Raw genomic sequence first — 258,685 nt, forward strand, 5'->3', positions numbered from 1 at the left:
TTTTGCCATGTCCATTAAGCCATTACACAAATCATTATGATTCTGATCGTCAGTTTTTTCCTCATTTGACGACTTCGCAGAATTTGCACTTTTAGCACTGCCACTTGTGGTCTTATTTTTGATAATGCGCTTCCGTGTAATTTTCTTTTTGTTTTCCGTGGCTGTAAGCTCATCAGTGTCGGCGTCATATGGGTCCTGATTTTTGTCGCAAAATAGTACTTGAACTACCGGTATTTTCTTTGCAGTATGTACAATATCGTTGTCGGACATATCATTAGACGTATATTTCTGATTTTTAAATAATTCCGCGAAGTCTTGACCACCTGGTAATTCAATTTCTCCGACTTCATCAGTTATATACGGGAAATAAGGATCTTCTTCCGTTGGACTTTCAGCTTGTAAATTGTGTGGGTTTTCACAACGAGACAAAGCGTCCGCAACCTGCATCTGCTCAGCAGGTTTGTACTCAATAACGAATGAAAATTGTTGTAAAACGGCAAGCCATCTTTCATAAATGGCCCCTTTAAATTGTTTCTGAAAAAGAGGTTGAAGCGCCTGGTGGTCACATTCGACTATGAATTTAACACCCCTTAAATAATCGGCACAATCTAGTACGCTCGTCACCATGCCTAAGAGTTCCAACTTTGTCGGTCCATATGATTGTTGCCAAGGCTTGAGAGATTTTGAACCAAAGCGGATTATTTTCGGTTTACTAATTTGTGAATCTTTTTGGTAAAGCATATATCCAATGCCTCGAGAAGACGTATCCACTGCCAACCGAAAAGGTAGATCAAAAGACGGAAAACTTAAAATTTCAGAATTAGCGAGACGTGTTTTCAAATCATTTAACGCCATTCTTTGCTCAGATTTCCATTCAAAACGTTGATTTTTCTGCAAAAGTCTATTAAGTGGGTAAATCAGGGCACTAAAATTTGGAATGAATTTCCTAAACCAGTTGAACATGCCGATAAGACGACGGAGCTGTTTAACATTTTTCGGTTCCGGGTAATCTGTTATAGCCTGCACACGGTCCTTGGGAGGGCGTATACCGTCCTTTGATAGCTCATGTCCAAGAAAAACGCACTTCTGGTTTGCAAAGTAACACTTCTTTGCACCTAACTTTAACCCTGCTGATCGAAATCTCTCGAAAATCTCGTTCAAGTCGTATAAGTGCTTCTCAAATGTTTCAGAGCATAGCAGAACGTCATCCAAGTAACACAGACATGTTTTAAATTTTAATCCATGGAGCACCTTGTCCATTAAAAGCTGAAAAGTATTAGGGGCAGTTTTCAGACCCATCGGTAATCTCTGAAATTTGTATGTGCCGAAGCAAGTGTTAAAAGCCGTGTAACGAGTTGAATCGGGTGATATTCCCATTTGGAAAAATCCACTGGAGAGATCAATAGATGTTATAAAATTTGGTACCAAATCGGACATAGATTCAGTTAACTCTTGCAAATTTGGAATTACGTACTTAAAATCCTCTGTTTGGGCGTTCAAATGACGAAAATCACAGCAAAACCTAAAATTTTGAGATTCCTTTTTATCGGCATTTGCACTGCGTTTTGTTACTAAAACAACGGGGCTGGTGATTGGCAGTTCCTCTGATTCACTAACGGGTGTAATGATACCTTGTCTTAATAAATCGTCCAATTGTTCCCGTAATATTTCACGCTTATACGGTGGTAACCTATATGGATTCTGATGTTTCGATACCGCATTTGGTTTGAGATTTATTTTATGTTCAATAAGAGATGTAAATCCGAGATCTGGGTTCTCTTTCGTGACAAACAAATCTCGATTTTCATAGATACATCGCTGTAGTTGTAGCAGTTGTGTTTCAGTCAAATCTTCGGATAAATGAAATTCTTTACAAAACTCGGCAACCATATTCACACTTGAATCATCTGATTTACTCGAGTTGAAAGGAACGTCCTGTCCTTCAACAATATCATTGCGTTCAGTCACAAGTTCTATATTTTGTACTTTTAAACTTTCCGTATTGTCACTCATCCTAACATATGAATTATCATTTGATAAAACAGTAAATTCTGCAATATTTTTGCCTTTGGGCAGTGTAATACGAACATTACTTGCATTCAATATCTTTATAGGAACCCTGTGATTAGGTGGTACAACAACAAGCGATTTTGCTATCATAAGTCCCTGATGTACCGCAAATTGACTATTCGAACACACCCCTTGTAACCCTACCATTACAAAATTTGGCACTTTGCCGTACGTCAAAAGCTCAGTGTTTGGCTCAATGAAGATTTTCTTTGTAGTCTGAACATGTATATTCTTTACACCATAAGAAAAATCACTAAAATCTAACAACACTCTATGAGTCCGTAAATATTCAGTCCCCAAAATAAGCGGATGCGAAACAGTTGGGAGAATGTAAATATCAATAATTTGCTCCTGGTCATGAATGATTGCTTTTAATTTCGCTGTTCCGAACACTTTAATCTTTTCGTTATTAGCTAGTCTTATTTCAGGATCGGATAATTGTTCAAAAGAAATTTTCAGTTTATCAGAAATTGAATCAAAAAGGTTCTTTGAAATGACATTGATTGAGCTACCTGTATCTATAAGCGCAGCTACATTTAACTGATCAAAAACAACTTGCATATACAAAAACTGAGAGTTAGCAGTATCGCCGGCACTTACTACGGAAACCCCGGACGGCTGTGCCTGTCGACCGGGTTCATTTGGTTTCCCTGAATTATAGCGCTAATTGTAAAACAAAAGGCTGCGGTATGACCAAACTGGTGACATAGCTGACATTTAGCGCTCGGCTGTGACGGACCGGCACTGTTCCAGTTACACACTCGTTGAAAATGACCCAACCCTTTACATTTTCTGCATTCTGCGTTATCAAACCTAGATTGATGGGAAAAGCCATTGTTTGGGGGCATTTCATTTCGTGTATTTGATTGCTGACTAGTATTCATTTTAGACACAAGATCTGTAAGCAGCTTTATTTGCTCCTTCATTTCGCTTAGCTCTGAAGCTTTCTCGGGTGGTCCCACATGCTGATGTTGCGGCTTATGTTTTATTGCATTAACAACATCATTATGTTGGCGATATCCACATGCCTCGGCCATTTTAGCTGCTGTTAGAGAACTTTGAATATCAATCGGTTGGCCAGCACGGACAAAAAATGACATCTTATCTGGAAGCCCACTAATAAATTTAGCTACTACCTCATGATCTGGCTTTTGCAAAATTTGTGCTTTTTCTAGTATCTGACTATAATAATCCTCGAGCGACTGACCAGGGGACAAGACCAAACTTTGAAATAACTCGCTCTCCATTATTACAGTTGCGCTATGTAAATTAAAATTAATGTATTTTTCTTTAAACAAAACACAAATATTTTGCCAAGACTGTTTTGACTCATCACTTAAAGAATTGAACCATGTAAGTGCGGGTCCTTTCAGATGTAAGTGAAAAGCGGCTATTCGGCGTTTGTCCTGCTCGGCTAGGTCGTGAAGTAATGCATAAGATTCAAATTCTGCTAAAAACCGCTTAGCATTATCCTGTGGGTACCCCGAAAATGTGCTACATTTAGCCAATTTATCCATAGTTAACAATTTAGGAAATGACGGTAATGGTACAGGCGTATCTGGGACTTTAACTATATTAAATGGTTGAGGGGTAGATTCGCCTTCGCCACCTGGCGTGGGAACAGTATCATTTATTTTTGCAGAAACAACAGAGGACTCGGATTGATCAAGGTCTGGAAATTCGTTTTCCTCAATAAAACTATCATTCAAAACGGAAGAATTACCATCATCAAGATTGCTGTTTAAAGGGACTGTAAAACTTATATTCATTTCACATGATCAGCCTGTGTGGCGAGACAATACTCACCAACTATACAATCCTTCCTTTAAGTTTATACAGATATATTCACATATGTTTTATACAAATTATGGCCTAATAATATGTGGCGAGGCAGTCCTCACCAAACACACTTTATTTGACGTGGAATATAATATTCGGAATGGCGAAGCAGTCCTCACCAATTAATACATTAAACGGATATTTGTTCAGTGTTAAAACAGTTTTGGCGAGGCAGTCCTCACCAATTAATATCATCTATATACCAGTTAACAATCATGATAAATAACATCAAAATAAACACAAATTAAAGAGCGATAGCGTTTGGTTTGTGTTTTTTTTTTTTTTTAGTCTAAGCACAGTCTTTTGCAATAAACTTGCAAATTCGTAGTAACCAGTAGCGAGCTAAAACCCGACAAGGGTGAATTCCATCTCTGTATAGAGCACCAAATCTGTACGTATATCTTGATGTTGCCACCGTTCTGTATGGATGGTGTGAATAGTCAATACATCTGTCTCGTCGAGAATTTTGCAGATCTAAACCAAAACGAGGGGAATGTTTTTGTAAAATTCTGTTTGTTTCTCTGATGAACTGGTTTACTGTCTCGATCTGACCACACAAAGTAAAATCGTCTCTTTTAAACCCAGCAAGATCGGACTGTGTCAAAGTATGATGTCTGCGTTGATGGGATTTATTCCAATGATAAACTGAGTAGGGTGGAATCTCTAAAAAGACTAAGCTCACACTATTAAAGCCTCTCACAAATGAATAAAGATCTCGAAAAAGGTTAATCAGTTCCCTAGCTGTAGAAGAATCGCTGGATTTCAATCTTATAAACGGACTGTCTGTATCTTTGACTGTCAGGTCGCAAGTGCCCAGCCAAACGTATAATACAACTGACCCAAACTGTCGCAGCTCACGTTCAAGGTGATCTTTAAGCCAATTATACTGATGCCTTGTTGAAGCGCCGGCCTCACTCCACCAGACTATATCTAGTTCGAAACCTCTCTGAATCTCGTTCGATAAATAGTTAGCCTTGCTGTCGGATAATATTATTGGTGTTTTAGATAATGCCACACGGGACACTGTCCTCAATTTGTCAATCTCTTTCTCCAACTTTGAAAAACTCATCTATATTTTGATTAAATGTCAAGAAGCAAAAACTATGCAGTAAAAATTCGGGTGCGTCAATCTCACATGTAAAATGTTAACCTGGTTACGAAGTGCGGTAAAAAAACAAACTGTCAATCAATTGTTACCTGCTCGTCTACTCAAAATTTCATGAAACGGAAAATTTCTTGTCTGTAAACTTGTTTATCGTCTTTGAAAATCCTCCACCATATCGTGTACATGGCTGGGGGACTATGGCAAGCACAAGCAACGAGCGACGAATAAACTTTACGTTGTTTAAATCAATCTTTATTTAATCTCCATGCTCTCTGCACTGGCAGACGACAACTCAACGTAATGACAAAAGCTAAAACATGTTCCACGTTTTCTGACCTAAATGTATAAATTGTGTGAGGCAGTCCCGATAACCAGAAGACCCAAAATAGGAATATAACACTGTCGTCACAAAAAAACATAACTGTACGTAACAAGCTAATTAATGTTTATAGTACCAACCCAAAATCAAGCGAATACTCATTACTCTTGTACCTACCAGTGGCGGATCCAGAAATTTTCAAAAGTGGGGGCCCACTGACTGACCTAAGAGGGGGCCCGCTCCAGTCACGCTTCAGTGATTCCCTATATAAGCAACCAAATTTTTTCCCAAACAGGGGGGCCCGAGCACCCACCCACCCCCCTAAATCCGCCTCTGCCTATGTGTTAGAGTAAAAGACGTCCCTTGTTCTGCAGACGATGGTCAGATCTTGAGGGCTATCGAAAATGAAGGCAAATGTAATGTTCACAAATTAAATAGAGAACGACTTCGAGTAGATGGGTTGTTGACAAACTGCCAAACAGCGGTTCGCATTCTTCTTTGCGACCCATTAGAAAAACCCCGACCAAGAATTATCAAAATAGGCAAATATAGAGCCATGGTCTTCCTTAAAGACCAAATTTCATCATCAAACGACAGCCTAGTATGTTACAAATGTTTACAAAATGGTCTCAAATTTCGAGATTGTCAGAACGACTGGGCCTGCAAGAAGTGCAAGCTTCCAGGTCATAAGCAGGCAGACTGTCCAAGTTTTGATGCTCAACACGAGGAGAGTAATAGCATGCCTCACGATCATGATTCAAAAAGCAGTAGCTCTTCTCAAAGTGATACAGACAGTGACGAATCTAACACAGAGTCAATTGATGATATATACAAGAAGAAAGCATACATGTAGCACATCTATGATCTGATACAAGTATATTATGATTATTTTCTACGTATTCAAAAACTCCAGTTTAGTTATTGCATACATGTACATAGCGACTTTTTCATGTGCATTTCAACATGTACTTCTAATAAATAGTTTTACTCAAACATATATTGTGACTTTTTTTCTTGAGACTTTTTCCTGTGACTTTTTTTCCCGTTTACCATATATTTGGTATCAATGTTTCAAACACTAAGATATCAACTGTGAAATATTGTGTATACATAAAAAGTTCTATTTTGCATAAATGTCCGGGAAAACGTGCCTCTCTTTGTCGATTGAAATTAAAACATTTTCGCTATATATATATATACAATTTTAAAAGAGTCGAAGCATTTAACATACTTGCCTTATATATCAATCTTCACTAAAGCACTCGAAGTCTTTTATGAACAAAAATATGATTGATAAATAGAAATATTGTTTGTGTTCACCGTGCAAACAGATATGCAACCAATTTATCCTGTATTTTTTTGTGTGTCTTTGCAAGGTAAATATCTAAAAGTTACTAAATCCTACACTGCAACAGTCTTTTCGTTTTTCTTAAGGGGCCTCGGTGGCCGAATGGTCTGAGTAGTTACTACTGAAATCACTAGCCAGTCAACACTGAGGTTGTGAGTCCGAAACCCGCTCATGCTGGTGCACTCGACTTCAATCTAAATTGACTAGGATTGTCAGTTTTCCTATCGAAGGTCGGTGGTTTTCTCCAAGCACTCCGGCTTCATCCTTCACCAATACAAACTGACCGCCACGAAGTCATGAGCCTAAATGCGGTGCTTACAAGTGGCGTTAAAACACAAAAAAATCAAATAAAAAAAATCATTCAACATTTTGATTCCCAATCTTATTTTCTTTCTCTCACAAAGTCACATTTTGTTACAATACTGCAAAATTTACATGGTTTTCACTTTTGTACAAATTTTGCATGGCTAACCAAATTTAATAACTTTGAATCAGAAAGACTTTACATTATAAATCTGCTTTACCATGGTGAATTGGTAATAATTATGTACTTTCGAACTTATTCTTTGAATAAAGAATGTATGTGGTGTAATTTATAGCGCACAAAAATATACAAAGATTGTAATTATATGGCTGTCGTTCGTTGCTATGAATCATATTTATTATTCGTTTGATGTTTTTTGCACAATTCACGCTTTTGTTTTCTCGTTATGTCTGGGCCTTTTATGGTTTGCTAATTGCGGTACAGCGTTTAAAATTGAGAATGGAGAATTCAAATGGGGAATATGCCAAGAGACAACAACCCGATAAAAAGAGCAGACAACAGCCGAAGGCCACTAATGGGACTTTAACGAAGCGAGAAAATCCCGCAACCGGGGTTGGTCCTCAACTGGCCCCTAAATAAACATGTGTTCTAATGTGGAATGATTGCCAATGAGACAACTTTCCATCACGGATAAAAATGACGTAGATGTTATAGCAACTAAAAGTCTTCGTATTTATATATCAATAAGCAAATACGATTCCGTTTATCATCAGGTTATTGGAATTCCCATGGGGACTATAACTGTGCACCACTTATTGCGGACCGGTTTCTGTATTGTTACGAGTTACAATTTATGACTAACATCAGCAAACCTCCATCGAAACAACATCTGATTCAAAAACTAAATAAGACTTTTAGATATTTAGATGATATATTTGCTCTCAATAATAACGAGTTTAGCATGTACACTAAAGAGATTTATCCTGACGAACTGACTTTATATAAAGCTAATACTAATAATGAACACTGCCCTTTCCTGGATCTTAATATCTATTACTACCAGGAAATTTAAAACCGAAATATATTATAAAAGAGATGATTTTTCATTTCCTATTGTTAATAATCCATTTTTAGATGGTGACGTTCCCTTGTTAAGGGCATACGATACAGCTTTGATCCCGTATATACAATTTGATAAACATTTCAATATAGACTTTTTTTTACCTGATTGAATCAAATATGTAATAAAAAATATACCATCATGTGCTACTTTTTTTTTTTTAGTAAAATGGGGTCGAATTTTTTTATATTTGGCCGTATTTACCCTTTCGAAAGAAAGACAATACACTTTTTTGTTTTTTTGTTAAATAATTTGTAATTTCTGTATTTTATAAGTATTCTAGAAATCAAGGATACTTACTATACAAATCCTTGTAGAAATTTATACATTTTTTATTTATAAATAACTCGTGTTTATCAAATGTTCATGAATGTAAAAAAAAAAACATAATTTTTTGCTGTATATTTATCAAATTTAAAAAACTGCACACATATATATAATCTTCTCACGTAATCAAACCAAATGGCATTTTAAAAAGAGGGGTCTATGAACTCGTTTTCAAGTAAAATAAGTTTGAATGATGAAAATCAGTCGAAAACTGAATCTTTTCCAGATAAGTCATAGTTTGATGTCGCGAAAATAGTGGCTGACCCAGAACTTTTCATAAGGGGGCCCCTGACTGACCTAAGGGGGGCCCGCTCCAGTCATGCTTCGGTGATTCCCTATATTATTAATCATTTTTTTCCCACGAAAAGGGGCGGTCCCTCAGGGCCCCTGGATCCGCCTATGTCTGTATTACTGAAAAATTATTACACCAGGGTTTTCGATATCACAAACTAGTCAAAACATTTCCTAAATTTTATCATCGATACAAGGATATCATTCGTAAATATTAAATCAACATGTAGGCATCTTATACGTTCAGGTATTTCACATCCAATATTTTATGGTAATATTTTTTTAAAGCACAAAAATGTCCGCATTCCCCTCAATAACTAAACAAACCTTCAAACGGACTTATTCGGAATGGATATAGTTGAAGACCACGCACCTTGACTTATAATGGTTTACTTTTATAAATTGTGACTTGGATGTAGAATTGTCTCATTGGCACTCATACCACATCTTATTATAATTACTATATATATCTATATATATGATACCGTTGTCATGTCATTAGGGATTGCATATTTTGGTATTAATATTGATTCACTCATATATATACTAGGGTCATCCAGAGACATATAATACATTATATTATATGTCTCTGGGTCATCTTTGCATCGGAAATAAACACATTTATTCTAAAACCAGTTGTTCGCATCATGGCGGCATGATACGGGTTATGTTCTCATATATTTTATGATGATATGATCAGGAGCCCGTGGCCTTTCTTAGTTATGCTGCGTTGCCGAAAGACCCATTGATGGCCTTCGGCTGTTGTCTTCTTTTTGATCTGGTTGTTGTCTATTTGACATATTCCCTATTTCCATTCTCAATTTTATAAATTGTACCCAAAGTTTTTATCCGTCAACTAACATGGCCGCCATGGCTAAAAATAGAACAGTAGGGGTCATTTGCAGTTTTTGGCTTATATCTCAAAATCTAAAGCATTTGCATAGTCAAAAGGTCAAGATCTATCAGCCCTGAAATTTTCAGACGAACATCACACCCCACTGTTGGGTTGCGTGAGAATGCTGCCACTAAATTCTTAATTTTAGGGAAATTTTGCAGCTTTTTGTTACTTATTTGAAGTTATTATCTTGATATTGTTGGGGATAGATATAAACTGAAAAGAGCAAACATCTTCAGCAAAGTCAGATCTACCAAAAACATGACCAACATTGTCAATTGACCCCTTATGGAGTTATTGCTCTTTAAAGACAATTTAGATAATTTGTTCATCATGTTTGCTTACTCTTCTCTGAAACTACTTGGCCTTATACTTCTTAACTTTAACTGAATGTTCCTTAGGGTAACTGGTTTATAAATTGTATCCGAAATGTTGATTCATTAACAAAAATGGTCGCCATTGCTAAAATACAACATAGGGGTCAAATGCAGTTTTTGGCTTATATCTCAAAAAGTAAAGCATTTAGAGCAAATATGATGGGAGGAATCTGTTCAATAGCTGCCGCTAAATTTGTATTTTAAGAAAATTTTGCAGTTTTTGGTTTTTATCTTGAATACTATTGAATATAACGATAAACTGCTGATATTTGCTAAAAAAAACCTGAATTCTCTGAAACTACTGAGACTAATACTTCTAAACTTTATAAAGTTCTAATTGTATCCGAAGTAGTGATCCATTAACCAGGGGAGAATCTAGCCATTGAAAAAGGGAGGGGAGAGGGGGTTAAAAAAGGGGGGTCAAACTATATGACCACATTCAAATGCATTGATCGTCCCAACTGATTAACAAACATGGCCTTCATGGCTAAAAATATATGACAGGTGTCAAATGCAGTTTTTGGCTTATCTCAAAAACTATAAGATCTATAACAGTTAGAGCAAAACTTGAGTGACATGGAGTTAAAGTGACGAATAAGCCACGGTCAAAATCTATCTGCTATGAAATTTTCTGACAAATTGGACGGCATATCCATTGTAGGGGGGGGGGCATTGTAGGGTAACTGTCTAAAATCGTTATTTTTAATAAAATTTTGCTGTTTTTTGTTATTATCTTTAATATTTTAATAAATCGACTCAGCCTCTTTTAAAATTGAGACTCAGAGCCTCTTGTTTTAATAACGAATTCACATTTTTTAAGAGGAAAACTAATTTGACCCCCTTTTTTGTTGGAAAAATTATTCATAGGTAACAAAATGTATTGCTATTTTCACTTTCATCCCGATTTCTCCAAAATAAAAAGAGCGGGAAATCTTTCGGAACATAAACAAATACTCTCTATGTTTATCCTCAGAGTTACAGAAGAATTTTCAATCCAGAAAAATGTTGTTTTTCTATGTTACAAGTAAGTTTGTTGATTTGAAGGGACAGCAGCAAGTGGATTATTTACGTAAAGGGTGGTTTTCTAATGTATGAATCGAATGACATTATCGTAAAAAGCAATCCTAACAATTTGTAAAAAAAAAAGGGGGGGGGGGGTTTGATTGGTTAAAAACTTGATTGGAAATATCTCGATATGTCCTGTGAAGGCAATAGGTTATGAGAACATCATTATATTCCCATCTTGCAGCTTCCACTCCAACAGCATTGCATATGTCTGCTATCTTACAGAAAATATAAGAAGTTTTTTTTCTGAAATTTGAAAGGGTTTATGACCCTTCTGTCATTTGTCTGTAGCCATGTGAATTACAAAATTTTAAAACTGCTATAGTATCAAAACACCAAAGACAAAGAATAATAGAGGTGGGCCATTTTGTACATATACCCAGGGTGAACTTCGTGGAAAGCATTATTATTTATTGTTTCATTGCATTTAGTAAAAAAGTAGGAATTTGTGGCAAATAAAACTAAGATTTTTGTAGAAATTCCACAGACTTTAATGCAGAGAAATTTGTTATAAAAGTTTTAACACAGATTACTCACTTTTTTTTTATGATATGCTTGCGTTTATTGTTTACAAAAAGTCCTAAACAACCCTTAAATTCCAAAAAAACTTGTACTAACTTACTAAAGTCGAACGCACCCTTGAAGGTGTACTTGAATTGGTCCATATTTATATTTGTTTTGACCAATATCTAAATTTATGAACTTGTTATAAGGAAATCATTTCTAGCACTGCATGCAATAATCCTCTATCTTTCAAACACCTAATTGCCAAATATGAGAGTACATCGGGAAAGGTTGTGGATTTTCTATAAAATTTCCATATGTTTAGCAATGAATCCGCATAAGGGAACATAATCCTTAAGGACTTTAAAACTCAAAAATTAAAAAAAATTGACAACACCATAGCAAAAAAAGAATAGACAAAAAGGCAAAGAACAGTACAAAACACTACATAGAAAACTCCAGACTGACCAACACAAACCACATGTGGCATGTTCCCCAGAAGGGTAAGCAGATCCTGCTACACATGTGGTACCTGTATTTAAAGTATTTAATGTCATCATATATGTTCACAATAGCAGAGAAACATGAGCTCTGATGATAATTTTAATTAACTGACTATAAATGAAAAAGATTGCAGTTTTTGCAAATAAAATTTTCAAAAAAATAAAATGAAAAACAGCTATCAATAGAAAATACATGACAAGAACTGGAAGATGACTTTAAGAGAGAAAATCTGAATATAATGGATATTTTTTGATAACATAAAACAAATATATATATTACATGAGACAATATCTGAAAAAGTCTAGTTTTTGGCAATAAGAAAAAACCAAAAAAATTCTTTAGACCAGGGCTTCCAAAAAATATTTGAGCCAGCCGGACATTTCATATCTGATTCCGATTTTAGTTCCTTAAGACTTAGTCACAAAAGGCAATTATGGTAATCAGATGGCCATTCCAATGATTGACATTGCATTAAAAAAAACGATTTTAAACTTTACTTTGATATGATATGAATTTGATGTTCGGATGAAACTGTCAAATTGGCAGTGCATCATTCAAAGTGTGCACATTAGCATGCTCATATCTGCCTTAGACTTTTTATTTGTGCAAAATGACATTATCAAATCTTTAGTTTCGTTTTCACATTGTTCTAACCGGATGTTGACTTGACAATGGTAAAACATGGACCATAAACGGATACGTAAAATCCGTGAATGTTTACAAAGCACGACTGAGTGAAGAAGCTCTTTCCGCGTTATTTCTTCAACAAAATACTTGAAATGAACGTTAGATACAGGTATCAATGATAATTTTAGCATTTTTGAAGAAATGTAGGATGCATAATTAAATTTCCCACCTGTGCACATGCGCACACATGTTCTAGTTCATACGACGTAGTTCTGACGATTTTTCATTTAAAACCTTTTTAAATTTTTCATCAAATCATGTTGATAAACTAATTTCTAATAATTTTAATCTTTTGGACTGAATCAATAAGAAACAAACCGCTGAAAAGTAAGGAAAAAAATGTGAATAGACCGATCAATTTATACGATGTCCGGTACTGAACATAGTTCACCTGTCACCTGAACAGGTAGATTTCAGCTGTCCAACTACTAATTAGCCTTGATTAAAATTAGAAAGTATTGGATTAGGTGTTGTTTTGATAGTAATTAATCATCATGTCACATTTATGACCGGAAATGTGTTGATGTTTATGGCAAAAGGTTGGGTCAAAAAGATCGTGTATAAAATGACCGAAAAAGCCTAGAAAACTAAAAAGTATATGACCGTTTCATGCTTTGCCCAGCCGGTCTTTTACCGGACATTATACAAATGACCGGAATATATGACCGTTTTGGAAGCCTTGCTTTAGACCCGGTATTTTAATAGCACAAATCGAAGAACACACATTGGGGATCTAGGAACTGTTGTCTGTAATTCAAATACTTGTTTAATAAGGAAACAATGGCAATTTAAAAAATGGTACAAAAAAAATCCAGTTCTTTCCTGTTACCAAAGTGAATCAATTTTAAAAAGTTTCTAATGTGAATAAGGAATAAGTTTAAGACACTATTTGTGGTTTACTAGTATATCCTGCAATAGTTTATCAAATGCCAATTATTGATTTTAGCATTTGCAATACAAAAGGTTTAGAAATATACTTAAATATAGTCAGATATGTCGGTAACATGAAAGAATCTTGAGTAACAGGACAACGGTAACAGGACAGAGTTGGTAACAGAAAGGATTTTTCTGCTTTATTTTAAAGTTTAAGAAAAATAAATCATTTTAGATTGGTCACAATTGGAAGATAACAGCAAACAATGTCATTTATCCTTTGAAACTGTATTTGCAAGATGAAAAATCTGCCCAGGTAATGAAAAATTCTAAAATAAATTCCTTTCTGTTACTATCTACTATACTAGAAATGTTCTCTGCTGTTATCAAAAGCAAAAAACCTATTTTTTATTCAATATACTGTATATTATTTTGAAATTTATTTGATATGGGGGTGATAACTTATATTAAATGAAATGGTTGGCATATAGTAGATTAACTGTTCGATTCTTCAGTGAAATTGTCTTGAACATCCTTCCTTTTACTGATGATGGTTATGCTGTTACTTTTGATCAGGTAACATGACAGAACGTAACAGAAAGGAATTACGCGATAGTTTTTGTCCTTTTTATCACATTAAATGTAAGTGTATTTCCTGTGACATATAACTTTTAAAAAGATGATATAAAAACACACTTAATGTTGTGGTGCACACTTAAAAATATTCTCAGAAAGTGTAAAAAAAGGCTATAACAGGATAGAACACCAATAAGTATTTTTCTATAAATTATTACCTTGGATGGGCTTGAATTTTCAAACCTGGCCGCCTTTCCAACTATTTTTTTGTACTAATACATTCAGGGAATGATGCTCTTCACAATACATAATGGGAAAATAACTCTTGGTCTTGTAAACGTTTCCACAGGTAAAAAAAAACCAGTGGTAACAGGAGGGAAATCACCCCTGGGGACAAATTTTTTTTCTCTTAAAATTTGCTAAATTTTATTACATGCTATAGTTATAATATAAAAAGACAAATTAGGGGCAAGTTTATTAAATAATATATCATATATGTGAGAATCGGACGCCTGTTTAATTAATTTGGATATTATTTGAATGATTTAGTTTAAAAAAAACCACAGGGGACAACATGATTTTAGGGGGGGTTGAACATTTAAATTACAATATTTTATTGGAAGAAATATAAGAATGAGTGTTTAATTGGCAGGCCATGGGGCATTATATAATTTAGTTTATACTAAAACTTAAAATTTTCAAAAAAGATGGTTGAATAAAAAAAATAATTGCTGGTGAAGTGCGGGACATGGAAATTAGACTTTTTCAGATATTGTCTCACATAAAGAAAATTCAGAAATTAATTTAGATTTTAGAAAGAAATGATTCAATTATTTGGGGTATAAAAAACAATTAGATATTGGCCCATTCTTATTCATTTATGAATTTTATTTATTTTCAGGAAGAAGTACTATTGAAGAAAAGTACCATTCATTCTATGTGTATCATTAAGCCAAAAAATAAACTTGGGTTATCTCTCTTTGAATGAAGACTTGTACATGCAGTATCATATTTTGGAGAAGGTCTTAGGCTTAGTTAGATAAGCCAACCAATGAAATTGTTTAGTGTGAAGAGACTGAAAATGGTAAGAAACTATTGATTATATAGAGATAAAATTGAGAATGGAAATGGGGAATGTGTCAAAGAGACAACAACCTGACCGTAGAGCAGTGGGTCTCATTTGGGTCTAAGCGTGACACGGGATTACCGATTTTTGTAAGCGTGACACTTGAAAGTCAAATTATTGTGTTGTGAAAACGGGAAATGAAAATTGCTTACGTACATAGTGTAAGCGGGATACGTGAATCTGACAAAACAATAAGCGGGATCCGCGATCAGAACCCCCCTATGAGACCCCCTAGAGCAGACAACAGCTGAAGGCCACCAATGCAGTGTGAAACTCCCGCATCCAGAGGAGTTCTTCAAATGGCCCCTAAACAAATATGTATACTAGTTCAGTGATAATGGATGTCATACTAAACTCTGAATTATACACAAGAAACTAAAATTAAAAATCATACAAGACTAACAAAGGCCAGAGGTTTCTGACTTGGGACAGGTGCAAAAATGTGGCAGGGTTAAACATGTTTTTTTGAGATCTCAACCCTTCCCCTATACCTCTAGCCAATGTAGAAAAAAAAACACGCAACAATACGCACAGTGAAACTCAGTTTAAGAGAAGTCCAGGACAGATGTCAGAATAGGTAACAAAAGAAACTTAACAAAATGACAATAGCAGTTACTGACATGTCAGCTCCCAACCTCAATTAAACTGATTGAAAGAATATGTCTTCATCATACCAATACTTCCAAGTACTTTCTTTACCAAGCTGCATCTGGTGTTCAACAATCTACTGTTTTTGAACCTTCATGTATATATTAATGACTTGCCAGACTACTTGACTAACAGTTATCTCAGTCTATTTGTAGATGACAGTATAATAAACAGGTCAACTAGATCAAATAAGTAGATCTAGATGCATCAACTAATTGGTTTGGTTGACCGCTATTAATCCAGATACATGTACAGTGCTAACTGTCACAAAAAAGAAAAGCTATTCAGTATTTCTGCATGCTACATACACTATAATTTGTTACCTTTGCTAACTATCTTGGTACAGTACAGTCACACCTCAATTGGGTGAAATCACTGAATGTTCTCAAATGGTACCTGAAAAATTGAAACCTAGAGTCTGAGACCTCAGGTCCTCAATCTAAGCCTCACACCATATAAATAAGTATAAATATGTAAGATAACACCAGGGTTATTGTAAAAAATAAATGTACAGTTGTAATTATAGAGTTAAGATGATCCAAAAAAGTTCCTGAAACTGATTTTTTTTCAGGTACATTTGTAGTATGAAGTTAATTGATTGTTAGGAATAAATTTGCAAGCTAATATTAGATATAAAAAGATACATGTGGGCCAATTAGTTAGTATTTGTCTCCAGAAGAGAATTGGGCAGAGCCAAACAGGTGAGTATTGCACATCAAAAGATATATTTAAACCAAACCATTAATATTAGACTCCAGATAAGCAAAACAGTGAGCTGAGCTGTTACTATTGAACTCCAAGAATAACATACATAAAGACTGTATAAAATTAATATTTGGCAACAGAAAATGACATGAAATAACAAATCTAATATCTAGTATGGACCATCAGAATATGAACAATTGGTGTTTAACGCCATCAGTCAGTTTTTATGGTTGCATTAAAATGACGGATACTGAACCAGTTAGTGAGTGCCATGATGAACAAAGATGAAGAACAGAGATGATGAACAAAGAGTCAAAGAATCTTGTTGATGCCTGACAATTTATACTGATCACTAGAGGATATCAAGAAAAATGAGGGATGCAGCTACTATTGAAAGGTTGAAGTTAAACAGGTATGATTACATCAGTAAAAATATGTATTCATTTGCACAAAAAAATCCGTTATTAGGGATTGGCAATGAGACAACTGCCTTTAAAGACCAAACGATAAGGATATGATCAACGAAAGGTCACCACACTGCCTTCAACAATGAGAAAACTTAATACTATTTAATTCCTAAATAAAGGATTCAGAAACAAAATTTCAAGAGTAAATTAACAACATATTTGTATGCTAAACACAATAAACAAAAAATGAGGACAGACCGCAACCAGCAACAATCACTGCTTCTGGCTTAGACATGCAATATTCTTGTGAGTTTTAAAACACTTTTCTCTTAGGTTACAGGTAATTATATTTTATGTCCAATTTTAGCTTGCCTGGACCAAAAAGTCTGAGGGAGCTATTGCCATCAATTAGCATTATTCTACCATTTTACCTTTATCCTTGTATGTTTTGTCTTTTTGAAAATATTCTCTTTCAGAAACTATTGAATGAATTTGAACCAAACTTTATGTGAATGTTTCTTTGTGTGTCTAGTTTATGAATATTGTATCTGATATTTAGACGTTTTGTCAAACATATTCACTGTTGTAAGATATAGAACATTGTGGTAAGCTTGCAGTTTTTCACTTAAAACAAGTCAAGATTTATTTATCCTGAATATTTTAGAAAGGTTGGGACTACCGATTTTGGAGTTATTGCCCCTGATATGCCTATACAGAAAAAAGAAGATGTGATGTGATTGCCAATGAGACAACTTTCCACCAGATGACAAATGACTTGATATAAGCAATTATAGCAACTGTAGTGTATTTATGGCCTTCAACTATAAGAAAACCCCATATTGTATAGGCAGATCTAAAAGATCTAAAATGGAAAAGGCCTAATTATAACAAAACTATTTATAAAAACAAATATGACAGACTTGAATCAACGACAACCACTGAATTACAGGAGTTGTTTAATAAAAAAACTTACTTATAAGATTCATCGTAAGTATACTGAATTATTCCTGACTTATGACCAATCTTAATCCTAAGTTTTTTGGTGAAACCGACTTCTGGCTCCTGACTTAGGACTTCACTAGAGGTACAAGACTGGGTTTCGTAAACATCAGTTAATGTTATTTAAATATTTATTTTTTATTTTTAAGATCATCATCATTAACCCGTAAAACGGCAACAGATTAAATTACACTTATTGTAAATTCATAAATTCATATCAGTTTCATCATTGTGAATCCTTTAGGGACGACATCAAAAGTTCAATGAAGGATAAAAAACTTAATTCAAATAGTTTTTTCACTGACCCCCCTACCCCCCTATTAACTTAATTTGGGAAAAATTGATTGACCCATATACCCATATGGATATATGTAAAAATCAATGTCGGATAACCAAATCTTGCAGCAGTTCAACCCCCCACCCCCAAACTATTTGAATGAAGTTTTTTAATCAATGATAACAATATGTTCATCAATAAAAATAAAACAAAATATATGATTATTGGAACGAAGCAAAGAGCAATGCCACATTACAATGAGAGTTATTTAACTATTAACAATCAAGTGATACAATCTTCCACATGCGAAAGTCTTTAAGGATGTACTTAGGTGAGGTTAGGTGAAAATTAATAAATCAAGAATTTAAAATTGATACAATAAGCTGGTAGAGTATTCGTTTAGGATAAAGATAAGCTAAAAATATTGATAGGTCATGGACCTCCTTTTCGAGATATTTGAGATTTAAAATTTGGCGGGAAAAGGCTGACTCGGACTTTTACCTTATATTTGCATTGATATTATTTGGGTCTCAAAACAAAAGAAAACAAATAAAGAATCTTCCAAAATTTTGGTAAATGACCTTTCATGAGCTATTAAAGGGAAACTTCGCAAAAAAATCAAAAATTAATATTATGTCCATTCTGTATATAAAAACTCAACTTCGTAGATATTAAAGTTTTATTTTGCTAGATAAGAGATCACCATCGATTTTAAATTTCGAGTATCAATCCTCTTCGTGCCGCCATTTTGACACCTTGTCCGTTTAATAACCACTATATGTCTATAAACCACAAAGGACTAAAACTACAGTAACCGATGTAGTCGTAATTGCTTGTCGATATCTTGTCAATCGTACTGTTGTTTTATCCAAATAACTAACTTGATACGGAAAATGTTCTTATTTTTTTTTAAATATCCATGGTCTGTTATTTTTAAACTGTTAATATTGGAATTAGTTAAAAAGTCAAAGTTCAAATCATAAATAAATAAGTGTTCCGTGAAAATTGTTTTCGAAAATCTAATTTGTTCATAATTCTTAATAAAAAAAAAGTAATAAACTTTATTAAAATAAATTCGGATCTTCACCTGATCACCATCATGGTTAAAGGTATTATTCCCAAAGGTATTGTGAGGGGTGTGAGGTGACACGTCCAGGTATTCAAGCGATTTCCTGTTGGGCTTGCAAGTTCATGCATCGTTTCACTTGTGAAGGTATTGATCAGTGTACACGGCCGATAACTTAAAACTTTCCATTTTGAACTATCAGGTGTATAATATACATCTCTGTCTTGCGTGTCCGAAAGTGATATAATATACTAGTCATTACTAAACTCATACGCTTGTTTATAAATAACATTTCTGGTGTAAAGAATATTATTAATAAAAATATAAATAATACCCCAAAAACAAAATTGATGAAATAAACTTATTTTTACATATTTTTTCCAAGGGTAAATTTGAACAAGGTTCACTTTTGGCACAAAATGGCCTAAAATATCAACTTTATCATAAAACACCACAAAGGTCTCAAATTGGTTCGTAAATGGGTCTATTTCAAAAGTTTAAATGCTAAATATATCAGTTCTTTTCATAAGAGAACATTACATTCTCCAAAGGAAGCCCATTTTCGACATTTTGTCAAAATATGATGATTTTGTTCATTTTTTAAACCTAAAAGCTTTAAAACACCTTGGCCGCCACCTATATACGATCTAAAATGTGTTGTAAGATTCCAATTTTGATATAGATTTCATCAATATAAAAACTTTTTGGATCGTAGATGGCGGCCAACGTTAATTATGCCAAAAACAATTAAAAATTATGGAAAAAAGTACCAAAATTGACCTTTTAATACAAATTATGTTTAATTAAGGGGTCATAGCTCCATAAATTGTAAAGGAAAGTGCTAGAAAAAAATATTTTGTCTTAATAGTATTATCACAAGTATTTCTATGTGAAATTTGTAATATTTTGCCCCGATTTAAAAAAACATTAAAAATTCAGGTCCAATTTAAGCCTTCGTGAACCTTCTCCTTTGGGGAAATGTAATATAAGTGAAGGACAGATTGGAACATACCAGAAATATTGATTTAAAAAAATGTACGCACTTGTCGACGATTCGTTCATACGCCTGGATAGAAAATTACGAAACTATAGCGAAATTTAAAATATATACATGTATACATTGAACCATGGAAGTATAATACTTCCATGATTGAACATAAGAAAGAAACATACATTTTGTGTTAACTGAGGTAAAAGTTTTGTAAATAGACTAGTCCACGTATGCTAACAGTATGTAATCATCGAATGTCGATAGACTATTGTATACCTAAGGAAGAAGAGAACCAATTGGATTTAAATACAGGTCGATATATAACTTGCTTTGGTTCATCGAAGTAATGGACATAGTAAAATCACAGATTTATGTATCAATTAGATTGTTCTCGAATAAAGGATGAAATTCGTCATTATCACAATTGTTCCGACATGCATGTAATTTATATGCAACTGGACTTACACTAATAATCCCAAAGGGATGTGAATATTTTCCAGTAAAACTATTGAGTATTAAAGTTTCAAATCAATTTTGGGATTTATTTTCTTTCTTGATATTCAATGACAGCAATTTAAGAATAAACTGCTTGTCCGCTTTAGGGGTTTTCTAGCCAGTTTAAACAGACTTATAATTACATTCAAAAATATGGAAGGATGACATAAATTCGTTCTGTGTTTTTTTTTAAACATCGTTGGCTCAAGTGTGAGACGAAGACTATTTTAATAAGGACATTCCCGATTATGAATAAATTTGGTTGATGTTTTTCACACTTGAAAATAATATCTGTTCGTAATTTTTCGATACCATTTCAAGACGATCCTTAAATTTCCTGTCAATTTTTTAAACATCTTTTTTTTTCTTCAAATGGCTGAAGTATTCATGCGTTGTGAGATTTAAAATATTTTGATAAGAACATTAATACCTAAATAGATAAATAAAGATCACTTTGGATGGACTAAATTATAAAAATGCAATTGTTAACGATCTGTTTGAAATATTAAAGGTGGCCGATTCTAATTTAAAATAGTACAACAATTTTTAGTTCATACACTCGTGTTAAGAAGGCTATTTTTATATATGAATTTATCCAATCAAAATAATTTCATCAGTATTTTATCGTTACAAAAGTAATCAGACGTCAAAATTCATTTAAAAGAGAGCTTTAATATGATAAATATATAAAAATATACAACAGCTATCCAGTTATTGTGCGACCTTAGTACTCCTGTAAATTAATTTTATTTCTTTTTCTCATATTTCTATGTCTAAAACTATAACTGACTCCCGTATATCAAACTCTGTCATTCATACCTGTGTAATACGAAATGTTGTTCACACCTAAAATGATGAACCCCTGTCACTGCATGAAGATCAAAGATTAGAATTACATAATGCTAATCTTTTAATTACCTTGAGTTTAACTACGCATTCAACATTCACTAAGTGTCACAAAACAATGCACATTTTATTTCCACAAGCAATGGAATGAATGGCAAAAAGGTCAGAATACAAACATGTGTTTTTTTTTCATTTATTTAATACACTATCGATCATGTCAGTTTTCTATGTTTGTTTAAAGTATTTGCAGAAAAAAATTCATAAAAATGTTCTATTGTATTATTTACTTTAATAACTAAAATTCGTATAAAAAAATAAACACATAAATCCTACAATCTACTTTTAAAAGTTGCGTGGCTATCACTTATTTTTCGTTGGTTAATAGCTACACCAAAAGTCGTCGATGCGCTTTAAATAGCGTTGTTAGATGGTTTACGAACAAGACTTAAATGAGATTAATTTCACTCCCGGCATGCTTAAAGACTTAAACTACGTCACATAAGTCAGGAAGTTTGAAGAAATAAAATTAATAATTCCCAATTTTCTTCTTTATTACTTTTCATATCAAAATAAAACTTGGTGAATATGTTTTTTATGGTATTATGAACATAATAAGATGAAAAGTTAAAAATCGTGAATTATCCCTTTAAGTCTAATATGAAAAATGAATGAGTGTTATGGGGCAAAATATTTTTCCTTGTATTGTATGGAAAAACACCAAGGAGTCCGAACATTTGACATGAATTCCAAAACCTCACCTAAGTACATCCTTAAGGCATTAAAATTGACCCTTCCCTCACATGGACAAACCAAATTGATGTGATCTGCTCAAAAATATCATCTAGACTATGTCTACTATTAAAGATTAAAAAATTTCTAAATCTAGACTGCAGAAAATTATTCTATAATGGTTATATATTGCCACTAATTGATTATTGTTGTATAGTGTGGAGTAGTTGTAGCAGTGAGGGTTTAAAAAGGATATTAAAATTAGAAAAGAGGGCTGCTAGATTAATACTAGAAACAGACCCATTCGCTCCCTCTGCACCCTTATTCAAACACTTAAACTGGATGACAGTTGAACAGAGAATAAAATATCATAAGTTAGTGATGACATTTAAGTGCATTAAAAATGATGCCCCATCATATCTTACTAACAAGTTTCATTATGTTTCAGACAGAAATCCATACCCCTTGAGAAATACTGTTCAAGGAAACCTCATACTCCCTAAACCAAAATCAGAATTGTTCAAAAAATCTGATGTTATCTTACATTGATCTTTTGATGTAGTCCCTTAGCATTAGCTAAAATGTGAATTCTGATAAATGTGGTTGGAAATTGATTTTTTTAAGGAAAATCACCACTGAAAATATGAATGCAAATTATTTTTTTTGGAAACCTGATACTTACACATTTTTTGGCATTATTAAAATCACTTCAATAACTTCTGTATTTAAAGCAAAATTTAATTGACGTTTGTGCAACCCATGCATTATATTTTTGCACCAGACATGTCTATTTTGCTAAATTCCACAGTTTTTGCTATTACCTAAAAACAACAATCTATAGCTCAATATTTTATATATGGGAAAAATTATTAGCAAAACAAGATTTACAAATAAATCTGCAGGACTGAAATCATCGAAAGACTCCTAAAAGGATGCATTTCCCTTAAGTGAGAGGACTTCAATCATTTTTTTACCTAGGCTATGGGATACAGATCCTGTGGTTTTGTTAAACTGATATATTTTGTATTTATGTAGTAAACTGGAATAATCAAGGGTATAATGTTGTAAATTCCTGATAATTAAGTATTTTAGCAACTTTAATAAATGTCATGAAAAGTTTACCAAAGCTCCATTATCGTCAATATATATATATATATTCACGAAGCCAATTGCAAGGACACATAAACAGTTTATTCTATTATAATCATTGAATGAATGGCAGTTGTCAGCATCAGGTCCAAGGACACACTTATCATCCTTTCGTTTTCGTTGTCTACAAATATAGTTCTATTGTGGAGTGTTTAAAGTTAATTTTTTTTATACCCTCTCTTTTCATATTAAGTGCATAAAATAGTAAGTATTAGGATGAAATTATATGTGACACATAATTTCTTCCTAAAAAATGTCAAAAAAATTCGGATGATGAGTTTTTAGGTGATGTAGTGAGTTGGTACATGCAGTTAAAAAAGAAAAGAAAAATGTAGGTCTGAACCTGTCTAACTGAAATTCTAGTATATAACACCCTCTCAACATAGAATTGTCAATATTTTTAGTAAGAGCTAGTGAAAGTTTCTTTGTTCTATGATTTTGATATAATTTGTCCCAAAAAGTAGTACACTACAGTGTAAAAATCTTATTAGCTATTTCAGAATTTTTTAATTGACTAAATGAGATGCACTACAAAATAACTGTATTCTTGTGCCAGTTGCCCCTATTAAAAAATGGGTTCACTAGGTGAATGTAATCTGTCATTTCTCTGTGTGTTTATTATTTTTCTGATAATTTTTCCATCAAGCAAAGTACTTTAGAGTTGCTGTCAAGTTAAATGTTGAAGAGTATGCACTTTTACTTTGAAGCAAATTGTATCAAGGTAGAGAAAATAAAATGTTGGATAATTAAATGAAGCACAGCTGTACGTGATAGAAGTCTCGATAATTCTGTAGTATATAAAGTGTTCTTCATTAATTTTATAATAACATTGAATTATGGGGAAAGTGCAGATTATATTAAATATAAGTGTATGTTGCACTGATATATCAAACTTTACCTAATTTGATTATAGAATGTATATTAAAGATCATTAAAGTGTTGTGGTAATAGTTTCAGCCCCTGCTCTGATTCTAGATGGCTATAGGCCACATTCAATGTTATCATAATTTGTGTTTTGAGGCTAATCCCTTATAATTACAAACTGCAACAAATCTGTGTAATATCTCTGACTGTAATAAAAAGTTATAGTGAACAATGATTACAAAAATGAACTAACCTTAACATTTCATAATCAAACTTCAATTAGTACTATGGTAACATTCTTTCATTATTCTTATGTTAGTTGTTGATATGATTTTAATAAGGGAAAAATACAAGAGCTTTTAAACATAAATTATTTTAGATAAATCTTTTGCTTCCCAACAGAATTGAAAAAAAAATGTATCATGTGTGTGCAAATGATTCTCTGTTTCTGAAATATCTGAATCACTTCTGCTCTTAATCAAATGAAATACTTTTACTAGTAACCATAGTTTATTTATCAAATTATCTTGACTTACATGATTTCTTTTTCATAGCTGGAGATTTGGTGCATCTTCATTTGATTCATTATGTCCTAGATGAGTTTTTTCTGCAGATGTACATGAGTATTCTTTGGATATATATGTTTTGTACATTATGTTTTTTTCATAAGTTTGAAAATGTTTTAAATGGTAATTATTGTTGAAATTTCTTACCATTCCTTCTACAAAGCTGAGTTTTAATTATTGTGTATTTGTTGATTTTTGGATTTTATAAATCGATAATTGTAAAAAAAGTATTTTATATTTTGGATTATTTAACAAAGCTTGCAGTACATTCCAACAGAATGAACTATAATGTGTCATACTCCTATCCAAGACAAGACCAGTCAGTGTCCTATCAAATATGTGCTGATGATATACAAGATATTTGCTGGGTAAGTTCATTTCTAGATACATGTAGTAGAAATTTTGTTGATCTATTTGATATTTTAGTGTCAAGTAGGTAATTTTCATGAGGTGTTTATTTTTAGATCAGCTAGCCCTTTGCCCAAGTGAGCTTTCTTATTACTTGATGTCCATCAACCAACAAGCCAGGCATGGTTCAGAATAAAAACGGGTCAAATTCCAGTTTAGTCTTCATGACTTGAAAACTGCGACCAATAGAAGAAATCAGACAGGGGGCAAAAATGTTTAGAATGATGTGAACTACCTATTGACCAATTACTTCAAAACTGTCAGACAACTTATAGGAGTTATTACTCTTAAATGACAATTCTTTTTTTTTTCATTTTTGTGTATAATCTTGAACAAGAAACTTTAAAATGCAAAAAATGATCAACAATACAAGATCTTCAAATAAGTCACACAAGGCTGAAGTTATGATAAGACTTCTCATTAGAGTTATTGCCCTTAATGACATTTTTACCCTTTTTTGTGTTTTAATTAACCCTTTCCTTCATGGATTTTTTTTTTACATACTTTACATACTTCCCATAGGATTTTTTCAATAAAAAAAAATTCATCAGGTTTAAAGGATTAATGCATTGCGAAAACAAATATTTCATGAATGAAATTCCAGTCAGATATTCTCATGAATATCCTTTTTATATTAGATACAAATTTTAGTAAGTCGAAGCAGATTTTTCGTAACTAAGACATTAGAACTAAGGCAATCATTTCCATATAGAGATTGTTTGGCCCTTGGACCTTAGAAGACTGTCAACAGTCATATAACCCAATATAAACATAGCTATAGACATAAATAGGTACTGTGCAATTGGATTTTCTTGGTCTGTTTGATATCATATATGTTAGAATAATATTTTTATCATCATTTTTGCTTGCATAAGAATAAGTTTTTTTTTTGTAAATCAAATCAGTCAACTTTATTTTACATTCAATTTTAACATTTTTTTCTTTAATAGATGCCTAGTTTATAAGTAACCCATTTCTAGCTAAGGGGTTAAATTGAAGGTCACATGATACTGATTCAGTCAGGTCAAATTATTCACTTGCAAGTAAACACTTCATCAGCAATTTTTCTTAGCCTATTTTGACATTAATGAATCAAACTGGCTGTTAAAAGTAAATTATTATTCCACTATTTTCCTTTCTTTAATAAATTAGAAAAACAAATCATATGTTATTTTTAGCTCAATATGGCTGAAATTGTCAGTTAACCTTGTATAGAGCTATTTCTTTTCGTATGATGATTTTTACAGAAAAGTTACCTTTGTTGAAGATGCAGGTGAGATACAAAGGTTCTTTAGAGCCTCAAGTTACCTAACATTTGGAAGATTAAGATACACTAGATACACTAAAATTCCAGACCCTTTATATTGGTCTTGTGAATACCTAACATCTTGAAAACTATATAAGATGCATAAAACTGAACAGCAAAATGATAAAACAACAAAGATCTGCTTAAAAAATCAATAGGAATGAAATTGTCTACTTTTTGCAAGATTTGTTGCCCTTGATTCACAATTACTTTGTCTGTTTGTTTTTATCTTTTGAGCCATGGCGGTGCTGGTTAACTTGTGAGTTTGAATGTCCCTTTGGTATTCGCCTCATTTTTAAGCCATTTTATTTTTCATTGCTGTTTATAACCTTCAAAATTATTCTGGATGGATATTCAGAAACCTAGTCCACCTAAATTGATCAGATCAATTGACAGATTTTGGCAAACATGTATTTGCAACAGACATAATCATGTTGTATTGTATCATTTTTGGACAAAAATGCCAGGTCAGTGATACAGGCCCATGGGAGCACCAAGTTAATTTATGGTAAACTTATTATTTACAAACAATTTCTTCAGACAGACCCTTCCTAATTACTGAATTGTTTGCACTGTTACTGTTTTGTTGCATACTTACCCCACAATATTGTAGACACCTGTGTCTAATTACCTTTATACAGGTGGCTGTAGTGATAGATAGTATCAGACTGTTAGGGTCAATGATTTCCTTCAGAGTATTACAAATCTTTTCTCTGTTAAGACAGTTTTTTCTGGGGCTCTGGAAGGCTGACAAACATTAGTGTGCAATACAGAGGTACTGTCTTTCTCTCACCCTTCCTATTTACAGTTAAATATGTTTAGTCTCTCAGACATGTATGACAAACATCCTTTGTTGAGATTCTCCTTCTTTTGGGACCTTGAAAACTCTTGGAAATCTTACCTCAGGGCGTTTTTGATTTCCCAGACGTGACTTTGTCAGGTCTCTGTAATTATTTTCATGAAACCTGTAGACAGTGTTGATAATATCACTGTATTATCTTAGATTGTCTGGTCTTCCACTCAAACATGTTGAATTTTTAATATTTTGTTTCCATTTAACCATCAAAGGTCTTTTATTCATTATTTGGTATGTTGCTTTAACTTGTAAAAACACTTAGGAGGAACTACATAAATCAATATTTACAAAAAATATGAAATAACTGAAAATGAAAAAGTTAAATTTAAAGATAAATGTTTTGGAGTACTAAATTACAAATTCATGTTTTTTACTATCTTCACATTGTTCTCTAGCCGCCAAACAAGAAATAAGGAGATGTGGTTTGATTGCCAGTAAGACAATGTTCCACAAGAGATTGAATGTGGGATGAGGATGTAAAGACTTACAGATTACAGTATGACCTTCAACAATGAGTAAAGTCTACTGCATAGTAAGCTTTAAAATACATTAGCTTGAAAAAATGTGAAACAGTTCAAAAAAGAATACCAAAGATCTGATTTATGCTTAAATCATATGAATGATAATGAAAATACTAATTGACCAAGTCTTTTGAAACTTTACCCAAAGACATAGTCCTATATTGGGCAAGTTTGTTTTGAAGGTTTAAACATTTACTGTTTAAGAGTCCCATGGTGTAGTGGTTAGCCCAACCAACTACTAACACAAAGGTTCCTGGTTTGATTCCCACTCCGGGGAGAAAATTTTAGGGACTGAAAATTGGGCTCTACCTTGACACCATTTGTGAGTATGGCCTTGAAAAATACTGATAGTCTGTCGGAATGGGAAGACAAATGGCTGACACCTGTTAAGAGAGAGCCATATCTCTTGCAAGTAAAAGATACGCTTAAAGATTTTGAAAAAGAGCAGGCTTATGCCGCTACACGGCAGTACTCACACCCGCAAAGTGGAAAGGGATTAATATAAGTTGCAATAACTTGTTTCCCTATCCACTATAAATATATGTTTAAACTCAACTAATTTTAACCGTTCAAGAGTTATGCCCTTTAGTTACCATAAAATTTCTCAGGTAATACTTAAACCATTCTTTGACAAAATCTTTATTAATTTTAATACAATGTAATGAAACATTATACAGAGGTCATGTTTAATTTGATTTTTTGGTTCTGGCATTTGCTGTTTAAAGAGTTTTTCTGCAAGTATAATTAGATTTTGAATACTTTGAAACAATTGATTTGATAAAGGTCATTTACCTTGTCTGATGTCTGGCTATTAGTTAATGATATGGTGATCAGTTGATCTTGTTAATTCAGTTTTCTCATGCAGTGAAAGACAATTAGGTGAGCATGAAGCAGTTAGTGCAGCTATTTAATATAAATTGTTTCTTTGGGTAAATTTATTAGTAAAAAGAATACATGGGAAGACTAATAACACAAAAAATCCTAATATATATATATAGATTGTACCACTGCATCAAGTGTAATACGATATTTATCCACTCGAGACAGTTAAATATTTAAAATTTAACTGTCGAGAGTGGATAAATATCGTATTACACAAGATTTGGTGGTGGAATCTGTTTTTCTAATTTTTATACGTCTGTCTTTTAGACGGGACGTATTATGGTATACCTTTGTCTGTCCGTCCGTCTGTCTGTCTGTCCGTCCGTCAGTCTGTCCGTCCGTCCGTCTGTCTGTCCGTCGTCCCCACTTCGGACAATAACTCAAAAACACTTTCACCAATTTCCATGAAACTTAAGTGAATTGTTTATATCTATTGACGTAAGCTCCCTTTCGTTTTTTTTTAATTTCAGATTTTAAGTTTTGGATTTATGAGGCTTTATTCATAAAAAAGGGGGGATTTTCAACACTTCGGACAATAACTCAAAAAAGCTTTCACCAATGTCCATGAAACTTTGGTGAATTGTTTATATCTATTGATGTAAGCTCCCTTTCAATTTTAATAAATTTCAGATTTTAAGTTTTGGATAAATGGGGCTTTATTCATAAAAAAAGGGGGATTTTTAACACTTCGGACAATAACTCAAAAAGGCTTTCACCAATGTCCATGAAACTTTGGTGAATTGTTAATATCTATTGATGTAAGCTCCTTTTCAATTTTTATAAATTTCAGATTTTAAGTTTTGGATTTATGGGGCTTTATTCATAAAAAAGGGGGATTTTGAACACTTCTGACAATAACTCAAAAAGGCTTTCACCAATGTCCATGAAACTTTGGTGAATTGTTTATATCTATTGATGTAACAAATAATACTTAATAACATCTGATGACAACATAAAATTTGTAAAATCTTTAGTTAAATTTAAAACATTAAATTTCTTGTAAAAAATAGGTTCCATAAATGTCATACGTTTGTACTATTATTGAATGGTTGCAAGGATGAAAGCACATTAGCAGTCCCTGAGATACTAACTGTTCCCTGAGGCATATATCATTTTATGATAACATTTTTACTGTCTAAGCTATGGATAAAAATCAAATACTGTTTTTGCATATAGGATGTTTTACTCTTGTTAAAATTGGTTGCAATTGAAATCACAAATGATACCTTAGCATTGCAGCTTTTTTATAGAATTCGGTTTCGGTGGAAGGGTTGAGCGCAATAAAAAATGTTATAAAACATAACTAGTCTACAATAGCACATAATAAGTGAACAAGTGACAACATGAAAATCCTAACATGTGACTAAATATTCCTTAAATGTTAAAGGGTGTCATTTTATGAAAAAAATAAGGAAATCAAGTCTCCTAAACATTTATCAATATGATCATCTTGTGAATATTCTAAACAATAAAAAGGTAATAATCATTATCCACCATATTATAAAGCACCATTTGAACAACTTTTGCATACATCTTTGTATAATTTAGTATAGATTCCTTACTGTGTTCAACAGAATCTAACTATGAGCAATATACCCTAAGAAAATTACCTTCTTTCAAACTACTATAAAATTTGGAAATCAGCCATAGAATTACTAAAACCCATAATCATATATCACTTTCCTTATATTGCATTGAAGACTTCTATGTTATATGCCAATGTTAATGATATTTGTTTTTATGCCCCACCTACGATAGTAGAGGGGCATTATGTTTTCTGGTCTGTGTGTCCGTTCGTCCGTCCGTCCGTTCGTTCGTTCGTTCGTCCGTCTGTCCCGCTTCAGGTTAAAGTTTTTGGTCGAGGTAGTTTTTGATGAAGTTGAAGTCCAATCGACTTCAAACTTGGTACACATGTTCCCTATGATATGATCTTTCTAATTTTAATGCCAAATTAGAGATTTTACCCCAATTTCACGGTCCACTGAACATAGAAAATGATAGTGCGAGTGGGGCATTCGTGTACTGAGGACACATTCTTGTTTATGCTAAATATTGAAAAGCTGGACTAGGTTTAATCATCAGTGTCTTCTTCACTGTAATCACTGTCCTCATCATCAGAAAAATCCTCATTTTCATTCTCAGAAGAGGCCTCCTCATCATCAATGAAATCTATCTTCATCATCAATGAAATCTTTACTTTCATCACCTACTTCCTCATTTAGATCATAACTTTCAGTAGAGTCACTTTCACCATCTTCACTTTCCCTGTTATCTTCTTGCTGCTCCTCATTGTCATTGTAGTCTTTTTTGCCATTTTTATACGCCCGCCGTCTTTCAAACAACGGGTGTATCATGCGCTAAAGCGCAGCCCTTTATTGTGATATTTTCACATTTCCTGACCGGTGTGAGAAAAAATATTTCTCCTCACTAGTGAAAAATCTGTTCTCGGCAAATGATTAGTCAATTTTGATTATGACGTCAAAATGCTTTGTTTTCTTCTCAATTTTCCTATTGTGACGTCATGAAAAAAGGCGACCTTGCCTGATGACGTCGAATATAAAGAACACAAGTTTCTGAAAATCTTTGAAAAAGAATGATTTAAGTCATTAGAGAAACAGATTCCGACACTATAACTTGTGTATTACGATATTTCTCCACTCTCGACAGTTAAATTTAATTATTTAAAAAGCTTGGCAAGCCTCGCACTTTAAATAATAAAATTTAACTGTCTCGAGTGGAGAAATATCGTAATACACTTATTGCAGTGTAGGAATCTATATTTCTCTAATGATTTTCAAACAATACGCAGGCAAACTTATTCATTCTTTGCGACTGATCTGCAAAAAGATGTGTTCTTTCTATGTGACGTCATCAGGCATGGTCACCTTTTTTCATGCCTTAACAATAGGAAATTTAGAGGAAAACAAGAAAATTTGACGTCACAATCGGATTTTAACCAATGAAGAACTAAGATCAAACGAACCACACGTTGATTAATTTTTTTTTTATGCAATGAGTGCAGAAAGGGATGAATTGACGAAGAACTAGAGAAATATATAGCAAAAGTAAATAAATATTTGATGTGAAATGTAGTTTGTGAATTTTAATTTTTTTAGTTTGAGGGGCCTCGGTGGTCAAGTTGTTTAAGCAGATACTACTGTAATCACTAGCCAGTCAACACTAAGGTTGTGAGTTCGAACCCTACCTGTGCGGGTGCACTTGACTCCAATCTTAATTGACTAGGATTGTCAGTTTTCCTATCAAAGGTTGGTGGGTTTTCTCCAGGTACACCAGCTTCCTCCAACACTAAAAACTGGCCGCCATGAATAGCCTAAATTTGGTGCTTAAAAGTGGCATTAAAACACCAAAAATCAATCAAATCAATTTTAAAGATTGATCTAAACAATTTAAAGTTCTGTGTTTATGTGCAGAAAACTTTCATCTAAAGTATGCAATAAGAAATAAAGAAGATGTAGGATAAGAGCTATTATTTGGAACCTCATATTTAATGTTGAAGATTTAGTAAAATTATTCAAGCCTTTTTAAATTTTGTTAAATGTTTTGTTGAAACTATAAAAATATTTTGTTGAAACTATAAATCTACTCCTCATAGTTATAACCATATTTTTTATTTTCTACTTTTTTCTCGAAAAACTAAAAAAGATATGTGAATTTGTAATCAGAAAAAAAAAATGAAGTTGCTTTAACCGGTGGCCTTGTCACCAATTTGTTAAAGTTTCTGACTATGTCAGTTTAAATGAAACCACTAATGGTGAGTCGATGATATTTGGTATGCTATTTGACCATGCCTCTCAGTCATGATCTTTCAACTTTAAAACTTTTGCAAAGTTTGTGATAAGGTAAGTTTAAGAGGAATTGCTAATTGTATGTCTATGATATTTGGTATGCAGTTGTATTAGCATTATTAATTCTCAGGTTAATGGAGATTATTTGCCCACACCCTTCAGTCATTGATCATTGAATTTGAATGTACAGGTAATTTCAAAGGCTTAAGTATTGACATTTGAATTCCAACATTTGCATTTTACAAACAGCATAACTTACACACAAAACATATCTCTGTGTCAACAGTTTATTGAAACCATTTGAAACAGATGTTTTTATTGGGGCTCAGACAGTTGGGAGTGTAAATCTCTAATATACATCTCTTATTAGACCAGACGAAAGTAATTGACCAGAAAAATTTCTGCTGCATGTAAAATTTTGCACATTTGTTTTTTGTGGTTTTAAGTCATATAAGTTTCATTGTTTTTCCATTGCTGATCAGGAAGTTTTGGATTGGTACACATCTCCAATCCTCTAAACCGACTACTAATAGCCTGAACTTGCACTCAAACTTATACTGGAGCCTTGTGCAACTATGGAACAGTGACATTTTAGTCATACCGGTAATTAAAACAAGTGTTTCATATCAATTCTTTGTTTACACACAACATATTTCTTTTTATCTCAATGAACTTTTATATAGAAATACAGTAAATTAAGATTTATCCAAAGTTATCATTTTAATTTTTTTTAAAGGCCCTATCTATATAATTGTTGGGATTTGGTTGGGCAATTTAAAAAAAAAAATTGTCTACCATCACATCCCAGTTTCATCAAAATGTTAGTTTGTTTACACACTGATTTTGTTGTGAACTTGATGAAATATATTTCAAACTACAGTATTCGTTTTAAGATTTCAGGGTTCACTATTAATGCTATCCAAACATCCACCTTGTCATATTACGCCTGTATACTAAAGTTGGCTTTGTAATGCCCAATTGGAGAAGGAACCCACATATCGATAATTGGGTAAATTTGACAATGGTCAAAGATAGACAATTTGGGCAATTATTTGATTTTCAGATCTATCTTTTCAGTTTTGAGAACTTGTAAAACATGATTTGTTAATGGCCCATTTGATTGAGCAGACCCCTATTGAATTTGGGTCAGTAGGCTAAAAGTCAAGTTCATACCGTAGTACAAATGTACCTGAAATTTTAGAACATTTTTTGTGTTGTGAATCTGATCATTACTCGTACATGGATCTTTGATAAATAATGATTATAATGGGTCTTTGGTTGAAAAGGACCACTTTTAATTTGAAGATCACTAGGTCAAAATGTCAGAGTTTTATTTTGGAGCAGTTTTTTGGATTGGAAGTTATTGTAATGTTTTTGTTTTATTGTAATTTGACAAAATTGATCATACATTTTGCAGCATCCATTGTACTTGACTGGAACATCTAACTGTGTAATATTACCTTATGATATTCAGTCATTAAAAGCATTAGAGACAAGTCATTTGTAAGTTTTTACTCAAGTTTTTATAAGCAGAAATTAATGTATTCTTTCTCGTCTATGAGGGGAAAAAAATAACCTGTCATAAATAGAATTAAAGCTACATCTATTCCACCCTCATCGAAAGTCATGATAAAGGCATGATATAAGTTATAATATTATAAACTATCATACATGCAGTAGATTATTGAATAAAGATAGCACTGTACAGATATAATTTATATGAAAAATGTAAACCTTACATAATATTATCAGTACACTGATTATTAATACGATAAAATAGAAAATATTTATGAGAGCTTGCACCAGCATCAATGTCTTTGAAAAGCTTAACAGGAAAGTTTGAACATATGAGGCTCAATGAGAGGGGGACATTTGGTACCATCGGGAGTCCAGCAAGGGTAATTCATTACACTAAACTTTTTTGTTGAATGATTTTTTCATAACTTGCATATTTTCTACCTGAACTTCTACTTTCTGTTTGATAATCTCTTAAGTTACAAACTTTAGTGTGTATTAGGTTATTGTGACAGTAAACATTGCATTCAGTTGCCGATCTGAAAGTCAGTGCAAGAAATTGTTTCCTAGGAACAAGAATTTTTATATGTCAAGAAAAGGATGATCATTCATATTCTTGTTTTATAGTACATGTAGTGGTTAAACAAAATTGTATATATATGTGTGGTTCCTTTAAGGGTCTTTGATTCAAGAAAATAAGCGGAATAACCCCTTGATGAATTTTGGCCTAAATGACGATGTCAACTTTTTGCTGTCCATGGTTGTTTAAACTTTAAAAAAAATCTTCATCTGAAACTACATGACCAAATGATACTTAACTTTCACATTTGTAGGGGTAACCTGTTTAAAAAATTATATCTGGAGATTTGATCAATAAACAAACATGACTGCTGTTTCTATAAAAGAACATACAGCTAAAATGAGATTTTTTTTTCTTTAAAAACTGAGAAGATAGAGTATATTTGATATGAACAAGTCAATGTCCATCTACTGGGGGATTTTCTGAAAAATCTGACAATACATTCTGGATTAAATGCTCCTGAAATGTAATTTCGATGCCCCACCTAAGATAGTAGAGGGTCATTATGTTTTCTGGTGTGAGCGTCTGTTCGTCCGTCCGTCCTTTTGTTTGTCCGTCCCGCTTCAGGTTAAAGTTTTTGGTCGAGGTAGTGTTTTTGATGAAGTTGAAGTCCAATCAACTTGAAACTTAGTAAACATGTTCCCTATGATATGATCTTTCTAATTTTAATGCCAAATTAGAGATTTTATCCAATTTTCACAGTCCACTGAACATGGAAAATGATAGTGCGAATGGGGCACCTGTGTACTTGGGACACATTCTTGTTTTTGAATAAATTTAATAGTTTTTAGCTTGCATCTCAAAATTTTAAGCAGTTAGAGCAAATATGACAGAGCAGAGTTAATTGGCATGTTATATCCAGTTATTTTTTTTTATAATAATTGAAGGATTCATATTAACTGGATTTTCGATGAAAAATGTTGGTTATTGATTCAGGGATGTACAGCGGGCAGGTGGTTGGACATGTGGCTGGGCGGGCTGCAGCCAAATGTTGTCTGTGCATTTACTCATGAACCGTCATCCAAAGCTTTTAAAATTTTAGTATGTTGTTATTGACAACAAAATTGAGGTCATGTTTAATAATGATGATTTTGACTTTTCCTGTTCAGGAGTTATGGTTCTTGAAAGATTGAAAAATGGTGTTTCTGGTCGTTTCCGTGCATTTACTCATGCACCATTTGTTCAAAGCTTTTCAAATTTAAATATGTTGTTAATGCCAACAAAATGGAGGTCAAGATCAATAATGATGATTTTGACTTTTACCGTTCAGGAGTTATGGTTCTGGAAAGATTGAAAAAAGGTGTTTCCAGTCGTGTCCGTATATTTACTCATGAACAGTTCATTCAAAGCTTTTTAGTATTTAAATATGTTGTTACTGACAACAAAATGGAGGTGAAGTTTAATAATGACAAGTTTGACTTTTCCTGATCAGGAGTTATGGTTCTTAAAAGAATGAAAATATGGCATTACTGATGACAAAATGGAGGTCAAGTAGGATTATGAGGTACTTTTACCCTTCAAGAGTTATGGTTCATGCAATATTGAAAAATGGTGTTTCCAGTCGTGTCTGTGCATTTACTCATGAACCGTTTAACCAATGCTTACTAAATGTTATTACTGATCACAAAATGGTGGTCAAGTTTGATATTCACGATTTTGACTTTAACCGATCTGGAGTTATGATTCTTGAAAGATTAAAAAATAGAGTTACGTTTCATGAAAGATGGAAAATTTGTGTACCATAATTCCTAAATGTAAAATCTTAAATTTATAAAAAACAAAAGGGAGGTCACATCAATAGATAAATTGGTTGAAGCATTTTTGTCGAGCCTGCAACTTTTGTTGCAGAAAGCTCGACATAGGGATAGTGATCCGGCGGCGGCGGCGGCGGTGTTAGCTAACTTCTTAAAAGCTTTATATTTTAGAAGGTGGAAGACCTGGATGCTTCATACTTTGTATATAGATGCCTCATGTTACGAAGTTTCCGTCAGTCACATGTCCAATGTCCTCAGGCCTCTACAATAACTTTTTTTCCAGTAGGACAAGTGCATACCAAAACTTATTTGTCCGAATGAAATTGTAACTTGTCCAAAAAAAATCTTAATATTAACCTTTTTACATTTCAAGTTGATTCAAGGAAAAAAATGAATTAAAAAAAATTGAACAGAATTTGATTTATATCCTTTGAAATACTTTAAAAAGATATGAGCCATGAACAATTGAATTTAGTTGTGTCACAGGACTTAGGTTCTAGTTTTTATCAATGCTAAAGTCTCATCATACTTTGCACATGAGGCACTATCTGATTGGCCTCTAAATGTACACTCATTGGATTTTTTCCCTATTTTTTTTAAAGTTGAAAAAAGTTTATTCAAATGCAATCAATAAAAAGAATATGAGGTATGATTGTCAATGAGACAAAAGACCAAATGACACAGAAATTAACAACTATAGGTCACTGCATTGCAAGTATTGTTTTTTCTACATAAAGATCAAACATGATTTGATGATTTATATGGTAAATAAAATTCCTCATTCTTATTTAAAAAATACGTTATGGACATTGGTATTAATTATTATAAAGCAATAAAATAAGTTAGGAAAAGAAGTTCTGATTTGTCTTGGTCCAGAAATGTCTACTGCTTTGCCAAACTGTATATTAATCATGTCTATGAAATATGTCTCCTACAGTGCCCAACTGTCTATTAAACTTGGAGCCGAATCATTTCCGAGCTGGTGACAAACTGTTTTTTAAAGTTACCTTATCTAAAAAGCGCACGGTTGAATGGGATCGGTAAGACTGGTTTCTGAGAAAAGTGTGCTTTTTACCTGTTAAAAGAACTTGACAAAGAACCAGTTTTAAATTATCGATTGCAAGTCTAAGGGGTCTTGAGAAATAAAAAGTTTCAATTGGTTTCAGTTTAAAAAGGAAAGATGTCAAACAAATCTTCTTTTCTTGTTTTTTTGTTAATAATTATACTTTGTTCATCAAAGTTTGATTAAAATTTATTTTCTGCAGAATGATTCTACTTGTCCCATCGGACAAGCTTGGTATAGCTTTTACTTGTCCGACCTTTTTTACCTCTGGTACCGGACAATCGGACAAGCGTTATTGTCGAGGCCTGGTCCTTGACCTCATTTTCATGGTTCAGTGACCACTTGAAAAAAAAGTTCAGATTTTTTGTAATGTTGAATTCTCTCTTATTATAAGTAATAGGATAACTATATTTGATATGTGCGTACCTTGAAAGGTCCTCATGTCTGTCAGACAGTTTTCACTTGACCTCGACCTCATTTCATGGATTAGTGAACAAGGTTAAGTTTTGGTGGTCAAGTCCATATCTCAGATACTACAAGCAATAGTATATTCGGTGTATGGAAGGACTGTAAGGTGTACATGTCCAACTGGCAGGTGTCATCTGACCTTGACCTCATTTTCATGGTTCAGTGGTTATAGTTAAATTTTTGTGTTTTGGTCTGTTTTTCTCATACTATATGCAATAGGTCTACTATATTTGTTGTATGGAATGATTGTAAGGTGTACCTATCTAGCGGGCAGATGTCATGTGACCTTGACCTCATTTTCATGGTTCAGTGGTCAAAGTTAAGTTTTTGAGTTTTGGTCTTTTTATCTAATACTATATGCCATAGGCCATCTATATTTGGTGTATGGAAATATTTTATGATCTTTATGTCAGTCGCACAGGTTTTATTTGACCATGACCTGATTTTCAGGGTTCATTGCACAGTGTTAAGTTTTTGAGTTTTGGTCTATTTTTCTTAAACTATAAGTAATAGGTCAACTATATATGTTGTATAGAAGTTTTGCTAGCTGTACATATCTGCCTGGCATGGTTCATCTGACCTTGACCTCATTTTCAAGGTTCATTGGTCTTTGTTTAGTTATCTTTGTTGATGTTAAGTTTATGTGACAGTTGTATAAAGCTTAGCTTTATACTTAGGACTATCAACATAATATCAATGATTAGTATAGAAGGCGAGACATTTCAGCGTGTCACTCTTGTTGAATTCATGTCTGACATGTTGACAAAGGACTAACGGCGGACGGACAAACAAACCTATGCTGTATCAAATATTCAATCACAATTAAAATTGAGAGCTGTTTTAAGCTTAAAGGGATAATTCGCGAATTTTTACTTATTAGCTAATTATGTTCATAATACCATAAAAAACATATTCACCAAGTTTTATCTGGATATGAACAGCAATAAAGGAGAAAATTAAGAATAATTAATTTTATTTCTTCGAACTTCCTGACTTATGTGACGTAGTTTAAGTCTTTAAGCATGCCGGGAGTGAAAATAATCTCATTTTAAATCTTAATCGTGAATCATCTTATAACGCTATTTAAAGCGCATCGACGACGTTTGGTGTAGCTATTTACCAACTAATAATTAAGATGGAACAGGGCTCCGCTTGAAATTAAAATGTACGATTTATATTTTAATATTTTCTGAAATGATTATAGTGATACAAGTTAATCATATTAAATATTTTTTTATGATTTTTTTTTCCGACGGATATTTTGAACAAACATTTATAACTGATAGTGTTTTAAAAATGCATGTTTGTACTTTTTACCTTTTACGTCAGTCTAGTAAATATGTGCTTCTAGTACATTTGTAATGTGGAAATACGGCCCCGCAAATACAATGTGTATTGTACTATGACACATAGTGACTACCTGTTAAATGCGTGGGTAAATTCAAGTTAATTAAAAGATTAGCATGTTGTATCTTTTGATCTTTACTCAGTGAATTTAAGCCGTCACGGTTCACTTTTCTAGGTGTGAACAACATTTCGTATGAATGATAAACGGGGGAATCTTAATATTTTCCATGAGCTCAGGTTAATTAAATATATTATTGACGCTGAATATTTTTTGTTAAAAAAAAGAAATACTGAATTAATTTAATTGAATGAATTTATGAATAATGATGTCCTTATAAACGCGAGTAAATGAATTAAAATGTTTAAATAAGAATCGGTGACCTTGAATTTTTGAAATAGATAGTAATTACCACTTGCAGTTATATAAATGGGTCGTTCAAAGCGATCTTCTTTTTTTTTTTTTTTTTTTAAATATTCAGGAAGTAATGTCCTTATCAAAATAATTTAATTCTCACCACGTTCTAATTCCTCAGCTATTTGAACGAAACTATCATGAAATATAAGTATGGTAGGTATTATCCTTAGTCATTCATAAAAGATTCAAATCATACCATTGTCATATGATAGGGCTCTCAAAAGAAAAGCACTGATGGATTGTCCTAGAAGCATATTTTATGAGAATAATAATGGTCTATAAGCAGTTACATTTATTTCATGTTTGAAGCGGTGCAAATTTTTTAATTTAATTTGACTTTTACCAAGAAATGCATTGTAGCAACGGGGAAGAGTAAGTCTAATGTCAGAAAATCGAAAATAATGTAATTTAACAGTAAGGAAACAAATAACGGACTTTGGCAAAAAGGAAGAACGCTTTTGATATATCCTTTTCTCATTACATAAAATCTTTTTTCAATAAATCATCCTACAACAGCTTAAAAGCTGGAAATGCCACCGATTTCGCGGGTGTGTTTTAGTGTTGTAAAAATCTTATTTTGAAAAAATAACAACTCCTTTGAATAATTGAATGTACATGTACAGAAAGACACACGAATACCGTTTCTAGAGACAACTAAGAACTAAGTATCATCTTCGTGTCATAATTGCACATGCTTGTCTCTTCACATACAAGTAAACGCAAATTTCCTAATGGCAAATTATTTCGTAATTGCGCCCGCTCATATCGGAAATAGGACAAGAAAGTATAAGATAGTCATCCATAATTCTTGGTTAAATTCTCTACGATTTACTCCAAAAAATGTTGTAAAATGATGCAGTTTTTTTTCTTAAATTATTCATCACAACTCAAGACCATAACTTAAATTTAACATTTGATAAGCAAATAAAACAAGCTGACAAAACATAATGAAAGTTATTGTGTACAAAAGCATTGGTGGATCCAGGGGGGAGTGGTTTCGGGGGTTGGAACCCCCCTTTTTTTGGGCCGATCAATGCATTTGAAGTCAGACATATAGTTGGAACCCTCCTTTTTAATGTGACTGGATCCATCCCGAAAGGTAAATCCCTTGTACAATTGAAATTTCAAAAAAAAAACCAAAACATTCTACATGGTACGTGTACACAAGGAAATATATATTTAAATATACAATTCCTTGGTGTACAGTTCTAGATAATCTTCTACACATTAATTTTGAAACCGAAGTCAAAATTAATAATTTACGGTGTTATTATTTCTGTCTTTGCACATGTCAGAATTATTCAGCATGTGGATATAAATTTTAAACTCTTAATTTCATATTTGGACGGATTTGTGTATTTCAATCAGATTAGGGGCATACATTGTTAACAGGATGTATAATACACCTGACTGCATTTTTGATGGCACTTTTACCTGTGCACACCTGGGTCAAACATCTGGGTCCGGAATTGCGTAATGTCACCAGTTTATTACCCCGCAGGAAGTCACTAGAATACCTGAATGTGACACTATTACACGACCTCTGGCAATAATTCAAAAGATCGTCGGTTTTCATATTAGAGTTAAGTACCCGAAATGAATAAAATCAATTACAGATAAAAGACTTTTTTTTTTGGCATAGTATTTCGAAAAGTTGATAGCCGCTACAGATACCTTTTAATCTCATTAGAATAATTTTATGCTTTTACAACTTCCAAATTAGTGTCCACCCTACTAGATGTATTCCTATCATAAATTTAGGAAGAAAAATTACTCCTACGATTGACCATAAATCATTACAAATTTCGTTAGCCTAGCTGTCGACATTTTATATCCCGAAACTGCTTAGCCTTAACTTGTAGGACCACGCAACTGGGTTGACCTAGTAGACAGATAAAAAACATAACAAGGGGGCGGTAAGATCTATTAAGTTTCCGTTTCCACACGAATACATACGCTCCCATCTACCCATCACCTCTTCAACCTTTTCTATGGGGCAATATGGTAAAGGCGGGAGGGGGGGGGGGGGGGGGGGAAACAGCATCTATACTACATGTAAATAAAGTCTTATTTTTAAACCATTATTATATTAAACAAATGAACCTTTAAATGTTTTACGTAATTTTTAATTTTTTATGTACACATAAAATTAGTGCACCTAAAAAAATATACTTCATTGAACTGGTGAATCTACGACAGTAAGTCACAAAACAAAACGTCATAAAAGATATAAGATTAAGATGGCCGCCAAGATAGAAAGGAGTTGAACTTCAGCTCTGCAGTTTTTGGCATTTTTAAGCTGGTTTTTGATGAAGAATTCTATTGAAAGTTATATCATTATATTCAGAATTGTTTGGACTTTATAGAAATCAAGTTATTTTGAAATTTCCTTGTTGGATGGACTTGTATTAGTGAAAACAACATTTTGGATTCAGTGGAATTTACTAATATTGTATTTTGAACTGTTGTTTAAAATATAGAAAGTATGCCTGGGGATAGTAATCAGAAAGGTGTTAAAACTGTACAAACAATGTTGGCAGCTAAAAAGCCTGGAGCTAAAGAATCTTCACAGGAAAAACCACCAAAGCAGAACAAACGAACTCATTCAGATGTAGCAGATGAAAGTTTGGAATGTACTGATAGTATGACTAGTATTCAAACTACTCTTAGTGAAATCAAAAAGGCCCTTCAGGTAACAGTTACTAAAGATGATTTAAGTAGTGCAATTAATTGTTTGGTTCAACAAAAAGACTTAAAAGATATTGTTACCAACATTGTTAAACAGTTATTATTAACTTTTGAAAAGAATTTGTCAGAGAAAATTGAAGCAAAAGTAAGGGAGACAACTGGAAAGTTAAAAGATCAGATGGATTCTCTGATGATAGACAATGAAAACCTGAGAGAACGTGTGAGGGCAAAAGATAAATCTATAGAGAAATTAGAGGAACAAGTAAGTGATAACAACAATAGAGCAATTGATGCCATAAAGCTTGGAAACTATAATGAACAGTATAGTAGAAAGCATAACATCAGAATGCTTAACTACCCAGAAAGGCCCCATGAGGTATTGAGAGATGAGTTTGTTAAGATGGTAAACAAAGAGTTGAAGGTAGATATTAAACCTGATGATGTACAGGCAATACACAGAATTCCAGGGAAAGAGGGACACATAAAACCTATCATTGTTAAAGTGCGCAATACTGAACTGAAAATTAAAATTATGAGACAGAAGAGAGGACTAAAAAATGACATCAAGTTCCATGATGATATTACACAGCGTAACCTAGGACTTATGACAAGATTAAAAAATGGTGAACTTTTTGAAAACGTCTGGTTCTATAATTGCAATGTCTATGCCAAGCAACAGGATGGAAGTAGAATTAGATTTGACTTGTTTGACAATATTGAACAAAAACTGAAAAACAAAAACAAAAAAGGTCATTAGACATTCATTTCTTTATTTGATACATTGCTTAATATTTCATCACTGTAAAAAATTTGAAAGATAGTAATACAATTAAAAAAATCTGGGCTGTGCATTATTATCAATCTATTTACTTATGTGACTCTCTCTGAATTTGATTTAAATCATTTTAATTCACATTTGATTCAAAGTACTTTTTTTTTATATAATTCTATTTATTTTGTTTGTGTGAACCCTCCTTAATTTGAAGATAAATGTATATTTATTAAAGGGAGATAACTCAAATTATTTTACAAATCAAAGGGAGATAACAAAAATCTTTTATTCTTTTTACTTGTCATGAATCTCTCAACTAAATATACTAATTAATACATTGTCTTTAGAATACAACTATCTTTATATCGTAAATAATTAAAATGCCATACTGTAAATGAAATTTTGTTGTACAAAAATGACTTTACAGGTACCTATGCCAAAGTGTCATCTTATTGTTGAATGTGTGTATGATTGTATAAACTATGATTGTGTATTTGTTTTTAAGTTACAATGTATCTGCTCAATTTTGAAATTTTGTTTTGTTTTATATGACAATGGATAATATTGTAACAGTGTTGTCTATGAATGTAAGGGGTCTTTTTTCTAATTCAAAAAAGAGAACAGATGTTTTTGATTGGGCGAAGGGCAAAAATGCTTCAGTAATTTGCTTTCAAGAAACCCATAGTAATAAAGATATTGAAAAAAAATGGGAAGAGGAATGGGGAAATAAATGTTTTTTCAGTCATCATAGTAACAAAAGTGCAGGTGTCAGTATTATGTTTAAAATGGGTCTTGATTTTGAAGTGCATAATTCTATTATTGATATAGATGGTCGTTATATTATTTTAGATTTATCCTTGTCAAGTCAACGCATTACTTTTGTTTGTTTGTATGGATTTAATACTGATGAACCTTCATTTTTTAATGAAATATATAAGAAAATGGCAACATTTTCAAATACTAGCTTTTTATTATGTGGGGACTGGAATGTTGTACAAGATACAAACATAGACACTTACAATATTATTCATAATAGAAACCCAAACTCACGAAAAAAGATTGAAGAAATAGTAGAAAGTCTTGAGTTATTAGATCCTTGGCGGACTTGTTATCCAAACGATAGAAAATATACATGGCGTCAATGCTCACCCATAAAACAAAGTCGGCTTGATTTTTTTCTAGTCACAGAGGATCTGTTTTCACTCATGAAAAATACTAGCATTATTCCTGGGTATAAGACAGATCATTCTGCTATTACTTTCACCTTTTCTGCCAGTTTAGCAAAGCGGGGAAAGGGATATTGGAAATTTAACTCCCAACTGTTACGAGATTTAGACTATATCAAAAAAGTTAAAACATGTATAAATGAGAGTATTTTAGAATATTATGAATCAGGCAACATAGACGATCCTTTAAATGTTAAACTCTCATGCAATGATCAAGTATTTTTTGAGTTGATAAAAATGAAAATTAGATCTTTGACTATTGGTTACAGTATTCAAAAAGCGAGAGAGGAAAAAGCTGCAACACTTTTACTTGAAAATGACATTCAAAATTTGGAAAATTGTATGAACATATCTCCTGATGGTCAAATTCATGCAGCTTTAAACCAGAAAAAGTTAGAATTAGAAAATATTAGAGAAAAAAAAATTGAAGGTGTTTTTTTAAGATCCCACGCTAACTGGCAAGAGAATGGGGAAAAGTGTTCAGAGTTTTTTTGTAAATTGGAAAAGAAAAATTTTATTAAAAAAACGATAACTGAGCTCATAGACGAAAAAGGAAAACATATCTCAGATCAATCTAGAGTTTTACAAGAAGAAATGAATTTTTTTAAAACATTATACTCAAGTAAAAATCTGGAATGTGATGATGAATCCTTTTTCAAGCACAATGTTAAACTCACAGAAGATGAGAAGGATTTGTGTGAGGGTAATATTTCTTTTAAAGAATGTGCAGAATCACTTAAATCTATGTCAAATGGAAAGAGTCCAGGCTCAGATGGGTATACTGTAGAATTTTACAAAGTCTTTTGGCGAGATATTGGACCTTTTCTTTTTAGATCGTTACATTTTGGCTATGAAAATGGGGAATTTTCTAAATTTCAGTATCAAAGTGTCATTACATGTATTCCAAAAGAAGATAAAGATAGACGTTATTTAGCTAATTGGCGCCCAATTAGCCTTATGAATACTGACACCAAGATTGCTTCTGCTGTGATTGCTAATAGAATAAAACCTGTTTTACCATCTATTATCAGTGACTGTCAGAAAGGCTTTATAAAGGATAGATTTATGGGTGAGAATACACGTTTATTGTATGATTTGATGCACTATTTAGAAAAATATAACAAAACTGGTCTTTTACTACTAGTAGATTTTGAAAAGGCTTTTGACTCTATTGAATGGTCTTTTTTGAAAAAAGCATTGAAGAGTTTCAATTTTGGACCATCTATATGCAAATGGTTTGAAGTATTTTATTTGAAAGCATCAAGTTGTGTTATAAATAATGGCCATCTTTCAAGCTTCTTTAATTTGGAGAGAAGCTGTAGACAAGGTGACCCTCTCTCCCCTTACCTTTTTATTATAGGCGTTGAGCTACTTTCTATGAAAATAAGGTCAAACCCCAAAATAAAGGGAACTTTTGTTCATGAAAATGAATCCCTTTTGAGTCAATATGCTGATGACACTTTCCTTGTTTTAGATGGAACTGAAACCTCTTTGAGAGAGACTTTAAATTGTTTTGACTCTTTCCAAAAAGTATCTGGGTTAAAAATTAATTCTTCTAAAACTAAAGCTGTGTGGGTTGGGAATAAAAAGTATTCAGATCTGATTCTTTGTCCTGATTTAAAACTTCAGTGGTGCTCTTCAAATTTTAAGCTTTTGGGAATTGAATTCTCTTTAGATCTTGACAGTATGCCAGAAATTAATTTCTCCAAAAAGATAAAGGAAGTGTCAGGCATTCTTAAGAGTTGGCAACATAGAAAATTAACCCTAATGGGAAAGATTACTGTTATTAAGACTTTGGCACTTCCAAAATTAATTCACCTGTTGACTGCACTACCCAACTTGCCAGAGTCAAAATTAAATGAATTGAATACTTTATTCTTTCAATTCATATGGAATGGAAAACCTGATCGAATTAGACGAAGTACTTTAATTGGAGATATTCCACAAGGAGGTTTAAATATGATTAATATCCATTATTTTAATATATACCTTAAGATTGGCTGGATAAAGAGGTTTTCATCCAATTTATATGGTAGTTGGCAATCATTGTTATTAAAAAGCCTTGAACAGTATGGTGGAGAAAGAGTATTGCATTTTGAAAAGGAGAAACTCAGAGAAATCTCTGATAGTCTTAGTAATCCTTTTTGGAAGGATGTATTTTTTAGCTTTCATGTAGCAAGGCCTGCTACCAATATCTCTGTTCAAGATATTTTGTCATTAGATATTTTAAATTTTGCACCTCTAGTAGATTTTCCGTACTTTATTCAGTGGCAGAGAAGGGGAGTGCAGTCTTTGTTTGACCTTATTAACTTAGAGACTAAGGACTTTTGTAATTTCGATCAGATAGGACCAAGACTTCAAACAAATAATTTTTTAAAATATTATGGTCTCATTGCAAATATTCCGAAGTATATGAGAGAACATATTAAAGAAAACATTGCTCATGTAAATTTTGAAACTTTTAACTGTATTGATAATTTTTTGGAAAGATTATTGTGTAATAAAAAGGCAAAGTTTGTATACAAAGATCTTGTTGACAGAAATGTGCAACTGCCAACAGAAAAGTTCTTACAATGGGAGCAATTACTAGGTATTGAAATTGCAGATTGGTCAAAATATTATATTATTTTAAGAAAATCATGTAAAGACACTTATTTAGGGACTTTTCAATACAAATTTTTACACAGAATAATTGCAACAAATACTTTCTTGTATAAAGTTAAACTTAAAGATTCAAAGCTTTGTACTTTTTGTAAGATTTCTGATGAAACCATGGAGCATTTATTCTATGAATGTCCAATAACACATTTTATATGGCAATCTTTTTCACAAAAATTGAAAAGATATTTTGTGAACTTTACATTATCTAAGAAGCATATTTTTCTTGGTCTTCAAAATGAGAGTTTACTGTTGAATTTGATCATTATTATTGCAAAGAACTATATATACAAATGTAAGTTGTATGAAAAGAAACCAAGTATTATAGGACTTTTAGCAAAAATAAGAAAATATCAGGAAAATGAACATTATATAGCAAAGAAAAATGGTACCACACCTTATTTTCAAAAATTCTGGGCCCCAGTAGATTACATTTTTACTGATTAGAAATAATTACTTTTGATTCAAATCATATAAAATTTAAAAAAAAAATGAAACTTAATTTATAAAGAGCAGATCTTTACAAGGATAACATTTTTCTTTGCAATACACAAGTTGATATATATGTTTTGTTAATGCAATTGCGAGAATGTGTGTGTGTATGTGTGTGTGTTTTCTTTTCCCCTTTTTATTATAATGTTAATATTCAAATAATATATATTCACAGTAGAAGAAAAAAAAATGTAGTCAGTTTTTTGTTGTATATATTAAACCCCTTAACACCATAGTCAGGTGGTGATGTAAAGGGATTGTAAAAGCCTGACTACTGAAAAAAAAATAAAAAAAAAAAAAAAAAATTTTTAATTTTTTATGTACACATAAAATTAGTGCACCTAAAAAAATATACTTCATTGAACTGGTGAATCTACGACAGTAAGTCACAAAACAAAACGTCATAATTCAGTTTCGAGTTTATTTTTCTTTAAACGAGAAAACGTATAAATTAAATAATTCTTTTTTGGTTTGTTCTTGAAATATTATTTTTAAAGCAAGTTTTAAACAGAAATTATTAAATTAATATAAATGACATCACATTATTGTTATAAAATCAAAATGCCAAAGTGGCTATGTACCTTTTATGGCTTCATTGTGCCAAGAAATATATATCCCCTTGCATGATTGAAATCAAATATCTTTTTTATTTTTAAGGCTTATAAACAAGTTCATAAACTTAAAATTGAATAAATGTAATAAATAATATAATACTTGAAGATTTTTTTTTCTTGTTTATGTTAAAAAATTATCAACAAATTTGTTGTGACTTTTGTCTGTGACTTTTTATCCGTTTACAAAAAATCTGTAACTAATGCATGAATGCCGAAATACTGAACTACATTAATCTGACAATATCTTTCAACCAGGCTTGGAACGAAATAGCAATAAAAACATTCATGAGAAAAAAAATCATAATTACTATCGAATTTCCATCGAAACAAGATGCTTCAAAATGGTCTGCACACACTTTCTTGAACTTGTTGTGAGTGAAGGTGGTTGGTGTTAGATTAAGGTTAATCATCCACGTCTGGTACAACTCTTTCTTTTTTGCAGGATCTGGGAAAGTGTGTAAGCTTATGCCATGGGAACTCCGAGTTGTACATCCGTACACTTGACAAGTCATTTTGATACTGAATATACGATATGCCATGCTTGTTTTTTCGCTTTGTGGTATTCAGATATTTTATTCAAATATACTCACCACGTGACAATTTGTATCGGAGATGCCGTCAAAATGGCGATAAGTCGAGAAGTGATAGTGGGATTTTAATTTTAATTTTAATCACTTATCTAGAAGAATTGAACAATAATTTTAACAAATCTATGATTATTTACATCAAATAAACATAATAAAAAATTTTCATTTTTTTGCGAAGTTTCCCTTTAAATGTTGTGTCTATACTTGCTCAACTGCTCAGGGTTTGGTCTCTGCAGGAAAATCAGGTATGCTGTATCTCTTACAGCCTCGTGTTGAAGTTATTTCCCCTGAAAAGTAAATTTTTTTGCAAATTTTACAGTTTTTGTTTATTTTCTTGAAAACTGTAACAACTGTAGAAAAATTTTAAACAGTACAAATGACCAGAGCAATAAAGGTCTCCAAATCAGTACACTTGGTTTAAATCATTAAATATTTCTTTATAGGAGTTATTGCTTATAAATGAGGATTTTAGCCATTTTTAGTTCACCTGGCTTGATGGACCAAGTGAGCTTTTCTCATCACTTGGTGTTGTTGTTGACTGTCATTATTGTGGTTTACTTTTACAAAAATCTACTCTGAAATTACTGCCAACATTTAATCAAACTTGACCACAATCATCATTTGGGTATATAATGCTCCATTTAAAAGTATTTTTATAATGTTTGATTGTTCAGCTTTCTGAGTTAATGAAGGGCTTATATATCTGCTGTACAATTCCTACTTACTGTAACTGTGGCAAGTGAATTTCTGTTCTCTGAAAGTGAAAATATGTTGAGAACCTCAGAGTGAAACTCTTTAATTGGTTAGTGAAAATCACTTGCAGCTTTTTTCTCAAACGTATATTAAATATCATATTAGTGATGAGTTTGGAAATACTGTGCCTTTCTCTGTCAAGTTCTTTTTTCTGCATTCATATAAAGATGGTAATACTTGATTTAAAGGGATGTTAAGTACTGGTACACTAGGTTATAATCCGTCTGTCTAATACCCTAAAAGTGACAACTACAGTTTGATATGTATGTTAATCTTCATATTTTATGAAGATAACAAAGATATGAACATAAGTTACCAAATAATAGTTAATATAAGATTAATGATGCAGATTTTCGAGGACATTGCACTTGGAAAGTACTTAAAATCAGTTGAACATTGTCATTAAAAATGTAAATTCTATGGCAGAAATCAGTCAAATAAGGAAAAATGGTAGAAGTCAAATTTGATTTTGCATTTTTTTTTTAGTATTTGCCTTTGCATGTATATCAAGTTATTTTGCTAGTTTTGGGGAAGAAAACGGTTGGCCTATAATCGAAGCGAAGATTAATGGAGATACATATTATTTACGATATCTACCAAGGTATTATATACACTGATAAGTATTTATGACACTGTACCTTTTAACTTTAAAGTTGATAAAAAATAAGTATTTTGTGACTTATGTTTATTTTGCACTGGTATCTCGTTCAAGCTAACTGTGAGTATAGGAATTTATAGATTTTCTTCTTTTTCAGAAAAGTATTTTTTTTAGTACACTGTTTATCTGAAGTTTTCATTCCAGATTTTTATGCCTAATGGAGCTTTCTTGAAGTTAAAACATCAATGCAACACAGTATAGTTTTATAGAGAAACTCCTATTCAAACCTCTTTAAATTGTACCTATGAGTTTGACCCAAGACAAAAAACAGAAAATCAGTTAAATTTTTCTAATGGACAAGTTTTGTCAGTAAAATCTTTTCTATAGCTCACTTGGAATGTTTAATAAAGGTTGATATTTAACCAGTAGCCTATTTCTGTAACAGTTTGACATTGAAAGTAAAGAATCATAAATAAGTTGTCCCTCTTAAGACTTTACCTGAATTTAGTTTCTTTTCCTACACTATAAAGTAGTTTCTTCATGGCTAACTATGAAAGGGGCTCTGAGTGGCCAGGTGGAACAACTCAGTACTGTATCACTAGCCCATCAACACTGAGGTAATTTGGTTAAAAACTAAAAAAAATCTTTCCCTTCACCGATTTGGTTGATTATACATGTATAGGGAATCATTGAACCTTGACTGGAGAGGCCCCCCCCCTTTACGGAAAAGTTCTGGATCCGCCACTGTTTCATGTTATTACCAACCCGGTAAATAGTCTTATTTGATAGGTCATATTTGTAGAAAGGGAATGAGATTGTAGTTAGAACATAAGGAACATATCCATTATCATCTGTGAAACGGAATAAGTGGTTACAACCTCATTTCATGGATCAGTGATCAAGGTTAAATTGATGTGATTAGGTCTTGTTTTTCAGATATATAAGCAGTAGTAATTGTAAGGGGTATATGTCAGTCTGACCTTGACCTCATTTTCACGGTTCATTTGTCAATGTTGCCTTTTTTCTGTTGTGGTCTTTTTTTCAACTTCTATAAGCAATGGATAAACTATATTAAGTGTCTGGAATAATTATAAGATGTATATGTCAGTCTGACAGGATTTATCTTACCTTGACCTCATTTTTATGGATCTTCAAAAATGTGGTGCACACTGAATAATCCGTGTAGTGGGTTATTTTAAAGTGTGCACATTTTTTATGTCATTTCTTATAATTTAATTCTAAATTCCATTTTAAACCGGAGTAAACCATGAAAAAACATTGATGACGTCACGGTCACATGACTAAATTATGTCTATGAGCGGATCAACAAAACGACCTCAGCCAATCAGAAGGAGCGTTACATCCAAAATTAAATTATTGATGGATACCAATTCTTGTGAAATTTATCATTATGTGTATAGTTGAACCACAAATTTATAATATGTCCAACGAAGTACAATTTTGCTGGTTTTCAAACTTTGTCAAAACAACGAACAAATACTGTAAATTCAGAAATAATGCATTTGTTTTTGCGATTTTGTCATTTTAGACTGATTTGCAATTTTAATTTTTGCGATATTAAAAAAATTCACTTTAATCCATGTAAAAAAGTTTCAAAATGCGAGTTTAAATTATTGAGATTATAACCCTGTTGCATTTTTCACAATAATAAAAACATCGCAATAATTTCTGAATTTACAATATACAAGAAAATACAATGATTTCTCAATCCACGAAAATTGATACACACAAATATAAATTAATCCACAGTACTATATATACAATTTCATTCCTGCAACAGTTTCAATCTACAGTCACAGATCATATCATGCACCCTGGAGCAACTGCTTATTATGATATATTAATATTTATTTAAAGACTCGTAAAAAGGGGGAGTTTTTATTATTAAGCTTGAAAAATGTGTAAGTACTGCAATGATATTTGAAAGTTACAAATGCGTTCAGGAAGTTCAAAGGATGCTTGAAATTGAAAAAAAAGGAATATTAAATGATGTATTGTCAGACAATTTGCACATATTGATTTTATGACTTCTTTTAGAATTGAACATCAATAAGATTTATGAAAGAAAATTGTTAAGTTGATATTTAAAGGTAGTATATACTGTCCACCTGTGACAGACAGTTATCTGTTATGGGGCCTGGGATGTGATGATGAATATTCTCTTCATTCTAAATATCAGACACATCTTGATTTATTCATTAGGCCATGCACATTATATTTTATTTAATCGGTCATTGGATCATTTAAATTCTTAAGTTGTGATAGGATTATTTGATACTAGTAAGTTAAAGTAAATCTGTAAAAGTCTAACCCTAGGAACAGTATATCTAAGAGATATGTTCATGGCTAACCCTACTTTACAGCTATGTTAATTATAAGAGGCAATGTCGATGAAGGGAAAGATGTTGGATTTTTTTACCAAATTCAATAATGCAGTACTGGTTCATCAGATTTAACAAAGTTTTTAATGAAAGGGAATAAGGGAAAGATTTTTGTTACACAGTAAAAGCCAACATTCTAATTCATTTACACTGCATCTGATGTCTAACTTTTGTTGTTTCAAATGATGCAGGAATGTACAGAAAATGATGGTTTCAAAGTTCTTCTGTTTATTTATTTGTTTGAATGGTGATATTATTGATGTCTTCACATTTATTTCATTCAGACTGGTTTATAATGTAGACTATCTAAGATAGTATTTATGATTAGATTACCAGTTAAAAAAATAGTCTTAAAGTACAACTTCTATCAAATGTTGCTAATACAAATATAAATAAATTAATAAATAAGGAATACATTGATTGATTCTTCTAGGAATACAAATAAATAAATAAATATGTAAAGAATACTGTGATTGATACTTGCAGCAAAGCATTTATTTTAAGCATATTACATAATTTATAAGATCTATAGGTTTGACTTGAGGGATGAACTGAAAATGAATATTTCATTATAAAATGGATAAGCATAAGAATGGGTAAAATTTCTGGTGTTTGCTAAAACTATGTTAGCAGCAACTTGAAATGGCTTTCTCATCATCCCAGTTTTAATTAAACTTTTAATTTTTGGGTCTTCATACTTTCATACACATTGCAGACTTATATTTATGATGGGGGAAAACAGACAAAACTCATATTTTTTTAAAACTAGTCAGAGGAGACTTATAACATATTACATTTGTCAAGACCCGTATGAAACAAGTAATTCTCGAAGTCCCGAAATATTTTCCAAAAAAAGATCAGATATATATTATAGTTTATTTGTTGGTAAAAATTGATCTTGTTAGTTTATCTGACACAAAGATAACTTCCCAATATTGGATGACACTGGAAACTTAATTTGGATCAAACTATACTAGTCAAAATCTGCAAAAAAAATCAGAAAACATTCTAAGAGGTTAACAAATGTCTACATCATAAGTCAAGCTTTAAGGGGGCATTAGATATGATTAAGATAAACAAATATAATATGATCTGTTTAGTTTCACACATTCTAAAAAGTGGGATGTTCAAATCATTTTTCAGTCAGTCAGTCTGATTTAATTTTGCCAAAATAAGTTCATAAACAATGATATAATTATATCCTCATCATGTCTATTACGATAGGGGCCTCGGTGGCCCAGTGGTCTAAGTAGTTACTACTGTTATCACTTATTACGATAGGGGCCTCGGTGGCCCAGTGGTCTAAGTAGTTACTACTGTTATCACTTATTACGATAGGGGCCTCGGTGGCCCAGTGGTCTAAGTAGTTACTTCTGTTATCACTTATTACGATAGGGGCCTCGGTGGCCCAGTGGTCTAAGTAGTTACTACTGTTATCACTTATTCCGATAGGGGCCTCGGTGGCCCAGTGGTCTAAGTAGTTACTACTGTTATCACTTATTACGATAGGGGCCTCGGTGGCCCAGTGGTCTAAGTAGTTACTACTGTTATCAATTGCTAGTCAACACTAGTTTGAACCCAGCTTGTGGGGGTGCACTCGAGTACAATCTTAATTGACTAGGATTGTCAGTTTTCCTATCGAAGGTCAGTGGTTTTCTCCTCCACTAATAAAAATTGGCTTCCATAAAATAGCCCAAAAGCAGTGCTTAAAAGTGGCGTTAAAAACATATAAAATCAAATCAATTGAAAGATATTTTTTCAATTATCTTCGACTGTTAGTGTCCAAAATATTGTTAACAAGCAATATCTCGCAGTCTTTATTTCTGATTCACCCAAAGTGCCTATACCCCACATCTCAATTGCATCATCTGTATCAATTGAAAGGTGTGGTCTGGTCCTGCAAAATTTATATGCATTCAAACGTATTGATCCCCATGATATATTGGTTTGGCCTTACAATGCATTGATGAGTTGTATAATGAAAAGATAGTGATTTCTCACTCCTTAAAGGTAGGTGACATTTTATTGTTAGATTAAAAGATACATTTTAAACACAGATAAAGGTACAATAGATATTTTAAAGTTTCATTTGAAAAAAACAAATACTATTAGTATTAATTAGGAATAAACTTTTTTTTTGGATTGTCATTGTACCCATCTCTATAGTCAGTTGAAAGTCAAATACGCACATGCTTATATACAACACAAGGTTAATATTTAAAAACTAATTGTAACATACATTTCATGAAAATTAGATGACGTGGTATAATTGCTAATGAGACAACTCTCCACAAGCGAGCAAATGAAATAGAAATTAACAACTATATATATAGGTCATGGAATGGCATTCAACAATGAGCAAAACCCATACCACAACATTATCTATAAAAGACCCTGAAGTGAACTTTACTTATCACCCATTGTTAGTCGTCTGTCAATCTAGCCCTGTATATTGTCAGTTTTCCTATCAAAGGTCTGTGGTTTTCTCCCGGCACTCGGGCTTTCTCCACCAATAGAAACTGGCCGCCAGGAAATAGCCCAAAACTGGTGCTTAAAAGTGGCGTTAAAACACCAAAAATCAAATGATGCATTTGCGCTGATCTTTTCTTTCATTTGCACTGCGCTGATCTTTTCTTTCATTTGCACTGATTGTTTTAAAGGTAATATTACAGGTGTAAACTTTTTTTTTTATCATTTTGAACCTCTTCTGCTGCTTTGCAAATTTTGTAATTTAATTCTATTGTCTATAATCTGATAAGTTCTCACATCTGGTGATTCAAATAAGCCAGAATAATACAGATTTTCTTTTCTTAAACAACTAATTTTTCTTATTACAGTCTAGATCAAATTACAATCCAAAAAGGAGTGTTATGTCACCTGCAGCAACACCTTCAAATATAGCAGGCAACCAGTCCCAGCAGGGATCATGGCAGTCATCACATAACTACTATCAAGGAGGGCTAAGGTTTCCTCAGCCAAATCCGGCAGCATATGGCAGCTATGCTCAAGTTCAGGTATATATTTGTTTTTTGTGTACATTAATTACAAGCATTTAGAGATAACTGAATTATATTTGCAGCTTTTCTGATGTCCATCAGTTTGTTACCTGTTGCAAATTAAGTTGATCTGGTGATGGGTAAGGAAAATTTAACACAATAATAAAATCACTTAAAAATTTCAAATATATTTTCATAAGAAAAACCACAATATTTTATCATAATGATCCTGCACAACTTGTAGCAGGGGTCAAAGAAATACTGGGCATCATTCTGCCTTTCTACTCGGTCTTGTTAAAATCTTTCACATGTACAGTTTTTGACATATTTATTTGAAATTTTAGTGCCCAAAAAATGTTTTTAAAGGAGTTATGTCCCTTGCAAATGCATAATTGTATGGGAAATTGCATTGTAAAATTTTTCCAGCATACATTTCTTGTAGAAGTTTATATCAAATGTTTATACCAACAAAGTCTTGGAAGAGTTTGAAAAACAGCACTAATCATTGTTTTATAGTAGCAGAACATTCATTTTGAAAGGGGTTTGGAAAATTGAAAATCTTCTGATATTTATAATTTAACAGAACAAAAGACGTCATTATAAACATATATGAGGGCAAATATTTGTTTTGTTCTGGCAATTTTCCAGCTAAATAGAATTTTATATAAAAAAAATAGTATTATAAAGGTACCATTGCAGATGGATATGGAGGTTGCTGACTAAAACTGTTTCCCTGATAAGATATTGATTTAGTTATAACAGAGATGAGGTTGCCATTAATGTGATGATGACATGCCTTCATGATAGCTACTGAAAGTAATTATTTTAATTCACATTGTGTCATTACAGTTCATAATTGAATGTTACAGTTTGAATGATAAATGATCTTTCTATCTAGTTATTATAGTTTAATCTATTCTATTCTTTTAAATTCCCTGCTACCATTGACTGATTGGTTTTCACCTGATTTTTGAAAGTTTTTAAAAACTAAAAAGACTGTGATAGTATTTGTGATTAGCAAATAAATAAAAAAAATGACCAAATATTAACAAATATAAGAAGTAAGATTGGAGAAATTAACACTAGAAAAATTTGAAATGGATGCATAATTTTGAAAACTCTATATTATGGGTCTTTTGTTTGGTGCAAATTGAAAGATTTGTTAGTGAATGGTCTGTTTGACTTGGAGTACATGTAGGTATTAATGAACATATATAGTTTCAATTGCACTTTAAAATATGTAAAAAATATCCAATAATGTAAAAACTAAAAGGTTATTTCAATTTTGGAGAATAACAGTATTGTACAGGTATGTGTAACGTTGCCTACCCAACCCTCCTAATGATTCACTGAAATTTGACCTTCAGAGAGTAGATGAAGGTCAAGTTTAATTTACACGTTTTAGCTTTTATCTTTGTTGAGTTGAAGAAAGAGCTAGTCTTTGTACTTTCCCCTAAAGGTTGCAGTCTTGAAATTGACTGCTCTATAGGCTTACATGCAAAACAGCTGATCTTTGAAAATAAAAAAATAAAAAATGCTACATAGTAGATTTTTTTTCAGGTTCATATCATATATGTACTAATGTGAAATTGTGATTTAATCGAAAAAAAAGTGGGTCATGCCACGAAGAATAAAAAGTTGCATTCTCCTGAAGTCAAAAGATTTTTTTTCTACTTTCTGTTTGCTGTTACCAGGCCACACCACTTCCAGTAAACATGATATCCTTCCACTTTCCTGGATTTACATCCCCAAAAGATGCAAGATTTTTTTTAAGTCTATGTATATGTTTCAATTCAGCATAAACCTATTATCAAACAGAAAAAATTGAGTTCAGAATAAAATTCAGAAAAAAATGCACTATTTTGTTTCCCTCGATGTTTGACATGCACCGGAAACTGGAGTTGTAAGACAAGACTGGTACCTAAATGCCATAATAAGAATCATCAATAAAATTAATATTTGTTAGTGAATTATGATCACATGTGCACTGCTCCTAAAAGTTGAAAGCATCGAGCAGGTATTTTTTCTTCTGTTCTGAAAATCTTGTATAAGAAGAGGTTCAAATTTTAAAACTCTAATGGAACTTTGCAATGAATAATCCTAAATATAAACTGCAATTATTGAAATCATTTTTATCTATACTTTTAATAAATATCCTCCTTGGGTAGTTGTCATGTTCACTTAGAAGAATAGGGTAGTTGATTTATTTTAACAAAATATAAGTCTTGATATTGAGGACAATCAGATTTCTGTTTTATTTTAAGCATCAATAAATGTCTAGCTTTTAAATGTGTATTTGATTTTGATTTAGAGTTAATTCCCTTCTTACAATAAAACACTCTTCTGCACATTTCACATACATATTATTTAAATTAACATGAATATGTTAAAAAAATATATTCCTGAACAAAATTTCTCATTGAAGAGAGGTTCTGAACCAGTCCACTGTATTTTTTACATAAAAAATCTGTATCAGTTTGTTTTTTTTTGTCTTGGCTTAATTTTATGAAACTCATACCTGCCAACTGTCACTATTTACGGGGAGATTTCCCCAATGAAATTTCTCAAATGGGAAATTTTGAAAGACCAATTTTGTTCACAATTTAAAACAACAATCATTTATGAACCATAACCATCAAACATAATGCTTTTAAACATATGAAGAAGCAAATTAACATCATTAAAATAAATTTGAAGGCCCCTTGAAAGGTTTTGTAGTACTATGAGAACCATCTCGCACATAAAACCCCCATATATATGTAACCTTCCAAAATACTTTTCCCTGGGACTATTATACTAATATGTGAGTATAATAGTCCCAGCTTTTTCAGAAACTGATTCAATCTATACTAAAAATGATTTGAATTTTTACCAGCCTGGATAACAGTCTGCATTAAAAAAAAATATATTAGGGTTTATGGGGTTCTTTTTTGAAAATTTTTACTGGCATTGGTCATACGGTCTGTGGTAAATCTTGATGACTGGATTGAAAAATAACTGATATGATGTACTAATTTCCTTTTTAGCTTATCTGATTCCAAGGGTTTTTTATGGTGAAAACTGTACTAGACAGTTTAAATAGCAAAAAATGATCAGCAAGACAAGATTTACATATAACCTAATTTGTCAGCAAACAGAAACTCCACACTTATTCTTGATGATTTTGCAATGTTGGTTAGGTTGAATGAAGTCCAAAACAGGCTAAAAGTATGGTTTCTGTAGGCAGCCAGATGGGAAGAAGATTGTAAATTTGTTGAAGTTGAGCACAAGCTTTTATGGAATTATTTTAGGATTTTTGTCTCAAATTTTTCAACAATTTCTAAAAGGTTTGTGTAGTCAACTCGACCCAGATCCCAGAAACTTCAGAGGAAGATTCAACATATATTGAAGTTGTTCACCTGCTATAATGGCATTGTTTGAGTATTTATTTCTGATTGGAACTTTTTTCAAACATTTAAATGTCCCATGTAGAGCATTCTCCATTGTTTAACCCCTTTGTCTGCCTGCGGTTGTGATGGTGTTCATCATTCTTTGATGGCCTGGATGACCCTCCATACTTTTTTAGAACTGCCTCAGCTGAACTGTTTTGACATCAGGGACTTCAATCATGCAGTTTATGGTCCATAAACTCAGATGTGTGTTAATGGAAATATTGCAACTTTAATGGCCATTTTAGAGTAAGGCCACACCAATTTAATTTCTTGTTCTACGGATTTTTGGACTCCAAAAATTGGGGCGAGCGAGCGATTTGAAAATTTTAATAAAAAAATATTTAATTTGCAAATTTTTGAGGCGAAGCTTAAAAAGTAAAGGCGAGCGATTATAATTTTTTTTTGTAAACATAAAATAGTAGGTTTTGACTATATTAAAACTTGATTTATCACTTGTACATGTACCTTGACATTTCTTTTAATTTATGAAGTATTTTTCCCCTGTTCAACAAGAAATAATTGAATAATTAAATCTGGTCTATGTATGTGTGACTGACAATGAGACAATTCTCCATCCAAGTCATAATCAGGTTCAGAACAACCCCTTAATGTTATGAATATCCCTTTTATGAGGGGTCAAAATAAGTTATAATATATTTTTTTTGTAAAAACACTTTAAGTACAAAAGGGCTTATATTTTCCCAAAGTACTATAATATTTGGTATTAAATGGTCAAAATATGTCCAAGAATTTTGTAATTTTCCTGGACTTTAACCATGTTAACACATTTACTTTAACAGTTTAATATTATTCAAAATAAGTGGACCCATCCCTCTTTTAGAAAAGTTGTTTAAAATATAATGTATTTCTCCTCTTTTTGAGTAAAAAATTATAAGTTGTCAAAGGTTTTGTATAGTATCACTGTACAAATCCTTAGTATTTCTATTTTCTTTTCTACAACAGTAAACATGGTAAAATGACCCCTTCAAGGCCCTTGTCTGAGGGAGGGTTGGTCCTTGACTCCAACCTGATAATAACAAACATAGGTCAAAGTACGGCATTCTACACAGGGCTTTGATCAGGACCAACCAGCAAGCTATAAGAGACCACAACTTAGTATTGTACACAATTCGAACAGGAAAACCAACGATCTAAATTATATTTCCAAACGGGAAAATACCAATGAACCACATTAACAAACGATAACTGCTGAACGACAGGTCCCTGAATCAAACCTGGACAGGTGCACAAACCTGCAGCGGGTATGACCGTCACCATACATTATAATTGCAGTTGAAGGGAAATCCTTCAGAAGTTCTTTGTCATGTTTGTACTTTATTTTAACAACAAACATTTTTTATAGGGAATATAAGTTAGGGGAAAGAAACCAACGTTTTGTTCTGTAGTGGTATTTCTATTTATATCGGAGCACTCCCGCTTGGAATAAATTGGTTTCATGCTGAAACAAATATTCTCGCAGATATTTACAGTGTTGTGGGGTGCTGATAGGTTTAAAATCGTTATATAAAGGCTAGACTGATTTTAAAAAACAAATGTTGAGATCTTTATATAACATTTACAAAAAAAAAACGGTGCGGGAAATGGACATGATTTCATTTCCGGATGCGGAAAGCGGGAAAATATAAAAATAAAAAAAATCTGTTTTTAAAAAAATAGGTGCGGGCGGGTCCGTCGAACAAGGAATCAAATTGGTGTGGCCTAAGAGTTCAAAATCGAAAAATGTGAAGTAGCCAAAATCAGGTGGGGGTGGGAGTCTTTTGATGGCCCCTTCTTTAATTGTATAGGCTGTATGTTTTAATTATTATAATGAATACATGCACAGGTGGTCAAGGAACACAAGGAGGTGTAATATGGCCAGAAGAAATCTGGTCTCTAAAATCTAGGTCACCATTGTGTGTCAGAAATCTATAAAAATGGACATTTAGGCGGACCTGGCTTGTCAATAATAATTCCCCAGCAAGACTGAGTGTCACATTTACTTACAGTCAGTGTGGAGGGACTGCTGAAACTATAAGGTTATACTTCAATGACAATGAAACACAGTTTGGTCAATGTTCTTCTTTCAAGGTTGTAATAAATAAAAAGAAAAGACAATTTTTCAGTAGGAGTTGGTTCAAATCTTTGTGAAAATATTGAGTATTTGATCTGTTTTTGCATAGATCTTTGGTGAATAAAGAATCAAAACAAAAAACAAAAAGATCAGCAACAATAAGAAGATTAAAGCCCCGAATTATATATTTGAACTTGCTAATATATATTTAGATTAGAGATGTCACCTCTAAATCTTTAGATCCTCCAGTTAGTGCTCCTCAGTAAGTAATGCATGCAAACTTTTAAGTTTTTCAGTCTTCTTATGCTTCTGATAATTTTGGTGTTGTCACTTTTTACCGTTCTAGAGTTATGCCCCTTTACAAATGGAAAAATGCTGAATTGTTTTGCCTCAAACAAATGTTATCAAGCTAATGTGCAATGCTGACTACCATAAAAACACACACCAAATTTGAATTTTGGTGGCCTCACTTTTTCTGTGCTAGAGTTATGCCCCTTTGCAAATGTTAAAATGCTGAATGTTTGTCCCCTGCGTAACGCCTTGTTGGGAACTTGGAATTACTGGTTGTCCATATCTCCACCTGTCAGTCTCTTTGTCTGTCTTCTTAACACTCTCACATGTACAATTATTGCCAGATTTTTATTTGGGTAGTGTCACTTTTACCATTCTTGAGTCATGTCCCTTTGTAACTCTATATGCAAGTTGGGGTATCTATGGATAGTTTGAAAAAAGTATAAGATAGAGCAAATTTATTTAATTGAGTTCCTGTTCAAAGACTTCATTTGTTTGTTGTTTTTTTATTCATCCCTCTTGAAACATCACATCATGTTTAATCATTTTCTGTTGCAAGGTTATTGCCATTTAAAAAAAGGTTGATAGAAGTGTCATAAAAATGTAAATTGCTGTTAAAGGTAATGAATAGCTATCTCTTTTATCTAGTTTAGGTGTATATATATTTATGTAGATGCTTCTTTCCATTTACAAATGTTTTATGAGCCAGAAAATTAAGTTCTATATTTTATGGCGTTCAGGTGATATCGAAAGTTATTTAGAAATCCACAGGTGAAAACTGGTTTGGATCCATCAAGCCATTGAATCTTTAAGTTATTTGTGTAACATAAATCCCAGTATTGAATCCCTGTTGTTTTCATATTATAAAAACAGGAGTGAAACACATCTGAAATATGATCCCGTGGGTGTTCTAAGTAATTCATTTTTTCCCTGTCATCAGTAATTATGAAAAAATAGATTTCTTCACCATTTACCCATAATTTATTTTATGTATATTATAAACATGGCTGCTTGGATTTTAAACTTAATGCATTCAAATTTAGAAACATAAAATTTATGGGTAGAAATTTAATATCATTGAATTTGATATATAGACTTAATGTCTGTGTTTTTTTGAATTTGAAATTTGAATATTTATAGGTCAGTGAAAGGAAAATACTTGAACGATTTCTTTTTCTAGTCGGATAATTGTTTTTTGATAAAGCTACTGAGATCATATAGTCCATCCAAAAACTTTTGAAAATTAAGTAGTTTCATTAAACTAGCACTATCTAAGGTAGTATATTTCAAAATAGAGTTGAATTTTGCATGTTCAGTTTTTCAACTAGATGAATGAACTGGAATTTCTTAAAAAAAAAAAGAAATGTAGAGAGTATATACACATGCCTCAACAACATCTCAAGCTTTAAATTACTGGTACTTAATGTGTAGAAAAGTTGTCTTTGAACTTATCAGAGACTTTCAAAGATCCACAATCAACATGTAACACCCAAAGATATAACAGACAGATTTCTAAGGCACATGAACTTTTGAAAGGTTAATCTAGTTTTATTACTACAAATGTACTCCCTTTTGATATCAATCAGTTGAATAACAAAAAGTACATGGAAGGATTTATCTATTTAAGAATTCTTTTTTTAAAAGAAGGAAAGTTATAAATGTGCAGTGTTAACTGTTAAGTATATCAGAGCAACAGTGCAACAGTTCCGGGGGCCGATCAATGCATTTGAATGGGGACATATAGTTGGAACCCCCCTTTGTCCTGGGTTGGGACCCCCCTTTTTAAAATGGCTGGATCCGCCCCTGTTCTCTGGAATAACAGATATCTATATTGCAAGATAAAATGTTTTAATGGCTTCAGAGAATAGTGGTGTTCAGACACCTCATTTGATATACAGAACTTGATATTTTGACTCAGTGCTTGGTTTTGGTTTAGTCCTTTTGTTCCACAAATTGTCTAAGTATGCAGTCCTTTTCATTTTTTTTCATTGTTACCCTATCCATATTTGATATCTATAGGACTTTGAGAGTACCAGTAAGATAAGGATACCAATTGTATGTCAATGATATTTAGTATGCATATGTATTAGCATTGGGTAATGTCTTCTCCATTGAGATTATTAGCCCCTCCCAATCATTCATGGTCCATTGAATTTGGAACTGTTGCATAGTTTACAATTACCCCAGTAGTTTTATTTAAAACCATTTTTAAAAATATGTCAGAAATGGTGAGGAATAGAGTTGCCATTTGAACATCAGTCTTTGTTAAATTCTATCAAAATTACACTCAGACAAGACATTACTCTTTGTCAGCAGTATATTACATAGTAAAGTGTTAAACCTTTACACTTTTGTTTGTATGAAGTGCCGCTACAAAAACTGAAAATTGTGCAGAGAAAAAACCCAACCTTGTCACTATAAGATCTGCTCACCTTTCCAGAGCACACGGTTTTTGAGGAAGTTCCTGTTGTTCAGTCTTGTTTTCTATGTTGTGTTTTGTAGACTTGCCTCAGTGTTGCTTATAATTGCTTACATTCAATTAATTTGAACTTTGCAAATACTTCATTAAGACTATGATCCAAGATTTTTCAATTGGATGTGTGAATGTTCAAAATAAACTTTGAATACCATCATCTTAAAACCGAAGGTATTAAAACACATTAAATTTTAAATGTTTGAAAGTGCTAAACCGAGATAGCTTAAACGGTCTTTGGTACAGTGCACAGTCATGTAATCTGTGATTGGGTTATGTGGAATTTTGAAGTATTAGTTTCTTCTGTGTTCCTTTTTATGAGCACAAGCAAAAAGCCGATTAAGCAAACATGTCAGAATGTTCCAACCTCACACATCATAAAAGCTACTACTGATAAATGTTCAGCCTGCACAATAAATGAACAGCCTGCACCTCATCAAAGTAACTTCTTGTGTGCACCAGTAAGGAAAACATAATTAGCTTATGAACTACTGCTTTAATGACCGGAAATCATTTAGTTTTATTAAAACATTTTTTTATCTAAGTAAGTCATCTCTGTCTGTCGACCTATGTAGAATCAATATTGTTTTATCAGGACACCCCTATCTCTCACATAAAGATATACCTGTTGGAATTTATATTTTGATAAATACTGGGGATATGTAAACTTTTTATTTGTAAAAATTATTTAAAAAAATGTCGACAGCTGTTTCATCTTTACCCCAAATTCTACTTGCTTCGAATAATAATCGGTACCTTGCACAAAAGACCGTAACCACACCTTTGACAGCTCAGGTAAGTTCATTGAGATTGTTATTGTTAGAATCGGGTATTTTATGGCTTAAATGGAGTATGAATTGAGTTTAATTATTGTATGTGTATGTATACCCCCAGATATTTACATCGTGTCATTGGGATTCAAGTATCCAAGTTTGGATTCAGTAATTAAATCTCCGTGTCAAATGAAATGCTACCATTAAAAAGAAAAACACAATAGATCTTATTTTCATTTATAGAATTTTAATTATGACAGGTATTGTACCTAGATTTATTGATGCATGTCTTCCCATATTACCTATGAGACAGTTTATTGAGTATTTTTTTAACATAAAAATACAATGCAGATAAAACAAATGACTTAATACCACAAGTGAAAAATCATTTAGGAAAAGATATTATGGCATATTTGGAAATTGACAAATAAAAACCTCTAAGAATCTTTTGGAAACCTACATTCTTTTGATTACTACTTTAAGTAGACATAACATTATTTACAAGGTATCATTGTTGAATGGTATTTATTGTAAAAAAAATATGGTATATAATAAAATTGAGAAAGGAAATGGTGAATATGTCAAAGCGACAACCACCCGACCATAGAGCAAACAACAGCCGAAGGCAACCAATGGGTCTTCAATGTAGCGAGAATTCCCGCACCCGTAGGTGTCCTTCAGCTGGCCCCTAAAATATGCATAATAGTACAGTGATAATGGACGTCATACTAAACTCCGAATTATACACAAGAAACTAAAATTTAAAATCATACAAGACTAACAAAGGCCAGAGGCTCCTGACTTGGGACAGGCGCAAAATTGCGGCGGGGTTAAACATGTTTATGAGATCTCAACCCTCCCCCTATACCTCTAGCCAATGTAGAAAAGTAAAAGAATAACAATACGCACATTAAAATTCAGTTCAAGAGAAGTCCGAGTCTGATGTCAAAAGATGTAACAAAAGAAAATAAATAAAATGACAATAATACATAAATAACAACAGACTACTAGCAGTTAACTGACATGCCAGCTCCAGACCTCAATTAAACTGATTGAAAGATTATGTCTTCATCATATGAATATCAGGTACAATCCCTCCCGTTAGGGGTTTAGTATCATACTATCATAAAATATATGAGAAGAACATAACCCGTGTCATGCCAACAACTGTTTTTTTAGAAATAAATGTGTTTAGTTCCGATGCAAAGACCCTATCAGTGAATCAATGTTAAAGCCAAAATATGCAATCTTTAATGACCTGACAACAGTATCGTAACTATATCCCCTTTTAATAAGTCTATTTAAAGGTTTTGTTAGTTTCTGAGGAGAATACTGACATTTTTGTGCTTTATAAAGAATATTTCCATAAAATTTTGGATGTGAAATACCTGAACGTATAAGATGTCTGCATGTTGAGTTATATTTACGAATTATTTCCTTATACCGGTGATAAAATTTAGTAAATGTTTTGACCAGTTTGTGATATCGAAAACCCTGGTGTAATAATTTTTCAGTAATACATAAATTTCTCTCGCTAAAATCTAATACATTGTTACATACACGAGCGAATCGTACAAGTTGAGATATATAAACACCATAAGATGGTGACAAGGGAACGTCACCATCTAAAAATGGATAATTAACAATAGGAAATGAAAAATCATCTCTTTTATCATAAATTTTTGTATTAAGCTTCCCGTTTATGATATAGATATCAAGATCGAGGAAAGGGCAGTGGTCATTGTTATCATTAGCTTTATTTAAAGTAAGTTCTACAGGATAAATTTCTTTAGTATACATACTGAAGTCGTCATTATTTAGAGCCAATATATCATCCAAATATCTAAAAGTATTGTTAAATTTTTGTATCAAATGTTGTTTTGATGGGTCTTTGCTAATTTTAGTCATAAATTGTAACTCATAACAATACAAAAACAGGTCCGCAATAAGTGGTGCACAGTTAGTCCCCATTGGAATTCCAATAACTTGACGATATACGGAATCTCCAAAGCGAACAAAAATGTTATCAAGTAAAAATTCAAGTGCATAAATAGTATCAAAGCATGTCCAATTGACATAGTTCTTTTGTTTATTGCTACTAAAAAATGATCTAAAAGAGTTTGAACATATGTACTCGCATTCCGACTTTTTAAATGCCCAGTTAATTAGGGATGTGAATTTTTTCTTAATAAGAATATGAGGCAAAGTGGTATATAGGGTAGAAAAATCAAAACTTTGAACAGATTCAAAATCACCAATATATGCATGCAATTTATCAAGTACTTCCAACGAGTTTTTGACACTCCAAAAGTAATTAATTCCACTATTTTCAAAGGCCTTATTTGAACAATTTATTATCAGGTTTTTAATTGTACCAAGTGTACTAGTAAGTAAAACAGACAATTTAGTAGTTGAACAATGGCTGGAAGATGAAATAAATCTATATTTGTAAGGTTTTTTGTGCAGCTTCGGAAGCCAGTACATAGTTGGGACTTTCATTGTGTTTGGTTCTGCTTGTAAAGAAGTAGCTAAAAGTTTATGTTTGTTACAGATGTCGTTTTCTGAAAATGAAGTCAGTTGGAATGTTGGTGAATTCGTGATTTCCTTTTGCAGAACCTCTATATAAAATTTACGTCAAACAATAATATAATATATCTTAAAAAAATGTAAAAGAACTTTTTGATTTTGTTGTGTTGCAATGCTTAGTGCCAAGGGCCACTGACAAGGACACCAACCCTGTGGTAGTTAAATACCATAGGATACCAATATCTAACCCTACAAAATTGGTATACTGCTCTGCTGAGTGCCACCAGCCACTGACAGGGACACCAACCCTGTGGTAGTTAAATACCATAAGATACCAATTTCTAATCTTATACAACATTGTTATGCTGCTCTGCTGAGTGCCACCAGCCACTGACAGGGACACAAACCCTGTGGTAGTTAAGTACCATAAAATACTAATTTATAACCTTACAACATATGTATGCTGCTCCGCTGAGTGCTGCCTGACACTGACAGGGTAACCAACCCTGTGGTAGTTCAATACCATAAGATACAAATTTCAAACCTCACATCATTGTTATGCTGCTCTGCTGATTGGTCAGGTCCACAAGCACCAACTGTGTGGTAGTTAATATGCTACTTTCTAACTTCTCAATATTGTTATGCTGATAAGACCTTGTGCCCAGGTCCACCAACACCAACCCTGTGTTAGTTCAATACCATACTACTGTGGTTTTATTAATTTTCATGGTTACCAATGTCTGTGGATTGAGGAAAACTTGCATTTTCGTGGATATTTGATTTCATAGTTTTGTTAAAGTTTGCATATATTCTTTAAAAAAAAATGTAATTAGCTGTTCTTTGGAATTTGTGGTTCATGGGTAACCATGAAATCAACGAAAATTGGTTTCCAACAAAAAATAATCTATCAACAGTATACCAATTTCAAACCCCACACCAATGTTATGCTACTCCACCAGCACCAACCCTGTGGTAGTTAAATACCATATTATACCAATTCCTAACCCCACAGCATTGTTATGCTGGTACAACTTTGGACACAAGTTCACAAGCACCAATGCTATTGTAGTTTTATACCATGCTGTACCAATTTCTAACCCCACACCAATGTAATACTGCTCCACTATGTGTGGAGGTACACAAGCAGCAACCCTGTAGTAGTTAAATACCAAACAATAATGATTCCTAACCCCACACCAATGTTATTCTGCTCCACTGTGTACCCAGTTCCACTAGCACTAACCCTGTGGTAGCTTTATACCATACTGTATCCATTTCTAACCCCACACCAATGTAATACTGCTACACTGTGTGCCAAGTTCCACCAGCACCAACCCTGTTTTAGTTTTAAAATACCATATTATTACAATTACTAGCCCAAAAACTTTGTTATGCTGCTCCACTGTGTGGCCGTGAATCCCACTGGAAGGAATATCAACTATGTGGTAATAAAATACCATAAGATACCAACAGTACATGTATTTGTTTATAGAAAATTCTGAAAATTTTAATCGTGAAAATATGAAACATTTCGGATCAAAACCCTTTATGGGTAATGAAAGTAATGAAAGCTAATGTCTATTTAATGGAGTTCAAAGCCACTTTCTTTGCAATTGAACAATTTCATGGCAGTGAGTTTTATTGGGAGAGGAAATCATAGAACGTGACAGGGTTTCCACAAATATCTCACATCAAATTAAGTAGTGAGTGGTACAGATACTTAAATAATTGCCTAGTAAGGGTTTTGAACACCTACTTAAGCATATTTAACAAGAATGGTCTTACAACTACCTAGTACTTAGAAATATGAAAGACCACAAAGCATTAGGAATTGTTAATGTACTTGATAGAATATTACGTAATAGTTTTATTAAAAAGCTTTGCTTATGTATAATTGTCATATACAGCTGTATTTCCTTACACAAACTGAGTGAAAAGTTGTATCACAGATTTATAGGTAATAGTGGCATTGTTCTAGACTATAATAATGAAATTTATATTGCATCACTATAATAATGAAATTTATATTGCATCACTATTATCCATATACAAGACTGTTTTATCAAGTCTTTTTAGCTCACCTGAAACAAACATTGTCTCCTTTGAACTTTTATTTTAGTCTAGGATGTTGAAATTTTAAAGATCTTTAAAGAATACAGTCTGACGCAGGATCATTGTGATTATAGTTCAAAATTACATAAATCAGTAAAAAGCCACCTGAACATACACCCAAAAGAAAAACCTTTCTGTACTACTACAAGGAAGACTAGGCAGGATAGTTTGAGTGTAGTTTCTGTCTCTGACTTGGCATAAATTATTTCATTAAAGAAATAGAATTGAAATGTAATTTAAGATCAAAGATAATATTTCTGTCTTTATAAAGCTTGAAATTGTATACATTACGGATCAGTAGATGCCTTAGGGAGTTGATCTTTAATTAACCTGTTTTAAACAAATTGTAACAAGGCCTACTTATATCACTGTCCCTATCTGTATAGTAAATAGGCTATAGATAATTAACTTGTTTTGTAAATGTGTAAAGGGTTTAATTACTAAAACTTGCTTAAACTGTTGTTTTTTTGTCTGATGACTGTATTGCTAAAGATACCTGTCAATGACTTCCTAATACTCCTAATTTATTATCAAGGCCTCTGTGCAAACAAATAGAGCTGAAGTCATGCTTTACTGACTGTTGAAATATAGTATTGATGTAATTATGTAATTATGCTAAAGTTGCTTACTTAATTAAACTAGAGGCTCTAAAGAGCCTGTGTCGCTCAACTTGGTCTATGTCAATATTAAAGGAAGCAGATGGATTCATGACAAAATTGTGTTTTGGTGATGGTGATGTGTTTGTACATCTTACTTTACTGAACATTCTTGCTGCTTAAAATTATCTCTATCTATAATGAACTTGGCCCATTAGTTTCAGTGGAAAATGTTAGTAAAAATTTACAAATTTTATGAAAATTGTTAAAAATTGACTATATTAAAGGGCAATAACTCCTAAAGGGGTCAACTAACCATTTCAGTCATGTTGACTTATTTGTAAATCTTACTTTGCTGAACATTATTGCTGTTTACTGTATATCTCTATCTATAATAATATTCAAGATAATAACCAAAAACAGCAAAATTTCCTTAAAATTACTAATTCAGGGGCAGCAACCCAACAACGGGTTATCCGATTCATCTGAAAATTTCAGGGCAGATAGATCTTCACCTGTTAAACAATTTTACCCCATGTCAGATTTGCTCTAAATGCTTTGGTTTTTGAGTTATAAGCCAAAAACTGCATTTTATCCCTATGTTCTAATTTTAGCCATGGCGGCCATCTTGGATGGTTGGCCTGGTCACCGGACACATTTTTCAAACTAGTACCCCAATGATGATTGTGGCCAAGTTTGGTTTAATTTGGCCCAGTAGTTTCAGAGGGGAAGATTTTTGTAAAAGCTAACGACGACGACGACGGACGACGATGGACGCCGGACGCCAAGTGATGAGAAAAGCTCACTTGGCCTTTTAGGCCAGGTGAGCTAAAAAGGGTTTCCAATAAAATTGGACTATTGATGTTTGAGCATAATATGACCACAGCATGATGACAAGAAAATAATTGATGTAGTTTAAAGCATGTGTTGGCACAATATTGGTCTTTAAACTTGAATGCTTATTATTTTGATGGACAAAATAAATTGCATAATATAGTATAGCACTAAAAAATTAACAAAAATATTTTTAGAAAGATTAATCATGATTTTGATATATTCTCAGCTTTTATCTGAGTGATTTGTTGGATAACAAACTCATATCAATGCTAGCCTTTGTTTTGTGGCACGGAACATTAATTGTCAACTGAAGAAACTTTGTCAGCAGGCAAACAGCAAAGACTCACCATAACAATGATACCTTCTTCCATTTTTTGCAGTGTTAAATAAAATAGATATGAGAATATGAAATCAAAATAATCAAAAGATCTGTTACTATAATATCTACAGGTTCTGTTATTCTTTGATGGAATGATATAGGTGCACTACTGAGGGTAAATGAACATTGATAAAATATATCAGCATAGAAGCAGCAGCTGTCAGATTTATGAATGGAAGATGATCTAAACAGATATTTTTGTCATGGGAAATGTATTTATAAACTTATCTACCGATTATCTGAGGGTTATAATGAAATATTTCAGCACAATTGAAACAAAATTATGCTGTAATTGATTGAAAACTTAAATATTTTTTGAGTGAAGATAAAGACTTGTACACTACGTATATACACTTAGACTCTTTGCTATGTTTATTCACAAAGTAATAATTACATTAGATGTATGTTTCATTATAATATTTTATTCTGATTGGCTAACTGCACATCACGTGTTATTCCGTAAGCAATTGTATTGCTCAATACAACTTTTCATGCATGATAACATGTGCTCCAACAAAAAAGTGCACAGGTTAATTAAATAATAAAATATATAAAATTCGTGTTTTCATGATCATAGCTAAAAAATGTAATTATAAGTATTGAATGCTTCTTTTTGTAACTTTATAGGGTTGTAAAAGCGTTGACCGTGCGTACATTTTTAGAATGAAGCGCTTCCGCGCTTCATACAAAATGTACTTCGGTCAACGCTTTTACACCCCAATAAATTTACAAAAAGAAGCATTCAATTCTTAATTATGATTTTAAATATTTCAATTGTATCAAGTATTCTTTATTATTTGATTAAGTCAGTTTTTCAAATATTGCAAATGCTTGAGACCTGAAGTTTCTGTGACAATGAATGTTACACTAAGAGTGAATTATGGACTGAACTTAACAATGAATGTTACACTAAGAGTGAATTCTGGTCTGAACTTAACAATGAATGCTACACTAAGAGTGAATTCTGGTCTGAACTTAACAATGAATGCTACACTAAGAGTGAATTCTGGTCTGAACTTAACAATGAATGTTACACTAAGAGTGAATTCTGGTCTGAACTTAACAATGAATGCTACACTATGAGTGAATTCTGGTCTGAACTTAACAGTGAATTCTGGTCTGAACTTAACAATGAATGCTACACTAAGAGTGAATTCTGGTCTGAACTTAACAATGAATGTTACACTAAGAGTGAATTCTGGTCTGAACTTAACAATGAATGCTACACTAAGAGTGAATTCTGGTCTGAACTTAACAATGAATGCTACACTAAGAGTGAATTCTGGTTTGAACTTAACAATGAATGCTACACTAAGAGTGAATTCTGGTCTGAACTTAACAATGAATAAAAGGATGCAAGTAAAAAGAGACCAATGGAAAGACATGACCTCGACCTCATTTGAAAATTAAAAGTAAGAGTGAGACTCATCCAATGTGTCCTGTTTGTTAGTGTTCAGGTGCAAATACAGGATTTTAAAAATGGGGGCATCTTTCAAGCCATTGTAAGGAATTATACTTTTCAATCATTGATGATATATGAACCTATATAAAGGGTTTGGAGACTCCTGCAGTATGATATTGGTGCTTAAATGTTGTAGTCTTTAAAATTTCCAGACTTTATGTAAATACACTGACTGGGAAGATGACACCAGATTTAACTGAGTAGTAAAATGATAATTTCAAATTGATGGGTCAAGAACAAAAGTAGGATTTCATGAGACTTTATATATGTGTTACATGTAAATCGCTTTGGGTTTTATACGCCCGTCATCTTTAAGACGGGACGTATTATGGTATACCGTTGTCCGTCCGTCTATCCGTCCGTCCGTCCGTCCGTCCGTCCGTCCGTCCGTCCGTCGTCCACACTTCGGACAATAACTCAAAAACACTTTCACCAATTTCCATGAAACTTAAGTGAATTGTTTATATCTATTGACGTAAGCTCCCTTTCGTTTTTTTTTAATTTCAGATTTTAAGTTTTGGATTTATGGGGCTTTATTTATAAAAAAGGGGGGGATTTTCAACACTTCGGACAATAACTCAAAAAGGCTTTCACCAATGTCCATGAAATTTTGGTGAATTGTTTATATCTATTGAGGTAAGCTCCCTTTCAATTTTTATAAATTTCAGATTTTAAGTTTTGGATTTATGGGGCTTTATTCATAAAAAAAAGGGGGATTTTCAACACTTCGGACAATAACTCAAAAAGGCTTTCACCAATGTCTATGAAACTTTGGTGAATTGTTTATATCTATTGATGTAAGCTCCGTTTCAATTTTTATAAATTTCAGATTTTAAGTTTTGGATTTATGGGGCTTTATTAATAAAAAAAAAGGGGATTTTCAACACTTCGGACAATAACTCAAAAAGGCTTTCACCAATGTCCATGAAACTTTGGTGAATTATTTATATCTATTGATGTAACCTCCCTTTCAATTTTCATAAATTTCAGATTTCACATTCCCGTGTTATGAATTTTTATGCTTAAAAAAGGGGGGATTTTCCAATTTTGGGACAATAACTAACACTTTCACAAAATTTTATGCAACTTTGATAAATTGTTTATATCTATTGACATAAGCTCTCTTTCCATTTTTATAAATTTTAGATTTTACGTTTTCTTAAGTAATGAATTTTTATACTTAAAAAAGGGGGATTTTATGAAACTTTGGTGAATATATTAATGTAACATCCCTTTTGATTTGTATATATATTTCTAGTTGATCATATAAATTCATTTACAGCATAAAAGACAAGTTAAAAGAGCAACGGGCGTATCATGCGCTAAAGCGCAGCCCTTTATTGTACACCTGTATTTGTATAGTACAATAGTCGAAGGCTGGATAAAAAACACTTGAGTTACTTTCATGTTGAGGTTTGAAATTTTTATCTCAGAGATTTTAAGTTGGACAATGAATTTGCTTTCTAGATTACAGTTAGATTTTTTAGGTATAAAAAGATCTAGAATAACTAAACTTACTTATGCTTTTTGAGAGTAGAAAATCATTTAGGTGGTAATTAATTCTCTCTTACTTTATATGATCCCTTGATATTGGTTAGGAATGCACAGTATCTAAGAAACTTAGAATAGTCTCAGAGAATAGTGGATCATTTGATTCTGCATGCATTGCTTGTCTGGTTATAAAGTTGTGTGACTTGCGTCTAATGTTACAAATAGGTCAACATGACACTTGAGTTAATTTGAATTTGAGGTTTAAAGTGTATATCTCAAGTATTATATTATAGGTTGTAGATATAAAAGGAAACTCATACATTTGCACTTAAGACAGTAGACATACAATAGGTTGTTTTTTCTTTCCTCCTTTTTGTCCCAAGACAGAATAAATGTATAAATGTACCACAGAATTTTCCTTCTTCTTGATTTTCTTTGTGTTTTAAAGCACCATCCCATCAACCGGAAGCAAGAACCATTTTATATGCAATTAAAGGTACATGTATGTTTTTTTTTGCATAATACAAGTAAAGATGTTGCTTTGACATCAGTGATGGTAATTTTATTTGAACTTTAGACAAAAGAGTTGTGAATGTTTGAAATTGATGAATTTAGAATAGAGAGCATTAGGAATTATGCGTATGCCTCTGCCTTATGTAAATATGATTAAATTTGATTTGAACTCATACTAAAAGGCTCAATTGACTTACAAGTTCTTTTACTTGTAAGATATTTGTGAAAAGAGTTGTTGATCGAATTAAGATAAGCAACAAGTGGATTATTCTTGATTCTGACTGAGTCTTCATTACAACCATGAATTTTTGTAACATTTTGAACATTTATCTCAGAGATAGAGTTTAAACACTCTTAATACATATGTTCAAAAATGTTTGAATGATGTGCTTTTATAAAATACCATAACCCACCCTTATTTTTACACCTTGTATAAAACAATGCCCTTTTTGACTTCATGATGACTTAGTTATACCAAAACAGCTTCAGAATTCTTCATAACATTCCATTGGAAGGTAAAAAATGTCCCATATAGTAGCAGAACTGATCTCAAATATTTATAACCCTTGAACATCCTTCCTTCCATCCATTCCATTTTCATTTTGGCACTCAAACATTGATTTTTTTCGATGCAAAATTAATGGAAACTCATTCACAATGCTACAAACTAAAACTTGCAATTTGAATTTGGACTGAAAGTCACTTACCATTCTAGAGTTATGCCCCTTTATAAATTGGAATCTCATCCAAATTTTATTTTATTTTATACAATGCTTAGTACCACAACATGCAGATAGAGTTTAAATTAAGGCAGTAAATCATTTACTGTTCTAGAGTTATTCCCCTTTTTATCTTTGAAAATTGCATAACTTGAGCTGGGGGCATTCTAGCTACGGCACCATAGCTCTCAGGTTCTTATGTTATTTTTGACTATTTGCTTGGAAATTCATATCCTTGGACACATTCTTCCAATCAGTTTTTTACTTTTTATTGTTTGACACTCAGGAAAAGTGATAACTGAAGCTCTAGTTTTGATACAGACAATCACACATTTGTGTTATAACTACTTTTAAATAGGATTTGATGCATGTCAATGAGTAAAAAAAAGGATGTTTGATAATATTAAAAACTGAATTGAGATTTGAGGTTAATGTGAGGGAGATAGCATGCCAACAACAATAAAACAAAACTAAAATAACTTTATAACAATAAAACTATTCCTGTTCTTATGTTAAACTTATTTTATTTCTTACACATGATATAGTTGATCCATCATGAGCCCCATTTTAATTAGTAATTGAGACTATTATTATCTGCAGAGAGAGAAATAATTTGACATGGAATCTTATAAATCTGTCATTCATTTGGCTGTTGGCTAGTGGTCATCTCAGGACTATGATCAGATTAAAAGGTTAACTAAGGACAAAACTGCTAGATCCAGTTTCCCAATGAATGGTAATAAAGTTCAGTGTTATATGAAATACTAAAACTCATTTGCCATTCAATTTTAGTAATAAGGATTGTTTATTAATTTCAACCTTTGAACTTTTTGGATTATTTATGAGGTAATACATATAAAAACATTAATGAGAATTACTTGGTACTACCATTGCACATTGCAGTTGTGTCAGGTTCAGAATGTTTTAATAACCTAGAGTGATAGAAAGGAAAAATACAGGCATAACATAATCCATATCAGAAAACCCTGAAAGATAAAGAGGTAAAAATATAAGTAGTACCACTGGGTCATGGCTCATATTTTTAATGCATTAACATATTTTGTCCTAATATGCATTGCTTTCATATATGCATTTTTTGCCAGATTTTATCAAATTCATATGAATGATTAAGATCAGCAATGTCTTGGACAAGAATGGAAAGTCAGTGCTGGTCAACTATTTCAAGCCTAAAGTGTTGCAGGTTTTATGAAATTTATATTTGAGGTTTATATCAGCAATGTCTGGGATCAGTTAAAAAATTAAAACTGATCAATTTTTGGGGGGATTTTGTCCCTTAGACATGTGAATTCTATAGAAAAATGAATTGTGAGTTGTTTAAAGTGTACATTTCCATTTTCACTGAACTAATACACATTTTTATTTAGAGGCCAGCTGGGGGAAAAGATTTCATTGCTGTGTTAAAGACCTATTGGTGGCCTTTGGCTGTTATATGTCCGTTGTCTCTGATATATTCCCCAATTCCATTCTCAATTTTATTTCTCAAAGACTTTAAAAAGTTTCAAAGAAAAAAAAGTTATTGCCCTTGGAAAGATAAAATTTGTTTAATGTAGGGGACATTGGAACTCTGTTCTTTTTATGCACATTGGAATGTTCATATCCATCCTTGTTTTTCAAATTCTGGAAAAAATATCATAAAAGGACAAGTTAACCCTTTTAATTGAAAAAAGACTGCTAAAATTGAATAATCCAGAAAATCTGTTTTGATTAAAAAACTGTATTTCAAGTTGTAAAAACTTTATATTCTGATTTCTCATTGTTGAGGATGGTGACACAAGATAGAAATTGTCACAACTTTTCTTCTGCGGTTGAAATAGTCATTACGTTTGTTGGTCTTTTGGTTCAGCAAAAGGTGTTTGCACTGAGTAGTTTTCATTGAACTTTGAACCATTTAATTTAGTAGTAATCGGTTAACAGCAGGAATACACACAAAATCATCTTTAATATAATAAACCAGATAATTTTCTCAAGAATTATTCCATTTCCTGTTTATAACATTTATGAGGAATGGAAAATTGATAAATAATTTGAGCATGTGCTGTAGCTTATCTACCATTATCATGATGGTACCAGAGCTGTGTTGTTTTGTAGGAAGAGAAGCAAGATAAATTATGTCTGTGATCATATCAGTAACTGGATATTAATAAATCTATAATAACCAACAGACAGGTTAATTAAACAATTGATTGGTAGGTATATTGGTGAGGAGATAATGGATTATTTGGAATGGTTACAATTGAGTGTTTTTCCAGGTGAACTAATCCACTGATGCAGATCTTCTCACTGTCCCAGTGATCAGTTGCATGTATGTTGCATGTTAAAATGGCAGACAGCTTTTGATTAATGTAAAAAAAAAAAAGGATTTTTGAGCACATCATTGTCAAATTCAGTTTCTTGATCAATTTTATTTAAAACTAACTTAATTTACATTTGTGAGTATAGTGATTTATATGGAACCCATGAAATGTGTGAGACCTAACAGGTTACCACCATAGAATACATTAAGTGTCAAATTGTTCAATTTATGAACATTGATTGTGACACTCAGGTGTATAAAAAATTAAAGATGTTACAAATTTTCCTAATTTAAAATTAAATTGGACGTTCATGTTTAACAAAAGAATTTGTTAAATGGCACATAGATGATAACAGTTTTTACAATGATGCTAAATATTTTAAGGCGTACATAAATCTTAAGTCCATGAATCTGTTGGACCTGTACTTCCACTAATATGTGTACCAAATATGATATTTTTTTAATGACTTGGAGGCCTTTTTACTTGTTGGTCATTGATATTATTCCGATAAGAAAACATATAATGTAAAGAATATAATCATTTAATATCTTTTCTGAAGATTATTTTTCTGCAACATTAGGCAGATAAGTGTAAAGCATATTGTAGTTTAAAGAAATTATTCAGTTTTTATTGTGATAAAAAAGTATTGTGTTTAGTATTTGAATACTACTGAAGGTCACTTGAGTTCACAGTAATATTCAATGTTTACACAGAGTGCTAATAACTTGAATGTTAATGCATGAGAAAGTCTGAAAAAAAATGTTTGACCTTACTCAAATATAGATAGAAAGTAAGATAACTTATTCCCTCACAATTTTTCAAACTTAGTTGACATTTAATGTAACCACATTATCTAAATAATTGCCCTCCAATTCGGCATATGGTACATGCATTTGTAATTGTGAAATAGGAATTGACACAAGTTTTCAAATCTTTTTGAAAGAGACACTGTATATATATATATAATAAGAATAAGCATTTGTTTTTGGAAATCATTTTAAACTGTAGCTCACCTGAACCAAAGCTAGTAAGCTAATCTAGCTTACTTGAACCAAAGCTTAGTAAGCTAAATTAGCTCACCTGAACCAAAGCTTAGTAAGCTAATCTAGGTCACCTGAACCAAAGCTAATTAAGCTAATCTAGCTCACCTGAACCAAAGCTAGTAAGCTAATCTAGCTCACCTGAACCAAAGCTAGTAAGCTAATCTAGCTTACCTGAACCAAAGCTAGTAAGCTAATCTAGCTCCCCTGAACCAAAGCTTAGTAAGATAACCTAGCTCAACTGAACCAAAGCTAGTAAACTAATCTAGCTCACCTGAACCAAAGCTTAGTAAGCTAATCTAGCTTACCTGAACCAAAGCTAAGTAAGCTAATCTAGCTCGCCTGAACCAAAGCTAGTAAGCTAATCTAGCTCACCTGAACCAAAGCTTAATAAGCTAATCTAGCTTACCTGAACCAAAGGTTAGTAAGCTAATCTAGCTCACCTGAACCAAAGCTTAGTGAGCTAATCTAGCTCACCTGAACCAAAGCTAGTAAGCTTATCTAGCTCACCTGAACCAAAGCTTAGTAAGCTAATCTAGCTCACCTGAACCAAAGCTTAGTAGGCTAATCTAGCTCACCTGAACCAAAGCTTAGTAAGCTAATCTAGCTTACCTGAACCAAAGCTTAGTAAGCTAATCTAGCTAACCTGAACCAAAGCTTAGTAAGCTAATCTAGCTCACCCGAACGAAAGCTTAGTAAGCTTATCTAGCTCACCTGAACCAAAGCTGAGTAAGCTAATCTAGCTTACCCGAACCAAAGCTAGTAAGTTAATTTAGCTCACCTGAACCAAAGCTAGTAAGCTAATTTCATCTCTTGTAGTCTGTTTTCTGTCCTTGTTGTCATTTGTTGTCATTAAATAAATAAGGAGATGTGGTTTGATTGCCAGTGAGACAATTATCCACCAAATAAGTGATGTAAGCAATTGTTGGCAAATGTACAACCTTCAACAATGATAGAAAAAAACATGATGTATTTTCAGCTATAAAAGGCTCCAACATGAAAAAAAAGAAACAATTCAATTGAGAAATAGCAGCCAAATTAATAACAAAACAAATATGAAAGACATGAACCTACAACCATCACTTTCTGTTAACTTTTACAAAAATATTCTCAAAAGCTACATGGCCAATTGAAACCAAACATGGCTACTACAATCATATCATCATAAAAAATGTGTTCAATGATCCCACTTGTCAACCAACATGGCAAAAAAACTAGGATGTTTGGATCTACCTGCTGTACATTCACTCATCACCCAAACGGCAATATATATTGAAAAATTATAAACAGCAAAAAAGGCAGTCTGCAAATATATCAACATGGCCTAAATTGTCAATCATCTCTTTATAAGGAGTTATTGCCTTTTCGTGATGATTTTTATTCAATTTTTGCATATTTTCATAAAACTATACTACATAAAGAAAAACTGCAAACAGCAAAAATAATGAGCAAGACAAGATCTTCAAACATTGACTAGATTGTCAGTTGATTTTATAGGAGTTATTGACCTTAAATGATTTTATTTTTAACCCGTTTTTGTAAATATAAAGTTAAACTGTTAACAGCAAGAGTGATCAGCCAGACTTGATATTCAAATAGGTCAACAAAAAACTGAAATTGTAAGTCAAATTCAAGTTATTGAATGAGTATTTCTAACCTTTTTGTATTTTGGGCAGAACTGTATAGAAGATAGAGAGAAACGGAAAATAAAGATTGAAAAGTCAGCTTCACAATATCAACTAAAAAAAGATCTTAGTCATGAATTATAATTTAGTCTGAGAGAGTGGCCATTGTTGAAAATGCACATTTGAGACCCTCATGGGAAGTCAAGATTATTAAACATCCCCTAGTTATAGTTGGGTCTTGAGTTACAATTTGTTGCCATCTTGTTTCAAACGATAAGGAGAAAAAGACATAAAACACTGGAAAAATGTAGTACTGAGAAAGCTTTAGGCTCACTATGAACTTAAATTGCTTAAGATGTAAATAATGTCGGAACTGTCTGTTAGTAATGAGAAACTGGAAAGACCGACATCTAAATTTGACTACAGTTGACACAAAATCTTTCTTGCTATTGATCTAGATAGGAATTAACTTGGAAGGGCAAAGATTTACTATGGTATGAAAGGGAAAATTGACTTTTACTAAGAAATATTAATTATCTTAATTGAGTTTTCTTATTTCATTTGTTTTTTCATGTTGCATGTAAATTTTGGTGACACTTCAGGAAGTTATGTCAACATGTATAAAATATTATCCTTTAGATTGTGTGCTCTATCCATTTCTGATTCACTCTAGGAAAGTCTAGTACAGGCAAATGTCAATGCAGTCATTTCTTAAGATTATATAAATTTTCAGAAAGTTATATTCTTACTTGCTTAATCCTGTTGACCATTGGCCACTACAGAAGAATATTTTTTTGAAAGAAAGTTATACAGTACTGTAAATTCATTAAATTTTTGCATGTATTTATTATTGCAATGTTGAACAATGGACACAAATGCGAAATAGATAAATTACATTTCAGCAAACGCTGCATACAAATAATGTAATTGAAATTTGAAATGTGAATTTTTATTTCGGGGGGAAACCTTTTGTCAAAAAAAAACCCCAAAACTATACAATTAATTTTCAGAACTTACAGTTACTGTATTGTTTTAATTCTAGTTACAAACAATGAATATTTTGTGAAGAATAGATGTCTTATTTGTTGCACATTGGACTTCTCCCCATCCTGATACATGTACAAACATAACCTTTTTATCCATATTTTTACGAAATTTTTGTTTGATCTTACTAGACTGGTAATTTCCTTTCTAAGCACAGTAGAATGTCAGTGATATGAAAAATGATCACAAGAAACGACATAGGTAAAATAGCGATCAACAGATTATCATTGGTCATCTCAACTCGATTGCTTTTCTCACTTTGGCCATACAGGCTCATACTAGAAAATCAATCTCGTTGAGATGATCAGTACTATAAACTATGATTATATAAAAAAGAAGATGTGGTATGATTCCCAATGAGACAACTGTCCACAAGAGACCAAAATGACACAGACATTAACAACTATAGGTCACCGTACGGCCTTCAACAATGAGCAAAGCCCATACCACATAGTCAGCTATAAAAGGCCCCGATAAGACAAAGTAAAACAATTCAAATGAGAAAACTAAGGGCCTTATTTATGCAAAAAAATGAACGAAAAAAAACAAATATGTAACACATATTCAAACGACAACCACTGAATTACAGGCTCCTGACTTGGGACGGGCACATACATAAATAATGTGGCGGGGTTAAACATGTTAGCTGGATCCCAACCCTCCCCTAACCTGGGACAGTGGTTTAACGGTACAACATGACAACGAACTATAAAAATCAGTTGTAAAAGGCTTAACTCATCAGATGGACAAAAATACAAGTGGACGTGGCTGGGTACTTATACATCCCGACACAAAAAGACACAATGAACAGATCTGAGAGTACTCGCAGTTATCTGACAGCTAGTTCATAGCCACTAACAACTAATAAAAAAAATCATGCATCTAAGACTAAACTAAATGTATTTTCAGTATTTATACATGCTATGTGATATTATTTGTCATAGAACAAAGGATGTGCTCATAGTAATACATGTATATACATTCTTCACATAATTTACATGTAAGATGAGTAGGTGTAAACGAAATCTTTAACTTCATCTTGCTGTTTTTTTCAAATGATGAAGTTAAGAAAGACTTAAAATTTAAATTCAAGAAAAAAGAATAATTGAATTTGTTGAAAGGAAACATTAACTAAGATAAACATAAGTTTGTCATAAAAAAAGAAATCAGCAAGTTTAAATAAACATTTCTATGCATGCTCATTCTATTTTAGTTTACTTATTCAATTTATCTATTAAGTGATTATTTCAATTCAATAAAGTATTAAAACTAATAGATAAATGGAATATGTAAACTCAATCTAATTAAAATTTGGTTCTCCAGCGGTTAGCTCCTCATTTTGGTTTTGGTTGTTAGATCTTCCATGTGCCATTTATAAACAACTGAATGAAAATGATGAGCAAGTGTGTAGAACTTGGATTTTAATTAGATTGAAGCTAACTAAATAGATTGAGCATGCATAAAATGTTTGTAGTGGCTAACTCAATTGTGAACCAATTTTACTTTTTATTTAATGACTTTAAATTCTAATTTTAAAGTTTGTATCTCAACTGATATGAGATATATATATAGAACTGAACTACTTTACATGCTTTTTTAACTTTGTTTATAGTTGATTTTCAAAGGAAAATATCAGTTATTAATTTGGTAATGTTCGGCTGGCGGGCTGGTGGGTTGGAGGCTGCCAAGCAGTGTCAGTGCAATAACTTTAAAAAGGTTTAAACGAAATCTTTTTAAACTTGTATATGTTTTTTTTTCTGTGACTTAATGAAGGTCAAGTCTGATTCTCATGATTTTAGCGTGTATTGTTGTTAGTTGTAGACCAAGAGCAAAAAATTATACTAAGATTGATTTTGGCATGTCCATTTCTGAACCCTACAAAATTAATTCTGGTTAGGGGATCCAGATTGGCAAATATCAGTTTCATGAAGGTTTATAATTGCTGTCAATCTGACTGTCCGTTATAAAAAATTGATCAGTAAAAAAGACTTTTTGCACTATGAAAATAAGTTGTTGAAATGTTCAACAATTGTATAGCAATATGTCTTTCAATTGTGTGTGAACCACAACGATATTTTAGCTTCACCACAGAACTAAAAGTTAGGAAGAACATTGATCGGTATTTACAATAAATTGATCTTGTGCATAACAAGGTTTTATCTTTAAAAAGATATTTGTTCAAAATCATTGACTATTGTTCATTGTATCTGATTGTCAATCTGACTCTAAGAACCTTCTAAATAAGGCTGAATTATCACAACCAATACCTCCGTAACTGATAGCAGAGACTTTACTCAATTCTGTGAAGTATTAGGGTCAGACCTAACCGTTATCAGCTTGTACCATTCAATGTTTAAATGTTCAAAAAGTTATTATATTTAAGTTAATGGTTGTAGCAGTGTGCTGGTAGATTATCAAAGGTCATATGTTGTAAATTAAGTTTACAACAAAATTATGACACTTTATATGCATAAGAAAAATAACAGAACACATTAGCTTCACAGTTAAATTCTCCAAAGATAAAGAATTTCTGTTCTATAAGATTATCTCTGTGGAGAATGATACAACATTTCCATTATTTTATTAATGTTCATTTCATATGACTTGTAGTGCAATTTAAATTCAATGGTGAATTTATCAGAGAAAAATGTAAGAAGAATGAATATCTTTGTATTAGCAGAGACATATAATACTGTATTATATGTCTTTGGTATGAATGATTGCAGCATAACAAGTATGTAAATACCTGTGGTCAGTATTCCAATTCCTTTTTTTCATTGAATCAATTTTAACTTTTATATAAAGCAACATTTTATATAAAATAAAAAAAATAAAATGAGTAGTTTCATATTTGAATGACATTTTATTCTTTTATTGAACATTTTGAAAAGAAATGGACACCATCTTCAATTGCAAAAGATTTCTTTATTAATATTAATTGTATAGTTTAATTTTAAATGACCATGTACCATTAAAAGTGACCTAGCAATGTTAAGATGACAACCTTAACTGTTTCTATACAATGAAAAGCTTTACATGTCTTAAGATTACATCACTAAATAAACATGATTAAAACATATTTGAGGCTCAAAATGGGGGATTAATCTAAGATATTTAATTCAAGAGTTATTAGAAGTTGAGCAGATTTAATTTGACATAAAAAGAATTAAAAACTGTTTTTTTAGAAGATAATGAGTGAAAATGATTAGAAATGCAATTTATTGCTCTGTAGATTAAAAATAAATATAAAGAACCCAAGTTAACCCTCTTGTCAGTGTTATCTTTGTACACTTGTTGCATCACAACAGCCATAAAGTCATTTTAGTGACCACAGATTTTTGTAGAAAATTGGAATTTATTTAGCAAAATATGGTAAGCAGACATTTTTTAATAATAGAAAATATAAATTAGGAACTTACAAAACTTATATCCACATTTTCTTATTGAAATGTATGTAGGAAATGACATTAAAGTTATATATCCTTAGGTGACAGTCATTGATCTTATGGTCAGTGTCAGAAAATATATACATGTTACTACAGAAATAGACACTTTTTGGTTGTTAGACATTTTATAGTTGGAGCAACAAACTAGTAATTATGTGAAAATACCTGCATGTATTACTGAAACCTGAGACAGGTATTATCTCAGACAGAAATTAATTTTGCAGTGGTTGAAAAATAGAAAAAGAAACACTTAAACAATCTAGGACTTATTTTATCTTTTGGTCCCAGCATATATTGATGGTATAAACTTTTTAAGACAAAGATTTTAAAAGAACAATGGATAGTATAAGCCTTTGACATGAAATTTAGAAAAATGAGGTTTGTTAACCCCTTATTAATATTTACATAACTGACTTCTAGGTAGTCATAAGGGACTGATATGACATGGAGGTTATCATACTCTGATATCACACAGATAACCAACTTTTTTTCAATGTCAGACATACCTATATTTGTTTATCAGGTACCTGTATATGCAGTATAGGTTATATCTGGTTACATTATTCCAGTAATAATAAAAAATACCAAACTCTAAATATAAATTGAAAAGGGGGGGGGGGGATTGACAAAATTGAATGCTGGACTTTAACAGCTCCATGCAGTCCTGTTGTAGGTGGTACTATCACTGACATATTATCAATTAATAATTCCAAATAGCAGCCAGTGATAAAAAGGTTCAGAAAAGCAAGGATTTGTATAGTGACTATACAAATCCTTGAGAAAAGTAATGGATGTTTTTTAAGAAACTAAAACTCACAGGGCCTTTTGTATTGCTATATGTTATAAATGATCCCTGTTTAGTCTTTAATCAAGATTGTAGTGTTGAACCGATCTGAAATTCTGAGAATGAAGAAAAAATATTTAAATAGTTATCAAGAGTACCAGGATTATAATTTAGTACGCCAGACACGCGTTTCGTCTACATAAGACTCATCAGTGACGCTCATATCAAAATAGTTATAAAGCCAAACAATACAAAGTTGAAGAGCATAGCGGATCCAAAATTCCAAAAAGTTGTGCCAAATATGGCTAAGGTAATTAACTTATTTCTCTTTAACAATGTCCTCTTTAAAACAGCTTCATTTATTGGATATGATGCATTGAAGTTGACACAGTCAGGGGCAGATCCAGTCATTATTAAATGGGGGATTCCCAAACCAGGAGAAAAGGGGGGGGGGGGGTTCCATCTATATGTCCCCATTCAAATACATTAATCGTTCAAAAAAAAGGGGGATTAAAAAACCCTCAGAACCCTCCCCACTGCACAGTGGCCATCACACTAGATTAAAAAGATGCTTACTGCTACAAAAATAGTTCAACAATGTTTCATATATTATTAATATGTAGATCTTCTATGATATCCTTGTACAGATCTGATTACAATTAATCATGAATGGCCAAAATTTCAATCAGATCTGTTAAAAGGTTAAAAGATCGACTTATATATAATATATATGTCCAGAGAATGGGTTATCAGTAGAGTTATATACATGATGCTTAGAATGTAGTCAGGTCCTTCTTTAAAATACAAGATGTCTGCTTTTGTGAGACAATTGTTTGAAGATATATTTGTTAATTTATTAATCCTTAGTTTTATGAGTAAGTCAGTTTCTCAAGAACTGTAAATATAATGAATTTGTGAAGATACAAATGTGTCAAGGTCAACAGAAGTAAAATTTTATTAGGTATAATGATTGTGGTTATTTTGTGTTATATTACAGCTCTGTGTCGAACATATGACAACTTTCGGAAAGCATAAAAAGTCATATCCACATGTTCAAGGGGAATGAACTCTAAGACTGCCCCATTATTTTGAAGTCTTTTACATTATTTTTCTAGCTCATCTTGCCTGAAATTCAAAACTGGTTACTTTTTCTCATCACTTGGTGTCCGTCGTCATTGTTGTCTGTCGTCGTCGTCGTTAACTTTTACAAAAATTTTCTTCTCTGAAACTACTGGGCCAAATTTAACCAAACTTAGCCACAATCATCATTGGGGTATCTTGTTTAAAAAAGGTGTCAGGTGACCAGGCCAACCAACCAAGATCGCCGAAAATAGAACATAGCTGTAAAATGTAGATTTTAGCTTAAAAAAAACCAAAGCATTTAGAGCAAATCTGACATTGGGTAAAATTGTTTATCAGGTCAAGATCTATCTGCCCTGAAATTTTCAGATGAATCAGACAACCCATTGTTGGGTTGCTACCCCAGAATTGTAATTTTAAGGAAATTTTGCTGTTTTTGTCGAGCCTTCGACTTTAGTCGAAAAAGCGAGACTAAGCGATCCTACATTCCGTCGGCGTCGTCGGCGTCCACAAATATTCACTCTGTCGTTAAAGTTTTTGAAATTTTAATTACTTTCTTAAACTATACTGAATTTCTACCAAACTTGGACAGAAGCTTGTTTATGATCATAAGAAAGTATCCAGAAGTAAATTTTGTAAAAATAAAATTCCATTTTTTCCGTATTTTACTTATAAATGGACTTAGTTTTTCTGCGAGAAAACATTACATTCACTCTGTGGTTTAAGTTTTTAAAATTTTAATAACTTTCATAAGCTATCCTTGATTTGTACCAAACTTCGACAGAAGCTTGTTTATGATCATAAGATAGTATCAAGAAGAAAATTTTGTAAAAATAAATTTCCACTTTTCCGTATTTTACTTATAAATGGACTTAGTTTTTCTGCGAGGAAACATTACATTCACTCTGTGGTTAAAGTTTTTAAAATTTTAATAACTTTCATAAACTATCCTTGATTTGTACCAAACTTGGACAGAAGCTTATTTATGATCATAAGATAGTATCAAGAAGAAAATTTTGTAAAAATAAATTTCCACTTTTCCGTATTTTACTTATAAATGGACTTAGTTTTTCTGCGAGGAAACATTACATTCACTCTGTGGTTAAAGTTTTTAAAATTTTAATAACTTTCATAAACTATCCTTGATTTGTACCAAACTTGGACAGAAGCTTATTTATGATCATAAGATAGTATCAAGAAGAAAATTTTGTAAAAATAAATTTCCACTTTTCCGTATTTTACTTATAAATGGACTTAGTTTTTTTGCCAGAAACAAAACATTCACTCTGTGGTTTAAGTTTTTAAAATTTTTATAATGTTCTTAAACTATCCTGGATTTCTACCAAACTTAGACAAAAGCTTGTTTCTGATCATAAGATATTATTCAGAAGTAAATTTTGTAAAAAAAAAATCAGTTTTTCCGTATTTTACTTATAAATGGACTTAGTTTTTCTTCCAGTTAACATTACATACAGTCTGCAGTTAAAGTTTATAAAACAGTTATTAGATTTATAAACTATCCTGGATTATTTACCAAACTTGGAAGCTTCTTTCAATCAAAAGACAGTATAAAGCGGGAAATTTTTATTGATGTTTATCTTCATTTTTGTTGAGTCTGCGATTAACAGCAAAAGTAGGCGAGACACAGGGTTCCGTGGAACCCTTACGAATTTTTAGTTTTTATCTTGAATACTATTATAGATAGAGATATAACTGTAAACAGCAATAATGTTCATCAAAGTAAGATCTACAAAAAAGTCAACATGACCAAAATGGTCAATTGACCCTGTAAGGAGTTATTGCCCTTTATATTTTTGTCAATTTTTCGTAAATTTTTGTTATTTTGTACAAAAATCTTCTCCTCTGAAACTACTAAGACAACTTTAACCAAACTTGTCCACAATCATCATTATGGTATCTAGTTTTAAAAATGAGGCCGATGACCCTGCCTGCCTATTAAGATGGCCGACATGGCTAAAAATAGTACATAAGGTAAAACGCATTTTTTGGCTAAAATTTCAGGAACCAAAGCATTTAAAGTAAATCTGATGATGATAAATTTGTTCGTTAGGTCAAAGTCTATCTGCCCTGAAATGTTCAGACCAATCAGGTAACCCGTTTTTGTTGGGTTACTGCCCCGGAATTGGTAATTTTCAGAAAATTTTGCAGCTCTTGGTTATTATCTTGAATATTATTATAGATAGAGATAAACTGTAAACAGCAATAATGTACAACAAAGTAAGACCTACATATAGTTCAACATGATAAAAATGGTCAATTAACCCCTAAATAAGTTATTGCCCTTTATAATCAATTTTAAAACAATTTTTGTAAATTTTGTAAATTTTTATTCGTTTATGATATGCACATAGACCAAGGTGAGCAACACAGGCTCTTTAGAGCCTCTAGTTATATCATATAATGAAATCAACTTGAAAGTTTTCAGGCACACTTACAGGCAGAGTATTTGGTTACTATTTAAGGTCAAGGTCATCCGGCACTTACATGATGAAGCAGTTTGTTGACTACTGTTTTGTTTACAGGTTGAAAAAATGTATGGTACATGTATGCTTTGTGGTCAAGGGCATACACTGAACAGTCTGGAGGGTTTAGTTTTGTTATTGTCTCGTGTTTTTGCTTTTTTTCTCCACTTGACTGTATGTTACATTATGATCAGACGTTGGTGGTAGTGTGATATGTTATTGTTAGTCATTTCTGCAACCAATCATATTTTGTGCTTAAAAAAATATTTTATGTTGTAGCTTTTACATCGCTTGTCTGATTTTTATACGCCCGTCAAAATTTTGACGGGACGTTTTATGGTATACAAATGTCCGGTGTCCGTCCGTCTGTCTGTCCGTCCGTCTGTCCGTCTGTCCGTCTGTCCGGCGTAAACATGTCGCACCGTAACTTGAGAACGACTTATCCAAATTTCATGAAACTTAATATAGTTGTTTCTTATGATGGTCAAATGATCTGTATACTTTTTGGTGAAAATAAGATTTAAACTTTTTGAGTTACGGCACTTTATAACTAAAACAGGGGTGTGTTTTTTTCATATGTCGCACTGTATCTCAAAAACCATTCTTGATTAAGACTTAAAACTTTAAACACTTCTTAGTTATATTAATCTCAATATCTGTATACTTTTTGGTGATGATTCAAAATTTCATTTTTGAGTTATTGAGTATTTTGTAAAAAAGGGGGAGGGTTTTTTTACATGTCGCGCCATATCTCAAAAACTATTTATGATTATTGCTTAAAACTTTACACATGTCTTTGTTATATTAATCTCAATATCTGTATACTTTTTGGTGATGATTCAAAATTTCATTTTTGAGTTATTGAGTATTTTGTAAAAAAGGGGGAGGTTTTTTTTTACATGTCGCGCCATATCTCAAAAACTATTTATGATTATTGCTTAAAACTTTACACACTTTTTTGTTCTATTAATCTAAAGATCTGTATACTTTTTGGTGATTATTCAAAATTTTATTTTTGAGTTATTGAGTATTTTGTAAAACCGGGGAGGGTTTTTTACATGTCGCGCCATATCTCAAAAATAAGTTTTGATTATTGCTTAAAACTTTACATACTTCTTTGATATATTAATCTAAAGATCTGTATACTTTTTGGTTTTGATTCAAAATTTTATTTTGGTAATATTTAGTTTTTGTAAAAAAAAAACAGGGTGGGGGGTTTCACATGTCCCGCCGTGTCTCTTAAACAATATATGGTTATTGCTTAAAACTTTCTCATAAACTATTTATGATTATTGCATAAGACTACCACATAAGACGTCGGGCGTATCATGCGCTCATGGCGCAGCTGTTTATTGTTCATTTTAAAGAATTTTTTTATAATTTACAATATACTGACAGTCAGAATAAGTCAACGAAACTAATCTTAAGGTAGATGTATTGCTGTTGCCCTAATGGTTAGTGATTTTGTCAGTGACTGTTTAGGAGTTATATATATGTTTGTGGTAAATAACCAAATGAAATGCGTAATTTTTTTTATACAATACATGCAAGTATAAATAGATTATTATAAAAGTGTGGTAAAACTTATGAATATACAAAGCTATGAAAAATGGTATACAGTTTGTTGGTAATTACTGACAAGATTTTTAAAGATTGAGACCATCATCAAAAATATTGTATTACTATTAATATACTTATGGTTTAAAGAATTGTAAAATAATATCGTATATTATAATAAAGTAATTCAATATTTTTTTCTGACATATTATCCTGCTGGATAAAAGATGTCAAATTCCTCAGCCTTTAATAATAGTACACTCCCTAAACTTAAATGACCAAATCATGGCTCAATGATTGTATCCAACAGAAAGAAACATCGTCAAATTCATTGATGAATGAATAAAACTTTTACTTCAATTCAATTCATGCAGTATCTATCTAAATAAGTAAATAGCTAGTTATAGGCAATACCAGTAGATAGTATTAAATATCGGTAGAATATTTAAAAGTTTTTCAAACCATTAAATACTGCCTTTTGGAACTAGATTTGATCTAGTGGTCATTCTACGCTGGTCAGTAACTAAAATTTTGGACTTGCTCCGAGTATATAGGTTTATTGAGACAATTAAAGATGTTTGTAGACCAACGACAACCAGGAGTTGTTTACTATGTTAGTAAGGTACGTGATTTGTGTAATAAGTATTTGTTTATATATTTTTGCATGTATTAAGGTAATGTAAGTTTTAATTACATATGAAGAATGTCATAATCTACTGTAAAATCTATATCAAACGTTACTTTTATTTTCATGAAAATAGAGCATATTTATTCAGATTTGCTCATTCAACTCAGAACTATTAAGTAAACGCCAATGTTCTAGAATATTGATTTTCAAAGCAAAATTAAAAAGATTTTTGGGGGAGTTTTGAAATTTTAGGCAGGCAAATAATTGCTTTCCTACTGAATATCAGCAAGAGCATTTATAATTACTTTTTTTGTCTGTTTGTCAGTATGTTGATTTCAGGTAGATCGGTGGGCAGGCTTGGCAGGGTAAAAATCACAGTGACAGATCCAGAACTTTTCATAAGGAGGGGGGGACTAACTGACCTAAAAAGGGGGGGGAGGGGCTGACTGACTTAAAAAGAGGGGGCTCCAGTCTTGCTTCAGTGATTCCCTATATAATCAACCGAATTTTTCCCACATAAGGGGAGGTCAGCCCCAAGACCCCTATGGATCCGCCTATGAATCATTACATTATTTTTGCAAGCAAATCCTACAGTTTTCCTCAAACTTAGTTATTTTTCAACATTTTGAAAGGGTTATAGTTTTCAACTAATCCTAGAGTTTTCAAACAAGAACTTTAAATAAAGCATGTTGATTGATTTACTCTAAACAGTACAATACAACCCTTTCTGATATGATATGTTTTTGCAGTTTATGGGCTTTGATAAATCAGAAATTCTTTAGGTGTTGCAATCAGTTTAAAAAGACAGTGTCATTTTGACAAATTCTTCAAAATATTTATTGATTGTTCCACTTTATTCTTGAATTTCTGAAAGATTCAAGTTCCCTATGAATGATAATGAAACCACAGAAATCTGTTATCAAATCCACACTGAATTACGATAATACCTGAGTCTCAAACTCTCATTCATGATTCTTAAATGCTTAACTATTGACGTTAAGTTATAAATGATAAGTTCTGGTTAAATTTAAATTTTAATTACTAGATATTTGTAATAAATCATGATATTATCTAAAAAAAAACCTCACTAAATTTAAGCCTTAATGCAATTGTATTGTTAGCCTCCCTCCTTTTAACCACTTACAATTATTCATTAAGGTTTATCTTTTTCATGGGAAGATCGTGAGTATTACAGAACAACCTTTGATGTTAGCGTAATTGGGTCATTCTAGACAAAATATCCATGACAGTAGATTTTATGGGGCAAATAAAGATGATAACTTATCTTAATTGGAAAACAGGGAAATACTTGTTTTGAATATTGGACTTGGTTTAGTTATTCTTTATTCTGACAATTAAAATTCAGTAATTGCAACATTTTTTAGTGGTCAATAATGGTTTGTAATCAGACAAAAGACATCATTGTTTTCATGCAATAAAGTTTGGTCTCATTGAGCAATTACTGAATCCTAAAAACGATGATCAGTTTTTCCCCAATAAAAGTTTGAATTTTGACTTATTATTGATTTTGAACCTTTTTGGGCACAAACATCTTACTACTTATTTTTCATTAAAAGAATGAATTTGAGATAAGATGGGAATAGGAATACCAATCATTGTACAGTATATAGTCTTATGTCTTTAGCTACCAGCATCAACATAGAACCTCTATAGGCAAACAGTGAAAACATGGGTATCATATAGTGGATATCTGTTATATTCAATCACTCATTATTTGTCTGATTGGTAGTTTGTCAGTTGTTAATTGAGTAGTAATTATTTGTCATATTTGTTGAAAAGGAGAGATGTGTTTCTGATAAAGACCTTTGGGACTGGTGATGAAGAATCCTATTTAACACTTGTTATTATAATAATTACATTAGATGTATGTTTCATTATAATACATTATTCTGATTGGCTTACTGCACATCACATGTTGTTCCTTAAGCAATTGCGTTACACAATAAAACTTATCATTCATGATAACATGTGGTCCCACAATAAAGTGCACAGGTAAATTAAATAAAAAATTGATAAAATTCGTGTTTTCATGATCCTAGCTAAAAAATGTAATTATAAGTATTGAATGCTTCTTTTTGTAACTGTGCGCACATTTTTAGAATGAAGCGCGGAACATACAAAATGTACTTCAGTCAACGCTTTTACACATGAAGTTACAAAAAGAAGCATTCAATTCTTAAGTAATTGTTGAAGAATGTAAATGTTGGTGGGTAATATTGAACCCTAATTTGATATATAGCTTTTAATGTTGACCCCTATTATGATGGCTGGTAATTGACCTTCATTTATATATGGATAGTTGATGAAGACCTTTTTTGACCAGTTAATACAGTTTCTGCTGATGAAGAATTTCATTGACCAACAGTTTATAGATCCTTAAGTAGGCTTAGTAGAATTGATGTTTTACTTTAGTTTTAATAAGGGGAGCATTAGTTTTTATTGATTTGCACTTGACAGCAATTCAGAAATCAATGTCATTGGATTTATTATTCATGCTTAACCAAGTTTCTTATTCTAAAACTTTTTGATGGATCAGACTTTTATGTCTTGAAAATGGGCTATGGTCCAGCTAATACTGAATTTTATAGTTTTGTTTTAAGAAATCAGTTAATAAATATATTTGTTTAAGATGACTAAAAGAAAATTACGAAAATAAGATTTGACAAACTGTTTAATTGACAAACTTAATTAAAACTATTCTTCATTGCTGGTGATATATGAATTTGCACTTACATAGCAAGGAAGCAATTAATTTGTTGTTTCTTCATGACTATCTGCACGGTTATTAACAAACCCTATATATTGTTTGGTCTAAATTTAAAAAAAGTCATTGACTCTCCTTATTTAGTAAGGATGAAACTTGGACGCATAAATCTTATATTTTAAAATGGTTCATACTTGCAAAAGTTTGCAGTTCAAAGAGAAAATTGATTTACTTGTATTTTAAAGAGAAGTTGCCCTTCATAAACAAACTGTGAATTTATTCACTACATGTGCTCTTCAAAAGAAGTTTTTCATAACACCATTTAAGTTTTTGTTAACTCTCCTGAGACTCAAAGGGCTAGTTACAGTCCATCATCTGTTAGTCTTGTCAGTATTTTAGATAATTTATGAAGATGTTCTACATAGATGCATTGTTTTTTGTGTGACATTCGTGTGTTGTCTCATTTTGATTACATCAACCTTTTCACTTTATTCATATCCATTACTGTATCTATACATAGTGTTTACAAATATGAATATTTGTTATTTTTGGAGGATTGTGTCAGTTCATGCAAAATGTTCATTCTGCTATGGTCTCAGGAATATGTTACATTTGATAAATTTTGCATTGGCATAGCTATAGATTCCTTTGCCCTCCAGTTTTTGTGTAAATGAAATTCTATTTTATATACTGACAAACTATTAATTAGTTGAATGAATTAATTGTTTGTTTATATGTTAGTTAGTGCCCTGTGGCCAATGTGTGGCAGGTGTTCTGTACATTATTTAGCCACATTTGACAATACATATCGTACAAATAATGTTACAATAAAAAAGAGGAAACATATGATAGACAGAGGGTCAGAGTTTCCCTTTATGGGTATTTTATTTATGAAGGACTATGCTCTTACTTGTAGCATCAAATATCCAGCATATTAGAAATAGAACAATAAGTCAACTCCTCTTAACATAAAAAAGAATATGACAAATAATATAGATCCAAGTTTGATAGATTCTGTATGTTCTTGGAAAGATTTTAAGCAAATGTGTGTTGATTGGTTGGAATATAGGTGTAACTAGAATTCTAGGCTACATGTAAGACATGATGATGGTACCAGTTCAGTAGCATATTGTCTCAAGTTCTACAAGCTCTCTGATAGAGTTGCCATATAAATTACTCTTAATTTTAATCCTGTTTGCTAATAAAGTAGATATGAACCTCAAGGTAACAGCACAATGCATTATGGAAGGTTCAAACAAAAATTTGATCCACAAATTAGACCTTCTCTAATTTAAATGAATGATTATCCATGGGTTGACAAAGATCCTTAAGGTTGGTATTTTATTCTAGATGATCTTTTAAATACATCCTGTCATAATCAAATTTAATATGAAAATGTCTCTTTTGAAGATCAAACAGGAACTCTGTTGAGTTTCTGGTCAGTAAGGCCAACATTCAAACACAGGGTCTTAGAGAGACATACCATCTACAGCTTATGTTTTCAGAATAGTAAAAAGAAATTTAATCTTATTCAAGCAAACATAGTAAAATAATGATTACAATTTTTTGAAATCTATTTTATAAGTAGTAACCTTATGTTGTCTAGATAAATACTGATTTATTGTCTATGTTAATATTGGATTATTTTTGAGAGCATTGAGTATTAGTTTAAAGGACTATTTTGTTGATGACATGTTTATATATATTTTGACTATGTTGCACTGAATTGTCTATTTTACAATTGCCTGTTGCTTTTCATAAATCATGAAATGATTTTTGGGTCCTTTGTTTGTAAAAACATTTGAAATTTGATGTATGTGACATAGTTTTAAATCCGTGTCAATGGGTTTACTTTACAAACTTAGACACATAACATTGTTCAAAATTATGTAAAACACTGAAACTTTACACAAGTTATTTTGAAATATAAAGTATATTTAAGAATATCGTAAGCTGAAGAATCATGGAATTAGCATACAATCATGTACTTTTAAAATAAAACTCCAATGATTGTCTGCACTGAAGATTTGAAAGAGCCTGAATTAGAAATAATTGAATCTATATAAACAAGGATTTCATTTGATTGAGGCCATTTGTGACATCTAAATATCTATTTATTAAAGGCAGATTTAAATACTGTGCATTTTGTTACTTCTACAGTATGAATGTTAATTTGACTTGCATATTTTTCAGCCTTTGAATTTGACTAAGCTGGGTTAGATATTGTACTGTATGTCACTGATGAATGTAAAATTTCTATGCTGCAATTCAGGCCTAAATAAGTTGTATCCTGTCATTTCTGTATTAATGCAGAATTGAATATACTGCAGCCTCTATTGATGACATAAGGCTTAAATATGTTGCAGTCTAAGGCTTTAAAATATGACTAGGCTTATATATGTTGCAGTCTGTGGTTTTTGTAGATGTCTAGACTTAAATGTATAGCATTCTGTGATTTCTGTAGGTGACTAGGCTTAGATATGTTGCAGTCTGTGGCTTCTGTAGTTGACTAGGCTTATATATGTTACACTTTGTGATTTTTGTAGGTGACTAGGCTTAAATATGTTGCAGTCTGTGGTTTTTGTAAATGACTAGCTTAAATATTTTGCAGTCTGTGGCTTCTGTAGTTGTTTAGGCTTATATATGTTGCAGTCTGAGTCTTCTGTAGTTGACTAGGCTTAAATATGTTGCAGTCTGTGGTTTTTGTAAATGACTAGCTTAAATATTTTGCAGTCTGTGGCTTCTGTAGTTGTTTAGGCTTATATATGTTGCAGTCTGAGTCTTCTGTAGTTGACTAGGCTTATATATGTTGCAGTTTGTGTTTTTTGAAGGTGACTAGGCTTAGATATGTTGCAGTCTGTAGGTGACTAGGCTTTAAAATGTTGCAGTCTGTGGCTTCTGTAGTTCACTAGGCTCAAATATGTTGCAGTCTGTGTTTTTTGTAGGTGACTAGGCTTAACTATGTTGTAGTATGGCTTCTAAAGACAGCCAGGCTTAAATATGCTGTAGTATGGCTTCTAAAGACAGCCAGGCTTAAATATGTTGCAGTCTATGACTTCTTTAGGTGACTAGACTTATTCTGTTTGTGACTTCTTTAGGCAAATAATGGCCTAAATTTGTTGAATTTTGTGACATCTGTATATGACTAGTCATAGATATGTAGCCATTTGTGACTTCTGTGGGTGACTTGGCTTGTATTATCTTGTAAGCTTTCTGTCTGTCATGTTTTTTATCTTCATTTCTTTAGGTTGTCTACTTTTGGTTTGCCATGTATTTACGTCTTTTGGTTACTGTCTTGGTGACACCGGAGGTGTTCTTTTTCACGTAACATGATTAAGTTTACAGAACAGAGAAGGTGAACTTTATTATCAAAAAGTTTTGACATTTAGATTTTGACAATACAGAACTGTACACAAACAGATAATTATGTCACTCTAGTTTTACACTGGTGTGCCTGTTTATGTTTAGATGCATGGTTGATCTTTTTTTGAATGAAAAGTAATAAAATGCATAAACATAAACCTGAATATTAAAATATTGTGTTTTATGAAGTTTTTATTGTGTCAAATGTTCCAGAAAGTTGATGCCGATGATAATAAATATGAATTTTGTTGGAAAGTTGTCACCTGCGTTAAAATGAATGCAACAAATCTTATCGGTAGAAAAAATCTACTGTAGCAATAATGACCATTCAACATGTTGTCATCCCATTTATAACCAACTGTCAGCTGATTTTTACCTGTATACCAGGTAAACATAAGACATTCCATAGATTACTCAAGCGTGCCCGAGATAAACGAGGGTCCTTTTAATAGAAAGATAACTCTCAAACTTTATTTATATACATCTGTATCAATTTGACAACAAATGTTGGATATGTTATACTTGGACTCCCCATATCAACTGGTTCCTTTGTCTTCATTAAATCAATCAATGGTAAGTGCAATAAATATCTACATTTTGGGGGTAAAAGTGTATTTTCAGTTTTAAAAACTAATGGGGAAGCTGGAATTAGATCAGTCTCTATTTCTGTGTTCATGTTATGGTTGCTTGATCACATCATGCATGAAATTAAATATTTAACATATAAATCTGGCCTTTACTTTCACAATCTGTTTAAAAATTGAAATAATTGATTGTCTTAATTACACCAATCAAAGAGAATGGTTAAGTGAAGTGAGTAATGAATTTTGATCAAGACCTCATTTTACCTTGTGATATGATCCATTCAGCTTTGTGTAACAAAGGCCTTGATAGAACACCTGTTACAAAAGTCTTTTGATAAAGCTAAATTTAGTTTGTTTTCTCTTGTTGGTTAAATCAAATTGAAAACAAATCAGTTTTAATTTAGTATTTCAAGTTTTAAAAAAACACGCTGCATTTTCTATTTTAATGTTTTTGTATGTGTATTAAAGTTAGGTTACTGATTCGGTGGTGTTCCTGCTTGTTTTAATGTGTGCAGTTTATCACATTTAATGACTTTTTCTTGTAAGAGGTGATTAAAAATATTTACATACTAGATGTTACCTTGATGAATATAAATAACCAGAAAGTTTATAGTACTTGTAAAAGTATTTAGTGATTGTCTGAGCGAAAAGTTTGTTAGATGAAGCTGTTATATAAGTATGTTTTACATCACTGGAACGGACGTTGACCTAGATCTGGTACCTAATTCATATACCATGGTTGTCAAATATCTCTCTATAACTCCTCTTCTTCATGCAGCATTGTCTTAAAAAAAAATATGTAACGATTTGAGTCATTCAAACTTTTGTCTTCTTGTACACTGTATACCACTTCTACTTCTGACCTATTTTAATACATGTAGTTACACAATTTACTGAATGGTCTTTTGATAAATTGACATAATATGGCTAACTGGACAACAGAAAGTATATGATCAGATTTTGTCCACAGGCCACAAAGCACCAGGGACACTTTATTTAAATAATAGATAAAATCTATGTTCTTATCTCAATACAATTAACAGGTCTTTAAAAACTGTGTGAAAAAGATTTGTAAAAGTGGAGAAGAATTACTCACCTGTAGAGGAAGGTGTGAAAGAATTTGGGCTGAAACTGGCCAAATTAGCAGCTATTTGTGTACACTGTATTAGAAAAATGGTCCCACTCTATGATTGGGGTGTTTACATTGTAATGTGATATCATTGTTAAAAAAAGTATTTTTTGAATAGTCACACCTGTGACAATCTTTTTACTATCCCAGTAACCTTTAAGCCATCAACCAGTTGTATGGTGATAAATAAATGAGAGGGATAAAAACACCCTTTTTGAATGTGCATTATTGTGGAAGTTTCAGTTCTCTGAATTTAGACAGCATTGTTACCAGTGCAGAGTAAGTTTATATTATTACAATGATGCTGCACAAAAAGAAGGGAAGCTTATTTTGAAATAAATGTTTTGTTCCAAATGAAATTCTGACTAATTTGTTGATATTTGAAGAAACAATAATGGAAGGAAGGATAAAAGAAGAAAATGTAAGATTATCATATATCTACACAATAAACTAAGCCATCATCTAACCAGCATACAGAGCAATAATCAGTTCATATATATTAGTTACTTTACGAATTTTTCAGTTTGAGGTTGGTTTTTTTCTAAGTCCAATTAATGCCTGTTTGTCTGTTACAATCACCTTCTGATTTTAATAGACTAATGACAGTCGAGATGAAACCATACTTGAAAAAAATTGTTGTAAGGCTGGTTCAGTGGTTGTTTTCAGGCTTATAGCTTTAGAAATTATGTCTTTTTGACAGTGAAATCCATTGGTACTTTTAACAGTATCTTTAGTAGCTTATGTCAATAGACAAAGTCAATGCTTCTCACATAAAACAAAGAGTTAAATATTAAAAAAAAAAAGATGTGGTATGATTGCCAATGAGACAACTCTTCAAAAGAGACAAATTGACACAGAAATTAACAGCAATAGGTCACTGTACAGCCTTTAACAATGAGGAAATCCCATATCACATAGTCATCTATAAAAGGCAATGAAATCAAAAATGTAAAGCAATTTAAAAGACAAAACTAACGTCCTAATTAATGAACAATAAATATATTTAACACAGCAACAAACCACAACCACTGAATTACAGGCTCATGACTTGGGACAGGCGCATGCATACATAATGTGGCGGGCTTAAACATGTTAGCAGGGTCCCAACCCTCCCCTAACCTGGATCAGTGATGTAACAGTACAACATAAGAACTATATATATACTTACATAGTAAAATTGGGTATGATGTTTAAAAATTATAAATAAGGGTCAATATCTTGATATCTTGCCTTTGTACTTCCCCTAGAGATGCTAGATATCAATAAAATCTGTTTGCTCAGTGATTAGAAATGTTTATAAACGATAATTATGGTATTTGATTAATCTATGATAAAACAATCGTAAAATTGTGATTTTCTATAAAGTTATAAACTGGATTATTTCTTGGGAATTATATCCGAGGATTTTATAACTTTTCAGAAAGGTATGTCGATATGTCAAAATTTGAAATCTCCTGAAATTTTAAAAGTGTTGATTTATTGTATCCTGTTATTTGTGTGCTCATGGTTGGGGGATCATGATATTAAACTGGTCCATTTATGCCCATCTCTTTAGCAAGTCACAAATGAATTAGAATTTGAGACATTCTTTTGTGATACAATGTTTATTTTACATATGGTTCTTCAAATTAAATAATTGTATCATGCTTACAGTTTGTTGGCCTGATTATAAGCAACATGCATTCATCAACATAAAGTGTGCAATTATTTACAGTGAAACATGTCTACAATTAGGATACTCAATGGAAAGCTAATTAATATTTTAATTTTTGGAGCAAAACTTACATTTTTGATTTCATAAAAAGCATAAAGGCTTAATGAACAAGTTTAACATGATGAAATTGTATTTTTACATCTACCATATAGTGACCACCTTTAACAAATTGAAGATTATGTCATAGTTAATTGATAATCAGTGAAAATCACTTTTATTTGCTTGAACTTTAATGCTAAATAACTCCCATATAAGTTAAAACAAAAAGCCATAATGAAGAGCTTGTATAGCCAGTGCAAAGAAAACTTGATATAGATTGCATTAAAAAGGGAAATTATATATGTATAACTTCATTGTGTATTTATTACCAGATAAATATTTTATCCATAACATATTTCATGGAATTCTTACATAACCCTGGCATTTGTCAGGATAGAGAAAAGCTTATCAAAATGGGCAGAAAATCTGTTGCAGGTTTAATGTTTGACTTCAGACTGTAACAAAAGTTTTATTATCACAGATAAAAATGAAGAAATCCAATCATCAAGTATTTCAAACAGAGGCCTCATTGACATGCATGAATAGTATTATGCAGTGTTATTTCTTGATAAAACTTTTATATTTTCGGATCAGCAGGATATTTTTAAGAGTTTGAATCATCATCTAAACTTAAAACATGATTTATGTTTAATTTATGTAGTAAAGAATGCACGAGCAAGGTAAAACTGGTATATACATGTAGACGTCTCATTATTAAGATGAATTTTTATAATTTTTAAGAATTTCTGCTGTGATTTCAATGGTCGCATACTTGTGTTTTCTGAAGTCCATTCTAATCCTATTATTAGCTCACCTGGCCTAAAAGGCCATGTGAGCTTTTCTCATCACTTGGCGTCCGTCGTCGTCGACGTCGTCGTCGTCGTCTGTCGTCGTTAACAATTTTTCAAACATCTTCTCCTCTGAAACTACTGAATGGATTTGAATGAAACTTAGCATGATTGTTCCTTAGAGTATCCTGCACAAAGTGTGTGCTTCGATTTTTGATCCGTCAAAAAACATGGCCGCCGTTACTTAAAATAGAACATAGGGGTCAAATGCAGTTTTTGGCTTATATCTCAAAAACGAAAGCATTTAGAGCAAATCTGACATGGGGTAAAAATGTTCATTAGGTCAAGATCTATCAGCCCTGAAATTTTCAGATGAATCAAACAAACCATTGTTGGGTTGCTGCCACTTAATTGGTAATTTTAAGGAAATTTTGCAGTTTTTGGTCATTATCTTGAATATTATTATAGATAAAGATAAACTGTAAACAGCAAAAATGATCAGCAAAGTAAGATCTACAAATAAGTCAATATGACCAAAATTGTCAATTGACCCCTTAAGGGGTTATTGTCCTTTAATGACAATTTTTCACAATTTGTTCATCATATTTGCTAACTTTAAAAAATCTTCTCCTCTGAAACTGCTGAATGGATTTGGATGAAACTTAGCATGATTGTTCCTTAGATTATCCTGCACAAAGTGTGTGCTTCGATTTTTGATCCGTCAAAAAACATGGCCACCCTTACTTTAAATAGAACATAGGGGTCAAATGCAGTTTTTGGCTTATATCTCAAAAACGAAAGCATTTAGAGCAAATCTGACATTGGGTAAAAATGTTCATTAGGTCAAGATCTATCAGCCCTGAAATTTTCAGACGAATCAAACAAACCATTGTTGGGTTGCTGCTACTTAATTGGTAATTTTAAGGAAATTTTGCAGTTTTTGGTCATTATCTTGAATATTATTATAGATACAGATAAACTGTTAATAGCAAAAATGTTAAGCAAAGTAAGATCTACAAATAAGTCACTATGACCAAAATTGTCAATTGACCTCTTAAGGAGTTATTGCCCTTTAAAGACTTTTTTCACAATTTGTTCATCATGTTGACTTACTTTAAAAAATCTTCTCCTTTGAAACTGCTGTATCAATTTCAGCCAAACTTAGGCTAAATGAGTTTTAGAGTTTCAGAGTATCTAGTATAAATTTTATATTTCATTTCCTTGTATGTCAAGAAACATAGCTCCTATGGCTAAAATAGAACATAGGAGAAAATGATTTTTTTTTTGCTTTTGAAGAAAATAGGACGATTCAAAGAACATTTAAATAAATTGAAAAGCCAAAATAATCATTGATGAGAGATTAAACCAAAAAAATTCAGGTGAGCGATTCAGGCTCTTGAGAGCCTCTTGTTATTAAGATGGCTGTATATTTTAGGTACACTGCTATTTTACTTCCTGTTTCTCACATACATGTAATTATCCTTTACATAACATGACTTAACCTCATGCATGTATCTTCATTGGAGAACATAGACAATCAATTTGGTTACCATCATCTACATTGGATATGTTTTTATGATTGTCATAGTAACAACACTTGCAGACTGTAAAAAGATCAGTAAAGAACAACATCAGCTGTTGGGGGAACATTTCCAAAATTGTAATTGAAAGCAAGGTATTTTCTTTGGTTGAAAGTTGTACTTTTCATTTTAGAAGAATCCTTGTGATTACCGTGCACAGACTTATTCAAATTTAGAAAATATCTTTGATCCAACTTCCATCAAACTTCATATCCTTATATAATGAAGGGAAGTACGACCTTTGATCTATATTTTGGGGGAACTGCTACTATTTCTGTCCAGTGAGGGAATGATTTGTTTCTGAATAGGTTTCAGTTAAGAACATAATACTCTTATCAACAGTCTTTCAGAATAAAAGTAGACAGCTTTAGTAAAAGAAAATGTCCATATCATAGATTTGATGTCAGAAACATCTTGACCTGTAATCAGAAAGTTCATCTTCTATTAGATTAACTGTGAACAAACTCAATTCTCTCCTAAAGCTATTATATACATATTAAAGAGCAAATACATATTGACCGAAGGGTTAATATCTATATAAATTGATACTGTTGATTTAAGCAGTAAAACTGCAAGTGTAAATAGGTGTTATTATCATTTGTCCAGTCTTGTGGCCACAAGTTGAAACAGCATTTTTCGAAAAAAAAAAAAAAAAAGTTTTTGTTGACATTCTTGGATTTATGCATTCATAAAGAAAGTCCGCAGAAAAATATAAGAAGCTAAAGTCCAAATTTCCACATATATTTTATTCCCATATGTATTGTTTCTGATGGGAACAAAAGTTCTAATCAGATCGAGACCTGAGTTGTGACAGATACAAATGTTCCGTTGGTTCCAGTCGATAATTTCTTATTGAGGACAATAATGCTTCATTTTTACCCCGTAGACAGATACAGTTAAATTAATGTGAGCTGTTCTATCTTTTTCAGAATCTGGAGAAATATTTGTTTAGAAATATTGATAAAAAATTTCTTTGTTATGGATGCATGTTTCTTATGACTGAGATGAAAAAATATTGAATTACTAGAATAATTTATCTTTTGTCCGATTTGTTTGATAACGTTGGCTACTGAAGGAGTTTAAAGATACAGATGAACCCAAATAATTTATTTACAGTTTGATCATCCATAATGTAAAGTTATTACTGTTAAATTGTATTAGGTTGCAATATTTTTTCAAATGTGTTATATCAAGATTAAATCTAGTACTGTGGATTCATTATTGTTCGTGGGATACCAATTTTTGTGGATGGAGGTGAACCACAAATTTAAATGTTCCATGAAGTATAAATTTTCTATAGGCTTGTAATGTATACTTTAGCAAAACAATGAAATGCAATATACATGATAATACATTTTTCTCTAGTACACAAAAAATTGGTACCCACAAAAAAAATTTAATTGACAGCTATATTGAAAGAGTGATATAATTCCAGCATATATAAGGGAAGGTAAGTCAAAGAGACAACAACCCGACCAAATAGCAGACAACAGCAGAAGTCCACCAATGGATGTACATACATTACACAATTACATTTTTAGCTAGCTTATACTGTACTTGTGTGTGAAGTATTGCTACTTAACAAGTTAAATAACTATGACACATGTACCTTTGAAGTAAAATTGATATAAACTTATATGAGGGTGTATTTAGATTTGGCCTGTTAAAAGGAGCATAGTTTCTTTCAAAGAAGATAAAATTAATAAGCCAATTTAATATAAATTTCTTTATTTTATTATAGATTGTTGGTAAAGAAGATCAGGTATGTTCAATTCAGTTATATACTCAACATGATAATATCAAGATTATATCGACCCTCATTCTGCTGTTGGTTTTGTTGGTCTGTGAGCATTGATGTATACACAGGTCCTGCTGTTAGGTATGTGTTTTTGGCTCAATGAGCAGTGGTGTATATTCAGGTTTACTGCTTAAGTCATGTGTTGTGGGCTCTGTGAGCATTTGGTGTATAATGTTAGGTATGTGTAAATTAATAAATGTAGGCTCTGTGTTATCTGTGAACATTGGTGTATACATAGGTCTACTGCTAGATATGTGTTGTGGGCTGCTACCTCGACAGTGAGCATTTTTGTATACACAGGTCTTACTGCGTAAGTCATGTATTGTGGTCTATATGAGAAATGGTGTATAAACAGGTCCTCAGCTGTCAAGTGTTTTTGAATCTCGCAAAATTTGTGAATATAAAAACAGGTCCTACTGTTGGGTATAAGGAAGTTTCTCTTGGCATAGTTGTATACACAGATGCAACTGCTGGGTGTGGCTCTATGAGCATTTGACATTTGAATATGAAAAAAGGCACCAATATTTTACAATTATTTTCCTTATCCCAATATTTTGGATCATTGCTCTTTGTAGGTTATTGACTGATAGAGGGTGGTGTTATCATTTCAGTTATTGTGTTACCAGTCAGTAACTTTTATATAGTACATTTTGAGCTATTATGAGTTGCACTATATATTTGTATGTTGTTAGATGTGTGTCTCGCTGTACATTTATCGACTGCTGGTAAAAACCAATCCTCAGCTCACCAGATCAGTCCATAAGTTCTCATTAAAGCCCTTTGCAATTATTTTCTTATTGTTAAATTGAACCATTTAATTTTTATTCCTACATTGATTTTTGTAAAAAAAATATTCCATACTATTAAAGCAACAAAAAGTTTTCATTTTGAAATACAAAAGAGAGATTTATAGTTTTTTCAATTCCAATTTAGTGTCCTACAGGGAACATTTTAAGACTATAGAATGATTTCAGCTCTGCTCTCTGTTGTTTCCGATAGAACAAATGGATTTATATGGCATTGTCACAGAAAAAGAATCGATACAAATATGACAGCTGTTGTAAGAGTTTATCATTGCTGTTATATGACAGAGGACATGCTGTGTATCAAAACATTATTTATATTCATTAAACGAATTATGAATAATGTTTACTGTCTGTATTAAACATGACTTGTTTTATATAATCATTCCAATATCTGTTCTGTGGAGAATTACTTTGCTTTCAAATTAAAACAGACCTGTGTTTTCTTCCCCCTTGATTAATGAGACGTTTTTCAGATATTAATCATATATATATGTTTTTTGTGTTGTGTTTCAGGGATTTTAAGTTTTAAAAAACTTGATCTATTTTCAATTGGCATATGCATTAGTCAATTTCATTGTTTGATGTAAAATAGAAAGAAATATTTCTACAACTTAAAAAATTAACCAGTCAAAACTAATTTATATTTCAATGTTTTTATGTCAAGAAGTTATATTTTCCAATTGTTTATTTTACAAATTCATGATACAAATTATTCAGATTTATTTTAAACAGGATCTAGATAAGTTTTAATAGAACACATATTTCAGTGAAAAAAGATTTCAGATATTGACTGGTTTTGAATTGTGATTTACTATAGTTTGAAGCCAGTAACACCAATTTGAGTACATGCCAATGTATATAGAACTGGGCCAATTTCCTCTGAATTTTTTCACATAAGGGCCATCCATATAGAAGGGAGAACAGATTGTCTGGCTTTCTGGATAAAAACATTGTAAAATATCAGACGTTACACACAATATGAAGCTTTTTTTGCTCTTTTTCTGTGCTGACCTGCCAAAAGGTTCAAATTGTTACTATGTCCTGATATTTCAGATATCAATGTGCATTTAAGCTGATTATATATACATATTTTAAATATTTGTGTGTGCATGAAAATTCTTTTGCAACTTACCCATTTGTAGAAAAGAAAGAATTTTCTTTGATGCTGATAGAATGGTAACAATGCATAATATCTTTATATAGAGAGATCCCGAGAGGGAACAATCTTGTTATGGTACATGTCCATTTATATTTTGTGACTAGAAGTATATTGGATGAATGACTTTAATCGGAATGTATCAATATGGTTTGGTTTTCCATCTCTCCGGAGACACCAACACAGATTTTGTACGGCTCATGTCTATAATCAGCCAGACAATAATTATACTACAAACATTAATGGTACAATTAAGGTCACAGAAACAAGATTTTCTAAGAATCTTTTTGAATTTTATTTGTGCCCCTTCTTTGAGTTTATATATTATTTATTTTTATTAAAGGACTTAAAATGTATGGTTCACCTCTCTGGTAGTTTCAGTAAAATTGACCAAAAAGCTACCTTTTATAATTGCTTTCCAAAAATAAAATTTTACTTTGTATATATGTAGATGTTATTCAAATGGTAATAAATTTTTTTTTTTTTAAATACTATTTTAACCTATGACTGTTTTACAGGGAAAAAAAGACAAATCTATGAAACATCTAAATGCACCAGTTAGAAACAAATTTGTTGTTGATAATATGATTTGCATTTGGTAAAAAAAAAAAATGAGTATAAAGTATTGTTGTTTGTTTTGTGTAAACAATTTTTAGTTGTCAACTGCTGATGGGTGTAAACTAAATATTCATTTCTAATTGTAGTAACTTTTTTAAATAGAGATATATTTTTTGTTGTATACATGATTGAATTTGAGACATCTTGGGTGTGACTGCATTTGAATTATTTTGTTGTTTGATGCATTTCGTGGTATAAATTTAGTCTACATTTATCAGGTGACTGTTATCAGGTCCAGACGAGAAAAGGTCAGATTTGGGAAGGGTTGGGTCATTATCAAATTAAACAGTTATAAAGTTATCTTGCATATAGAATTCTTAAGATGGTTTGGTTTGCTATCACTTGTTAAGGTATTATTTACTCAGAAAGGACAAAAGTAAATGTTGATATATCCTCCATTCAACAATAGACCACAACCATATAAGTCTGTTGAGTACATATGTCAATATTTGTTTGCTTTCATTTAACTGATAACTTTAAACAGTGGGCAGATTTAACTGGACACTATGGATTGCAAATTTTTGTTTGTATATTTGTTTCGACAGGACATATTAGAAATTCACTAAATGGTCAAACAAATTTTAACGATGTTTACCATAGGTTTGATTTTCTGTCTTGTGTAACAAGAAAAATAGGCAAATATTTGGCCAAAAAATTAATTTGTTTTCATTCAATGCATTGATAAAAGATGGGTCTTGATTAAATCTTTTACGGGTACTAAAACTTGAAAAGTAAAAATCTGTCATAAAATGATTTATGGTTGCATATAAAAGCTGATGAAATTCAGACCATATTTAAAGAGCATATTAAATTCATAAGTATATTGATCTTACCATACAATAAATTTGAATATATTAACTTGAAGATATTTTATTCGCTTCATATGATCATATTTTCTTTTAATTGTTCAATGGTATATACAAAATTTTAATGTTTATTTAAAGCTGAATTTTCTATGTCCATTCATCAACTTTTTTGTCATGGGTTTGTTAGTATAAAGTCAGTGAAATACTTGTGGTTCTGCATGTGTCAGTTTCTTTACATATTTGAATACACCTCTTTGAGTTCATTAATGATTATTTCTGTCTCAACCTGTTAAAAGGGGATCTCGGGGAGGATTTTATAGAAAAAAAATATTTAAATTTGAAGCATCAATGAACCCTGTTTTATAAATATTATGAAATGGAATTATATGTCAATAATTATATATAACTTATATATGGCACGTAATGTACCTAAATTGTTTAAAGGTATGATAGTACATCATATAAGATATATTAAAAATGTCACATGTGTCACATTTTAAAAAGTTTTAAATTGTTTCTTCTCAACTATTCTCCTTAAAGAATGGAACCAAGCTTTTACACAAATCATAAAATGACTAAAAATCAGTTTTATATTCAGTATTCATTCTTTGATTTTTATCAGGTCAACACTTAGACCCTATGAATTTTAGTAAACATTCAAATGTAGAAGAAGGATTCAGATTTTTTAAGTAGGGATCTGTTAAGGGCTAATTAGTTAAGATGGGTTAGCTTAGCTTTAGTAATCTACTTGTGGGATTAACATAGAGTTATAATGCATCTATAATTTGTGCATTCTTCTGGCCTATCTATGGTTTTCATATCATAATAAATGCAGGCTGATATCTATCTTAATGTATAATAATTAGTTATTATAGGCAAAAAATAATTGAAAATGCATCGATGGTAGATTATTTTAATAATGGACATCTGATTTGAGGCTTAAACCAAATGGAAAAGGAAACCATATGGACATCTCATAAGATAATTAAGGTCTTAAGTATTGTGTAGGAAATGTCAAATCTTCGACCAGAAATCCTGGTATTTACTCGCATGACCAAATCTCGTATGTGGATGGCAAAGGTTTATTTATTTGGTGAACATCTTTTTACATCCTTTTAGTTTTGGAGTTAGTTTTGTCAACTTCTTCAGGAGACAAGCTTCACCATTCGAAAAACAATTTTTGTATACCATGTCATTTGTATGGACTAATATCTCTGATTTAACGCAGCCTCAGGTAGGGATAATTTGAATTACTTTGGCTTTAGATTAAAACAGCCTTATTGCAGTTTTATTTATAGCTGTAATTGCATTCTGAAATAACCATAGTAATTGATATGCAAATTAACATGACTTATTTGCATAAAATGCCCATTTGGTTTGATTTAGTACAAAATGTTTTGCATCCAGTTGAATACAATAAGATTTACAAAGCTGATATAAAAAACAGACTTGGGATTTCAGCCAAGATTGAGTCAGTTTAATTGACAGGGAAAGTTGAAGTGAAATTTCAAATATGTATATTGCATAATTTAAGACATAACATCAATACTATATGGGTTTAACAACCATCAGTCATGAAAAACCTAAGGAAAAACTTATAAAATCTTACCATAATAGCATAAAGCTTAAAATTAGAAAAGGAATCAAAAGAAAGATGCTAAAATTTGACCTGTGAGTGCCATGTACATTTTACACAGACTTTATAACAATTATTGTCTGTCAAAGAAGGAGAACTTTTGCCAAGTATATCCATAGTAATAATATTTATAAAACATAACAATTTCACCAGTTTATACTGGTCAGATTGTTTACTTAAAAAAGAATGAAATACTTTTTTGTACGAGATTTTAAGAAAATGGCGTCAACAAAAAACTTATTTGCTGAAAATACCTTGAACTGAAGTTAGAAAGCAATAATTAAAACTTATACTTCTTGTGGCAAACATGTTTAAAAAAATAATTGAACTCTCCTAAAAGCAAACAATTTATTTGGTTTGGCCTATTTTAAAAGACTTTATTGGCAAGGACATACCACATCTCCTTATATTTATATTGATGGCTTAATGGACATTCATACTCCATAATACAATGGACAGTTTGTCTCTAATTAGAAATTTATGATCAGTAAATGGTCAATTTGTAGTTATTGATAGGCTATTGTCTGAGATGTTGAAATTAACACTGCAACTGTGATGTATATGATTGAAAGAATAGATTATAGCTACTCTCTCAACGATGACCAAAGATATGGTATACTGTTGCTGAAATGTCTATAAAAACATGTCCCAGGTTTGATACTAGACTGATTTTGGAGTTGGGGTTTATGTAAAAATAACAGCAATTAGTAGTCATTAATGATGGTCAAGTTTCACATAGGCTGATCCGGGGGGGGGGGGGGGGGGGGGGGGGCCTTACCTGGGTTGTTTATATACGGAATCATTGAAGCATGACTGGAGCGGCCCCCCTTAGGTCAGTCAGAGGGCCCCACCCCTTATGAAAAGTTCTGGATCCGCCACTGTTTCAAGCTATATAATAATATATAGCAACCTCTTAAAAGCCTTTTATACCAAATGTATCTTTTTGGCAGAATAATTCTAGATAAGTAGTGTAAAGAGAGGCATTGTTTTACCTAATGAGATAGTTGTAGGGTTGCGTCCCCCCCCCCCCCCCCCCCCCCCCCCCCCCCCCCCCAAATGGAAGTGAAAGATACTTTGACAATAACACTTCTCAAAATATGGACATTAATGTTGATTCAACAACGTACAATATATTTTCAATTGAAAGTTTCATTGTGTCACACTGTCCTGTGTTAAAAAAAATAGTGTCAACAAACTTTGAAAAAATGTGATTGCATTTATGTTCTTGAAAAGGCCAATTATCATTTCTTCTAAATTCACTGGCTGCTGAATAAACATGGACGATCATTGCATAATTTTCATTTTTATTAAATATTTATCATCTCTCTAGAATTTTTCTCTTGTCCTCTTTAGACAGGATGTGCTGTTCATTATTGACAGGTAGATAACTAGCATCAATCATATTATTGATGTCTGTTTCCCATTTTGTATAAATAAAAATCTTTTGTTAATTACTAACAGTTGTGAGGAAATGAATTAGTCTGTGATAGTAATTAAAGGTTAATTAACTGGAAAATGATTGTTTTGTTTAGGAACAAGTGGGAGAAACAGACATTCTTGTCAATGATATCACAATGATATTGGATAATGGGGATTTTCATTGATTCCAGTTAAAAGATAAAAAGATTCCCACTTTCTCTGCATAGCGACTACAAAATGAATGGATTTATTTTTCAAATGCAGCATTTTGAAGTCTGCCACAGATAGGAAACATTACTCTGTTTTATAGATAGATGACTAATACAATGTTTTATTATAGAGCAGTTCTTTTTATTACATAACAGAAACAATTACTAGTAGAAAAGCCTTTTTGTATACAAACCAACAAAAAGCATATAATCTTGAATTTCAGTAAATTTCCATATTGAAGGAAAAAAATTTTGATAATCTGAAGATTCATCATCAAATTGGTATATGCGGTTTCATCGAGAGAGAAAAAAAAGGCATATCTTTATTAAATTAACAAGTTTTATTTTTCATAACACTAATTAATGACTCATAGACCCGATAGAAAGTCTAGAATATGTTTTCACGCAACCATCTCATTAACTAAGATTGGCTTAAACAATGAAAATCTACCTTTGGCTATATTTTGACGCTGAATTAATAGATATTCTCTCAGGATCAAAGGAACTCTTCTATTAGGCTATTCACATTCCTTTATAGTAGCATTTTACAAGTGCGTTGATACATTACTTATGACTTAGCTTGGAGGGAAGGTGATAAATTTAATGCTTTTCCTTAGAATAATTTGATTGGGAGAAAGATGAAACAACTTGATTCATAGCTGTCACCTTTATGAATTTTCATTTTCATATTTGAAAATAAGGATAAAGCTGTCAGAGATGCTATGGCTAGGGAAAACATATCATGCAAAGTCTTCAGGTGTGGATTCTGACTTTTTTTGTGATTAGTTAATTATGGTAACATATCAGCCTTTCAATTTGTCAATCAACCTATCATCTTATGAAAAAAATAATTGAATTGCAATTTCAGAAATAAAAGGATTGTAGGTTATTTTATTGTTCATACACAAAAATCAATCTGATGGTATGCCATTGCTTAAATATCCATTGTTTAGTTCATTAGAAGAAAAGGAAACTATTTTGACCTACCTGGCCAAATACTTTCTTTTTTGCATGAAATACAATGTACATATTTCCCCCTAAATAAGGGGACCACTGTGATAGTGTCCCTTGTATATGAATTTCACTTGTAACTTTTTCTTATACATATCTTATCTGAAAACTGCTTAACATTAAAACTAACAAAATTGGAACGAAGTATTCAATAAGCACACTTTTGGAAAAGGGACTCCGACTGTTGCAGAAAGCATATTTTAATTAGCAACTCCTTTCCTCCATAATGACGCCTTTTGACTCCACCCCCTTACTCCATTTTGACGCCTGTGTAGTACCTCAGTTGAAACACTTTGACTACAAAGTGTCTGCAGTTGACTTAATTAAATTTGTATCCAATATGAAAAGGAATATCATAGGAATATCTGACTTAAATTTATTTGATGAAATAGTTATTTTTCGCAATGCCTTAAATACTTTAAAGCATATGTTAAGCATTTTATTAAAAAAATCCTATGTGAATCAAGTATGCAAAAAAAAAATTCAATGGAGGAAAGGGTTAAGTCCTTCACACATTGGCACCTTCAAAAGTAAATATAGTCAGTTGTACCTCAGATGATATATTTTGATCACTTATCTTGGGCACTGGGTTTTGTCTGTGGAGTTGGGTCTGGGTCTGAGGGAGCTACGAAATGTAGGAAAGTCTTGTCCATAAGTTATTGTAAACCAATAAAAAACACTTTATTTAGTTAAAGAGTTATATTGCACATATTATCATCTACATATCTTATGTGTTTGATATTGAACAATCATAAAAGCTTTTAATTGGGTAAAAAAAAATCAAAGGTCAGATAGTCTCTTTAATCTTGAATTTGAACAATTTTTTTATAACGAGAAGATATAGACTAGACAATTTGGTGCATTGAAACAATATATACCATTCAATGAATAACAATGACTAGCAACTTATGTTTTCAATGGAAGACTCAGCGTTTTCATTTAGAATCCATAGAATTTTGCAAACAAAAGCATCTATATTTGAGTACTCAGCATGAAAGAATAAACTCATCATTGACAAATGAATAGTTGATAGGTCAAAAAGGACTTACTAGAATCCTTCCTTTGAAGTCCATAAAGAAGATATAACAATAGATAATTATCGCCTCATATTATGGAGCTAATAAAAACATCTTATTTGTCGATTTTATCCATCTTTTATTTTCAATTAGCAAATAACTCTTTGGGTTTTGGCAGCAAATTAAATCAATATACAATCAATTACATTACACCATCCATTTTATTATTGGTTTTGCATCTAATTTGCTTTTGGGTAATTAATAATTGTTTTAAGAATAAAAAAGATATTTAGGTTTTCCATTACAGTTTTTTGTTCACCCTTTTGAATTGGCCTATTGTAATTAGATAATTGGATATTGTCACAAGTTTGTAATGCTTTTTTGTCATGAATAATAAAATGGACAAAACAAATTATAAATATCTTTTTACTTGTTTATCTTGAATAATAGGATTAAAATGATTTGCTAAGTTTTCTGAAAGGTAATGGAAAGACTTTGTTTTTCCAATATATTAATTTTCAATGACTATATTATAAAGTCTCAATAAAAGGACATTGATACAAGGTTTGTTTACTTTGTTAACTATAATTGATTTGAGCTTGACATTAAGTTGCATTAATTAGAATTTTAAATAGATTTTGGCAAATTGTATATTTATATACTCAGATCGTGTGATCGGTAAATTAACGAAAAATATTCCTGCACAAAAATGGAACATCATATTGAAAATGTAAATAAGGTAAAAATTCATTAAATGAAATTGTATTCATGAAAAAACATTGAAAATCAATTTTGAAATAAATCATAATTTGGTTATAAAATATTATCCTTTGTAAGGCAATAGTTACTTAACTTCAAAAGCCGAGGCAAATGTGACAAATTATCGATAAAGTAAGTTTTATCCAGGATCGAAGTCGCATTATCCAACCAATTTAATTGGCTAACGGGTAATTAAATTAAAACAGCAAGGTCTCATTAAATAGAAGGTAATAAAAACATATGATGGAAGAACAAAGCTTTAGTTTGATTTGAGGATTTGAAAGAATCAATAATTTGACCCTGTTATCACTTAGACACGCCTGATGGGATATTTTTCTCCTGTATGGTCAATCATTTGTGATAATAATTAGTAGTATAATTCCCTTCTGTAGACATATCCCATTGTTGACCATCTAATAGTAATACTGTGAAGAATTTTGATTGGAAAAAGAGATTGAACACAAACGACCTGTCCACTTTATTGTTAAGAAGACAGCGTGACAGAGGATTTCATTTTAGCTTGAGGGATAAAAACATTTCAGGATTAAAAGTACCTGATGCGTACAATACAGTGATTCATCATGCGGATCAAATACAGGGAATAAACCGAACTCAAAGTTGATAAAAATCTTATATGAATTAAATGACAGTGAAACGGTCCACGAATCTTTTCACCTTTTAAACGGAAACTATCCATATAGAATGTTGAAAAGGACAGCGATTAATACCTCACTGAATCAAAACTAGAGATTATAATTCTGTGTTTGTACAAACCACTGGATATCTTAAACATACACTTAAAAACATTTCTCCATTTTATTTTGGACATTTGATTTCATACATGAGGACAACAAATTCATGACATTTATGGAAGTCGGAGATGGAAGTTAGAGTTTTAAGAATTTTGAACGAAGCCAATCAAGCCAATCGATTTCACCCGTACTCACAGGTATGTTTTTTACACATCCTTGGAACACGGTTTCAGTAACCCATACTGGGCAATGTGAGTTTGAATATTAAAAAAAGGGGGGTGGCAATCATTGATAAGATATACATTAGTTTTGAAACACGTGGAAATGGCTAAATACGTTGAAAAGGTATTCAAGATAGCGTGAACTGCTTTATTGTTGATGTTTGCAACTTCACACTTTCAAGTTATCATTTATTTAAAGTTAAAAATGACAAACAAAAGAAAAAGAAAAATTGTGTTTAAATGTAAAGTATACCTTAAAAAGGCAATAGGAAGATTAATGAGGGTTCTAAAAATTGATGTCTATCACAAAATTTATCTTTGTATTTGTTTACATTGTGGTACATTTCACTAAAGTTCACATTTAAATGCTACTGTTAAACTTTGGGTTTACAAGTTTTTTAAAGGTGAAATTTCTAAACTGAATGTTTACCATTCATTCTTTCACTCTTCTGCTGATCCGAGTCCTACTTTGAACTAAAGCTAGGTGAAAAGATAAGAATGCCTATTAGCTTAATTAATTTCTTTAATAATTAATCAGATCAAATTAAGAAAGATCCTCTAAGTAAGAGACGGACCTCTTTTTTAATATTATTTATTCCTGATCAAATAAAAGTTATAAACTTAACATTTTACATTTTAAGAATATATTGCATATTTAATCACTTTGATCCAAGTATCTTGTATATATTTTTGTTTTAAATGATGTTGGTGTTTAACATTAAAAGCTTAAGAAATGAGAAAATATCTTTAAAATTATTTAGATTTACTCTGAGATTGTCAATTCATGATAACACTAAAATTGCCCCACCTAGATGTATGCTTGTAACCCCAGGGACCATAAGACCTTTTCTTTCAATAACGCATACAAGAAAAGTATCCTTTTGTTGTTTTAACCTGAGGGGGTTTTGTCAGACTTAGTATAAAAGGAATTATTTAATACATGATACTAATTTCACCTTAGGTGGTGTCTATGAAAAAAAAATATAATTGATTTGCACAGAAATGCATTTAGTCTGTTTAATTTGATAGTAAACAATCTAATTATATTGTAATTTCTAGAAATAATATAATGTCCCTTTGACACACAATTTGGAATATCTAAGGATGGACTGGACAAAATTAAGTAAACTCCGATAGATATTTCAATTAAAACTGTAAAAAGGTTATCTTAAAATCTAACTTGACTAGTTTAATCTCGTGTAAAAGAAAATAATTGACAGAAAAAACAAAGTATATCAAAACACTAGCATTGCTTATATATACTTTATACATGTATATATATATGCCATACCACTTTGCATATTAAGATCATAAACATATGCTTAAATTAACATGTTAATTTTGTACTCCTGAAAAGCACAATTTACCTTTATTTAATTATCAACCAAAACAACCATATTTGCATAAAATTTGTATTAAAGCTTTGGCTTTTGATCAAAACAATATTGCCTACATTATAGTATACAATATGACTATTTCTTGACAGATTCCAACAAAACTTGGCATGAATATACCTGCAGTACAGAAACTACCTTTAGATACCCAGGTAATTAATGTAGATTTTGGGGTAGAAAAGGACAGAGGGTTTTATGGATGGACCATACTTGCCTACAGCTGATGCTATACAGAACCACAATAACTTTCCTGGAAAGTCAGACAGACAGACTAGAACATATCAGAATCATATTAATGATTTATTCCCCCGATATTTTTTTCTAAATTTTATGAGTTTCAAATCAATAGCATCAGTAACGATTTTACTTAACAATGTTAGAAGTTCTGATACAAAGTCTGGAAACACTATGAAATTTAATGTAAATTTCTTAATTTGAGATTTTTAATTTAAGATATATTTGTTTTGATTTGTAGTAGAAGCATTTATAGGCCCTTGAATTCGCAATGCAATTGGCTGAGCATACAATAATAGCATGCCTCTTTAATTAGCTTCTTTTAACTTTTTCTGGAAGAACAATTTACGGTGCAATGCACAGCCAGATCATATTATGATGTAAATTTCTTGAAACGTAAATTTCTGTTGAATTGTCAAGAGTGGAAAGCACTCCAATTATGTTGTAGTAATAATCCATTTGAAGATAATTTCCACTAGAAATGTTTTATCTGTTGGTGTTCCCTAGGGACTTAAAGTCAAGTAAACTGATAAGTCAACTAGAAAAGCCATATTTAGTCATTGTAACAGATAAATGATTCAACATTAGCTATTTTTTATACTCAATATAGATACCATGCTGAAGTATGAAAAAATAACCCACTTAATTGTTTAAATTCATTGAGGACACACCTGAAAAAAAGATGAAAATAGATTAATTCATTGATGAGTTTATAAAATATAAATGTAGACATGGGTCAGAAAAGAAATTGGGTAAAATTTTTCTTTCTTGAGGATGTTTTAAATGCTGATTAACACGAATATCACAGTTTATTTTAAGCTTGAATTAATCAGCAACATATCTTTGATATTTTAAAGTTTCAGAATGTTTTAAAAACAAGTCACTTTTTATGGACAAAAAACTAAATGTAACAGTCTGAAATATCTTACGGTTTTATGACCACTTTCTGTGAGACTTTGAATATTCCTGTTACTAAATAGATCATTTTAATCTTGTGCTTGATAAATATCCTTCTTTTTGAAAGCTTTATAATTCATGATTGTAAATGATGATAAATGAAGGAATTTTCTCTTAACATGTTCAAAACTAGTTTGATTATAAGACAACAAAAACCAAAAATGTTCTTAGTAAAAGGGTTTGTAGTTTGAGTGGTCATTGAAAAAATTTACTTTAGCTAATTCATGTTGATTTAGTACGCAAACCATTTTAATTATGGCTTTGTACATATAAGGTTGATACTTGAGAACGAATTGGAAATTTAGCAAATATTAACACATAGCATTTCATTTTAATGTGTTTTTTTGTTCAGAAAAAAAGCAAATTTTGAGAAATAGATAGTAGCTTCTTTAAATAAAAGTCTTCATGAGTAGTGAAACGTTGTATGGAGTAGATGTTTTTTGTGTTAAATCTGTCACCAAGAGCCAATGCACGTCGAGTTTAAGGGGGACTATCGAACATGCACAGCCCAAGGCACAGGGGGTCAGTCTTTCGCAAGACTTAAGCAATGGCAGGCAAAACTATAAAGCAAGCAGCAAGTTGTAACAGTTTTATATAGTAACAGGTCCAAATACTAATAATGATGCCAAAACAATTTACAAACAAATAAAGTCCAAATGTTCCAATTAATAACTTGTATCTCTCTAATTAATTAATGACAATTGACAAGATCCCAAAGTGTTGCTCAGAGCAATTATTTGGAAGCGACATGTTTCACAAAATTTACCTGAGTAATTAAATTAAATTTGTCACACAATTATTTCATAATTTCATATTTTCTAAAATAATATATTTTCTCAATAAAATTCACTTTAAAAACTTTTACATAAAAGAACACCTATAACAAATCTTCTAACCAATGGTAATCCAGCATAGAGCCTGAGTGCATTCAAATATTCAACAGCTTCTGCTGTTTGAATATACCCCTGCTACAATAATATGGCTTAAAACTTTTGTATGCCTGTAAAAATGGAAACTTGTTTGTTTATTTGATCATATTTTTGCAGTTGAGTATAATATAACCAATGATACATGCCACTTCAGAAGGGCAGCCCATATGTCAGTTAAACTTTAAGTCATCTCGAACAAAACTATATGGACCTCTTAGCTTCGTTCAATCATTATACTTTTTGTTAGATGGCCGCCTGTCCATAAACTTCCATATAGTGGTAAGTGCCATGAGCTACTTGTTAAAACATGGAAGTGCAAGAGAACTGTGTAAGATGAAGCATTGACTGTCATAGTGTTAATGTCACTACAATCGTATGGTATAAACCATGTCATTTAATGACAGCCATATTTGTCAGAATTCTGGTCGGAAAAGACATTGGATCCCACCCTAATTAATTAATGACATAGATTTACATGTTTTACATGACCATTTACAATAAATATATGTATATGGAATTCTTGCAACTACCACACTTTTATTATACTTCCACCTTGGAAACCGTTCAGGAGTTGTTGTCCCTGGATACATAGATTCATGGACAATATGGAATGTCACCTTAGACAATCATTCAAACCCATGTGTATGTTTGAATGAGAGCCTGGTATTAAATATACAATTAAAACTCAATCTTTGTGATTTTGTATTGTTACCTAGGGCAACCTTAGCATTTATACTTAGGGGTTATATCCTGTCACTTGATATGGCATACTTAAGGGATCACATTATTTCTCTTGGCTGCTAAAAAAGTCAGTTATTAGGAATTTAGTAGAAAATGAGATGACTGCTAAATTGATTTAAAAGTAAAAAGAAAATCTTTTGGCTGGATTCAAATTAACCATTAAATCATGTTGACCACTGAATTCAGTGAACCATGAGGGTAGGTTTTACTGTAATACAGATGAAAATAAAGCTATATGTTTAGTCATGAAACACATATCCATCACACATTTGTTATTTGGTACATAATCTTTACTATACATTTGCACTATCATTATTCAGTGTATTTTGATACTGAAATTCAATTGCACAGTTTTAATGTTTAAAAAGTAATTATTACATGCGAACATATTAAACCAGAGAACATTCTGTTAAGAAACAACAAAAGTATCTTTTGTTGTTTAATGTGAAACCAACTGTTTGATCAATTAAAGAAGAAATAGTAATATTTTGTTGAATACATGAAAGAAATTGGCTGTTTTTTATCCTACACTTGATAACATAACTTTTTATCCGACAGGCATTTGTTTTATAAAGATATGGCATGTTTATGCCCTTGTCTACAATGATGAAAAGGCACAAAAAAATGGTTCTGTATGATTTTTTTCTGGTACTTAAATAATACTCTCAAAATTTTCTTTTTTTGCACAGGTCTCATTGACTCTGTTTAAAGAAAAATGTTCTCCCCTGCAAGTAAAAAAATATCCGATCATTGTAATTTTGAAAAGGTAAAAAGAAACTGTAGTGATACCAACAGAACAACTATGTTTAAAAAATAAATAGAGTTAAAAGAACAATCAACATCTTGTATTTAAACTATTTCATCAGATATTAAAAGAAAAAATATATCTGGTGATTTGATGATTTTTTTTTCATTAGATAAAAAAGTTTGTAAATTATTAATGTGTTTAAGCTAAGCTTGATTTCCTGTAACATGTAATAGCTAGTAGGGTTGAGGCAACAGATAAATATTGACAAGTCAAACATGGCTGCTGTAATTTATAGAAGTAAATTTCATACTTATGTGACTTTCTATAAAATTTACATCACAATAATACAATGGACCATTAACTTGATGGGTTTGTACAGTCTTCTAATTACCATCATAAAAACCACAGAACCATGTTAAGTCACTTCGTTCTATGTTTAAAGTTGTTTTTTAAATTAAAAAAAAGAACGATTTCAGAAATGCAGATGAGATGAATAGATAATTTCAGTGATTTTCCTTTTTGAGTTTGGCAGTTTTCAGCATCATTTATGTTGTTTTTTGTGTAAAACTTGGTGGTTTTGTCATGTTTAATGTGACAGCAATATAAATGAGAGTACACATGTGTAAAATATAGTAGCAAGGGAGATAACTGATAGGAAATGATGATTTGAAATATTTAAAAATGAAAAGATTTTTTGGGCCAGAGGAGTGATATGATACCTTGTGGGTTTTTTGATATGGGGTTTTATTGTTGCTTGTCTGGTAACACAATATAAAGCAAGTATATTCTTGACATTATATTCTACAGGTATATATGAATATTGTCTAAATTAGTATATTGTATGAGCTTGCATTAGTGCAATTAATGTTCTATGCATGATATTTCCCCAGTATGTGTGCAATAATACTTGTATTTATGATTAACATAAAAAAAAAACCCAAGAATATCTTGTTTACCGAAATAATAAAGCCACTATTTGAAGTGTTGCATAGACTTTTTTTATGAACTCTACAGGAAAATTTAACATTAAAAATAGAGGTGTTGATAATCAATGAATTTCCACAAAAAAAAAATTATACTTTTACTTTTGAAAAGCTGTAAACGAAGCCTTTAAACCCTTTTCTTTATCCTTCAATAATTTTCACAATCATTTTAAACTCTGTTGGACATTTTGACAAATGTGAAAATTATGGAACATCATGATTCAGGCTTGCACAAGCATGCTTACGTATGATCAAAATTCATAAGGTTTTTGATGGATTCTTCTCTACTTCTTCACCAGAGACATGTTAACAAAAGAATTCATTAAAATACAAATGTGAAGACCTCATTTTGACTCCATCTTATATATCTATCTTATTAAAAACCAGTCGAGGGTAACAATATACTGACTGTTTTAAATTCATAAGTTTCAGTCGGGAATGATAAATGTTGACAATGATTTAGGCAAGGTCTTGCAAACTTTGAAAAGAAAGCGTTTTGTATTGATATTAAATGTGTGAATGGTCGAGCATGAAAGATAAACCTTTTTTTACATGTGGGTTTGTATGATTAGATAAATTTGACTTCTGTCAATAAATATTGAGAGAAAAACATGTTAAAAGGATCCATGCAATATTATATTCAATGTTCAATACTCCCCCTGGAGTGGAATGAAATTAATTCCCCTTCAGCAAAATATGATTTATTTTGCTTTATCGATGTGAATATCCCTGTCAACTGTATATGTTAATGAACAAACTTGTAGCATATATTTGAATCTGCTATTGCTTTTTCTTTTAACTGATAGATGAATTATTATTTAGAGGTACTTTTTAAAAAAAAAAATGGTGTCAAAACGTACAATCATACTTACTATGTGTGTAATGGGGTATGGTCAATGAAGAATTGTGTAATGTGTCATCTCAGTTCTAAAAAAAATGTTGTAGGTCATTCATTTGGAAAATTAATTTGATATCAGGTTTTTTGGCACAATTTGCTCCAATTTGATGTCTTGGTTGGCCATATTTTTGGTGTCCATTTATATTACAAGTTACAGGTGAATTTATAAAATTTTCAAAGAGTTATGCCCCTTGAACTTTAAGAGTTTTTCTCAGATTTGTTAAATCAAAATGACAAAAAAAATGCATTAGAATGAGAATTTTTTTCCCCTCTGAATTTCAGAAAGGAAAACATATATAAGAAAAACCGAAACTTATTTTCACAACTAATTATTATTTATTGAAACTTTTTATTTTGGAAGTTAAGTATCTTTTATCTTTTTATTTAACAATGCTATCTCATAGTTCCATAAAATTTATATTTAATTGGAATAGTTGTCAGGTATCTTATGTTTATTTCTAGACAATATCAAAGTTATTTTTAAGGCCCGTGATTTAATATCAATTTCAAACTGCTTTGAGAATTTAATTTAATGTTTGGAAAGCTTATCTTCATGTGTAGCTTAAGCCATGGTTTCCTCGTGACAGTCTTTCACACTACTATATATAATTCCCTACTCCAATAACCAACTAAATCCCTACTTTGGCTTGGATATTAGAATCTTGACTTATATCCTGTATCTTGATAATATAGAACTTATGTCTTAATTACTTCTAACCGTTTATTGAGATAATTTACATGTATATAACGTTTTAATTTAGTTACAAGACAGATAAATAAACAGGCATTGCATAATGTTTTTTGTTATGTTGCAAAAATAAACTTTTTATCTGCAAGAATACAAACATTAATATACTGTGATAACAGAAAAGCAAGCATATTGTAGTAAATTGGTTAGACTCTTATAACTAAACCTGAAGTCTGTATCAAAATCTTATCCATCATCTGAAGTCTGAAATTTTGAATGTCTTTCTTATTTGTCTTATAAAACAAAGATTTACAAATACTAAGTATTCTGAATCAATTTTGACTTGTCTAGAGCATCAGACTATCACATCAGACTTCAGAAATTAACAGGTATTCTCTTCACGTTGTTTTCAGACTATTAAAATATATGTTGTACCTCAATATGCTAAATTTTATTCCTTTAAATTTGTAATTTTGCTACCAATTGTTTTGATTCTAAAAGTTTTATCCCATTTTTTCATTTGAATTTGCCTTTTTTTGTGTCCACCAAGGTTTTATAGCCTTATGCACTTTTTACTTTGTTTAAATTAAATAGGATGTACCATTCTAGACTACAAATTGAATCCTGTGAAATTATAATTAGAATTTACCAACATGCCACCATGCCGACCGTTAAATTGACAGATACTCTGGAAAACAAAAAGTTTAAATGAAAGGTGAATTAATCAATTCTATAGAAACACTATTGCTTCCAACAAAGTGTTTATAGGTAGGGTAAATAGCGTGTTGGTGACTGTATTAATTGGCTCTCTCTTACAGATTTAAGTTCATAATATTGATTATTGTGAAATAGTGTATCAAAAATGCAACCTTAAATTGATAAATTACAGCTTCTAAATTCTCAATCAATCTGTTTTAATGGTAGAAAATTGATGTTTAAATTGGAAGGTTAAACATGGCTAAATGGATTTAATCTGAAGTACTACTATGAGAGTGACTTTTTGTTAGCTTAATTAATCATTATTTGTTGCTTCTTGTTGCCGAACAAAGCTTTCTCGTAATTTTTGGAGTATTTTATGAATTAATTAAATATATATTGTATGAGATTTTCTAATTGATTGTTTTTTTGTCTTTACTTTGGTCAATCTGAATAATGCATTAAGCAAATAATCAATGTGCACTTTATGCAGTATGGAATGGACCTCTGGTTTATAATTAGTTTTTCAGACAACTCGGGCCGATTTACCATGTTTAAGCTGGTGACGCAAGCTTGAAAAGAAATGAAATCAAGCTTCAGGGATATGCTTCTTCTGAATAATTTAAATAATTTGAAACTTTTTAGATCGTTGTGGAAGATAGGGTGTGAATTTTACCATAATTATTTGGTCATGTGACTTAAAATCCAATTATAGGAAACTTAATCTGGTATATAAAATCTGTTTATTGAAAACAAGACAGTAATTTAAAACAAATACAATTTATTATGGTTCTACTATTTCTCATATGTTGTCTAGTTACTTTCTTTATAAATGCTAAGAATTTGTGTTCTCATATAATTTATACAGATGATTTTAAAGATCTACATTACAGTTTATAAAACTGAGGTGGGGTTGAATGCATGGATAACTCTTTAAAAAAAATATTCAGTTTTTACAACACTCAAGAACACTTTAAGAATAGCTGAGAATAGCTTATAGTAAGAAGAGATGCTCATCTAAGTAAAATTCTGTTATTTGAATTTTAATGGTATTTGTATAATGTGAAATCCACCCATCATTTTTTTTTCATTTCAAGTATGTAATAAGAATCTTAAGATACTTATGTTTTTCTGATGACAAAAGATATTGTATAACCATTGATAAGGACTGTTGTTATATAATCAAAAGTATAAACAGGTTGTCATACAGAGTTCATATGGATTAATTTTAAGAATTAGATAGAATAAACTGTCCAGGATTCAGGATGTTTTTATTCCTTAGCAGATTAGTGAATGTAATTCCCTCTATAGGTACTTACTCCATTTAAGGATGTCGTCAATGTGATTTTGCATTTCCCGTCATTATATTATCCGATTTCCTGTATTTCCGTTCAGCTAACTACTTGTAGGAAATAGTCATTCAGGATGTCCACGTGAAATAAGCTATTTTACGTATAAGTATAACATGTCATCTTATAAAAATGTCTAAGAGTTTGTTAAATTTGATAATTTTTTAAATATCTTCATGCATACAGTAAATGTATTGACCTACAACAAAATTGAAAATGGTTTTGCCCCTACATGCAAATAAGTCTTAATTTAGCAAAAATGGTCTATTTAAACATCTCCCCTGTGAACCCTCTACTTGTTTTTTAACCAAGATTCAAACATGATTGAAAGGTCCCAATTCCAAAATTTGGTCATCTTTGGTGATTTACTATTTCAGATTATTTTATTGAAAAATCATATTTTGAATTAATTTTTTTGTATGAATGTGGTCAGCAAAAACAATTATGCAAGATAAGGGGTGTGTTTGATCTGTTATAAAGGTGATTGTGTCATTATTCTGTTGCTGAGGAATCTCGCAATAAAATCCAATCACTCAAAAAAATCTTGATCAAACCAGGTGACCAATACAGAATTTCTTGAGCCTCTAGTTTTAAATGCAACTTTCTGTAGTGGGTTTGTAAACGAAACAGTAGGAACTGTATAACTACAAATTTAATTCATCTATCAATAAAGATTAAAAAAACTAATATTTATGATGTAAAATTATATCTACAGAAACAGCTGGGTCTCAATATTTCTTAGAAGTAGAAACTGGTTGAGATCCAAGCTGTTTGTTTAGACTAACAGTTTTAATTGTGTATATTGTATTCAGGATTGATTTTCCATCAATTTATTATAATCCCATTTAGGGATTTGGGGGACAATAACACTTTAGATCAATACTGGATACAGTGTACAAAACTTTCCTGAGTCACATGACTAAATCAATGAAATGTACAACCCTGTCATGTGACTTTGTAGTACTCTAGATAGGGAAGATTGCAATTAGCTGTCAGTCATACATCAGAGAGCACATGTTTCCCTCTATTCCCATTTTATAAGAGGCAGCTGTGTTTAGGACTGGCGTAAAATATTCAAGTAGACTTGTGACCTATAACTTAGTGTGTATGTGTTCACTGTTTGCACAAATTGAGTGTTTTAAGTTATAAAAGTTGTAGTGGAAATAGTAATTCATATTTGGATTTTGTTTACAGATAATGGTAGGTACACTAAGATAAATTTAAAAGATTTGTGGTTATTGAAAAATCAATGAATCAGATTTAATCTAACAATTTCTTTTCACCTGTTATATCCAATTTTCTGTTGCATTAGAGGATAATGGAAAAGCAGAAAATTACATCACTAAAATGATAAAAACTTTTTGTATCAATTTAAAGAAGAAAATGCAGTTGTTACATTATGTGCAACAGATCAGCAATTATTGCATGCAACAAAGCTACAAATTCCCACTGTGAAATGGGCTGAAATGAGAAGAAAAGCTCTCCTAAGAGCATTCCTGCCAGCTCTATTACTACAATTCTCAAAGCACTGATGTTTTTCTTGCATTATTGATGAATTAACTTGTAGTTAATTCTGTAATGAAAAACACAAGTTAAATCACTAAACACATCCATAAAACGTAGAAACTCAATCAACTCTACACACTATTATTGTCCAACATTGCAGGAATTGTTTTTCTTTGATGTTAAGGATATCTGCGAATGAAGTAAGATTTTTGATTAGTTTAGAAAAGAAACATCAGTAACATGTAATATATTTCTCTTAGCTTTCATTATATTTATGTAACTGAGGGAATCAAAACTAATGCCATAACCTCAAGTGTGCACAAGAAGCACAAATATTATGTTATAATAGATCAATTGTAAAAATAAATAGATAAAACATTGATTTCGTGTGTAAGAGATATTGCAATTTTATGTTGGTTAATGTAAAGAATTCAGTCTTAAAACCCATTCAGGAAAATACCATGTAATTTAGCTACTAAATAAATACCACACAGTTTAATCAACAATTTATCAGTGATTCTGGAATCCTAAATGTATATTCGTTGTAAATTTTGATTGCAAACCACAAGTGAAATATAAATTATAAAAATTGAATAACGATAAGGACCTATCCTTAAATCACATGACCGACCATCTCCTTGTTTTTATGATCAAGTTCTCCATGTAAACAGGTTTGACAAGTTATGATGGATTTACTGTCCATACTTTATATAGGTCATACTACATAACATGTCTATCTACTAATTGGTATGCCAAAATGTCACATTGGAGAATGTGTGGTGTAAATCAAGCACCCCATAAATAGGCAGGTATAACACACAGGATGGGACAATGTTCGAAGGGGTAGGGGGATGAGCGCCAGAAGATGCTCTTTTCATATGCATGGCAAAATATTGTACCATTAAGTTGTTATGTATACTAAGCTATCAATTATTCCATGCACCTAATAAATCTTTCTAAACACCAAAATTTCAATGCAGTTGGTCTTGGAAAAACCTGTCTTTAATGGTGACAGATCTTCAAAAACAGTTTTTTGGATGATTTTTTTCCCCCTTTGCTTTAATAATTGTCATTTAAAATTATTTGCCTCATGGCAAAGAATATGCAAAGTACATAAGATTTTTAAGAGCAACACCTTTTTGGTTTTGTACACAATATAGCTGCAAGTACATGTTTGTTTTTTGTCACTAGATACTTAACATTTTGTCTGTGTAATGGGACGTGAATTTGATTGATGGTCCTTCCCTAACAATCATTTATAAATAATGGCTGATTATAATTAAAAGTCTAGAAAGAGGCGACATTGATAAATTATAAATAAATTGGAAAAATATCTGGTAACAACAGCTTGTTTTAATATTATTTTCATAATTTTGTTAAGGTTCTTAATGTGTTCTAATCATCAGATGTTTGCAGGTAGCTATGTGTAAATCACAATAAGGCATTTAGCAGCTTTTCTTTTGCTTAATTCTTGGATGCCTTCTTGTTGAAATTTGAGTTTTACAGTTCAGAAAGTTTTTGGACATGCTTTTAAACACAAAATTTGATAAATAAATAAATGTGTTTACTGGATTAACCTCAGTGGAGTGAGTGTTATAAGGTATGGCAATGCTGCTAACTGTTAAATCTGAACCCTAACATTTATAAAGGATTTCTATTTTGTAACCAGAATTGGTACATTAAAGTGGCAAAAACAAATGAGTCTAAAATTTTACCCTTACAATGCCTGTAGTGTTGTCTTTATCTCCTTGAGGACATATTTCCCTCTCATATGATTTGGCTTAAAAATAGCCTTGAAATGTACATACATATCTACATGTTATGCATACTATTAAGCTCTTAGTATGTCTACTTAATTTCAGTGTGTATGAAATCTTTACAATATTGGAAAAGTCATTAACAAGTTTATTCAGTAGAAATTTTAAACTTGTGATTGAGTATTTCCTTTTCCTGTAGTTCAAAGCCAAAAGTACTTAATAGAATAAGTTTATCCTGGCTAGTACTTTGAATAATGGTTGCTTGATATGTATCTAAAATATATCACATTTGGCCATTAACTCTTGTTTTTTGGTTTTTTTTTGCATAGAAAATTCTAGTAAAACCTTTTTTTTACCATGGCTAAATTGTATTTGAGATAAGTCTCAAATTAATGTAGGTCACCATGCCCTAGTTTTTTTTTATTTTCATCATGTTCATAGTGATAACAATTCTACAAAATAACATTGTTTTATGTCTACTGAAAAACTCCTATTTCACTTTTGTATCTTGTTTCTGAAATAAAATTAACAAGCTCATAGTATTGGGTGTAGTGTCCTTTTTATTCTCCAAAACATAGTATTTAGGTCATTTCAGAGTTCCTTTAGTGTCAGCAGCCTCTATCAATTCAATCATTCCTCTCTATAAATAGATTTGTGATCTTTCCTTGTGGTTTTTCTTATCAGTTAATTAAGATATTCTGATATTTTCAAGAAAAAATATAAACCTTGTAATTTTTAGGATGATTCATAGAATTGAAAGAGAAAATATAAAAGAATTTGACCTTGACTATGAGAGATTGAGAACATAACAGGAAGGAGTTAATAGCAATTCCTTTGAGGTCTGCTGTTAACAGTTCATGAAGTAATGACCCATGGGAAGGGTCGTCTGATTTTTATAAATCTTTTTAGGATATTCTAGGAAATCTTGAATGTCTGGGAAAAAGTTACTTACCAACTAATGTCTTGTAATATCATTGCACACTGGCTTTTTCTATTTAAAGAGAAAGGAGACATTTAACTGTTTTAGTAAGGTATCATAGGTCATCTTGTCCATTTGTCATTTGTCTTCAGTATTTGGAATGATTGGTCACTGCAGTCCTTTTCATATTCCATCTCGGTTGTGTGTCTGTAACTGTAATTGTTTTATATTAACCACCAGTCAAGATCCTTCAAACAAAAACACATGATTATTAGAAAAAACACAACTTCTGCAGTTGTTACATAATCTTTTGATTAATCTTAGATGTGAAATAAGAGGTTGCTACTAATGTGTACTTTAACATGTCAGACCAGTTTTATTTTATTTGAGATAATAGATGTGAAGAATTTGGGAAGGAGCTTTATAAGAGATGGGCTTGTTCCATACTTCTGAAAAAAATTCAACATTTAGTGTTTATGTCATCAAGGTTACACTGTATAATAAATAAAACACTTGTGAGATGAATCACAAGGACCCATAAGATGGAGAAATGACAAGTCACTTACAAGTATATAGATGAACATTTTGGATGAGGTCATTATAGTTGATGCAATACAAATTCTAGGTACAAAGTTCATCTCCTTATGACTATTTCCATCATCATTCAGTATGGAATAATCAATTGTATAAGAGTCTTAAATTCATCAACAGAATTTCTTTATGACAAAACATATCATTTATACATAAAAACCTGATGGTATGCACCTTTTTCCAGACTAAAGATTTAATAACCTCAAAGTATAATAAACAGATCTTTTAAAGATCAAAAGGAAGAATCAGTTAGAGGAAATACAACAGTCCTATCACTCTTCACTGCTGCTTCCTTGTGTAAAGATACCACCATGATAATTATCTCAACTTCCTGAAACACAAACCCTAAGAAAATATAAAAACAACAGGTATTATCTTAATATTCCTGCTTTTATCTTGACCACTACAGGTGCTACTACTTGTTTTTTGCTGTGATATAGGTGTCAAATGACTGTCTGTGTGTGTGTGTTGTCCACAGGTTGAGAGTGATGGGGTGTTTTGTACATGATTTTAACTAAATTAAGAGCATTTTGTTGCTTTTACTGGATATTTTATGGCTTCATATTTTATATGCCTCTTGGCTCATTTTCTTGTTTGAATACTTTTTGAAGTAAATTTGTTCACCCTTTATGTTGCCTCTTACTGACCAAAGCCTTGTAGTTGTGACAGTATGATAGACAAGTAATATGTCCATTGATGTTAGAGGATCTAGATGTAGAATAGACAGTACAATAGTTCATGGGAAAATATTTCACACTAACATGAAAGAATTGAATCTTGAGTAGACGGTTTGTATTAGTTTACGACTTCTGTTTGGCCTATTCAGGGCTGGCATCCACAGTTTCAAACTTTATTTTGCACCATCAGCTTAGTTGTCCCTGACTGAATGACTGGGATTGACAACTCTATAGTTGTCCCTGACTGAATGACTGGGATTGACAACTCCATAGTTGTCCCTGACTGAATGACTGGGATTGACAACTCCATAGTTGTCCCTGACTGAATGACTGGGATTGACAACTCCATAGTTGTCCCTGACTGAATGACTGGGATTGACAACTCCAATCAGACAACTGATGATTGGGAGGGACTGTCAAGGAAATGTCTTAGTTTTCTTTTGAATACCATAACTCATATGGCTACGGTACTTGCACTAGAACTCTACCTTGGAGGTTTGGTTTTCCCCATTATAAAATAAAACAGAAACCAACAGGTCAAATAGAGCCAACTTATGGTGAATAGTTTAGAGGTAATGACCTTCTTTTTTAAGGACAGAAATCAGCATTCAATAAAATTGTCCATTTATCTTAACATTAGGTTATTTTATGACCACATGGACAGATGGACATTTAACAGGCTTTATGTGATTTCACAGCAGTAACTAACAACTGTCCTTACAAACTAAGGTCAAAGGTCAACATCCAGCATATGCATGACATTCTACTACAAGTCTAGACTGACAAGTGCTTCTTTCTGTTTTTTATCATTAAGAGTAGGACAATTATTTTGATTGAACATTTCAGTATTTATATTTCATTACATTTTATAACTTATAAGAGTGTCAATCAATATTCACATCATCATAATATGGTTTTCTCCCAAATTATCATCTTCATCATCTGTACCTCCTATACTAAGGTTAACTTAAATAGGTCATTTTTATAATGTTTGGGACTTTGGACTCTGACTTTGGTTAAAAGGTGTCATTATGTAGACTGGTATTTAATCACAGAATTTATTGATGTTATTAGTACTGATGCCGTACAGCCGCTCAATTCTATAGAGAAAAAGCCGATTCTTTTATAACCAGCAATTGTCCCTGATACCACTGTGTCTCTTACTACAGATATCAAATGCAAATTGGTGAGTTATAAAGATTGTATAAATAGAGAATCGGGGATAAATATCCATTTTCTATCAATCGTTAGACAAAGAGTCTGTAGTTTATAATCAAAATGGGTAATCATTTTTGTAACAATTGTGGTTGACATGCAGAGGAGATGCAGAGTTGAGATTTGCAGCTTCAGTCATTGTTATAATTGTCCAAGACAAAGACCCTTTGTTGAGATGACTGATAACCCTTGTAGGAATATTTTTCTGTGTGAAGATCATGGCGTATACACTTACAGAGTGATAGAAAGCATGACCTAAGTCAGTTTATAGAGGCAGATACAGATGTTTGATGATATTGTACGGGTGTATTGTTCAGTTGCTGTCTCACTGATGTTTGAACTCGTGTTGGTATGAAAAAATTATATTCACTGGTTTACACAATCACAGTTCAAGCCTTAAGCAGTCAATATCAAATTGTTGATGAACATATTTCCAACCTTGAGCAAAAAATTGTTTATGCAATGGTTTTAACATCATACAAATGTGTTTTTTTTTCTTGAAGTCCTTGACTAAAGTTTTCTGTTTATGCAATCATTTCAGGTACTTTGGGGACCTTAAAAATGTTTTTTGTGTGTTCAGAAAACCAAAAAACTAAAAAAAAGTTGTTATGTGTGGAATAAGATTTAGAACAGACAAGTGCTTGTCCTTCACTTGAGCAGCTAATATTTTATACTGCCAGATCCCCCTTCTTAAGGTTTAAGTAGAGGCCATATGTATTAGTATACTTCATGAGAGTTTCTGTATACCTAGGACAGTAAGCATCCTTTAGAGAGTGTAGGCAATAAATCATCTTCTGTCTAAACAACCCTGTGTACTGTTGTATACAAAGAGCGTTACTATAGACTAGGGAAACCTGCTGTTTTGTTTATCATAGTGATCAAGTGATGTATACATCATTCATGTCATTTCCATTCAGTTTGGGGAGCCTGTTTTTCATAGATAACCATTTTAATGTATCCATTTAGTTTATATTTTCAAAAGATAGCAAAGAAATTAATGACTTGAATATTGATATTGTGCAATGGGATTATTGGGATACACAGAAACACAATTTGTATTTCTGATCTTATATGCATGGTAATATAAAAGGCTTCTTTATAGACTAGTGTCTATCAGAAGTCATATTTATTGAAATCTGTGAAAATTTACATTTAAAACTCATTTTATTTGAATATTCTGTAAGATATAAATTCAGATCCAAAATCTTTCATTGGGAGCATCAGTACATAAAGTTTTCTGTAGAAGTCAATATTCTATTAATTCTTGGCTAATATCTAAAGAAGCTGGTACATTATAATAATTATTATCAGAAGTTTGCACAGAAGTATATACTATTCATTAACTTTGTAATTTTCATTATTGAGTGGCAATTAACTGCAAGTTATTATTTTGATCTCATAAAATATGCCCCTTACTTCTTAAAAGCTTCCTTAATAATTATACCAGTGTTAGGAAAGGGGAACAATTTTAAATCATTTTAACGATATTTTTGATAAAACATATCCCTGGAAGAATGATGGAGACCATTATAGATTGATCAATGCCAAACGATATAAGTAACAGTATTTTTTATTCTCTGTACAAAGGCATATTATTATATCATTACTGTATTATTGCTGTATCAATGGATAGAGGCATATGTCGGTAAATCGATTTACGAACAAACATTGAGGAAACAATTAGCGATGTTTACCTTGGAATGTGAGTTATAACATCACCTCTTTGGAAGGTAAAAGAGAGTTGGGAATGTAGTATCTAACACGTTCAGACAGACTATGTTTTATCATTGTTACTAACATCATGTTCATATCATCAAATAATACATTTCATCAATAGGAGGGAAGATGGCAACTCATTGATTAGGTTCACATTTAGAGTAAATCTGGAGGACATAATTTTTTCACCAGTGGGTAGGTGTTGCTAATTTATTTCTTGCTATCTTTATTGTTCTGATAAAAGTAAGAACTTTAATTAATCAAGTACATAATTCTTTAATGAACAACATTCATGTTATGTGAAATCATATTTAGATTAAGAATTTGTTTACTAAAGTTGATGGAAGTTATATAGTAACTCTTTAAGAAGAAATGCAGATGATTTTTCTGTTAAACGTTTTTCTGAATATTGCAAACAAAAATTCATCAATAATCAGTAAATGTTAATTTGTTGTTTTTGGCAATGTTTAATGAACTAAGGACACAGTTTTGGGGTTATAATGTTTATTGTCTGGAGATGTTCCTTTGATTGATATACCATAAGCACTCAGTTGTGTGGTCATCATTAACTAATTCAATGTCTAATAGAATAAAATGTTGGTTTTTTTACAGAACTGTTGCATTGATTTTTATGTATAGAGGGGGAAATACCTGGGACCAAAAATAATGTTTTTGGGGAAAAGGGAGTAAATAAAGGATGGAGTGTCTTTCATCATCTGTTTTAAAAAAAAAAAAAAGGACACAAATTAAATGAGATCGATCAAGGTCTGTTGGATAAATAAATTCATAATCTGTACTTTATCCAAAAAGCATTAACCTAAATCTACAAGACACACCTTTTAATAACCAGGTTTGCTACCAGCTGAAGTGATTTATCTTTCAACAAAAAATTGATTTTTATTGGCAAAATAAACAGAAAATGGCAGAAAAAGTTTTTAAGTTATGACATGAGTTTAAAAATTGGTTTTTTAAATTTCTGCCTCCTATAATTAAAGGCTGATATTTAATGTCAATTTTGTAGATATATTTGTGTGGGCATGTCTTTGACTAGAAGGTATAATATGTCACATTTCACCTGTTAGGGGGTATATATCTCTATACTTGTGTAAACGAGCGTACCTGTATAGTAAATACCTATCATATCTACAGTCATTCAGGAGTTACATGGTTTTTGTCGGGTGAAGTGCTTTATTTCTTAGTTTAAAAGTAAGTCATTACACAATTAAAAAGTGATAAACAAAAAAAAAGAGTTAAGACAAACTTGTTTAGAAAGATTTGATTTAATTTTTTTTAAAAGTTTATAAATGTATGAAAATAAAACATGTAACAGATTTTTTTTTAAATGAGATTTTCTTTGCTTCAATATTAAAAACATAAGATTTAAAGGTTTTTCAAGGTAAAGTTTTTTTTACTCATTTGTTCAAAGGAATATTTTCTTACTTGTTTCATTTTTGATTGAAATTGTAAAGTTCATATGTGTTTGTATCGGTCATGTTGAAACATCCTATGTTTGGTCATTCAAAATGTCACCAACAAGTTTCAATAGTTTTGTAAATATTGACTTAATTTGAAGTGATTAATTAATCAGAACACCTTTGACAAGGTAACTTATTTATGTTAAGAGTTTTTATGTAAGCCTCCATGATATTTCCATTCCTCGCCAATCGGAGATCATATGATTTCAAACATCCAATTGTTGATTGATGTAAGTTTTATCAACATAAATATTGTGATATTTTTTTATATTTTTAAAACTAAGAATGAATAACATCTTGAAATGATTGTTTACGCCTTACATAGAACTAGAAGCATTGGTTCATGTAAGACTATGTTATATCTGTTTGATATGGTAGTACATGTACTATACACCAGAAATATCCCAACTGTTTCATTTAAGTTACACTGACCATGCTATTAAATGAATCTAATTTTAACCTAAGTGAAAGGTCACCTGATTGTGACTCCTTGAAGGGATTCACCAGACCTACATGTGACATATCAGAAAATGGGGTCAATGCACTCAATTTAGTTTTGATGAAATTTCTAACATTTTGTTATTCAAAGAACTCTGATGAAAACTTGTGAAGATGTTCAGCACTTGTTTGAATTCCTAAAAAATAAAAAAAAGTATTTACTGTTAAAACCTGTGTTTGAAAGTATTCTAGTACACTTCTGTTGCTGAAAATTAAACCTTTAGACTGGAGACACCTTAAGTGATCTTCACAAAATAACCTGGCTACTTAGACATTTTTATGTGTCTATTAACTTTATAAACATACATTGTTAGGGAATTTAAAAGTTTTATGCCCCTAGTATAGAGGCTATTTTATTGCTATGTCTGTTTGCCGATTTCAAATTTGATGTGTTAGCATTTCGTTGTTATCAAGAAATATTTTATGGTCAGACAGGTATCTCCTACTATGTTTTCTCATCTCTCAAACACTGGTATGCCATGATTCCAAAACTGTGAAGGAATAAAGTAGACTTAAATGGGTATTTATGTTTTATTTTGTAATATTCGCATCATAAGTCATTACGATTAAATGTAATGCTTTATAAATCTATGCAAACATTTAAGAAAGGGGTCACCCTGATATCGTCATTTTGCATTGGTTTATAAAATTATTTATCTCAGCTTGCAATGTAAAGCATATATTATTTAGAATTTTTAAATTTGACAAAGTAAAATCTTGGGATATATACATGGCATAACCATATCTATGAAAGCTATAATGGTTTATCAACAGAGTAATCCATTAAAGATTGAAAATCTTGGGTAAATATTGAGCTCTGGTCCTCCCGCCACGAAATTTAATAACTGTTATTTGTAAATCATGGTTGTACAATGCCAGTGTTTGAAATAAATTGGGTCTTTTGGACAGTCAGGATGGCTGCCATAAATTCCTCTTTATGGCCTAATTTAAGTGATATATGTACCCAAAAAACTTTCTAAGTCAATTATAAAGGCAGTCCTTTAATGTATGATACAAGTAATAAAACCTTTTGAGGACAGACGATTTAGTTTTGTTTTACATGTTGTTCGTCTTTTTGTTTGTGCATGTATTTTTTTCGGGAGTCCAGAGTAGGTGGTCGATTTAATACTTTATATATGTTTTTAACCAGCTCTGCAATATGTACCACTACTTTAAGGAGGCAATAAAACTCTGTATTTATCATTTATTTGTACAAATCAGGTGCATTCTTATGACAAAACAGAGCCTGCAATGATATAAACTTGCTCTTAAGGACTCATTAATCTTTTAAGTTTAGAAGTAATTGGTTTAAAAACAAACTCAGCACAGAATATATAAAGTTTGGATTGTTGCCACAGTTTTACAGCTTTGTAGAGATAATTCTCTTACATTTATTGCCACCAATTCAATTTTAACTAAATTTAATAAAAGTATAATTAGTACAGATAGGGGTAGGTATTTTGATCGGCTGGCTATCAATTACGCCCTTGTTTCATGAAAATACTATAAATTGACTTATTTTTATGAAGGGACTGTTTATAAATCTTAAACAAAATCTTCAATTCTGAACTTGACTAAAAATGCCTTAAGGATAAATTTCTGGAGTAGCACTTTGCAAATTAAATTTTATCCAAGCACCCCATATTCCCTGTTAGTCACTGTAACTAAACAAATCATTGCAGTTAAGAACAGCATCATTGATCTGTTATAACAGTTCTATGTTTATAACTGAAATTATTCTAAAATAAGAGAGAACTTTTATCCAAAAAAGCTAAATGGCCAGTCTATATTGAGAGGCGATCAATCTTCAATTGCTTTAACTCTGGAAAATATCAGACCTTTTTTATCTTCTTTTTCTGAAGATTTCCAAAGTCTAAGCCATTAGCAATTATCTATGAGCTGTTTTCATCATTAACAAGATCAGTTTTACAGTAAAGGTTAATGGTTAAAACAGTTTGGAAACAGGAAAAATGTTTTTAGAATGTTGTAATGTAAAAAACATTTTGACGTTTGATATGAAATTCATTTTGCTTTTCTTTAAGTAGCAATTGTATTTAGTCAGAGCTTTTAGATAATACAGGAGTTGATGTACTTTTGAAAGAGTGTAGGGTGTAAAAATTCACAAACAATTTTTGAAAAGATCTGGCATGGTTAATGCTTAGTGATGTAATTATTTTGCATACATTAATATGACCTTCACTAAATAAAAAAAGGTACTTCTTCAACTTGTGATGATTAAACATACAACATTATCATTGACATATATGTTTCTTCTAATGTTTATTGTCACAAAAATGTCACAAATGGCAATTAATAATTGTCATAAATCGGTTAATTATGTTTAGGAAATATTTTAGGTCAATATCTCTTTTTTTCTCTATAACTTATTTAAAATCAAATTGTACACCAAGTTTGGTCTTTAGAAATAAATGTATTGATGTACAATTATCATCTAAATACTCAATTGAAGTTTAAATAAAACATTTCTACAACTTCATATTTGATACTGTAGTCCGACTATTGACATATTTTGGGGTGATCGCACTGTAAGACATACCCATTTAAACTTCATTTTAATTATTAGTCATAATTAAAATAATAATTGCCATTCAGTAAAGTATAGTGTTATTTGAGAAGAATGTCTCTTTCTCTTGGTAAAGTAAATAATTTTGAAAAACTACAATTTACTATTGAACTAAATATAGATAATACAAATTGTATAATGGAGTGTTCTTTGAGAAACACAAGTTCATTGTCGTCATGACGGGACTATTGATTCATAGGATTTTATTTAATTTTTGTTCTGAATCAGAGAGAACCTCTCCCAATATGAAATATATGTCCTTCGCCGCTCAATTAAACAAGACAAATTTATGTACCTGTCTTGCTCAGGTAATTGTATTTTTGATCAATTTTCCACCGATTTAAAAAGGAATTTGTTTTCACAATGTCTTATAGGATAATCTTATTTACTGACCTGCACTGCCTTTACTTTGTGTGGTATTCAGCCAGATTAATCAGTTAATCACAGTCAACCACCCCATTATTCTCTGTTAGCCCATGAAAAGTCACAGTAGTTGTAAGTTTGATACTTGGTGAATGGTTGATTGTTAATTTGTTGTGTAATTTATTTTACAAATTCAATTAAAACTTTCTTTAAAGGAATGTGGTTTATATAAACAATATTAGGGAGAATTTTGTACAAATTTCTATTGACTTGGTAGTATTATGTGGGATAGGATTTAATTGTGATCAAACAGGTGTATCAGGAAACATAGTAAGTTAATTTTCTAGTATTTAGGATGCTGTTAGTTAACTCTGGGAAACCATTTTACTTCAAGTGTATGTAAAACAAAATTGAAGTTTCAAATTTTTATTTCAAATACCGGTATTGAATAACACATAAACATTTATAAATATATAAATATAATGTTCTGTGTAAAATTCCAAATGGTTTATAAATAACTGATAATTTTCAAACTTTTGTAAAAGTCAAATAAAACATTGATTATATGTGTAAAATTGATGTTACAATATCCCTGATATGTCATTTTATTATGTCATATTTTTTGGTTACAAAAACATTTTGTTAAATAGATTTGTGAAAGAGTAAATCCTGGTTATCAGCTTATGGATAGAGAATTTGAACAACCAAAATATGTAGGTCAAGCGATTATAGTTTTCAGCTTAAAGAGTCATAAAGGGACTTATATTTGTTTACTGTGTAGGTCTGTCCATATAACATTATTACAGGGATAGTGGTCAAAGAATTTATGATATCCTATATACAGAAATTGTTTGCTAAGGACTTTGGGCGCCTGGTGGTTGTAGTCTGAAGCATTTGATATACAGAATTTTCTACAAAACCTTTGACGTAGGCATAGTTTTAGATATAGATAAAAGATTTTCTCATAAAAAATTGTCAATTTTTAAAGGTTTTATGAATACTCCAAACTGACAAAATAATAAGTTTATAAGTGGATAGCTTGTTCATTTGGCACAGTATGGTAAGGTATAAATTATCTCTTATATCAAGCTTTTTCTCCCTATATTAAACTTTTCGGGTGACACACATAACAGTTTTCAAAATGGTAATTTTAATAAAAGTAGGCGCTTAGCTTAAAAAGTGCCAATTTGTTTTGAAACAGCCAAGAAGTGTATATAAAAATCAAGGTTTTTAAACTGCATTGACTGTGAATCAAATTATGGCTGTCATATTGAGATAGTATTGGGCAGCTGCATTAAGTTTTTTTTTTCTTGTATCAGATAGGAATCTTGAGCAATTTGCTCCTGTTTTCAATATACAATACTTTGAAGAAATCAGTGGATGATTATACACAATTGTTCCTATCTATATAATACAGATATTAATGAACCATTGTATTATTATTCTGTCAGTATTTGATGAGATATTAATCTGTCGGCACTCATGTCCAATGGAAAACAAATTCTCCACATTTTTAGGGATAATTGCACTATTAAATTGAAGTAGGTCACATGACATGGTAGTTCATATTGTGATGTTCAAGCTTTGAATTAATTTTTCTTTCAAAAGGTATGTTGGTTTATTCTGGGGTTTTTCTCTGCACCATGTATAATTTAAAGGTTGAAATAAACCGCAGCAATACTTGCATATTCTGCACGAAGTATTCATCTGTTGAACTGTGAAAAATGTCAAATATATTATCACATACAAGAATTTGAGGTTGGGCTTTTAATTTGTTTAAAAGTATGTACAGTGTACATGTACTTTCGTGTTAATAAAAACCAACTCTCACACAGTGGGCTATTATAGCAAGCTCTGAGTGGTTATTAATTAGATGAAATAATTAGGGAAAAAGATCTCGTTCACGGCAGTTCAATATCATGATGAAAGAAAATGTTATTAGAATATCCCATCAAAGCTTGCCTGTTTTCTGCAAATAATTATCTTAAAACCAATCTAGTTAAATGGTGTATAAGTATTTTTACCTACTTGTGCTACGTTTTTTAACTATCAAAGTCATCTCTTTTCATACCAACATTATAAACATGCTTCAGGCTAATTTAAATAAAGATGGCAGTGACAAATGATTGCTTTTAGAAAACACTATCCCATTTCATTTTCTCAGGTTGAAATATCTGTGGTCTTTGAATTTCACAATGAAAACTTTTTATATATTGAACTTTTATTCTATAAAATGCAATGTTTAATATGCAGATGACTCGATAATTGCAAATCACATGAGTTTGATGACATTATTCATACATACAATTTTCTGCTCTGTTAATGTAAGGACATTATTACTGGGAACACTTGATATAACAATTGAGATAATAGAGTGTTTAACTTACTGGAGAGGGGCACTGAAGCCGAGAGAAAATCATTATGGGGATAATGGGAGTTACAGGCAGCATTCTGTCTCTGTATTAATTGAAATAAAAATGAACTTATATAAAAAGTAATTAAAGTGTGCATCACGAAAGCCCCCATTTAAGTGTTCAGTAAAAATGCCTGACATTCACAAGCATAATCTATGCTCAGGGTTTCACCAATTTAACTAGAGCCAAAGATAATCATATAGGATAGGTTCTTATTGGTTCCATTTAAATTAAGTTTGATTATCATCACTTTTAACTTCCTGAAGTTAAAAAAATTATACTTTGATGAATGTGCAAGAAAACCTATCTGAAATTCATTGGAGAGAAACTGGCATGCTTCATTCTCCTTTCATGAGCCCCAGCAGACAAATTAGATAAATTAAGAATGTAAACTGTGTTATTCTCCATTTAAGGATCACATATTTCTTGTCTTGAAGTTGAATGGGAGTAGCTGGTTTTAATAAATCTTAAGGATGTACCCCTTAGAAATGACCAATTAACTTTTGAAAGTAATGGTGTGTTGGTTTTTTTCGAAGTCTGTGTGCTATTTTAGTATTTTTTAACTGTATGGATCTTCATATGAAGGATATATATTCTTGTTCTTAAAAGAAAAAATAGTGAAATATTAATCTGAGCAAAAGTGCAAACACTTGACTTTAGATATAAGATCGTTCATGCCACATATCAGTGATCTCTTTATTCTCTTTGAAGTTTATTCTTGGTATTAGGACATACCTTTGACAAACATACATCTTTACAATACATTTATTTTGATAATAGTTGAAGTATGTTTTTTTTCGCAATGGAAGTGCCTATGAGTTTGTTTACTGCCTCAAGGTTACGTCTTGTTCAGAATGGCTATTGTTACCAGCTATCAGTTTGATTGCATCATCTGAACATTTAAAAATCCTTTTTTCCAATAAGAATCTTGAAGGAACTATGGTTCACTTTTTTTTCAGAGCATTTGTTTTCTAAACGGTACTGCTGTACAGAACAAAATCTTCCTCCCGTTAATTGGTAATCAGAATTATACATTACTTATGTGTTAAGCTAAAATGATGTTGTTGCATAAAGAAAAGTAAATTTTATATAATTGTTTTCATTCCAATATTTTATTTTTCAGACCTACACACCTCGCAGCATGCCTGCGGCAAGTCCAAACACCACCAGCAGTCAGTCTAGTTCACAGAGCGGAAGCATGAACGACCTCAGCAAAACAAATCTGTATATACGTGGACTTAATCCTAATACTACTGATAAAGATTTAATTAATTTATGCCAGCCGTAAGTATTTCTTAAAATTGTGACGACGATTATCATGAATTTTTTTCCTCTCTTGAAACCAGTTTCTTCGTAGTAGAATAATGAAGAATATGAGATGTCAGCTTTATACACTGGTAAAGAAAAACAAAACCTTGATTCTCTCACATAAAAAATTATGCATGCAGTAAACACATTGAAAAGACATGACAGATTTGTGCTGACTTGGTGAAATGTCAAGAATAAATATGACCAAGTCTCTTCATGCTCACTTTTAACTTTTTATATTGTTTTTATACATTCATTAGAAGTGAACATTCACTTGGAGATACCACTTACAATGTACACAAATTCTGTAAACACTTGGGGTATACAGTTTCCATGCAATAAACAATGAGGAGATAAATACTACATGAATATATTATTATACACAATCTACAGTCTATACAGATGTAGTATTGGGCTTTTGTTGTAGATGACAATAAGAAGAACTTATCACTTTCAATGCTTTCAACAAAACCAAATCCTCAATTGTTGATTCTTGGTGTTAATTGCCATGAGTCAGTAGTCTGTCCTAATCTTCCTGAAATCATTAAGAGAAGACTGTCATATCTTAATGTGACCAATGTTTTCCATTATTACAAAACAATTCATCACTTTAGTCTCAGCTGTTATAGCAAAATCCATTTGAACACATATGCCACGGAAGGTGTCCACTCGGTAACCACACTTAGTGTGCATCTTTTAATATCCATTTAGAATTCAGAAAGTGGAAGTGTATAAGATATTGACTTTAACACTTACTGACATTACAGCAGGAGATAGCTTCATTTTAAGTCTTCTTACTTGTCAGGTTATTTGGATGTCAGTATTCTGTTATAAAGGAAGTTCATTAAGTATTTTCTTTTATATTTAAAAAGACAATTTTTTTAAAAAGAGACAATCTGTTCTTTCTGTGGTTACTTTCTTTTCATTACCATTGTTGTATTAATCCTAATATAAACATCTTTATTTTGCAATTTAGCAGAAAAATCAACTGAAACTGATACAGCAACACAAGTTAACATAAGCCTATCATTTTCTGAGTTTGTGGTTGATGCTTATATTTTGTGCTCGCTAGTTTTCAAATATTAATTATGGGTCAGTTGAATCCATGTTCAATGAAATATGTGTAAATTGGAGTTGGGGGAGGTAACTCTTTATAAGGGTAATACCAGAATTTTGTTAAAAGTAGGCTTTTCACTCTTTTATTATTTGATTTAAGCCCCTTTGGAATGAACCAATGACCTGTAAAGATTTTTTTCAAAAAATCTGCTGATGGCCAACATTATATTTTTTTTAGGATTTGATCACCTCATGAGTTCAGATCTACTTTGAGATTAACAGATAGCACAGTAGCCAACATCCTTCATATTTCTCAATAAATGTGTGATTTTATCATCTATATAATTTAAAACTAATGTCTGTATAGGAAGTTGTCATTTTTCATCAGGGATCTAACATCCTGTATTTTCTTGTTAAAGTTCTCTTCATCTCCTATTCGTATGTATTAATGGTTCAGTTAATGAGGCCTAATGATAGGGGAGATTTATTAGTTTCTGTAGGGGATCATTAGGGGGATTGATACTGTTTTCAAAAACGTATAAACTATTGGAAGTTCAAAATGTAACCTAGCCAAAATTGTCCAGATATTGAGGTGTATTAACTTTTAATGGGTTATGGAAAGCCTTATTCCAATACTCTACATTGCTCACTAATATCTTTGAAGTTTGGAGGATTATATATCAGATATCAAAGTTGAAAGTCTCTTGGAGATCTAAACATTATAAAGTAAACAAGAGGTTAGATTTTGTGTGGGATTGCAAGTAGGTTAATAATTGGCATCAAACCTTTTATCTCTAGGTACAATTAGGCCATCAAGGTTCATTGGTGTATGTGGGAGGGTGGTTCATCTGTCTGTTATTTATGCCAGTCTCACTTGTCCTCAACTATTTCAACTTTTCTAGGTTATTCAAGCTGGGGTATTTAGGTTAAAATTCTATGTCAAAAAAAACTTCTTGAACAAGATTTTGAAGTTCTGCCTGCTTTTCTCTGGCATTGTCTCTTAGATATTATAGATATACTTGTGTTGTGTGTGCTTGAAGACAGTAATGTTAACGTTTAGAGTTCTATTGATTTTCTATGTTGATATGTTGCTGCCTCATTGACATATATCCCACATTACCTTTTAAATATGTATGAATTGAAATAAGATATATTAAAAACAGTTGGTTTTCACTACTTTAGAAGGTAAACATGAGGCATGCTGTTATAACATGGAAATTGGATTTTAAAGAGTATGAAAGCTTTTATGCCTGAAGATTGTTTTAATGAAGTGCAATATTTGACATTTCATTGACTGATCTTCATTTTACAGTGCATAACATTGCAGTGTTTTGTTAGTTGACAAAAGATCAAAGACTTTCATTTTGCTGTTTTTTAAAAGCACAGCCATTGATTTTTGTTCAATTAGATGGAAATTTACATATCTGTTTACAATAAGTAATCACACAATTCTTCCACATCCAAGCAACAGATTTGTTGACATAAGAAGGGGTATTTAATAAAGTTTTACTCTGTCGTGTTTATTAAAAAGCTTATAAGGAGCTGGTTTTATTAGAAAATCAAATATTTGTAGTAAAATTTGAATATTTCTGGTTAAGTTCAAGTATTTGACAGGTTTTAGTTATCTTGTTAACAACTTTCTTGTTATGACAGGCTACCAAATTCCTAAATGTAGAACTGACATTATGTTACCTCTTTCAGGAATGGTTTATAATCTCTGTTTCTATGTTTTAAGGTTACTGTCTGTATACCTACCAATACCTACCAATCTTTTTCATAAACATTTCAAGTACAAATGTCAAAGTAACTACAGCTGACAGTGACTATTAAGATTATTAGAAATCATGTCTGTCTCCACGATATGACATTAAATCATTTACATTACTGTCCAGTGCTAGAATAATTTCACCAATTCTGTCAGCAATCTTTTTATAACATTTGTGACTTGGTAAAATCAATGTTGATATTGTTAGAAATTGGTTACGAATACAAGTGCATTTGTCTGCACAGATAAATTGCATAAATGACATCAATAGTTTGTCTAGACTTCCAAATAACTATAACTTCTTTCATGGTGAGCAATATAACTTAGTATTTTAAAAGTCAATAATTCTTGCCTTAATATTTAGGAGGCAAAATTGTGTATAAATGTAAGATGACTGAATGTGCTCAGACACGCCATTTGTTTGGTTTTTTTTTTTATTCTGTATCGGTAGAAATTCTGTCACCTCCTGTATATCAATGACCAGCATTCATATTACACATAACCGATTTAAAACATGTGCAACCAGTTGTAAAACACATTTAGTTTTCAAGATGACATGTGGTTAACTTGACCAAATCAACATTTCTTCTGACTGTCAGCTTGAAATTCAAAACCACACTGAACATCTAAATCATTGATTTTTGGCATTAATCATGAAAATCCTCAAGTGGTTAGGTTCCAATGTTTATTAACTGGCAAAATATGATTTATCTGAGGACTTGTGGTATTACTTAGAAAGGAGGAAAAAGTTATTACACCATGCCAATTGTTTAAACATCAAATAATATAAACTTGCACACCAACTGCCAGTGATATTTATTTCGTAACAAATAAATTTGCAAAAATCGGTGGTCTTAATGATTAAGCAAGATATAGCTTTCCTTCTTGAGCATGCTTTCTTTGATCCCATGTTGTGTGTTGATCTTTTGTTAAAAATAGTATTTGCTGCCTCACTTTAAGATTTTTTTCTGCCTTTATTGGTGATTTGTAACCCTTAAAAAATTAAGGTCTACTGCCCTTTATAACTTTCATAAAAAGCATCAGTATTTGTGTGTAGAAAACATGTTTTAAATACTATCTAAATGAATTATAACATTGAAATTCCTGAGAAACTATTTGATTTTTATCACCTAATATGATATTGCTTACCGAAGAAAGATGGCTTTGTTAGAAGTCAGTGCATGGTGAAAGAAAAATTACAGTTTTGTTTCCAATTAAAACTAAGACTGACAGCAAATATTGGTTTTTTCTTAAGGCATTATTCATGATCTTGCAAAACAGATTAAAATATTTGATTTAGAATTTAACAAGTTATGCTCAATTTCAAAAATTAACTAAGAAGATAATCTTCCAATTTACATACATGAAATTAAATGAAAACAAGATTACTTCAAATCTTGTGTAATAAAGGTGTAATAGTGTTTGTTTTTCTTTGATAGATATCATAAAGGCTATCATAACTTTAGACATGTAGGAACAATGGCTATCTTGTTTAGGTATTTAAATGAACTTGATGCACCCAAGGGCACCAATGTTTAACTGAATTACAGAATGATTAAAAAATGATGTCCTTCATGGCAGGATAAAAAAGACTTTTTGAAAATCAACAGGGGGGGGAAAAGACATTTTGTAAATAATGACAGGGGAAAACAGACTTTTTGAAAAATTGTCACAAGCAATATCTGAAATGAAATAGTGAAAGTTTGATAAATCACTAGAAATGTCAGTAGACTTTTTTGGCAAATTGATGATGACAAATTGTTGCCATTTGATCTTTTATGTTTGGATAATTTTTAAAGATTTTACACAAAGAAATTTTAAGATATTTTCATGAGATAATTACTCTGTTAATAATAATGCCATCATTAATTATTTTGATTAATTACTAATTGAAATGTACTAACATCTATAATAAAAAGTGATACAAAGAAAACTTTAATGAGTTGAAGATGACAGTTGACACCTTCCATTTGTCTTACTAGTATTCCAAGTTTTTATGGTTTTCTGTGAGGCAAAGTCTAGAAGCATAGTTTTTTAATGGTTTTAAAAAGTTTAGGGTTTTTGTTCAGTCTTTTTCTTTTCTTGTCTTGCTGTAAAAATATTTTTTTCAAAGTTAGAAAAGATTTTAGTATCTGCAGGAACCTGAAGTCCTGCAAAGATTTATAAAAAAATATATGAGAAGTACATTTTGCATATATATATATTAAATACTAACTTGTAGTATTTTACTAAAAATCTATCAATAGATGAATTCTTAATGATAGTCCACCAAAAGTCATTATTCCATTCTTGGAGTCATTATGAAATTAAAACTATAAAATGTTACCATGGCCTGTTTTTATGACCAAGAATGGAAATAGAAGTTTGAGATATTCCAGCAGTTGTAGGTTTTAATTCCTTCTAAGATTACCTGCTTCATCAATAGGTCATAAACAAATTGATTTTACATTTCATTTATGTTGTAAATTTTATGATTCTGCACAATTATTGCATGTGTAAAATGCATTTCTTATGGAATAATCTGACTGCAGCCTTTTTCTTTCAGTCATTAATTACTTTATGAAAGGGAATATAATCAACGTAAAAGCATTTTGTGACGAAAATCACGTTAATTACAATAATTATTGATGGCGTGATTAGCGATTTCATTTGGTAATTACAGGATTTGACTTTCTTAACAGATGATGTATAGATTTTTGAGTTAATTCATTTTCTGATGGTCTGAAAACTTGCTATATGCTTATTAATTTTCTTGACTATATGAGACAATCATATTTAATAGAAATTTAGTAGATTACTGATAAATTCCACAAAATTACTGTCCTTTCTTTATGTCCCAAGTCAGGAGCCTGTTGTTCAGTGGTTCTTGTTGGTTCATGTTTGTCATTTTGGGCTTTTCGTAAATAACTTTGTGATGAATTAGCCCGTTCTATTTTTAGTTTGAAACAATTCACATATTACACATCAGCTGGATTGGCCTTTTTTAGCCGACTACAAAGTATTTTTTTTTCATTGTTAAAGGCCATATGATGACGAAGAGTTGCTTTAATCAACTTCTAACTCTGGTTGAAAGTTTTCACATTGGCAATACCACATCTCACATATTTTTACATTTCTAGCCATGAATTGCATCATTTATGCAGAAAATGATCCAAAATCATTTGAATCGTTTTATCTGTAACTATCAGACCTTGAAAAAACTAGTAAGTGTAAATTGCATTCTCTTGGACTACTTCCTGTTTACACATAATCCCCTTTTATCAAAATTTAGATACACAAGTATGTGATAAGAAATGATCCATTCATTCTTTATTGCAACAATTTATTAAAGATTTTTTCTCTTTTGCAGATATGGCAAAATCATTTCAACGAAGGCCATATTAGATGAAAATACAAAAAAATGCAAAGGTGAGACAATTAATATATCAATATAATATACAGTATTTATTTTCATTGCAGATATGGCCACATTGTATCCACTAAGGCAATTATAGACCTAAGTACAAGTAAATGCAAAGGTGAGATTTCTTGTCCAAGTCCCAATATTTCTGTGGTAGTGTACATTCCTTGTTTTGTGTGTCAAGTTCATTGTTTGATTATTTCAAATGGTTCGCCAAAAATCCCCAAGACTTAGCTGTTTGTTTTAATCTCAGTCATGAGGAATTCCCAAGACTTAGCTGTTTGTTTTAATCTCAGTCATGAGGATGTTGAATATATAGATTAAAAAGATAGAATGCAGTCCCCTCCTTTATGCATGCAGCAATTGTTTATTATCTTACGTCCTTAATCCATGGTAGATGAACACTCACTACTCTTTCCTTTCTGGTTAAGGTACTACTTTTTATTTTGGTTTTGTAATGATCAATTGTTTATTAATTACAGGATATGGTTTTGTTGATTTTGAATCTCACCAGGCAGCAGAGGTAGCTGTTCAGGCATTACAAGCCCAGGGTATTCAAGCACAAATGGCCAAGGTGAGTGTCAATGATCTGACCAAAGTTAAAAAAAAAAAAGGCCATATCACAATATGGATTTGTATATAAAGTTAATAAAAGTTTGACCTTTCTAGTGGTCAAGCTCTGACAATCTCATAATTTAACTGTCATTTATAATCAATGTAAACAGTATATATACGAAATAAGCAGTTCTTTTCCATATAACCAGGTCACTTTAAAATAATATCCAAAAATATAAAAACACAATTTATAATATTGATGTGTCTGAAGCACTTTATAGGGAACGCTCAAACCAAAGTATTTGAAAGCTAAGGATGTATATTAAGTACTATATTACATTAGCTATATGACCAAAGGGCAACTTAAAATAATAGTCAAAACCCATCTAAAGTCAAATTTGCCTGAGGGAGTTTCTTATTTCTTAAAATTGAACATCGATAGAAAACCAAATACAAAACATTAGCTTTCTTTATTTCCAACAAGATAACAAAAATCTCATTAAATTGTGGCTGTTTTATTGTTGTAGCTGTTTTAGTTATTGTACTTGGTCATGAAATGGATTTCCCTATCATTCAATAAAAATGCTTTGAGCAACAGATCAATTACAATATTCATCAAATTCAATTTGTTCCCTGCTTTATTTGGGACATCAGGACACGTTGTCGCTGGTACATCACAAATTTCACAGATCAATTCAAACTGCATTTTCTAGTTGTCAATACATTGAAAAAGTTTTTCCGATTGAATGAGAATTAAATAACAACATGTTGTAATACAATGCTGCCGATTACAGTTTGCAGGAGACTGTTATAGACAAGAAAATATTGAATCATCAAGTCAATTGCTTTTGCTTAGGAAAATCCATTTACTTGGAAGGGGAATTTTGTTTGTGGTTAAGGATCAGTGTATATTTGATTTGTATTAATGTTAAGATGGTTAGGTTCTGACAAAGGCTCATTATATTACTGTAAACTAAAAGCTCTTGTTACAATTGACATTTTTTACTTTTGTGAATCAAATGCATTGAATTTCATTTAAAATAAGTTTCAAATACCAAAATGCTTCACAACATACTCTTCCTTTCTACAGTACATGTAGGTATGGACTATTTAATCATATAAAAGCACTAACTAGACTAGGAAGTATTCTGATTTTCTGTCACCATATTTTTTTTATACAAGCATTTTTTAATTCAGCTTTATATAAAAAAGAAGATGGGGTATTATTGCCAATGAGACAACTGTCCACAAGGGACCAAAATTACACAGAAATTAACAACTATAGGTCACCATATGGCCTTCAATAATGAGCAAAGCCCATACCTCATAGTCAGCTGTAAAAGGCCCCGAAATGACAATGTAAAACAATTCAATTGAGAAAACTAACGACCTAATTTATGTTATACTGTTTCCAGATTATTTGAAATAAACATTAGCTAAATAAGTCTGATAACAACCTGCCACGTTTGTTAGATGTAAAAAAATTAGCTTTTTAGAGAGACTCCCCAGACAATACTCAGCCATATTTCTACAATAACATACAATGTCCAAACAATTATATGCTTGGAAACAGATCAATATTTGAATGACAATCTCTAAGTTATTTCCAATCTACTCTGTCTAAATGGATGAAAGGAAAAATATGTTTTCTTAGAATTAAATAAGAGATTGTGTTGTGATCATTATGTTAGTCATTTGTCATGACAATTGATATTCTTTTGCATGAAAAATAAAGAATAATAAGATATTAATTCAATAGAACTCCTATTTAGTTACTAGATTTGGGTAATCTGATACGAGTTCTAAATGGCTTATAACAAGCTTGATGATGTAAAAGGATGTCTTTTTTTCTATCCATGTGTGTAGGGGTTTCTCTGGGCTGTTATGTTAATTTTTCAATGTTCATAGATATATCAAATATAAGTCATTTCTGATAACACACACCAGAAAAAAACAGTATTTAGTATGTGCTAATCACTGTGGTGGTCTATGAAATGTAACAAGCTAATTTCCTGTAAAAAGAGTAAGAGAGTTTTGTGTTTTAAATTGTTTAATAAGATATAACCTTACTGAAGAAATCAGATTACTACATTCAGTGAATCAAACAGTGCACTTTAAACAGTGCATCTATATTCTTACCAAGTGTTTCTTTTCAATCAACAAATTTTCTGAATAAAAATGAGGAGACCCCCTATTTCCCTCTTAATCAAAATGAAAACTATATGTGTGTTGGTATAATGGAAAATCTTTTTACTTAATATGTAGAATGGTTCAGTGATGATATTGTTTAGAAATTTAAATGATTTTTTCACATGCTTTTCAAATTGTTCTATGTAGGACAAAACAAGTAGGTTATATTTCATATGTGCCCCTTAGGTCATTGATTAAATTGTAATTTCATTTGGTATTTTACTTTCTCTTTATTTTGTTTGACATATTAGATCTTCTTTACAAAACAAACATTAAGTATCATATTTCTTCATATTTCTATCCTACTGTTACAAGCAAAGAAGTGTTTCTTTTCAGTAAAGAAATTATTCATTTAATCCCTTTTTTAAGAAACTCTCTTAGCATAACCACATGTTAAAGGATTTGTTGAAGTGAAAAAAAGTTTACAGTTTTATGAATTTGTTAGGTTTTATGAAGAGAATTTATACAGATGTTTTACACTAAAAAAGTGCAGCTGTTTAAGGTTGAATTGTTACAGATACAACAATATATTAACAGTCCATGGAAAGATCTGAGGGTCTATAAATTGATAGGAGGGTTTAATGTAAAAAAAAGTAGCTCAAAATAGGTTAGCTAAATCACTTAGGTGGCAGGTCTTAAACTTCCGTTACATAAACTCTATTTTCCATATTTGCTATGAAATTAATATAAAGTCAGTTCTATAAATGTAAAAATTTATCACAACACAGTTCAAAAGAGAATTTAACAACTCTAGTTTGGCAGATACTGAAAACATGTTTTATTTCTTGTGGGTATTTTGAGGTCACATGATACATGTGTACTTAAATCCAGCTGACATTGATTTAGTCCTTAAAATTTCAAATAAAGGTGGTCCAACAGTCGAATTTTTAAAATTGCAACATTCTTTTTCATAAAAACACAATTCTTATCAAATCATTTCAAATGTTTTATGCTTTTCCACTAAAAGTAGAAAATTTATCAACATATGGCAGTTTTCAGCAAATTGAATTTTTAAATGATTATATTGTACCAGACGTGTCATTTGAGATGAGGCGGTATTCTTCATCTATCTATACACATGAATGCCCACATACCTTTAAGGGTAATGAAAGCATCTTGTTTAAATTAATGATACAGTATGGGTGTAAAGCATGAACAATTTGACGAGATAAAGTGTCAGTGGAATTTTTTTTATAAATTTTTTAATGTGTGTTAAGTAATGCATGTTTTATGGTTATCATTTTTTTTTCAAGGATATTATCTGTTTTAGAGTAGCTCATGTTTTATGTGAATCATATGTTTATTGACATAATCCAGTTTTTAGTTAATTTATTCGTGTGTCAAAAAATGGCATTTGAGAAATACGAGAAGGCAACAGAAATAAATTTTGCAATACCTAGTTATGAAAAAATAGATACTAATTAACCAAAAGCTTTTATTTTGAGAATATCAGTTTAGCCCCCAGCAGACAGGAAGCTGGTTTCCTGTTCAGATAAGCGACTGGTTAGTGTATTAATCACTGACCTTGAGATTTAGATTGCCCCTAGAATGTTGGTTAAAAATGTTTACTGAAAAAAATAAGTAACACCACTAAAACAAACACATAACAATGAAAATATGGATAAAATTTGAAAAAGAATTTTATATTCATGCTCAAATTTACTGGTCCCCCAGGTTTTCTGCAGGTATTCATGCTTCAATTTTGGTTTTATTTACCTGTTATGTCAGTTTATTTCAACAGTTGTGAAATCTGAGTTGACTTTGGGTTTATGGTTGTTGACCCAATGTAAATGGAATTTTGCCAAAAAAAATCAATTATACTTGTCATAAAAAGTAAAATAGTTGAATTATTATCTTCCATTTAAATTATATATGATATTTTAATCATTATTTATATTTCATGCTGGTGCATTTAATTAATATGGGTCTTGTTTTATTTCAGTACTTTTGCAATAAAAAATCTTATGGGATCAATCATCAGCGTTGGGCATTATATATTAATCTATAGCTTAATTTTCTTCATTGATACCCATTGTGATAGTAAGATATTTGCGTTTTAAATTGGAACATGCCTATGGTATTTTTGTGGGGAAAGGTTTTTTTTATCAAGATAAATATTAGAATAGTGAAGTTTGTGTTTTGAGAGGTTGCTTGAACCATGTTTTCATAATGAGATGATATTCAAGTTAAATTTAATAATTGTTTACTTTTGAGCTGTGAGGGTTTTCCGATCATATTCATTAAAAGTACATGTAAAGTAATGAATGTTTGGTCTTTAAATAAGTCAATCTTTTTTTGCACCAAAATCACCGACTGGTTTGATATTATTTAATTGTATTTTGAAAGTAAATATCAAGTGCTGGTAGTTTATTGATAAAAATCACATCTTATACAATAACATGACAATTACACCCCTAGTAATTCAAACTGTCGCACAAATTTATTGACACCTTAAAAGGGTATATGGCATCAGGGAAAATTGATTTATAATTGTATGGCTTGCATGTTTAAGCTCATTCTTGTTCAGTATGATCGGAATAAAATGTGACAAGAAATAAATTGTATTTGTCATTGGAAATGAGAGGTAAAATTGTTTGTATGGAGTCCAGTGTGTTTGGTTATGTAAATTGTAAATGGCTGATCCTTGATTTATCATCTTAATATGCCTTCTTTACCATTTTTTCAGACATAATGGCACATAATTAAAGGTCAATTTTCAGAATATTGATTAGATGACAAAATACAATGGCATTTTATTGGTAAATTAGACAAGCCAAAATTTTGATGTGTGCAGGTTTCAATTTGCAAGAAAATCCATAACCCCAAATAGAGGTTAATAGAATTTTAAAATTGGGATCATTTGTTATATGTAATGTTAAACTGAGTAAAAAATCTAATAAATGTCTTATATCGAAATAGAAATAGCATTCAACAATCATTCAATCAAAATAGATATGATGTCAAACATACTTAAAAAAAATACCCAAATTCAAATCATATAGTTGAATATGACAATGCAAAACCTAATATACTTCATGTAGATACATTTTCTGATTGTGGTTCCTTGGGAACCTGCCATGTTCTTTCATCCTTGGGTTGATATAATGATCTTTTGTCCTTGGGAAGCTGCAGCATTCTTTCATCCTTGGGTATCTGCAATGTTCTTTTATCCTTATTTAGATGCAATGTTCTTTTGTTCTTAGGTAGCTGTAATGTTCTTTCATCCTTGGGTTGCTTAATGGTCTGTTATCCTTTGGTAGCTGTAATGTTCTTTTATCCTTGGGTAGCTGTAATGTTCTTTCATCCATGGGTAGCTGCAATGTTCTTTCATTCTTTGGTAGCTGTAATGTTCTTTCGACCTTGGGTTGCTGTAATGTTCTTTTATCCTTGGATAGCTGTAATGGTCTTTCATCCTTGGGTTGCTTAATGGTCTGTTATCCTTTGGTAGCTGTAATGTTCTTTTATCCTAGGGTAGCTGTAATGTTCTTTCATCCTTGGGTAACTGCAATGTTCTTTCATTCTTTGGTAGCTGTAATGTTCTTTCGACCTTGGGTTGCTGTAATGTTCTTTTATCCTTGGATAGCTGTAATGGTCTTTCATCCTTGGGTTGCTGTAATGTTCTTTAATAGAAATGTTCACTTTGCTCTGTTTTATCAGAAAAATAAACATTGATTTAAAAAAGCAAGCAATCTTTACAGTACATGTATTATTTTTCAGCAACAAGAACAAGATCCTACCAACTTATACATTGCCAATTTGCCAATACAATACACAGAAACACATTTAGAAAATATGTTTAAGGAATATGGTACTGTTATATCTACAAGAATTTTAAGAAACCCTGATGGTGTCAGTAAAGGAGTAGGTTTTGCAAGAATGGAATCGAAAGAAAAATGTGAACAAATTATAACTGTTTTTAATGGAAAACTTGTACCAGGTATGTGCCTTTTTTTACAATATACATACTTATTATCTTTTTTATTAACCTTATTCACCTGCTTTGAAGAAATATTAATAAAGTTTTTTAAAGTAATTAATCTGTAGTATTCTATAATTATGATATTAGATTTTATCGTCTGTGGTGACCCCCAAACTTTCTTTCTTGCATGATTTTATCTTTTAATTACAAAGTTCAAATATCGTAAATTTTAAATTTTTTCCATAGAATATCAGGTTGGTGTCATATATCACCACCTGACTTGAGAGATTGAATATAGTGATATAGTGGGCAATAATACCAAAGTTGATATTGTCCTATATATCACCCTTTTATGTTAATGATTGGCGTTAAAGACCTATAACTTGAGAGCTTTGATCGCAGATATGGCCATTTAAGGGCACTAAGGGAAAGGTTTCATTTCTAATTAGATGTTAACAGCTTATGTCAGGACTTTTATACATTTACAGTCTGTGTTCTAATTATTTTAATGCAGAAATTTACGTTAAGAGAAGAAACTCTCTAACTTGTATTTGGTTGTATTAATTTTGAATTTTAATATGAACTACTTTTAAATACAAAAGGTGCTGAAATTTGTGTAAATCTGCTCTATACATTTACAGCCATTTATTGTATTCACTCTATTACAATACTGCGTTTCAGTAAAAGTTTTCCTTGCATAGGTAAAAGGGCTAATTTTAGATTAAAAAATAGTATACCTGCATAAATCTTTTTTGAAAAACACCATTAATAGCAGTGTTATGAAAAATTCGGTGAAGCTTTAACTTAGTTTGCATAACAAAGGTGTAGTAACGAGCCCACGTTGACAAACAATTCATCCTGAAACGTGGTATGTCAAACTAAATACCTTGGCATTTAAAAATTTGTATACATTACTTAAGGCTTATACGGTTCACAGCTGCCTACACTGTGTGACATAAAAAAAAATCTTATTTAACAGTGCAAAGGAAAATCTGTAACAAAAACTGTAATTTTTCTTGTTTTTAAGCCATTTTTTTTAATTAGAAAATACACATATGTGACAATGCTAACAAAAACTGCACACGCATATCAATTATTTTGTTTTTTTGAAAATGCAACACCCAAAATTCCTTGAAATTAGTACACATAATAACTTTCAATAGGAAAATTTCAGGAGTAGATATAAACCCATTTAAATGTAAATTTTGAAGAGAGAAGTATTTATGATCAAGATTATGTTAGCATGATATATCAAGTTGTAACTTGATGTGAAGTATTATTCTTACATCATTTGTCAAATAAAAAATGTGTTACCATAGCAACTAGTCATATATTTAAAATCTCAAGAATAATAGCTGAATAAGAGACTACAATGAAGTGAACAATCTGTTGGGAGTTCATTTTTAATAGAGAGCAAATCTGATAAGTTGTCAACACTTCTTTTATTAAAAAATACTCTGACAAAAAACAAAATATTGACTATCAGTCTGCAAATCTGATGCTAAAACTGTTGCTCTAAAATTTTGCATTTACTGAGATGATCTTAATTAAGATTTCATATTTTATTAAAAACTTTTAAAAAAAACTCAAACCAAACCTAATCTACATTTGTACCAAAAATGATAAACACACATCATCAAAATTGAATCTTTCTTCTTTAATTTGGCAATATTTATCTTTTATCTTTTTCGTTTTTAGGCAGTACAGAACCTATGATAGTCAAACTTGCTGATGGTGGAAATAAGAAAAAGACACCACAAGCTCTCACAATTCCTACAAAAATTTGGGCTGATGCAACTAGAGATGTAAGTTACTTTTTCTGTCAAGGGGAGATTACTCTAGATAAAAAGGATTTCATTGAGATCATTGTAGAGTAGAATATCCTAATTAAAATAAGGTAGACTGATCTGAATAGACAAAATAATATGAGAGGAAGATATTGTTAAAACATAACTAAGATGAGAGAACTGATGCTCTGCTTAGAAACTAGTTACTCATCCCAGCTCTCTTTGCTTCAATGAAGTATTAATTTCTTATTATATTTTGTAGTTACTAATTCCATCATCTGCGTATGCTGACCAAGCAAGTATTATAGCTCAACAAAATGGGTAAGTTTTTACTTTATAGTCGAAATATAGTACAGTATTTGCATATTTACTTCTGTAGTTGTCACACTGATGGACTTTCATTCCTATATTGTTCCATCCACCCAAAAGACAGTGCTTCTGTAAGGATTAAAATGATGCATTTGGATGGGAAATTTTCGATAAAAATCTATTTGATACATGTATTGTAAAACTACCTGTAGGAAAATTTTATGTGAAGTGTGTTTGACTATTGTTAGGCTGTTTATAGTTTAAATGTTGGCAAATGTTTTATGAATTTGGCTTCCTTACATTTAGTCAGAAGAATATCTGATGAAGGTAATTCCATAAACTTGTCATGTGCACTGAAACAGTAATCATATGATTATTTCACTGTGTGATAGTTTGATGTACATCCAAAAGTCTTTGCACTTATTATTATTATTTTTTTGTATCTTGTTTATTATTTTTGACTCGACCACCCTTATTCTCTTCAGCTTGATTATGTTTTTTACATATATGTATTCTCAACTTCATATATTTTTATGCCCCACCTACGATAGTAGAGGGGCATTATGTTTTCTGGTCTATGCGTCCGTTCGTCCGTTCGTTCGTTCGTTCGTTCGTCCGTCTGTCCCGCTTCAGGTTAAAGTTTTTGGTCAAGGTAGTTTTTGATGAAGTTGAAGTCCAATCGACTTCAAACTTAGTATACATGTTCCCTATGATATGATCTTTTTAATTTTAATGCCAAATTAGAGGGTTTACCCCAATTTCACGGTCCACTGAACATAGAAAATTATAGTGCGAGTGGGGCATTCGTGTACTGAGGACACATTCTTGTTATTTATGTTTTATAGGCTAAATGATGTTTTTTTTTATCTGCTTTCAACTTATTTATGTTTTATAGGCTAAATGATGTTTTTTTTTATCTGCTTTCAACTTATTTATGTTTATAATAAGCTTATATTAAATTTTTTCAGACTTGCTGCCCAGCAGTTGCTTAGCCAAGGCCTTCTCCCTAGATACTCCATGGCAACCACACCCCAAACCACATACCAAGTTCATCAGTCAGCAGGTGCAGCAGGCTGGGTCCATCCTAGTGGCTACATAGTTCAACCACCAATGGCCCATGTAAGCCCATTTTCTTATTATAGTGGCCAGGCACAAGGTTTGATTGATCCGTCAAATTGAAAATAAATTGTGAACTTTTATATGAACTTACTTCATGAACAAATGATTGTTAATATGCTTAGTGGAATATGAGTGGATGATTTGTGGATATTGTGTATTAAGTGTGGCACATTAATGTGAAATACAATTTCAAATTCTTTATGAAAATACTTTTATCAACAATCAGTTTCATATTCTGCAGAGAAACTTTTTAGAAGTGAAAGTATTTCTTGCGCAATATGAGATGTCCTAAAAAGTATATATATATATAACACCAATTTGATCAATTGCTATTTGGATGTTTAAGGAAGAATAAAATAGTAAATGCCATGTATTTTGATGCAATTGAAATATGGTAATAATTATTGATAGACTTAAATATAAAACAGTTAAGAAGAATTTTGTGGCAGTATTTCACATTAATCTTTAGCACTTTCATTTTAATTTGAATGTAGTATTTTGGGCAGAATTTATCATCATGTACATTTTAGCAGATTTTAGATAACACATTCTTAAGTCATTTTTATTTCGATTTTATTTGATTTTATTTTTGTGTAGGATAGTTATTTTTGGTCAATGACCATCTTTAGAAAACCATGAATGAGTGTACATATTTTTTTTATTGTTACTGACGCAATGAATTTGTAACTGAAATTATACTGGCGTATAAAATATCATACAGTGTTGGTAAAAATTTTGGCGGAAAAATGCATTTGAACCATAATTGGAGAGGGATTTTTGAAAATGCAGGAAAGGAATTGAAGAATGAATAAAGAATTTAAGGTAGTTCAGAGATAAAAAATACCAAAAGACGATCTTTTTATCAGAGAAACATGCCAAAGAAATTAAAGTTATTATTGTTCAGAATATACATTGTAATAAAACGTTATCATGGTAATTCAGATCTCCTTATTGATGTTGTAAACCTAAGATTATCATATCCTTATTTCTTCATTTAGAAAAGTTTGTCATCTTTTGCAGTTTATTTTTATTTACTCTCTTCTTTGTTGTGCAACTTTAAAAACTTATTTATTGAGTAATATTTATGATTACATAGCTATATTTATAGAAGTTTGCCCAATTATCTATCATATGCCTACAGACCACCTTGGAATTGAACTGTCCCCTTTAAACTTTTTTTTAACTGACTAATTTTCTATAAGTCTAGATTTTTATTTTAATTTCTGTTTGTTATCATAGTTTATTTAATTCATCCTCTATTTAAAAAGAAAAAGGCTAAAGAAGTGAACATTGTCAATGAATTATAGCTTTTTGCATCTAATTTTATTTGCAAATTTAGTTTAAAGACCTAATGCTAGCATCTTGGCTAATCTTTGGTAATTCTACTAACGAAAATTGGATAATTTATGCTAGCATTGAGTAAGGTCTGATTCTGTTTCAGATTGTTCCGTCATCAACGATGTACACTGGTACCCCATGTATCCAGTCCACGCTTCCCTCTTTATCTGCTCAAATGGGACAGCTACACATTTCCCAAGGCTCGGTAGGCCAATGATCGTCTTGGGCAATGCATTAACATTTAGTTATTGAATCAATCACCTCAAACTTAGAATTTGTGTTGTCCGCTTTTTAAGCTGCAAGTAGAATATTAACAATGTGAAAATTAACTTTTTTTATATATTTTTTTCAATAAGATTTTTTCTCAATTTTAATTAATTAAATGATTAATTCACCATTTTTTTCTGGCTGTTTTTTTAAAATGATGTTGAAATTGTGAAGGAAACAGTTTCTTTCTTTTTGCCCTCATTCAAAATTATGAAAAGAATTCCACTTGCAGTTTCTCTACATTTGCTTTTGAATATCTTTTTTTTATTAGTGAATTTCATTGTGTAACTGTAGAGATCTGTGTTGATAGCTTGGAATGAAACATTCAAAATATTAAAATCAAAATCTGGAATGCCAAAACACTTTATTTTGTGTCCTGCTTGTCCAATGTGAGTGGAACCAAATATTATAAGAAGCATGATATTTTGTTTAAAGCCTTTTAGGATTGCAGCATGAATGATTAGACAAATTTCTATACACACATCCAGTTAGTTTCAGTTACAATATAAGTTTGACAAACATTGAATTTTTTGTTTGTAAATTAATTTTGCTTTTCAGATTGCAAACATATGTATCATGAAGATCTATGCAAATGTAAATAGTTGTAAATATCATGTGTGTTATTTTTGTCATATGCAAAAAATTAGGAAATTTTAAGATGATGTAGATGGGGAAACTTTTGTGTTTTGTTAAATTCCATTCTTTTACACGGTAATGATAACTGTCATGGTTTATCTTAGTGGGATCATAGTGTGGAGGGAGAAATTTTGATTTTTTTGTTTCCATTTAGAATTGTCTGGTCTTAAAATTGATTTTGAGTGTGAAAAAAATGCAGTTATGAACCAAAACTAAATGATTTAAAGTTAATATTCCCTGATAATTATGATTCAGATGACAAAATTCTTAAGAGGACACTCCGTAGTTTTTTTGAGTAGAATAAAAATATTTTATAGATACATATTTCTAATAGATATTAATTTATAAATTTGTTAAGTAATTTTTACGTTTGTTGCAAAAGTATATAAAGTTTAAAAGTGGTACTTAATATATTAAATTTTAGCATCTGTAAATTTTGTTTATATTTTTTTCATCAAAGTGAAAAAATACTCAGGTTTTTTTTTTAAACTATATAATCTAACATGTTACAAGCATGTATAAACTATTAAATTTGTTTACATGTTGGCTTAGATTTCTATAATCTTGTTAATACTAAGTGGCTGTTGAAATGCATAGTAGAAATTAATAGGCTATACCAAATTTAATTTGTAATTTATACCAAAACTCTATAAAACCTTGCCCTCATAAGTGATATAACAAGTTAGAAAATTATTTGTGCTGATAATGGTAGGCCAGTTTTTTTTATAAAAATATTTTGTATCATAAAAAATCCTCACCAAAAGTGCTACCTCCAATGACGAGATCCGTTTTGTGATCGCCCGATATTATTCCTTATATTCACAATGTGTTAATATATAGCAACATATATCCACTTTTTACCAGTAAACTCTAATTCCGTAGTTATATAAAACGGTAGCAATAATCAAATCCAAGCATTTAAAAAGTGGTGCTAAGTTAAACTTTCATCTTGTGTAAACTACTCAGCCATAATGATACTCCTACTAATATACATCATATTTACTGGAATTAGCCGTAGAAAATCAGGGTAAACTTGAAATATTTTCTGATTAACAGTTTCTTTAGTTCTGTAGTTGACGTTGAATATCCTTTTGAAATTATCATAAAAACTGTTAAAAGAATAAAAAGTCACACAGGAATAAATCCTATAATAGTTTTCATAAATAGTAAATGTAGAGAGATTCATATTATGCTGGTGATGTGGTATTACACAAATGATATTGGTGAATCTACTTACAGTATATATAATTTATATATATACATAAAATGTATAGCAAAAAATACTTATTTATTCGGTGCAAACTATTTTAATATAAAAAATTATTTAAAGAAAGTATATACGGTTAGCAGAGAAAAGATTTGTCTCTTTAAATCAATAGAAAATCCATTTTTATATGAAAATATGATGTTTGATCAAATTTTAAGTTATTTTTGACATCATGATGTTTTTTGAATATGTTTTTGTTTTTCTGAACACATTAACTTTGACATCCAGTGACCTTTCAGTATAGTGGAATTGTCCTATATGTATAATATATTTTATTTCAGTTTTTGTTTGTTTTTGTTTCAGTTTTTCATGGTCTTTCTTTCTTTTACCTAACTGATATTTTTTTCAGTTTTTGATTCTTATTTATTTACATTCTACAAATGTGTAAATAGGTATTTTTTTTGTCAAAATAGCAAACTCTGTAAATCCAAAGTTGTTCCTATTTATAATGTGTTCTTTTAAGATCTCTATGCAGTCGTTTAGATTATAACTTTCTTGTTACAGTTTCTTTTAGAAATCCTGTTTATTTGGATGAAATAGATGATATATTGAAGATATTTGTTCAAGTTTGAACATTTTTTCTCTCCAGAAATGACATATATTATTTACAACATTATGTTATGGACTGCATAAAATCTTAAAGAACTATCTCATGTTTCATTGGTGATGGTTTATGTAAATAGTTTTTATTGTGAAGGAAATGGTGTTTTGTTCCAAACATGACTGATTTAGTAAAAGACCAGGCAAATATTACTGATATAGTACAAGATCAGATCTTACATATAGAGTAAAATTATCTCAAATATGCAGACAAATTTATCTGCAGGAAAAAAAAGAGCATATTTATTTTGTCCAATTTTTTTTAATATTCTAATTTCTATGTTACTACTCGTAAATGTACACGCCCACTCCTGCATATGAAAGAAAATAAGAAAGATAATTTGAAGAATCAGTATGTGCGAGTACAATTTCAAAACACCATTGCCTTTACTATCCTTTTGTAGTAGTAGATCAAATTTCATTAAATCATTAATTATCATATTTTTTATTTTTTATTTTGAATGCTTTATTATTTACTTGACCAAGGAATTTTTTCACTTATTTTTACAAATGAAGATTGTTTATTTTTACATCGTACTGCAATGAGATTGGCGTATTTGCAGTTTTATATGTAAGCAAACAACCCTGTTTAATTTGAATCAAACTTTTGTAAAAAAATGTGTGGTTTTGATTATTTGCTGCAATTGCTGTATATTATTTGGACTGAATGCTGTATAACATGAGTGTTTTGAGGATGATAGCTACTTGATAGGGGTTTCAAGATAAGTCAAAATAGAATAGAATGACAAGGAAACACTACAAGAAGGACTAGTTATTAAAAGGTACAATATTGAACATTAACGAGATATTTACAAAAATAAGTTATCATCAGATTCAGATTAAACAGGAGTTGTCTGCTCTTGTTGACATTTTGTTAACAAATGACATTGTTGTCATATTGAATTCATGGAAAATAAAGTCATTTGTCAGAAATTTGTTTTTATACTACCTGCCTTCATTCTTGAATGTAAGAAACAGAAAAAAACAGAAAAGTAAGATGTTTAAGACCTTGCAAAAGAAACTTTCCTTATGACAAGAGCTACAATATGGTTAAAAGGAAATATCGCCATCATGTTGGTTATATGTCAATGAGACAGCAACTCATTGTCACATATAACCAAAAAACATAAGAAAACATGCTTTTGGCTATATATATACATAACTACTCTAAATATCAGCACAACATTGTTAAATCTACAAATTTTTGTTTCACAAATTTTTGTTCTTTCCTTGCCGGGACTTGCAAATCATGCTATAGGGATATAGACATATTTGGTTGTAAAAGAAACTGAAAGAAAAAGAAAGGATACAGGGTATTTATCCATGACTGAAGATCATTTTATATAAAGAATAAAAAGAAAATCCATTTTCATGGTATTTAAGATAATAACAAGTTGTTGATTGCTTGGTTTTGATTTGAAACATGATCAATGTAATGTGAAGATTGGACCTGAAACTTGAAGAATGGTAGAAAACTTATTGTTTGAAGAGAGAAAAAAGATGTGTTCACCATAAAGATACTTTTCTAGAAGCTAAATATTAGAGAATATGGATACTGATGTATGTGAAGTCTAGATGTCAGGTGAAAACATCTTCCAACAGAATAGTGCCTGGTAAATAATGATTGGTGTTGGTTTTATTCCATATATATATTCATATATCAGTTGAACTATGTACTCTATGCTTTGTAAAATATATATATATATCCGTTGCAGTAATTATATACTGATGTTTTTTTTATTTATGTTTGTAAGCATGGATTGAGCTTTTATTTGCACTGCTTTCGTAGATTCTCAGTTAATTATATATCAATATAAACCCGAAATTATATATCAAATTTGAAATCATCTCATAGATTATATATCAAGGTCATTTCCTTATTTTTTATTTTGACCAAGAAAAAAAAGAAGAAAAAAAAATTAAATCAATTTTATTGAAATTTTTTTTTTTATAAAATCCAAAACTTGCATACAAACAATAGCAAATGAAAGCTAACTCCTCTGTAAATATATTTAGATGTAATTTACCAATGCTATGATGTTGATTTCAAACCAAGTGTGTATCATCACTACCACTAATGCTTACCCGGCACTTGTAAACAAAAGATATTGTACACTCTTTGTATTTTTGTATACTTTACACATTTTATATATACATATTGTACCTCTGTCAGATTTGTCTTAAACTGCATAACATTTTTAGAAAGGAATGAAAAAGAAAGATAAATTATATAATTTATACACATCTCTTTGTATATGCAGTTTGACACAATGAATGAAAATTTGTGGAGTTCGCAGTGGAACCTGCAATTGTAATCAAATTAAATTACAATTAGTTTATTGTTGAATGATACATATTTTCTGCTATTATAGATGATAACATTTTCCTATTTAACATTGTATTATACTCAGTATCACAAACATTGAAGAAGATGCTGCTAACTATTGCAGAATTACATTTTTTTTGTACTTAACATGCTTTTTTAAGAAGTAATGCTATATTTAAACATATATCATTAACAGAGAATTCATTAAAAAAGATCTAGTTTATGATGTATGCATCTTCTTTGAAAAGTACCATATCCTTAGCAAACAGATATATTGTCAGTTTTGATTAAAATACTTGATCAGGTAGAATATTTTTTTCAGTCAATGCCTTTCCGAAAATTTAAGAATTAAAAAAAAGAACAATATATGCAGGTCAAATATTTGATCAAATTACTGACAGTTCTGTTAGATTTTAGATTTTGTAACCAAACATAATCCAGTGTGTACTTGTATTATATTGGAACATATTGAAATGCGTATTATACATATTTTAAATTTTATATGTTATTCTAGCATGTAGAGACCAAATAAATATTGTAAAAGTTTGAGGTGGTTTTAATATTCTATTGTCTTTTTGCTATCATTTGTAAGCATGTATGTATTTCGTAAGCAAGTTTGTATAATATCATATAACCAAACTCCGATGAATATAAACTAATTTGCAAATATAGGTATTTTGACTTTTGAAGTAAATTATGCATATCTGCTGTGACTAAAGTTTTTTTATCAGCAGGTTCATGAATTTTGTTTACTGTTTCATATTGATCTATAGCAATGAACGTTTACTTTTTGAATAAATCTGAATTTTACATTATTTATTTATAAAGACGTAATATTTATTGAATTATTTTGCGTTGTTTTTGCAGTACCTGACTGGAAACGCTGCTTACCAATTCCCCTATGGTTCTAACTCAGCAGCTGGAGCAGGAGCTTTTCTACAACCTCTACAATTAGATGTAAGTCTACTCAAGGTCATCAGGCCATTTATAGGTTATTTTAAAGAATTGTTATGAATGGTGGAATAGAATTATTATGATGTGATATTAATTTGACCTGGGGTTTTCCATTCATTGATAGACTAACAAAAGGCAAATCTTCATTGATTTGGTTGTGAATAAAGTCTTCAACCAGAAATACAGAAACTCCATTCAGGAACTAAAAATTTGGGGTCCTGGAATATTTATTATTGTATGCCTGTCGTCAAAATTTTGGAAAGCCACAATATGAAATACTGATAATTATTAAAATAAAAATTTACTCAATGACTATGTATATATGAATAGACTTATTGGTTTTTATAACATAAACTTCTAATCTACAGGAACATGGTTTAACCACAGAGGATGCCTTACAGCAACATTATCAAATCTTTACATCTCAACCTTCAACGTAAGTAGTACAATATTTATCCCCATTTATGAGCACTTTTACAACATACTTAACATCAGCATCTTCAACATAGACATAAGTGTTTTTACCCTCTAATCTAATCATAAAAACTAAGACAAACACATCAGCAAGTCGAGATTTTGAATTACATAACACAAGTTTTATTATCGTAGTAAGTTCACCTTTAGTCTTAATCACAAACAATAAGACAAAAACATGACCAAGTCTACATTCAGTAACAGTATAAACATATTTATTAATCGATATAGGTTAAAGCAATTAAGACCCTTTCTTTTACATGAGAAAGTAGTTTTATGGTCAATCAAATCAGCTGTTCACCCAACAACAAACAGTCCAAGTCTCTTTATTGTCAAATATAGGTTAGAAATTCTGCTAACAGCATTGTATGTTTTTATTTATTTCTTTACAGATTCACATCATGATGAACCAAAGTGCCACAAGACAACCAAAAGAACAACAGCAATGTTTACAGCAATGGCTTCCCCTTTATGTTACAACAAAAACATCTTTATTCACAAACGCTACCTCATGAAAATTGTCATCCTTTTTTAAAATCCTTCAGTTTTGCATTGCAGCTACTCAAACATTTTTCATAGATTTACAAGTAGTATTTTTATTTTTGTTTTCTGTTATTGTCTTGCTTATTAAAACCAGGTGAAATCAATCTTCTAGACTTTAAGTCACAATTTAACCATAAGATTTTGTCTCTTCTCTCTTGTAACAACTAGGTGCTAGAATCACTCTTTTTGTTTGAAATGTGTAATATGCATATTCAAGCAGTTGAGAAAATGTTTTTACTGTATAAAGGGACAAAATATTATGAACGTCTTTTTTTTAATTTGTAATAAATGTTGTTGGTTTACAAAATGAAATTGAGTAAATTGAAGAGTGTGATTTACAGCCTAGAATTGTTGGTATCTTTATACCCTATTCGTTATAAACATTGTAAATTGTTGATATTTTTATGCAAATAGAAGTACATTAGATATAGGTAAATTAGAGTAGCCATTTAAAAGTGAATAGAAAATGGCCAAATGTCTTTGTGAATAGAAAAAATATTAAAGGATAAATGTTTCTTATAGTAATAAAGTTGACTTCTAAAGGACCAATGGCGCTATTCATTATGTTTGTTTGTTGAAATAAGTTCTTCCAGTTTTCTATGTGTCAGTATGATATGTATGTTATCAAATTAAATGAAGATCAAATACATTTGTCATTTTGTAAATTGTAAATTACATTAAATTTATTACTTTGTCCATGAATAATAATTAAGTTATTGAGTTATAAAAAAACAAATTTTGTACTTATTTTTTCATTGCTCTTTCAAATAAAAACTAAAATACTTAGCATAATACCAAAGATCTGTTTTGCTATTTTAGATGTCTTGTTTCTCAGGTCATATCATTATTAAAAGGTGATTGTTTGATTACATTTCTTTGATTTGGACACCAACTTCAGTATAAATAATGTTAGTACATATGTACTATACACTAGATAGTGTTTATTAGGAGACCTTGCAAAACCCTATTGGTAGTCAATGTTGTTAAAAACTACCCTTGTGGTCGTTCATTTGGAGAATATGTATGTTAAACTAGCAGCTTAAGATTGAATACTATTGCAAAATAGTTGAACATCCAAATAGAGACCCTTCAATAAAAAGAACAAACACCTTCACTTGGGGCATCAATGTAAAATTATACCTGAGAAGTCAAACATTTTTAATAGTGATGTGGTTATCCCGGTACAGAACAACTTAATCAGAAAATTTTATTCTTTCATCTTTTTGTACTTAAATAATTCCAAGAAAAATCAAAATCAAGCCTTCTTCATGAATGTATTGTTTTATATGAATTATAAAAAGTTAATTGCAGGGCATTTAAAAATTTAGAAGTAAGGATAATATAGAATTATTTTTTTTACTTAAATCTTTTATTTATAATAGACCTATAGTTGTATACATATGCTCGTGATAATATGGAGGGCATTACCCGTGATATATTTATGAAAAAAAATGTAAAATTTACCTTGAAATTTTCAACTTTCTGGCAACTTAAAGTAGCCTTACAATGAACAAATAAAAAACTATTAAAGATCAAGATTTTAATTTATTTTCAAAGCCTTATACATTTTAGTTGCAAAATGCAACAATTATTTCAGTGAAAAAAAGGTGTGAAATATTTTTAGTGATGCACATGGTGCAGTAATGGAGGCAGATGTAAATAAAAACTGGGAGAATTGAAAAATTGTATATAGTAACAAAGAAATAATCATTTTGTTAAAGATCAATTATTGGTTTTTTAATTTTTATTTTTTTTGCTTTTTAGTTCTTTAATTTGATATTGATGAATATGTTTAAATGTTTGTTATAAATCACATTGTGAATTTTATTGTTTTTAATATTTTTAAATATTGTTTAGTTATGTCATTAAAATTGAATTCGATGTATGGTAGTGCATCATTCATTACAGGTTTTAACCTTGAAGGCATCTCCTAATTCATAGCACTACTTTCTCATTGGCTATCTTTGTCAGCAGTAACCTAAAGTTTAAATATACTGTTAGATAACCTGACCCAGAAGCCATATGATCAATGTCCTCATCTAATTGCCATTTATATCTTTTCTGTAAAGTTACAAACCTAGTCTTCATGTTTAAATCATACATCCAAATGAAAAGCATACCAGAGGCAATTCTGTATTCTAATTGGATGATTTCAAAATTCTTCTCATTTGAGGTATAACAGATGTTTAAAAAACTTGATGCAGTCTGACTTTTGGATTTGTTGTGTGCATTTATCTTTTATTGGGCAGCAAACTTGGCAGCTGCATGCCAGGCAAACAATATTTATAGACAAAAACTTAAATTGATTAAAAATTTGAAATCAAAATATTCCAAAGTTTGATATTTTTGTCAATGATAAAACTACAGCAATATGGATTTAACTACCACAAATTTTTGGTGTAATTCAGAAAAACTACCTCCTTATTCACATGAAACAAAATAACTCACTGCCTTTATGTTTCAATCAAGATTAACATTTCATTGCTTGATTTATCTCCCTTTTCTAACGATTTTTTTTTTTTTTTTTTTATCGTGCAACCCTTTCTAGAAAAGAAAATGATAATATGTTATTCATCATTCATATGGCAATTAATGATGAGGCTTTGATCATATATTTTATAAGAGAGAATTGAGTTAAACATCTTGGAGCAGGTATATCATTTTGTGGGCCTGTTTGAACAACCTACAACTTGTGGGCCTGTATGAACAACCTGCAATTTATGGGCCTGTATGAACAAACTAAAATTTTATACAAATAGAAGCTTAGTTATGCAGAAATTAGTATGTGAAGGAAAATAAAATGGTAGCAAATGAACTTCCAAAATTGTACAGTCATTGATAATTGTTTATCCTAATGTTGATTTGTATGCTGTAAAGAAACTTAGTGCTTGGTAGATATGTTAGTTTGTAGATAATTGTTTCATCCAGGTCATATTTTGTTTTTCATGATTATGTATATGTTGGTTCACCATTTCAGTCTATCCTAACATATTCTTATGTGTTGGAATTTAAAATTATTATTGTTTTATTTAGAGTTTCACAATTGAAGTTAAAACAATAACTGTTTAGTTATTACACTTTTGATGAAAAGGACTGTTTTGTTTGCACTCAACACCAACTTATACCAATCCCCCAATAAAAAATAAAATAAAAAAGGAATGAAGAATTTCCACTTCGGTTTAAATTAAAAAGGAAACTTTATTTAGAAAAATGAGAGTAATATTGTTAACTTTCCTCAAAAGTTTCTTTTTATATTTTGAAAAGACCAGAAGCTATGGAACTGTTTTAAACCAGAGACTTTTACTCTGTTACATGCCCAGCCATTAGGGAGGATTGGTTTGTGTAATAATATGCAATACAATATTGTTGAGATTGACAACATGGTAAGGACAATGTTTTTCATTGCTCAGGGTAAGGTGGGATGTCCTCACTGTTTGATGATACCTCAGTGGGATGTCCTCACTGTTTGATGATACCTCAGGTGATGGAATACTCAATTAGTCTGTAGGTTTAGTTGCTTCTTATACTTTCGGTGAGGACCTAGAAAAAGAGAAAAAAAACATCACACCTTATGCTGATAGTGAAATACTTAAGTTTTTATTATAGCAGATCATTGATTCTCAAAAACACAAATAATCATCAAATCGGTTGAAGTTTAGTTATTGGTTCTATAGCATTGAATTCACACTGAAAACTAAATTTTAAAAAACGTGTTCCAAAATTTCTTGGTGTTCTAGAAATCCAAATGTCTGCTGATTGTTATATTATAGAAATGTATGACCGTTAAAATACTTAAATCAAATTTTATTTCTGAAATTCAAACAGAATTTTTATCATTATATATCTTGTTTTAAGACGAAAAATGGTGGACCATTAATCTCATTGTTATTGATATTTTAAAAATGTTTATTATTGATGAATACTGGGGAGAGTTTATGAGTAGGGATTCCTATTTGAATATTTTACATTTTTACTATTGCATATTTGTTTTTATTTTACAATTTATAATTCAGTTTTTATTACCTCACAATTTTTTCTTTTGAAAAACGCAATTAATGCCAGGTTATTCATTCTCAGACCTAAATAGAAAGTACAGAATTAATTCTGTTCTTTTTCAATTTCCTCCAAAACAAATTATATGTATCTTTACTGTTAATCAATTTTTAAAGAAAGTTTATTTTCTAAATATTTTATACAGCAATATTTTAAATGTAGTCGATTCTACAAAATATTTTGTCAAAACCATTTATTCTCCATTTTGTATTATATTTAATTTTACTGTGTAATACATCAAAAAGTTAAATCATTTTGTAGAATAAAGTGAGAACAAAGTTTTGTATGGCAATAATGTCAGCACTGTCAGTCCTATCAAAAGCACAAAACTTAAAATTCAAAATTAGAAAAAGAAGTAACTGTTTGAAGACACTTAGTTTTAGGAATCTGCCCCACTTTGTCACATACGATACCACTGTGTGGTAATCAGCATGTGGAAACAGTACTTTTGTACACATATTTCGTTTTCAGTGTGTGTGTGTGTGAAATCGTTTGCATGCAAATTAATTCCACTCACATTTATCTGCCTTTTATTGATTTTCATGTCCGAGATTGTTCATATGCAAAATATTTTTAGTGAAGATATTCATAAGTTTTTATTGGAGTTGTACAAACATCATCTTTTTTACAGTGCTTAGTTTAGGTTACATGTAAATAATGTTCTTTCATTTAAATTTTTAAGAATGGATAACATGGAGAGGTTCATTTTAGGTAATTAACTTTGTAGTACTGATTTTTCAGTAAAAACCATTCAATACATTGTAACATCAAGCTCGAAAATTGATTCAATAGATTAACAATGGTCACCTTCTTGTTAAACTTTGTTTATTTAACAATTAATACACCACTCCATGTTTTTCCTTCATCATTAATGCCATGAATGAGACCAAGAATCATTCTTTTTCTGCTTGTTTGATTTATGAAAGATTTTTAAAATCATTCTGAAAAAAAATATCATCACAATGGAATAAATGACTTCATCTAAATACGTGTTATCAAATTATTTGCCAAAGCCCACAATATGTATACCTAATTACATTGTGTAGACCACTCCTGAAGCTGTCTCTGTAAACAATATTTACCTCACATTTTGGGAATGTTTATCAGCAATGGTGACAACAGTGCTTACAATTTGCATTAACTTGTCAGATGGTCATTGTGGTCTGGCCCGGTTTCCATACAGCAATGGTCAGGTCAAAATTTCAGGATTAGGTCTGTTCCTTAAATGCATATAGGTCTACACTATTTGATAAAAGGATTGGTTGTAGGAAGTATATACATGTACATCTTTGTCTTGCATACGCCTTAATCTTATTTGCACCTTCCAAAGATCTGAATACAGTAATTACTTTTAATTGACTAGAATCGTCAGTATTCCAATTGAAAGGTCATTGTTTTCCCTTAGGACCATGGCCTCCTACACCTATTAAAATTGGCCGCCAGGAAATAGCCCAAAGGTGGCGCTTAAAAGTGTCGTTAAAACCCAAACAATCAATCAATCATTACAGTAACAGGATAGATCAACACTATTTGGTATTTGTTGGAAGGAGTATATTTTAATCTGATATATTTCATATGGCTTTGTTGTCAACATACCAAGTGGCCATTTAACACCAACAATCAAACACTAGACCAATTAAGTTTTCAGACTGATGACTGCTCCATATTATCTACTGGTACTCATAATAGGATAAGTAAAGGCAACAGTAGTATACCGATGTTCAAACTCATAAATCCATGGACAAAAAACAAAATCGGGGTAACAAACTAAAACTGAGGGAAACGCATTAAATATAAGAGGAGAACAACGACACAACACTACAACGTAACACACACAGAAACGGACCAAGCAACAGACAAAATCCCACGAGAATAACAAATATAACATCATAACCAAATACATGAATATGGGATAGACAAGTAACGTGACACGTCTTATCGCAAAATGAATTTACACTCAAAAATAAGAGAAAACAAACGACGCAACGTTAAAATGTAACACATACAGAAACGAACTATAATATAACAATGGCCATATTCCTGACTTGGTACAGGACATTTTTAAAGAAAAAAATGAAAAAAATAAGAACTTGGTTTGTTGCAAAAATCACCAAGAGTCTAGAAAAGTTGTAAATATATTCAGAAGAGGCCATCAAATACATGAAACTTCATAAAGATAGACCATGTAAAAACTAGGGAAATCACATAAATCAAACAAAAAAAAACTTTCTTCAATCCACAAGAATTAACTATTTAATATAAAAGAATCCACAGTAAATTTTAAAAGCTAACCAAAATCACGACTCCTGATCTGGAACAGACAAGTGTCCTCCATGAAATCTTACCCCTTTAAATAGTTCTATGGAAAATAAAAAAGGTGCATTAAAATGTTCAGAAAATAGAAAATAACAAAAAATATGAACAAGCAAAACGATAATACCTTTTCAAAGAATGTTTACATTTACAGAAAAAAGCTCAACATACTATAAATACTACTGAAAATATATCTGATCATGCCATCCTACACTAATATCTGTGACTGTGTTTCTGAGCAGCATCATTGGTGTTAACTAAAAATACTGCTCAATTATTCAACAACAGTATGGTTATAACCCTTTATCAGTGAATCTATCAAATCAGAATGAAAGCATTAAGGACAATTCTTTTTCTTATTTGCTCTCTTGTATGAGACACTACTAATTACTTAATTCCAGGTGGTAAAATAAAAAAAAACAAATCCTCAATAAATAAAATATTAAAAAAGCTTTTTAAATAATGTGACTGGTACAAGGTAAAATTTCATTCAATTTGGTTCATCTGTTCACTCTTTTATATCTAGGAACACCAAAACTAACTATTTTTTAGCAAAAAAAGGACCACATCTTCAGAACTCTTTATTCAAAATCAGCCAAAAATACACATAACCTATATTTTGTGGTCAGCAGTACTTCAATTAAATATCAATCTATTTAGATCAGTGGTACTTTCTTAGTCACCCAGAAACCAGAAAATGAACTATGTTTTATAAATTAAAAGAGTCATCATAACACATTAACCCTTAAAGCATAATAAAATAAATAGGAAATTTGTCCATGGGACACAGATGATGCCCTCGCCTGCAAATAGCATTATAAAGGGCATAACTCATGAACGGTAAAAGTGAAGTTACTCAAGTTCGTATCTGATTTGAGTTTTGTGGTAATAAGCATTGTGTATAAGTTTCATAACATTTGGTTTAGGCAAACTTAAGTAAGAGAACAAAACGAAATATTCAGCATTTTTTACATTTGTAAAGGCAACTATAGAATGATAAAAGTTATCCCACCAAAATTCAATCATAATCTGTGCTTTGTGGTAATAAATCACTATATAAAAATATTCATAACATTTGGTCAAGGGAAACTCAAGTTAGAGAATGAAAACGAAAACCTCAGCAATTTGTTCATGTGTAAAGGGGCATACCTCTAGAATGGTAATAGAGACACCACCAAATTTCAAACTTGATCTGTGTTTTGTGGTACAAAATGTAACAAGCATTGTGTACGAGTTCCATAACATCTGGTTGAGGCAAACTAAAGTTAGCAAATGAAAACTAGTAAAGAAATGGACAGACAGACAGATGGACAAACATACTGAAGGACAAGGGTAAAATTTAAGGGCATAAAAATCACAACTCAAATTAACCATCCAAAACATTCGACCAAGTATGAATAAACTGGTCAGATGATTTTCCTTGAATCATTCATACTAGCAGACCAACTAACATTTAGTTTGACAGATGGACAATAGTATACCATTATACATGTTATACATAAATCATTGCATGGCCTATAAATATGACTACTGAAATCATATAAAATACTGAAAATATCTTAATTAAGCCTCAGCATTTGCTGTAAGTTCAAGTACATGACTAACTTGGGTATCTCATTGGCCTCAAAAATTATTTAAAACTTAATTATTTATTCATATATTATGTAAAAGCAAAAATCATGTATATAAATTGACATTTATGATGTTTCAGCAGAAGTCCACCACTGTTCATATAGTATCGTATTTTTGTCTAATCCTTGCTCTATCAAAAGTTTTTCCATGTCTGTAATCATTGGTGGTGGTCCACATATATAAGTTTTTGTCTGATGTTCTTTCAACCAATTAAATGATTCTTTTATATCTTCTTTACAAATTCTTCCAGCTGAAAATGTTTTCAGAGTGTAAATTTTAAAGCATTATCACCTACAATAAATTAATGTGGTGCATATACCGTTATATCAGAAATTATTGCAGTTTTTTATTATTGAGAAAAATGCAACAGGGTTAGAATCGCAACAGTTTATATGATTGTAACAGGATTTTTATCAAAATCGCAAAGAGTAAAATCACATTTTAGTCTAAAATGGCAAAATTGTAATAATAAATGCACACAATAATTTCTGAATTTACACTAGTTAGATGTAAATACCTATATTCAATCTTATTTTACAGTAAGGAAATAAGAAGTGATAGAACACATGCTCTTTAATTTGTATATTTTATTGCAGAGTCATAATTTACAAATTTTTACAAACATACAGCGAAAGGGGAAATAATTGATAGAAGTAATCAAACTACTGGTTGAATTTGTAAATATGTTTTGAGTAAAATAATGTACATGTATTGGTTGACTTTTATAATAGTGAAGTAAAATAACTGACATCAAGTTTACTGAACTAAATAGTAAATGAAGTCTAAACCGTCCGTATACTGTATTATTAAAAACCAGCTCATAAGTCTGCCAGTAAAACTTACCCTTTAAACCATTACTAGATTCTGCCTGAGTCACAAAAAATTTACATTTGATCTCATCATTTGCAGATACTATCTTTTCTATCTCATTCTACAATAAATAGGAAAAGAAAAAAATTCCAATGTTCTATAAAGGAAACAATTGAAGACTTAAATCAAAATTTGACCCCCAAAAAATACTGTGCAATTATACTAGTACAATGTATATAGTTAAATATAAGTAAAATATAGTTTTTGTAATTTTCACTACAAGAGGCAAATTTTTGTTCTTCCCTTGCTGGGATTCAAACTCATGCTATTTGGATATCGAGACACGAGGATGAAACTGCTTGCAGATATGCAAAATATTAATCGTAAAGGATCGTATGATACAGTCACAGAAATAATTATTTGATAAGTAGGATATATAATTAATTCTTAGTCTATATTTACTTTCCTAGACTAGTTACTTAGTTTTTTATACTCAAGGTTTGATTTGATTGTCCTCAGTTCTTCAATTGTCAAAAATGTCCTTGCCTTCCTGTGACCTAACAAAAAAAGTGCCCATGTCTGATGACACCTCACAAAAAGAGTACATTTTCTAAAAGGTTTTTAAAGTTTGAATACAAATCTTGTAAATCATAATAGAAATAGACTGGACCAAAGCATCTTCTACTATACTACTGGTATAAACAATTAAATTTTGTATATTTTAATGAAAGGTGAATTAATCAACAAAATTTAATCATTTGCGTACGATACCTTACAAATAAGTTCCTCTTGTTTAGCTGCACTGTACAACAATAAAACTTTCTGTGGTATTAATTTGTCGTCTTCAAGGTTTCCTTTTTCCTTTAAGGTTATTAAATCTCTGACATGGTACAATATACTTAATAGAGGGTTGATACCAATGCCACCAGCTATCAGCAAGAGATCATGGGGTGGCTCTGACACACTAGGGTCATAGTAAATATCTCCACCAACTCTTAAATATACTTTGGTACCTTCATTACACTGAAATAAATACAAAGTAGAATATAAACTAATTCACAAAAAGTGATTTTCCTGTCACAATCAATCATTATAAAATATTGGCAAGTATCTGAAGAAAAATTGATGTTTTAATACCCAAAGGAAAGTCCATGTTACTAAATAATAACTGAATACCAGTGTGTTAAAATACTCAACTTCGTTAAGGGAGCTGCAAAATTTAGGTAGTATGATGACTATGATCCCATAAGCGAAAATCTACAGACTCATTCTTAATAATCTTGTAGAAATTATAGTTTATAAGTTCAAGACATTCTGGAGTATTTGTACAATATGTATTTCCCTATTTTAACAATTAAAGTAAAACAAGTGTGCACACATTGACATGCCTTGCCTGCTTTTCTGACCATGATTGATTTAATGTTCAAAGTCTTAAAATGTATCACATAAACAACATTATCAATGATCAATGACAATATTTATCAGTCAGATAAACCCTAACAGACATACATGTTCACAACCATTTCATACACCAAATACAACTGACTCTTTGCTTAAAGTATCAAAGAAACAAACCAAACTGTGAAAACTTAACATTGACTGATGAACCATGGATTTAGTTCAAGGTCAGATGACATGTATGCCTTTCAATCAATAATTCCTTGCACCAACTATATTTAACCTATTGCTTATAGTATCTAAGAAACAGACTTTACAAGGAAAACTTAACATTGTCCAATGAACCATGGAAATGGGGTTGTAAAGGTTAGATGAACTGTACCAGACACACATATGAAACTTATAGTCATTCCATGCACCAAATAAAGTTGACCTAGTACTATGAGTATCTGAGAAGAGGACAAAACTAAACATTGACAAATGAAACCATGAAAAATAGTTCAAGGACAAATGATACCTGCCAAACAGAGATCAATTGCAGTTTATTCAAAATTCTGACCAAATTGCAATTTGTTTTATCAAATAGTTTGGTTTGATTAAACAAATTGCAGTATTGTCAGAATTTTGAATAAACTGCAATACGTGGTGAGCAACACTTACAATCAAGTCACAGTAAAGATGTTTATTTTTTTTAGATTAACGTCCCATAACTCAGAACTGAAAAATGAGAAAATAAGTAAATACAAGAGGCTGTCACAACGACAGCAAACCGGATTTATTAACATTTATTTGTGTCCTGCCAATATCACAAGAACCATAACTGATGAACAGTGAAAGTGAAAATTGTCAATATCAAATTTGACCTCCATTATGTCATCAGAATCAACATATTAAAATTTGATTAGCTTTGGTTGAACAGTTCATGAGTAAATGCACGGACACGACTGGAAAAGCTATTTTTCAATCTTTCAAGAACCATAACTCCTGAACAGTAAAAGTCAAAATCGTAATTAATGAGCTTGACCTCCATTTTGTCATCAGTAACAACACAATAAAATTTGGTAAGCTTTGGTTAAACAGTTCATGTGTAAATGCATGGACACGACAGGAAATGCCATTTTTCAATCTTTCAAGAACCATAACTCCTGAACGGTAAAAGTCAAAATTGTCATTATTGAACTTGACCTTCATTTTGTTGTTAGTAACAACATATTAAAATTTTAAAAGCTTTGGTTGAACGGTTCATGAGTAAATGCACGCACAACATTTGGTTGCCGCCCGCCCGCCGTACATCCCCAAATCAATAACCGACATTTTTGTCACAAAAATCCGGTTAAAAATGCTCCACAGGGCGCAGCTTCATTCGACCACAGAGGTCGAACCCTGAACAGTTAGGCAAGTATGGATTAAATAGTTGACACAGAATGAATGTGGTCTAAGAACTTAAAAAAAAATAATTTATGGTCCAATATCCAAAATCTAAATACATGGTTAGACTCAGCATATCAAAGAACCCCAAGATTTCAATTTTAGATGAAATCATACAAAGTTCAATTTTGGACCCTTTAGACCTCAATGTGGACCAATTTGATAACGGGGCCCAAACATCAAAAATCTAAATACATGGTTAGATTTAGCATATCAAAGAACCCCATATATTCAATTTTTGTTGAAATCAAACAAAGTTTAATTTGGACCCCAATTCTGACCAACTTGAAAACTGGGCCCATACCCGGTAATCAAAAATCTAAGTACATGTTCAGATTCAGCATATCAAAGAACCCCAAGAATTCATTTTTTGTTAAAATCAAACAAAGTTTAATTTTGGATCCTTTGGAGATCTAAATTTGTAGACTAATTTGAAAACAGGACCAAAAATTAAGAATCTAAATACACAGTAAGATTCGGCATATATCAAAGAACCCCAATAATTCAATTTTTGATGAAATCAAAAACAGTTTAATTTTGGACCCTTTTGGCCCCCTAATTCCTAAACTGTTGGGACCAATACTCCCAAAAATCAATCCCAACCTTCCTTTGGTGGTCATAAACCTTGTGTTTTAATTTGGTTAAGTTTATATTTACTTATACTAAAGTTATTGTGCGAAAACCAAGAAAAATGCTTATTTGGACCCTTTTTTGGCCCCTAATTCCTAAACTGTTGGGACCAAACCTCCCAAATCAATCCCAACCTTCCTTTTGTGGTCATAAACCTTGTGTTTAAATTTCATAGATTTCTATTTACTTATCCTAAAGTTATTGTGTGAAAACCAAAATGTCTTCTGACGATGACGACGGCAACAACAACGATGGTGAAGTGATACCAATATACGATTGCTAAAAAAATGTTTGCAGTCGTATAGAAATATACAGACTCTCAGACCGTAAAACTTTCTTTGTTGATGGGTGTTTAAAAATCAACTTACAGCTAATTTCATGTATTCATCAAAACAATAAATAGAAATAGGAATTATAATAAAGACTGCATTCAGATCATGTTAAAATGTGGAATCACACTGTTCTTATCACACTCCAAAAATCTATTAAACATTTGCAACAATCAGCTGCTTTTCTAATATAAATAAATACACTTATAAGTGCAAAACATTGTGACAAGGTTTGTTTCTCTGCAAGATACAATGTTAAATTGTAAGTTTGTGATTACCTTTGAATGTACCCATAATGCTGGTGGATGTGTACTGTATTTTACAGCTAAATCAATAGTGCCCTCTCTCTGTAACTGTTCTGGTGATGAATACATAGAAAAACCACCAACAATGTCAACTTCAGGCATAAACATATCAACCCTGTAGTTAAAATAAAAATTGTGCATCTGATTTCATCATTAACAAATGATTTTCTGCTCACATATAAATGTACCGTACACAAGTTATATGGATTTTGAAGTTAATTAAGCATATATAGCATATACATTGTATAAACTTCATTAGATATTTAAAGTCAGGGTTCATATAAACGTATAAATCAATGAAAATTGCAATTGAATCCACAGAACGTAATAGAGGTAAAAAATCCATCAATTTTTCATCAGTTCTCAGCTAAATGAACAAGATACCAAAAATAGATAGTCAAATCATAGGTCGAACAAACAATGCTATGCCATTTTAGAATGGGGAATACTTGTTTATAGGGTAGAAAAAGTTAAATGAAATAAAAATGGAAAATGGTTCATTGATGATGATCTAAGCTTTACTGCTTTGGTTTTGTTATTATTGAGTCTATGTATGGTATTTAAGTCAGGGCTGGCTCAAATGTTTTTTGGAAGCCCTGATTTAAGATGCAGAAAATTTTCTAATATTTATCATATACTAAGCATTGATATGATAGCTTTTGCATATGTGTAATGAGCGGAAGTACACAAGCCATAATTTCCCACCCGGGCTGATAACCCATATCAGGTGCATCTCGTGCACAAAACCCATAATAGTGCCTCTCGTGCAAGTAACTTCCGGTGTTTCCGGTATCGGTTGTTTAATTTTCCATTGTGACGTCATATATTTTTTATGACGACGTCAAAATTTACAGGAACGTTTGTGGGGACAGTTTAGTACTTGCTAACAAATGCCATTGACAATTGTGAATCATTTTATAGTACAACAAACATGGAGTAATAATAATCATAAAACTCTTCCAAATTTTCAATGTTTCAAAATGCCTCTATAGGAAATGTTACCATACATATATATGGATAATGGAGGTAGTGATGCTGTTGTTGGACAAGTTTAGTTTATTTGATTCATAATTTAACTTCTTTAAATAGTTTTTGACTGTTTTAGTCATTGCATTTGTTTATTTGCCTTACACAAAACTATTGTCGGAAGTATATGATAAAGCGATTAATACGTATGGCCTTTTCCATATCAGCCTGGGTATCATCCCTCGACCCATATCAGCACCTCGACTCTGTCTCGGGCTGATATGGGGGTCTCGGGATGATACCCAGGCTGATATGGAAAAGGCCATATATTAATCTCTATATAATACATGTATAAAGGAATCAACTATAAAATCCACAGTAAATGCAAAACAAATTAAAATTTGATATTTCATGCAATTATCAAAAGCGAAAAGAGTTAAAATAATATATCATTCTCATATAAACCAAATTCCAATAATTTAGAGTTGATGGTGTGATAAAGACACTTGTCTAATCTTGCCTTTTTCCTTCTTTGTGTCATTTATGATTTATTTTTTATTGGTTGCTGTCTCAAAAACGTAAACCAATGGTCTCTTTTATTTCATTTTAAACCTTACCACTGTCCTGCCTTGAAAGTTAGCCTTTCATCATGAATTTTTAACCGCAGACTTTTTACTGTTGTCGACTCCTGTCTTAATCCTATGACTGTTGCCAAGGAGGTTATCTGCAAAGAACAATAATAATTTTCAGACTAATCTTCAATCAATGGTCTACAAATTATATGCAGTTTGTAATCTATTACAGTTTTTTCAAATGTATTACTTTATTATCAAAAACTGGAAAAAATACAATTACATCCATTTTTAAATTTGTTGTCTCTCTTGGCATTTAAATTTTTCAAATATTGTAACAGGATTCTGCTTTTTGTTGAATGCCATGCAGTAATTTGTAGATTGAAATATTATATTCTGGTATTTATGGTTAGTGTGTGTTAAAATGAAATGTATTATGTCACATCTCATTTTTTATCTTGAAATTCAATGCATAAAAATCTGATAAAAAATAGAAACTACAAATAAGAGTATGACAAGAATAAAATAAAACTATACTTCTTTTTGTGCCATTAAAGGATCATTAAATTGAAATTTATTGCAGTTATTTAATTAAAGGAAATGCATGAAAATATAATACATATAATATAAATTGGTTGCAGCATTACTTTAATTGCATTATATATTTTATATATATTATAATTTTACAGTCATCATTAAGAACTAATGAGCACAAAATGTCAAATTCCAAATGGAACATATATATGCTGATAAGAAAACACTAAGTTATACACAAAAGATGCCTATAAAATCTGCCTTGTCATTTCAGGGTTAACTTTTGTGTCCACAAGCCTGAAGCACAAATTTTTTGAAAATTTTAGTTGGATTCTGTTGGCTTGAAGAAAGGAATTTTACAAGTCTGAAAGCAATTTCACAAGCCACTGCTGTAGGAATTGTGGTTAAGTGTGAAGACTGCATTTGATTGATTATAGAACAGAAGTTACATTATTTCTTCCACTTTCTGCAGTTCTCTCCAAATGATTGCTCCCATCTGTCATTTTTCTTCCAAAATTTCTGGAAAAAAATATTAGTGAATAATAATTACCTTTTTTGCTCATTTGATTGGGCCTTTCTAAATAATCTATCTATTGAATGTTAATAAACAGCTTAAATAGTTAAGGTATTTCCCATCCAATATTTTATGGTAATATTCTTTACAAAGCACAAAAATATTAGTATTCACCTTAAAAGTTAACCAAACCTTTGAACAGACTTATTCAGAATGGATATAGTTACAATACTGTTGTCAGCTCATTAAGGATTGAATATTTTGGTATTAATATTGATTCACTCATAGGGTCTTTGCATCGGAAATAAACATGTTTATTCTAAAACCAGTTGTTGGCATGATACAGGTCATGTTCTTCTTGTATATTTTATGATGGTATGATACTAAACCCCTAATGGGATGGATTGTACTTGATTTTCATATGATGAAGACATAATCTTTGAATCAGTTTAAATGAGGTCTGGAGCTGACATGTGAGTAACTGCTAGTAGTCCGTTAATTAATGGATTCATTGTCATTTTGCTGAAGTTTCTTTTGTTACCTATTTTGACATCAGACTCAGACTTCTTTTAAACTGAGCTTTACTGTGCATATTGCTATATGTTTCTTAATTCTACATTGGCTAGAGGTATAGGGGAGGGTTAAAATATCACAAAACATGTTTAACCCCATTTTTTACCTCTGGCCTTTGTAAGTCTAGTATGTTTTTTTAATTTAAGTTCATTTTTATATTTTGGAGTTTAGTGTGACGCAGGGGTCGAAATTAGCACTGGTCCGGTGGTCTGAGACCAGTAGAATTTGCGTTAGACCAGTAGATTTTGTCAGCTGGTGGTCTGGCGGACCAGTAGAAATTTGTCGTTTAAAGAAATCAATTACACTGTAATTGATCAAGTTAATTAATAACTCGGGTGAGTATCTTTCACAACAACACAAAATGTGGAAATTTTTGGAAGGACAAGAAAAATAATATTTTTGACAATCTTGAAAATGTAAAAGACAGCATGAATATAAAAGTAAACATCTATCATTTATATAATTTAGTGTTTGTCAAATGAATGTCATTTTTGCAGGACCAGTAGATTTGGAGCCGAAACCAGTAGATTTTCAGTCCACTGGTCCGGCTGGCCAGTACGCTAGAAAACTCAAATTTGACCCCCTTGTGACGTCCACTGAGCTATTACACAATTTCCTTAGGGGCCAGCTGAAAACCAACTCTGGGTGCGAGATTTTCTCACTGTGTTGAAGACCTATTGATGGCCTTCGGCTGTTGTCTGCTCTTTGGGCGGATTGTTGTCACTTTGACATATTCCCCATTTCAAATCTCGATTTCATAAATACTGACCAGAGACACTTTATAAATTACAGATTTACAATAATAAATGGAGAATGTGTGGACACAAATGATGCCCTCGCTTGCATACAACATTATAAAGGGACATAACTCAAGAACAATAAAAGTGACCCTACCCAAGTTTGTACTTGATCTGAGTTCTGTGGTATAAGTACGACGGGACATGTTAACCCCCCCCCCCTTTTCCTTTTTTTTTAACAAAAAAAGTAAAAATCACTAAAATAAAATTTTGAATCAAAAAGTATACAGATCTTTAGATTAACATAACAAAGAAGTGTGTAATGTTTTAAGCAATAATCATAAATTGTTTTTGAGATACGGCACGACATGTAAAAAAACTCCTCCCCCTTTTTTACAAAATACTCAATAACTCAAAAATAAAATTTTGAATTATCACCAAAAAGTATACAGATTTTTAGATTAATATGACAAAGAAGTGTGTAAAGTTTTAAGCAATAATCATAAATTGTTTTTGAGATACGGTGCGACATGTAAAAAAAACCTCCCCCTTTTTTACAAAATACTCAATAACCCAAAAATGAAATTTTGAATCATCACCAAAAAGTATACAGATCTTAAGATTAATATAACTAAGAAATGTGTAAAGTTTTGAGCAATAAACAAAAATTGTTTTTGAGATACAGTGCGACATGTGAAAAAAACACACCCATGTTTTAGTTACAAAGTGCCGTAACTCAAAAAGTGTTAATTTTATTTTCACCAAAAACTATACAGATCATTTGATCATCGTAAGAAACAACTGTATTAAGTTTCATGAAATTTGGATATGTCGTTCTCAAGTTACGGCGCGACATGTTTATGCCAGACAGACAGACGGACGGACGGACACCGGACATTTGTATACAATAATACGCCCATCAAAATTATTTTGACAGGGTAATTATTTTGACGTGAGTATAAAAACCAGCTGGGAAGGGTTGTATATCATATGATGTGTATTTTTTTTGTGAAACTACATTAAGTACATACTCACTCTGTATTTCAGATACCAGTATGAATTTGTGATTATTTTGTCCAAATTCAATTTTTCAATTTATAAAGGGGCATAACTCTAGAACGGTTAGAGTGACACTACCAAAATTCAAATTTGATCTGTATTTAGTGGTAATAAACATTGTGTATAAGTTTCATAACATTTAGTTGCGGCAAACTCAAGCTAGAGAACAGAAACTAAATATGGGACGTACATATGTACAGACGGATAAGGGTAAAACCAGGAACATATATGTTAGATATACTGTTCACAGGTTAAACTTAATGCCTCCTCCGCTACTGCAAGGGCATAAAAATATAATCATAGCAATACACTTACCAAAACTCCATTACGAAAGTATTAAACCAGGGCTGCCAAGTCTAACGCATTTAGCATGAGACTCACACATGTTCATGCTTTTTTGGCGGCATTTTCTATTGATCTATTGTTGTTTTTTCTCTTTGATCTTTTCAAATTTGGCCAAATCTCACGCATTTGCTTCATGAAAAGTTGGCAGAACTGTTAAACACAAAACCAATAAAAATTGGGTGCGGACATGTTGGGCGCAAAAGTGTAGTGACCTGTATGCGAAAGTGAAGGGGGTGAACATGAATGGACGAGAACTTTTTTTGGGAACATACCACATGCACTTGTTTCTGTCAATATGCGATTTACTATCCACACCCGTACGAAAAATCACACAACGTAGCTTACAAAAATTTTCAATGTGTTCGCTTAAACAGATGATTTTTCGTACAGGTAGTAAAACCGCATATTGACAGAAACAAGTGCCTGTGTCTGTAAAGGTAGTCCGAGATTACTCTGACGTCCAACGGCTGTTTTGCCAGACAAGTTGGGGCCCAGGGCCGTGGGACTCGGACTATTGTAAAGGTTGAGGAAGTCCAAATAATTATGACATGTTGGAACTATTTAAAATTTGCTTTGACGCCTTCCTGTTGATGTAAGGCGTCAAAGAAAAAAATATAATAGCCTTGAGTTTCAAGATGTCATAATTATTTGGACTAAGGTTGAGCACAGGAGGTTGAAATCCTATCAATGAGGGTCTATAAATATGTCAACTCGACTATCACAGTAGAGCTTAGACCCTCATTGATAGGATTTCAACCTCCTGTGGGTTGAGGTAAAGTACATGTTTTGTAAATCAACATCAAATTTCGATACATGTAAGGATAAGACGGACGGACGGACGTACAGTACAAACTGACCAACCTGTTTATATGCAATACTTTCTTTCTTTTCAGGACAAAGGATAGACAGGATGGGAGGACTTTGATGAGTTTGCAACCGGTCATGACCACATTTGAATAGCAGACGATTTCGGGTTCATGATTTCGTAACACCGGAAGTTTGTCTATTTACCTCGGAATCAGTTCAAATTCACTTCCTGTTATCCTCAAACGTTGAGAAAGGTTTTCGAACAAAAAACAGTCATGGGGAAGGGTTTCAATAATTATATGACCAAGAAATTTTTCCATCCATCAAGCAAAGAAAATATCAAAAGGGTAAGATGCTTATAAATCACACATACGGTACAATCTTCACAAAAAAGTTTTAACATGCAAATGGAAGCCCAAAAAATATCTCACAGGCACTTGTTTTCTATCCATGGGAAGATCTACTATCCCTATGTATATCGAGATAGGGATAGTAGATCTTCCCATGGATAGAAAACAAGTGCCTGTGAATTATTTTTTGGGCTTTCATTTGCATGTTAAAAACTCAAAAATTATATGATGTACATTGTAGGAATGTGGTTATACACCTTATCGCTATTTGGAAATCTGTCACGGATGACCCAACAATCTGCCCCGCTTGAACTATTGACGTCATACAACAATCACTTTTCCATTGTGGCGACATATATTTTGTATTATGCAGTGGTCGAACTAGTCCGAGATTACTCTGAGGTACAACAACTGTTTTGCCAGACAAGCTGGCGCCATGAGCCCTTTGAAAAACCCTCTAGATCCGCCTCCGCTATGAAATCAAAATTTTAGAGAACCTAAAGTTGTGACAAATAGTGATTAGGTGAATGGCGAAGAATGGTAAAAATTCTTGCGAAATGAAGCAGTAATTTTGGGTGCTTGACTAAAAATGTACACTTTCTTTAAGATGTTAAAAAAGATCAACTAATATCATGAATATAGACAATTCTTACAGTTAAATATTTTCCAGAAATAACAATAACCATAATTATTTGAGACCTCAAACAAATGATAAGGACATTTCGATGACTTCTCTACCAATAAATAGTGACCGCCTCAAAATATGAAAAATGTAGCACAATTTTATTGAAAGCAGCTTTAAACACTGAACAATCAATTCAGATTTGTCTGTGCATCATTTTATCCCTATTGGAATTTTGAGTCATCATTAAAACTGAGCTTGGAAACATGCATAGGATTCCCCATATTTTCATACTATTTCCACCTCTTTTAAATAGGTATGGATGGCTCAACAGAAAACAGAATTTGAGAAGAAAAAACAGGAAGAATTACTCAATCAGTATCAAAAAGAACAAGAAACATATTCAAACAGGTAAAAACATACTGCCAATTTGATATAAGATAAGATATTATATATTTTATTTCCAATAGTGGACCCATTACAGGCATAATCAGTACATTGATTTTTTTATCACACAATTGCAATAGACAATAAACAAAAATAAAAATAGAAATATGTTTGACAAAAAAAATGAAATATAAATTTAGTTAATACATGTAGTCACATATCAAACCTGTATGTTTAGCGATTATTGACCATGCACCAGAAGCAGCATCACATCCATTATAGAAAAAAAAATCTTCGAGTTAAGTCCTTCCTCGTGGCTGATGCATATGAGCAAATAGTATTGTTGTTCATATTCATTCATGGGGCTGTCATTCAGGATAATTTTTCTTATTGAAACTTGAAAGTCTAAAAAACAAAAGAACATTTTTCTAGAATAATGCAAAATAATTTTCATGCTATTCAAACTGTTAAAAAAAGTCTTCATGATTTTATATATATCCTTAATCCATTTTATAATCTACATGGTTTCATATTTTAGTTTATCAGTACCTGATTTTTGGAAAGGTTTACTAGGATTTCATACACGTATACTTACTCCCATTTATTTTGAGATACATGTAACTTACAGTTATATTTCAGAAATACTTTCTCTTGATATTTTTTTAGATATTGACTTTTATGCTTTAAATGTAGATCATTTTCAGTTGATTTTATACAATGGCAAAAATTACTTTACCTTTAAAGTTTAAGGCTGAATTCAAAACCATGTCACTATTTTACCTTGGTTTAGATTCTACTAATACTGGGTAAATAAATGATGAAGTTGTTTTTTATGTTTCAGGTCCTTCATAATTTCCCTGAAAATCTTTTATTTACAATAATTATGTATTTCAAAGATCTTCTTGGGGATGAAAATTTTCTCTAACATAGTTTGAATTTATTTGTTTTAGGGCATTACTGGGTGATGAAAAGGCAAAGCTTGGTTTAAGTTTTATGTACGATGCTCCACCAGGACTGAAGAAAAAAGAAGACGTAAGAGTTTTTTACAGATGTCTTATTTTAACAAATTAACAAGGTTTATCAAAGCTTGTCATAATTTGTAAAAGTAGTTTTCACTGATAATGTAAATAAACATCAGACATGAACATATATGTACATGCAAAAATAGACAAGTCAGCAATGTAGTTGAAAATAGATCCTTATAGATTATCGTTGTTTATCTGAACAAGATAGATTTTCTCGCTTGGCCTGCACAGGTTGACCAATGATGGGGGGTAGGAGGGGTCCTGATACTGAAATCCTGGGCTTGAAAACACAAAATCCTTAGGTCCCGAATTTAAATAAGTTTAAATCCCAACATACCAAAATTCTTAAAAAGTATTCCCGAATCCCTAAAGGGTCAATCCTGAATTCCCGAGCTTAAAAACACCCCGATCCCAAAGTCCTGATAAAGGTCCTGTCCCCCCTCAATGACAATCTGTTTATCAATATAACGACATTGTTAATTTCATTGACAACGGCATTTGCGCCATTAGTTTCTAGCGGTAATTTTTCATATCACTCTACTGACTGTTCTGAGAAAGGAAATTATCAGTTGGTAAGATCAAAGGAAAATTTCTTTAAAAGAAGACAAATTTTCATATTGGTTATACAGTTGATATTTATATATTGAACAATTAATGAACTTGATATTGCTCACTGAGTAGGTCATAAAATATTCTAATTGTGGTAAAATCTTCTTTGTTGAAAAAAAAAAAAATTATGACCTGACTAGACTATAATAAAATTACAAAATAAATGTTTTATTCGTATGTTTATACATTTGTACGTTTTATCTCAAATGACAATGACATGGGGCAAATACATACAAGAATAATTATCTTATTTCGAATATTTTGAATGAAAATGTCACATATTTATCTGTCAAAGAAAGGAAATTTTAATACTGTGTTTTAAAGCACACAGGTGCAATCAAGATCGATTAAATGTACAAAGGTAATAAATCTGGCTAATCTGATTATGTTGTCACGCGTCATTAATTGTCAGTACATCTGATGGGCAATAAACCAATTAACAGCCGCACGGTGTTGGGAGAGAATCTTTGGAGGAAATTGGGAGTATAATCCGTGATTCCCAGTGTGACACCGCTACACTCCAAAATCAGTGATTAGAGTTTGCGATTACAAACTCTCTGTACGTACTGTACCAACACCCATCAAACTATTGACAACTTAAGAAAATGTTTCAGTTTAAAAATAAAATATAAATACACAATGTAATATAATAAACAATTTATACATGAAATATATTCAAAATTCCCTGCATTCTAAGAATGATCAATGTTAACAACCAGCATCTGAGCCTAGAAATTCATGAAACACTTTACATTTTACAATAAAAAATCAAACTGAAAATCAAATCACAAGATCATGAAGGACATTTTCATACAACATTTCAATTTGATTTACCATGAATAAGTTTTGAATTTACAGGAGAAAGATGTTGAAACAGAGGTCAAGTTTGAATGGCAGAGAAAATATAATGCTCCAAGAGAACAGTAAGTTGTTATTTATTGTGTACTGTTAACACTAGATTTATTGTCTTGCCGCTATAGATATTCACGTAGGCAAGACAAACAAATGTTGTTAATGGCATTACCCTCAATAATTAGTTTGTGAATAAGTCCCTATGTAGGGGAAACCACTAGTGGTGATTAAATGATATATGCTATTTAGTATTTAGTAAGTTACACATTGGTACATCTCATTTTTATGGATATTATTTCACCCTACTGCCTCTGTCAAAGTGTATTGATTTTTTGCATGGTTTACATGTTGATATGTGTGATTAGGTAACTGGTCAGTTAAAGAGCACCACTTTTTGGTATTTAGCATGCAATTGTGTTAGTGTATATATGTACCTAAAGCAGGGATATCATCAGTGTTCCTATTTAGTCATCTCGTAGTTCACCGTACTGAAACTTGTAATCAGGCTTTATTTGAAACTAATTATTTTTATGTTTTATATGCTTGTGCATTTTCTTGATAAAATATTGTTAATATAACAAGAATTATTAATCAATATTAGCTCTTAAATCCATAAGCTGTCATTGTAGCAACTTTTGTACCTGATGTGATTTATTATTGCAGGTATGCCAAGAATGATGATGAAATACGTGACCAGCCTTTTGGTATTGAGGTTCGTAATGTGCGCTGTATCAAATGTAGAAAATGGGGCCATGTTAATACAGACAAAATATGTCCATTATTTAACAGAGATTTGACAGCAGAACCACCTCAACGTAAGTTTATTTTGAACATATTGGGTCCTGAGATGAGCTACTGCCATCACTTGCAGTGATATGTATCATATATGTACTTAATGCATTGTATATTGCAGTATTTTAGACCATTCCATTACTATATATAAAAAAGAAGATGTGGTATGATTGCCAATGAGACAACTCTCCTCAAAAGACCAAAATGACACAGAAATTAACAACTATAGGTCTGTACGGCCTTCAACAATGACGAAAGCCCATACTGCATAGGCCCCAAAATGACAATCTACTAAGTCTTGCTTCAGTGTTTGAAACTTTTAGTTTTACTTATTTTGGAACACTGATTGTTGATTTACTTTTAAAATGTCTAGTAACCGCTGAAGATAATTGGTTTAAGTAATTTGAATATGTTTTTACAGCATCAACAAGTGCAGCAGCATTAGTAGAAGGAATGAAGGAGGATGGATTTAAATTAAAGCAAAGCATCCTGGGTAGAATGGCTGAAGATCCATCAGCAGAACATGAGGTAATGATAGTAATATTGCACAATATGTCCATCATGGCCATGTAAATTTAATTTATATTCACAGTGTTCTCCCCAGGCTGTTTCAGGGTGGCGGTACCATGACACTATATTTTTCCCCGTAGCTAAAAACATGATATATTGGTTTTATATTTTGTAGGTAAAACACTGTTTTTTATATATTTTGATAAAAACATTATATATTTGTTTTATATTTTGTAGAAACTGTTAGAAAGTGGAGATGAAGATGACCCTGAGGTCAAGTTTCTAAAGTCACTCAGTGCTAAACAGAAGAAAAAGTTACTAAAGTAAACATTGCTATTGAAAAAGTTTTTATAAGTGTTTCACTATATATTAATACCCTCTAATAGAGTTCAGTTCTGCTTAATTCATTTTTGTCATGCCTGCAACTAAAGTCACAGAAAGCGAGACATAGGTGTTGCTTTTCTGGCATCTGCGATGTGAACATTTGTGACATTTTTTGCTTAAGTCAGTTTGAAAGGTACTACATTATGTACTTGTAATGATTTTTCTATAAAGTTGCATAACTATCAATACAGTTAAGTTTAATGACTATTTTGAAGCCTGAACTTTTTCTGAATTTTCTGACAACAGGAGGGTCATATTTATTTGTCAATAGATTATTTAATCATAGTAGCAAGGCAAAATATATTACCATAATAATTGTATTAATTAAAGAAAAAAAAAAATGAATCAATTAAATTTGAAGGACTTTAATATAAAAGAAAGCCCTGAAGCTGTCAGAACACTTAATCAAAAGGATGAATCAATTATTTTTCTGTCTAAGACAATGTTAGTTAGATCAGATAAGATTTTTCTAAAACTACAAAACAAATGAAGAAATTTGTACTGAAGCTCATGACTTTGATAATTGTTGACAAATATTCTATTTTATATGAAAGTTACATATATATATAGAATAACCATACATTGTCTCGGAATATCAATGTTATTTGTACAAGGCTTAGAAACAGGTAGAAAGCGAGGCTGTGCCGAGCATTTCTACCTGTTTTGAGCCGAGTACAAATAACCGATTGATATTTCGAGACAATGTATGGTTATTTTTTATATACTGCAACTCTTATAAGTGTTCTAAATGAAGTATTTAGGGTAAAAACCATCATTTTTTAATTTGGAGCGGACGACGTAAAATTTCCGCGAACCTGTATGTTTTATTGACGTCATAAATAAAACTCTACGGAAACGTATTGTCAACATCATAAACAAGGTGATATACAGTCAGTGACTGTATATCACATATGAATATACAGTCAATGCAATTTGACTGCTCAAATAGGACAGCTGCAGTATATAATAAATTAGACAAAAGAATTGAAAAATAAAATAGGGCACCCTCTACTTTGTATGCCTGGCAAATTGGATTATACATGCCAGAATTTGGTTATCATTGCATTTTGGTCTTGCATTTATTATATATAGTCTTTAACCTCATTTTAACAGCATGACCACTTTCCTATGGAAATGATTTCAAATTTTATTCAATTTGCAAACATCTGTATATTTCCATGAAATATGAACACCCGTCATGATCAACAATGTGAAAACAATATGAAATTATGATATAATAACTTGACTTGACTACTGATTCCTCATATATATGTGTTGATGTACTAGATTTCATATTTGTACACCAAGGGAACAGGGACTTGGTTCTCTTCACAAATAAATTATTATTTGAGTATGAATAAATAGAGAAATGGGATATAAATCAATTAGACAATATCCACACATATTCCCAAAAGACATTTAGCTTGACTGTTTTATCCTCAAATATATAATAACATGTGTATCAATTAAATGTATCTCACCATAGACTGTCATAAATGATTGATTAACTTTTTAAATTTTGTGTGATCAATTTAATGTTTCTGAGTTTCGTTTTCTTTTAACATAGTCTACATTTTATTTATAGGAAACTGAACAAAATACAGGAAGGAAAAGTTAAGAAGTCAAAAAAAGACAAAAAGCAAAAGAAGAAAAAGAAGCATAGGTCTTCTTCAGGTAATAGTTAACTAATAAAACAGCATTTATAAATGCCTTAATTGAACACTATGAGGTAAATGCTACAAATACTTATTCCTTTAATATTCTATAAGCTGAATTGCTTTTGGAATAAAGTATTATTATTAAATCATCAGGTTTAAATATTTACGCATTGTCAAAATTTAATTGATTTTATTAGTGAAACAAGTTATCTTGGACCCCATGTTTTCTGTATAATTAGATTTCAAATGGCCATAACAGTTTATTGGTTAATGAACACTCTTCTATTATAGATATAATATATGTAAATCTATTGCTTACAGTTGGATAAATATTGATGTTAGTAAAGATTAAAGAGAATAAATTTAAAAAAATCTTATATCTTATTTAGATTCTGAAGATGAAAGCTCAAGAAGAAAAAAGAAAAAAAGAAACGAAGAAACTGACAGTGATAGTAGTGATGAAGATTCAAAGAAAAGAAGAGACCGTTCTAGTTCAAGTAAATATTAAATATATAAATTGCAGAGAATTCAATAGTCTGGGATAAAATTACTTACCTCTCTAAAGGACTGTTGATATGCAGCTATGCATAAATGCTCTATCAAGTTATTTTATCTAACCTCTGAATGGGATACTAAAATTACTAAAAATATGCACACATTCTCATTTCTATCCAATTTTGATTTTGGTCACTGATTTTTTTTTTTAAATTGACTAAATAAAAAATGTGTTTTGCTAGTTATTTTAGATATTTAAAACTTTTTTTTCTTATAAGTAAGAGAAAAACAGTTTAAAATATTGTTAGGAATATCAAATATTCAGGTCTAACATTTTCTCAGAGTAATATTACAGTACTTGAGTGAATTTACTTAGCATTTAGTAAAACTGCAAGCTTTCTTTGAAATAAATTTTGTTTGAAATACTACAAACTTTTAGGCCATTTCAGGCCATTTGTCTCATCTCTAGAGTATCTTAAAAATTGGGGTTTTTTTTATGGTGTCCATTTTTTTTTTTAATTGACGCTGGATTGAAAACAGGTTGGTTTTTGTCGAGCCTGCAACTTTTGTTGCAGAAAGCTCGACATAGGGATAGTGATACGGCGGCGGCAGCAGCGTTAGCTCACTTCTTAAAAGCTTTATATTTTAGAAGGTGGAAGACCTGGATGCTTCATACTTTGTATATAGATGCTTCATGTTATGAAGTTTCCGTCAGTCACATGACCAATGTCCTTGACCTCATTTGCATGGTTCAGTTACCACTTGAAAAAAAAGTTCAAATTTTTTGTAATGTTGAATTCTCTCTTATTATAAGTAATAGGATAACTATATTTGATATGTGCATACCTTGCAAGGTCCTCATGTCTGTCAGACAGTTTTCACTTGACCTCGACCTCATTTCATGGATCAGTGAACAAGGTTAAGTTTTGGTGATCAAGTCCATATCTCAGATACTATAAGCAACAGGGCTAGTAAATTCGGTGTATGGAAGGACTGTAAGGTGTATATGTCCAACTGGCAGGTGTCATCTGACCTTGACCTCATTTTCATGGTTCAGTGGTTATAGTTAAATTTTTGTGTTTTGGTCTGTTTTTCTCATACTATATGCAACAGGTCTACTATATTTGTTGTATGGAATGATTGTAAGGTGTACATGTCTAGTGGGCAGATGTCATGTGACCTTGACCTCATTTTTAAAGCAATTGCTTTTATGCCGTCGCGTATGGCCATCTTTGTGACCCAGATCAGAGACTCCGCCCAGATCAAGCCATAGTATTTTGTTAAACAGGCTCCTGGTCAGTCATTCTTTAACACCTATGTATGTTTTCTACTGCAATACATAGCTTGAAACTTTAAAAAAAAAGTTAATGGATTTAAGAAGTTTCAGAATATGTTCTTGTAGATGTATTTTTGTATTTAAAGGGTCAACCGTTTGACTATCAAATAACATAGAAGTCCGAGTGAAAAAAAGTACATTTTTATAAATGCGATTCTGTTTTCCGCCGTTCGTACGATGTTTCAACAAAATATGGATTCATTTCAGTTGTTGATTTAGTATTGAAAATTTAACTGAATGATCTCCTAATAAATACGGTTTTTTATGTTTAATTTGTGTTTCTTTAAGAGGTCAGGTGCTCTTGTTCATTCATAAAATTATCGTTCATTCATACATTTATCGTAAAATCAAAATCACTACACAAGTTAATGCGTAGTGTCAAATTATTACCTGTAATCTAAAAATAGACAAACTTTATTTGCGCAAATAATTTACCGGAACGAAACCCCTGTTGAAAACACATACCAATAAGTTCGTTTTCCTTTTCTGTCAAAACTCCGTAATATTTATCGATCACCTTACTAATGAAATGGACCCGTCCAAACGTAGTAGATGCCAAGTCGGTCCAGATGAAGAGATATTTACAATTTGGAATTTTCTAGTTTATTAATACATGGATTGAAAAAAAGTACGTCTTTTTAAATATCATGATCAAAACTGGGTTTGCATAACAAATGTCAGATGAAACCATTATCCTCGTCTTTTCAGTGAACAAGTCTACTACGTTTGTTGACACTCGACGGTCCACCGTGTTAGCAATTTTATTTCACATGTTTTCGAAATATTGAAGATCATTTTTCGCAATGTTTCCTGAAAATTGATAAATATCAAAGCAACGTAGAGCTGTTTGTTCTTGTTCGTATAATAAAATTGAGAATGGAAATGGGGAATTTGTCAAAGAGACAACAGGTCTTCAATGCAGCGAAAAATTCCCGCACCCGGAGGCGTCCTTCAGCTGGCCCCTATACAATATATATACTAGTTCAGTGATAACGATTTAATGATTTAATGTCATGTTTGTCTGTGATGACCCCCCTTTTCGGGATTGCATGAGAATTGTAGTTATCTCGTACCCACATGCACTTGTTTCTATTCATAGGAAGGTCGACTATCCATATAAAACTATTTATATGGATAATCGACCTTCCTATGGATAGAAACAAGTGCCTGTGCTCGTACCGCATCAGAAGGACACATATCAACTGAGCAATAATGTTTGGAACTTAGTTTTAAAAATGATGACAAAGTAACATTATGAAAATATTTTTATTAAGCTGAAATATACATATATTCTTTACATGTTTATGTCTTGTAAGATATTTTATTTCTTTCCCGTTTTTTAACATTTGCGTCTGGAAAGTTGAAATGTTTTAACTTAATCATTTGTGTTAATGGTTAAATATAAATTAATAATGAAAATTGTTAAAATTAAATCAATAAAGGAAATTATTGCCAAGGAAGTTACAAACACTACCAGGGGATAATCCATGATGATTTCTTCTTGAGTTATGTTTCAGCACATGTATATTTGACCGCAACTTTAGCCTGGTAAACGTGTTGTCTCCTTGTGAAATATAAAACATATTAAAAATGACTTTCTGCTAAAGTCTTTTATTTATATCAAGTTAAAACCTTCTTACTTTTAACTAGACAACACTCATGTCAGGTTTAATTCTTGTATATATGTGGATGAAAAATAAAAGTCCCCAAACATTAACATGGCAGCAATTGCTTTTACAGCCTTTAAGGCTTTGATTAGGTTCAGTGGTCAAAGTTAAGTTTTTGAGTTTTGGTCTTTTTATCTAATACTATATGCCATAGGTCAACTATATTTGGTGTATGTAAAAATTTTATGATCTTGATGTCAGTCGCGCAGGTTTTATTTGACCGTGACCTCATTTTCACGGTTCATTGCACAGTGTTAAGTTTTTGTGTTTGGTCTATTTTTCTTAAACTATAAGTAATGGGTCAACTATATATGTTGTATAGAAGCATTGTTAGCTGTACATGTCTGCCTGGCATGGTTCATCTGACCTGGACCTCTTTTTCAAGGTTCATTGGTCTTTGTTTAGTTATCTTGGTTAATGTTAAGTTTATGTGACAGTTGTAATAAAGCTTAGCTTTATATTTAGGACTATCAACATAATATCAATGATTAGTATAGAAGGCGAGACATTTCAGCGTGTGCACTCCTGTGTAACTTAGGGTCATGATTTTATAACTGTTTGTACTTTTGAATTTGTTACCCAAACAGTGGTGCATCATGGGCAATTGACTAAATTAACAGTTCTGAATCTGTATTTGTGAAAACATGAGAATTTTGCCTGATTTTTTTCCATTTCAAGGATATTTAATACAAAAAATTAGATTTTTAAACCAAATGTGCAGTTCTTTATTAATGATAAATATTTTTAATTTTGATTTTGCAAATAGGAGAGATTTTGAAATACATTTGGCTATAGGTCCATTTATTTCACAAAGTATAGTACAAATATACTCTCGGATTTTTTCTTTACTTTACAAATGTTAATTTACCTAATTCTTCCTATGTGCAACAATATAATCTGCATTTAACATTTTACATGTATCGATTGTAGACAATTTCATTCTTCTTAATATCAGTTTAAAGTGTTTATTTTATACTAAACAAAAACAAACTGAATACATTTTTTTTTTTTATTTAGAAGAGGAAATAAATTGTGATTTTTTATTTTGCATCTCAGTAGATTTTGATTTTTTCCAGACATAGATTTGAAGTCTAAAAGAAGAGATAAAGGCAAAGGAAAGATGAGAAGATACAGCTCAAGTCCTGACAAAAGGTCATCAAGAGAGAGACAAAGAAATTCAAAAAACTACAAACAGAAGCGTTATGAAAGTTCTAGTGACTCAGACTCAGACTCCAGTAGTAACACAGGAAGTGATTTTTATGAGCAAAAGTATAATAAACAGTCACATGATTCCAGACAGAAAGAAAGAAGGAATAGGTCACCTGATAATAGAACAGATACGAAAGATAGGGTCAGAGATTCTAAATCAAGTAGAATATCTAAAGAGCAATCATATCAGAGACATTCAAGGTCAAGTAGTAGGTCACCATCCAAAAATAAGTCTAGGAGAAATAGATCTATGTCAAATGAAAGAAGAGAACAATCACATCATAGATATACAAGGTCAAAAAGTAGGTCCCCAGACAAAAATAAGTCTAGGAGAAATAGATCCAGTTCAAATGAAAAAAGAGAGCAATCACGTCGTAGATATACGAGGTCAAGAAGCAGGTCACCAGATGCAAATAAGTCTAGGAGAAAAAGGTCAAGTTCAAATGAAAAAAGAGAGCAATCACAACGTAGATATGCAAGGTCAAGAAGCAGGTCACCAGATACAAATAAATCAAAGAGAAATAGATCTAGGTCAGATGAGAGAAGGTCTTATTCTAGAGAAAGATATGAGTTAGGATCGAAGTACAGCAATGGAAGTCAAAGAAGTAGGTCAAGATCTCCAGATCGTCAACATTCAAGATACAGCACATATGGTGGCAGGGCATCAGTCAACACACCACCAGTAAAAGGCTGGTTCCCAACTGCTGAATTAACTCCAGGAGTTAAGGATAAAAGATCAAGAAGTATGACTAATAATAAATTAATTAATTTTTTTCTCTCCTTGACGGAGTCAAAAAGCAAGACATAGGTATGCTGTTTTCTGTTGACGGCAGCGGCGATGTCAGCAATGTATTACTTGTGATTATGTCTAGTTTATGGTGAACCACAAGTGGTAGGTCAATCATATTTGGTATGCAGTTGTATAAGCATTATATATATATAGCACATCTCATTTCCATGGAGATTTTGGCCCTGCCTCCTCAGTTATGGTCTGTTGACTTTGAAACTTTTGCTTATTTTACATTTATTAGTTTGTGATAAGGTCAGTTTTTGGGGACCACAAGTGGTAGGTCAATGATATTTGGTATGTAGTTGCAGTGTTCCAGCTAGGATTTGAAAATAGAGGGGCGCGTTTTTAAAAAGGGCACTTTAGCGCGTTCTCACTGAAAAAAATCAAATACTTTATGTTACCACATAAAGACATATTTTTAGCAAGCATGTAGCTAAGTTAAATAGCTATTATATACAAGTTTAAAAATCATTTATTTAGAACATATAACATGTATAAGTTAAAATCAAACTGATAGCAATAATAGACATTACTATATTCATTTCTCTTTCAGAACTATAGATTTTTTCAAAGAAGAGTTCAAATGCAAATAAATAAACAACAATGACAAATCTTCTGTTTTTCTTTTTGAAGAAGGTTGTCACACATTGATCAAGATTTTTTTCAAATTTAGTTTCATCACAGTTTAATTTTACAGTTAATATTTTTGTTAATGTCTGTGTTTTCAAGTTTGCCCTATCTGCCTGTGACCTGTCTTTATCAATTTGACCTGAGAGAATATTTTCTCCACTTCTGCTGTACTGAGTGGATGTACATTGTACATGTCATATTGCAACACTGAATAGTTTTGCAACAAGAGGGTACATAGATAATAGGTTTTTATCCTAATGACAAGGTGAATGAAATAGCTCTAGCAGACTAGATAAGGAACGACTTCTAAGTTCTGCTGATGACACAAGAGCTATAAAGTCCTGTTATTGAATAAGGAGAGTTTCAGGGTCCATGTCAAATGTATTTGCCAGAGCTTCTATCTCTGTATAACCATACATTGTTTCATTGTTGTCTGTTCAATTCAACAAGCATCTCCGTATATTTCATGTTGAGCGTATCTAATAAAATCAATAAGTTTGTCAAAACGGATTTCAATCACAGGCACTTGTTCATTGGAAGACCCCCTATCAACGTATATTTACGGAAATATACGTTGATGGGGGGTCTTCCAATGGATAGAAACAAGTGCCTGTGATTTCAATAAGAACAGTGATACAAAAATCGGACTTTCGAAAGCTCCGTAATCGCCACAATAATAAATTGATTCAATTTTGTAAGTTTATTATCAATTCAACAAGCATCTCCGTTTACTTCATGTTGAGCGTATTTAATAATATCAATATTAAAGTTAGTCAAAACGGATTTCAATTTAAGAAAAAATGATATAAAAATCGGACTTTCGAGTGCTCCGTAATCGGCGGAATTAACAATAGAAGAACAATTGCGATATTTGATAAAAACCTTTCTTCTTCTCGATTTTTCATAAAGGTAAAAAATTAAATTATTTTTTTGCTTTTGATGGTCATTATTCTTGAAAAAAGATGTAATAGACTGGCAAGTCTTTGATATTTTCTTCTTGTCATTTCGGAGTTGGTCAATTTTTTCTTTTTATCGTCGGCATTTTGCGTGTTGACCTATTGGAATGATTCTTTTTAAATGAACGTTATTTTATAAATAACAAATACAATAGAAATGAACACAGTTCTGCCGTTCACATTTATTTTATAATTCTATATTTAGCATCGTCAGGTGTTAAAATAATCAAAACATTTAACTTCGATGTTTGGTGCTTCAGGGCAAAGGGATTAGACAGGGTCGTAAATTTCACCTGATTAAGTAATTGACTCTAATCAAATAGGTGATTATATACAGGTAACAAGTGTCAAACACTTTAATCTGTTGTCTTAATGAAGTGTGTGTATAAAGACCTCAACAAAATGGCGACGATATGAGGAAAAAAGATCGTTTTTTAAACTTTTTTTCAAAAGGGCACACAGAGGGGCACAGGGGCGCTTAAAGAGGGCAGAGGGGCGCAAACTTTCGGGGGCGGGGCGCGGCGCCCCTCCATTTCATGCTAGCTGGAACACTGAGTTGTATAAGCATTGGCATATTTCATTTCCATGGAGATAATTTGGCTCCGCCCCCTTAGTCATGGTCTTTTGACTGAAATTTTGCTTAGTTATCATGTTTTAGTTTGTGATTAGGTCAGTTCAAGGGGAACCATTAGTGGTAGGCCAAAGTTAATTGGTATTCAGTTGTATAAGCATTGTCACATCTCATTTCCATGGAGAATATTTGGCCTCGCCCCCTCAGTCATGGTCTATTGACTTTGAAGCTTATCTTAGTTTACATGTATTAGTTTGTGATTAGAATAATTTAAGATGAACTGCTAATGTTAAGTCAATGATATTTGGTATGCAAATTTATTGGCATTTGCAAGTATCGTTTCCAAGTATTGTTTCCATGGAGATTATATAGCCCCACCCCCTCTTCATGGTTCATTGACTTTGAAACTTTTTCAAAGTTTACAAGTTAGTGTTTGCGTTTAGGTTTGAGAACGACTTATAATAAGTCAATGGTATTTGGTATGCAGTTGTGTTAGCGTTGGCACATCTCATTTACATGAAGATTCTTTAGCCAGGTAACTCAGTCATCATTCATTGACTTTGAATATTTGCATAACTTGTGTAAGATGTTAAAGTATTGCTATTTTGATTTCAACATTTGCATTATCAAAATAACAAAAAGGCGAGACATATCTCTGTGATAACAGTTTATTTAAGTTCAATATAGTGTAACATTTCAACAAAAATATTTCAAATATAAAAATAAGAAGATGTGGTATGATTGCCAATGTAACAATTCTCCACAAGAGACCAATCTACATGGAAATTTATAATTATAGGCTACTGTACAGTATAAAACAATGAACAAAACCCATACTGCATAGTCAGCTTTAACTAATTTATGTACAAAACAATGAACAAAAAAACATATAATATTCAGCAACAAATGACAAGATCTGATTTACAGGCTCCTGACTTAGGACAGGCACATACAGAATGTAGTGGGGTAAAATTAGTTAAACTGTTTATACATCCCACAACAACAAAAAACAACACTATGAACAGGTCTAACTTAAATCTTTTCATTTGCATTAATTATCAAAGATTTATATACATCTTTTTGTTTATAAAACATTGGGGGAAAAAAGAAAACCAATAATTTGACACATAGTGATTTAATTGCAGAAAGCAACTCTTGACAAATTTTAGAAACAAATATGTTTTAATCCCTAATCCCAGCTTTAAACAAACAAAATGAAATAAGACAATAAGCATGTATATATATCTAAGCTTACTTGGATTTTAATATATTATACACCACTCTTTTAAAGGTTGCATTTTATACCTGATTAGTATATTTTCTAAGGTACTTCTTAACATGTCCCTTCATATTTTGCCAGCTTCTGAAGTGCAAGTTGTAAAGTAAGTGTGCCCTTTTGTATTTGTCAGACACCTTCTTAGCACAATAATGCTAGCCAATTCTGTCTGTGATTGCTTAACCTGCAAGCTATTGTCTATACTCATTAAAAGCAAATTGTAAAAATAAACACAGATGGACTTTTTTTGGTGTATGTCATAAAATTTTACTCAGAACTCAGAGTACAAAATATGTGCTGGTAATATCAAATCCAGTATTTTGATTTCTAAGTTTGAGAATCATAATCATGATCTAAATTTTTATTTTTGCAAAAATCCAGGGGAAAAAACATGCACAAGAAAAGGTAATCTATGAGAACTTACTGAGTTAAAGTTCAAAATCCAATTGTATATTTATCATTTTATTATTCTGCTTTCAGCTTCAGTATGGATAGTTGGGTCATCTATTGTTTACTGGGCTCACAAGAGGGCATCTCAGCTGAGAGACATCAACCTTGGGGTAAAAACCACAGAAGCCTGTGTAGAATGGTATGGCACACGAGGAATGAGATGGAATGCACTGTTGCCAAAGTTGATGGAACTTGTACAGTCAAAACCACCCCCAGATGTATTAATATTATATGTTGGTTCAAACGATGTTGGCTATGTCAAACCAATGGACTTGGTCAAAATGATTAAGAACGATTTATGTACCATTAAAGAAATGTGTCCTGAAACTCAGCTGATTTACAATGAGATCTTATCCAGAATCAACTGGAGAGGTGCTCCAACTAATCAGGATGGGGAACAACAAAGATTGACTATAAATAAATACGTCAAACCGGCAGTGGAGTCAATGGGGGGATTTATGATCCATCATCCTGATATAAGAAATGTAAATCTCTCGCTGTACCGTGATGATGGGGTCCACCTTAATGATCGTGGTTATGATATATTTAATGGTAATGTTGCTGACACAGTAAGAGCAGCTCTGTTGAAAAATAAACTTTAAATCATATTATTTATTCAAATGTTTTATCTTGAATTTGTGTATTATTATTTTTACAAATGTATTTGATGCAATAAAAGGAATAGATGTAAAAGTATAATTTATTGTCTTGCCTTTTGCTAAATTAGAATTAGAGCATCTGTTTCTATTGTAGGCAGCATCAATAATTGATAAAAGTTGTGATTAAAATTGAGAATGGAAATGGGGAATGTGTCAAAGAGACAACAACCCGACCATAGTAAAAACAACAGCAGAAGGTCATCAGCAGGTCTTCAATGTAGCAGGAAATTCCCACACACGGAGGCGTCCTTCAGCTGGCCCCTAAACAAATATATACTAGTTCAGTGATAATGAATGCCATACTAAACTCCAAATTGTACACAAGAAACTAAAATTAAAATAATACAAGACTAACAAAGGCCAGAAGCTCCTGACTTGGGACAGGCGCAAAAATGCAGTGGGGTTAAACATGTTATGAGCAGGGGTGAATCCAGAATTTTTGAAAGGAGGGTGAACTTTTTAAAGATTGCTGAGCTGAGCGAGGTGAAAAATTTTTGGGACCTTTTTTGGACTAAAAAACATAAAATAAGTGTAAAATGCACTTTTTAAACAGTTCCTGGCGTGGGGCATGTATAATCTATAGTTGCTGTAAAGTGTAAGGGTTGGACATTTGTTATGCTGTATTTTCCCTATTGATTGTCCATCATAAAATGATAGTATGGATCCAAAGCTATGTACTGATATATTTGATGTGGGACTTGTCAGTAAAAAACAGACATGAAAAATTCTCGTTTGTTAAGTTAGCATAACCTCACATATTTCTTGTTGTAAACGCCGGGCTATTCGATGATTTACAATACGACCGACACGAGTTAAAAAAGTCAAACAAGCAATTTTTGTTGAGCCTTCGACTTTAGTCGAAAAAGCGAGACATAGCGATCCTACATTCCGTCGTTGGCGTCGGCGGCGTCCACAAATATTCACTCTGTGGTTAAAGTTTTTGAAATTTTAATAACTTTCTTAGACTATCCTTGAATTGTACAAAACTTGGACAGAAGCTTGTTTATGTTCATAAGATAGTATCCAGAAGTAAATTTTGTAAAAATAAAATTCCATTTTTTCCGTATTTTACTTATAAATGGACTTAGTTTTTTCTGCAAGGAAACATTACATTCACTCTGTGGTTAAAGTTTTTGAAATTTTAATAACTTTCTTAAACTATCCTGGATATGTACAAAACATGGCCAGAAGCTTGTTTATGATCAGGAGATAGTATCCAGAAGTAAATTTTGTAAAAATAAAATTCCATTTTTTCCGTATTTTACTTATAAATGGACTTAGTTTTTTATTACATTCACTCTGTGGTTAAAGTTTTTAAATTTTAATAACTTTCTTAAACTATCCTGGAATTGTAAGAAACTTGGCCAGAAGCTTGTTTATGATCAGAAGATAGTATCCAGAAGTAAATTTTGTAAAAATAAAATTCCATTTTTACCGTATTGGACTTATAAATGGACTTAGTTTTTCTTCCAGTTAACATTACATACAGTCTGCAGTTAAAGTATTTAAAACATTTTTAAGATTCTTAAACTAGCCTGGATTTTTACCAAACTTGGACAGAAGCTTCTGACAATCAAAAGATAGTATCGAGAGGAATAATTTTATTGATTTTTTTCACCATTTTTGATGAGTGTGTGATAAACAGCAAAAGTAGGCGAGACACTAGGTTCCGCGGAACCCTTACAAATTTTTATCCAAATGTTTAGTTGGTATGTTTCACCCAACAAAATAAAGAGTGGTGAGGGGTTCCAAATCAACCAAAGGCTACGAATGAGTCTGAAATGACAACGAATTTGTGAATGACGGTCGACAAATGGAGACATAAAGGCCACACTCAGCAGTCAGGTTGCAGTCTTGTCTTGAAAAAAGTATTCAATATATCAGCTCTGCGAAACAGAAATTCCGGTCAGACATGCAAACCCTGGCCTCAAAATAATACGCCCGTTTTTTATTCATTATTGTTTTCAAACCAGATACGGCCAGAATTTTTATTTAATGCAAAAATCAGAGTCAGATTTTAGTCTCTCAAATACCTTAGACTGCCTCCTCAAATCAAATGGTTCGTACCTTAGACTTCAAATCTATCTAGAGCTTATAAAGCTATCATTTTATTTTAAAATGGTTTGGGGTTCAACACGTTTTCGGAGGTAAATAATATTGCTGTGAATTTTTTTTCATGAAAGTAATAGAGTAGTTTGGTTGAATTGTGAAAAGAAGTCACTTCGTTCTTGCTCAATCCTATGTCGCTTTGAAGGTATCATAGTTGACATCCTCAGCCTAAGCAATGTGTTACTGTAATTTGAATTTTCAAAATGACTGAGTGACATTTTTTTGACGCACTGGTCAACTCCACCATATCACCAAAATCACATGACTTTGACATAATCAGTAAATATCTTTAAAAGTAAAGAATCGTCGCCTTAGTTATTTTACAAAAAAAAAAAGTCTAAGCAAAAGGGGGGGGGTCATACGCCCTCTATGCCCCCCACTGAATCTGCCACGGATGAGATCTCAACTTTCCCCCTATACCTCTAGCCAATGTAGAAAAGTAAATGCATAACAATACGCACATTAAAATTCAGTTCAAGAGAAGTCTGAGTCTGATGTCAGAAGAAGTAACCAAAGAAAATCAACAAAATGACAATAATACATAAATAACAACAGACTACTAGCAGTTAACTGACATGCCAGCTCCAGACTTCAATTAAACTGATTGAACAATCATGATTTCATCATATGGTTATCAGACATAATCCTTCCTGTTAGGGATTTAGTATCATACCATCATAACATATATGAGAAGAACATAACCTGCGTCATTAGTTGATTATAATATTGAAATCGAAGTCAATTAAAGGGAAGCCACTGATAGTTAGTCAGTGATTGTAAAGCAATGGTACATCTCATTTCCGTGGAGATTATTTGGAACCACTCCATCATTATCTGTACCGTTGAAACTTTTATATCAAAATAAGGTGATGTGGTAAGATTGCTAATGTGACAACTATCCACCAGTGATCAAATGATATGGATATCAACTACAGGTCACTGTATGACCTTTAACAATAAAAAAAAAAAAGAAGATATAGTCAGCTATAATAGGCTCTACAATATGACATATGTGAAACAATTCAAACTAGAAAAAAAACAGCCTAATTTATAACAATACAATTTACATGTTAAAGTGTGTGACAAGGTCAGTTTTGGGGATTTACTAATTATAATTAGATATGCAGTTGTTGAAACATTGGTAAATCTTATTACTGTTGTGATTATTTAGCGCTATTCATTCATGGTTTGTTAACTTTGAAACTGTTTGCTCAATTTACATGTTACAGTTTGTGGTGATATCATTTTTAAAAAGAGAACCCTTTTGAATTTGTGTGTAAATTTTAAAGTTTTCAGTAGTAATAACATTGTTGTATCTCATTTCCATGTTGATAATATGGCTCATTTATGGTCTATTGACTCTGAAAGTTTTGCATAGTTTAATAATTGCTTGATAAACGAATTAGGTATAGACAATTCACTTGGAAACTCAGCATATACCCTCACAACACTTACCAAAGAGGAAATCCTGGATAATCATAGGTCTGTTCTTTGTTCCTTTGGTATTTCAACCAAAGATGAAGAACTGGATCTTCAATCACTGTATTGGATACCTAAACTACATAAGTGTCCTTACAAACAACGGTACATTGCTGTGTCTTCCAAGTGCTCCATGAAACCTCTTTCTAAATTATTAACCCCTTTTTATCAGCAATCAAAGACGGGCTTTAAAGTTATTGTGAAACTGCCTATTCTAGAGGTGGCGTGAATCAGATGTGGATACTTAAAAATTCCAAAGATCTTTTAGAGTACATACAATCTTACTCTCTTTCATCTTGTAACAGTATTAAAACATTTGACTTTTCTACTCTTTACACAAGTATTCCACATTCCAAACTAAAAGACAAATTGAAAGAGTTGGTATTACTTTGCTTCATAAAAAAGAATGGCCAGCGTAGATACAAGTATCTTGTCTTAGGGAGGGATAAATCATACTTTGTAAAGAATCACTCTGATTCAAACAAAAAATTCTTTGAAACCGATATTATCAAGATGCTTGATTTCTTGATTGACAACATATTTGTAACGTTCAGAGAACATGTTTTTCAACAGACTGTCGGCATCCCAATGAGAACAAATTGTGCCCCTCTACTTGCCGACTTGTTTCTTTATTATTATGAGGCTGACTTCATGCAGGAACTTCTTAGGAAGAAAGATAAGAAGTTAGCAATATCCTTTAACTCTACTTTCCACTATATAGATGACGTTCTTTCACTAAACAATTCAAAATTTGGCGACTATGTGGAACGCATCTATCCCATCGAATTGGAGATAAAGGATACTACAGATACAGTTAAGTCGGCTTCATATCTGGACTTACATCTAGAAATTGACAATGAGGGTCGGTTGAAAACAAAACTTTACGACAAAAGAGATGATTTCAGCTTTCCAATTGTGAACTTTTCCATTTCTAAGTAGCAACATTCCAGCAGCACCTGCATACGGGGTATATATCTCCCAATTGATACGATATTCCCGTGCTTGCATTTCCTATCATGATTTTCTTGATAGAGGGTTACTGCTCACAAGGAAGCTATTAAATCAAGAGTTTCAAATGGTGAAGTTGAAATCATCCCTTCGTAAATTTTACGGATGCCATCACGAGTTGGTTGACCGTTATGGAATAACCGTTTCACAAATGATATCGGATATGTTCCTTACGTCGTAACTACAATCCCCTTCCCTTTCATGAATGTGACCTACCGAATTAGACTATTTACTGGATTTGTAATCACATAAGCAACACGACGGGTGCCACATGTGGAGCAGGATCTGCTTACCCTTCCGGAGCACCTGAGATCACCCCTAGTTTTTGGTGGGGTTCGTGTTGTTTATTCTTTAGTTTTCTATGTTGTGTCATGTGTACTATTGTTTTTCTGTTTGTCTTTTTCATTTTTAGCCATGGCGTTGTCAGTTTGTTTTAGATTTATGAGTTTGACTGTCCCTTTGGTATCTTTCGTCCCTCTTTTAACATTCAGCATGTGCATTATACGATAAAATTATATTTAGGCCAGCCATGACTGTCAAGTTTACTTTAACAGTTTAAGATGTCATATTATTGAATACCAATGTTAGTCTGTCCATCTGTCTTGGTATTTACTTGATCTTTACCCAAATTTTCATACTTGAATTTTGTCTCGCTTGACCGACCAAAAAGTGAGACATGGGTATGTTGTTTCCAGCAGCGACAGCCGCCACAGCGTCAACAATGTATTAGTTTGTGATTAGGTCTAGTTTTTGTTGAAAAATTGAATAATCTAATATGACAAAATTGCAATAATAAATGCACACAATAATATCTGAATTAACAGGTACAACATGACAATATATATTCTATTCAGATGAAGCAAGAGCGCACTTTGCCTGTTTTTCATTGTGATTTATTTTATGTTGAAAGTTGAAACATTAAGGTTTTTCATTAAAATCGTTGCATAAACTTTATCAATGACGAATGAAAATTGGGTCAGTCAGATGAATCCGGCCAGACAGACATGCACTCCCAAACTGTAACACCATAAACCACATATATTTACTCTAAAGCATGAAAATGAGTTCCAAGGTCAGTTGAACCCAGCCATTCAGAAATGTTCACCTTACAATCATTCCAAGCGTCAAATATACCTTTTACTTATAATATCTAAGAAACAAAGTTAATCAGGAAAACTGAACATTGACCAATTAACCATAAAAATTAGGTGCAGGTCTTAGACATATAGGCAGAACAATGACCTACAGTTGTTAATGTTTGTGTCATTTTGGTCTCTTGTGGACACTTGTCTCATTGGAAATCATACCACATCTTCTTTTTTTAAATATACACCTTACAATCTTTCCATACACCAAAAATAGTTTACCTTTGCTCAAAGTTTAAGAAAAACAGATCAAAGCACAGAACTTGACATTGAGCAATTTGCAATTAACCATGAAAATGAGGTAATGTCAAATAAAACCTTCCAGACTGACATGTACATCATAAAATATTCCCATACACCAATATAGCCAACCTATTTCATTCAGTATCTGAAAAAACAGACCAAAAAAAAACAAAAAACGACCAACCAGGGATAGAACTGAAGACTTTGGACAGCTTAAATTTTGTAGTCCATATATATAGTCCTATACAAGAAAACAACTAATATAAGTAGCCCACACCAAATATTAGGGGCCATTGGCCTGTGGGCCCCATCTAATTTCATACCCTGCCAAAATTAAGCAATGAAGCATGAAAATGAGGTCATGGTCAAATAAAACTTGCCAGACTGACATGTACATCATAAAATATTTCCATATACCAACGTTCTGCATTCAGTATTAGAAAAACAGACCAAAAATACAAAAACTGAACTTCGACTTTTGAACCATAAAAATGAGATGAAGGTCAGATGACGCCTGACAGTTGAACATGCACACTACACAATCATTACATACACTAAATATAGCAGAACTATTGCTTATAGTATCTGAGATACAGACCTGACACTAACACGGATCCATGAAGGTCAAGTGAATACTGTTGGACATGCATGAGGACCTTGCAAGGTATTCGCATACCAAATATATTCATCCTATTACTCATAATAAAATAGACATTAACATTACATTAACATTACCAAAAATTTTAACTTTTTTCAAGTAGTCATTGAACCATAAAAATGTGGTCAATGACAAAGAACATATAACAGATGTTAACTTCATATCACAAAGCATCTATGTACAAAGTATGATGCATCTAGATTTTCCACCTTCTGAAATATTAGGTTTTTAAGAAGTTACTTTATCCCACTGCCACCACAGTCTGATCACTATCCCCATGTTGATCTTTCTGCAACAGAAGTCGCAGGCTCGACAAAAAAAAGTCATTTGCAGATAACACTCTTTCTACTTATAAAACCAGCTGTTGAACAACCAACAATCAACCAATCAATTTGAACATTTTCACCAGCAAAGGATATCTTTATTCAGAAGTGAGAGATACAACTGTGTGCATGTTTTACATTTTATTTCATGTTACAAAACATGGAATTCATATTCTTCATCACATTTCAAAAGGAAGATAATAAACAGATTACAATGATATTTTTCTGTAATTGTTTTATGACATTGAACTATAACAGCTTGTTTCTGTTCATGTTGATACTTAACCTTGAAACATGACATTGACATGATGGTGATACATGATATTATAATAGGATATATATGTTGGAATCAACATGCATCAAAGGAAACAACATGGTATTTGTACCAGATCATATCTAATAGTGCCATTAAACCAACAATTGGATGAAATTTATATCAGACAAGATAAAGGTATAATGGACGATACTGTTACTAAATTAACACAATGTACAATGCTACTGTTACAAAATACACAGTGCAATGAGGATGTTACCATATACATATACAGTACAAAGTATGGACATTGTAACAAATGTGTTCACTCTACAATGACAGGGTTATTACATGTATACACAGTGTAATGAGGATGTTACCATATACATATACAGTACAAAGTATGGACATTGTAACAAATGTGTTCACTATACAATGACAGTGTTATTACATGTATACACAGTGTAATGAGGATGTTACCATATACATATACAGTACAAAGTATGGACATTGTAACACTTGTGTTCACTATACAATGACAGTGGTATTAAATGTATACAGAGTGTAATGAGGATGTTACCATATACATATACAGTACAAAGTATGGACATTGTAACAAATGTGTTCATTATACAATGACAGTGTTATTACATGTATATAGAGTGTAATCACACAGTAACCAAATATATACACATGGATTACTACAATATATTTTTAAATAGTTGCCACAAACATTGATTACTTCAGTCACTTTATACAGAATTTCAAGAAAAAGATAAAATTTTCAAATCAAAATAAAGTTCAAACTATATGTACTATGTCTCAAAGACATTTATTTTATATAAAAGATTACAAACTGAAGGGTTCACATTTTCTTTGAAGTCTAATTAATCAAACTATAAATGTTTCACCAGAAAACATCAATTATCTTTGGCAAACAATATATACATGTAAACTGACAAATATGGTAAAAGAATATCTATACCTGATCTTATTTATTGTCAAATTGTCAATGAAAATTTGAAACGTGAGTACCAGGAAAGGTTACTTATGTTTTTAAATGTTTTTTATGAAATAAATATGTAAAACTTCATCATTTAGTAAAGAAAGAATTTTGCCACAAAATTCTCATCATCCTGCAGTAAAACCAACTCTTTATTATTTTTTTTTTTTTAAATGAGACATGATGAAATAAATATTGTAGTTATACAAAATAATATGATTACTCAGCACTACAAGGAATTGAGGCATGATGAAATATTTATCAAGGTCACACAGTCAAAAACAGTGAATTCCCAGCACTAAATATTTGGTGATATTTAACAGTTCAAATGATGATTTTTAGATGCATGAAAACAAACACAATTTTACAAGAGAGAAAATGATAAAAATGTTGTATGACTATAACACATAATCCAGCTCATATCTGACATAACTGTTTTTGACATCATTAGGTACTCGTGGATAGGATGGAATCATACTGTCCTGTGCACCAATATAAACTGTATTGTAAACTTTCCAATAAACATCTCGTACTTTTCTGGCAGGATGAAATAAGCCCTAAAATAAACAAGAGAAAACATATTGATTATTTTCTTCCCATTCTAATGTCTTATTCATAACAAGAGGAAATCAGATATCTTCAGTGGATAATTTACATCCTACACTATGCATCGTCATATTTACAGGTTAAATTTGTTGCTGTGTCGGTCTATTATTTTACATTTTCCACTATGTAAGAGTTTCCTTGATATAATTTGTTACCATGTTTTGCAAGTTTAGTTTGAAAACTTTAATCAAATTATCAACACAAAACCAAACATTTTGAAGATAGCATTTGACCTTATCACTAAAATAAACTTATGTGAGATAAGACGAGATGGACCCTGTGAGATGGACAAGTATACCTTGCAAAGATTCTATTAACCAAATATAGATCTCCTATTACTCAAAATAACTGAGAAAAATCCGATTATTTATGCATTTATTGAAGCATTAAAAGAGGTCAACTTCAGACCATAAGATAAGGCATCTGTATACAAATGAAACTTATCAAGCACTACTCATCTCTGAAATATAGAACTTTTTTAATTTATATTTTGTACTTATATTTTAAGAAAATAAATAATCCTTACATCAATTCTGAAACTCAAAAGCTTGATGTCCTGAATATGCATGAAATAATTGTTGCTGGATGTTATGGAAGCATTTGTAAATAAATCAAAAGTAAGCATGAACTTCAATTCAATAAATGTCATCAAATTCTAGACATAAACAATAAATACCTGAAGAGCATATTGCAGTATTTTTGCAGCCCCCATTCCTACTCTAAATCCTTCAATGGCTCCCATGAAGGCCTGGACGACATGAGGTGATGTTTCAAATATATTTGGCCATACATAGTTTAATAAATGTACCAAAGCATCCTCACAACCAAAGCCATATACACCTAAAGCCATGTGTTGTATGGTGGACATTGTGGTCTGTCTGTGTACCAGATCTCTGCAAAAAGGAAACAAGTTTTTGTAATCATTTCAGCCATAGCAGTTTTATTTTTTGAATCACATTACTTTCACAGAATACAGTGAAAAAATATCATTTTTAACACATAATTTACATGAAAATATTTGGGAAATTTTAAAATTACTTTAAATTAATGAATAACAAATGTCAATCTACAATGGATTACTTACTTACTTTGAATCTTATATATGATTAGCAAGTCAACTTCCAACTAAAAACAGTTTAATAATTGAAAAGTTACAACAGATTACGGGATTGAAATATTCCAAATATGTGTATTGCTTACATCCACTTCATTTGAACTTTGGTGGATAGTTCTCTCATTGGCAATCATACCACATCTTTTCATTTTTATATGGTGTATGAAATTAAATTCAGTATCTTGTAATATTGTATTACCAAGATATTATTATTTCCTCTGCATCTAACTATTTATGTATTGATGGAGACCATTTTCTATTCTAGACCAAATAGTAGTGATTATCAATTTTAGAATGTCATTTAATAAATCAATGATATGCAAATTACCATTATACATGAACTTTATTGACATCAAACCTGAAACTTAGTGTTAATTGAGAATATTTTAACCGTAATACCCTTCGTCAAGTAAATAAAGCAATTATCAGTGTACACTCTTACCTGTCCATTAAAGCATCCTCCAACAGGGGAGCAATAGCATAAATATAATCTTTTCCCATCTCACCAATATATTCAAACATAAATGATAATGATTTTAATACACCATTTTGTACATTGAGTTCAGGTACACGATATTCGTTCATTAGGGCTGGTATAACAGTAAAAGGAGAACATGTCTCTGCTACAATAGCTATAGCCACTGTGGTACACACACGATTCTGTCTTTCCTGTACTTTGAGATTGTTGAGTAATGTGGCCAATACGTCATGAGGACTGAAAAATAAAAGATATTTTTACATTAAAATAAATTAAATAGGTTTTCTTAGTAATATTGAAAGTGTTCATCTCATGAAATTGTATCATTTTGACCTGTATTGTTTTAATCATAATGAAATCTTTGTTCTTTTTCATTATGAAATCTTTGTATTATGTGTTTCATGAACAACTTTTTTCATCATCAGCTATACCCTTCAACTTTGTATCTGACTTGTTTTTTTCCTCTTCATTTTCTTAGATAAAAACATGTAGATTGATTCTGTAGAAACCTAAACAAGGATTTAAGCAATAATCCAGTTCACAAATGTTTACTAACTTTTTGAACTTCCAAATACCAGAATGACAAACTTTCTTTTGTGTCCTCGTATTAACACCAATATTTTACCCATTGCATTTATGTTTCCTGATCTTTTAAGTATGTATTTGATTTTTAAAATTAAAAATATAAAATTCCTGGTTAAAATAAAGTTTTGTTGGTTTCTATAATTCTAAAAGAACCTACCCAATAGCTTTAGCTATGTAACCAAATGTATTGACTGTCGCTCTCCTGATTGCTTTCTTATGTGCTTTCAGTAATTCAAGTAACTCAAAACAAATCCTCATCCATTCCCTGGCCGATACATATTCTGCCCCTCTATCAGCTATCCTACCTACTAAGTCTATACAATTCTCTTGTACCTTTTCATGTCTGAAATAAAAATGTTAAAATGTTACAGAGGCTTTAAACAAAGCGGCAATCCAGTTTAATATAAATCTTATATCAATAACATCATGTATGTTTAGTCTTTTATGGTCCAATTAATTGATTTAATATAACGAAATTAGATAATGCCAAAACTTCTTACATTTTTTATCTTATGATATAGGCTCTACAAAAATGTGACAGAATTGGGTAAGTTATGATGAATCCATTTCACTGTGTCAGAATAAAAGTACGAATAGAACATAATAATATAATTTTCAAGTTAAAATCTCAATCTATAAGTTAATGATTTAAACTCTTAAACAATTTTTTTTAATTTTAAAATTCAAAATAAACCATTCTATTTTTGAGTTTACCTGTTTTTGAGAATAGGTGTTAGTCTTGGTAAGAGATCTTTGATGGGCGGAGTCATCTTGGTCATACCAATGACATTGACAATGCCTTTCAATGCCCCCAGGATACTCCCTAATACCTCTGGGTATTCCTCTCCCAAGTACTCATACAATACAACACCTAAATGTCCCATCAATCTTTCCTGTAAATAAATTGTATATCAGCAATTACAGTAATTATAAAGATTGTATTTGCTTAACAAAGAATATACTTGAAGTAACATTTTGTAAAGGAGAATATAAAAGTGACACAAAGTTGACCTAATCTAAAATAGAAAAAATAGCCTTCAGATAATAATGAGGGATAAGTCTCTCAAGACATCTTGATTAATGTTGCTATAAACATTTAGTGAAGGCTATAGACAGTGATTTCCTCCTTTCTAGATATGTAGATATTTCTGTTAATATTTAGGTACAAACAAAAGCTTCATTTACACAAAAAGATATTTTGCCAAAAAAGTTGGTGCAAGTATGATGTTGTTTATGCCAGTAAATTTACATTCTCCATTAAAATGACAAGACTATGTCATCTGCGTCATCTTTAATCATTAAGAAACAATGTGTCCAAAGAACACGGATGCCCCATCCGCATTATCATTTTCTATGTTCAGTGGACTGTGAAAATGGGGTAAAATCTCTAATTTTGTATTAAAATTAGAAATATCATATCATAAGGAACATGTGCACTAAGTTTCAAGTTGATTGGACTTCAACTTCATCAAAAACTACCTCGACTAAAAACTTTAACCTGAAGCGGGACGACCGGACGAACGAATGGACGCACAGACAAGAAAACATAATGCCCATAAATGGGGCATAAAAAATCAGCTTGGATGTACTGAAGAGGCAAGTAATGACCTTCATAATACCTCCTCCTTACTTGTACAATATATATGAAAAGGAATACATACTAAAATCTTAACAAGATAGAAGTACATCAAAATGTTTTCAAATATTGAAATGCATGCTTTAATGAAAAGAATATAATTTTCATATACAGTGAAACCTGTCCAAACCGAACAACCACGGGACTTTGCGTTTTGTTCGGTTTTCACAGGTGTTCGGATTATAGAGGTAAACGGAAGTCGACACCAAAATAATTTTGGAACTTACTGACAAGGGATTATAGGTGCACAATAGACGACAATTTATTTTTGTGTTGATTTAGATGTAAATGTAAACAATATAAGTAGATGATGATCAACGTTTTGCTTCATTTTTGTTAATAAATCAAACGCCACTCCGTCAATCACGCTCGTCGTTGTGAGATGTCCGACATAGAGAGATTTTGTTTTTGATAATTATTTTCTCATCTATAATTCACTGACTAATTCAGGTTCGCAGTCGCTGTCAAATGACGATTCCGTAGTTGAAGTCGGAACGTCATTGTACACACGAGTTCTCGGACTAAACTGGTCACCTGCTGATTGATACTTCGGCACACGATAAGAGGGAAACAAAAGCAGGGGTCCAGTTTATTCTCGGACTTTATCGTTGCTGAATAGCTAACGGAAGTCTTTGGGAGCATCCGTATCAAATATATAGGGCCTCTAACGGGAATCCGACAATCGAAAGCCATTGACCTTGTTGTGTTGCACGACTTCTTAATCCAGTGAAAAGCTTTAAAACTATTATTTAATTAAACAGTTTAGCTACAAAATGGCAGTTGCGATTTTATGGTCGTAATTATTTGAGTAACGTGCATTTAATTGATCTGAAAGTTCCTTCCTTGTCATTATCGGCCATGGGGGTAGCTGACCAGTTTAACGTTTCTTTACAAAAAAATTACTTTAGACATGGACACAAACATGCTAATTAGTTTGTAATAACAACTCACCAGTTAATTAATCTCAAATACCCTCGGGGATACTCTGTCTTCCTGTGTTTGTTTAATTAAATCATGCAAATAATTAAAAATGCTTTTTTGTTTTGATTGCTATTGATCGATTTTGACAGGTAATTTTTAAAGACAAATTTACTAACTAGCCTTCAAAAAGCTTTCGGAATTCGGTGTTGACAGGGTTCGGTTTTGTCAGGTTAGATTAACGTTAATTGATAGGGAAATTTTTCGGGACTTTGAAAATTGTTCGGTTTAAACTGAAATTAGGTTTTATCAGGGTTCGTTTTACCCAGGTTTCACTGTAGAAGCAAATATTTTTTATATTTTTCTTAAACATTATCCTGTTTCACTTTACTTTTGTTTTATAAGTCAGAATCTACAAATTATAAATAGAAGAACTGTGTTTTAATTATATCCAATAAGTAAATCAATATTCTCACCTCCTGACAAGTTTTCATGACTATAGCAATTCTTGAGATGAGATCTGCTGCCTGTTGTCGTACTTTGGCTGACTTGTTGTTGAGACGCCACAGGATTGTACCACAGATCTGAGGGAGATAAGGCTTTACACGCTTCCCTAGGGCATTTACCACTGTACCAAAACCATTCAACATCACTACATCCTGGTGTTCATCAAAAAAGAAAGAAAAATATATGGTCAAATAAGATATCAAAATACAACTATAAATCAAATACAATAATAAATAAAAATAATAAACCAATTTTCAACAATGCAAAATCCAAACAGTTTACACAAAAAGATGGATCAAAGACTCAATAGCTGGGTTGCATAAAATGTCTAAAAAATCTTATAAAATCCCTTATTTCAAAAGAACTATAAATTAGATTACAAGTTAAGTTTCAATCAATATACCAAAACTAATAATTTTATCTGTCAAAAATCACTCTACACCCATTCTCCGTTCTATAGTACGATCTTGATTTCACAACTTTGTGAATTTCTCCGTTTTTAAGCTTGAAATATATATTACGTTTACTAGTCCACATATATTTCACATTTAAAATGTCACTTTGTATTGTCTTTTGGATAAATTTATTAATAACACCGAAAATGTTCAGAAGGTGAAAATTTACCTGTAATCAAAAGAAAAAGCATGCATTACTTTTAATTCATAGGTAGACAATGTAAACAATGTGAAAGTATAACAAATTCATACACGTTGGTCCTTTCTTTAAACTACATCTTCATCAGTATAAAAGGGTAACTGTGTATAAAAAATTTTACACATTGTGTATGGTTAATTTATTTTCCATTTTATTTTTAGCATTTTGGCATAATCCTTCTTTCATTTTTTTATTGAAACTATGATTTTTTTCAACCTTCCTTTGAATTTGAAGATAGCTTAGGGTGTTTAGGTACCTTTAAACCTGGTTACCTAATCCCAGTTATACTAAGACAGCTACTAGTATATATTTTCTCTATGTGTTTTCCTTTTTCTTAGGAGATGCTGAAGGTTTTAACATGTTGAACTATATTTTTTGTGAGATTCCTTTTTAAAACACTCTTAGATGAATTTCAGAGACCTCCAAATATTAAAACACATATTAAAAATGTTGCAAAGGTGTGAGGAAACAATCAACAGTACGCAAAGTTGTCTTGAAATGTGACATGTAGTGTGTCTGTCTCAATGTTATTGTTATTCTAGTTTGCTATAAATTAATAATAACATACCTCAGTTGTCTGTTCCTGGAAGGCATACAATATACCATCAATCAACTGTTCTTCAAGACGTGAATCAATATCAGCGGCTCCCAAGTTAGCCATGATCTTTTCTATTGTTTCCATTACCATCTTTCTGTATTGTTCAGCTTCATCTTTAAGGTCGTCTACAACACGACCCACAATTTCTGCTGCTCCAACCTTGTTAGCTATTTCTACTGTGGTATCTACAAGCTGTCTGTAATTCCTTCTGTCCAGAGCCATTCTCTGATTCCAGAAATGTTTGAAGAAAGGTGGCAAGATTTCTTCTTTAATATATTGTGGTTCTACACCATCAGTTGCACAGCACTGTTTCACTACCTATAAATTGAAAAAAATTGACTTATGACTATGAAATAATAGAACAAACAATACAACATTGTTCACCAATTTTTTCAACCTTGTAAATAATATAAAAATGTATACTTATACATCAATTTCTATGTCCTAAGAAAGACGATATAAAAATGCAGGCATTAATATTTTTATTGTGATGTTTTCCAGGTTTAGCGATGAAAAATATGTTCATTCAATAATACTGTGATTATTTTTTTTTATCTCATCTTTATACTATGAAGGAAATATTCACCTATTTTTTTTTAAATGTCCCTTATTAAGTTTCTCTTACTGTGAATATACTTTAGAATGTTCCAGATATACATTTCTATTAATAATGAAAAAGAGTTATCTTAATTTTTGATATTTGCGTGTGTTTACCATTTTCTATTGATGACATACCTTTAACACAATCTTCTTCATTTCTTCATCAGGAGACTGGAACTCTCTAATCAAGATCAACATCACTTCTCTGGTATAGTAGTTAGCATACTCAGCATCCATCAAGGGGATTAAATATCCAATAGCCTTCAGGAAAGCAGCCAAACCCTACAAATATGTGACATAATATAATAAACTGATAACATAACAGGTACATACAGGACCTGACATAACTATGATAGAACCTGATATAAATTTATTTTAGGTCTGGTCTGAGGTCAATAAGTTTCACCAAGGATTTTTAAATAGTTGGTTTGCAGAATTTTAATATAAAATGGCCTACTTAGACCACTGAGGCTCCTGCACATAGCTTAAAGAAAGGGAATTTGGGAAAATAAATCTGTTAATCAATTTCTTCCTTATCACAATATTCAGTTACATATATTTTCAAATAAACAGTGTGCTAGTAAATGAACCTTTGTTTTCCCTTCATAGTAATTTCATACGATCTTTCATCTTTGTTAAACAATTTGAATGAGTATATATAGATGGTACTTACCTTTCCTCTGTGCTGCCTGATACCCTTCCACAGTGGTTTCAATACACTATCAAAGGATTCAATACCATAAGGTGTGGCTGCTTCTGCAAGAGCAGCTAAAGCCAAAGCTGTAATGGTTCTCACTTTCTGCTGTTCATCCACAAGACCTATTTATATTTTAAAATTAATAATATAAATAATTAAATAATAAGTTGTTGGCCACAAAGGTATACATTTGTGTCCATAAATTATTCATGTTAAAAGATTTTACTTTAAAACAAAATACTATTATACTAAGATAATTTTCGTTTGTTAGGGTGTAAATTAAATGTATGTTTGCTTTACATCAAAAGATGTCAAACAATCCCACCATAAATGAAAACTTTCCTGAACAAAAATATCAAAAGATGATCCAACTTTTAATACCAAAAAGATATAAATTTCTATGTATACTTAATCCAATGCAAGTGAAGCATAAAAAGTAGGTCAAATAGCCATCTTAAGCCTATACAGCAAGGGGTTAAATAATTAACTTTCGATGTTTCTGAGAATGAGGTCTGAATGAACATGCCCTAGTGGTCAAATGCACTTCATAAGAGCTCTACAATTAAAAGTGAACAAACTACCAAATACAGAAAATTCATTGTTCACTTGTCTATGCCCCTATAATACACATGTTCTGCATATTCACATTCTTTACCTACATTTTCAGTATGTAAATTAAAAGTGTTTGGGCCCAACGTGGAGTTATTGCATATAACGTATAAAGATTATCCTCACCATGTTCAATAATTTCTACTAAATTCTTCAAATGTGGCAATATAGCACAACCCATCAAGATGGCAATCTGTTGTACAATTTTAATTCCTGTATGTCTAGCTTGCCAACTCTTCTTACTCTTACATACGGCCTTTAAGAAAGGTAGAAGTGAAGGTATTCCTAAGGCTGAAGCGACAACAGCAAAGGCTCTAGCTGTGGTGTTACGGACATATTCATCCATATTGTCAATATCAGGTCTCATTGTAGAAATCATTGTAGCCAAACCAGCAGCCTGTAAAACATGGTACATTAATCAAAAGTTGGCATATTTAAATATTACTTTACACTGATAAGTATAATTATATGTTTCTTTTTTATAAATATTCAATTTTATAGGGGTTTTTTTTCAAGATGTTCTGTACAAAAATTTATCTTTGCAAAGTCTTGTTCCAATAATTGAACGAATTCTGACATGTTATTTTTTTCATCCTAACTGTTTTGCACATTATCCACCTATTAAAAGAAGTGGGTAAATCCATGTTTTTGTACCCCAAAAATTCACTCAGATTAAAAGGTACAATAGCAGCTGCACAGCAACAATACGTTCCCTAGAAGATTCTTCGAAAATTTTGTTCAAATCTGTCAAGCGGTTTTATAGCCCTTCGTCCCCTCTGGACTGATATTAGTTTCTCATGGTGATACACCATGTATTATTCGATATAAAAATATAGTAAAATTATTGTAAATCAATTCTGAACAGTATTGGAAGACAGTAGTGGTGAATATATGCAATTAATGTACAATCATTGTTTATTAGAAGCAGAATTTTATTAAATTTTCACATAAATATTAACACTAGTATGGCAAAGAAACTAAGTGGCAATGTATAATATGTCTATTTTGTACCAACCTTTGCTAAATTAGATATGATTTCTCTGCCCTCAACTCTGGCATAATAATCTTCATCAATCAACAAGGGTTCAATTACAACCAGAATCTTGTGAACGTATGGTCTCACCAAATCATCAAGTTTGTACAGGATACGATCAATAACCTTGACCAACAAATGTCTCTCCTGGTCCTCTAATGTAGGAGACATAAGTAAAGGTAATATTTGATTGAACAGGGGACCAGCTCCAAATTCTCTGGCTTTGTCTGTAATCTGTCTTAAAGCAGCCTACAATATACAGAATCATGTCAAGGTCATCAAAGAATATATTTTGGAAACACTTGTCAGAACTGGCCTTTCAAACGTCAAATTTTACTCAGTACTCAGTTTTATGACTGTAGATCTACTTGTCGAAGATAACCACAGAAAAACTTTACATTTTGGAAACATCACATATTTTAAATCTCTTCTATCTATTTTTATTTATTACATTTTGTATTACCATTATCATAATTATCACCACCATATTTTCCCAAATTATTCAACCTTATAACAAAGTTTTCTATAATCTTTGTGTACAAACCTTTCTCATCGGAGGTGTTCCATTTTTTATTTTCAGTAACAATTTCATGATCTTCCTTTCTTTTTGTTCCTCTGGACTCAGTGTTTCTTCATCAATATCAACCTGTAATGATAAAGTATTGATGTAAAAACAGATTCATTTAAACACATCCATAAAAACATTGTGATGTTATTGATTGAGACAGAAACTTTGTATTAAGACACATGTTTGTAACTTGAATTACAGACTTATTAATGTCATATACCAATGACTATGAGTTTCTTTATTCAGGACAACCAATAATTAGCTAATCATATTCAGTGCAAAGTTTAATAGAATAAACAAGTAAAATGTTATGCCTTCATTCATTAACGGGGAGACATAATAAAATTTCAATACTAAAGCTATTACACTTACCAGAAGTTTATCAAAGTACTGCATATCATCAGGCTTCATCATAGGCAGGTTACCCTTAGGCTGCATGTCTACAATTTGGACCTTGTTGTCAGGAGTCTGGATACGGAAACCTGTTGGAGTACCTGCTATAGGTGTAGGTGTGGCTAATAACCTTCTGGCTGGAGTTCTGATTGGTACATATCCTGCTGGTGGATTTAAAACCTACAGTGTATAAATAAACTCAAATTAAATAATATTCAATTTAAAATAATTATCCAATAAAATTTTCGAAACAATGTCACTCACATGTATTTTGATAATACTGGTAGATAACTTATGAAAGTTCATATTAAAATATATATATATTATAAAGGATCTCCAATAATAACTCCTTATTACAATTTATGTTTTGCTTTCTTTTGACAACTGATCATGAGCCACCTACTTTTTCCTGAGAACCCTATTTTAATTCAATACAAAATTTTGTTTTACCTTGTATCCTGGTGGCAAAATAGAATCTAATTCATCATCTCCAAGTGGTCTGTTCCTTTCATCTATTTCTCTCTGCCAAGTGAAGGCTTGTAGCTGTTCAGGTGTCATGGACATCAACTGTCCAGGAGAAGGGGTGGCCATGGCCATAGCTTTAGCCCCTATAGGAGTTGCACCACTGGGAGTAAAACCTGCTGGTGTCTGTCCTCCAGGAGTAAATCCACTGGGAGTTGATCCACCTGGTGTTGTTCCCCCTGGTGTCATACTAGGAGTAAGTCCACCTGGAGTGTGTCCACCACTTGGAGTGGCACCACCTCCACCACCACCACTTGGTGTGGCACCAGGTGTTTCATCCCAACGTGATCGTCTTTTGCTGGCCCCTGGAGTGGGTGTGTCCTGTATTAAATCTCCACCTCTATCTGTTTTAGGAGTTTCTGCCCATCCACTACCATGCCCAGGGGTTTCTACAAGAGAAACAATGATTGAATTGTTGAATAAGTTCAGTACATTTCCCCAAGTCTCACTTCTGAAATTTTGTTTCATGCAAGACGAAAACTCACATTTTAACCCTCAAGTTTAAAAAATGATACAGTCTAGGAGAAACAAACAAAACAAGTGAAACTGCGAGCTACTGCTCACTGATGATACCCCCGCCGCAAGTGGATAATATTAATAGTGTAAAAATATGCAAGTGTTCGGTAAACAGGAAGTTGTCGAGTGATGAATCTGAAAACGCATCACACGATATAGCTGACTTATAAAAATCCTGAAACCAAATTTCAGAAATCCTTGTATTGTAGTTCCTGAGAAAAATGTGACGAAAATTTTCAACTTGGCTATCATGTGTAAAATCAGACAAGTGTTCGGTAAACAGGAAGTTGTCAAGTGATGAATCTGAAAACGCATCACACGGTATGGCTGACATATATAAATGTTGATACCAAATTACAGAAAGGGTGGATGTGTAGTTCCTGAGAAAAATGTGACGAAAGTTTCATGGGACGGACTGATGGACGGACGGACTGACAGACAGAGGTAAAACAGTATACCCCCCCTTTTTTAAAGCGGGGGTATAATAATTGTCATTTGAAAAATCAGTTTGGCTATGACATAATTCTTGTGACACAGTTTTGGCTAAATAAATATATAACACAACCATCTCCCAGATGGTATTCTTTTTTTAACTGGAACTTCGTTCTGTAATGATCTTACAGTGTTTATTTTTAGAATTATATAATACTCTTAGTTTTATACCCAAGTTTCCACTGTTTCAACAGTTGAAATTCTTGAAAACAATTGAATATCTTATCAGATTTTTTTTAAAACCCATCTAAATTTTAAATCAAAATAGCCTTAGAATACAGAATTGCGTTTTAAACTGTATGTGAACTAACCTCTTTCAGTTCTTGGAGTTTCATCCCATCTGTTTCTTCTCGCACTAGGTGTGGTGTTATGTCCAGGGGTACTGTCTCCACGACCTGGGGTGGTGGCACCAGGTGTAGCATGACCAGGTGTAGTGTCCCAAACTCTGGTACTTTGTCCAGGTGTAGCACCTGGGGTATCTGAACCTTTGGGCCTTCCAGGAGTTTCATCCCATCTTGTGTTAGATGGTGTGGCAGCCTCTTCCCAGCCACTCTTACTTTTCTTGGCTGGAGTATCATCAGCTGACTGATCCCATCTTCTCTTCTTTTTCTCTGCCTGTGCTGCTGCTTGTTGCACTTTCTGTGATGATGCATCACCTGCAGATCCGTTAACAGCTTTCAGTCCTCCATCTTTGGCTTTTTCTTGCATTTGTTTCTCCAGAAGTTTCTACAATTTATGAATTCAAACTTAGAATACTAACGTTTTTTTTTTATTATGAAAAGGAACTGTTATGTGATGTTCAATTCAAAATTAGATAGAAACATTTTAAAACATAAAAAGTTTCTCTAAATACCAAGACTTTCATAAATATTTCTTGTATGTGTAGCAGGCTTAATCAATTTTAAAGTCAATAATTATGAAACAAGACATCTTTTTGTATGACTTTATGTTTATTGTTATCATAATGAAATCTACAAATTTCTTTTGCAAAATATTAGTTACCCCTTTATTTCTGAAAAGTAGTTATCAAATTTATCTGAAATTTAGGACAACTTTTGCCACATGACCATGTACAATTGTTTTGGCTGTAATACAACATTGCCATTTCAAGTATCTGGAACTGCAACCTATCATTTCTAAATTGTGTATTCATCAAGAAATAAAATTTGAAACACCAATGAAGCACTATGGAAAATGCATTACAAATAATTGCGCTCTTGTAACCAGTAGCTATATCCTAAGAGGAAGCAAATTTTGGTATCATTCCAATGAGCAGTTTCAGATGAGAGGATGTTTAATGTGAAAGTTTACGGAAGGCAGAAGACGGTAGCACAGATGCAAAGCGACGAAAAATTCTTTCATGATTTCTAGATGCAATGTGAGCTAAACAGAAATATGTCTATCGGGCCCATTACTGGCCTTAAAAAAAAGACATTTAACATTAACTGTTTCAATACTTAATCCCTTAATTATCTTTACCTTTTCTCTATCCAACTGTTGACTGACCATGACTTTAGAGAATGTTCGAGCGTTCATGTCTGGTGTTTTCCCACCTGTAATATATAAAAAGAAATGTCACGACATGAGCCGTGACAGACAACAAATTAGTAAGATAAATTAGTTATTCAAGTTAAAAGTATTTAAAACTTACTTTTTCACTAAGATATTCACAAAAATGTCTTAAACACAGTGACAAGATGAACAACCTATAACTCGTTTCAAACCAGGATTTGAAATTTTTAACACAAATTTATTTTGAGAAATCCAACTATTTTCTTTACAATAACTAAGTCCTAAAAGCCTAATGATGCCCCAAAAAACCACTCACAATTTTTAGATTAATATGATTTTCACCAACTGTTATAATCTAACCCCCTTTTTTTAAGTTGTAGGCTGTTCAAGTACTGCAATGATAACAGATACTTTTTGATACAAATGTTAGCAAAAGAGAAGTTAGCAATTAACATATTACTATATGAAATTACATAAATTGAAATAAACAGAAAAATAAAATGTTGAATGTAAATTATCTGATAATGATTTCCCAAAAATGTGAAACTAAAAAGCCTCTTATTAAAATTTGAAATTGTCATATCTTGGAAATGGAGATTTTTAGGTTATTTATAATTCAAAGTTTGATTTTTGACATTACAAACTCTTATGAAAATACAAAAAATCATGATAACAAAAAAATTAAACGTAGAATAAAAATTTAGATATAAAAATGACTTCAAAAAATTATTTTGAAAAATACTTTTTATATGTAAAATATATATATAGTAATATTTCAATTATTAACTAAACGCTTTATTAATTTTGGTTTGCAATTCATCTTGGATTTTTTTTCTTCATGTTATCATTACAGCAATTTTGTCAGGTGCAGATTCAGAACACATTTAAGCTTTTTTTACTCATACGTACGCTTTACATCTTCTTATATCAATCACCATGGAAACCTGCTTCCAATAAGCCTAAAATTAGTCTCATATTAATATAGTATGACTTTCTAACACACAACATGTACACACAATTTGGGGATTTCTCTTGAAAAAAAATTAAAAAATAGAAGGACATGTGCAGTTTGTTTTCCTTATCAGTCCCAAAGTTTACTAAATAAATTCATTTAGTTCAAAACCGTATGACTTTCATGATTTTTTTTCTTCAGAATTTAGTATAAAAAAAATGAAGTAGAAAACTTTTCAGATTATTCAAATTAGAATGACTTCGTTATCTCATTACTTATTGAATTTTTTTAATGATCTTTAAAAAAAAAATAGAATTTTGAATGCTTAATCATGAAGATTATCTTTGATTATATAACTTGAGGTGTAACAACCTCATTTTAACATGGATGTCCGTGAACAGGCAGCTCCACACTGATTCTCTGGCGCTAGAAAGGAAAGATAACTTAGATTAGAATCTTTTCGACTCTTGTAACTTACAGATAACTATTGTGTGCTACAGAAAATATGTCATATATCAACAAACAATAATATAATCAATGTCATATAAGGGGTTCATGGGGAAAGAAGAAAACATTAATCTATTCTTTCATACAGTAAATTGAACTCGGAAAAACCCTGAAAGAGTCCCCTATATCCTCCGTTAACGTTACTGTCAGTGTGATGGAAAATCATTAAACCAAATCTTCAAAAGATCAATTAACTATTATTTTGGAAACAGAAGACCCAGGTAAAGAAAACTTCAATGAAGGCCCTATTTCTTGCTTGATACTATCACTACCATAGACAAATGAGAGTTAAAAGGATCTTTTTGGGAGGATTATTTTCAAACTCTAATAATCTATTTTATAAATCCCATTTTGCTGTAAGATATATCCAGAGAAGTTACAATTTGTTTTTAAAGATTTCACTGTTAATTAAGTGACATAGAATGTAATTTTCTTAATTTCTCACTACTATTTTATCATCATAGCACATATTATATGATGAGTTTGTTGAAAGGCAATTTACTTCCAATGAAATATATGGACAAGTCAAATGGACATATACTGAAGGGAATTATACATCCATACATCCAACACCTGAAACTTTCATTTCTATAATTAAAATAAATTTCTGACATCTAGGTACTATTTTTTACGAAAAAATAACAAAATCTTGTACATCTTAATACCACATTAAACAAATGATTAAGATAATGTGCAAGAATATCTTTGCATCAGTTAACAAGATAATACCTTTCACAAAGTGTTGACAATTCTAAGCATGCACATAAGTATTAACAACTGATATTGATTTTATAAAATAGAATAGAAACCAACATTCCAATTGCAGGTGCTGCTACTAAACAGGTGCATCGTTTTATATTTCTTTTGAATTTTTCAAATAATCCTTTGCTTTCCTAATTAAAAGTTTCATAAAAAATAAAAATTGAAGTATGAAATAAATATTTTTTTTAAATTTCGTTTATAAGAATAACAACAATTTTTAGGATTGTTGGTTCATTCAATTCAAATTATCATAGCAAATATGTCCAGTAATTTTTCCAAATAGCATTTACAACAAATCACCTATGAACTAGTTCATTTTGAAACTTTTATTTCTATAAAATTTGTATTTTTGGTATATTTCACATGAAGCCATTGTTTTTAATTCATACAGCCAAAACTTTCCATAATGAGCATGATGAAGTTCATGTGTTATTTTATGTAAATGCTTGATAGACCTAACATTATTAATATAGAAGTGAATAGAAATACACCCACCGTCAGCAAAAGGATCATAACGTGGAGGAGAGATAATTCTTTGTCGCATCCTAGCTCGATATTCTCCTTCTCTATCAGCAATCTTAGGGGCACGGTGTTCTGCCATAGGATCAAAGTCCTGAAAGTAAAGATAAACATGATAAACTTGTTTATCTATGTTATTTTTTAATGTATCTTGAAAAAAAATCACAGTACTTAAATGTATACTATGAAATTAAATAATTTCATTAACTTTTTGTTAATTCATGTATCTCACTTAATTCTCTATGCAGTGAATGTGATAATACACTATTAATAATCCTATTGCTTCAAGATTTCTTCATAATTAATGAATACTTTGTAGAAATACTATTTCACCTCTTCAACTTTATTGAATTTGGGGATAACATAATAATATACAGTTGACTCAAATTCTTCCATTATTCAAATACTGTTGTTTATTTCAAAAGTGCAATATGATTTTCAATTCATAAAAGAAGTTGTGACAATGGACTGTACTATAAAATCGAGGAGTCTTTTTTGTCTACTCTGTGCTTCCTATGTAGCAATAGTATTTTTAAAATAAATTGTTACCTTATCATTAATTGTGTCATTTAGGAAATTTAATGGTGCTGTATATGAAGAGCCTCGCTTTGGATATCCTGCACCAATGTCATCATCATCCTGCAAATACAAAAAGTATAATAAAACAACTTTCAAGTAGAGAAAAATCCATCAGCCAGAGCTCCAGATAAGAATTCATAAATTGGGTTTTTAACCCACCATTTTCATATACAATTGGGTGATAAAGTTTTTTAATTGCATGATCAATTTCAATTCACCCCTCATGTTAATATCAAATTGGGTTTTTCACCACCAAGCTCCTTAATGTATTGGGTTTTTCATCAACACAATATTTGATATTTAGGCAATAGCAACCCCAGATTTTTTCCATCTTAAATATGTTTCTTTCTTTGTTTAGCTGTTTTATTTGGTTTAGGGTTAGGGTTATTTGCTAGCTGTTTTACTTGGTTTATTCACTGAGGAGCAATTGTAGGTTTGATTTGTGTTCCGTTTCAAACCTTCTGCCAGTTTTGTATTTTTTCATATAAACTGTAAAAAAAACGGATATGTATATGCACAGGCACTCGTCTTATACCTTTATATAATAAATTCTGAGACCAGTGCCTGTGTGTGTATTCATTAATTAACAGTAAAATGAAAAAAAAATAGTATATAAACTCTAATTATACTTGAATGGTTTTGTTTTATTCTAATTTTCATAAATCTGGGTTTAGTTGTCTTTTAATAGAACTTTTGGTTTCTGATGCTTTATCATGTCATAATTGATTTGGCCTTTCACTTTTTCCAACTGATTTCGTTTTTGAGGAAACCCTGTTTTTATTAGCAATGTTCTCGTTAAGGTATGCACACACGCCCGTGTGTTCGATGGACGCTTCCTAAAAACACTGGCTGAGTCTTGTTATCATCATAACTTTCCCTCAGCTTTTCAAAAGAAGCAGAAAACATGCTTCTGTATTCAATATTTTTACCGGACATTCACTTTCGTTTTAATGTATGTTATGATAAATCCCGAGCAATGCGAAAAAAATATGACTACATGACACACGCTAATTGGATAAACACCGAGAAGATCGAAATGTTTTCAAAAACACGTGTATCCTTTGAGCAACGAAAAACTCTAACAGGGACCCATTTCAGCTACTTGATGCAGGGATCTATTTTTAGAACGAAAGGAAATTTCCAATTATAAATATTATAAAAATAGTTTACGCGACGACTGTAAACAGATAAGGGTAAATAACGCAAATGGAAGCCAATAAAAGGGTCGAGAACTCATGGTTTTGGCATATTATTGGGTTTTCCTTTGAATTAATTGGGTTATTGAACCCTGCAATGGGCAATTGCATTGGGTTTTTTATTCTTTGTATTGCGTGATCACGCAAATACGCAGCTTATCTGGAGCTTTGATCAGCTATTAGAAAGTTACACAATTTGAATTCCTTATCACCATAAAATTGATATGATATCTGCTTTAGTATATTCTACCATCATCCTTTTTAAATTGTGTACATGTACATTCATACAAAGCTGTAAATTCATTAATAAAAACTAAAGAGTATTTGTTAGGTTAAAAGCTCTATAAAGCTTACCTATATTATAAAAAAACACATAACCAACTTTCAATAAAACTGCTTTATGTTCAAATCAAAACTTTTTTTGAAGAAAAACATATTGCTTACATCTAATTCTTCATTTGGAGCAATAGATGTGACATATCCTTCAAACTTCCCATGTGCACTGTAAATATCTGTATCATAATGGCCTTCTGCTCCCAAACCAACTTTATTTGCCTCATCTTCTTCATCTGCCCCTCCATCTTGGAGCTTCTTTTTCTTTTGTTGAAGATTTCGTACTTGTTCTTCAATTTCTGAAATAAATATCTCCATTTTAATTTTGAATCATTTGTATGTTAATATTTGAGTAGGGTTTTTAAATGGATAGTTCATATTGTCAGTGGGATTTCTTGGACTTACCCCTTTTTATTTGATGCAATTCAACATAGTTAAGTTTTTTAATTTTTTCACTAAGTAGTTAATTTTGTATGTCATTTAGTCTCTGGTGCAGAGTTGTCTCATTGGCAGTCATACTTCATCTTTTTTTTTATATAAATTTTAATTAAATAAAAGCTGAATTTTCAACTTTAAGAAACTATGTCCATGATGCCACATCCCCTTCATGCCCTTATTTTACTTAATTATTTTAAAGAGACAGATCTTTTTTTTTTAATTGGTTGTATCTGTGGAATACCTATTAGAAAAGGGATATCACATTCTGATTTCTACAAGTATATGGATTAATACGGAGCCAGAATTCTGACCGTGCAAGGGCTGTGTAGCCAGTCAAGGTTGTTAAAAACTTTCTTTAGTAGAGCCAGAAAATTCATATCTGACTCATTGGTCATTTGAATTAACTGATTCTTGAAGTTATCAATTTCTTCAATGGTATGATCTTTAAGATCTCTCTTCATTTACATGTACTACTACTGCAATGCAACATTGATTATGTTGATTGAGTTCTTTTCATAAATTAAAACGTTAATAACTAGGGCCTAAATTAATATATTGTTTGTTTCCCCAATCCTGACCCTGCCAAGCCAGGTGTGGGTCGGAAGGTAGGGAAATAATTTTATTTTTTCCAAAAAGCTTGAACAACATTGGACGATCCTGCAAGCCTGAAAATAGGAAATGAATAAAATAATATTTGACTTAAATTTGACAATAAAATTTTATGAGTAGCACTGTTTTTGCAGGGTCGGTTGGGATTGGGGAAACAAACAATATTTTATTTTAGGCCTAGTCATGGGTTTTTTTTCAGGCTGGTTAAAATGTTTTAATTTAACCCTAATTCTGTTGGAATTAATAATCAAAATTTGATATGAGTTGAAATTTGCTTTGCACTACATTTGTTATAGCTTTTAGTTCCACAGTAGTTGTTATACTCTTGCAAAGGCACCTTTTCTTTTCATAGTATTCTTGTGCTTATACTAGTGCCGATATGATGATGTTATACATAATATAGGTGGTTAGAGAGTCATTCTAGCTAGGGAATGTGTGTGAGAGTCATAATGGTATGATGACTCTTGAGGTGGGGGAAGTGTGACAGGATTGCTTTCGTTCATAAATGTGGTAGACATTTAGTCAGCCATAAGTGCTTCCTTGTTACACAAACTGAAACATTACATATGTGAAGAAACTACAAAAGAGGAAACGTACACAAGTGTTTACAGTGTCATTTGGGACACTTACTAAAGACTAAAGACTAAGGTCCTGTGTTTCGAGTCCTGGTGGAGACAAGCAATTTTTTACACTTGTTCAACTTATTGTAACTAAATGACTTAAATAATATTCCTTTTCAGAACATACATGATGCATGTATTAATGGAAAAATTAGTGTGGCTGAATGGACTATTGCAAAACTAGTTCTACAGCCGAAATGACCTATGGCTGAACTGGTTATAACTTATGCGACCGAAACGTGTTATCAGCCCTGTTGGGCAGCATATCTTCTGAAGGTAAAGATTCTCTCTAATTCACAATGAGTTAAAATAGTATTGGATATGGATCGAGACAGCCACTATGAAAAAGAACTGCTAAGAACAATGTAGTATGACAAGATTCAAGAATTCGAAAATAAAATCTTGAACCTTTTAACACACATGTGTTCCATTATACGTTGCAACACAAAGCCACGTGTGTGGATGTTTACTTATATGTAAATTTAATTAAAATGTCATATTGCTACATTTGAGGTTGTTTCATATAAGTTTTCTAGGGGAGAAGTGGGGAAATAGTATACGGACCTTCTCTTGTTGTTGCAGCCATTTTGCTGGTCTATTGATGAATAAATGGAAGACTTTAATTTACAAACAATGTGCGTGAAATCTCGGAGTCTCAAACAAACTCCAAAATTGAGAAAGGAAATGGGGAATGTGTCAAAGCGACAACAACCCGGCATAGAGCAAACAACAGCCGAAGGCCACCAGTCTTCAATGTAGCGAGAATTCCCGCACCCGTAGGTGTCCTTCAGCTGGCCCCTAAAAATATGTATCATGACTAGTACAGTGATAATGGACGTCATACTAAACTCCGAATTATACACAAGAAACTAAAATCAAAAATCATACAAGACTAACAAAGGCCAAAGGCTCCTTACTTGGGACAGGCGCAAAATTGCGGCGGGGTTAAACATGTTTATGAGATCCCCCCCCTCCCCCTATACCTTCTAGCCAATGTAGAAAAGTGCCCACATCGGCATTTGTTTTGTAGATTTTGATTTCTGTTTATTTTTTTTCTAGAACTATAACCTTACTGTGTTATTCTAATCTAAGTTTTTTTTTTTACTGTTTTTACATTGTTTTTGTTTTATTTTATTCGCGGTTAAAGGGGCACTATGATGAATTATTCACTCAGTTGCAAGTGAATAATTCAACCTCATTTAATCCGTATTCATGTAAACTTCAATTTAACCCCTTAGCAAAAGATGGATAACGCATGAATTTTGCTTGTAAATTTATTTTATAAAGGGAAAAAATGTTAACATGAAAGATAACAAAGGTTTCTACTTGTATTTGTAATACTTATTTGTACTGATTTTTATCCATCTGATGAGTTAAGCCTTTTCAACTGGTTTTTATAGTTCGTTTTTTATGTTGTACTGTTACACTACTGTCCCAGGTAAGGGGAGGATTGGGATCCCATTAACATGTCTAACCCCTCCACATTCTGTATGTTTGTGTCTGTCCCGACGACCAGGGGCCTGTAATTCAGTGGTTGTCGTTTGTTTATATATGTGTTATGTTTTTCGTTCATTTTTTGTACATAAATTATGCCGCGCGAGTTTTCTCGTTTGAATTGTCATTTCGGGGCATTTTATCGCTGACTATGCGGTATGGGCTTTGCCGGTCATTGTTGAAGGCCGTACGGTGACCTATATTTGTTAATATCTGTAATATTTGGTCTCTTGTGGAGAGTTGTCTCATTGGCAATCATACCACATCTTCTTTTTTACAATCAATTGATTGATTGACTGATTTGATCCACAAAAAATATACAGACAAAAACGATGAAGATAAACATATATTTTTAATCTATGATATGAATTGAACAGACCTAGAAAAATCGAATTGCACGAGTTCGATAAATCTATTTGTATCTATATTTGTGTTTACATCGCTTATATGGTCATTTGAGGACTTCGGAGGTCAACTCGATAGTTTAAATATAGCTGGCGTCTAGACTAAAATACACACGAAACGAAGCTTCATATTATCGGGCCCATGCACTGTAAATAAGTTGTTCAAATTGGTGAACATGAATTTGACAGCTAGTGCCCCTTAAAAAAAATATTATACCTTGGGACTATTACATTGACCTATTGGTGGTCTCAGATTATGTGTTTAGAATTTACGAAAATTCAAATAATAATCTACATTTTAGTGAGAAATGTACAAAGAATATACTAAGTTTCCTAAGATACTGCTAAATATATGTCACGGCTTATATATTGAATAAGAGGGAATTAAAATAGAGGCATTTTAATGTTTCTAATAATAAAGATTACCCAGTAAAAGTTTAGTTCAAGTTTTAGGTGTAGCAACATCAGTCAAACAATACTTCCATGGTAAAACAAAGATAACTTTAGACATAGCCTCCTATATATGGCCATGGTCATTCGTATATGACCGAGATGTTAATTTTAAACTATCTTGGGGTCCTAGCTCACTGCTCGACAGTTGAAGTATTTATGTTGGGTCTTTTCTTTTTTCTTTTTATATATATGTAATCTGTTATCATTAATCGAGACGACTCGTGAATAAATGAAAATGAAGTGGTTTTGTATGAACCGTAATATGAAAAAAATGTATAGAAACTAGGAAATTATGAAAACTGCAGACTTTTATTCATAATATAGACGGAGAAATAGTAAGCGAAACACTGAATCAACTTTTAAATATGGTTGACAACGTACCGATGAGGGAAACAACCATAAATGCCACCAGTTTGGAGTATATAAAAATACCAATTAATGTAGCCAGGAGTACTTTTGGCACAAATATCCAACTTGATAATAAAAAAATACAAAACTGTAAGAAGGCTCCGTGGTTTACTGGTGATTGTAAAAAAAAAACAGAGAAAATATAAATCACCAATAGAAAATTTAGTAGATATCAATCATAAATCAGAAAGCCAAAACTAAATTATAAGAGAAAAAAAATATGAGACGACTATGAGTAAAAGTATGCCGAGAAACAAGAAAAAAATTAAGAAATGAAATATGTAACATTTTAGGTTTGGTTGTTTGGACATGTTTAGAAAGAGTGCCACTGATGTTTTGTGTACGTTATAAAGATCCTTGTAACAACTCAAATTGGACCATATGTTGGGGTTTTTTTTTCGCCTACGTTTATCTATGATCAAGACAATGTGCTTATTTTGATGACCTCCAAACGAGTTAGGGCCCATGGTTCTGTGAATGAGATGTACCAAAATTGCATCCATGCTTAAATTCATGTCCGTAAAATCGAATAACTTTCTTTATCTTTAAATATTTGAACAATTTGACAGTAGTCCATACATACTGTCGATTTAAAAACAAAATGGATGCCTGTAGCAAATTCTAATTGCATATTTTTGAAAGTTGACTCTTTGTGGCCTTCGCATGGCGACATTTTCGTCGATTTTACTTTTTGGAGTAAATATTTCATCTGTATTTTATATACTTTTTCACTTTTTTGGTCTTTTGGAAAATGTTATTTGTGCTGTATTTAGACCCTTCTACAACGAAATTTGTTTTACATGCACACGTATAAAAATTGCGGTTTTTATCTAACGCAGTCATAGGTTTGGACGTAGTTTTCAATTTAGACTTGTATATATGTATATATATATATATATTAACAAGTCAAAAAGGGTACAACATCACCATAAAATAACAATAAAATGAACAAATGTTAGCTATTTCGGATTACAGATATCCTTCTTCAGTATGACCACTAAAATGAATCATGTCAATTAATCTATTCTTATTATAACACTATCACAATCTTGAAATTTATACACAAACAAAAAACAGTTTAGGCGAACATCAGAGACGCTGGTACAATTTTAAAATTTCCAAACACGACGCAAAGACTGCAAAGAGATGCCAAAATAAAAATAGTAATTTGCGATGTGAACTGACACAACTCTAAAATTCCAAAGGTGATGCCAGTAAAAATGTAACAACAACTGCGTGGATAACAGTCCCCAAAAATAAACAAAAACGCCCTAACCGATCTAAGTTGGTATAATATTTCAAATTTGACAACGGTAGGGCAATTGCAACAGAGACGGCATATTTAAGCCCCCCCCCCAAAAAAAAAAATAGCAGTTAAATAATGATTAGAAAAATAAATAAATTTTTATTTACTAAGGTAAAATAACTGAACGTGGCTGTGTACTTGAATGAATGGAGCCCTGTAATTTAAACTGGTATATTTTTTTTTCTTAAATTCTTAAAGCTGTAAGTCCAGTACGGAAGCCGGAGTTACTGGGACCAAGTGATGATAGGAAAAACAGTGATGACAGGAAAATGAGTGATGGTAGGGAAAATGAGTGACTCATTCTATGTTTTTTTCATTTATGCCCTCTGGGGAAACTGTCCTTAACTTTCTAATCCAAAATCTTTCCCGAGTTACTCTGTCAGCCTTCGACCAACCCTCGTTGTGGTCTATGATTGTGATGGTAAGGTATTTGAGATCAGCTTGGGCGTCGTCATTTGAGATCACCTGGGCACGCCCAAGCTGATCTAAAAAAACTTACCATCACAATCATAGACCACAACGAGGGTTGGGACAGGTGCAAAATTGCAGCGGGGTTAAACATGTTTTGTAAGATCTCAACCCTCCTCCTATACCTCTAACCAATGTAGATTAAAGAAACACAGAAAATCGCACAGTATACTCAGTTTAAAAGAATTCCGAGACCAATGTCAGAATAGGTAACAAAAAAAGTAAGCAAAATGACATTGATACATAAATTTACAAAGGACTGCTAGCAGTTACTGATATATACCAGCTCCAGCCTTCAATCGAACTGATTGAACGATTTTGTCTTCATCGTATGAAAATCAAGTACCATCCCTTCCGAAAGGGGTTTAGTATCATACCATAAAAAATATATGAGAAGAACATAACTAGTATCACAGCACTGAGTATCATGACAACAACTGGTTTTAGAAAAATGTTTTGAATTCCGATGCAAAGACCTCATGAGTTAACCAATATACAATCCTTAATGACTTGACAATAGTATCTTTACGATATCCTTCCGAATAATTAGATATAGGAAGATGTGGTGTAGGTGCCAATGAGACAACTCTCCATCCAAATAACAATTTATAAAAGTAAACCATTATAGTAAGTCTGTTTAACGGTTTGGTTAGCTTTTGAGGTGAATGCCGACATTTTTTGTGCTTAGTAAAGAATATTACCATAGAATATTGGATGTGAAATACCTGAACGTATAAGATGTCTGCATGTTGATTTATATTTACGAATGATGTCCTTGTAATGGTGATAAAATTCATTAAATTTTTTGAATAGTTTGTGATATCAAAAACTCTGGTGTAATAATTTTTAAGTAATACAGAGACTTCTTTCTTTGAAATCAAATACGTTGTTACATACACGAGCGAATCGAATAAGTTGAGATAAATGCATGTAAATACCATAAGATGGCGACAAGACATCATGCACCATCTAAAAATGGATAATTAACAATAAGAAATGAAAAAACATCTCTTATATCAAAAATTTGGGTATTAAGCTGCCTGTTAAAGATATACCGGATATCTAGATCCAGGAAAGGGCAGTGTTCATTGTTAGTATTTGCTTTATATAAAGTCAGCTAGGCAGGATAAATCTCTTTAATGTACGTACTGAAGTCCGAGTAAAAACCGACAAACGTATTATTCGAATGCAAAAATTAAGTTTTATTTTAAATCGATTTACACTAGAAACTATAAAAAAAAGGCTCTTTAAAGCTTTATGTCGAAAATAAATAAAACATGTATGATTTAAAGCACAAATGCAAAGATTAAAACTTTAAATCCCACGGCAAAATTAAAAAACAAATATGAATAAAGAATTAAATGGGTGTCTTTCGCCTTCTTTGATTGTAAATAAGAGAGAATCTTAGACCTAAATTTTCAATTAAAATTTGATGCAAAAATGCAGATAACTAATGTTAATTTTCTTTAAAAAAAAAACAATTAATTTATTAGATTTCAACTTACAAATATTAATATTTTACAAGCATAGATTATTTTGCTTGATTTTTTAATGTTTTTTTAATTGAGTATGTTAAGGGCAGGTAACTCTACAATGGCGCATTTTTTTAAGGAATCTACATGCAATTTGCTATTCTATATAATAGCAGGAAAAAACGTATGGTGACCCTATATTTTCTTAAAGCTATCTTTTCGTATTTTATTTTACATTTCTATCGTTTAGTTTAGCTTCTTATCACATAATGATGTTTTTTCTTGTTTACAAGCCATTCAAAATGTGCCATTTTGTCACAACTTGTACCTTATGACCTTTTATTTCATTATATTTTTTTAATATACCACAGCAGACACTACGTTTTGATTAAGTATGAACATACTCTATCATTTTTCATTTATACTTAAAATTGTATCTCTTTTTTTTTTTTTATTCAACAACAAATTGCACTTTCTGCTGTTAACAATATACGTCACTAGTCCAGCATACAATTCCTAAAAGCTCGAGTACTACTTCTTCTTCTTCTGTATGTATTATCCTTCCATTAAGGAACACCAAGAATATCTTGTAGCACTTTAAATATATATACACTATATACACAGGTTCTCCATAGGTCCTCTCAAGGAATTATGTACATGTATACACGACCTATACTACTAATGCTGGTCTCAACACTATAAGTAAAGTTTATAGAAAAAAGGGAGCAGACTACCTTGCCATCACCTCAATCACTGATATGTATATATTAAGACAAATAATATATATGTTATAAAGTTACTGATCACTTGGAAATACTACACATTAGATGAACTTGTCCCTTTGTTAATTGTTGATGTTATTTTGAGTCCTTCCAACAGTTTAAGTCTTTTAATATATAGCTGATGACACAATTCGGTAGATATTTTTGTAATGACCGTTATTTGTTCGGTATTAAAATTTCCACTAAAGTTTGAGCAGTCCAAAATCAGAAGCAATATAGATTCATGGTTTCCAAAGAGTTCAAGCCATTTCTTTTCCCCAATTACATGAATAACTTCTAATTTCAAACGGCTGTAGTATAATTGTCTTACACTATGAAGAGCTGGACATTCTAGCAAAATATGTTTAATATCCTCTGAATATATCGCACATAGCTGGCAAATGTGATCAGCGTTTTCTATTTTAAATTTATATCTAGTTGCTTGTGTCATAAATGTGCCAGTCAGCATCCTAGCTTTAGTGATGCCCATCTTCACTTCTGATACCATTGAGCGGAGGGATTTCCATAATGTATGCGGAGTACCAATAGACAGTACATTTACATTTATATATTTTAGAGTTAATTTATTGTCCATTTCAGCTTTAAGTAAGTTTGTCCATGTCTTCTGGATTGCACATTTACACTGATATTTAAATGCTAATTTTGATGGTTGTTCCAGTAATAGAGAATCAATATCTGGTAACTCATACAATTCAAGAATTTCTTGAATTCTACCCAAAAAACTGTCACAGTTATCACCATTTACTGCACGTTGTCTGAGCAGAAGATTTCTTATTGTTGTGTTATTACAAGTGAGAATGTTATGGAGAAGACTAAGATGCCTCTTGTGTATCTCTGCATCTATCGGTAGTGCACCCAATAGTAAATAGACTATACATGTTGCTGTACGCGTTGGCAAAGATTGAAATCGGCGCAGATTTGAGATATGAAATCTTTTCAAGATGTCTAATTGAGAGTTATTCAGAGGGAGAACTTCCAGACCATATAATAACTTCGGTATGATGTAAGACTGGTAAATTTTGTAAGAGACAATTGGATTGATACCATTGATCCATGGAGGCCTGTATTAAGTAAGGCATACATTGTCCTTCTAGATAAACTAATACGATCCTCTATATTTAAAACATTTTCTTTCAGTTCTGACCTAAGAATACCAAGATGTACTGCTTGGTTGGTTGGCGATATGTCAGAGTCCCCTAGTTTCCAAGACAATGAAGATTTTATACTTTTTGTTTTACTGAATACCACTGCTTTTGTCTTTGTGGGGTGAATTGTAACTCTATCTTGTAAGGAATGTCTATGTAAAGTTGACAACATACATTGTAGTTCATTAGTATCTCTTGAGAGAAGAGCGATGTCGTCGGCACATGTTGGACAACCCATATAAATGTTGCCTATTCTAAATCCGAGTCTTGCCCTTTGTAATTCCATTAGCAAATTGTTGTTATAGATTTTATATAGCAATGGAGACAAAATTCCACCTTGTCTCACTCCTTGAAGAATTTTAAAGTTGTCACTAATTCCACCAGCCCATCTTACTTTAGAAGTCATACCATTATATAGGTCTTTTACGATAGTCCATATCTTAGGGTGCACCCCTGTTTCGTACAACTTGTCAAGAACGATTATATGACTGACAACATCAAACGCCTTCATACTGTCAACTGTAATAAGACATAACGGTGTCAGAGGAGTAAGTTTGCTCTCACATTTTGCTTCTAAGATAATCAGTGCTGCTAGTAGCATGGATAGGCCTTTTGTAAACCCAAACTGAAGCGGACTTTGATCATTTCCAAAATGTTGTTCAATTTTTGGGAGTAATACACATTCAAATAACTTAGTGAAAACAGGAGTTAGAGTTATTCCTCTGTAATTATCCAAAATGGAAGGATCTTTTAATTTCTTCAGAATTGGTGTTAAGATTCCAGACTTTAAAGCATCAGGGAAGGCACCATTACTTAGTATTGAGTTAAAAGACTTTGTTATAATTGGCACTAAAATGTCTCCTGCTGCCTTCAGTTGTTCGGCACATATATCAAATTCGTCTATTGCTTTACCAGCATGTAGGTGATTAATACCGCTCTGGATCTCATTCTCAGTAAATGGTACAAAAGCCTCTGTACTGTTGGAACACATCTCAGAGATAAGTTTATGTCTTATAGTACAAAGCTCGAGGTATTTTTCGTCATACCCTTTATCCTTCGGTACTTGCATTCGAGGAATCTATCCTTTATTCAGCTAAACGTAAGCCGACGAACAAAAACCGGAAGTTATTGCATAAGGTCAAGGTCATTAATTATGAATGGCAACTTTACGAAACCTGACTCGACCAGGGACAATAATTTGCCGAGTATTTAGGCAAATTAAGAGAGAAAGTAATTTAGATAAGTATGTAAAGTACAAGTATATATAAAAGACATCTTTTGATAAGTCATGAATCATAATGAATTGTATCAGAAAAGCTAATATGAGGCAGGCATAAACATGTGAATGGGGACGAAGTCTGTGTGATTTTTTTTTTTTTTTAATTCAGTCGTGAAAAAAGGGGATTTAAGATGTGACGTTATTTAAACTATGACGTCATATTCAATGTAAACAAAGAACTGCTGTCATCGGGTAACGTTTTTTCATATCAAACAATTATTAAAAATGAATATTGGTATTGTACATGTATGCATGTTGTATGAATGTACTTTTTTTGTAACTTAAATATTTGTTAAAAAAAATAATGGAAATACAGTAACGTTTCCGATTTTGGTTCTGCTGTTAGGGATATTACTTGTCACGTTATTAAAGTTGACGTCATGTTCATTGTAAACAAAGAAATGCAATGGCCAATGCATTGGGTAACGTTAATTCATATCAAGGACAAAGAATTATTAAAAATGAAATATTGGTATTGTGTTCCTCGAGTTCCTATATTTTACTAGACTACTCATTCTCACGACAACAAGACCAGAAAAAGGAAGCAGATTTCTGTGTTCTGCGCAAATGGAGGAATTAAAAAAGGGATTTTTCAACTGTAATAGGGACTTCGTCCTGATATTATCCTACCACCAAAACAATCCCCACCCAAGGGAGTGTGTAGGACACTGGGAAATCTGTTATTATGGTGGAGGAAGCCGAAGTACTCGGAGAGAACCACCAGGATTTTCGGCGGGAACAGACAACTCAAAGAGATTTCAGAAGATTGATCTCCAGGTCAAGCTGGGAACAACTTTGACCTACCAAGGCCCCCAAAGTATCCAATATAGTTTTAACTCCGGTCTTGATACCAGAGATGTGTGTGGGAGGGTCAAAATTACCCTACTGATGTACTGAAAATTCGACGTCTCGAGTGAGAATCGAACTCGGGACCTTCAGTAATGTAGCCATCGTCTTGAGTTCCTCCCTATATTTTACTCAACTGATAACTATATATTTTATTCAAAGTCTCATGCAAACAAGACAGGAAAATGAAGTAGATTTCTGTGCAGATGCTGAGATTTAAAAAAGTCTGAAAAAAAAAGTTAACGATTTTGAGTTCATTAGTAGAATGGAAAAATTCGAGAAATTTTCCCGATTTTTTTGTTGTTGATATTTTTGATGGATTTTGTTACCGTTGTTGGGGACTTCATCCCCAGATTATAACTGATAGTTGTATTCATTTTATTGTTTAACTCAATAATTTGTTATTATAATAATTTACATAATAAACTTAGTTAAAAATTGAACAAAAAATCTTTAAGCATTTTAAAAGCAGCAAATTTCAATACAATTGGAAACTGTCAGATACTACGATAGTAAAATCCTGTGTTTTTATTATAACTATACATGTGATGTAACTCCATTCTACGGCTGTTCTCAGCATCTTTATTTATGTAAAATACATAAACCCATTTATCATGTTTATAATTATTTAAATCTGAATTTCGCCAAAACTCTAAAACTGTACATGACTCAGTGACTGCACTGGGCTTCTCCTATTTCTTCTTTAATTACTGATTAATTTTTATTCTTTATCGCAAATTGTGATTTTCTTGTTCATCAAAATATGGCTGCTGACAGATGACAAAAGCACCAACAATTTCCTGTTCTTGACTAATGGTAATATTTTTTATGGTAAAAGAAAAAAATAAATAGGAAAAAATTATGTTGCAGTGGGAAAGTTTTAGTGCAATTAGGAATAAATTGTAAGATTTAATTGTTTCCCATCATATTTCTAAATAAACAACCTAAGGGGAAAGTCCCTCACACAAGTAAAAAGCCAACTATTGATATATAATCAAATCTAAAATAAAATAATTACTTTATCAATTAATGATGTACATGTACACATAAGTATACGAAAATTACACTTTTAGAAATGAAAATCATGATATAAATGCACATTTTTTAATAGCCTGTTTCATTATAATTATTTAACTTATATTTTTGAACTTGAATTTTAATTTATTCCATGTATACAGAAAAAGTCCAGCAGAATTCTTTTATGTTGTTTACAGTTTGATCATTCCAATTTAGACAGAATGGCAATTTGATAAATATGTAGAAGAATTATCTATCAATCTATATTGAAAAAAATAGGAAAGACTTGAAGTATATATGGACCTTTTAAGAAAAAGACAATAGAAGATTTGATGAAAATTGCTCTTTATTATCATTTAAACATACATGTACATGTATAACAGCCCTTAACCATAAATATGTGTATATTACATGTACATATAAAGTCCTAAAAACTGATAATTTATTATTATGATAACAACTTTAAATATTAAGTGCTTAAATCTGGTAAAATGATCATACATCATTTCTTAAATTTTGCCACCTGATATCACGGATAAAGTTTTATTTAAACCACAATATTGGAATTCCAGTAATATTATTCCTGTTTGTTTATATGATTGATCTCTTGGAAGTCATTGCTTTTCAGAGGTACATGTATCAATCCAAAAAACTTGACCATTTTCTGAAGAAAAAAAATTAACCAAAAGTTAGCACAGTTAAAATGATTAACTGTGATAAATGCATATTTCAGTATTTTGATAAATTGAAAAACAATAGTTTTAAAAATTAATCAACAAAACAAGGTTTAATTTTTTTGTATTTTATTTCTGAATTTTACATTTTAATTGACTAAGTCTTTAGTTATTTAAATAACAGTTCACTTGTACGCTGACAGCACCATTTACAAGTAAACTCTTGGTTTCAAAAACCTTTTACAAATTATTTGAGTTTACTTTTCTTGATATCTTACTTTATGTTTTACCTATCAGCTCAATGAGTATGTTTTTTTTTGTAGAACTGCAGTATTAGCCTGCTACCCAATAATACCATGTTTCAGCCATGATGATATATGCCTCACACAACAAAGATGTTTGTTTCAACTACCAAAGTTACCAGGCACCACCACTAACAAGAGAAAAGACTATTCAGAAAGGAGATTGCTAGGGTAAATCATTAAAACCAGTAAAAACGTTAAAAAAAAACACTCGCACAAGTTTTGACATGTTAGACAACAGCTAAATAGTAATTAAAAATGATCATAATGGTGAGTTTTGCAACACTTCATAATTTTTTAAATTGGTAACCTTTAAAACTGAAATATTTTGATAATACATACATATTAATACTCTTTATTCATAATTGGCAATTTGAGTTATTTAATTTCAATATAATAATAAATGAGCCTTTGTCAAGTTTATTATTACTATTACTATGCACATTCTGTATGCCATCATTTGTCCTTTTCCTGTGCCATTCTTTAACATCAGACACTTTAGACTTTTTGTACGCCTCTGAATGTAATAAAATTTGTCATAAAGAAGATTGTCAGGTGAAAAGTATGAGTGTTTTGTATTTTATTGAAGAAATCACATATGTCCCTAGCAATGGACGAAATGTATATTGAATTTGTCTTAACATTTGAAAGTAATCAATGACCTAAAGAATAGCTAATGGAAATGCTGTAATATCATCTTAATACTGGAGTAGCCAATCAAATTAATGTAGATTTTTTTGTATCACACTAAATAAAGAAATAGCAACCATTAGCCAATATCCTGCAGAGGCATTAATAATAGGATTATTGAGAGGACCCTCAGGATGATCATACTTTACTCAAATGGCAGTCATATTTGCGTAAAAGCATTTCTTAACAAAAATAAGAGCCAATTGGCAACCTAATCACAATGAAATGACCAACATTTTTTCTAAGCAAAATGAATTTTGGACCTTAATCGTAATCTGCCATTTCTGACATTCGCCTTTTAGTTTAGGACATATCTGGAAATATTGAGAATTGCTGTAGACAAGTCATGTTTGTTATAATTAGTTAAAAATTAACAGGATAACTTGTTCACAGTGATGTCAAAATCAAAATCAGGCAAATATATACTATAAGTAAGGACAGAAAAATATATTGAAGAATTTTGTGGAATAAGACTTGAAAAAAACATAGAAATATATATTTTGTTTAGAAAATTATTGCCAGGGATTATTGAAACATAGGCAAAAATGCAAAATCAATTATTATGGTTTCTTTTAATACTGTATACAAGTAATGCTTTCAAAATCTATATGCATAATTAACCAAATCTGATTTATTTGTACAATAATAAAAACATGAGAAAAAAATCTGAAAGTACAGCATTATAATAATCATTATATTTTAAAGGTATTCCATGGAACAGATGTATGAAATTGTTGCTGATGTTGAAAAGTATACAGAATTTGTTCCTTGGTGTACCCAGTCAACAGTATTCAACAGTAAACCAGGAAGTTTTAAATGTAAGATGGAAGTAGGGTTTCCTCCCTTGAGTGAAAGATACACTTCCTGTGTTACAGTTGCTAAACCAAACCTTGTAAAGGTTAGTATTGTGATACTTGACATAGAAATGAAACAAAATAATACTATAAAATGCATTTTCCCGTTTCAATGGTTTTACATTTAATACTAATTTTTGGGGCCCTTTATAGCTTACTGTTCGGTGTGAGCCAAGGCTCAGTGTTGAAGGCCGTACCCAGACCTATAATGGTTTACTTTTATAATTTGTTATTTGGATGGAGAGTTTTCTCGATGGCACTCATACCACATCTTCCTATATCTGATTACAACAGAGTTCAAATAATAAGCAAATATTTTTAAAGAACCTATAAGGCATTTTTATCCAGTTGTCTTTTTTGTGTGTCTTGGACCAAAATACAGACTTTACCATATTTACAAAAGAGAATAGGTATCTTGTACCTGCGTCTCCTTCTACTTCAACTTAGCTTATTTGTCACCTGTTTCAGATCCAATGTTACATTGTACCTCACACTTTTTATATAATGAAAATGGCTTTATTATATACTATTTAGTAACAATATTTTAGTCCGTTAAAATCTTTGGTTTTTGAAGGGGGTTAATAAGGAGCTTGCTGTGGTCAAGGTTCATAGAATTGAATTTGAAGATTAAAAATAAGTAATGGTAGTTGGGCACAAGCTTCAATTGTAAAACTGGCATACATTCCTTTTGTAATAATTAACAAAACTAGTATCTCAATTGTTTGTAAAACAATTGAAAGGTCTTTCCTGTAAAAGTGATGTTTTCGTAATGTTCTTTGTATGACCTTTCGTTTGATATACGACAAGCATACCTTTTGAAACTTTCCGCTTTTTACACTTAATGACCTCATCCGCCTACATTTTTGAGATCGGAAGTATGATATATGTAACACAGGGTAGATGAGCTTTCATTTGATATGCGACAACGCCATGTTCTAAAAAGTTTGATTTTTGCACTTAATTACCCCATCCAACCAATTTTTGGAGGTTGGGAATTTGATATTTCAATTGTACACATCATGACCTTTCATTTTATATACAACAACCCTATCATAAAAGAAATTTGTTTTTTTGCACTCAATGACCCCATCCAACCAATTTTTGGGGGACGTCAATTTGAAATTTGAAATGTACGCTTCATGTTCTTTCGTTTGATATGCGACAACCTTACCATCTGAGAAATCTGAATTTTTGCACTAAATGACCCCACCCTTCCACCTGAGATGAAAAAGAGGTTTAAAATTTTCATTTTTAAGTAGAGTTTATTGAGACCTTCAATTTGATATATCAGATAACCCCATTTGACAAAGTGCCAAAAGTGATGCAATATCAACGATATAAATAGAAGTTATGAAATTTACAAAGTCAATGCAAAACATGAAAATTTCAAAATGATTTTTTGGTGTTTTTTTTAAATGGAATTTTTTGGTATTTGGTCAAACATATAACTATATGAACGTCTTCAATTTCTGAAACATTTTAAGTGGTAAGCTGTTGTTGATTCAGAAATACATGCCGCCGCTCGCAAAATTTCAAACTGCATTATCTTTAAAACGACAATAGATATCTCAAATCTGTTAAATGGTAAATGATCTACAGTTAAAGGACAACATTATAGAAAAAGCATTGGGACAATTTCAAAGTTCACCAAGGTCACAATTAATCATCAAATATATGATGCAATACCAAACTTGAGAACCGGAAGTCGTACAGACATGGGATCACCACCATTCAACTGAGGACTACTTGACCTTTCAAATATCCAAAGTTCAAGGTCATAGTATAATGTGAAGGTCAAGGTGAAATTTCACCATGACCTGACATTGACCTCAAATTGAAGGTTTTGAATTACTGATCATCTTTGCAGTTTATAGTAGATTGATATCTGTTACCTTTAAAAAGATATACACAAAATACTCTACTTTTAAGAATCATCCCGTTGTAACTTTTGAACAGACGGTCGGACATTTTTGGGCTTATTATATAAAATGTAGAGCTCGTCAAGAGGAACAAATTATACGCTGTAAGTATGCAGCAAACTCTTATCGTTTTCCTAATATGTAAGCTTGAAATTGCAGCGTAATTTTTTTTTGCACTGGGTGACCTTTGACCTTGGGTGCAAATTAAATGTCACATGAACTTCAGATTATTGGTGTAGGTCTCAAGTCTCTACGACTTCTGGTTCTCGAAATACAATTTTTCTAAAATTCTGTACAATTTTCCAAGGGGAATAACTCCTTATAAGGGTTAATAACAAAATGATTGTATATGTTCATTAACATTGCCATCTGTTGAGTGTTCCTGTATCCCCGAGGAACCAGTAATGACGCACCTAACGTTGTGTTTGTCTCTGCATTTAATCTACCATTTAAAAGAAAAAGAAACACGGAATAGAATGAAAGATTGATCACTTGTTAATGTATTTCAATCATTAAACAGTTGATTTTTGAAACAGTAAAAGCAATAAAAATCATGTTTGCTAACATTACAAACGGACTGTCAACTTATGATGGGTACCAGTAATGACGCACTATAAACAAACCAGTAAAAACCACTTGCAGTGTACCTGGTGTTCGAAAAATTGCTTCAATCCGGATAATTTAAAGTTAACAGTATTCAACAAATTTAATTTTAATAACAAATGTTGACATTTACAGTCACTTTTATGATCATGTTGATAGCAACACAATTTTTTTCATTAATTTAATTGTAACCTATATTTTATTTCAAATTTTATATAAAATTGTTCAAAATTTATCAAAGTGACATATATATTCCATATACTTGAAAATAAGAAGTAATTGCATTCATAAAACAACATTGACATTAAAACATTTATCAATGTATACTTCGTACAATGAATGAAAAAAATCGATAAACAATAGAAAATTATATAAGCGACGATCATTTGTTCTACAGTGATTCCCGCTTAAATGTAAAACTATGTCACATGACAGTCATATGATTTGAAAAACACAAACTGGGGAAGCATGTGCTTACATACTGTTGCCGGCCAAAGTGGATTTAGGACTGATAATCATTCTGGGAAGGGTCGACTGTTTTTTACCTTAATAAAATGGCGGAAATTGCATTATCTTTACTAATTCAAGCAATAATAACATTTCTGGACAGAGTTTGAGGCATCTATGTTGTAGTCATATGACCTTCACCATCATGTTATGAATGGTAATTATCGATGACGTCACAGCTTTTGTTTAGAAATATAAAACCCAAAACTAAATTGGTGCGTCATTTCTGGTCCGCGTCAAAACAGGTACCAAGACGATACATATTGCCGTTTTCAAATCAATTCTATCTAATACTTTTTGAGAAAAATGCAAAGGAAAGAAATTGTTTCAAGGGGATATAACTCTCATAGGGGACGATGCAATCCTATTCAACCTCATATGGTAATACATCATGATGAAATCTACCTATTGTCCAAATAAGGTCATGATATCTTGAAAAACAACGAGAGGGGGCCATGTTGAAAAAAACTAATAAAAGGAAGATAACTTATAAAAGGGATGATGAAATCCTTAACAGGGTCATCTGGTTATACCTCAAGATGAGGTTTATCGATGGTCCATGTTTGGTCTTGATAACTTCAAAAGAAACATGGGGAGGCCATGCCAAAAAAATGTTGGAAGAAAAAACATTAGAAAAACAATAAGGTCTTTCCTCACGTAGGGGAAAGACCTTAAATATTTGATTTGTCACTATTTAAGTTCATTTAGTTTACGCATGAGTGTCTGGCAGGTTTCATCTGACCTTGATCTTTTTTCATTGATTAACAACTTGTCATTCAGAGGTTATGATTAATTCAGTTTAAAGGGAACCACTAATGGTAAGTCAATGATATTTTGTATACAGTTGTATTAGTGTTGGCACATCTCATATCCACAGAGATTACTTGGCAGGACCCCATCAGTCTTGGTCTATTAATATTACATCTCAACCTTTTGCTTAGTTTGTATGTTAAGTTTGATTAGGTAAATTTAGGATCAACCACTAATGGTAAGTCAATGACATTTAGTATGCAGTTGCATTAGATTTAGTTCATCTCATTTCTATGGAAATAATACATCCTTTGTGCCATTCGTCATGGTTCATTGACTTTGGAATATTAGCAAATATAAAAATTTGCAATTAGGTTAGTTATGGGGAAGTCAATGATATACCATAGACAGTTGTACTGGCATTGGTATATCTCATTTTCATTAAGGTTTTATTTGATTCTGAACCGTTGTCATTGACTCTGAATTTTTTCAATAGTTTACAGGGGTATTGTTATTTCAACATTTGCATTATGCTATCAATATTACATATAAGTGATACAAATATATGTGTCAACAGTTTATTAGTTAATTGATGATAGACTGTGAAACCATTTATTCTCAGTCTGACATGTATAGATGGTAGACTGCTATATATTAACCTGTCACCATCATTTTAAACTTTCATATTAATGCATAAACCTTTTTGTTTCAGTCTGAGTGTACTGATGGTAGACTGTTTAATCATTTACTAACAATATGGCAGTTTAGTCCTGGTGTACCTGATATTCCCAATACCTGTGTACTAGATTTCTCTGTAAGTAAAAATTTATTATAACATAGTTGAATCTATTGTTTTATTGATTTTTTGGTAGCTATGTTTCTGGAGTGTTAAGGAATTTACTATAATGATCTGGATGAAAACAATTATAACCAAAATTAACGGAATACATCAGTGTTTTTCAGGGGTTTACTGAATTATTGAAAAGACGTAGCGTAGAAAAACAGAATCACAAGAAATAGATGGATTTTTGTTTTATTTGTTGTTGTAAAGTTTGGAATGTTTTCAACACTGAATTGGTGGAACAATATTTCACTTCTTTGTGTCCAAACTTTGGGGTTTCACATCTTGGCCATGGTGCTATTTTCATCTCCATACCAGACATAGGTCCAGATGTTTTGTAATATTTAATGAATGGCTATTATTTATTTTGAATTTATTGAACCATAAAATTAATTTTTGACTTCACATTGAATAATCCACGAATGTAAAATGTGAAGATTCAAAAATTAATTTTATGGTTCAATAAATTCAAAATAAATTATTGCCATTCATTATGAATAAATTTCTATCAAAAATAAGGCTCAAAGAACTATTTATATTAACAATAACAACGTTCACCACACATGTACACATGTTGATGTACAAATACACGTCAGAGTGGGCGTGTCACCATAAAAATTGACAACATTGAAAATAAAAGTAATACTTTTAACCAATCAGAAGACAGTAAATACACCAAATTTATTTATTTACTTTTATTTTTCATAATTCTTTGAATAACTTTGTGATACAATTTTACGCAATCATGAGCTGAACAGCACGTAATTTATAAAAAAGAAATCTTTTGATATATAAAATAACTAAGTTTTTGACATTCAAGATGTTGAAATTTAATCTAAAAAAAAACATTCTGCATTTATGAATAATAATAAAGTCATATTGGTTTACATACTGTAAATATTTAGGTGTCTGTTGTAAGGACTTCTGTAGTTCTTAGACATGATTGTACACATTTCTCTGTTTCTCAACCTTATAATAAATTTACTCTTTTTTAGGTGTCATTTGAGTTTAGACATGCTCTGCACTCTCAGTTATCTGCAGTTTTCTTTGATACAGTTGTGAAAGAGATGGTGAACTCTTTTCTTAAACGAGCTAAGCAAAAATTTGGAGCTCCATCTATACGAGCTCAAAAACCCAAAGTCCTAATCTACAATAGTTAATGAAGGCTGAACTTAGATAACTTGGAATTATATGAACAATAATAATGTACCAGTGAATGCCAAGAAATTGTGATACTTGTATTTGTTGTTATTTGTACTACAATATTTTAATATTGGATTTAAACTTGATTAAGATATTTAGTGATATAACATTATATGGATATTTATTGAAATTTTATAATTTTGAAAATAGATTGACCCTGCTTTTGAACATATTCTTGTAAAGAGATATATTGTCACAGAGATGGTTTTTTTTTTAATTCTAGGAATATACATGTTTATAGCATTGTTTTATTTTTGGTATTTTTCAAAGTTTCAGAGGATGATGTCTTTTTACAAAGGAATATGGCACTTGTTTTTAAAAGGAACATGAGATCAGCCCTTGTCTAATTTTAGAGAAAATGACTTCTTAAATTATCTTTATTTTAGAATGCAGGTATTTATCATTGTTTGATCTTCCTATAAGCAATCTGCCTTAGAATCAATCTTTGGTGTTCATGTGACGTTAATCCTTTCTTTCTTTCTAAATATGTATATGTTGACCATGAAACGCAGGTGTAACATTTGTTTTTGATATATTGAATAGGATATACATTGTAAATCAATAAGTAAAGTATCCAATTAATATTTTATAGAAACAAATATTTTTTTTAATATTAACAATAATGCAGAAAAAAACAAAACATTTTTTTTAATGAACACATCATTAAAGAGGTTAATTTAACAGGTTTTAGAATAAGATATACTGCATTTCTACTTTAAAAGTATTTAACATAAACAATGACTATTGCAACCAAGGATTAGAACTTTTATTATGACATTCTTCATGGAATGCTCAGGTTCTGATTGTTATTTTAAGAAGGATATGTGGAAAAATAAAAAAAATATCTGATTTCTAAAGATCTTGTTATAGTAGCAAAACTATTTTTCAACCTCTCACATGTGCATTTGCTAAGAACTATGTTGATATTGTTTTTAGTTTTCCTTAATTTATATTGGACCTTCAAAGGATAGTTAAGAATATGACTGAAATAATTGTGTGTGAATAATGTTGTATTTTCCCATTCATGTTACAATTCATTATTACAGACCACATACTATGTAGTAGCTACTTATCTTGAAGAGATGCAACCTGTTTGGTGTTTATTAAATGATGAATTTATTAATGAAATGTATAATTAAAAATGACAAAAGTAACTGCATTGATGACTGTGACTTGGCTTTAAGCATTTCAATTTCGATAAAAATGAATTCAGTTTCTAGTATATGTTAATATAATATTTATTTTCATTCGTTTCTAAGACGTTGTTGAACAGATTGGTGCTTTTAAAATAAGTTCTGTACTGTAGATGTTTTTTTTTGTCACTTCATCAATATGAAAGTATCAGTAGCTTTGTTTTGTTTAAGTTTTATTAGATGTAATAAACTCTGTATATCAACTGAGAGATTTAAGTTATTGTTATGAATTGCATGTCATTTTACCTCAACTAACTAAACTAACTAGGATCATGATGAGCTATAGCCATACCAGGGTTTCCCCATGGGTCATTTTCTTTTTTGTCAAAATAATAACAATATAAAACAAACATATTTTTATGCCCCACCTAGGATAGTAGTTGGGCATTATGTTTTCTGGTCTGTGCGTCTGTTCGTTTGTCTGTCTGTTCCGCTTCAGGTTAAAGTTTTTGTTCAAAGTAGTTTTTGATGAAGTTGAAATTCAATCAACTTGAAACTTAGTACACATGCTCCTTATAATATGTCCTTTTCAATTGTAATGCTAAATAAAAGAATTAAATAAACCCAATTTCAGGGTCCACTGAACATAGAAAATGATAGTGTGAGTGGGGCATCCATGTACTATGGACACCTTCTTGTTTGTTAAAAGATTTTCTTATTGCTAACAAATTAAACTGAGTTTACAACATTGTTTTAATAGACTTATCTCCTTTTTTTATAAGCTCACCTGCCTTAAAGGCCAACTGAGCTTTTCTTATCACATGGGGTCCATGACATTGTTAAATTCAAAAAAAATCTTCTTCTTTGAAACTAACTGGCTGATTTTTACCAAACTTGACCACAATCTTGATTCTTCATTGGGGTATCTAGTTTAACAAATGTGTCTGATTACCCCTGCCTGCAAATCAAGTTGTCTGACATGGCTGAAAATGAAGGATAGGGTTAAAATGCTAGTTTTGTGTAATATTTTGAAAAATTGCTATCAAAACTGACAAGGGCAAAAATGTTCAGAATATTAAGCTCTACCAATTGTTCATTAAGACAAAACTGTCAGATGACTTCGTTAAAGAGTTATTGCCTTTAGATGATGAATTTTACTTTTTTTGAAATTTTTACCTATTACTTTGTATCTGGAAAATAATAATAATAGATAGATAAAAACCTTGAATATCAAAATTGATAAGCAAGACAAAATCTACAATTAAGTCAAACATGGCAGAAATCTTGTCATCATTGTATGAGAGTTATTGCTTTATATATTTACTATTTACATTTTTTTATGTGTTTTTTCTTAATATCTTATAAACTATATGAGATAGATAAAAACTTAAAATAGCAATAGAAATTTAAAAAAAGAAAAATTATCAGCAGGATAAGATATTTAGTATGCAGTTGTTTTAACATTAGCACATCTTATTTCAATGGAGATTATTTGGCCCTACATCCTCAGTCATCATCTCATGGTCTTTTGACTTTGAAGTCTGTGTTTAGTTTACATGTATTAGTTTATGATTAGGTCAGTTTATGGGGAACCACAAGTGGTAGGTCAACACTATTTTGTTTTCACTTGTATAAGCATTAGCATATCTCATTTCCATGGAAATTATTTGGCTCTACCCACTTATGTCTATTGATTTTTTTACGACCGCTTTTTTTTTGTAGTTGTATATTGGTATCATTTCGTCCAAAAGCAGTTATATCAGCATTAGTACTGAACACGGAAACACATGAAATAAAAATCGCAAAAACGTAGCACGAAAAAAAAACCCAGGAAAAATGGTGCATGAGAAATAAAATTGTAAATATTAAGGAAAAAAGTACCAGAAGTTATTACTCAGCCGTTCTTGGAGATCATGTAGCCATTATTAATGGACATGAAGACCTTGCGGTCACCTTTATAATTTAAGCATCTGCTACTTGCATCTGATTGGGGGGGGGGGGAAATATTATTCATAGTAATTTCTATTAGATTACACAAGTTTTGGAAGGTATAACACACTTTGAATTAGTTCCAATTTACTTTTTAATCAAATGAGAAATTAAGAGCACCGACATGAAACAAGAAAAAAAAATAATGGGAAACACGAAGCACGCACATTGAACAAACATGAGAAAACAAGAAATAAAACACCAAAACACGTGAAATAAAAAGGCTGAAAACGTTGCACAAAAACAACCCTTAACCGCCCTCTTTACAAGTTAATGTTTGTGTTTAGGTTTGTTTGAAGGGAATAACATATGATAAGTTAATGATATTTGGTATGCAGTGGTATGAGCATTTGCACATCTTTTTTCCATGGAAATTGTTTAGCCTTAATCATGGTTTATAGACTTTGAATATTTGCATATATCTCTTTATAGAGTTATTCCCCTTAAATGATGATTTTTGTCGCGCCTCAGACTTTTGTTGCAGAAAGCTTGACATAGGGATAGTGATCCGATGGCTGCAGCATTAGCTAACTTTTTAAAAGCTTTATATTTTAGAAGGTGGAAGACCTGGATGCTTCATACTTGGTATATAGATGCCTCATGTTACGAAGTTTCTGTCAGTCTCATGTCCAATGTCCTTGAGCTCATTTTCATGGTTCAGTGACTACTTGAAAAAAAAGTTCAAATTTTTTGTAGTGTTAAATTTTCTCTTATTATAAGTAATAGGTTAACTATATTTGGTATGTGCGTACCTTGCAATGTCCTAATGGGTCAGTGAACAGGGTTAAGTTTTGGTTGTCAAGTCAATATCTCAGATACTATAAGCAATAGGTCTAGTATATTTGGTGTATGAAAGGACTGTAAGGTGTACATGTCCAACTGGTAGGTGTCATCTGACCTTGACCCCATTTTCATGGTTCAGTGGTTATAGTTAAGTTTTTGTGTTTTGGTCTGTTTTTCTTATACTGTATGCAATAGGTCTACTGTATTTAGTGTATGGAATGATTGTAAGGTGTACATGTCTAGCTGGCAGGTGTCATCTGACCTTGACCTCATTTTCATGGTTCAGTGGTCAGAGTTAATTTTTGAGTTTTGGTCTTTTTTTCTAATACTACCGGTATATGCAATAGGTCAGCTATATTTGGTGAAAGGACATATTTTATGATCTATATGTCAGTTTGGCAGGTTTTATTTGACCTTGACCTCATTTTCACAGTTCATTGCTGAGTGTTAAGTATTTGTGTTTTGTTGTTTTCTTATACTATAAGCAATAAGTCAACTGGGTCAAGATGTGCATTAGTTTCTCCATAGGCGGTAATGGTAACATTTTCTTCTGTTGCTCAGTCCATATCGTAAACTTGGATATGTAAGATGGATCGTTTCGGAGCTGAGACATTTTCACATATGTGGTTAAATTTTCAGGGTTCGAAGTGAGATAACTTTTTCCGTAAATTAGCAAACCCCGAGTATCCTTTGGTGATGCAGCTCCTCGTGGTAAAAAATCCTTTTTTTTAACACTATAAGTTCTTTTAAAATTTAATACTTTGAACACATTTAATAGCTCCAGTCTTTACATATTCATTCTATGTTCCCCTACTTTCTAAATCAACACACATGGTTAAGCTCAGTCATTTGTAAAAAAATAGAAACATGTCCAATATCACTACACAGAGATTTTTTGTTTACACATGACTTTTGAGTTCCTCATTCTGAGGCGCATTAGGGATATTGTCCCAACTATATTTGTTTTATGGAAGAATTGTTAGCTGTACATGACTGCCTGGCATGGTTCATCTGACCATGACCTCATTTTCATGGCTCATTGGTCAATGTTTAGTTTTCTTGGTTAATGTAAAGTTTATGTGACAGTTGTAATAAAGCTTTATATTTAGGACTATCAACATAATATCAATGATTAGTAAGGAAGGCGAGACATTTCAGCGTGTGCACTCTTGTTACTAATAAAGTGGCTATTGTTGAAGATGCAGGTGAGCGACACATGATGTTTAGAGCCTCAAATTCTATCTATTATAATTTTGAAAATATAAGACAATTACTAGCATTTACCTTTATCTTAACCCTATTTTAGCCAAGGCAGCCATGTTGGATGGATTGGCAGGAACAATTTTAAACTAGAGGCTCTAAAGAGCCTGTGTCCCTCACCTTGGTTTATGTGCATATTAAACAAAGGACACAGATGGATCCATGACAAAATTGTGTTTTGGTGTTGGTGATGTGCTTGTAGATCTTACTTTACTAAACAATCTTGCTGCTTACAATTATCTCTATCTATAATGAAATTGGCCCAGAATGTGACAGTGGAAAATAATTTGTAAAAATATACAAAAATTGTAAACTTTATGAAAATTGTAAAAAAAAATTACTATAAAGGGCAATAATTCCTTAAGGGGTCAATTGACCACTTTGGTCATGTTGACTTATTTGTAGCTCTTATACTTTGCTGTTTACAGTTTATCTCTATCTATTATAATATTCAAGATAATAACCAAAAGCCATAAAATTTTCTTAAAATTACCAATTCAGGGGCAGCAACCCAACAAGTTGCCCGATTGGTCTGAAAATTTCAGGGCGGATAGATCTTGACCTGATAAACAATTTTACCCTAATGTCAGATTTGCTCTAAATGCTTTGGTTTCAGAGTTATAAGCCCAAATCTACATTTTACCCCTATGTTCTATTTTTAGCCATGGCAGCCATCTTGGTTGCTTTGCCGGGTCACCGAACACATTTTTTAAACTTGATACCCCAATGATGATTGTGGCCAAGTTTGGTTTAATTTGGCCCAGTAGTTTCAGAGGAGAAGATTTTTGTAATAGTTGACGACGATGGACGCCAAGTGATAAAACAGAAAATTTATACAAGATACCATGGAAAAAATTGCTACCAGTTATTTCATAGAAGATTTTTTAAGTTTACACCATTCGAGATGGGATCTTATAAATATGTGTTATTAAAACGATAAGATTTTCTGTGCCAAAGGTTTCTGAACTTGAGTACCCATTGGTGAAGACTATGTAGACCTCTAGTAAAGTCTAGGCTCTTAAGAGATTGATGTTTGGTACATGATTAACCACTTGTCTATTGTTGAAGACTGTGTAGATACCTAGATGTCAGTCGAGTTTTCTTTCTTGTGGATTTGCTGACTTCTTGACATGTGTACCCAACATTTTTTAACTGTTCTTTTCTTCTGATTTAAGGTTCATCACAACACATGAGCATTTCACCCCAAAAACTACTCTGTGTACAGACTTACTTGTGCAGTTTGGAAAGTTTTAAGGCCTGGCATCCACTAGATATATAAAAAATAAATGCATTTTGTGTATCAGAAAGATAAAATTTGATGGGCATTTTTTTCCCCTTCCTACAGAAGGTGTAAAAATAAATAATACCTGAATTTGGATTGATACTGTCCACTCAATTACTACCTTTAACTCACCTATAGATGTGTAGATATCTATTGTCAAGGACAATCAAGGACAATAGAAACCAGTTGTTATCCGAGAGGAAGCATCTCAAAGTTGTATCCCAACAGTCTATTTTAACACCTTCTGCACGAAAAAAAAAATGCCCATTAAAAACCCAAAAAGATTTCATCTTTCTGATATGCAAAATACATTTAGCTTTTATATATCTAGTGGATGCCAGGCCATAAAACTTTGTTATGATAAACCTTAAAACATTTCGTGTTTGTATTTTTTATGTGAAACATTATTTAATAACTTACTATTGATCTTTCAAGCACACAAATATTTATTTACAGATAGTCACCTCTGGAAACAGCCAATAACTCATGTGCAATAACTATGCCATGCTATGATTTGTAGAAGTAAACAATTATAGGTCAAAGTATGCCCTTTAACAAGGAGCCTTGGCTCACACTGAACAGCAAGCTATAGAAGGCCCCAAAATGACATGTTTAAAACAATTCAAACCGGAAAACCAACTGTCTAATTTATATAACAAAACAAGAAACACTTATGAACCAAATTAACAAAAGACAACCATTGAACAATGTTTTGCCCTACAACATTCTGTGTGCCTTTTTTCAAATTTATCAAGGACCATAATTCCTGAACAGTAAAAGTAAAAATCATCAATTTGAAGGTAGCCTCCATTTGTCTTCGGTTACAACATATAAATATTTGAAAAGTCTTGATTGAAAGGTTCATAGATTATATAAGGGAAACAATGTTAAGTGCAATTTCAAAATCAAGGACCATAACTTCTGAATTGTAAAAATGATAATCTTGAATAATAAACTTGATCACAAACTTGCATAAATCCTAAAAACATATTTTAACCAGTTGCTTCGCAGGGCGCAGCATTATACGACCGCAGAGGTTGAACCCTGAACGGTTGGGGCAAGTATGGACACAACATTCAAGCTGGATTCAGCTCTAAATTTGGATTGTGATTAAATAGTTGACA

General features: G+C 31.6%; 5 protein-coding genes across 29 annotated transcripts; 3 read left to right on the forward strand and 2 right to left on the reverse strand.

Moving 5' to 3' along the window:
* The first annotated feature begins 24,844 nt into the window (after positions 1-24,844).
* LOC139510349 (RNA-binding motif, single-stranded-interacting protein 1-like) lies at positions 24,845-171,729 on the forward strand. 24 transcript variants are annotated; one of them, XM_071296905.1, is made up of 14 exons: positions 24,997-25,401; positions 55,582-55,758; positions 105,080-105,100; positions 117,032-117,091; positions 142,001-142,161; positions 148,356-148,414; positions 148,889-148,980; positions 154,869-155,088; positions 156,769-156,875; positions 157,120-157,178; positions 158,135-158,285; positions 165,587-165,676; positions 166,042-166,109; positions 166,540-171,729. In XM_071296905.1, the coding sequence occupies exons 1-14, from the start codon at positions 25,312-25,314 to the stop codon at positions 166,550-166,552; spliced, it is 1,368 nt and encodes a 455-aa protein (XP_071153006.1). In that variant the 5' UTR covers positions 24,997-25,311; the 3' UTR covers positions 166,553-171,729. The 24 variants fall into 24 exon arrangements, with proteins under 24 accessions (XP_071153011.1, XP_071153010.1, XP_071153006.1 ...); XM_071296906.1 differs by lacking the exon at positions 148,356-148,414 and adding an exon at positions 148,466-148,524; XM_071296907.1 differs by lacking the exon at positions 24,997-25,401 and adding an exon at positions 34,602-34,710.
* A 2,957-nt stretch (positions 171,730-174,686) lies between these two features.
* LOC139510351 (oxidoreductase NAD-binding domain-containing protein 1-like) lies at positions 174,687-185,883 on the reverse strand. Its single transcript, XM_071296932.1, has 7 exons — positions 185,750-185,883; positions 182,110-182,179; positions 181,172-181,278; positions 179,562-179,703; positions 176,270-176,521; positions 175,532-175,619; positions 174,687-174,938 (listed from the first exon to the last, which is right to left on the reverse strand). The coding sequence occupies exons 1-7, from the start codon at positions 185,830-185,832 to the stop codon at positions 174,754-174,756; spliced, it is 927 nt and encodes a 308-aa protein (XP_071153033.1). The 5' UTR covers positions 185,833-185,883; the 3' UTR covers positions 174,687-174,753.
* Positions 185,884-185,910: 27 nt separating this feature from the next.
* On the forward strand, positions 185,911-202,963 carry LOC139510343 (corepressor interacting with RBPJ 1-like). Its single transcript, XM_071296899.1, has 11 exons — positions 185,911-186,042; positions 186,984-187,078; positions 188,005-188,086; positions 189,547-189,611; positions 190,204-190,355; positions 190,754-190,860; positions 191,080-191,165; positions 192,812-192,900; positions 193,274-193,381; positions 197,459-198,334; positions 202,295-202,963. The coding sequence occupies exons 1-11, from the start codon at positions 185,971-185,973 to the stop codon at positions 202,864-202,866; spliced, it is 2,304 nt and encodes a 767-aa protein (XP_071153000.1). The 5' UTR covers positions 185,911-185,970; the 3' UTR covers positions 202,867-202,963.
* A 7,051-nt stretch (positions 202,964-210,014) lies between these two features.
* On the reverse strand, positions 210,015-232,389 carry LOC139513190 (splicing factor 3B subunit 1-like). Of its 2 annotated transcripts, XM_071301469.1 has the most exons (20): positions 232,262-232,389; positions 230,142-230,329; positions 228,472-228,561; positions 227,899-228,016; positions 225,150-225,223; positions 223,982-224,396; positions 222,591-223,051; positions 222,120-222,320; positions 221,724-221,825; positions 221,162-221,428; positions 220,273-220,543; positions 219,514-219,659; positions 218,976-219,122; positions 218,211-218,558; positions 216,958-217,140; positions 214,642-214,820; positions 214,085-214,270; positions 213,307-213,579; positions 212,427-212,643; positions 210,015-211,701 (listed from the first exon to the last, which is right to left on the reverse strand). In XM_071301469.1, the coding sequence occupies exons 1-20, from the start codon at positions 232,281-232,283 to the stop codon at positions 211,543-211,545; spliced, it is 4,047 nt and encodes a 1,348-aa protein (XP_071157570.1). In that variant the 5' UTR covers positions 232,284-232,389; the 3' UTR covers positions 210,015-211,542. The 2 variants fall into 2 exon arrangements, with proteins under 2 accessions (XP_071157570.1, XP_071157571.1); XM_071301470.1 differs by lacking the exons at positions 227,899-228,016; positions 228,472-228,561; positions 230,142-230,329; positions 232,262-232,389 and adding an exon at positions 226,092-226,230.
* Positions 232,390-240,719: 8,330 nt separating this feature from the next.
* On the forward strand, positions 240,720-252,511 carry LOC139513192 (coenzyme Q-binding protein COQ10 homolog A, mitochondrial-like). The gene is made up of 5 exons (XM_071301472.1): positions 240,720-240,872; positions 243,769-243,918; positions 245,143-245,335; positions 249,783-249,884; positions 250,907-252,511. The coding sequence occupies exons 1-5, from the start codon at positions 240,787-240,789 to the stop codon at positions 251,069-251,071; spliced, it is 696 nt and encodes a 231-aa protein (XP_071157573.1). The 5' UTR covers positions 240,720-240,786; the 3' UTR covers positions 251,072-252,511.
* The last annotated feature ends 6,174 nt before the right edge of the window (positions 252,512-258,685 follow it).

This window comes from Mytilus edulis, chromosome 2 (assembly GCF_963676685.1).
Source record: "Mytilus edulis chromosome 2, xbMytEdul2.2, whole genome shotgun sequence".
Taxonomy (NCBI): domain Eukaryota; kingdom Metazoa; phylum Mollusca; class Bivalvia; order Mytilida; family Mytilidae; genus Mytilus; species Mytilus edulis.

What these genes read in the sequence shown, in the direction of transcription:
- LOC139513192 (XM_071301472.1), top strand. Translation starts at nt 240,787, where the DNA reads ATGGCAACTTTACGAAACCTGACTCGACCAGGGACAATAATTTGCCGA. An exon ending in AGAGAAAGTAATTTAGATAA is followed by an intron (nt 240,873 to 243,768) that starts GTATGTAAAGTA and finishes TTTTTTTTGTAG; the next exon opens with AACTGCAGTATTAGCCTGCT. An exon ending in TCAGAAAGGAGATTGCTAGG is followed by an intron (nt 243,919 to 245,142) that starts GTAAATCATTAA and finishes TATATTTTAAAG; the next exon opens with GTATTCCATGGAACAGATGT.
- LOC139510343 (XM_071296899.1), top strand. Translation starts at nt 185,971, where the DNA reads ATGGGGAAGGGTTTCAATAATTATATGACCAAGAAATTTTTCCATCCA. An exon ending in GCAAAGAAAATATCAAAAGG is followed by an intron (nt 186,043 to 186,983) that starts GTAAGATGCTTA and finishes TCTTTTAAATAG; the next exon opens with GTATGGATGGCTCAACAGAA. An exon ending in CAGAAGAAAAAGTTACTAAA is followed by an intron (nt 191,166 to 192,811) that starts GTAAACATTGCT and finishes TTTTATTTATAG; the next exon opens with GAAACTGAACAAAATACAGG.
- LOC139510351 (XM_071296932.1), bottom strand. Translation starts at nt 185,832, where the DNA reads ATGACCGGTTGCAAACTCATCAAAGTCCTCCCATCCTGTCTATCCTTT. An exon ending in CAGAAAGTGGAAGAAATAAT is followed by an intron (nt 181,279 to 182,109) that starts GTAACTTCTGTT and finishes TGTTCTTTGCAG; the next exon opens with ATAACCTCCTTGGCAACAGT. An exon ending in CATTATGGGTACATTCAAAG is followed by an intron (nt 176,522 to 179,561) that starts GTAATCACAAAC and finishes TATTTATTTCAG; the next exon opens with TGTAATGAAGGTACCAAAGT.
- LOC139513190 (XM_071301469.1), bottom strand. Translation starts at nt 232,283, where the DNA reads ATGGCTGCAACAACAAGAGAAG. An exon ending in ATGACACAATTAATGATAAG is followed by an intron (nt 228,017 to 228,471) that starts GTAACAATTTAT and finishes CTTTACTTTCAG; the next exon opens with GACTTTGATCCTATGGCAGA. An exon ending in TCAGGCAGCACAGAGGAAAG is followed by an intron (nt 219,123 to 219,513) that starts GTAAGTACCATC and finishes ACATATTTGTAG; the next exon opens with GGTTTGGCTGCTTTCCTGAA.
- LOC139510349 (XM_071296905.1), top strand. Translation starts at nt 25,312, where the DNA reads ATGAACTATAATGTGTCATACTCCTATCCAAGACAAGACCAGTCAGTG. An exon ending in AAATACAAAAAAATGCAAAG is followed by an intron (nt 148,415 to 148,888) that starts GTGAGACAATTA and finishes TATTAATTACAG; the next exon opens with GATATGGTTTTGTTGATTTT. An exon ending in ATTATAGCTCAACAAAATGG is followed by an intron (nt 157,179 to 158,134) that starts GTAAGTTTTTAC and finishes AAATTTTTTCAG; the next exon opens with ACTTGCTGCCCAGCAGTTGC.